Source organism: Rhinolophus ferrumequinum, chromosome 7 (assembly GCF_004115265.2).
Source record: "Rhinolophus ferrumequinum isolate MPI-CBG mRhiFer1 chromosome 7, mRhiFer1_v1.p, whole genome shotgun sequence".
Lineage (NCBI taxonomy): Eukaryota > Metazoa > Chordata > Mammalia > Chiroptera > Rhinolophidae > Rhinolophus > Rhinolophus ferrumequinum.
In genome coordinates this window covers 68,077,353-68,365,710 of record NC_046290.1, presented here as the reverse complement: position 1 = coordinate 68,365,710, position 288,358 = coordinate 68,077,353, and the positions used below count along the sequence as shown (strand labels likewise).

The following is a 288,358-nucleotide window of genomic DNA, read 5'->3' as shown; positions in this document are numbered from 1 at the left end:
GCTATATAGCAAAGCAATGAAACCTCTTACTTGCTGCTTTTGAATCTAGCTATACCGCTTTCTGCTTATATGCCTTAGGGAGTCAATTGTTTAACCGTTTTAAGCCGAGGTGCCTCTTCTGTAAAATGGGAATACTAATAGTACCTATCTCATTGAGTTCTTGTGATGATTACATGAGTTAATATATGTAAAGTACTTAAATCTGTAATAAGTTTACTACTTTAAAAATCTTCACTTCTTTAGAAACTCACTGCCCTTTTGTCTGCCTTTTGTTAAAGATTTCCTTCTTTGCAAGTTCACCTCAAACCTCTCATCTGTCAAAAGCTTCTACTTTAGTCATAGCATTAAATATCTTACATTGCTTGGCCCACAGGAGGTATTCAATAAATTTATTAGTTGAGTGAATGCACTCTAGTCCTTATTTCCTTATTTCTTTTCTGAGTTTTATAGCTTTTATTACCAGTACCTCTGATTTCAGCACTAAATTATACATTGTTTTATTTATGCCTTGCTTCCTGATTATATTATAAGCTTTTGGAGGGGAACTATTGTGCCTTACTTATCTTGTCCACCTACACAGCACCTGGTGCAGTGTTGTTGACATAAAGGGAATTCAATAATAATCTGTGCAAAACAAACAAAAGAACTTAATTTTTTTTGTTGGTCTCAAATCCATTTACCCTACTAAATTTTTGCAATTTCTTACTCCCTCCCCCCATCCTAACAATTTCAAAATCTTAAACCTCTACTACCACTTTCTCCCAAGGGTCTCCCAGATGAAAAGACCTGGGATTCTCTTCCTATTTCTGATGTCATTCAGTCAGATGGCTCCTATTATTTTCATCCTCCACGTCGACCTTATAAATCCAGCCTAATATTCCTCAAATTATTTCTGGAGTCAAAGGTAGGGTATTACTAATGACCTGTTACTCTTAAACTAGAATAATGGTGTGCTATCTCTATCTCTCTGGAAATATACCTTTTAAGGCGAAGATACGATGTTGCTTATCCTTTATGTAGCCTTAGCCTTATTTTTACCAGCATCTTCATTCAGCATTCCATAACCTTTCGATAAGCTCACTGCTTTTTGTAGCACTGAGTTGAAATTCTGCTGTCACGGAGGACTGAAAATGTCTCTTCTTAAATAGGTATGAAGCTCTTTTAAACATTTAGAAAAATAGTGTAATGTATATAATGAAAGAAGGCAAACTTTGGAGGCAAATAGGTCTGATTTCAAAATTTTAGCTCTGTTTCTAATTTGCTGCATGGCCTTGAGTAAGCTCCTCAATTTCTCTGAGTCTATTTACTCATCTATAAGCAGGGACATAAATATTTACCTTGTGGTGTTCTGTGAGGAGATTAAATAAGACAAATTACATGTTGTACCCAGCACACGGAAGGTATTCAATAAATGGTGGATATTATTACAAAACAAAGGAAGAGGAAATTACTGTAAATGTCAGAAATAGAGGAAACTCAGAGTCTACACATTGTCATTATCTATAAAATATAATCTCTAGTATTGTGGACATTAGTTCTATTCTGAAATTCTATTTAAATTCTGTTCAAGAATGGCCCCATCAAATCTCGTCATTTTACTTTTGATAACTAATCTCTAGATAAAATATCCTAATTAATTATGTAACTGAAGGGTCTCCTCTATACAGTGGGAACATGCTACTGTTCTACCCTGAAAACTCCGGTCACTGGTCACCTGTGATTCAGCAGATGAAGAATTTTCCTAACCCTCAGGCAAAGGCTGGTGCAGCTAACAGACCATTCACTGAGCCAGTCTCAGCACCTCCTCTAGGAAACCCTGAGTGGCCTTCTTCTAGAGTCTGTTAGGAATAGTTGTTCTCCCCAAGGTCTCTTCCAATTTTTTCATAAAACTCTAGTGGGGACAATGAGAAACTGAAAATCCAATCATAAGTGTTTTCTTCTTCAGAATGATATATGCATTCAAGAGGAAAACAGAAAGTCTTTCTGGGTAGGCAAGAGCCAAGTGGTCCTGGTGCCTGAGAGACTTCTGAAGGGCCATTTTGGAGATAAGACTATAATGAAATACAAATATATTACATGGTTTGTAAGGATATTATTTTTTTTCTCACACATGAGAATAGCTATTGTCATTCTTGCCATGCTCCATCATCTCCTGCAGGGCCCAGAGCTACCTTGGGACCCACCATGGGGAAAATGGTGTTCTTAGATAACTTGGAGATCAGAAGTGGAGTCCCAAAAAAGCTAGAGCAGGTTTACCGGAGTTGACTTCAAAGAACGTGTCCAGTCAGAGGACAAAGATGGCTGCAGGCGTTCTTCACATTTCTTATTCACATTGCCAAATAGAGCTTCATTTATATTAATAAGCTTTCTATATTTTAAAAGGCAAATCTCTCTAAGGGGTCTAGAAATTCAAGTCATCCACACATGGACATAAATTACTTGCTTGAATTAAATCCGTTATTACTGTCTGGTAGTCTATGAAACCTATCACAAATGTGTGATAGATTGAATAGAAAAGTAAACCATTGATACCTATAAATTATGGTTGATTAAATTATAGCTAAATATACTTTGTGCTGTAATTAATTTTCATTCTCTATTTCTTCTTCCCCTCTGGAGAAAAGTGAAGGAGTGTTTTTCATCTTGTATAAACATGAGCTCCAATCCTTTCACTTATGACTGTAAAGAAATATGCGGGGAGTCAGGAATAGTCAGAATGATCTCACTATTCAAATTTGTCTTTGATTTATGAATGACCCCCATCCCTGCATTAGTTATTTTGGTGCTCATTCACTGTAATGGTCTCCAACTTTTCTCCCATCATCCCTTTTAATATCTTGAAAACTTAGCCTACATTTACTTCTATTCCTCTCCCCCATTCACTTTTCAAATCTTTGGGATCCAACTTTTGTCCCCACCAGTTTATTAACACATTTCTCAAAGCAATAAGGTGCCCTCCTGTTATTCAAATTTGAAGGCCTCCTCTATGCTGTCATTCACTCAATTCCACTGCAGAATTGAACCATCTTCTCATACCTTTGATTCAGTAAAATTTCTCCCATCTTATAGAGCACCTAATTTATTTACTTCTTTTCTAATACCCGTAGTTCAAAGGTAAAAATTCCTTCAAGATTCTTCCACAGCTTAAACCAGTGAGGCTCAACCTTATGAGAATCCCCTTACATTAGAATCCCCTGGGAAAGCTTTAAATACTAATGTGCCTGGGACCCGTTCCCAGAGGTTCTAATTTAATTGTTCTGGGGTGTAGCCTGAGTACTGGGAGTTTTTATTAAGTGTTCCCTTGGTACTTCTGATAATCCACCAGGATTGAGAATTGTCTTAAACTGTAACTCAGATTTCAGGGGAGGCTGTTATTTTCTCTGAGACTCAGAATTGGCTCAAGCTCCCATCCCATGGGAACCAGGTCCTCTTTAAGATAACTGTGAATCTTGAGGGCTGACATTCTCATGGTCCCTTCTGGTTCCAAGTTCCTAACATCGTGAACACTTGGTATCATGTTCATCTCACTTCCTAAACCAACTGGTCGTCTAGCCTCTGCTCTACATCAGTTAAGATGTAGAACTCAGCTTCCTTTCCTTGCTATCACTCTGAACCACACACTGAAGACAGTTTTATGGTAGTAGACTTTACTGAAGGTTTGGGTCCAAGTCAGGGTTTGGGGGTCAATGTAAGTGTTTTTAAAATAAATAGACATGGGAAATTTCTACATAGACTCCCAAGTTCTGGTCATATACCTGAGCCATTTCTTGCTGCAAAACCTTTCTCAAACCTTATTATCCTCATATTATTAAGTAGTTTAGATTTCCATCCTTTTTGGTACCTCTTAGCAGTCTTCTCCTACCAGTGTCTCAAAATGGAATTGGAGTAGTATATAGATTAATTTTTCCTGTGTTGTAAATTACATCTCCTCTTGCCTCTTCCCTTACCCCTACTCTCTTTAAAAGAGAGAAGACCCTGCATTCAATTCTGGTTTTGAAAAACATTTTTTTTTCCCATCTTACCACACATAGCTTCAGCCATCAGTTCCTGCGGTAGGCAGAATACTAAAGATGTTCCTTCATGTCCTCTAGTTATTCAATCAAATACTTATGTACGTATTATTGTGAAGAAACTTTATAGATGTAATTAAAGTTATGGACCTAAAAAGAGAGAGATTATAGTGGATTATCCATGTGAGCCCAATCTAATCACATGAACTCCGAAAAGCTGAGGTCAATAGAATAGAAAGACTTGTTAAAGACTCAAGAATATGAAGGCTCTTGATGTGTGATGAAGACGCTTCAGTCAATGACGTGTTGGACTTTCTAGCCCAGGTAGCGTAGTAAATGTATGATTTGCTCACTCCCTCTGGCCCAAACATATAGCAACAATAGAATATAAAAAGCAGGGGAAAGCGCCAATCTCAGAAACAAAAGAATCATCTCCATGAACTGAGAAAGTAATAGAAACACAATACAGTGAACTGGGCTGAATCTACAGATTATTGGTTTCTGAATTATTGTGCCTAAGATTTGAGATCTTTCAGGGTAAAGGGTGGGGAAGGAGAGTCAGAAGTCAGAGGTTGGGGTGGGACTGCCTCCCTTGTGAAAGGAAGCTTAAAAATAAAAACCGACACAATGTGCCTGACCTCTGTCTTGGGCTTTGAGGAAGCTCTGGGCTTCGGAAGGCAAAAGGAAACAGACACAGCCATGGGACCAGGAACGGAGCCAAGGTACCTCTTGTTCTGTGACCAAACCTGCAAAATCTACAATATCTCCATAAGCAAGCCCCCAGATCACTATGATAGGTTCTGGAGGGGTGTAGAGGCAACTGCAAAATCAGTAGACTGGCAGGGGTATGGGGGTGGGGTACTGAAAACTAAAAAAAAAAAAACAAAAGCCTGTTATTCACAGTGTATTTGTAATCTGCTTTTCCCCCTCAATGGACACAGAGGAATCTAATGCCAGAACAGACAGACAACAAAATCAATGGTCAAAGCAAGAATTTACTCCAGATTAAAAAGATTTAAAATTAGTATGCTTCAGATGTTCAAAGAGATGAATGAATCATGGGTTCTATTTAAAAAAGGCAGTAAGTTATTAATCAACACCAAACAAAAATGAAATAAAACAGATAGTTATAAAATATAATTAACTATAAATCTTAGAAATGAAAAATATAGTCATTGAAATAGAAAAGTAATTAGTTATCTGTTACAATGTAAGAAACTATAGCAAAACTTAGTGGCTTAAAATAGCAGTCTTCTCATTATTCTATGTCAGAACTTGGGCAATGCTCAATTAGGAGCGTGGCAGAGTTGACTTACTTGCGGTCAGATGGGCAGAAGTTTCCAAAACCTTTCATTCACAAGCCTCACGGTTTCAACAGGTGGTAGAAAGTTCCAAAAGTCTTCATTCATAAGCCTCAGGATTTTACCATGTGGCTTATTTCTTTCCACATAGTGTCTCATAATTAATTAGTCTAGCCCGTGCTCCTTTAAAGCATGGTGGCTGGTTTCTTTGAGAGAGTATAAAAACAGAAATGCCAGGCCACTATAGGGCTGAAATTGGCACAGTGTCATTTCTGCTACAGTTTATTGGTCAAACAAGAGATAGGGCCGGTCCATAGACTCAATCGCTTCCTGACAAGAACAGCAAAGTCTCACTGCCAAAAGCATGTGGGATGGAAGATAGTGTGTGGCCATCTTTAGAAACACAGTCTATCACAATAGTACTGAATAAACTTTATAGAGAAAAAACTTAGTGAATTAGAAGATGGTATTGAGGAATTAACCCAGGAAGTAGCATGAAAAAAGATATAGACAAAATGAAAGGGCAAATAAGAGAATAGATTGAAAGGAAGGATAGAGTTCAATGAATGACAAAGAAGCAATATTTGGTGAGATAGCCGCTAAAATTTTTCCAAAATTGAGGGAATGATAAGTCCTAAAGTCAAAGTAACTCTGCATAACAAGCAAAATAAATAATAATGAATCTATATCTAGAAACACTATAATCAAAGTACAAAATGTCAAAGAAAAAATTATTTAAAGCTGTTGGAGAGTTACTCTACAATGAATGAGAAATGAAATTTAAACTTATAAATTCCAGAACGCAATGGAATATTTTCAATGTTTTGAGAGAAAATCATCTTTAGTCTAGAATTTATATCTAACTAAGCTATCAATCAAGAATGCTGGCAAGTATCAGACATTTTCAGTCATTGTAAGCCTTAAAGCCTTAAAGAGTTTTTGCTCCACAGATTCCAGTTAGTTTTGCAAGACAAAAAAGTGAACTGAAAGTGAGGAATGCAAGAAACAATGGAAAGCACAGAAATTGATAACAGATGTGAGTAAACTTAATTATGTAAATTAAAAAAACAATTGTAGAGTTTGTTTTTGTTTTTGTTTTCTTAAGGCGGGTGCAGCTCACCGTGGCCCATACAGGGAGTGAACCAGCAACCTTGGTGTGATCAGCACCATGCCCTAACCAACTGAGGTAACCAGCCACCCTGACAACTGTAGAGTTTTATTTTGATAGTTGTTGATACTAAAATTTCAAGCGAAATAAATAATAAGATGGGGTGGTGATATAAAAGACTGCCAAGATTCTTGTCATTGTCAGGAAGAGAATCAAAATGTGGAATAACGAAAGGCTTTGTTAGGACAATTTATGGTTAATTACACGTTGCGATTTAAGATTAAGCTCTAAGATTAAAAACCAGCAGAAATTTGTGTAGAAAATATAGACTACCTTAACAAATCAACCAAAGGCAAAGGATTAAAAAGAAAAGAGACAAGAAAATAACAGAAAACATAAAATAAAGATGTTAGAAATAAGTCCCAATACATCTGAAATCACAATAATATTAATGAATTAAACTCATCTATTAAAGAAAAATGGTCAGATTAGATTTTAAATAGAAGGCTGTGTAGCAACATAGAAAATATAATTTAAAGCAAAAGGCATGACTAGGGATAGTGGCTCTATATAATAACACAATGAACAGCCCATCAAGAAGACATATTAATTATAATTGTTTTTCATTACATCTTAGCCTCAAGATATATAAAACCCAAACTGACAGAATTGGAAAGACAATTGTCTAGATCCACAATCATAACAAGAGGTTTAAAGATACCCTATTAGACGTGGGTAACTTCTGATACAACAGACTAAAAATTAATAATGGTATAAGCAGAACTTTTATGTGCCCCTTCGGTTAGAAGTGTGCTAAGACATCGCCTTTCTCACCTTTGTGATTGCTAGGTGGGCCTGGGGCATGTAGAACAGCCTTTCACTCTATGCAGTTGTGAATTGCCTAACACAATTATAAAACTGATTGTGCACCAGCTCAAACTGGTGAGCAAAGATTAAAAATGAAAACAAAATATCTAGCAAAGGGAATGGAGTCAGAAAATTAGTACACTCATGCTGTTTCAAGGTGTTTAAATTGCTATAAACTCTACACTATAATTTGGCAAGGCTTTTTTAAAAACCTTGGAATTTTGTATATATTTTGATACAGCAGTAACAATTCTAGAACATTTTGTTAACAGTATAGCTATACATGTGACAACATGGATGGACCTAGATGTTATTATGCTAAGTGAAATAAGTCAGACTGAGAAAGACAAATACCGTATGATCTCATTTATATGTGAAATATAAAGGACAAAATAAATGAACAAACAAAACAGAAATTGACTCATAGATACAGAGAACAACCTGATGGTTACCAGATGGGAGGGGGATGGAGGCCTGGATGGAAAAGGTGAACGGTTTAAGAAGTACAAATTGGTAGTTACAAAATTGTCATGGGGATGTAAAGTGCAGCATAGGGAATATTGTCAATAATATTGTAAAAACTATGTATAGAGTCAAGTGGGAACTACACTTAATGAGGCGATCACTTCATAAATTATATAAATGTCTAACACTGCACTGTACACCTGAAACTAATACAAAATAATATTGAATGTCAACTATAATTGAAAAAAAAGTCATGAGGATGTAAAGTACAGCATAGGGAATATAGTCAATAATATAGTAATAACTATGTACAGCTTCAGGTGGGGTTATCACTTTGTGAGGTGTATAAATGTTCTTTTGTACACCTGAAACTAATACAATTTCGTATGTCCATGGTAATTGAAAAATAAATTTTTAAAAGTTAAAAAAGAAAAAAACCATAATTACATAAATAGTCAAGTATATATGCATAAGGATGTTCACCATGGTGTTACGTGTAACAAGGAAAAACTGAAAATAACTTAAGTGTCCGAATATATGGAATTAGTTAAAATATACCTGCAATTATATGATGGAATAATATGTGGTATTAAAAGGGATACGGAAATGGACTAGCAAATATTTGGTGTTTGTAGCACCGCCCCCCTAACCTGGATTTGTGAAGACATTGCTAAATTGAGCAAAGCATTCCTTCTCATTTAGAACATGGTCTCAGAATCCTCTTAATGTCAAGCTCTCAGCAGCCATAATCAGGATCAGAAATGAAAGGAAACATGAAACTTACGAACCATACTTACTGTAGGGGAATAGCTTATGACATAGAAAAATGTTCATTCTTCTCAAGGGGAAAAACGCAGATTGTTAAGGAGTATACACAGATGATTGTAGTTTCTTTAAAGAATATCCATGCTTACATATATATAGATAAAAATGTTGAATGTTAAAAGTAATTATCTTCAGGTGATGGGACTGTGTGATTTTTTATCTTGTTTTATTCTCCACCATGAAGGTGTATTACTTTCGAAACAAGAAAAATTAAAAAAGATTTTTACTCATCTTCTTTAAGCCCCAGCATCTCTCCTTCCTCAGATTGAATCAATTTCTCCCTTGACTGCCTCAAGTGTCTGAGCCTCTTTTATCATTCTTATCGGAGTCTGACCTTTGCTAATCTGTGTATGTGTGTCTTTCTCCTCACCTACACTGGGGCTCTGGAGGGTAGTGACTCATATTACTCAACACAAGTGGATTGCTTTTAATAGGTGCTAGAGCACATTCTGTTGAATTGAGTGGAATGAACTTTTGGAACACATCGTCATCTACGTCAGATAGCAATAACTCTGTATACCCTGAGCTCAAGTAGAGGGTCAGTAATTGGAAACTGATTTCAAGTGGTTATGGAACCTGGAAAGAAAAGAAACTGGTTTGTCAGACTCAGTGGACTTCTTGAGTTCCTTGTAAAGCTTTCCCCATATAGCATAATCATTTTGTGCAAACCAAGGCAGATAATTTAGTTCTACTGTGTGGAACGTGGTAGGTTGGATATTTAGGCGGTGATTTTCCAGTTTTCCGTCTGTGGCTGAGGAAGAGTTAATCTTTTAAGAGGTTCTTGAAGTCAGCAGAGGTCAACTGTTTCCATCTCTGAACTCTGAAGACTTTGGTGTTATTGCTAAGAAAGGTAACCTGGAATAATTTCTCCACAGGGCAGAATACTCAGTGATCTGCAGAAACAGTTCTCTGATTGGATGCCTTTGTCTGTATCTTTAGCATTAATTTCTGGTAGAAGGCACACAAAAGAGGAAGTAATCTAACGTCAGGACCGAAAGAGGAATGGGAGAGAGAAACTTCTGGGACCTATTCAATGAAACAGAGAACTTGAGAAGCTAATCTGGGATTGAAAAAAAAAAAGGCACTGAGGCTGAAGAATAGAAAAATCATTTCCAGGAAAATGAAACTAAATTTATTATCAGTTATTTTTTGCTTAAATAGAGGCTTAAATAACAATAACAAATTACTATGCTGGAGTCCACCTTGTTCATTGTTTTGCTTTTATACTGGTCATTACCAAACCTTTTCAGGAAAGAAAAAGTGCCCTTTTAAAAATGATCGTCAAAGAAGGAAAGTACATAACCTTTCTTGGTAAATTATTCCAAAGTTGAGCAATGCATGCTTTAAACAGAAAAGGACATTACATATATAAATAACTGACATTAAAACTGAAGATGCCCTTTTGTTCTATGCTTAATAGATATGAGACTAGTGATCCTGGTTCTCAATATTATAAAACTTCACATTTTTTAACAACTAGTACCAGCACCAGAGTTATACTTTTTAGAGAGACATCAATAGAAGATTTAGATGTGCCCGAAGTTTACTGCAGTCATTCTAATTACCTGTAGGTGCTTAAAGTGATCGTTTGGGTGGTGGTATCATCTGTCTACATCCATGTGTAATTTTGTGTGGGTCATAGAGAATAGGATGAACAGCATCTATGCAAATATAGTTACCAAATAATGACGATATTTTCCTCCATTCTCTACTCCATGATAAATAATCTAGCGCATTTTTTTCTTCAGAAGTCTTCATTTAAAAATCTTTAATCATAGAAACATGAGATTTTTAGAGCTGAACAGGAATGTTAAAATAACCTAGACTTATCTCAATTTGCCAGGTGAAAAAAATTGAAGGACCAGAGAGTTTTCATTAGTAAAAGAGCCTGTATAGAACACAAGGCTTCTGGCCTCTAGTCCTGGGCCTTTAAGACCATGTCATTAGACTGCCCTGACTCTCCTGCTGCTTCAGGGGTTTTCAGTTAGACACAGGCGTATACCAGCACCTAAATTAGTGCTACTCCTAGAGTGGTTCATGGACCTGTGTTGAACCATGAATGTTCCTGTTACTGGTCCATGATGAAATAAGTAAATACATTGAAAGCAAGCATTTAGAAACTTTTGTAAGCAACTTGACAGAGTAATTTATGTCTGTTGAATTTATGTCTGTAAAAATAATGATTTGGACTTATGTTTTTCATGTCTGGTTTTGTCATTTCATTTACCTATACTTAGTTTTTATAGTATTTTGTAAGACCATCAGTGTTTAATGAATTAGAGATAAAAAGCAGTCTGTTACCACAAATGGACTGAGAGGCACTGGTCTGAGTGGGGCATTAAGTTTTCATAACAACTGACGAGACAGAACAGAATGCTTGTAAACTTATAAAAGCAGTTGAAAGAAGTGATCTTTTATTTCCATTGTGGTGGGATCTGGATTCTTTGAGTAGTGGAAAAACTGAAGAATGCTGAGTTATGACCCATTTTCATGGCACTTTCGTAATTACTTTCCAGTTTCTGAAGTTCTTTTAGAAATGTGATTTTTTTTTGCCTTAGTCAAGAAATCTTTTAAAAATTCATAGCACATAGGACCATGATTATACACCATGACTCTAATAAATTTTTTCACCACACTTTGTGATACATAGTCAAATCTACCCTCTTTTTCCTTATTTTGAATTTTCTCCCTACATATGCTAGTATCTGATTATACTTACCTCGTCAGGTTTATTCTAATCTCTAGTCAGATTTCATCATGATTGTAAAACGTCTAATTCAGTCCTCTGGGTTTGTTTCACCTCTAGATTTAATAAGCATAATTGTCTCCATTATCCAAGTCAAAGGAAAATGCACGAATGCTTAAATACAGTATCAGCCACAATGAAATATTCCTGGATAGTTCCTCCAGAGTTGATAATGACCTGCTGATAACTACTCCTTCAGACACTACAACCATTTATTAACCCATATAATGCAATAAAGGCAGAATCCCAGCAACCTCAACTACCTGACACAGCTTAAACCTGACAGTGCATAAAACCTCTGAGAGCAGTGAATGAGAGAGCTATCATAAAGTCTGCACATGGTTCTGAATCCCAGGTTGGCGTGTAAAGTCTCAGTGTTGTGTGTGGGCTTAGGTTGGTAACTGATGCTTTTCTTTGCACTCTGAATAACCTACTCACCCTGTACACAAATGACTCAAACACCACTTCTATCAAATCCACTCGAAGCCTGTCATTCTCAGGGCACTGATGGGCCTTGTATGTATTTCCATGGCTCCTATACAACTTTATTGTACTTTTTTGTTTACATGTCTGCCTGTCAGCTATTTCCCAATGAACAGATAGAAGGCAAGGACTGTTTTATGTATATTTGTATCCTTGGCACCTTTTACATAATAAGCATTCCATAGTGTTGAAGGAACAAATAAACAGTTACCTGATTTTGCCTTCAGTTCTTCCGTAGTATAAAAACACCCATGTATCCCAGCTATCTTATTTTTCCTTAGTTATAAAATGCACATACAACCATAGTGCTTTTAACTACTGGCAGGTTATAGTTTCTTGTTGCAGACATCTATGATTTCCAATAGAAAATATAAAAGAGACTGGAGTAGAAGGTACTTGAATCAAGAATAAAACTCATATCTGTATTCCTGCCTCTGGTGCCCTTTTATTAATCTACCTGCCCTGCGGTCTGACGCTTACTTGCCCTGACCAGTGGAGAACTGACTGGCCCTTCCGTCCAGTCAGAGGCCCTTCCCTTCCTGCTTCTGCCAGACTGTAAAACATACACTGTCCTTTTTCCTCTTCTTTACCCTTATTTGGAATATGTGCCCCATGTAAATAAGTATGAACTATGAATAATAAATATGAAATATTGAATTTATGGCAAGATCGTACTTTGCATTAGGCTTCTTATTATGTACAGTGGACAAATAGAAAAGCAGTGTGTAAACCTTGTTCTTGAGGAACTTACAATTTAGTGGGAAGAATACATGAGTTAATAAATTATTAAATTACCTAGAGCTATCATTAATTGTACAATCTCTCTGCCGAGTCTTTTACTTTTATAATCTCATTTACTCTCCTTTAGATATTATTTATTATTCCCATTTCATAGATAAGGAGAGTGAATCTTGGGGGCATTGTATAAATTGCCCAAGGTCTCATAACTTGTAAGAAACAGAATGAGGATTTAAGCTTAAGGTGTTTGAATACTAAATCTGTCCAAGGAACTGTGTCATAATGTCTCTCTACAGACATTTGGGTCCCTTCCCCAGCTCCTTTCCTATCTTATCTAGAAAATTCACTAGGTGGAGAAGAGTAGATCTCAATTTCCAATTATGTTTAACAAAATGGCAGGTACGATAGCTGTCAAGTGTGCACTTATTTTCTGGTAGTATTGATGGAGAACGTCATGCAAAATCTTACGTAAATTTGTAAAAGATTAAAATCTATAGCTCTGCCCTAATATACCAGGGCTGTTACCTTAGCATAGATTAAATTATTGTTTTAAAATTTATTATTTAAGAAAAACAAGCAGGTTAATCCCCATTGCCCTGTCTTCTATAAGGATCTTGCAAATCATGTTGACCTTAATTTCCTCTCAGTATTCTTTCCACGTAAACTAATAAGGTTTTACTCTAATTATCCAATTTTTCCTTTCTGAAATAGAATCACCTTTGTTGTCTTCTGAATCCTGTGCGATGTTCAAATTCTCAAAAACAATAGCTAGTTGACCCACAAGGACCCTGATAATGTCATAAACATCTCATTATGAAAGTAATCAGGCATTTCAGCCTTGAACCCATTTAATTTACTCCCAGGTATCCCCCTACTGTGGCTTGATTTCTTGTCCTGCCAACTTCTGTGAGGTCTGTTCTGTTGCCAATTAAGGTTCATTTTACTAACATGATTCTTTAGTATGACCTATGATCAAATCTCCAGTGCACTATAACAAAGAAAAAGCAGTGTGTCCCTTTGTCCTTCCTACAGTGAGAAATGAGTCATATTGAGCCAGGGTCATGTTTTCTTATGATACAGCAAAACCTTTGTTTAGCAAAACTCAATGTGTTGGCTTCCTTGAACTTCTCTCACCTTTCTGATAACATGGTATACACGTATTTGGCTCCCATTTTTCCTCTCAACCTACATCCTTTGCCATCATCCCAAGTAACCAATGATATATGCGTGAATTATGAGCCCATGCAAGTCATAGTATTCCTACCTCTTCTCACATCATCTATTTTTACCTGGGAAATTTACCTGTTAGGGGGATCACATGATTAAAAAGCATTCTTCTATGACCAAGGCTTCCAGTTCACTGTTTTCTTTTTCAACAACAGCCTGCCTATCAAAGGACTCGAGGAAGGCTTGGTGATCAGTGCTCGGCTCTCCTTTTTACGCTGCTTTTTGAATGACCAGGTTATACCTGAATTTGCCTTTTCAATCATGTCATGTGCTGAAAGGCAGAAAAATGACCTCAGTTTGGTCTCTCATCTTATATGGGATCTTATAAAGAAAAACAAGCCCAGAGAACGTTTCTTCCACGACTTGTCTTTCTTATTCTGCAAATGACTGGTACTGACTGAGTGGAAAATGCCTTCTCTACTTTATGTGTTAATGCTGCCATGTATGATACATTTTTTTCTCCATAAAAACAAAATGGAAACCCCATAATATATTGGAAAAAAATAGGTATTGGTAACTCACTGGTGAGTGAATGTATAGGTGAGTGCTTGATGCAAATTTTTTATTTTTACTTAAATCACTCTCTGCAATATGTGAAACTATCTACTGTATTGAAAACCCCACTACCTAAGGAGAAGCAACAGTCAATTCAATTTATTTAAATGAAGTTTTATATGAAGGGAGCATTGTCATTATTAAGGTAATTGACAGGTTTATAAAGGCGACAGAGGGAAGCAGCAGTTTTGGAAGGCGTTAAGGCCTTCAAGAAAATTTTCTTGTATCCATTCTAGAAAGGTATTCTTGCTTTAATTATTTTTAGTACTGCTCTGTCTTTAAATTTTGTCATGAATTTGGAAATAATTAAGAACTGATTAAAAACATGACCATTTGTGACGGTTAATTTTATGTGTCAACTCTGCTAGGCAATGGTGTTCAGATATTTAGACAAACACCAGTCTAGATATTGCTACAGAAGTATTTTTTAGATGTGGTTAGCATTTAAATCAGCAGGCATTGAGTAATGCAGATTATCCTTCATAATGTGAATGAGCCTCCTCTAATCAATTGAAGGTCTTAAGAGAAAAAACTGAGGCCTCCCAAGGAAGAATAGACTGCCTTTGGACTGGAGCTGTAATAGCAGCTCTTCCCTGAGACTCCGCCTGCCAGCCTGCTCTGCGGAATCAGAACTTGCCAGCCTCCACAATCATGTGAGCCAATTCCTTAAAATAAATCTCTCTATATATATGCACACATCCTATTGGTGCTGTTTCTCTGGAGAGCCCTGGTTAATGCACCGCACTGTATTATATGAGTAAACCAACATGGTAAAATAAAGGTCTTTGATGCAGTAATCTCTCTTGTTATGAAATTCTCAAGAAATATTCTGCTGCTTGGTTTGCGTAATATATCAACAGCATGGATCTCATTATTTAAATCCCACTAGAAATTTTAAAAAAAGTTAACGGCAGCACTAATAATCAAATGCCATTGATGTGAGGAGAGGTAGGAATACTGTGACTTGCATGGGCTCATAATTCACGCATATATCATTGGTTACTTGGGGTGATGGCAAAGGATACAGGTTGAGAGGGAAAATGGGAGCCAAATACGTGTATACCATGTTATCAGAAAGGTGAGAGAAGTTCAAGGAAGTTTTATATGAAGGGAGCATTGTCGTTATTGAGGTAATTGACAGGTTTCTAAAGGCGACAGAGGAAAACAGCAGTTTTGGAAGGCATTAAGGCCTTCAAGAAAAACAAGCCCAGAAAACGTTTCTTCCACGACTCTTAAAATGGCACTGGGAATGGAAAATTGTGTCAGTTCAAGGGCTGCTTTGGGTAAAGTAGGATTGTGGTAAAATATGTGTAGACTGACTTGAATGAGTGTTTAGGGGAGGCAACTTAGGTAAAAAGTCTGATTCAAAAATAGTTGGTTTGGAGAAAAAGCTACGTATTGAGAATAAGAAAAAGTTATATATTAAAGACATAGTCCTCTTTTCTAGAAATGCTGGGGGATTCAATGCTTTATGAACCTTGTTTTACACACACACACACACACACACACACACACACACACACACAAGCAAACACATGCTAATCATCAATGCCTCAGATTCTACAAAAAGAATAAGGAGTAAAGTTAAAATTCAGAAGGGTAGCAGAATCTCTTATTATTTAATTGCTAATGTTTAAGGACATTGATTTCAAACAATCTATGCATTCAAAAATGTTTTTAAAATTTAAATCTTTGCTGAAAGAGTTCCAAAGAATGTTGTTACATAATGCTAAAACATGCAGACATTATTACACAGACTTTAGAATCAAATTTCCGGTCCAGTAGATTAAAACTGTCGTCAGTGATAAGCAAGACTTGGCAAATAGGCTGCAGAATAAGAGTGAAAACAAAGGGGAGCAATTAGTAATCTCCAGCCTATTAAGGTGGATGGACCAAAGACACTACCAGGTTGTTCTTTGCACATGAATGATGGATGGTGATTTACAGTGAAATAAATCCAAATGATAGTTTACCTACTAGATATTCAGCTTCCAACACTGTTTTGAATCAAAGAGTTTACTAATATACAAGTGCCAGACTCTGAGTTCATCTGCCTTTCAGCACATCACATGATTGAAAAGGCAAATTCAGGTAGAAACTGGCCATTCAAAAAGCAGCGTAAAAAGGAGAGCTGAGCACTGATCACCAAGCCTTCCTCGAGTCCTTTGATAGGCTTCTGGCATTTTCTGCTTGCTCTCTCCTTTCATGCTGAAGCGTTTGTCTCCTTTGAAGGTTTTTTCTAAGGAGCAGACACAGAGATATTTCCATGTGTCTTGCTCTGCCAATCGCTCCGTCACATTTGGGGTACCACTAACTTTGGGAATCCACCCATCTCATTACTGCACAAAGAACAATCAGCTCATTTTTCCCTTCTCATTCTGCGGCCTGCAGCAACATGTCCTCTGTGGGGAAAATGCAAAGAAACTCTCTCTCTCATCCTGAGGGAAGAGGCTTTATTTCCCCTTCCCTACAGGAACCTGACAAGGTCATGTTTCTGTGGCACGGCTTTGACCCAGGGGTTGCAAAACTGGACGGAATAACTCCAAGCACCTTGTGAAAGTCCCTTGGGAGATGCCTCTTCCGAAATAATGAATGTTCCCCGAAAACATATAAAGGAAAAACTTTGGGCTTGAAATGAAAAGACACGATTTTGAATCTAATCCCACAACTTGCTAGCTGTATAAGACTAGGCAAGTTTCCTTTCTGAGTCTCCTTATAAAATGAGAATAATAAGTGTTACCCCCAGGCTGCTTTGGAGAAATAATAATATGGTATATGAGTAATAACCTGACAAAGATCCTGGTTCAAGAAAACCTGCTCAATAAATGTCAATCCTGTCATGTTTTTAGTGGGTACCTGAGAGAGGCCGGCATTCCACTAAGTGCCTTCCAGATACCATCTCATTTAATCCTCCCAGACATCTGGTGAAGGAGACATTATTTATCCCCATAAATCTGATGGGGAAATGAAAGCTGAAAAAAATCAGATAACTTACCCAAGTCACCCAACAATAAGTATAAATCCTGGGATTTTAACTCATCTGACCACACACTCTTTCTTTTAGCATGTAATGACTCTTAATTTGAAGTAGGAAGTTAAAAAAACCATAAAAAAAAGTAAATTAAAGCTCTGCTGGACTTCTGTTGTCATATCCAGGTTACTTGGCATTTTTCTTACTTGACACCTGTAACCTTATTGTTCTCCAAGAGTCATTAGAATATAAACTTCTGGAGGACCTGTTTTATTCTTTTTTTACTGTTGCTTTTCAATGTATCAGTATATCAGTATATTTCAGTGCCTGGAATATAGTAGAACTTCAATAAAAGATTTTTGAACAATTGATGATATCATGTGCATGCCGGTGGTGGTAAAGGTTTGGAAATTGCATGGAAGGAGAAGGGTCCACAAATGCTCAAGAGATGAGGAATGACTGTGGGTTCAAAGATGACTCTCCCAGGGATAGTAAGAATTTACAAGAGAGTTGTGGACTGTTATGTCGTTCCAAAGATTCCTTAAACTAGGAATCAGCTTAGAAACTAGCCCAAATCTGAAGCAGATCTTGCGGTAATTTGAGTACCTTTGACATTCCTTGTCAAACTGGCACTAGTTTCATGAGACTAGTGTCTCTTCAGGTTTCCATGGTGCAAGTCAGCCCCTTTTTAATAATGCCATGTACAAGCGATGGGGATGAACCCAGAATTGCAGCTATTTCACAGTTAAAGAGAAGGCATAAGTAAAGTGATTTATGGGGGTATTGCTTCTCTTGAAATTCCATCGCAAGAGGGGATCTGAAGAACTAGGAAAAGAAATCATAATAGCATTTCAAAATACTGAGAGGAATCCTCCTGGGAACGTCATCAAGGGCTTTGCCTAAGAGAAGAGGGCTTCTCTCTTGGACATTGATTCTGAAAAATTTTACCTTCTTTCCCCTAGAGGCCTCTTATGAACTCTATCCTATGAAGAAGAAAAAAAGACATAGAGAGTGAGCTGTTCTCCTCAGCTGGAGACATACCTGATGGACGGGTTTAGAAGAAGGAGGAGAAAGTAGGGCTTGAATGAAGAGCTGGAAGTAGCCCAGTAGATAATGGAAGAGAAAGATTGTGGACAAAGAGCTCCACCCAGAATTCAAAAAAAGGATTTTCATACCTGATCCACTATTTTCTGGTAGGCCCCTAACACTCATAGTTTCTGCTTTTTTGAGATACTATTCCAATGTAGGTTTTGGACACAATTTTTAAGTTATTTTTTTTGAAAGTACTGAGATTATTTACTTAATTAAAAAAAAATTGTTGCTTTCCAAACTCTTATCAGATTACAATTTCTCAGTAAATAGGTTTTAAAAAGTTAGACTTCCCCTTAGATTAACAAGTTAGCAAATTATGCTTTTAAGTCCTAGGGTTTTTTAGGGCTCTTTAATAGTCACAAAACTTAGAATTCTAGAAAGAAGATGGCATAATGTCAGTGGGGGAAAACAACAAAAGTATTCTCTAATTTAGTAATCAGATACCTTTTATTCTAGTTCAGATCCTACCTGAATAACTCCTCTCAATCTCAATGCACGTTTTAAACAGCACCTTATATACATAATATAGGACAGTATTCTTAGGTCTAAATTTCTATAGTAAATATTTCCAAGTTCCTTTTCCTTCCTTTCCCACCAGCTCAAGTGATTTGACATCTTTGTCGTATTAAAGTTTTTGTTCCCATTATTTAAAAAAGCACCATGCAGGGAGTTTACATATGCTGCGATTGTATCCATGAATGTAGATCTGTTGTATCAAGAAGTATTATTACTGTCGGGAGATCCAGAAAGCACAGTACAAAACCAAACCAAAAGGAGTGTCTATTCCTTTCTTAATGTCTTGGTTAGACATAGGAAGGATAAATGAGATACTGAAGGAAGCTTTGAGCTCTGAGCAGGACGGCTGCTCCATGCAGTCAAGACATCATGATTATTAATTACCTTTATTCATTTTCAAATCATCTGTTTCCAAACACGACCACTTGTGGCCCAATTCTCCTTTCTCAGTGTCCCCCAGTGTGTCCCTCATACGTATTTAATCTTTAGCCCATTTCAAAATAAGCAACATCTTGTAGAGCTGGATGAGGCTGGAACAAAGGAAAAAACCTTAATCCATTTCTTTGATGATTCTTTTGTTTGAAACAAGATTATTCACTCTCATAGTAAACTATTTTGAATACTTTGCTGCTGGCATTATGTTAGTATAGTGGTATTTTTTTTTTTTTTAATTTTTAAAAAACTAAATAATGCCATCTGGTGGGGAAAATAAATACATTATTAACTAGATGGTATTTCTAGAATTTTTTAATTTCCTTTTTGTATTGTAATAGCTTCATTACTGTAATAATTTTTAATGAGTTGACTGAGATCATTGGGAAGTAAAATGAAGATTTTTATACATCAGATAGCAATAAATAGTTTGGAATATATCTGGCTTGATCCAATTATACAGTGACAAAATTCCCAATTCAAAAGTTCTTTCACTCATAAAGAATGGTGGGAAATTGAGAGAATGGTGTTAAGCCATGGAGCTGGTTCTCGTTTTAAGTAGTTAGGAGTGGTAATTTCCTGATATCTAATGTTATAATTTCCTCTGTGGTCACACAATAATAAAATGAGATCCATCCATGAAATTCAGGGCTGCTCTTGTGGGTGATGGCTGAAGAGAGATGATGCTTTCACTGCTTCATTCTAAACCAGGGGTGTCCAAACTGCGGCCCGCGAGCCAACTGCGGCCCGCAATCCATTGTTAATTGGTCCACAGCAAATTCCAAAAACATATTTAGTTTACTTAAATAAACCAGGTGAGGCAATACTACTTCACCTCGAGTGAGTGGCCCGACTGTTTGTGTATTTTACCGCATATGGCCCTTGGTGAAAAACGTTGAAAAAAGTTTGGACACCCCTGTTCTAAACTTTGCTCACCTCTGGAATCCCGTTATGTCTGAAACCCCAGTGGGTAGACTTGTGGGAAGTTTTTGTTTGTTTGTTTGTTTTTTGATGACAGTCTGAGGAGCCTGCAATACGAACCTAATGGGGATGAAACTAGAGACCAGTGTAAATTAAAGACTATATTTTACACATCTTTTCTGCTCTTTAAAAACCAAGGTGTGTCCTAAGAGAGAACTTATCAAAATGGGAAATGTCTCTAGGCAACAAATTTCATTCCTCTGTCTTTTGATTTCACTGAAAATTGGCTTTTTCTAGGAGGACTGAGAATAGGTCTGGCATAAAGACAATGTTCAATAAATGTTTGTTGAGTTAAATCAAAATGAAGAATGTTTTGTTCCTTGCAGCCCTCATAAGAGGAGACTCCAACCAAAATGAAATTTCGCATATGTCAATCTACCACATCCCTCCCCTGCTTAAAAAGCCTTTAGTGGCTTCATAATCAAGTCCAAACTCTTTACAAGGTCATTCACAATCTGGCCCCTGTGTGCATTTCTTGATTCATCTTCTCTCACTGCTCACTCCCCCACTTCACTTCTCTGCCCTAACACATACATATATCCATGTGCATACATGTGCACACACAGACACACACACACACTTTAATACACACACACACACACACACACACACACACATTTTGAATAGATCTTATGAAACTACTTGTTGTTCCCCAAGACCACTACTTTCTACCAAGCCTTTGCAGACGAACACACCTGTTCTTATTTTACCTGGTAAACTTTTAATCATTTAAAAAGATTCAGTGCAAACACTACCTCTACTATGAACCTGTCATTGACTTTCCCATGTGGACAATCGTGTTTTTTTTTCTCTACGCTCAGGGAACCCCATACACGTACTTCAATGTAACACAGTTATTCTGCTAAAATTATTTCCGTGGATGTCTTCATTACACCGTTTCTCAAGAGCAGTAAATGTGTTCTAATTTTAAAAATCTTTTTTGCTGTTTTGAATCATAATTGACCTCATTAAGTACTTACTAAATGCTTGTTAAGACATGAATGATAGATAATGGAATTCAAGCTCCAATATCCAATCTCCTCTGTTATTTAATAGGTCTCCAACTCATTCCAGCTTCTCCATAGGTACCCAGGTATGGCCATGGGATTAAGTTCTTCCAGTAAAATGAGACTGAACTGAACAAGAAATGTGACACTTTCCGGTTACTTCCTTATTAGGAAACTGCTTGTTCCTCATTTTCTTTGTCTTTCCTGCTTCCCACTGACTGGGAATGGTGACAATTGAGCAGTCTTCTTAATCCCAGAGATGGAAACTAATGTTGAATTTAGCTGAGCTGCCCTGATAACATGGAAACCTACATAACCTTGGTGACTGGAGCTGCCAGACCACCCTATTCTGGGTTGTCATATTCGAAAAAAAATAAACTTCTGTCATATTTAAGCCATGATAGTTTGGGGTCTCTTTGTTAGAACAACTCAGTTTTTACTCTAACTAATACATGGTTCAAATGGAAACTATTTTCTATGATACTGGAGTATTATTTTCTCAGCTTTGTACCACAGAAAATAGTTTCCATTTTTATTATGTATTAAGATATAACCTGAAACTATGTGATGAGAAACATTTAAATATTACTTTTAATGATTAGCTACAAGATTATATGAAATTTCTCAAATCATATTCCAATGTTATTATTCATTGCCTGTTGAACTCAAATCGTTACCAGAAAACAAAAACAAAAACCAACCATCTCAGAGAACAAAAACTTTCCTTAGAATTTAAAAAAATATCCTCTACTCTCACAACTCTACCTTACTCTCAGCTTTGGCATCTTCCCATGTTCAGGAACTGATCATTAGCTTTAGGCTCCGCCTTGTCGCACGTTCTAGGAAAGTCTTGACCTTGGGTAAGAGAGTTGAAGATACCCCAGACCAACAGCCAGGAATTAATTGCTAGCATGCTACTGTCCCTTAGCACCAATTAAGGTCATTGTGCTTTTTATTCTGAGACCCCGTATCTATTCTTCCTTCTGTCTCTGTGATATCTGCAATCATGTTTTAGAAACCTGAATGGTAACCCAAATACAACAAGACTGGAGTTCATTCCTTCCTTGCAGTTGCCAATTACCTCTGTCAGGACACATTCCTTTGATCTAGATCATATGACTTATTATTTGACCTGACTATTAGAAATACGTGTTGTTTGGTGATTCCAACCCCCCCCACCGCCCCGTACCGACCACTGGATGTGTGTTGTTATAGTCTGTACATACCGTTTTCTGCTTATCGGGAGGCTATCATTATACCTACAATCTGGTTGGTCACCTATCCCACCCCAGTGCATGATGTTCTCACATGAAAAAGTCCTCAATCCTTTTAGTATTCCTTTGTTCATGGGAGTTAATGGGTTAATAGTTATAATGTCCTGAGATATGATAGTCTTGGTAAGTAGCTTCTATTTGTCTCTGTCCTGAATTTCTTTTCTTCTTTCTCATAAATTACTCTCTTTTTTTTCCTTTTAATTATTTGTCTCGCTCTCATTTGGCAAGGCTAATAAATCAAATGTCTCTCCTTCCACTCCTTCTGACTTTATAGGGGTGGGCATGTGAGCTGTACTGACCAATAAGAGCCCTCCTTCCGCTGGGAACATTGATTGATCCAAGGATCAGTAAATGGCTTAAGCAAGGCCCAATATCTTTTCAAAAACCAGAGGAGAGAGAATTTGTTGCTATGATTGCTAGAGGAGAGAGAATTTTCTTTCTCCTCATCTGAAATCATGAGCAACTTAGGCATTTAAATCTGGAGATGATAATTGCCAAGAGGTGGTGAGAAAATCGGTACTTGAAAACATCTTTTAACAACTAGACTAAGAATTTTTTTATTTTTTTTTGGCTGCCGTTCCTGCCAATAAATACCCGACAAATTTGAGCTGGTTTTATTTTACTTGCAAGGAAGGTAGTGTAGACGAAGCAAACTATGGCCCTACCACCTGTTTTGTAAATAAACTTTTGTCAGAACACAGGTCCATCCATTTGTTTACATATAATCTATGTTTCTTTTTCTCCCATTACAATGGCAGAGTTGAATAGTTGTAACAGAGACTGTAAGGCGTCTGTCACAAAGCCTATCAAGAAACATTTTCCTAACTATGATCGCTTTTGAAATAGACTTTCTTAAAGGAAATTTATCTTTTTAAACAATTTGAAGTACTTTTGAATACAACTGCTTCCCCCCCCCCATAAGCACTGTCTTTTCTGAAGTGTATAAAAAAAAATTATAGAAGGTGTGATCCTAAAGGTAGCACCAAATGGAAGGCAATTTTTGTATTGTTAGTTTATGCTTGCATAGGCTTTGTTGTTTCTAAGATTATATCCATTTGCCCTAGGTTTAATCAAGTTGGTATGCCTTAATAATTCTATACTTTACAACAAGACATGTATTAGAGGTGCAATTTGTTTCTGAGGTGATATCGGCACCTTCCATACCTCATAATTTGTAGAATCTATCCATAACCTGTATAATTCACAATGACGTGACTCATCTAGAATTATCCAATAGGGTAACCACTAGCCATATTTGGCTATTGGCACTTGAAATGAGGTTATTCTGAATTCAGGTATGCTAAAGGTGCAAACACACAACCTACTTCAGAGTTATGAAAAAAATGGAATGTAAAATATCTGTGATAAGTATTTGAATAGTTATAAGTTGTTAACATGATAATATTTTGGATGTATTGAATTTTTAAGATATGTTATTAAGATATGTTTTTTTTTACTTCTTTCTTTCAAACTTAAAAAATGAATATTAAAAAGTTAAATTTACATTTGTGGCTCATTATATTTCTGTTTGTGTATTTAATTTTTTATTACATTTACTGGGGTGGCATGGGTTAGTAAAATCATATAGGTTTCAAGTATACAATTCTATAATACATCATTTATATATTGCATTGTGTGTTCACCACCCAGAGTTAGCATATATTTGACCCCCTTTTCACTCTTCTACCACCCCTACCCCTCTGGCAACCACTAAACACTTGTCTGTGTCTATGAGTATTTTCCTGTTTTTTGGGGGTTTTTTTTGTCTTGTTCGTTTGTTGCTTTCAGTTATGTTTCCCAAAAATGAATGAAATCTAATGATTCTTGACTTTTACGTCTGACCTATTTTGCTTAGCATGATAATCGCAAGATCCATCACTGTTTTTGCAGATGGCAATATTTCATCTTTTCTTATGACTGAGTAGTATTCCACTGTGTATATGTACCACATATTCTTTATCCAATCATCTATCTAAGGACACTTTGGTTGTTTACATGTCTTGGCCACTGTGAATAATGTTGCAGTGTACGTAGTGGTACCTATTGGGTTGGTGCAAAAGAAATTGCAATGTTTGCAATTATTTTTAACCTTTTAAACCACAATTACTTTCTCATCAACCTAATATATCTTTGCAGGTAAATGTTTTCATATTTTTTGGGTAGATACCCAGGAGAAGGATTGCTCAGTTGTATTCTTAATTTTTTGAGGAACCTCCACATTGTTTTCCATAGTGGCTGTACCAATTTACATTTCCACTAGCAGTGCATGAGGGTTCCTTTTTCTCCACAGCCTCCCCAACATTTGTTATTACTTGTCTTGTTGATGACAGCCATTCTGACATGTGTGAGGGGTAACTGATTGTCGTTTTGATTTGTATTTCCCTAATAGCTAGTGAAATTGAATGTCTTTTCATATACCTCTTGGCTGTTTGTCTTTTTGGGAGAAGTGTCTGTTCAGGTCCTCTGCCCATTTTTTAATTAGATGTTTGTTTTTTTGTTGTTGTTGAGTTGTATGAGTTCTTTATATATTTTAGATATTAGCCCCTTATCGAAGTTATTGTTTGCAAATATCTTCTCCCATTTCATTGAGTGACTCTTTGTTTTGTTGATGGTTTCTTTTGCTTTGCAGAACCTTTTTAGTTTGATACAGTCCCATTCATTTATTTTTGCTTTTACTTCCCTTGCCTTTGAAGTCAAATTCATAAAATCCTGTCTAAGACCAAGGTCCATAAGTTTAGTACCTATGTTTTCTTCTATGTAATTTATTGTTTCAGGTCTTATATATAGATCTGTGATCCATTTTGAAATAATTTTGGTATATGGTGACAGAAAGCCGCCTAGTTTCTTTTTTTTGCATGTGGCTTTCCAATTTTTCCAGCATCATTTATTGAAGAGACTTTTTCTACATTGTATGTTTTTGGCTCCTTTGTCAAACATTATCTGTATATAGACATAGATATAGATATATATAAATTATCTGCCCATATATATGTGGTTTATTTCTGGGTTCTCAATTCTATTCCATTGGTCTGTGTGTCTATTTTTCTGACAATACTATGCTGTTTTGATTATTGTCACTTTGTAGTATAAATTGAAGCCAGGAAGTGTGATATCTCTGGCCTTGTTCTTTTTTCTCAAGATTACTTTGGCTATTCAGGTTTTTATGTGATTCCATATAAACTTGATGATTTTTTTGTTGTTGTTCTATTTGTTTAAAAAATGCCACTGGAATTTTTATGGGGATTGTATTAAATCTATATATTGCTTTGAGTAACAGGGCCATTTTAACTATGTTCATTCTTTCAATCCATGAACACAGAATATTTTTCCATTTCTTTGTATCTTCTTCAATTTCTTTTAAATAATATCTTATGATTTTTCATGTGTGGGTCCTCCACATCCTTTGTTAAATTTATTCCTAGGTATTTTATTCTTTTTGTTGTAATTGCAAAAGGAATTGTTTTTTCATTTTTTTCTTTGAAATTTCATTGTTAGTATATAGGAACTCAATGGATTTTTTTTAGATTGATTTTTGTATCCTGCAACTTTACTGTATTGTTCGTTGTTTCTAATAGTTTTTTGGTGGAGTCTCTGGGGTTTTCTATATGAAGAATCATGTCAGCTATAAAAAGTGACATTTTGACTTCTTCATTTACAATTTGGATGTTTTTATTTCTTTCTCTTGCCTGATTGCTCTGACTAGGACTTCCAATACTATGTTGGGTAACCATAGTGAAAGGGGGCATTCTTGTCTGTTTCCTGATTGTAAAGAAAAAGCTTCCAGTTTCTAACTATTACGTATGATATTAGCTGAGGGTTTGTCATATATGGCCTTTATTATGTTGAGGTACTTTCCTTCTATACACATTTTATTAAATGTTTTAATCATAAATGGATGTTGTATCTTATCAAATGCTTTTTCTACATCTATATATAATCATATATAAATTTTTATCCATTATTTTGTTTATGTGGTCTATCACATTGATCTGTTTGCGTATGTTGAACCATCCTCGTGCCCCCGGAATGAATTCCATTGTGGTGTATAATCTTTTTAATGTTTTATTGTATTAGATTTGCTAGTATTTTGTTTAGGATTTTTATGTCTGTATTCATCAGAGATACCAGTCTGTAGTTTTCTTTTCTTGTGTTAACCTTACCAAGTTTTGGTATCACGGTAATGTTGGCCTTATGAAATGAATTAGGGAGTATTGTCTCTTTTTCAATTTTTTGGAAGAGTTGGAGGAGGACAGGTATTAAATCATCTTTGAATATTTGGTAGAACTCACTAGTGAAGTCATCTGGTCTTGGACTTTTGCTTTTGGGGAGGTTTTAGAGATTGGTTCAATTTCCTTACTGTTGGTTGGTCTATTTAGATTTTCTAGTTCTTAGTGATTCAGTCTAGCAAGGTTATATGCAGAGGATACCAAAAAAATGTATACCAATTTTAAGAAAGAAAAAAAAAACTGTATTAAAATTGTAATACTCAATATATACCAATAATAAAAGATGAATACAAGTCACGTTTAACTTCTGCAATTACAAGAAGTGCTCAAAGTGGTTACCATCAGTGTAGTTTTAATACAGTTTTTTTCCTTTCTTAAAATGTATATTCCTTTTTCTGGCACCCTCTGTATTTCTAAGAACTTGTCCATCTCCTCTAGGTTATTGAACTTGGTAGCACATAGTTCTTCATATTATTTTTGTGTGATCCTTTGTATTTCTGTGATATCCATTGTAACTTCTCCTATTTCATTTCTGATATTATTTATTTGTGTCTTTCTCTTTTTTTCCTTAGTGATTCTAGCCAGGGGGTTGTCAATTTTATTAATCTTTTCAAAGAACCAAGCTCTTTGTTGAATTAAATTTTTTCTACTGTCTTTTTGTTCTCTATTTCATATAATGCTGCTCTAATTTTTATTATTTCCTTCTCTCTGCTGATTTTGGGTTTCATTTGTTCTTCTTTTTCTAGTTGTTTAAAATGTAATGTTAGGTTATTTATTTGGGATTTTTGTTTTTTCTTGAGATAGGCCTGCAATGATATAAATTTCCCTCTTATTACTGCTTTTACAGTATCTCAGTTATTTTGTTATGTATTTTCATTCTCATTTGTTTCTGTGTATCTTCTGATCTCTCCTTTTATTTCTTCTTTAACCAAGTCACTTTTTATACCATGTTGTTTAATCTCCACATATTTGTGGTTTTTCCTATTTTCTTTTTGCAGTTGATCTCCAATTTCAAAGCATTGTAGTCTGAGAATATGCTTGGTATGATTTCAGTCTTCTGAAATTTGTTGAGGCTAGTCGTGTGTCCCAACATATGGTCTATCCTTGAGAATGTGCCATGTGAACTAGAAAACAGTGTATAGTCTGGTGTTCTAGGATGAAATGCTCTGTAAATGTCAATTAGTTCCATTTCGTCTAATGTGTCATTTAAGGATGATATTTATTGATTTTCTGTTTGGGTCATCTATCCATAGCTATCAATTGGGTATTTGTGTCCCCTAATATAATTGTGTTTCATCAGTTTCTCCCTTTAGTTCTGTTAGTAGTTGATTTTTATATTTTGGTGTTCTCTGATTGGGAGCATATATGCATGTATTAATAAGTGTTATATCTTCTATGTCATTATGAAATGTCCATCTTTTTCTCTTGTTATGTTTTTTATCTTGAAGTCTGTTTTGTCAGATATATACCAACTTTTCTCTGGATGCCATTTGCTAGACGTATCATTTTCTACCCTTTCACTTTGAGTCTATATTTGTCCTTGTAGCTGAGATGTTATCTCTCAGAGACAGCATGTTGTTGGGTTTTGTTTTTTTATCCAGTCTGCTACTCTGTTCCTTTTTAATGGTGAGTTCAGTCCATTTACATTTAGGGTGATTATTGATATATGGGGATTTCCCATAGCCATTTTATCTTTTGTTTTTTGGTAGCTCGGTGTCGCCATTGTTTCTTTGTCTTTGTGTTTCTCTTTGTTATTTTAGTTTGGTGTATTCTGTGATTCCCCCCCCCCCTCTTTTTTATGTTATGTGTCTTAGTCTGGATTTTTTTTTGGGGGGGGTAGTTACCATTAAGTTTATGGAAAAGAAAGTTTCATATATATAGTAGTCTTTTTTCTTCAGCATGTATCTTATCTCCATTTGCCTTTGCAAATTCAGACCTTTACTTACTCCCTTTTTATGTTTTTGTTATCACAAATTATCTGTATTTATGCTGTGAGTTCATTTTTTAGTTGCAGTAGCAAATTGTCTTTTTCTTCTCCCTTTGTTTTTTATGTTTTTATCTCCTTCACTCTTTATGTTATATTTAAGTGTATAGTGCCCTATTCTGAGTAGGGGTTGCCATTTCCTGCTTCTATCTGTCTGTTAGTCACCTTACAGAGAGTTTTTTTATCCTTTTGTCTTTTTGTTTCAGGTAGGATAACCCCCTTCAATATTTCCTGTAATGCAGGCCTTGTGGTGGAAAATTCCCTCAGCTTCTGTATATCTGGAAAGGTCTTTATTCTTCCTTCATATCTAAAGGATAACTTTGCTGGATATATTATTCTTGACTGGTAATTTCCCTCTTTCAGTAGTTTGAATATTTGATTCCACTTCCTCCTGATTTGTAGAGATTCTTTTGAAAAATATGATGATAAACTAATGGGCTTTCCTTTATAGGTAACCGTCTTCTTTTCCCTGTCTGCCTTGAGAATTCTTTCTTTGTCATTAATTTTTGACAGCTTCAGTATAATGTGCCTTGGAGAAGGCCTGTTGAGATTGAGGTAATTAGGTTTTTTGTTTGCCTCTTAGATTCAAGGATCCAGTTCTTTCCATAGGTTTGGAAAGTTCTCATCAAACATTTATTTGAATAGATGTTCCTTTCTCACTGTTCTTCTTCGTCTGGTATACCCATTATTCTTATGTTGCTCTTTCTGATGGAGTTAGATAGTTCTTGTAGAGTTCTTTAATTTCTTTGAACTGTCAAGTCTTTCTCTTCTTCCATCTGCATCATTTCCAGATTTCTATCTTACATATCACTAATGTTTTCTTCCATCTGGTCGGCTCTATTTCCTAAGCTTGCTATTTCACTCTTCATCTCTTTTACTGAACTTCTTCAGCTCCAGAATTTGTGTTTGGGTTCTCTTTAAACATTTCAATATCTTTGTTTAAGTATTTATTTCATTCATTGATTTTATTTCTGAATTCATTAAACTGCATATCTGAGTTTTCTTGCATCTTGTTGATTTTTTTCAGAACTGCAATCTTGAATTCTCTGTCATTTAAGCCACATATTTCCATGCCTTTAACTTTATTTTCTGGAGATTTTTAATTTTATTTCTGAACTGCCTTGTTACCTTGATTGTTCACGTTTATTGATGGATTATTTCTCTTCCAAGGCATCTGTGGGAATTAATTCTGCAGCAGGTTGATAGGAAGAGGTCTTTCTTTTTTCCTTCAATAGGTAGCGCTGGAGCATTTTATATTCCCTTGCCCTGTTCTGACTTCTAATGGTGGAAGATTTCCTGGGGAGGTGGGCATCTCCTCTGTGACCAGGTCACCTAGACCTTAGGACATTGCCCCCATGGGAGGAGGTAGTGGGCAATGAGGTCCTGAGTCCCTGAAATCCCAGTGCTGACCCTGCACCCAGATGCAGAGCAGTCCACCTCAGCAGCCCTGGGTGCCCCCACTGGAATCAGCAGTGAAAGGTGGGGGCAGGGTGGGCTGGAGGAGCCTGCTGGTGTGTTTGTGGCTTTGTTCTCCTGTGAGTAATGGTGACTGCCAGCCCACAGCTGCCTTGCTTCTGTAGCTCTTCCCTTGTCTGTGCGATTAGTCACAGTGTGCCTCTGCTGCTCAGGAACATTCTCTCCAGTTCTGTAGATATTCTGACAGCTCTTTAGTCTGACACTCACTGCTACTGTTTCTTTTGGGGCCTGCTGTTAGCTTTTGGAGGGTGCAAGCAGGAGAGCTTTAGGAGAGTAGGGGGAGGCAGCCAGGCTCCATGGCTTTGTGTTTTGCCTGGCTATGAGGGCTGTTAGATCACAGCTGTCACACTTCTGTATTTGGTCTCTGCCCTGAGGTTTCTGCTCCGCTCACTTGTTCAGCCATTTAATATGCTGATTACTTAAGGAGGAATGCTCAGGGCCACACACAGTGTGCCTGCAGCCTGAATCCTCCCCTCTCTTGGGATCTCAGTGAAGCTATGAGGTGCGTCCTCACCCATCTCAGCTCTTCTCTCTTCCGTCCTCTCCTGTTTGCCCTAATTCACCCACATTCAGGTGTTTCGATGTACAGATCTCTCAGACATGTTTGTGTGTTGTGCAGGGAATCCTTTGTTGAATTATAGCTGTTAACCTTGTTGTAACTTCAAGGGGAGAGATCAAAAGGGATCCCTCACACTGCCATGTTTCTGACATCACTCACATGATTATTAAACAATGCTGACCCAGAAATTATAGAAAAGCCTAGGATGACTGCAGATTAAAACAAACTCTCATGATTTTTAAAGTATTTTAAATATTTTATTTTATAGGATATACATAAACATCTTTCTGTTATCATTTTCTATTCATCTGAGAATAGAAATAATGAAAATGAATTATGAATATACACAAACTGTTGAACAAATATATAATTTTAATTTTTGTTGATAAAATGTGAGTTCATTTAAAAAGTAGTATATATATAGGATTAATTATTAGATACTAACAGCTCCTTATTCTCCATACTTAATTTTTTAGAAATCTATGCAGGAAGCTTAGAGGAGCATGCATAGTTGGTTTGATTCTTTAAAAGAAAAAAAAAACTTTATTATGTTTTTTAGTCAAGTATGTCTAAATATATACAAATGTCTGAACATTGTAGGTATAATTAAAGTAAAATTTTTGTTTTGTCTATGTCCAAAGGCTTTGTCCTGTGAAGTTTCTTATGGTGAAAATATCAATAGAATTTTCTTTCCTATTCATCTGGTATATATTGTTATACCAAAATTGATATCTGTAGCATCTGCAGGATGATGGTTGAAATGGAAGCTGTTTAAGGGTTCCAACCAAATGACACTCTTTTTGATTTGATTGTTTACTTTATGTTAGCTATTATTTTTAATTTAAATGTACCAATACATGTCTGAAATAAACACTAATGCACTTGCACTTTTCCTTCTAAATGAAAGCAAGTCTGGATAGCATAATGAATTCAGTACATATTTTATATATTCCATTCACATCTCAATAAATTTAGCATATGTGTTGACAGTATGTTATGTTTGAATAAGAAGGGTAGCTGTTACGATATGAAAACTTGGGCTCAAACCTCCATATACCTCAGCTTACCAAGTCAATATGAAAGGAGTATTTTTAGCTTCCTGTTGAACCTTTGTGGTTGCAAAAGGTTTATGAGTATTACAGATGAACACATATCTAACAGCCATTAGACAGTTTTCCAATGATTTTTGTGCACTGTGACTTGTGGTGAAAAATAACATATGCGTCATACACTGTGTTTTATTTAAGAATTTAAAAATAGACTCATAACACAGTCTATATAGTTTCAAGTGTACAGCACAGTGGTTAGGCATTTATATAGTTTATGAAGTGATCCCCCTGATAAGTCTAATACCCATTTGGCACCCTACATAGTTTTTACAGTACTATTGACTATATTTCCCATACTATATTTCACATCACTGTAACTGTTTTGTAATTACCAGTTTGTACTTCCTAATCCCTTCACCCTTCTCTCTCATCCCCCCAAGCCCCCTCCCATCTAGCAACCATCAGTTTGTTTTCTGCATCTATAAGTCTATTTCTGGTTTGTTTGTTCATTTATCTATATTATTTTTTTACAATAACATGTGAACTTAAAATTATCTCAAAATAAAAATATTAATTAAGCTTAGACTGATAAAAGAGCCCAGGATGATAAAATACAAAATCAACAAAGAAAAATCAACAGCTTTGCCATTCCAGAAATAATCAATTAGAAAATGAAATAGAGAATTATCTTATTCATAATAGCATTAGCAACAGTAAAATGCTACCGAAGACACACAGAAAACTTTGGTGAAAGAATTAAAAGAAGACATGAATAAATAGATATATGATCATAAAGACTGGAAAACTGTATTATAAATAAATCAATCCTCTCCAACTTAAGCTATGAATTCAATATAATTCCAATAAAAAAAAAGGCCAAAGTGATAAACTGTTAGAAAAAAATTACAAATTTTCTAAATACCAAAATGTATACTGAGAGAAAGTAGAATAAAATAGAACACATAATGAAAATAGTTATAAAAGTAGACCACATACTGGAAAAAAGACAGCTTACATATATATGAATATGTATATCTATAAAGTAATATGACAGAAGGTGAAAACATTGATCATATTAATATATATAAATGAACTTATGAAATTATCTCCAGGAAGTATTAAGTGAAAGAAGCAAAGTGAAGTAAAATATGCATAGTGTGCTATCACTTATATGCATAAACACATTTGCTTATGTTAAACTAAAACAATGGAAGGATAAACTGTAAAATTACAAATATTAATATGGATAAAGATAGCATAATGGGGAGAACTGGGTAGAAGCTAGAATTCTTAGGCTGTAATTTGTTTTGGACTGTACTTCATTTCTCCAAAGAAGATATGTAAGTATTTAGTGTAATTATAAAACAGTTAAACAAAAAAATAATAAAACAAATGATCTTAAAATTTTGTCTAGTTGATGTCATAACTACACAAGTAGGAATTATTCCAAAAAATTGTAAGACAGAGTGATCTTGTTATATATCTTTAGAGGATATACTCAGAACAAAATTAATATAGAAAAAAGTTCTATTGTTTTCAACGTTATTCATTATTCTGAGATTATTAAGTCTGTAATGTTAGGTAAAGCAAATGTGTATTTTTTTTTCTTTGAGAGCTTGGATTTTGGGCATGAGAGAAAGTATATCTAGATTTAAGTTCAATAAATCTAGAATTTTAAACTGGAAGTATTAGTATGATCTGCTGAGTTATAATTTTGTTAAAAAAATATTTCTAGCTTTGTCCACTGCAAACCTGTAGAAACAATGACCAGTCCAGTAGCAATACATTTTTTTAGTGCACATATTGTGGTTTCTGAATACAATTTTCCAGCAAAAGAAAACAGAACACCTGGAAGAAAGAGCAGACTCCAGGTCTTGGTCAGAAAATGTACAAATTTCTTTTATTACTTCCTGTTATACTAGAAAGCAAAAACGATATGAAAGGCTAATCTGGTCATGTCTAAAGAGCGAAAGAGATCATCTGAATAGGTTTCCACTGGTCAAAGAAGGCACAATAATGAATTGAAACACATTAAATATGTATTTATATATTATTAATTAACATATTAATAGTGAGTATGTTACATACCCATCCACCTATTATACAATGATAATATTTTACCAAGTTAGGAAATACCAGCCAGTTTATTCCTCAATGTTTCTACATCTTCACAACACTTAAATTGCTCTAATTTTAATTGAGGGTTACCACATCCTTTTTAATGAAAGAAGAAATTTTTTTTTTCAGTAATCTGTAACCTGCAGTTATCCTTCTGCCAGCATCAAACTGCTTCTCAAATAGGGTCTTGTTATCTTTGTTTATCTTTCTGCAGAATACGTGAATTGCTTTTTCAATGTAATTCTGCAGAACTGTGCAGGCACAGGTACACAGAATTCTTACTGTATTTGTGCGTGAATATAATATTTAATCTAATATAATATGAATAATATAATACAAAAACAAGCACCCTCCAGGTGGTGCTAGAGCATTTTATACACTGCTGTGGGGTAGCAGCCTATTTAGGGACTCCCACTGTAAGACACCAGATAGATAGCAATTTACCTAAACTTTTTAAGAATGAAGGAAGAATTAAGTCAAGGGTATACCATTATTTAAGAAGCCAGTTTTAGCCTTTGATAACCATAAGAAGATTGCTATGGGCCTGGCTAATTTCCCTAAGAATCTAGAACTAATAGAGTTCTGACTACTTTGGAAAAAGGAATCTAGATGGATGTAAACTGAAATCTGATCAAGAGTGCCCTAATTTGTTAAATAAGCCAATAAACAAGTTGTGCACCTCTCAGAATTCCTGAGAGATTTGGATATGCCCATTCATTGAAATTCCTGGTATCTTAAAAATGAAGAACTACCGAAACAGGGTCCCTGACAACATATGCTTTACAGGCTCACATTAATCAAATGCAGACTTTTTAACACAAAAGCAATTCTCTGACCAGCCGTAAAATAACTTTTTTGGTGATAAATGGCAAAAGGCTAAATCTGAGGCCCTTTGTGGACTTTGAAGCCCAGTGGTGGTCCTTAACATGTGCTTCACCAGAAAGCCTAGGACTCAGGTTTGCTCTGCATTTCTGCTGCTTAATTAGAATATGTCAATGGACAAGGAGCCCAGTCTCTTGCATTCAGTTGCTGTAGCAGTGAACTTGGATTAAAATACTTAACATGCTTGAATGGAGCTGAATCATGTCATCTCTACCACTCAAAATTGTATGATGTACGATCATTCTTCTACTAAGGCCCTTGGTACTACTGCTGCTCTTCAGAGAACTCTTACCCTGGGTGTAGACTCTCCTCATCTTAGTTTGTCCCTTCCTCTTCATTATCACTGTGTTCAGCAGGCTGGCCTTGGCCTCATGTGAAGGGGGACTGCATTTTTTACACTCAGTGCCTCCTGAAACTCTGCAGGAAAATCTGACTATTCAGTATACCTGAGTCTGAAGAAAGGGCCTTGGGCATTTACCATTTCTCCTCTGATTTCCGTCCAAATGACTATTTTTGAGAAAAAGTGATAAGGCCATTCCAGGTAGCAAAACTGTGTTTTAAAACCTCTTTTCTCATAGTAATTATTTTATGGTTTAAGATAATAACAATAGGATAATATTTTGAGAACATTAATTGATGTTTCAATAAAAAGAGGTTAAAATTACTTTATCACAGGACATTGATACCCTCAAGTTTTTTTTCCCTATTAATCCATTTATGAACAGTATAGTTAGGGAACCAAAACATTCATCACGTTTAAAGAGTTAACCTTTAAACACAGCATTTAGAATAAAAGTAATTATCAGTCTAGAAATTAGAATAACTGATTATTTTGTAAAGAATTTTCAGCAACCATGATTACTACTACTACCTTGAAAAATTTCCACTGTGTTTATAAAGGGCTTAGAAATACACACCAATGAACCACAAAAGTTAACCTCATTAGCTCGACGTCCCTTTGGTCAATCATTTCCTGAGGGGAAACAGAGTTTCTAAGGACACCACAGAAACTTTTGTTACAAACAATATTAAGTACTGATTTAGAGGTATTCTGCAGATAAGAAATTAAACTATTATAGATTAGAATACTTGATATTTGTTTCAGAGAATATGTTTAATCAATTAGATACAATCTATGATCTCAATGACATATTCTTCTAACCTAGAATAAATTTTAGGGTGTTAACTATGTAATGTCAAAACTTTGAAAAGTGTCTGCTTTCTCTACTTTTAATTTGCCGGGGTATTAAGACACAGAGGAAAAGTATAGCAGTTCTTGTTTTGTTCAAGTGACTCTAGAATGTCTAGCCCAATGAAGGAGGTGGGACTTATATCTCCTACAAATAACAAGTTTAGACTTTTTTTGTTGTTATTTTGTTCTTAACTAGTGCTTTCTAAATGACAAAGAGAGTTATACGCAATAAAATGTAATTGCTATAATGAATAAAGTTCAGGCTAAATCTTTGGGCATATTCATAATAATTTCCTTAGAATAAATTTTAGAAGCAGATTATGCATATTTTAATCAATGACTACAAATGGATGAAGTATGCTCCAGAAAATTTTAGTCAATTTTGTGTTCCCTTACTATTATATGAGATAAATATTTCCTAGGACAAAAGGTGGGCATTTCTGGGGCATATTTAAGTGTACCTGGACAATATATGAAAAGATAAGTAATAGAGCTTTAAAAGATATAAAGTATATTTTTCCATTATTAATATGTAATGCACATTGGGGGAAATGTGTTAGAGTATGCAGTGAATTCAGAGGATATGCTAATGACTATAAGGAATTCATATGAAACTAAAGGAAAGAAAAAAGTCACACTTTTAATAGATTTGCATTATATTACAACTACAGGCAAAGAAATAGTAGTACCCCTCACTTTGTTTTATGTTGGTACACAAGTACCTTTTAATGGATGAAATAAGTTCTGCTAAATATTGTAAGCATAAAATATTGGGGAAAAAAAGATATGTGCTGTTTACTTCAGAGCTATGAAAATGAAGATATTTCATCAGTGGTTATTATCTGGTTTTATGAGGGAAATAAACTAGATAAGATACTATAAATACTGGATTGTGTTAATGAGAAGAGAATAGCAAAATTAGTGTATTTAATTGTCAGATGTTAAGCTCTGTTATAGACTCTGTTTTAGTTTTAGTTTGGTTTACTTTCCTAGGATATATTTGCCTTTTAATTATTTAGAGCTTAAGGTTGATAAATTAGAAAATGTTTCCTATTATCTTAATTTGACATAAATCAGTACTCACACTACATTCCACTTCTTATTCTGTTGAAATAAGTATGGGAATAGTGTTATGTGAGGCAGTAAAAAGAACACCATGTTTTGGAATCAGAAAGACCTGGATTTAAATTTTGAACCTGGCATTTACTGTGTAAATTTGGTCAATTTCATAGGTAAAATTGCTCATTAATACTTATTATTTTGCCAAGATATGTTTATAAATGAGAGCAGGTAAAGATGTATGATTATTAATTGTTGCTAAACTATATTATTCAAGGTAGAGTAATTGATATAAATAGAAAATCCTAAAATTTCATTGACTTAGTACAACAAAAATTTATTTCTTGCTTATGTCACAGACATAAATCACTGGGTTGGGGCGATATCTATTGGCTCTGCCCCTAGTAGATCAGAGTTCTCTGCTGGCTGGGAGACAGAGACAGAGAGAGCATGAGAAACCAAGTGGGAGGTTTTAGTGGGCCAGGTCTGGATTTTGCATAGATCACATCCATCCATATTCCATCAGCTAAACTTCAGTCTTATGGTCACGTAGACAAATAGGCTCGTTGTGTGCTCAATAAAAACAAGAAACAATTTTGGTGGCTATCTAGCTAGTCTCTGCTCACTGAACTAAACCTAATTAACTGACGTAAGTAATCTGTGCCAATTGACTTAAACCAATTTAGCTTTTCACAAATATTAGTTTTTTTTTTTAGATATTGGTATCCTTTAATCATAGTGATAGGTGATGACTACAGATTGTCATCCCTTTTATTCTTATCTTTGTTTCCTTGTATTTAATATGCCTTCTACCTAGGTATTTTAAAGATTTTTGTTACATAACTCATTTTCAAGAGTTTGATTATGATCTGGTATTATTTTCCTTGTTTTATCCTATTTGGGTTTGTTGAGCCTCTTGTAATGATAGATCTATAGTTATCATTAAATCTGGATATGTGGAGTCACTATTGCTTCAAATGATTTTTCTTTGTCCCTGTTTCCTCTACTTCTAGGACCACAATCATATGTATATCAGACTACTTGCCATTATCCCATTGATCATACTCTGCTTTTTATTCCCAGTATTTTCCCCCTTCATTTTAGATAGTTTCCATTGCTATGTTTTTTAGTTCACTTGTCTCACTTCTGCAGTATCTAAACTGCTATTAATCCTTTACAGTCAAATTTTCATTTTAGACATTCAACTTTTTACCTTCAGAGCTCTATTTGGTTCTTTTAAAATTTTTCTGTTTATCTCCTCATTGTATTGATGTTTTTCTTTGACTACTTAGAGATAGTTATAATAGCTATTTTAACTTCTTTGCCTTCAAATTTGACCATATCTGTTATTTGGGTAACTGTTTCTATTGACTGATTTTTACCTGGATATGGGTCAATTTTTTTCCTGCTTCTTAGCATATCTAGTAAATTTTTATTAGATGTGAGACATTTAAATTTTTACATTGTTGAATATATAGATTTCATTGTCTTCCTTTAAAGAAATTTTGTTTTGATAGGTAGTTAATTTCATTACAGTTTAGTTTGATCCAGTCATGGCTTGTTTTTAAACTTTGTTTTGATGGATCTAGATTTGCCTTTGTCCTAGAATAGTTTAGTCCCATCACTAAAGAACTGACTTTTTGGATCATTACTGAATGACCCAAGGACCCTGCACTTTAGGTAGTTAGAACTCAAACATCTCCCACTACTTAGTGTGATTTTGAATAAGTTAACTTATAGATTTGTAGTTACTCTTTTCCAGCCATTGCAGATTTCTTGGGTTTTTCTGTATATCTTTCCTCTCTGGAATTCTGCCCTGAAATTTCTAGCTGTCTCAGTCACTGAACTCTGATATTTTGCTTCTTGAATAAGCAAATAGCATGCTTTACTTGGGATCTTTTTTCTGCTGCAATGTTCAGAATGTCCCTCTGAAAAGAAAGCTGGTCAATGGTAGGACGAAGCTCACTTGTTTTCCTTTTCTCAGAGATCACATTTATATATTACCTGTAGTCCAATATCTGAAAATCCTTTAATATATATTTGTCTATTTTTCTTGTTTATGGTGGGAAGATAATTAAGTTTCTGTTATCTCTTCATGGCCAGAAGTGGATATTTTAATTCAATATTTTTGTGCCCATTATCAAAAATAGATTTTTAATGTTTACATTTTTTTCCAAAGATAAGGTTTCTTTGTCTTTAAGGGCAATCAACATATTATTCTTTAGCCAATGGTCTTATACTAACTAAATAAAAATAATTTATATGAGAGATCTGTCTGTTTAAATCATTTTTCCTTGTAAACTCCCTTTCCAATATGTTCATAATGTTCTCACTTTTCCCAGTTAGTCTGTAATCGTTTTTCTCCTCTAATTTTCTGGCTAAGAAATGAAGTCATGGATAATCAAGACCCTTCCTTAAAGATATAATAATTATCAGTGTGAGACAGCCTTCTCATGGGTTCTATGTTACAAGTAATGATGAATACAGACAATTTCAGCTACTAGAATAGGGGATTTGCTTGATTCACCCACTTATCCCAGTAGCAATTATTGTGGCCAATTAATGTTGATACAATTCTAATCAGTCATTAAGGGGATTGATTGATAAAACCAAATCAGATGTGCAGATGATTTTCTTCCTATCTAGTCCTTTTAGATACTCCTCCAGTTCTTAGCTCATAATATATCCTTTTTTAGAATATTACACTAAATAAACAAGATTATTGGTATTTTTTTTAGTTAGTTCATATATTGAAATGTTTAACTCTATTTCTCTCTCTTTTTTTATTGCTACTATGTATGTGTGCATTTGCAATGATGCAGATCATTGTTTTCCCCCAAAATAGATAAGTGGATTGCTAGATGTTACCTTCAATGGAGTTAATTCTTTAAAAGTGTGTATTTCCAAAATTGGTAGTTACAAAATAGTTATAGGGATGTAAAGTACAGCATAAAGAATATAATCAATAATGTTGCAACAACTATGTATAATGCCACATGGGTACTAGACTAACTGGGGGGGATCACTGCATAAGTTATATAAATGTCTAACCACTATGCTGTACACCTGAAAATAATTTAAAATAATATTGAATATCAACTGTACCTGAAAAAATTTTTTTAAATTTATGTATTTCCATATGTTCTGGGTGTGATATTCTGGAGGGCCTGATGTAGATAAGAATTTTCTAGAATATATTTACTTCTTTATATTCTACGTACTCCACAAAGAATTTGAGCTGACTAATATCAAGTATAAAATTATGCTAAATATTGCTTTTTGAAAGCACTGAGCTTATCATTAGTTTTTTTTTTCTCCTTATGAAAGAATACATGAGATCAAATACATGGTAATGGAAAGAAAACTGATTCTCGGTGGTGAACACACAATATGATATATAGATGATGTATTACAGAATTGTATACCTGAAACCTATGTAGCTTTACTAACAATTGTCACCCCAATAAACTTTAAGTAAAAGAAAAAAAAAAAGAAAGAATACATGAACAATAAGCATTAATTCTACTAGTATTTTATTGTGTGCCTACTATGTTAGGAGCTGCTTTATATGCTGGGAAATTAGCAATGAATAAGAGACAGAATTTTTGTTCTTATGTAGCTCACATTTTGTTGGCAGGAGATGGAAAAGGAAAACCACACAAGTAAACAAGCACTTGAACAAATCAATTAAAGTAGCAATAAGGACCATAATATAAAATAAAATAGGGTGAGGTGTCAAAGTAACTGCTTTAGAAAGGTACATACTTGTTGTGAAAGTGAAAACTAAGCTTAAATGTGAATGACAAGAAGCCAGTATGTGAGGTCAGATGGAGGAAACGGCTAGAGCAAAGGCCCAAAGATACGTGTGTTCCAGGAACAACAACCCCCTTCATCTCCCCAAGCAAAAAGGACAGAAAGTAGAAAAGTTAGTGCGACTAGGGGGCACTAACTACTATGTACGACATGTGGTGAAATCTGGGTCCAGATCATGGAAGGCTTTGAAATCTATCTTCCAAAACACTCTTCTGGACAGTTGCACAATTTAGAAAACACTTCATTTTTAGGGTACGTTAGTGTGAAGCTTTGACTGTTCCATAGGCTATTTATGGGTACAGTTTTCTTCTTATGGCTGCATTTTCTTGTGTTGTTAATCTACATCCAATTTTGAATGTCTGGAAACTCTGTAACCCGTTGAACACATTTATATATCTTTCTCAGTCACTTCTTGGCTTATTTGCACTTGCCAAAAGATGGTAAACATTGGACAGCTGTGCACCTTACTGATAGTTGCTATCTTAATTACCTTTCCCTTGAGGTTGAAAGGTTTGTGATGAGTGACACCAGTTCTCTGGCCTATATTCAGAGTTTGGCTCTTGTACTTTAACAAGTGCATACCTGTCTAGTTTCTATGCATATTGTGCATGCCCATTTGCAGTTTTAAGCTTCTTAAGAATTGGGACAGTTTAGCTCTAACTACCCTTGATATTGCTGCCATTAATGTCAAGTATAAAGACGCTTATTATATTGCAGCTGATGATGAAAAGTGGAGCCGGTCAAAATTCCAGCAAGTGTAACACCAGCTGTGAATGGCTCTATATTAAGAAAGTGTTTCTTTTCCAGAACAACTATGAATGGAGGAAATGGAACATATTTTTGTGTCCATCTGTTTGTGGCATGACTTAGAAAAATATTTTTAAATGATTTGAGGACTAGTTCCTAGGTCTCTTCCACACTGTTTCATGCACGTATTTCATAATTTGGCAGGCATTTAGAACAATTTGAATGCAATTGGCTTAAATAGCTCATTTATATGGCTTCCAGAATATTCAAATATCATTCCAAAGGGCAACATTCTATTCCTGCGTGCATACTTCATAACCCCCCGCTGTTACTCCCAGGAAACAAACTCCCACACACCGACAGACCCATATGAGCTATTTGCATCATCATGCTCTGAAGTCTATGATAATTTTTCTTCCCCTCAGCTGACAAAACAGATACATTTGTGCAGATAATGTGAACAATTAAAGAGATAGTGAAATTAGAATATCTGAAAGGAATGTCACCTTCTAGATAAAACCACCAGTGAGGCTTGCATAAAATCCCCAGTCCATCAACATCACGGACAGAAATCCTTAAAATCGAATCTCTCATTCTTAGCTGCCAAAAGGTAAATATTAACCTCAACAAAATGTCTTTAAAGTTTTACAACGGCAGTGATATTTCTAAGAGGGAGTCTTCTGCTCTTAAGTTCAGCACAGTGTGGCAGCTCACAGTCTGGTTCTGTCAAGATCCCTGATGTGTAAAACTTCCTTTACTCCTCTGCACAGAAGGAACAGAAAAAAGTGCTTTCAAAATGATGATCTGTGAAGGATCCAAAAGTGTGTTCATGAGGATTTTTATTTAACTTTTGAGATCACCACTCATAGCTATGGTTTGGCAAGTGTTTCTCTTTTCTAAATACTTCATCACCTTTCTCAGAACTTTAACATTTTTTCAGTGTTAAGAGAAACTTTATGTAAGAAAAATTGGCTGAGGCTCTAGAATATAAGTTTATCCAAGAAAGGTAAAAGCAGTCAGAGAATATTTGTTGATTTCCTGTTGAGCTAGGTATGATCAGCAAGGTAATTTTCCTGCCTTCAAGTAGCGTATTATGTATTGAGGGACTGAAGCAAAAAGGAAAATCTGGTACAATCAATTGTGTGTGTGTGTGTGTGTAGCATTCAGAAGGAGACTTCCTGAAGAAAAGAATAGCTAGGCTGAGATCTGGATGATACGTGGGGATTGGCAAAAAAGGAGTAGGGAAGTTGAGGGGAAGTGTGTCTCAGGGAAGGAGACCAGCATATGCAAAGGCCTGGGGTTGAGAGAGCATGGTCCGTTCTGAGAACTCAGAGTAGTTTGAAATGACTAAATCATCAATTGCATTTTGTTAAGAATGGTGTCTTAGCTTGGGCTGGTATAACAAAAATACAATAGACTGGGTGTTTTATGAGTAAATAATAGACATTTGTTTCTCACAGTTCTGGAGAGTGGAAAATCTAAGATATAGGTGACAGCAAATTCTGTTCTTGGTGAAGACACGCTTCCTAGTTTGTGAACAGTTGCCTTCTCATTTTATCCTCATGTGGTAGAGAAAAGAATCTCTGATGTCTTTTCCTCTTCTTACAGGGGCATTGATCCCATCATGGGGGCTCTATCCTCATGACTTCATCTAAACCTAATCGTCTCCCAAAGGCCCCACCTCCAAATATAATCACATTGGGGGCTAGAAATGCAGCATATGAATTTTGGGGGTCACGGGGACAAACACTCAGTCCATAACAAATGGGATTTTCCTTAGTGATATCAAAACATATTAATCATTGTTACATTATTTATTAACTGTTATTAACTTAATAGTAGTGTATGGGACATTATGACTAAGTGCTCCATACAAATCTTTGAGTGAAATAAGAAATCTCTATACTGACAATTTCTATACTGAGTTTTCCTCCCTAGAAACCTTAGAACTAGAATTTAGATTTTTTTGTTCTTCCTAAAATGATTTCCTAATATTTTCTTTGGTTTAATGAGCAACAAATAATATTCCATTTTTGGCTGGAAAAGAATGTGCAAACTCTAGAGAGGAATGTTTTGTTGAGCAAGCACTCTGGGTAATGTGTTTAACCCAGGATCAGGACCAAATCACCTTCAATTGCTTAACCTTTTCATTAATTAAATAAAGTCAGTTATCTTCACCTTCTCCTTTCTTCCTTTCAAACCCAATTTTTCTTAGTAGTGAGGAAAATCACATTGAAATTCTACTTTAAAGATGCAGAAAAGCATAGTCTACATGTGCTTATTTGAAAAATAAGGTTAGAGATTATACCACTCAGAGGCCAAATCAAGTAGGAGACAGAAGCCACACAATGACTTGAACAGGGAAGTTAAATGTAAGAATTATTAATTATACAGAGGACTATTAAGATGTTGAGAGAAGTCGAAAGACTATTTTAGGACTAGTTGAGAGTACCAAGGAAGGAAAAATAGGAGGGGTGGTCTCTCTCCAAGTCTGGAATTCACACCTCCTTAGAGAAGGTGTGAGAAGGTTTGTAGCCCACTAGATGGTGGAGAAGTTGATGGGGCCAGAGACGGCCTATAGACTGCAGCCATGCAGGTGGTACAGGTGGGCTGAGGCTGGGAGAGGGGGTTCATGGAGGAATTGGAAGGTTAGAGTCAGCAGGAAGGCACCCTGTGATAGCTGGGTCAGAAGGGTTTCAGCAAGACAGTCGCTAGACTAGGGGTAGAGTTGTGAGTTCACCAAGTGACTCCATGCTCTGGGCATTTGCAGGGGATAGAAATGTCCACTGAATGTCCCCACTCATGTGTCTGTGAGTGCTACATGGTAGGGAAAAGGAGAAACAAACAGAACCATAGAGGAACGAAGAAGGGAATCTCTTTATTCCTGTAATGTCCTTACAGGCCTCTCTACTGAAAAAGCTTAATATTATATTTACCACAAAGGAGAATTGCTTCAGAATCTAGCTCCATTGTCACAGATCAGATAACAATGGTATGTTTGGAACTGAGAGGCAGTAAGTAGATAACTGGCACAGAGTTAAATGGAAAATAAATTGGCAGAGGCAAATAAATTATGTTTTTAATTTCTCTTTAACTAAGGGAAATATGTAGACGACTGTGTGACTGCTGGTCCTCTCACTGTTGCACCCTCTACTACGATGTATCTAGAATTTGATCTTGAGGCTCTATTGCTGTGGTGAAACTTTCCACTGACTTTGGCCCTTATTTTTCTCCATTCTGCCCCCCATGTGCATATGTACGTGCACACGTACACACATATTTCACCTGAATTCTAGTCCCAGTTCTGCTAAGTATTAAAGTCATAATTCTCTAACACTTACTAATCAGTCTCTTTGTGGGTTTTTTTGTGTTTTTTTTTAATTAAAGTTTATTGGGGTGACAATTTTTAGTAAAGTTACATAGATTTCAGGTGTACAATCCTGTAATACATCATCTACAAAACACATTGTGCGTTCACCACCCAGAGCCAGTTCTCCTTCCATCGCTTTACCCTCATCTACCTTCCTTTCCCCTTTACTCTCTGGTAATCACTAAACTATTGTCTATGTTTATGAGTTTTTGTTCTTTCAGTGGTTTGTTTTGTTCTTTTGTTGTTTTTGGTTTATATACCACATATCAGTAAAATCATATGGTTCTCTACTTTTTCTGTCTGACTTATTTCACTTAGCATTATAATCTCAAGATCCATCCGTGTTGTCACAAATGGTCCTATTCCATCTTTTCTTACCGCCAAATAGTATTCCATTGTGTATATATACCTCAACTTCTTTATCCATTCATCTATCGAAGGACATTTTGGTTGTTTCCATGTCTTGGCCACCGTAAATAAAGCTGCAATGAACATTGGAACACACTTGTCTTTATGGATAAATGTTTTCAGATATTTTGGGTAAGTACCCAGGAGAGGGATTGCTGGGTCATATGGTAATTCTATTTGTAATTATTTGAGGAGCCTCCACACTGCCTTCCATAGCGGCTGCACCAATCTGCATTCCCACCAACGGTGTATGAGGGTTCCTGTTTCTCCACAGCCTCTCCAACACTTGTTACTATTTGTCTTGTTGATGATAGCCATTCTGACTGGGGTGAGGTGATATCTCATTGTGGTTTTTATTTGCCTATCTCTGATGAGTAGTGGTGTTGAGCATTTTTTCATATGTCTATTTGCCATTTGTATGTCCTCTTTGGAGAAATGTCTCTTCAGGTCCTCTGCCCATTTTTCAATTGGGTTGTTTGTTTTTCTGTTGTTGAGTTGCATGAGTTCCTTGTATATTTTGGATATTAGCCTTCTATCGGAGGCACTGTTTGCAAAAATCTTCTCCCATTCAGTTGGTTGCCTCTTTATTTTGTAAAGTAGGAATTAAAATATGTCCTTGCAGTGTTGTAATGATTAAAAAATAATTTTTGTGAAAACTCAGCTATCTTAGACACTAAGTAAATGTTTGTCAAATTCAAATCATTTGTAATTTCTAACTCAAAGACTATTATTCAACAAAAAGGTATAAATGAGAAGAATTAGAGGTACTGGTTTGCTTCTCTACTTCGAAGAATCCACAGAAAATCTAGGCTTTGTAAACTAATTGAAATCATAAATTCATTTTCTAAAGGCCTCAAACTTCTATGAGAAGATAATGAATAATTGCCATTCTATTTGCATAGATGTTTGAAAGGTATAATTGTAGGGTTGATCAATCAATCAATGAATGTTATTTTGAATAAGGTTTCTCCCTTATGCTGGATAATTATATATTCAATATGTGTGCCTACATACAAACACACATACATTTTTATTTATTCTAGTTAGAAAATATTCTGGGTTGAAATATGAATGAAGTTGTTTCCCTTCTAAATTCCAGTATCAGTCATATCCTCTGTTCTTTTGCACCTTATAGTTGTTGATACTTCACAATCGTGTACTATCTGTTGTCATCAAATTGTACCATTTCCTCTACCTGGAATGCCTTTGAAAGCTTATACATCCAGAAAGGCTTCTGGATGGTGCATGCCAGAAGTGGTTTCTCAGTCCTTTGCCCTCTCCCTCAAATCCCCAGAATGTGGTCTGCACACTTTTCTTCATGTTGTAAGCTTGTATATATTTGCTGTGTCCAAGTAAATACTTTTCGATGACAGCATCAATATCTCCTTTGAGTAATGCACAGTGTACTGTAGTATGCAATAATACCAATTAATATTTGATTATAATAATAATAATACTAGCTAAAAGGCAAATAATGAGCTCACATTAGCTATATTTTCTTTTTTAAAATAATATTTTAATTTTTCAGTTACAGTTGACATACTATATTATATCAGTTTCAGGCATACAACATAGTGATTAGACATTTATATAACTTATGAAGTGATCACCTTTATAAATCTCATACCCATCAAACACCATACATAGTTATTACAGTATTGATGACTTCCCTATGCTTTACTCTATATCCCCATGACTATTTTGCAATGACCAATTTTTACTTCTTAATCCCTTCCACTTTTTCACCAGTCACCCCAACCCCTCTCCCATTTGGCAACCATCAGTTTGTTCTGTGTCTATGAGTTTGTTTCTGTTTTGTTTATTCATTTATTTTGTGTTTTAGGTTTCACATATAATTGAAATCGTATGATATTTACCTTTCTCTGTCTGACTTATTTCAGGTAGCATAATATCTTCTAGGTTCATCCAGGTTATTGCAGATGGCAAAATTTCATTCTTTTTTATGGCTGAGTAATATTTCATTGTGTGTGTGTGTGTGTGTGTATCCTTTATCCATTCATCTATTACTGATGGACACTTAGGTTGCTTCCATATCTTGATTATTGTAAATAATGCTGCAATAAATATGTGGACACATGTCTTTTTGAATTAGTGTTTTGGGTTTCTTTGGAAAAGTACCCAGAAGTGGGATTCCTGGGTCCTTCTTTGTCTCTTCTTATAGCCTTTGTTTTAAAGTCCATTTTGTCTGGTATAAGTATTGCTATTCCAGTTTTTTTGTTTTGTTTTGTTTCCATTTTCATGAAATATCTTTTTCCATGCATTTACTTTCAGGCTGTGTGTGTCTTTCGATCTAAAGTGTGTCTCTTGTGGGTCATGTTTTCTTGTCCATTCAGCCACACTATGTCTTTTGATTGGAGCATTTAATCCACCTACATTTAAAGTAATTGTTGATATGTAGTTATTGCCCTTGTATTATTCATGTTTTTGATCTATTTTTTTTTCTTCTTTTTCTTAAGGAAGTCCCTTTAACATTTCTTTTAAAATTTGTTTGGTTGTGATGAACTCCTTTATCTATTTCTTTTCTGAGAAGCTCATTTGTCCTTCGATTCTAAGTGGTAGCTTTGCTGGGTGGAGTAATCTTGGTTGAAGATCCTTGCTTTTCATCACTTTTAATATTTCCTGCCATTCCCTTCTGGCTTGCAAAGTTTCTCTGGAGAATTCAGCTGATTGTCTTGTGGGAGTTCCCTTGTAAGTGACTACCGTGTTTCCCCCAAAATAATACCTACCTGGACAATCAGCTCTAATGTGTCTTTTGGAACAAAAATTAATATAAGACCTGGTCTTGTTTTACTATAATATAAGACCCAGTCTTTATAATATAATTAATGTAATGTAATATACAATAGTATAATATAGGGTTTCCTAAAAGGGGCCCCCCAGAGGTCAAGTTCAGCCACACCCTTTGTCCTGCCCAGGGCTACCTGAAATGAGCCAAAAAGCAGTCTGCAGATTGCTGCCACCCACCCTGAGCTTGGAGGTGGCTGGGAGAGGCTAAACTGCAAACTGAGGCTGGCTGCCACTACTGTGGGCTTGGGGCTGCTTAGCAAAAGATACAGGGCATATGGAGGCCAGATGTCTCTCTTTTGGGGTTTGTGAACCTTTGAGAGATTTTAGAAAAGTCTGCAGTGTGAACCAAAACAAGCCATTTGTATGGAAATGCCACTGGAAGCAGCTTGTGTGGGCACACAAGTTGAATGAGGTGGGGTCTCAAGGAATCCCCAGGGTGGGGCAAACAGTGTTAGCCAGTTTGATGGAGACTTAGATACGGTGGTTGCCTGTGCTTGCATGCAAATATAAGTAAATACACACACACACACACACACGTATGTATTAGGTTGGGAGGGTGGAGGGCTCCATAAAGAACTAATGGCTTCTGCCAGCTCCTTCCTCTAGGAAAAAGCTGCCCCTCCAGTCCAGTCCTTGCTCTGATGGTAGACAATTCAGTTCCTCCCCATATGTCCCAGGTGCCTTTTGAGCTGTTGCCCCAGTGCTGGAGCTCACAGCGAGTGGTCCATCAGTAAGTCTGTGTACAGGCCCTTTAAGCGGAGCACCTGGGACTGAAACCACCCTTGTCTCACTCAGCCACAATTTCTACTTGTTTTCACAGCCAGAAGTTATGGGGACTCCTCCCACTGACACTGAAACCCTGGGAAGGGGAGCCTGGTATGGGGCTGAGACACCTCAATCCTCTAGAAGGGACTGTCACAGCCAAGAAATCCCTCCCAGTTTTTCACCACCACACAAGGAAGTGATACCAGCCCATTCCAGGTCTCCCCACTCCACATGGCTTCTTCTGTATTCCTGAGTTATAGGACTTCTGTTCAACTAGACTTGAGGCGATTCTCAATGATGTTTGTTGTACTATTGATGTGGTCATGAAAGGAGGCTAGCACAGCGTTTATCTACTCTTCCATCTTGACTATAAGCCCCAATATTAGCTATATTTTAAAATTTAATTTCTAAATAGCTAATACATTCAGATGATTCAAAATTCATTAGCATAAAGAGCTATATGATGAAAACTCTCCCTCCTCCTTCCATTCAATTCCCCTCCAGTTGTGTAATAAATGTTATTTTTTGTTGCTATTCTTGTAGAGAAATTTATGCATATATAAGTTAAAATATGCGTATAATTCCCTTATTTTTAAAAAAGTATTCAGCACTTTACTTTTCACCTAAACAACATATTTGGGAAACTTTTCCACGCAACATATAAATAATTATAACTGTTTATTTTATTTTTTAAATTAGTTTCAGGTGTTCAAAGCCACATAATAGTTAGACATTTACACCCCTCACAAAGCGATAATGCCCCTCTCCCAAGCTACTACCCCTCTGACATCTTATATAACTGTTACAATACCATTGACTATCTTTCTTATGCTGTACTCCACATCCTATGACTATATATATATATGTATATGTATATATGTGTATATGTGTATATATATATACACACATATATAATATATATGTATATATATATTATATATATTAGGTTGGTGCAAAAATAATTGCAATTTTTGAAATTATTTTTAACTTTTTAAACTACAATTACTTTTGCACCAACCTAGTGTTTGTGTGTGTGTGTGTATATATATATATATATATATATATATATATATATATACTTATATTTGACATACAATATTATTCTACTTCAGCTTCGGTCATACAGCACAGTGGTCATGCATCTACACAGTCTATGAAGTGATCCCTTTGGTAAGTCCAGTGCCCATCTTGTACCTTTCATAATCTTTACAATATTGTTGATTATATCCCCCATACTGCATTTCATTATCTCCATGACTATATTTTGTCTAGTAATTTTCTCTTTCTAATCCCTTCACCTTCGCCCCCATTCTCTCCCCCATCCCATCTAGTAACCAACAGTTTTTTTTTTTTTTTTTTTTTTTTTTGTATATCTCTGAGTCTTTTCCTTGTTTTTTTTGCTCATTTATTCTGTTCTTTAGAATCCACATGTAAGTGAGATTATAGGGCATTTCTCAGTCTGACTTATTTCACTTGACGTAATACTCTCAAGTCCATCAATGTTGCAAATGGTAAGATTTCATTCTTTTTTATAGCCTAGTAATACTCCATTGTATAAATGTATTACAGTGTCTTTATCCAATCATCTATCAAAGGGCATTTCAGTTGTTTCCGTATCTTGGCTATTGTGAATAGTGCTGCAATAAACATAGGGGTGCAAATATTTTTTTGAATTAGTGTTTTGTATTTCTTTGGATAGATACCTAAGAGTGGAATTGCTGGGTCATGAAGTAGTTCCATTTTCAATTTTTTGAGATACCTCCATTCTGTTTTCCATAGTGGCTGTACTAACCTTCAATCCCACCAACAGTGCACAAGGGTTCCCTTTTCTCCACATCCTCACCAACATTGGTTGTTTGTTGATTTATTGATGATTGCCATTCTGGCAGGAGTGAGGTGGTATTTCATTGTGGTTTTCATTTATATTTCTCTAATGATTAGTGACATTGGGCATTTTTTATAGGTCGGCTGTCCATCTTTCTTACACCATATACAAGAATAAATTAAAAATGGATTAAAGATTTAAATGTAAGACCCAAAACCATAAAACTCCTAAGAGAAAATATTGGAAGTGAATTTGTCAACACTACCCTTAGTAATATTTTTGCTTATATATCTCCTCAGGCAAGGGAAGCAAAACAAAAAATAAACATGTGGTACAACATCAAACTAAAGAGTGTTTTCACATGAAAAGAAACCATCAATAAAACAAAAAGGCATCCTACCGAGTGGGAGAAAAAATTTGCCAATGATACATCTAATAAGGGGTCAAATTCTAAACTTTATTAAAAATCTCATACAACTCAATACCAATAAAACAAACAACCCATTTAAAAAAATGGTCAGAGGATATGAAGAGACATTTCTCTAAAGAGGACATAAATCATGTTTATTTAGTGTTGCTATGTACCAGATTTTGTTTTCGGTGTTTTAAATTCACTGATTTGATTATCACAATAACCCTAATAGATAAGTACTATTATTATCCCCCTTTTTCTAAAGAAAAAAAACTGAGGCACCAAAAAATTAAGTAAACTGCCCAAGAGTGCATGGCTGTTGAGTAGCACCACTCAGTATTAGAATACTGACAGTATGGTTCTATGGTTTATGTTTTTATCAATTATACTACACTGACATTTGTAGAGTTGCCTCATTCTTGTTTACAGTAGAGTACTGAATTGGATATTGGATATTTAACAGCTGCCTTTTAAAAATGCTCACTACATGCTAAGCAAAGGGCTAATCACATTGCATGAATGCAGGAGGCACTGATATGGGATTCTCGGAATGGATCACCCCTGGAGTTGTGAACGGAGCTGGGACGCTCCTTTCAATGGCTCATGAAGAAAATGAGGTTTAGATTTATAATTTGCCGAAGATCACATACAGTACGAGTAAGTGGTAGAATTGGAAAATTTAACATTAATCTTATGCTCTTAACTATACACTAAATGGCCTCAATTGTTTTCAGGCTTTAATTCCTTAGTACTGAGAGAAATGTATCTATTAGGTTGTGATATTGTAGAAGAAACAGTGGTGACATTTCTGCTGAGTTCCTTTCAGGAAGATCCTATAAATTTTTGGCAAATACCTCTTTTCCTATCTACCACTTCCTACCCAAACTTGCTTTATCTATTCCATTCCTATATTTTAATCCTAAAAGGAAGTATAAGAGAAGCTCATTTGGGTAAGATAAATGTTCAGCTTAAAATATGGACTCTGGTTGATTCAGTCAAGTTGTTTTTTAGACCACACTCCACACTCAGAAAGAAAGTACAAGAGGTATGATGCCAAATTTTATTTAGAATTTAAAAATATATACATGTTTTTTCCAGTCTTGTTCAGCTCTGATGGCCCTTGCTCTGTTTGAGGTTAACTTTTCTTTTGGTTACATGTGAGTGACTCACAATTCTGGAAATCAATGGAAATGTGTGAATTCCTGAGCAGACTTTTTAACTTCTTTAACCTTTGAAAGGGATTACTCTTCTGGGGGAAAATAAGCAGATGGTGCCTAAAGCAGTTGGCCAAATTTCTATAACAATGCTCTTACTTGACTCTTTGTCATCTGCTGGAGCATCTGTCAGGAGAAAGATTTATGCTTCTGTGTTTTTCACCTTTGGCAATTAATCACACCTCTTCTACGTTTCTCACTGTCCAGCATGTTGTCTTTTGCAAAACCTGGTGCCAGAAGATTTCAGTGACTCTGACATAATTTATAAAAGGTATTACAACAATAGCATTATTGTGAATCCTATGAGACAAAGGGAGACTTCACTAGAAGAGAAGCTGACATTTGTTCAGTTGTTTCTGACAACAAGACAGTTTAGAGTTAGTCACTTAATCTCAAGGGAATTATGATTTATGATGACATCTCAGTAGAGGAAAAAAAAAACAAAACTGAATATGCTATGAAGACTCCACATCATTCTCCTCCATCATTCCAATTTATTTCCAGTCATCCTGTATTCAAATGTGTACATGGTAAAGAAAATCCATCATTTATACTTGCCATATGTCGTTACTACTCCATGAGATTCATATGTCAAAGATCAAGTGTCTGAATACAATATTACTTGTAATATTGTCTAGGTCAATAAAGACGGTGATTTTAAATGCCCATGACTATGCTTTTGCCAAAATTACAGAAGAAAGGACAGGAGACATGCATGAAGTTGGAGCACTCATAGTCATAACTAAAAACCATTGATCATGATGTAGACATAGTCTGTTCAAGTAGGATATTGTAAGACTCTTCAAGGATAGAATGAATATCTCCATTCCATTAGTAAAAACCAGGTTATGTTTAATATCCTAGGCTTCCAGCAATTCCTATGGCTTTCCAGAAACAATCTCAATGACCCCAAGCTCTTTTGCCAAAGTCATGAAATTTTAAATGTTTTTACTCAGCAATGGTTCAGTCCAACTGAGGCTGTACAGCGATTAAGCTAAGCCAACGGGCTCTCCATCCAACACGAGAATTAGAAACTCAAGTGCTGTCTCAGGTGATGGAACGAGGCAGAGGATTCAGATTTATTTTTCTTCTTCTTCTCTTTGCCAAATTCTGCTTTTTTTAATTGTTGTTTGTTTGAGAGGGATTTGATTTTCTTCCACTGATATTGGAATAGGGAGACTATTTGTGGGAAAAGAAAACAAGAACAAGGATTGTCAGTGGAAATCTAGTTTAGTGTGCTATGTTAGAAAGCAAATGGACTTGTCACCTATTTCTTTGCTCTTCAGAGACTTTACCAAAATGACTTGGAATTGCATCCTCTACTGCACAAACAGTGGGGGTTCTAGATTTCAATATAAAATGGCTTAGGGGCACAAACTGCTAGGAATTATTGGAAGTAGGAGGCTAGAGAACTTGAAGTTGTATTTGCTCACTGTGATTGACTTGGATTACGTATTACAGACAAATAAAGCAAAAATCCTTAGATGCTTTTATTCAGTTTAAGAAAATGTCAATTGTTTGTATCCAATAATAAGGTATTATTATCCCGTCCTCATCCCGTCCTCCTACCTGCTGCTAGTCTAAGCTCCAGGAGATTTCTAATGAGAGGTGGGACACCCTTCTCCCACCTAGTCCCCACTTATAGAATGGAGGCTGTATTTTGGGTGTGAAGCATTGAGAATACTGGGATCCTGACTGTACTTGCCGCAGCATACGGCAGTGGTTCCATGCCAAGAAAGACAAGCTGAGAGGTCCTTTGCCGCTACCCACCTCTACTGAGTGTGCAGCTTCTAGAGTGGGGTGGTCATGCCAAGAGAATCTTGCCATTGTTACTATCCCCAGCTCCAGAGTCCTGGCTAAAAGTTTGTGTGGGAGGGAGAATTAGGCCATAAGATGGCTTCTAATCTCTTCCCAAAGAAACTGACTTCTTTTGCAACAGCAGGAAGAAGTTCAAGTCTAAACACTCTAAAGAACAGTGATGATTGTGGCGAAAGGCAAATGGGAGGAGATTCTTGGATTTAATGAAGACATACTGTGTTTCCTCGAAAATAATACCTAGCTGGACCATCAGCTCTAATGCATCTTTTGGAGCAAAAATGAATATAAGACCTGGTATTATATTATATTAGACTGGGTGTTATATTATATTATATCATGTAAGACCTGGTATTTATTATATTATACCCAGTCTTATTTTAATGTTAAAAATATTTAATTTTAATGTTAAAGTAAGACTGGGTCTTATATTAATTTTTGCTCCAAAAGACACCTTAGAGCTGATGGTCCGGCTAGGTCTTTTTTTCAGGGAAACATGGTAACTTAGATTGTTGACTGCCAAGTTTGCAGGAAACAACTAGAGAATAAGATAGCTGGACGAAGCTTTCCTGGGGTTAGAACAATTATCAAACACTGACCTCAGAATCTATTTCTTCAAAGGAACCAGGTCACCCTTTGATTGGACCAGTTCGTAGAACAGTATAGGCATATACTTCGTTTTATTGTGCTTTGCTTTATTGTGCTTCACAGATATTGCTTTTATTGCTGTTGTTGTTGTACAAATTGAAGGCAAGATCCTCCACCAGCAAAATGGTTATTAGTCTTTTATTGCAATTCTTGCTTTATTGTTGCGGTCTGGAACCTAACCTGCAATATCTCCAAGATATGCCTGTATTTGCTTCAGAGTATTGTTGAGAACAGTAGAATGATCAGCTATAAATTCATGGAGTTTACCAGCTGGGTGCGGTTGGTGAAAAAGGAAGAGAGCCTTATAAACACTACTGTCATCCCAGGGTGACTGTAGGTATTCATCAAACTGTGCTTTCCTGAAGAGCAACAGCAGAAGTTTTAATCATTGTGTTTGGAGTGGGAGGAGGGTGTGCATTGGGAATAGACTACATGAAAATATTCCAGGCAGTCACTAAAAAAATGAAAAAAATAAAAAAGACAATAATAAGCCCTGGAAGGGAGGTAACCAGTAACCAGAGTTTCTGCAATATAGTATCTTAAATTTCCAGTTTCAAAAAAATGTTACAAGGCATGCAAAGAAACCAGAAAAAAGACAAAAACAAAACCACAAACAAACCATAGAAACTGTGAAGAGTGTCCACATATCAGATTTCATACACTTTTCAGTCCCAGACTCCGAGAATTTCCATTTGGTGGGTGTCTTTTTTTTTTGTTTGTTTGTTTCTTATCATTTTTATCTCCTTATTGATATTCTCTATTTAAAGAAACATGTCATCATTCCTGCCTTTACTTCTTTAATCATGCTTTCCTTTAGTTCTGTGAAGATATTTGTAATGGCTGCTTTAAAGTCTTTTCTGTGAAATCGGATATCTTTGATGCTCTAGGCATTCTTCTCAAAATATAGAGCCAAGAGGAAGACCGATTGCCCTAATTGGAAGATGACCAGAAGAACTCATAGACATGCTAGTATTCTGTTACTTTATAGCTATAAGCCTGCTTTATAATCCAGTTTTATTTCTCTATGGAGCAGAAGACTACTTACTATTCTTTTACAATTCCCAAAGCCAAATTCACTGCAAAATATTTTCATATTCTGTTACATTGTTGAAGCTTTTCTGCCAGCATCTCTTCTTGGCTATCTCATAGGCTACGAAATTCAGAATTCTCTCTCTGTATGAATTAAATACAAGATTTCACTGAATATATTTTAAAAAGTGCCAACAAATCATGATTTTTTTCAGGTAAACTGGATGTCATCCCTCTAGGAAACCCAAGTCCAGTTACTCCAAGTGAAGAACAGACAAAGATTTCTATAGAATACATTTAAAGATGAGATTTATTTTATTTATAAATATTAAGCTATAATACTAAAGTTAGAACTAAATATCCTTATGTAATTTCCAAGTGGATGGATGACACTTGTATCTGACTTAAATATATGTGTATATATATCTCAGAATGCTCTTATGTGTAATAAAAATGTGATTTAAATTTCTCTTATTTAATAGCAAAATAATTTTCATATATATATAAGAGTATCCAATTTTGAAAGAATAGTATGTGGTGATACTTGGTATGACTAGATCACCAGGATGTTCTATCATGTTATTTCCCAGTTTATATTTAGGCTATTCATTATAAAACAAACATCATCCCTATCAAATTAGTGTCCTTGAGGCTATAAAATAAACACATTTTTACTAGAAAGCATATTTGCATATTCTTAAAATATGGTAGTGACAGAGAAACAGAAGTTAAGATTGGCTAGTTAATAGAGACTTACACAAAACCTGCCCAAATTCTTCAAACACTGTTCATAATTATGACTGCTTTCTCATAGGCATTTTTTTGATATCACGTTAACTGAATATTAAAATGTTCAATATTAAGAAAACAAAACCCAATAATAATTGAACAAAAAGGTTTGAAGAGTAAGGTTAATATTTTTAGGTGTATATTCGATGAATTTTGACAAATGTGCATAATCATATAACCACTACTACAAATAAGATGCAGAATACTTTATTCTCTCCAAAAGATTTACCAATGCCCCTTTGCATTTAGTCCCTTCTCCCCTCTCACAGACCCCAGCAACTACTGATCCAATTTCTGTTTCCATAGTTTTTCCTTTTCAAGATTATCATATGAATGGAATCATATAGCTTTTTGTGTATATGTAGCTTTTTGTGTCTATGTTCTCTCACTCAGCTTCTTTCACTTATAAGATTCATCTTCATTGTTGCATGTATCAGTAGTTCATTCCCTTTACTACTAGGAACTATTCCACTGTATGGATGTACCATAGTTCATTCATTCATTCACCAGTTGATAGGTTGTTTTCAGTTTTGGTTAATATATATAAAGCTGTTGTAAACATTTATATACTGACCTTTGTGTGGACATATGTTTTCATTTATCTGGGATAAATGGAAAGGTGGGAGATTGCTGGGTGATAATATAAAGAACTCTCAAACTCAACAGTAAGAAAACAAACAACCCAATAAACACTGGGCAAAAGATATAAATAGACATTTCAGCAAAGAAGATATAAAGAAATGAGCACATGAAAAGATGCTCAACATCATTAGTCATTAAGGAAATGCAGGTTAAGGTAATTTATGAGCTCAAGGTAAAAAAAAATTAAGGAAACAAAAAATGAAATACCACTATACAGCTTCTAAAGAGGCTAATAAGAGTGGACAAGTGCTAATAAGAACATGGAGCAACTGGAACTTTTGTATGTTGCTGGAGGGAATGCAAAACGGTATAGCTACTTTGAAAAACAGTTTGGCAGCTTTTGTAAAATTAAATATACACTCTCCCAGTCAATTTTTCTACAATTAGTTTAAGGAAATGGCTCCACCTAGTGTATATGTGGAAAGAAATGCCTATGAAATCTAAATTTACAATTTGATTTGAGTTGTAGCATGTCCATTTTTATTCTATTTTCATTTAGACATTCTTATTTTATCATTTCATTTTGAATCTTATTTCAGCATGGTAGTTTATAAGCTCAAGGTAAAGAAATCCCAAAGAATAATCAAATGTATAAAATATAATCTTCCTATTTACTATTTTCTTTAAAAAAAAAAACACTACACAAATATATATTTTATAGGGGTAAAATATGCGTAACATAACATTGACCGTTTTGGCCATTTGTAAATGTGTAGTTCAGTAGCATTAAGTACAGTCACATTGATGTACAGCTATCATGATGCATCTCCAGAACTTGTCATCGTTTCAAACTGAAACCTGTACCCGTTAAACATTAACTCCCTAATCCCTGGTTACCTCTGTGCTACTTTTAGTCTCTATGAATCTGAAGAACAATATTTTTTCCAGCTTTATTGAGATATGATTGACATAAAATATGATGTAAGTTTAAGGTGTACAATGTATTGATTTATACACTTACATATTGCCAAATGTTGCCACCATAGCATTAAATAATACCTTTATCATGTCCCATACCATTTCTTTCTTGTGCTACATACTATTTTCTTAACAGAAGAAAAAGGAAGGGGTGGGGAGAAGTGCTATATAATCTAGTATAATTCCCAGAAACAATATTTAATTTTTTAATGGAAAAATGATAAATTGGAATAAAGCGCTGAGAAAGCAAGAAACTCCCATGCTTCTAAAGAACAAACAAAAAACCTTCCTTTTTTATGTGAGCAGTAGTATTAGTATATAAAATCAATATATGGGGAGATTGAATATGTGGAGAGATGGTTATATAATTCTCTAATTTTACTAGATCATTCATTCATATTTTTTTTATTTATCCTACAAAATTTTAATTTGGAATTTAACATGTGCCAGACACAGTATTAGTCTCAGAAGATTCAAAGATAAGTACAAGGCATAGTTCCTATCTTCTAGAAGTTCACGAATTCTGGGTCTGACAGTAATAATACATAAAAATAAAAACAACAAATTAAATAAAAGGCGTGAAAGATGAAATCTTCCACAAACTGGTATAATTGTAGATATACTGATTCTCAAAAAAATAATTTCCTGGTAACGTTTTATTTATTTACATGAAAGTTGTGTTTGATCTCAAATGCATAATTACAGGAAAGCCTATATTGATTTAGAAGTGGGATAAAGATTTTCTTTCTACTATTACAAGAAAGATTCTTAAATTACCTTGAGAACTCATTATTTTCAATTAATTTGGTAGAACTAGTTTTAATACAAGCATTTACTGTAGCATGCAAGGCACTAAGTAATATTAGTGTTTAATGTAAGAAGCCAAATACAATTTGAGGGTAAAAAAAATATATGTTTTAAAAAAATTATTTAAAATGGTTTTAAATTATTCTAAAATAGCAATGTTGAGAACTGGAAATATTATTTATTTCAATGTACTTTAAAAAATTCATTTAACAAAAACCACTTCCATTCCATGAACAGAGAATATTTTCTTAAATGGCCAGATACACTAAATTACACTTATAACCGTAAGACAGAAACATTGGGTAGTAGAAAATATCAGGGATTTTGTTAATTTGATATCGTGCTATTATTTTTCTTCTATGTTTGTGCTATGGAAAGTACATTTTGGAGGGTATCCATCTTTGAAAAATCAATACATTTATTATTCTATATTCTATACCAAAAGATTTTTAAAAATATTTAATAGTTTTTATAAATTTGATTAAATCCTTTCCAAGAGGAACAGGAGACAAAATTCCCTCACATAAATACTGAACTTCAGAGAGAAAAATCATTCATGTATTCATGTAAGTCTTTGGCATGTCATGCTTGGGTTTGAGCGTGCTCTTATCAGTGGCCAGCCATTCTCTTGTTTTTCTAAGACTTTCTGCAATGAGAAACTGTTTTTATTCTCAGTTTAGAATGGTCATCCCAAATGGGTGGAGCGCTTCATGTTTCTCAGGTCTCCTAGCAGCAGGGGTCCCTGAAGAGCTGTACAGGCCAAAATCATGACGTCGTTCCCACTATGGCCCGGAGCCTCCAAAGCTAAATTGCTTCTCATCTTGTTGAAAATATATTGTTTAAATTATTGCATATATTTATATATTGACTATAAATTATTGAATATATAGAGTACTAGGTAGGTACTCTACCAAGTACCTAGAGCATATTAAAATTTTTAATTTATTAATTTATCGCATATTTCTTTTCTATATGAAAATTTACATAATAAACTACTCAATGAGGTATTGATTCAACTCTTAAAATAGCTAAATAAAAAGATGTAATTGTAAGCTTTTTAAAGAATATTTCTATAATCTATTAACAGAGGAAACTTTCCATGTACATTAAGCATGGCTAGTTATAAGTTACAGTTTTTTTTTTTTAACCATAAACCTTCACCCTATTTTATATAATAATTTGTGTCCATTTTGTGGTAAAAATTCTGTATAAAAAAAAATTAAAAAATGGCTTCTAGTAGGCTATAGACCCATGCATCCTGTGTGGCTACAGTGGTGTTCTCTGTTCTTAGGAACTGCGGTTTAGACAGGACCATATCCTGTTGCAACTCTTCTAATGGAAAGGAGTTTGTAACCTAATGAATTTGTGTTTTACAAATTTCCTCCCCCAAAGGAAGTCAATGTACATTTCATTACAATACCCTTACAACATTCTGGTGATGTAAGAGGCAAAACTTGCTTTCTGCCAGTCAAAAATGAGGAAACTGGTGTTTGTTGAAGTTAAATGGTTTAACAGAAGTCACTCAGAGGTGCGGGTCTGACTCTTTTTCATTTCTTTTCCATTCTCAGACTACGCTCTTCACATCACATAGATCCATAGCAGTCTCTGTTTTGCTTCCTTGGTCCCAGAGCTTCTGATAATTTAAATTCTACGAGTCGATGTGCAATAAAGATGATGCTGTTGAAAAAACTGAATTTTCTGCATCTGTTTTATAGTGCAGTGTTTTGGAGGTAGTCAGCATTTTCCTACAGCTTTATGTTTAAATTTCTCTTGCTAAATATGACTTCCTTTTATCTATGTTGGCTTAGCCATCAAAATTATCATCAGCTTTTTCCTGCCAGTGACAGAGAAAGGACATCATCCTAAATGTGTTGAGTAGGATAATTCTAGACTTAACACATATGTAGTCATTTTATAGGGGCTCTTCGTCTAGTTACTGAAAGTGTCCTTTTAATAATTTCTCTCTCATTTTAAAAGATTTGATTATAATAAGTAACTGAATGATTACTATTTTGGAACTATTTAAATATCATAAATGTGACAATGTGATTAAATTTGGTTTATAATATTCCATAACTTAAAATACAAGCATACCTTGGAGATAGTATTGTGGGTTCGGATCACCACAATAAAGCGAATATTGTAATAAAGTGAGTCACATGAACTTTCTGGTTTCCCAGGGCATATAAAAGTTATGTATATAACTTATACTGTAGTCTCTTAAGTGTGCAATAGCATTATGTCTAAAAGAACAGTGTACATATCTTAAATAAAAAATACCTTATTCCTAAAACATGCTAACAATCATCTGAGGCTTTAGTGAGTCATAATCATTTGGTTGGTGTAGGGTTTTGTCATAGTATAATAATATCAAAGATTACTATCACAGATCACCACAACAAATATAATAATAGTAATGAAAAAGTTTGAAATGGTGCAAGAATTACCAAAATGTGACACAGAGGCGTGAAGTCAGCAAATGCTGTTGGAAAAATGATGCCAATAGACTTGCTCCAAGCAAGGTTGCCACAAATCTTCAATTTGTAAAAAACACAGCAATTTTTAAGTGCACTCAAGCAAAGCACAGTAATAAGGAGGTATGTCTGCAACTTTTGACTTTTTTCTTTACTATTATTTGTAACGGATCTTGGTATTGACTAAGTACTGTTTGATGAAACGTGAAGTCTTTTTGTCACTATTCTACAAGCATTTATGGGGCACCAACACATTTAAGTCATTGTCCTAAGAGCATGGGTGAAGTGCTAAGATTATTAAGAAATTTGAATAACTTTATCCAGATACATGTAGTTCTTATTTGATTATTTTTAACCAAAATTATCAATCAAATCAGTCAAACAACCAATTAGTTCAACCATACAGTCTGGGAATCTCTCTGACTCTTTTAAAAATGAATTAACTATTTGGCTGATAATTGACAAGTTATTTTCAGGAAATAGCTAAACTGAGTCTTACGTGTAAGAGCAACCTCAATTGTCAAAACTCCAATTCTCATTAATTCAATTGAGTCAGATTTGTAGAGGCATAGACAGCCTTTTCTTTTTCTTTATGTTTTCTTCCTATCAGCTGTTGTTTTTCTTTCTAACATGGATTGTGGATTTAGTTTTTCAGCAGCATAGTAACAACTACCAGAGTTTACACATGTGTCCCTGTGCAAAGAACTCAGGTTCTAGGCGGTAAGTGCCATAGTAAAAATACAGTGACAAATGGAAGATATAGAAGTTATATTATAATTTCAGAAACATCTGAGTAAAATTCTCCAAGGTACATTTTAATTTAAGGAATATTAAAAACATACATTTGTTGTGATTTTATTTTTGCTTTCTCCTATGATATTCTGGGCAGTCTTTTCTCTTTTTTCCCCCTACTTCATGATCCATGATACTTATTTCAGCTTTATCTGTTCTTTTAATCCTAGTCAGTCAGACCAAACAGAATAGGTCATTGAATTCAAAAGGTTTTCCATGTATCTCACTGTAATTTCCTCCAGGTCTTCTTAGCTGCTATGTAACATACAGACTTTTGCTTTGCAAAAAGCAAGACAAAACAGTAAAATGAAACAAAACAGAACAAACAACCAAAAATAGCTTCCTCAAAATTTATTCCCTTGAGGCACAATTTACAGTATAATGAAAATTATAAAATGCAAGAGGACTTGGTAAAATCTCATATAAGTCCTAGTGGGGAATATAACCGTTCCCTAAATTTAGTTATCTCCCATCAGCATCCCTGCGACACGTTGGAGAAAAAATATGCTAATCTTTAGGTTCCACAGTTTGCCCAAATAATTTGTTATACGGCACAATATTTTTTTGGTTTAGGGCATAGTATAATATTTAGATTACCAACTAATAGTAGACACTCAGTAAACTTTCTTAATGATCTTGTTTTGAAAATAAGAATTGGGCAGCCCCTGTTGGCCTGCTGTTTTCCTTGCCCAGGAGATACAGCCTGGCAGACTCAGGGCACTTAATCAAAGTGTTGCTCAGCCCTTTGTCCTTTCTTCTGGGAGATAATTCACACCCCACCTCTCCACGGCGCTTACCACTGCAGTAAGGCTTACCCACTACAATTAGGTAGGGAGCATTAACTGTGTCAGTCTGGCTGCGAATCTTTGCTCCCATCAGAGAGCCCAGGCGGCCCTCTTCCATCCTTCCTCAGATTGGGTTTTACGGAGCTTCAATTCTCCCCTGCCGACGACCAAGAAGCACTGGTTCCCTCCTTCCCTTTTCCCCTTAGCATAATGCAGTTCTGTCTAAGCTGACATAAGGATTCCATGGAGATGAGAACACCCAGACAAAGGACTAGAAGTTATACGTGAAAGGAACTAAGCAGAGGAAGAAAGTTTTCACAAACTCAGTTTTTGTCCCACATCATGAAGGTGTGGGCAAAAGTAAGGTAGATAAAAACTAATGATGAATAAATTGTAGCGAAGGATTCAGTAGAACGAAAACAGTGACATAGCAACTGGTTACTTTAAACAGAACAAAATAGGACACACTAGGGACAAAATTAAGAACAATAGCAAACTAGTAGGACATTAAGAATGATATATACATTTTATTTATAATTCACAATCGTAAGGATATAAACTGTTTTCTTAAAACTTTTCCAACATAGTTACCCCATAATGTTAGAAGCACATGAATTCTAAAAATACTCAAAAGAAAGAGAGAGAAAAAAAAGAATTTACTGATGAAGCTGAAATGTAATTAATGACTTGGGTTGTTGTATTATTCAAGAATCACTAAGTTCTAAGAGATAAAAGCATAAATCAAACTAACTAAAGAAAACGAAAACATAGGATTCCTTGGCACACATTACTGAGCTTGAAGAGATATTCCAGAATCAGATTTAAATAATCTTATCAGAATTCTTTCTGTCTTCATTCCTGCTTCTACTTGTGCATTATTTTCATTGTAGAAATGGGTTCTTTTCCTATGCCAGGGAAGAAGATTGCTGCTAGATCAAGTTTACATCCAGTCAGGTAGAAACTCATCGGAAAAAGTTTAAATGTGTAAACCAGTTCCAGTGTGGATTCTAATTGCTCCTGATTGAGTCATGTAACCAGCCCTGGGCCAGCCTGAGTCATGTGACCACCTTAAGGTAGGGAAGTGGTGCTCTGTGGACCAGTCCAAACCAGAACATCTGGGAGAAAACTTTGTACTGTTACCACAGAAGGGAGAAAAAATACTAGGCAGGCAAACCAACTAAGGTTCCCTACTGTAATGATAGTTTTAACTGGGTATAGTAGAAAAGATCATTTATGAGCATTGACTTTTTAAGAAATCGAGTGAAGCCACTTTACTGGCAAAACACCATAGAAATATATTTTATGGTTATAGAGAAAACGGAAAGAGGGTATAGCCTACTTATTAATGCCTCTCATGTTCATATTTATGTTCAATCTTCTTTGCAAATTTTAGGTAGTTAAAAAATAAAAACTATCTGAATGTACCTAATTACCCTTGCAAATCTTAAAGGCAAATGGCACTGAAGGAAAAGTATAATAATGTCTGTTAACTGACATGAGTGGCAGAAATGTATAAAGTCATAACAGAAGGTTCATGATTCTGGTTGTCACAGTATACTCATGTTTACTATACAGAACAAAATGTTGACATGAAACTGATGGTAGCTGTCAGGATGCACAAAATGAAGGTCATTCCTCAGAGCAGGAATTCTCCTTTTGAAATTTACATGTGGCTAACTTAAAACAAATCAACAATTATTAAATAAAGTTATTTTTATTAAAAATGGTTTTTTGAAGCCTGTGTTTCTATCTGTATATAGATAGATTGGACATATCTTCCAGGTGTAAATGTTATAACTTTAATTACGTAATATTTAAGAAAAAATTGATTGAACTTTTTCAGAGAAGATTTTATACTTAAGTCATATATAGCGTATGGTATCACCACTCATGTTCTTTGACATTCTCGGTCTACAACTGTTGAAAAAAGTGATTTTTATCAATGTTATCTAGAAGTCAATAATTGTAATAAATTCAGGGCCATCTTTGTATAAACCTTGCTAATGTTAATTTAAAAGATATTTACATTAGTGAACTGGAAGGAAATACTCAGATTCACCAGAGCTTTTTTAAACAACATACCAAATTGTAACTTATTCTGAAAGTCTGGAGAGAACATTCTTCCCCTCTCTGGATAACTCATTCTAATTTGAAAATTAATTTGAAGTTAAGAGAAGGAAAGTGACAAAAAGGAAAGTTCTCTTCCTTTTTAGTCTCCTTCAGTCCATGAAAAAAAAACAAAACTTGAAAATGAAAGTGAAAAGTGACAGCAGCATAACCCATATTCTAAGCTTCTCATTTGATATAGATAAAACAAAAACTAGAATTTCACATTCATAGTAAAAAAGTATAAATTTTTCCTAATGAAGAAAGTCTTCAGAAGACATAAAGGTGCTTTTGTAGTCACATAGACCTTTAAAAATCATTTTATTTTGATAATGCTTCTAGATCCATCTAATTTAATATTGTAAATATATTTCTTAAATATTCATGTCTAAGCCATTGAACTAGAAGTTTTTTCCCCAATAACTTCATGAGATCTTACCAAATTATTGTACTTGATCCTTTGTAGCTACAAAAAGAGGAAAATGAAAATGAAAATGCTACATTATACTATATACTTTACAATAATAAAATTGATAATGCAGCTGAATTCTAAAATCTGTTTTAAGATTTTATAAAACATATAATTAGATTGTTATCAACTCACTGTGATAAGTCTTTCAAATCAGTTAGTTAAATCAAGTTATCAGATTATGTGAATATTTTAATCTTTCAACAAATATTCATTGGACACCTATTGTGTTGTAGGTACTATCTAGGCTCTAAGATTACAGTCGTGAGAATCTATTTTTTGGATCTTACTTTTCAAGGTGACAGATAAATCAATAAGTAAGATACTTTCAGATGGTGATAAATGCTATACAGACAGTACAATTGAGTCAGGGATGGTGTGTACTCATGTTTGAACCTCATGTCCTCAGTTTAGGAACTGGGGTTACTTTAAAGATGTTAATAGAATAATTAGGAAAAGGCCTTTCTGCGGCATTAACTGTCAGGAATCAGTTGATTTTCATTAATATTTTGGAAAGTACAATGTATTATATCCAGAAAGGAGATCAGAAATGCGATTAAAGATCTATCACTGGAAAAGCAGCAGGCCTCGATGGTTATAAGGCTGTTTGATTTACAGGGAAAGATGACCCTGCGAACAACCAGTTTGTGGGGGTGGAACTGAGAATTGAAACAGAAACCACAACTTGTCAAAGGATATTGCACCATGCCATGCAAAACAGACAAGTTGTACTGAACCAAACCATGATGTCCTTTAGGGACGGATAGCACCAGTTTGTTCAGACCCAAGCATTCCAAAGTGAGACCACAAACTGATTGAATAATGGTGACTCATCAGGGACTTTCTAAAGAGAGACTACTGACAGCTCTAGCAATTCCCTAGTTTACGAACTATGAATAGTCCTGCCTAGACCATTCTATTTCTGACTCCAGGCTCCCAAACCCTGTAGGAGTTTTTTTCTAACTCCCCACGTTGGACATTTTCATTTCCCGCATGGTATGCAGTCTTCTTACTGTAAGTCATAAGCCTAACTATGCTGAGTACAGGTGTGTTCCAGGTGATCCTTGGGTATTGAGAATTGGCAAAAGGTAATTTCTATTTTATTTAAACTATTCCATATCACATACCATCTTTCTTTTGAAAGTGGAAATTAAATAGGTTGAAAGAGGTTAGAATATACGAAAGAATTTCCTTCTGTTAACTAGCCTCATGAAGGAATTAGAAAGGATATGCTTTTTCATTTCAGTTTTCTGAAACAATAAACAAGTACATATGATAGCAAAAATACTGAATTACCACCATGTATTTGGAATGTTCCAAGATTTCGCAGAAATGACATTTAAACGAGAATAATTATACCATGAATATCTTCTATCTCAGGGCCACTATTTTCCAAATTGAGAACTCTTGGAATCAATTAATAAGCATTAAGTAATTATAGGGATACAGAATTTCACCTTTTAGAATATATCCTGTGCTTTGTGAAACCTCGTTATTTGAAACTACCTGTCTCTCCCCTTTATCACGATCTTTTGTATTTAGGAGACGTATCCCCTGGTATCCAATTTGTTCTAAGGAATGCCAGCTGACTGCTTTAGGTGGCATCCCAAGTAGGTAGAATGCTTGTTTGGTGAGCAAAGTGACGTGGCGGGCAGTTCTAGCGCATGTAGTGAAGCAGCGTGCATCTCTGTGAAGCTCCTTTGGGACCAAGTCTGAGTTACTAGCAGGTGGGTTGCACAGGGCAGCAAATAAGGACACAGCTCAGTGGAGTGCATAGCTCCTTAAATCCAGGTTGAGAGTAAAGCTGAGTCCCCCAGAATGTTATTGTTTCATAGAGAAGCAATACAAAGCTGTGTGAATCGTATAGTCCTTGTAACAGGCTTTTTAGGTCAGTGCCTCTCAATCCTGGCTGCACAGTAGTAATACCTGGGGAGCTTTAAAAATTCCTGATGCCCACATCACACCCTACACCAATGAAGGCAGAGTCTCTGAGGTTGGGTCCCAAGCATCAGTATATATTTTTAAAGCTCCCTAGGTGATTACAGTCTGTGGTCACAATTGAGAACCACTGCTTTAGGAGTAAACTGAGTTACCTATACTAGGATGCCACTTAGAAAAATGATATAATATTCCAAAATGGGTAAAACAGACAGAGCATCACAAAAGAAATCGATAAGCAACATCTTTTAGAATTTTTTGTTAAGGAAGCTATTTCTGAATGGAGGTGCTAACAGTTATACTAACACATTGGAAACCATCCTGGTAGCCAAGTTTATAGGGAATGCCCTGCCAGTTCTGCATTTGCCTTTGTTTTTCTGCCAGAAATACTTGGTTAATTTTGAGCTTGAAATTTTGTGATATTTCTAACGTGTGAAATACCTACATTGATTAAGCATGTTGAATAATCAGCATGTATTAAAGAACAGAATTTCTGATTAATATGAGAGGATTTTCAGCTTGTATTACTATAACTCTCTTCTCGTGGTTATCACTGGGTTATTTTTCATTACAGCTTGTGTTAAGTCTTTAACCAACTAATAATTTAGTGATATTTATAAGTATCTACTTGGCTAATAGCTTGGGTTTTTGTGTTAGACCCGTTTGAATTCTGGCTAGCTGTGTGTCCTTCGTAAATAGACACTTGTCTTTTCTCATTTCCTTCATATCTGTGAAATTGGGATGATATGTGTGCCTAATTCGTAGAGTATAGGATTAAATGACAAAGCACATGAAAGGTGCTTTGCAGAGTGTCTGACAAATAAGTACTAACTAATAGCTATTATTATTTAATTTTAGTATTGTTATGCACATTGGCATAATCACGAATAACTAGAGGCTCTCATATCTACGAGTATATATCAAAGAAAGGAATGAATGTTTATTACTTATTTTGAATAACTAGAATATGTCAAACTTTGGGCCAGGAGGCTTATATAGATTTCTCATTTCATCCTCTTTGTGCAAAGTAGATCTTATCATCCCAGTTGTATAAATGGGAACACTGATGGCAAGGGAGATTAACAATTGTGGCGGGCCAGCCGCCACAAATCGAACAGTACCTGAATGGGGGAGTGGGAATGAAAAAAGACACTCACACAAAATGATGATGCGGCCGGTCTTCAGTGATCCTGAAGCACGGAGTTTACTTTCCTTTACCAATTTATACCACCTGTGTACGTGCAGCTTAACAATCACGAATGTGCATTACCTCATTGAGAGTAAAATTTTCAACTTTTACATATAAACTACAAAATCACTGAAACTTCCCCAAGGTCATTTTCTCATGACAAAGCCCACCAATTACCCTGATAATCATCAGTCCTCTGTGTCCGGGAACCGGCCACTCCCACCTCATTTCTCAGCAGCTTGCAAGCACCCTCCAGGTGTAGGCAGAGACAATGCCTTAAGAGCTAAAACAAGTTAATCATAAACTGAGCCAGTCTACAAGGCTTCAGAATAACAAGAAATCATGGCTCCCCACAAACAATGCATACTAGTTTTATTCCAGTGAGTGCTTTTAGTGATATTTAGTCGCAATCACCTTAATAGTGAATCCCCACAAACCCTTGCTCTCACATTAATTTAAACTGTGTAAAACATTCAGTATTGTGTGTAATATTTCTGTCGTTCTCTTTGTGATTATTTAACCGTGGAGCCTGAGACAAGAAAAGTCCAGCAAGTGTGGGAATATCTCCATGGGTAGTATTAAGGGTTTTTTTTTGTTTGGTTGGTTGGTTTGGTCTGGGTTTTTTTCCTTTGGAAAATAGAAGGGATAGTGATGTGAAGATGTTCAGAATTCAGAAAAGGCCTGCATAACACGAGATAACCCTGTATTGGCCAGAATGACCTAATCAAATAGATGGATTTCTAATCTTTAAACTTTTTTCCTACAAAAAGTAATCCAAATGAACCAGTGATAATTAGACCTAACTTGCTCCTTTAACTACATGTTAAAGGAGCAAGGAGAAATAACGGTCCCTTTGTACCCTGACTCCTTTTCCCTCTTCTACTCAGTTTACCCTGGAGGAAAAGATCCATCACAAGCAGACTTACTTTAATTAACAGGAGCGGGGAACGCAAGTATATGTAGGGGAAACACTACCTGAGTCTAAAGGTGGGATGGGTATGGACAACATTTACTTGACCTAATGATGCTATGAGGGCCTACGTGTGTGCTAGTAAATTATTCTCTGTAAAAACAAGATAAACCATTAATATGGAAGCCCAGTGAAGACTAGTTTTTGCCCAAGAGGCTTATAAACATTGTATTTATCACTATGCCATCTATCCTGAGGAAAAATATCTAGATAATGAAATTCATTCCCTTATGACCAGAACTGTGAGTACTTTCTGCCATTTTTGTCCGCAACACCTAAAATAAGGAGGCTCTATCCTTCATTATTGTTTGATATCAAGAGTTCTTAATTTAGTTGAAACTTGGCCTACCAAAATTCTTCAGTGAGTCCATATCTTAATCTGAGATCTTCTAGAAAGCAGAGCCTCGAAAAAAGGATTTGTGAGCACTGGCTGTTTGGGAGGCAGACCCGACAGCAGCAGTGAAGGGAGGGTCAAACATGGAGGCAGGAGAAGCCAAGACAACGGTAAGTTACTAAGATGGTCACTGCTGTCGGTAACAGGGCTCCATCCTTCTGAGGAGGGTGTAGAATGCCTCAGAACTGTCTACCTGAGGGTGCACAGGAGGAAGCATTTGCCTTTAGCTCTCAGCTGCCATTGACTGAAAGTTACCCCATGTTATTGCTCCCCAACTGCCTTTGTGTGCATGATGAATGGGATCCTACAGCCTCTCGGCACAGATTTGGAAAGGCCCTGGGCAGTCACTTAAGGCAAGACACTGTTAGTACAAAGAGAGACAAAGCAAGCCCTCAAATGATTGTCAGAAGCAAGGCTGGAATCAGAGGTGAGGGCCAAGGAAAGTGAGGTTGGGCATCCTGGGTTAGGCAAACTGAAACATTTTTATGACAGACCAAAGTGGACTTGAATCTGGACTCCATCATTTGCTCTGTGAGTCATTTTGGACCAGTTAATTATCCTGTTTATGTCTTAGTTAAAAAATGGACATAGTATGTGTTTCATACGAAGAATCTGATAATTAATATTATTATAGGAAAAGTATTTGGTGCAAATTGCCTTGAAGATACTATTGGGTTGCAACCCTGGCCAGCAGCTTCCTGGGTGTAATCTGAAACTGGCCCCTATACTCAGGGGCAGTGAGAAACCAAAGAAAAAGGCAGATCCTTCTAGATTAGTAGATGGCAGATTTAATAAGCAAAGGAACGGGAACTTGCTTGAGTGCATAAGACAAGTAGAGTTCTGCATCCACTTGCCAAATCTTATAAATGTATATAGAGACTTTACCTGCGTTAGTCACGTACACAGGAGGCCTTAACAGGGTTAGTCACATACCCAGTCCAGACAGTCTCATCCCCACATTTCTATCTCAAGGCTGTGTCCTGGGGCAGCTACTAGTGCAGAGAAGTCAAGGCAGGACATATTCCAAGCACAAGGAAGGAAGTTGTGAGCCTCCAATTGCCCGGGTCCACTTTGTGGGTCAAACCAGCCATCATGTCTTCTTGATGACCTTCCCCAGAAGATACAAAGTCATATAGAAGAGGGGGTTTGCAATCACATAACTTTAAAAAGACTGATCAAAATTATTTCTGTTGAATCAAAATCCATCTTTGCATTAAACAGGACAAGCATTATATTGATTTCATAAGTAAGGACCTTGAGACACAGGCAGATTACATGATTTAATGATAATCTCTTACTTGGTAAGGGTCAATGCTAGTTCTCGGCCTCTTCTAAATGTTTAATCTCATCCTTAATATTTAGCAAATATTAAAACTACTAAATTGGCCTGCAATTTGCAAGTTACAGTTTACTTACAAATACAATTTGTGGATCGATGTTTAATTGCAGTGGACTAATATCTGTTTACTAAACTTGGTCAACTGAACTTAGCTTATTCTCTATCATTGACTGTACTGTTGAAAATTGGGCACGGCCTCATCCAGTCATTTCTCGTGTCAGAGCTGACTATGGAAGGGCCAGTGAAATGACCTCCACTGACTTCTAACTCTTACTTAAATTAATGATTCCTGTAGTCTTCCTTAAATAAAGTTCTTAGGAAACAATTTAGTTGTCAGATGATTTAGATTAAGTATGCACATTTGGATGTTAATTTTTTAAATACCTAAGTAACTGAAAGATTATACAAGATAGCTATAATTCAGAGAGCCAGACAGAGTTATATAAACTTCATTAATGCAAAATCCACCATGTAACAGAAATGTTGTTAGTGACCACAATCATTTAACAAAGATTATTCTTTTCATTTGTTTATTTAGTAAAAAATATATTGCAGTTCTATACAGCTTTAAAGTAACATCATTATTCTCTTTTAAACATTTGTGTAATGTTTATTATATGTCCCGCACTGCTCTAAGACTCTTACGTATACTAACCAACTTAATCCTCTTCATAGCCTTATGTGATAGGAACAATTATTATACCCATTTTATAGAAGAAGAAACTGAGGCACAAAGAAATTAAGTGACTTGCCCAGGGTGACATAGCTAGGAAATGGCAAAACCTTGTTGCAAACCCTTGGGATAGGGCTCTCTAAAATCTATGCTCTTAATCTTCTTGACTATTTCTCACATGGTTTCTGCAAAGAAAAATTAGAATTCCTAATAAGTTTACTAAGCACAGATAATTCTAATTAGGGATAGGGATTAATGTTTGTTGCATTCTCTCAAGTCCCCTGAAAGTAAACATAGATAGAGGAACTTTCTATTAAAATGTTTAACAAGATATGTGAAATGGACTATGACAGATAAAATGTGAAGAGATTCCTGTGTTTCTTTTATTTTGTCTATTCAGTTGTCTTGATTTCAGAAGAAAATAAAATTTATTAGGAAAATAATTGATAATCCTAATGGTTAGTGCTGGTTTAGGACTTGACTCTTTCAATCCAGGACTTCTTTTTCTTTTTCTTTCTCCAGCTCTTGTTTCTGCTTTCTTCCATACTGCTTGACTTTCTATACGTGGCATGAATGTTGATCCAGAAAACACCAGTTACATAATCTTTAGAGCTCCCACTCTCAGAAGGACAGCTCCTTTCATACAGAGTTCATATTAATTGCCAGAAACGAACTGATTGGCTCTGCTTGGATCAAGGATCAGTTTCTGGAGTAATCATTAATTCCAGAGACATATGGTGCTTAATTGGCCAACCTGGGTTGGGATTGACACATTGGTAGAATCACATCAAATACATGAAGAGCAATTCCCAAAAGAAAAAGAGGATTCAGTTACCATATGAGGAAAAGCGATCTGTGTCACATGGTACTCATGGTTGCTCGAAATTCCAAAATCCCTTCAAGACACTTCATGACAATGGCAATCATAATAGACGTTCATGGACCATGTTTTCTTATTTTCCCAGAGAGTAAGATAGTTTAGATGGATTATAAAGACCCTGTTTTTATTTATCATTATTAAAGGGACAAAATAACAACATAGTTTTTATTATTTATAATGGGTCCTAAATTGCTTTTGGTGATCAATAAAAGTAAACTAATTTAAAATTAAAATATTAGAATGTAAACTATTTGGAGCATATATAATACTGTATATAAAACATGTCTAATGATGTGTGACCTCGCTCCTTTTCCTGGATCACTTTCACTGTTTCTTTATACTCACTTTTATTGCAGCCAGGGAATATTGGCAATTCCCTGGATGTGTTCTCCTTTTATACTGTGGTACGCTTTTACATGAGTATGTGCTCCTCTCTCTTCCTGCAATGTTACTTCTTGTCTTTCACATATACTTTTGGTGCTAAGGAAATCTACCCAGTCCACAGCCCTTACAGCCTTGCACTGACCTTACTCTTATTCCTATTCCCGCCCCCTCTGCTCCAGCAATAGCTTTGTTTTTTTAAAAATACATTTTTTTTCATTAGTTTCAGGTGCATAAAAGAATCTACATTAGACATTTATCATTTATATCCCTCACACAGTGTCAGCCCCCTCCCCCAATCCGCTATCCCTCTAACATCGTCTACAGCCATTACATTTCCACTGTCTCTATTCCTAATGCTGTACTCCACTTCTTGTGTATGTATATATATATATATATATATATATATATATATATATATATATAAATATATAAATTATATATATTATATATATATATATATATATATATATATAAATTGTAGTTGGCCTTCATTATTGTTCAGCTTCAGCTTCAGGTGTACAGTGCAGTGATCAGGCATCTACATCTTCCCTGACGTGGTCTCCCTTGCGAGACAAGTGTCCATCAGATACCCTACAGAATCTTTACAACATTATTGATTACATTCCCCAAACTGACTTTCATAACCCCGTGGCCATCTTGTGGTTACTGATTGTGCTTTCAGCAACAGCTTTTTAGACTAGGAAGATGCATGTCCTAGTTAATACAGCAACCTCGTAGCACTGTTATCCTTACATTACATTTGAGAAAATCAAGGCCCTGAAATATTGCATAGAGCTGTTGAATGATGGAGATAAGATACAAGTTCAGGTAGATCAATGTCTAAATCCATGGTTTTATGAGGTCTGTCAACTAAGTTCATGAACGTATTACAACCTTTTTTGATATCAGAGGGATTATTCATTATGAATTTGTACCAACTGGACAAACAGTTAACTAAGTTTACTACTTGGAAGTGCTGAAAAGGCTGCATGAAAAAGTTAGACGACCTGAACTTTTTGCCAACCATCCATGGCTCTTGCAGCACGACAATGCACCAGCTCACACAGCTCTGTCTGTGAGGGAGTTTTTAGCCAGTAAACAAATAACTCTATTGGAACACCCTCCCTACTCACCTGATCTGGCCCCCAATGACTTCTTTCTTTACCTGAAGATAAAGGAAATATTGAAAGGAAGACATTTTGATGACATTCAGGACATCAAGGGAAATACAATTACAGCTTTGAAGGGTGGACTAGGTGCTGGCATCAGTGCATAGCTTCCCAAGGGAGTACTTCGAAGGTGACCATAGTGATATTCAACAATGAGGTATGTAGCATTTTTTCTAGGATGAGTTCGCAAACTTAATTGTCTGACCTCATAATTACTCTAATGTATTACCTCTCATTCAAGGATTCTTATTAAATGAGTGGATTAATGATTACTGAGAACCAGCTCTAATACTATGCCATGACTGACTGGGAAACCAAAATGGATATTAGTTCATTTAAAAAGTAGACAGAGAAGTCAACCCTTTCACATTTCATGAATGTAATGTTGATTGGTCCAAACCTTTAGAATAATGTGAGCATATTTTTGTAGAGCAAGATACATGTTTTTGGGAGAAAATATTGGTCTACTAGAACCATAGCATTTGATTTAAACACACACACGCACACACACACACACACACAAAACCACCTTTTTAGTATGTCCTGTTAATTCATTGTATACATTTAATATTTAATTGTTTCCTTGAGGCAAGATTCAAATATATGGTAACCTACATGCATTTTTATTTTCTTTCACAAAGTGTCACGTAATGTTTGTCCTTTGACATTTCAGGAGCAATGCTTTCTGACAGTGCTGCTGAAATCAGTGTCTGCTTTGGATGGAAATTCAGCTTTTTTTAATGAGCTGTGACACAATGTTATCTGAAACCTGGCACTATGTGGTTACTTTTGCCTGATTAACACTGACTTTCAAAACAAACACTTGAAATGGGTTGGGCAATAATAGAGTTTAAAGAATGGAAATAAAGAAGAGATGATGGGTTAATGCAAAAACAAAATGAAAACAAAAACCCTTAAGACTAATCATATAGTCTCTGTAAAAGCAGAATTTCTGTCCAAAAGTTAATAAGCTTTAGATCCCAAATAGCAGAAGAGTAACTGTATTCCATATCCAGGAAAACCTTTTCCTATGCTCATTTAGCAACTATCTTATGAAATTCCAAATTTAATCTCCTCATTGAAAGGACCATTATTCTTCCTAATTTGTTGGCTTCTCCCTAGATAATGCAATATATTCCTATTTTTAGCTGAACTCTGCCAATTACCTGATGAATCTTTCACTGTCATTTAAATGTATTATTCACTACCAAGAACTTCATTGCCTTTCCTTTATTCTTTAAATAAATTGCTCTCTATTTTTGACTCCTCATATTATATATTTTGAGATAAATTAAAAATCAGTAGTCAGAGAAGAATAATTTTATTTTACCTTAAAATTAGGTCTTTCTTCATCATTTTCTTAATATCACATCTTTAGAATCACGCTTCTAAACCCTTAACTTGTTAAAACTCCTCAACATTTTGTCAATCTGCTCACTTCACATAGATATGCAGAAATGAGAGAGACACATGAAGAACTGTTTCTCAACACTCAGGGCTCTTTTCCCATTAAGTTCTCCAATGAACCCCTCATTATTTTGGCAAATTCACCCCACTGCAAAGATACACTAGTATTGGCTGTCTGCAATGTGCTCACGCACGTGTTCCTACTTCTGTGCACTTACACTCCTCTCCCAATGGCATCACGGGGTGTGCCCGGGACCCTTAGCAATGGGTGATAATCCCAAGGATTCTGTTAAGGGTTAAATTTTACCCCTCTCCCCCAAATTCCCACATTGAAGTCCTAATGCCTAGTACCTCACAATATGACCTTATTTGGAAATAGAGTTGTTGCAGACAGAATTAATTAAGATGAGGTCATACTGCAGCAGCTTGGGCCCCTTAGACAAGGTGACTGGAGCCCTTATATATATATACGCAATTGGGACAAAGACAAGCACAACAGAGACATGTTGAAATGAAGGCAGAGATCAGGGCGAGGCTTCTACAAGCCAAGGAAGGCCCATGATTGTCAGCTAACCACCAGAAGTTAGGGGAGAGCCATAGGATAGATTCTCTCTCACAGCCCTCAGAAGGAACCAATTCTGCTGACATCTTGATCTTGAATTTCTAGTCTCCAGAACTGCGAGACAATACATTCCTGTTGCTTTAACCACTCAGTTTGTGCTACTTTTGACAGCAGCCCTAGAAAACTAACTTAGAATCACACATACTTTTGGAAGACCTGATCCTAATGTTCAGTGACACTTGATGGGAATCTTAAAACCGTTCTCCAACCTGAGCTCATATCAACCCCCACAATTCATGTGTTATCATTGGGTGAATTCTCATATTCAGCAGAGTCTGTACCTAGAAGTCAACACCAAGAAAGAATATCACTAAATTCAACTGGCGTTTTTAATGCTAGGATTTTAGTGCTGAAGCAACTGTTCACACCTCAACTATTAGTATTATTGGTATGCCTCTCCTAAACTCCTCACCAAATTTCCTTTGCTGTCAACATTTGTAAACCTTAGTCTTTCACAATTCTGCCTCTCACCTTGTTCTCCTGGCTTTGGACTCCTGGACCGTTCCTAAGCCCTGCCTTGTTGTACCATCATCCGTCTCAAGAGTGAGAGATGTAGCCTGGGTTCTAGTGAACTGCACATGATTAAGAATGCATATTGTAGAAAACTGACAAGGTGAGAGAGTAAATTGCCTTTTTTTCCATTCACAGAAGAATACTGAACCCAATGCATGGGTTCATGTATGATGTTCCCTGGGTGTCCAAGTTAAATAACTTGAACGAGGAGTTCCGGCCTGTAGAATAATAGCACCTTACATACACTGAGTTCCAACTTTTTGTGTTATGTGCTACACGAGGTGCTTTGCCTGTGGATTTCTAGTTGGTCCTAATAGTGACCCCCATTCTCGTCATTTACTGAGCATCCACAGTGTAGTTGCATTGTAGGAGGTTCTAATACACTTAATTTCAGTTCATGCCCACTACAAAGTCAGTTAGGCATTCTTCTGCACATTTTACAGATAAGGAAACTGGTTCAGAGATGTTAAGTACTTACAGTGGCAGAGTAGGAATTGTGACTGACAGGATAATGCTCTGACAGTCTAGGACAAAATTATAAAAATAAAAAGACCGACAAAAGAAAAAAAAACAAGAAGAAATTCAATAAACAATAGAAGTTTCTATTTACATTTCTGTAGTCAAAGAGCTTTAGTGCCCTACTGAGCACACTAGTGACCAGTAGTATCTCAATTCTGAAAGTAACAGAATAATGAGATAGATTCGCTCTATATACAACCTACTACACTGGGAACGACACTGGTTACCCAATTCAGGTTCAGAATGTTTTATCCCCTCCGTCCTTACCACCAACCCCCTTATCTCTCCAAACATAGACATGGCCGGAAATGCCATGACAAGAACAGGTGAAGTGTATGAACCCGTTATGTGGCTCATACCGTTACTGTACATTTTGTCCCATTATTTCAGACAAGTAGGTCTTTACTGGAACTCTGAGAATTGATTTCTATCCCCAAAATTGCACAGCCTGTTGAATTACTATTGAAATGTAATGGACTGTGGCTAACTCTACTGTCCTTGAGACTGTGGAAAATGGAGTTTCCTGGAGACTGTAAGGTTAATAGTACTAGTAGTAGCATGATTTCCCCAGAGAGGCTGTTTCACTATGGAAGACACTAGATTTATGGCACAGTTCCAAATAAGATTCCGGATTCTTTCTACCAACAGTCTCTTATAAATTCGTGAATCAAACAAAAGACAGATTCAGAAATTAATGGAAACATGAATCTGGAGATCACAATTCCAAACGCCAGCTTGTCTTTTATTATGCAGGAAAAGAAAATATTCTAAATGGAACTTAGTTTGATTTACTCCTCAAATGTGGAAGTCTAAAGATTATTGACACTTTAAATGGATCCTTTCTGAAGTAGTTCATAAAAAATTTGTTGGGAGATTTTCAAGAAAAATCAATAAATTAGAGCTAATACAAATGTAAGCAAAATGGTCATTATTTGAGGGGAAAAAAGTGGTAAAGAGCTAATCCATTCCTTTTCTTGAGAGCAAAAGAGGAAAAAACACCTTCCTGGATTTGCAATAAAATCAATTCCGAGATTCATATTTCCCAAAGACAATAATTGCACCTTTTCTTTATTTCTGCTCTTGAGACAATAGGACAAATAAGATTTTAGAACAAGAACTGGAAAAGAAAGATTCTGATTTGTCTTCATACTTCCCCTTCCTGACAGATTCTTCCTGGTGCCAGTAGAGAAGAGCAGCAAAAGAAGGATTTTTAGCAAGTAGAAAAACTTTAGGACCTAAAAATTATTATGAAAGTATAGCACTAAACAAACGGAGAAAACTAAGCAAAATAGCATCATTTTCCTTCTAGTTATAAGTTTCTATGAGTTAAATAAATATTAAATACATAGTGTTATACATTTAGGACAAATAATCTTTGAGATCATCAGTAATTTCCTTTATTCTCACCTAACATTCCTTTTTCCATCCTGATTTCTTTTCTGATATGCAACTTCAAAGCAAAATGTGGTATGCATGCATGTATTTGCATTTACAGCATATGTAAGAGGTTACAGGATGGTGCCTAAGAATATGGGCTTTAGAGACAACTTTGATGTGAATCCTGGCTGTACCTGTTGGTAAGTCTGTCAGCTTGAACAAAGGATGTTACATCTCTTTGAGCACATGTTCTCATGTGTAAAATGCTAGATTAATAATAACAGCTACTTCATGGTGGTGTTCTACGAATAAAATGGGTTAATGTGGTGGCCTGACCCCGGTACATGAACACTTTAAAGGGTAGGGACAGTTTTAAGGGAATAAGTTTTTAGATCCTGAACTCCCTGTGTACTCTGCCTGAGGACTTGTGGCTGGAGGAGGGCCATATCAGAGGTGCCATGCCTGTTTCTTTTCTTTGTTTTCACTACTGTTCTTTTCTACATTCTAAAACAGGGTATATCTTTTACTCATCCAGCATCTTACTTTGCTGCTTTCACTTAATATATAAATCTTCCAGTGCCAAATAAAGTGACTATATGAAGTAATATTGTCATGTTGAGATAGTGAGTGACACTAATGAGTAAAATTATGTTTTTTTGCAAGTATGCAAGTCTGGTGATTTCCAGTTCTTTGCTTTCAAAAATTGAAGGAGGACCTAATTGAGTTTTCAGCTGATAAGTCATTAGAAATAATTAGGGGTGATAAGAACAGAGGTTTCTTCCACTCCTATCTACCGCGGGGTGTGAATAAGTTTCTTAGCTTGTCAGGTGTCTCTGGTCACAATTAAAAAATATCTTAAATATATAGATACTATAATATTTTTTAATTGTGACCAGGGACACATGACAAACTAATGATATATGATATAAATGTATATCTATTTCTATAATATCTATCTCTCTCTCTATATATATATATATAGAAATATATGTAGAAAGAGAGATTTTTTCCATCCTATAATATCTATCTCTCTATATATACAGAAATATATGTAGAATATATATATATTATATATATATATATATTCTATATAGTCTATATATATATATATATATATATAGACTAGGGACTAAGGGTAGAGACATCGGGAAGCATTTGCTTTGGGATGGTTTGGCCAGAGGATTCTGGGACTAGTTATATGTAATGTCCGGCTTTGAGTTTTTCTTTGTTGTCTTTTGATATGCCAAGGACTTCAGTAAAGTATTGGTTTATGTTATATATATATATATATATATATAGATATATATATATATCTATATATATATGTAGATATATATATATATCTAGATATATATATATAGATATATATATATCTATATATATATATATATATATAGAGAGAGAGAGAGAGAGAGAAGAGAAAGAGAGAGAGAGAGAGAGAGAGAGAGAGAAAGAGAGAGACAGAGAGAGAGAGGGAGAGGGAGAGAAAGATGGAGATTTATATTATAGATAGAGATATATACCTATAGATAATATGTATCTATAGATATAAATATACATTTCTATATAGAGAGGTAGAGATAGATATGGATATAGGTAATTGAGGATGATAATTATTGAATTGCTTTATGACCTAGCTTCAGCAGGCAGAAGTCATCTCTCTGGCTGTAGTCACAAGCCACCCATATTCAAGGGGAAGACACTTAGATCAGATCTCTTGATGGAAAGCCGTCCATGTCACACATTGTGATAGAGATTGTTGGGTGGAATGTATTATTGTAACCATCATTGGAAAATATAAAATAACACATATTTTGAAGGGTAAAATCCTACAATTTTAAAGTTGCAAGCAGTTTTTTGTTTTTGTAAATGGGGAAGCTTGAATTTGCCTTTGAGGTCAGCTATCTCTCTCTCTCTCTTTTTTTTTTAGGAAAGAAATTTAAACAGTTTAATAAGGCTTTGCCTATGGTAAACCAATATCCCATTCTAAAATGAAGGGATGTGAGATAGTGAGGAGTAAAATTACTCTGCATTATAACTAAAAGGTGTTTTTCTACTTGGAAATAAAGCCACATCTCTGAAGTTTGTTTCCATTGAAAATGAAAAACTCTCCTTTTTCTCCCTTTCTGGAGTCCTGGCTCTGAATTCTGGGCAGGATGATTATCCTGACGGACATGCATATGTGCAGGAGTTAAACCTGAGATGGCAGAAGACTAGGGACTAAGGGTAGAGACGTCGGGAAACATTTGCTTTGGTATGATTTGGCCAGGGGATTCTGGGACTAGTTATATGTAATGTCCGGCTTTGAGTTTTTCTTTGTTGTCTTTTGATATGCCACGGACTTCAGTAAAGTATTGGTTTATATTACATTACAGTGTTTGTTTGTTTTTTTGTTTGTTTTGTTTTGTTTTTCCTTTCTGCAGTTAAGGAATAAGCTTGTGTTAGGAAAAACTTGTCCTGATTTGTCCAGGTGTTTCTGGTTTTACTAGTTAAAGTCCCATGTTTCAGAAAACCTCTCAGACCCAGGCCAACTGTGATGATGTGTCCCTCTAGCCAGAGTCTGTCCTTGAGGTTACTTGTTGGGAGGGAAGGGTAACAGCCTGAGGAAAGCTGGTTTCAGGTCAGTTAGTGGCAGCCGCCAGAAAAGGTGTATCGTGTCTTCTTTACTTGAATCAGGCAGCACTTCAGGTATTAATAAAATGCCAAGAAAACGTATCTAAATCTTAGAATAAGCAGAAGAGATTAGTAGGTGTCCTTTCAGTGTCATGCTAGGCATTGTCTAGCTGGTCCACAGAGGTATTATCTGATTCTCTAGGAGTGAATACGTTTGTTTGACTTGCTATTTTAATGATTGGGATATTTTATACCTTAAATGTTGTTATTTATTAACTTGTAGAAGCTGATTCACATAATTGTTTTCTGATAGCAATATAAATGAATTTTATTTGATTTTATTTGAGAGATAAATTGATTTCTATCCTGTAAAAAAAGACAAACCCCAGAAATTGCAATTTTATTGCTCTGAAGGATATTGGTTTTGTATTTAAATTTGCATTTTATTCTACTGTCCTTTCTTCAAGCCACTATAAATACTTAGATATTTTTTTTCCTAATTCTTTTTCAACCAGCCTCATCATCGTACTGGTTCCCTCATTAATGAGGTAAATAAATATTTGACATTGCTAACTTTTTTGGGGTGAGTGATATTTTTATTTTTGAAGATCATGTTTTGCCATTAGAAATTTGTGGAATGTGCTAATATACCTAAAAAAAACCCTAGAAATTCATGGAGGGAGTGAACCTGGTAAACGCCTGGGTTTTTGTCCTCACTCCCAGGGTTGGGGAGACAATGAATATGAAGAGATTGGGGGTTCCTAGAGTGACGGTCTTTCTCTCCCTTCTTCATCTTCACTGCCAACCCCAACAGCCCTTTATCCTTCTCCCCTGTCTTCAGAGTTTTACTCAAAAGAGTCCGCCTGTCTTCGTGCACCCAAGCCAAAAAAGACAGGATCAGGAGTCTGCAGCAAAGAAAGCAAAGGTTTGTTTAAGGAGTTGGTGACAAGTCCGGAGACACACGTTAGCTATTGCTCTAAAAACCTGGCTCCCCCGTGGCCTCCAGTGGCTAGGTTATATAAGGGAACTGTCCTTAATTACGGTGACTATGGGAGTTGGGATGTGAGCTCTACTGATTGGTCAGGGCTAAGGCAGGGAGCACTTAGTCATGGCTCCACGTCCTGATGTCAGTCACGGTGTTGTTCTGTCTCACTCCCAGGGGAGGCGGTCATGGGGCCCTTCTGCTGTCATGAATCTGCAGCTGAACATAACTGAGGCCATAATGTGATCTTTGTTTGACTAAAACTTTATTCTAGTTTGAGGTTTAGTCATCACATCCTGGTCATGGTTCATAGACCTGAAGCTTTATTCTTAAATGACTTTGACTCTGACCAGAACCTAATGTCTTAAGGACTTAATGACTAAAAAGAATGGACATATAGTATATCTACAGGCAGGAGAATCTGGGGAAAGAATGCAAGGGAGTCACAGGCCTCTCAGGCTAACAAAGCTGGCCTGGATTAAGCAGAATGCATGCCAAAGAAATGAAGTTCATGTGCCCTTACAGGAGTCCCTTCTCTTAGCCAATGGAGTCTATCAATGCGGTGGCATCACTCAAACCCAAACATTTACAACTCAAACCCTTCTCTTACCAAGATGCACCTCCTCTTCAAGCTTGATTATACCACATTCTGATCCCAGAAAAGTCTCTGTTGCTTTCCTCAGTCTCACCAAAGATGCTTTCCTAGGAAGGAGTTGAAGATGGAATCAGAACCAGAATCAAACTATACACAAACGTATATGTATATGTGTGTATGGTATATGTTGTCAGGGTCCTGACCGGAAACCAGAAACCAGACACCACTCTACAAGTAGTTTTTTAAAAGAGAAGTTAGTACCAGGAATTGGTTAAGTAGGTGATGGAAAGATTAAGAAACTAGAGGAGAGTGAGGCACCCCGGAGATTAGCAACAGCAGGAAGCTGCTCCAGCTCTTGGGCTGGAGGGAGAGGAGAAGGCGGTGTTTCTGCAGCTCACGGACTGGTATTAAATGGCAGATACTGGAGTCATGGGTAAGGTGCAGCTGTTGGCAGAGAACCTCCCAAGGCAGTAAGAAGAGAGAAATACCCTGGTTTCTTCTTTCTTCTCACCTTCCCACTGACCAAACCTGTCAGGGTATAGTTGATGACAAAGCCTGGAAACAGGGCTAACCCTTTTGAGAGCAGAAGGGAACAGCAGAAAGGGGAAGAAGGAGAGTGAGAGGACAGGGGACAACACTGGTGCATTATTTAGTGGAACACATACTAACTCAATACATGTTCATTTGTTTCTTCCAGTTTTCAGTTTCACTGACCTTTAGGTTCTTTATCTTACTACTAGGAGGTGTAAAGAAAAGTACTTTTATAATATGCTCCAGGACCTTGACACAGGTCAGAAACTTTCTAATATAAAGGGCTGTTCTGCCTTGAATTTCTTGAAATGACCTGTTTAAATTGTCACTCTCTCAACTCCTGCATGTACTTCAGTACTTCTCCCCAGTATCTCTCTCTTGTGCTTTGCCTCCCAAAGATCTCCTTTCTGTATTTATGACTCATCTCTAAACCCTAAAGAAACAGAGACCTTTTACCACTGACTCTACTTCCTCTAATTCTACTGCTGTCCTGTTTTACACAGACACATGCAAAATACTGGGTTTTGTGGCAATACGAATTACATCCTCTTTTTGCCTTTTAGTTCTGAATACATTTAAAAAGTAGATACAGAAGTGAAGTAAGGAGCAAATATCAGCTGTACTGCAGGAAAAGCTAGATTGACGAGCACAACTGGGACTCCTTTCCCTACTTTCACCAATTTGATAAATCAATCCTTTTTCTTGGGGGGTATTCAAATAATGACGTGGAGGGAGTGACCAGAACTAATCCCCAATGTTCCTTTCGGGGGAATAGAGGAGAAGGCCTCTCTGTAGAAATGAGAGAAGAAGGATAATAGATGTTCTCTTCAGTCAAATTACTTCCTACCTAAAATGTCAGTCAATCTGCTAAAACCGAATGGTGGGCCAGTTTAGCCCCATTGGTCATCAATTTGTATGTAATAAATCCCTGTCTTAAATATGTGCAAATTCTTGATTAAAACTTTTAAAATCCTGGTTAAAAGAGTTTAAAATTTTTCTTTAAAATTTTTTTTGCTTTAAAACTCAGTTTTACAAATATGATGGATGCACTCTTATAAACATTAACACCATCTAAACAAAAATACACTGTTGCACACAATATAATCAGTAACTCCAATTCAACACTCAGAGAGTACTGGAAGTATGATGAGGAACATTAAATCATTTTTGTTGTTGAAGATATTTTCCTGAAAGAAAAGGTATGTAACAAATGTCACAGCATGTGGAGTCTATTTTATATGTCTAAATCCATTTCTTTTAGGTTTAGTATAAAGGTGAAAGTATTTGCCCACTAGATGGCGGCAAATTAAATCTTTTAAACAGTATCTCAGATAAAGGAGATGGGCAAGTAAGTTCCTGCTGGCAGTTAAATTGTCAGAGTAGTTACAAGTGTAGACAGAAACCATGATTTGCGAAATGCACTGGCAAATCAGATAAACTATATCAACCAAATTGTGATCACAGACTATCTATCTTGGTCTCCTAAAGTGAAACTCTTTTAACACCAATTCCTTTGGACCGTTATGTTCTAAGATAATACCACAGACAAACTGATCCAACGGTGACTGCCCACGGTCTTATGAGTTCTGAAAATACAATCACTGACTGTGACAGAGACCGGCCTACCTTACAGATTCTGACTAATGTTTGCCAAAACCACCCCATGACTGACCCTAGCACCCCAAACCCTTTCAGTGACTTTTCCTGACTCCCTCCTTTGGTATTCATTCTCTCTTGCTGCAGTTAGATTTGTAGAGGTGCTCGTAGTGGATGTGGAGGTGCTCTTAAAGCTGGATGTGCTTTAATACATCAATGAGATATGCTATTTTCAAACTTATTAAGGAATTATTTTCAAAATTTCTTATAATATTGAAATAGATTTATTTCAGGTAATATAAGTCAAATGTTATCAACAGTACAAAAGCAAACCATCAAATATACCTACTGACAAAGACACTCTCCTTGACCAAACTTTAGACAAATCCTTCTGAGCCCTCTTTTCAACTAGTTGAAACCAGTCTTAGCAAAGAATCCTGCTGTCATCATCATCCCCCCCGACCGTGGGTATCTGATCAAGTTCTTCATCCCCACCTTTTATGTGTAAGTCCTTGGCCTGTCCTTAACAAGCATCCTGTTAGCAAGAATCTGCCTACTTTTGATGTCTCCTCCTGGTTACTTTCCATCCATTGACACCCTTAATCTGCCCTTTGGCCATGAATACCCATTTGTCTTTGTTGTGTTTGGAGTTCAGGACAATTTCTCACCCCTATTGCAATAGTCTTAAATAAAGTTTTTCTTATCATTTTAACAATTGTGAGAATAATTTCTCTTTAATAATAGATGTTTATTTTTTAAATTTTTCACTTGTTTTCAAAACTTTAACATGTTATCTAAGAATCATTCTGAATGGCTTTAAATGTGAAGTTAATTTTAAAGTGCCTTATCTCTAACAGGAATACATTTCTGTAGGTCTTCTTTTTCACCATCTGTCTTTTCAATCAGCTGTATATTACTTCATTTATTGATGACCTAAATGATCTTCTAGTGTCTTCAACTCCAATACACTCAGTCATCTTGCACACTGAATTCTTAAGCTTCACTGGTTAACTAGTAAAATTTACTTCATGTTTATTTCAACAACAGTCTTTAGTTGAAAGACTTCAGTTCTCTCAGATACTTCTGGGCGACCCTTATTTCTGCCAAGATGTCAATTAGGGTAGTCATTCCTGGATATCTACATATTATTTATCTTTTATTCCAGCTCCTTCCCTTTCAGCATAGTTTGTCGTCTATAAAGCTACTTCAGGAAGGTTTGAAACTTAACAGCTTTTAGCTTTCTTTTGTGTGTCTTAAACCTTACCTCTGTTGTACCTCACAGCAAACATAGATTTAGGCAGTTATGCTCTTGCAAACGTTATTAATTATTTGATTGTATCAATTCGTTAAGGATAATCTCAAGTGTTGCCTTCTCTCCATTGCCTTCTGTGGAAACATCTGCTAATATTTTCCCCTCAACTGAGTCAACATCTACCCATTGGTTGAGGGTCTAACTTGTAGAGGGCTATGCATAATAGGTACTTTTTAATATATAAGTTTATGAATCTAATAATTTAATAATTATCATTGAATATTTACTATATGCCAGGAACAGTGCTAGACACTTTTAGTATATTACTTCTAATTCGCACAATAATCTTTCAACTAGTTTATTATCATCCTCGTTTTACAAATGAAGAACTAAGGGTCAGAATGTGTAGAAGACTCACCCAAAATCACATAATAACTAAGCAGAAGAGTTGGATACAAAGTCTATGTTTTATTCACTATACATCATGCTTCCTTCATGCACCTTCTCTTTGTTTTTCTCTGGGTTTTAAAATTATTTAGCATTTCATTTATCCAGTGGTTAGGCTTACCATCTTAAGAAACTAAAGAGACTCATGGAAAGCCAAAAAATCAAGTAAAATAAAACATCTGTAATCATTGACAAAAGTAGTACTTACAGCACCCACATTTTAAATATTTTTCATAGTAGATGGCAGTAATTTTCAGCACAAAACCTGCAGATCTTGTTTTTTTGTGTACAATATGTAATAAGTTTGACTACATAATTATGGGAGATGGTATATTCGAAACTATAGCAAAAATAACTACTCTCAGGAAGCAAGAATCATTTATCAGGGCAGTTTAAAACAAGAGCCATTTACTAAAGGCTCACAGTTCTATATTCCTTAATAGTTGAGGTCATTCCCATGTTAAACTACATTAAGTTGTACTATCATGTTGTTTATTTGTTTTATTGACTCATTTGTTAAAGATAGTTACATGAATTACCCTCACTAGGTTACTTTAATGAGTAGTTCATCCTATATACATATTTAGATGTTTTAGCTGAAATTGATATTATGTGGAGACTATTTAACAGCACCTCATAAACATTTATTGTTTAATTCAAGCTGGTCTCTTGAAATAGCGTAAGCTCTTTGAATCTTTAAAAGTGTAAATATTAAAATCATTTTGCATGTTTTCTAGAAGTTAACAAGTGGCTGTTACACAAATTTTCAATATAGGCATTGGAATATAGCTACCAACTAAAGTACTCCCTGGTAAATTAAGCAATCTAAGAGTTAGGTTTTTTTTTTTCAAATTTAGCATTTCCCAAATTAGCGTGTGTTTTATAACTCTAATCTATAATTTCTATGAAAGGCTGCTTTAAACCAGAGATCTGTCTTTCAAGAAAATACATATGAAGATGCTTGGTTTAGTATTGTCAGAGCAAAAATTGGAAACAAGCCAATACCATCAATATGGACGTGGTTAAATAAATTGTGGTTAATTCATGTGATGGAATTCAACATAGACATTTTATCTTCATATAAAGATAGCAAACATGGATTGCTAAATGTGATGTTAAGTAAGGTTAAATGTGCAAGGCAGAAAAAGATCCACTATTTCTTCTTAAATATTTAGACTACAATTCTTGTAGCTAGATGGCGGTGCCCTCTATTGTGTAATAAAAACCCTGTGGTTAGACATTTCTCCAATCTTTTTAATGCTAAGATTTAAAAAGAGACAACTAAGTCATTGATCTTGGCTTTAAAAAACAAACATTATAAAAATGGAAAAAAAACATTTTATAGTAAAATATAAAAGATATTGAACACCAAGGCATCAGTTAAGTAATTAGTAACTAAAAGACTTGTTATTAATTCTGTTATTTAACAGATTCAAATCCCCAAATAACTTACATGCTTAACTTTCTTAGAACTGAAAAGGAACCTCTGTAATTAATTGCATTCTCCTTTGTGGGACCCACCAGCTACATGTGGCTATTGAGCACTTGAAATGTGGACAGTCCAAATTCAGATGCAGTGTGAGTGTAAAATGCACTTTAAATACTGAAGACTAAATAGGGATAAAAGAATGTAAAATCGCTCATTAAAAATAATGATTTTAAAACATTGATTACATGTTGAAATGATAATATTTTGGACATATTAGGTTAAATAAAATACAATATTAAATTACTTTTACCTGTTTCCTTTTATTTTTATGGTGGGTACTAGAAAATTTTAAATTATTTATTTGCTGACTTTTTATTTCTACTGGACAATATTGCTCAGTAACTTGCTTCTTAGAGACTTAAAAACTTCAAAGGTCTTATTTCTGGCTCAAACTAAAAGATTGGTGAAGAACCACTTATTACTTCTTTTTTGACTCCCTTTTGGACTTTGAAAAAATGATGTAATCAGAACAACAGCTGTAAAAAAGCCAAATTTACATGGGCAAAACTTCCCCTGAGGGATCTGCATCTTTCCCTAGGGATGTTGTTATGTTAGTAAACAACACTACAGATGTGGCTGTCCTGACCTTCCAGCTCATCCTCTCTCTTACTAGTGCAAAGGCATTATTATTTTATGACTGTCACCTGCTACTTCCTGCAGTGATTTCTAGACTTTCATTTTTAAGGGGATAATTTTTTCCTCCATGTATATTTTAAACATCATTGTGTATTTAAAATATGACTACATAGCCATTAGTTGTCTCCTTGCATAAAGAATTACTCAAATAATCATGGAAGGAAGACACAGGTCAATAAGGAAACAAATCAGAATCAGAGGAAGGGAGACAATCTCTCCATTTTCTTCATAAAGTACTAGTATTACCTAAGTAAGTCATGCAGTTCAGAATCTAGAAATATGCAGATATTAAAGGGTAAAATGTTATAGCTTGGAAGTCTAATATTTCTAGCTAAAATTAGTTCTTATAAAATCTGCTGTTCATAGAATGTTCTTTGTTCTCTGCATAGTTTTCCCAGGGTAGACCAATCCAAAGACATTTCTCTGGTTTTATCCTCACCTCAGTAACATGCTCAAATATGCTAAAACTTTCCCTATTACTAATAGTTTCCGTAGGTGGGTAACTATAGGGAGTGGGCAGATCAGAAGAGCAACTGCCCTGAAGAACAAAGAGGCTTAGCATTTTAATAGCATGTTCAAGAGTTAGGGGTGGCATTATAGGTATTCCCAAGGCAGGTTTTCACTGACTACTCCTTCCCATCAGGAGGTGGGATTCCCTTGTCCTTATTTGGCCCCTGTCAGAACTGTCATGGCTGCACGGTGTGGTGATTTTCCCTGCCCACCATAGTATTATAATCCATTACAATTTGAGGGGCTAGATGGCCTCCTTAGTCACCAAAATCTAGTTCTAGCTGGTCTGGTAGCTGCACCTTTTCTTAAGAATGATCTCATCTCCTCTTTGTCTCCTTTCATATCCTCCTTCCTTTCCTACCCCCTCTCTCACCGCAGCCCTATTTTTTCTGCATATGGAAACATTCCTACTTCTGTAGGGTACTATACCACAGGTGCCAAAAAAATGTATACACACGATTTGTGTTCATCTTATGTTATCGGTATATATTGAGTATTACAACTTTTTACAGTTTTTTTCTTTTCTTAAAATGTGTATACATCTTTTTGGCACCCTCTGTATTTGACAAACTAGGTCTCTTAATAAGGTGAAATTAATTTCCACTCTGCTGGTGTACAGAGTTCTGTTGAGGCAAATTCAGGCCTCATGTCAGTGGTGGGGTCTGTGGGACCCTCTTCCCTAGCAATTCTCAGTGATTCCCCCCCGCCTCCCCCATCTCGTAGCTCCAGCACTTTCTAGGAGCACAAAATTTGTTTAAGAGCTGGATTGTTTTTGATAACACAATATCTAATCCATGGGAGGGAAGATAGTTTCAATTTTCCTGGAATGTCACCCTCCTGACATATGCGTACATAGCCTGAATAATTTATATTTTGCCTAAGAAAAGAAAACCAATAAAAAGTTACATTTTTATATAAACAACACATACACTTAATATCCTGCTACTATTCTACATTCTTTCTTTGCAGTTAAGATTTTTGTACCTGGGAAAGTAATTCGCACTCTAGGTCCCATTTCCCCTATTTAGGGAGGAAAATAATAATCCTTTCTGTTCTTGGCTAGAGATAGAGTTTCTAGGACAATAATTTCTATGTGTAAAACACTACACTTAGGAGCATTCATTGGGACATGGTTTTATGATCATTGCTGGTTTCTCCAAATGTTGTAGAAGTGTGTTTTTCATGTCTTCTGATTTCTCTTCCTCCTTCAACAATTTTCTGGTTGTTTCTAGTGAGATTATTCAGTTAAAAAAGCAAACAGACAAACAAAAACACTACTATAAAGTAATTTTGGGGAAGTTGGGGGACGGTTCCACTGTGCCATAGTTGCATATTTCTCTTTCCTTACTTGCTTAATGAGAAAGTATTAAATTTCACGCCATTAGACTCACTCTGGTGCTTCCTGTATTAACAGTTATCAGAATCTAGTAGTACTAGCTGTTTTGTTTTCCTCCCCATCCCCCACGTGGAAGCAAAGAGGAAACAGCGTTGGAAGTTCTCTCAGGGCAACTGTCAACCTCCTTGCGGGGACATTTGCCTCCTGCCAAGAAGAGACACGGTCCCTCTGGAAGCCTGGGCTGCAGGCACCAGTTCCCCGATATCTACGCCCCCTGGTGGGTTGGAGCAGGCTGCGTTGCGCCTGGGAGCCACAGGCCAAGCAACCTGCAGCGTGAACCACGCTCCAGCCTCTGCAGGCGCCCTTGGGCCATGCAGGAAGCCCTAGCGGAAGTAGAGCCCCAGGCCGCAAGGGCCCAGCCTACCGTGGGCGCTGTGCCTGGGGAGAAAAAGAAGTCTAGGAAAAAACCCTGGTACATAAAGATGGTTCCAGCTAGCCTGATCAGGTTCCGCAATGTCTTAAAAAAGAAAAGAAGCAAGGCTGGGGCCGTAACCCCCATAATCCAGAAGCCCCCAAAGGGGTATGAAAATTTTGAGGGGCCCTGTGGTTTGGGCCATATAGTCATTGGCAGCTGTCAGCATTTTAATAACATCCACTGCTTCCTGATTTTCTACTGCACCCTGGTATTCTCTCAAGGTGAGCCTGAAGGGGTGGGGTGGTGGTGGTGGTGTAGTTCTGGTGAGGGCAGCAGGGGCCCCTCCCAGTGGTTGCCCAGGTGGGGGAGGCCAGAGAGAGACCAGGTGGCACAACTTGAGGCAGCTGTACTCTCTAACATTCTCAGGTTAAAAGGGCTGCCTGCCATCTTGGGTTTGGGCTCCTGTCATTGCTTTAATTTATCAAGCACCTGATTGACAGTTACCCTTCACAGTGTGAGTGATAGGAGCCTGGCCTCCAGATAGCCACCTGGAGGGAGTGGTGTTGAATCATTAATGTTGTTTGGTCACCAACCCTGAGAAATTCAGGGTTAAATCACTTGGGGGATTAAATAAAGTTGGAAACAGTGTCTGTGACCACCAGGTTGCTTCTGCTTCTGCCCAGTTTTAAGCCTTACTGGTCAAGCCATTTCCTGCCTGGATCTTGTTTCCTAATGTGTGAATTGAAGAGGTAGAGTGGGACCTCAAACAATGTATATCAGACAACCCACGCACACAGTTTGAAGACGAATGTGAATTTGTTGCCTAAATTTAGAGGGGTCATGCATTCTCTACTTCGCCAAGGCCCCTCATCCACAGCCATTACAACCCAGCTTCTTTACTAGCCGGTTAACTGATGGCACTGGAGTTGCCAAGCACAGTCTCTTTTTGCTCTAAAATACTATGTCTAAATAAGTGCAGTAAAAAAAGCTAAATGTATTAAGAGGAACATATAAGAGGAACAAATACATAGTCATCAGTTTATTTTTGTGGAGATCATCAAAGAAGTTTTCTCGGAGGTAGAGGCATTTGAATTATGCCTTGATAAATAGGTACAGTTCTCAGAGAGCTGGGGATGTAGTTAAGGGATGTTTATTGAATAAGGAGATGAAAAAATAAATGAGTGTTTTGATAAACACTCATACAGAAAAGCCTTGTTTCAGAATGGTGAGTGACAAGTGTGGGTGGATGATGGTTTCACCTAAGCACCAATAAAGGTAATTATATTTATTTTATTATTGCCTCCCCCCCAAGACCTAAAATAGTGATTGAAGCAGAAAGGACACCAATAAAGAGGTACTGAATGCATAAATGAATAATAAACGGAAAAGACAAATTGTGGCCGCATTATATATGTCTTTAAATACCAGACTGAGAATTTTGAAAGGATACTAAAAAGTGTTTACATCCCACTAATGTCCTGGGTGATGAGTAAGGTGCTCTACAGGCATTATCTCATTTGATATCATCTCCTCATTCAGTGGGTAATGAGATATAGGAGGGTTTTGAACAAGTGCTTGACAGTGAAAGGTATCAGCTCCACTTTGTAACTGACATCATACAGGTCATTTGGGTATAATATTGGTGTCTTAATAATATTCCTAAAAATGCTATATCTCTTCACTTATCTATTTATCAGTTGATATAATTTATTATTAGTATTACATTTTAAGCAATTTTGAGATAATTTCCAACATATGGAAAGTATGCAAAGGCAACGCAAAGAATTCCTGAGTCCCTTTCACCCAGATTCTCTAGATGTTTGTATTTTCAGTTGTTTTTACACTTTGTATAATAGTTTACATGTGTTCCTTCACCTTTTCTTTCCCTAGACATATAGATTTTTTTTTCAGACGTGGTGCCCCATTACTGCTAAATACCCAGTGTGCATCTTCCCAAAGTGAGGACACTCCTATATAACCACCATTCACCTCTCCCAGTCAGGACTATCTGTGCAACACTGCCATTAAATTATGAATTGGTGGCCCCCACTCAGACTTTGCCAACTGTCTCCACAGTGTCTCCTTTTCCTTTTTGATCCAAAATTCTATCCAGGAACACGTTGCATTAGTTGTCTTATTTTAGACTTTTTAAATCTGAAACACTTCCTCATTTTCCTAAAGTCTTAAAACATACGGTTTTTTCATTCTGTATGTTGAACTTCAATCTGGGAGGGTATGTTTGAGATGTTTTCTTATGATCAGACTCAGGCCATACCTGCCTGCCCTGTCAACCTGCTTACACCTTATCTCCCTCCCCCCACCCCCAATTTGTGGGTTTATCTTTTCATTTTTTCAACCTGTGTTTTTTTTATTACAAAAGTATTCAGTTTGTTGAAGCCCAATTTAATTTTTAATGATTCATTCTTTTTTGGTTTTTATCAAAAAAAATATTGCTAAGTCAGTGTCACAATGATTTCTCTGCTTTGTTGTCTTCTAAAGTTGTATGGTTTAGCTTTATGTTAGGTCTCATGCCATTTTTAAGTGAATTTTTGTGTATGGAAAGGCTCAAGGTTAATTTTTTCCATATAAAACCTTTATTCTATCATAATTAATGAAAAGACTATCTTTATTCCATTGAATTACCTTGGCACTTTTGTTGAAATTTTGATCTTTTTCTAAGTCTATTTCTAGCCTCTGGATTCTTTTCCATTGACCTCGTATATATCTATACTTATGCAAATATTATATTGCACTGGTTTACTGTGGCCTTTATTGTATGTATTGAATCAGGTGTTCTTATTTATTTTATTAAATTTATTGGTGTGACATTGGTTAGTAAAATTATATAGGTTTCAAGTGTACAATTCTATAATACATCATCCATCTATATATTGTATTATGTGTCCACCACCCCAAATCAAATCTCTCTCCACCACCATATATTTGAACCCCTTTCCCCTCTTCTACCATCTCCACTTCCCCCTTACCCTCTGGTAACCACTAAACTGCAGTGTGTGTCTATGAGTGTTTGTTTGTTTGTTTTGTTCATTTGTTCTTTCAGTTTCATATCTGACGTATGAGTGAAATCATATAGTTCTTGACTTTATCTGTCTGACTTATTTTGCTTAGCATGATAATTTCAAGATCCATCCATGCTGTCACAAATGGCAGTATTTCATCTTTTCTTATGGCTGAGTAATATTCCAATGTGTATATATACCACATCTTCTTTATCCAGTCATCTATCAAAGGACGCTTCAGTTGCTTCCGTGTCTTGGCCACCGTGAATAATGCTGTAGTGAACATGAGGGTACATATATCTTTATGGAAAAATGTTTTCAAATGCTTTGGGTAGATATCCAGAAGAGGGATTGCTGGGTCATATGGTAATTCTATTCTTAATTTTTGAGGCGTTCCTCAAAAAGTGCTGTGTTCCTTAGTTGCTGTATACCCATTTACATTTGACCTGCAGTGTATGAGGGTTACTTTTTCTCCATAACCTCTCCAACACTTGTTATTACTTGTCTTGTTGATAATAGCCATTCTAACCAGTGTGGCTTTGGTTTGCATTTCCCTAATAGCTGGTGAAGTTGAGCATCTTTTCATATACCTGTTAGCCATTTGTATGTCTTTTTGGGAGACGTGTCTATTCATGTCTGCTGCCCATTTTTTAATTGGATTATTTCTTTATTTGTTGTTGAGTTGTACGAATTCTTTATATATTTTGGATATTAGCCCATTATCAGAGGTGTTATTTGCAAATATCTTCTCCCATTTGGTTGGTTGCTTGTTTGTTTTGTTGATGGTTTCTTTTGCTATGCTGAAGCTTTTAAATTTGATATAGTCCCATTCATTCATTTTTGCTTTTACTTCCCTTGCTTTTGAGGTTAAATTCATAAAATCCCCTCTAAGACCAAGGTCCATAAGTTTAGTACCTATGTTCTATGCAATTTATTGTTTCAGGTCTTATGTTTAGGTCTTTGATATATTTTGAGTTAATTTTTGTCACAGGTGAGAAATAGCAGTCTAGTTTCAGCCTTTTACATGTAGCTTTCCAATTTTCCCAGCACATTTATTGAAGAGGCTTTCTTTTCTCCATTGTATGTTTTTGGCTCCTTTCTCAAAAATTACATGCCCATATATGTATGGGTTTATTTCTGCATTCTCAATTTGGTTCCATTGGCCTGTGTGTTTATTTTTCTGCCAATACCATGTTGTTTTGATTATTGTCATTTTATAGTATAATTTGAAGTCAGAGAGTATGATACCTCTGACCTTGTTCTTTTTTCTCAGGATTGCTTTGGCTATTTGGGGTCTTTTGTGATTTCATACAAACCTGATAATTTTGTTGTTGTTGTTCTATTTCTTTAAAAAATGCCATTAGGATTTTGATGCAGCTTGTATTAAATCTGTATATTGCTTTGGGTAATATGGCCATTTTAACTATGTTGATTCTTCCAGGCCATGAACATGAAATATCTTTTCATTTCTTTGTGTCTTCTTCAGTTTTTAAAATAATATCTTGTAGTTTTCAAGATATATCTTGTAGTTTTCAAGTATAGATTCAGGTCTTCTTCTGACTTTGTTCTTTTTAAAAGTTGTTTTGGCTACTCTAGATTCTTTGCCTTTGTACATTAATTTTAGAACTAATCTGTTATTTTGTATAAAAAGTTACTGGAATTTTAATTGGGATTTCTTTGATTGTATAGATTTGGAGAAAAATGACATCTATACAATATTGAATGTTTTGACCATAGTATATCTCTTTGTCTATTTAGTTCTTCTATCCTTCAACTTTGTTAAATTAGTGTGTTAGTTATAGGAGCTTCTTGGCAGATTCCTTAGGATTTTTTACATAAATGATCATGTCATCTCTGAATCAGGACAGTTTTACTTTTTTCTTCCCAGTTTATATGCTTTTTTTCCCCTTCTTGTTTTGTTATACTGATTAGGACCTCCAATGCAATATTGAATAGAAATTCCAAAAAGAGAAGTTCATTTATTTTTCCTGATTTTAGACAGAAATCGTTTAGCCTTTCAGAATTAAATATGTTAACTATGGATTTTTTGTAGATGCCTTTTATCAGTTTGCAGATGCTCCCTTTTATCCTTAGTTGGTTGAGAATTTTTATCACGAATTGGTGTTGAATTTTGCCAATTGTCTTTTTCCTGTATCCATTGAGACCATTATATGCCTTTTCTTATTTATTCTATTAACATTATATATTGCATTCTATTATTTTTGGACATTTAGCCAACCTTGCATTCCTGAGGGTAAACTCTTATTACTGGATTATTATCTTTTTTATATGTTGCTGGATTCAATTTTCCAAAATTTTGTTGTGCCCTCTTTAAGAAGGCCTGGATTTTAGCCCTTGAGCGCTCAATCTCAGCCCTAGGGGACGTGGCTGTTCCTTATACTGGCTATTTCTACATTCTTTAGCATTCTCTTGATTTCTTACTAGCTAATCATCTGTTACTTTAGTCCCGTTATAGCTAATAATCTTTATATCAAATGATCCTTGTTTCAAATTACTGCGTAGTTTCCTTCTCCTGATTGGATCTAGACTATTATTGGTATCAGGAGTAGTCTCAGAAGATATCCTCATTAAGCTGGGATTTTAGGATTGGTTTTGTTATGCCTTTCGTCATGAATGAAGTGCTGAGCTCTTGGCCCATGGGAAATGGATACCAGTTCTTGGCATGCAGGTTGCATCAGAATTCACCAGGCTGTCACCTGTGCTCGACTGGGATGAAGTACCAGCTGAAGCATGTACCTGAAAGCCCGAGTGGCTGCTGCACTTTACTTATGGTAGCAACGACGACTGTAAGGACTCTGGTGTTGGATGGAATATTTTCAGTGCCCTTACACACTTAGGAAGAGAAATGACAAACTTGGGCCTCAAGCCTCGGCTCAAGTCATGGTCTGAAAATTCAAGAACTCCCATCAAAGCCCTAACGTAAGCCCTCTCTTTTTTTGTTTTCCACTGTAGAGCTGATATTTCTGGAAATCATACAAAATTTAAACGCATAGGTTGATGAGTTATAATGACAGTTGAACTCATAATCTCATCAAGTTTGCCTTGTAACTTCCCCTCTCTTATGTATCCAAGAAGATTAATTTTTTGGTCTGTTCAGTTTGTTATTTGTTAGGACAGAGTGGTAGCTTCCAAGCTCCTTACAAGTGAAGCTGGTACTGTATATAACCTTTGGTGTGGACATATATCTTTGTTTCTTTGGATTTTATACGTGGGAGTAGAATTGCTGGGTCATATGGAAACTCTATTATTAACTTTAAAATTATGCTGAGGTCTTTTCATATATGTACTTTATCAATTTAAGGAAGTTGCCTTCTATTCCTAGTTCATTGAGTATTTTTATTCTGAAATTGTGTTGGCTTTTGTCAAATGCTTTTTCTACATTTTGATATTCATGTGGTTTTTGTCCTTTATTATAGTAATATAGTGAATTACATTGATTTATTTTCATATGTTGGAATGAAATTAAGGAGGTCTATGGCCTTGCACATTTATGTTTTGAGAAATATTCAAAATAATCATAAATAAAGACAATTTGAAGAGTTTTGTCAAAGAAAGATTCTCCGAATGGAGAATTTTGGCTAAAATATTTCAGTACAAAAACTGAACTGAAACATTATTTAGTAGTGTTTTCTTTAAATTGACTAGACACATATTTATAGAGAGTATTTTCTCAATTAAAATATTATGATATACAATGAAGAGTCATTAGAAGCCTAAAAACTTCAAATTTATTAACTATTATGTTGGAGGTCTCTAGGACCTCACTCAGACTGAATGTATCACTAGAAGGATTCAGGAATCAGAGAAAGATGTTATACTCATGGTTATAATTTGTTAGAGTGAAAGGATACAGCAAAGGGAAAATCAGCAAAGGGAAAAGCCCCATGGGACAAAGTCTAGAAGCAATCAGGTCCAAGCTTTCACGTGTCCTGTCCCAGTGGAGTCACATGGGCATGTTTGATTCTTTAAGCAACAGTGTGTGATAACACTTGCTAAGAGTTGCCAACCAAGGAAGCTCACAGGCTTTTTTTTTGGGGGGGGGGTGGAGAAGGGGCAGTCACTTAGACAGGTAGCATCTGTGTGACTGACCTTAGCTACTGAGACTCCATTACCCTCCTCTCTACAAACACAACAAAAAAGGTGTTCACCATAAGTCATATTGTTATCTAATCAAATGGATACAGCGTGGCCACAGGTCTCAAGCATACAAAGTGTTCACCTCAATCACCTTGTTAGTTTAAACTATCTGATCCAAGTGGTACTGTGTGGCCCAAGGCTTCAGGCATATAATAGCACTCTTATTGGGCAGAATATTCAAGAGCTCAAAGGAGCAAACCAAAGGCTAGTCTTGAAGACAGGTCTTTTTTTCAGCCACCAAGGCCTGCTGAGTTAACCCTTTGCTGCAAAACTATAAAAAAAACTTTGATGAATTGCAGCTAATTTAATGAGAATTAGAAATAAGATCGCATTAAAAATATATTATTTAGAAAAACATTCATAACATTTTATTAAAGATAACCATGGCTAAGAAATAGGTTAAAGTATATGTGTATCAAAAATAATGTTCCTTTTAAAAATGTTATGATATAGAAATATAAAGATGCTTGAAAGTTGTTGACTAAACTTTTAGCTTCACCAATGTAATAAATCTAATTTGTCTGTAAATTACCAAAGTCATATACTTTTTGATACAGTCCTCCATACCAAGTGTTGAACCAGGAAAAAACAAAGAAACCAACCATTAAAGATGGGAACCTGGAATTGTTTATCCTACCTGATTGGGCTTGAAAGGAACAAAAACAATATTTGTACCTGTGGAAAATGGTACACTGGAAGTCCATGGCATGTAGTGACAAAAAAAGTTATTTAAAATGTTACCTGAGATAAAATTCTTACTGAAGGCAAGACTGTGGGAGACCAACAGCTTCTGCAATTAACTCCTATGGTGGAACTTTAGACTAGAGATTCTGGGGCTGACTCACTGCTTCTGACTGCACTGGAAAGTTTACAGAAAGACAATGAAAAGTTTAGGGAATGCTTAGCAAATGTGTGAGCTTCTCTGATAGCTGTATGAGAATCTATCACTTTTAGCCATTCACCATTGTAGAATTACAACACAAGTTGAATTCACAGATTCACTGGATCATAGAAGTGAGACTTGGGGCATTGATTGGAACCCTGAGAATGGGGATAAAGGCATTCGGATGGAATTCAGTGACTCTGAGCACTAGCAACCCTGAAATCCCAAATCTCTTTTCCCAGTAGGAACAACTATTCCTCTAGTGTCTGAACAAAAAGCAATTCTCTGCGTGAAAACACTGCATTTACCTCTCCTGAGTTAAGGGAATGCAAATTACCCTCAGACCCCACCACTCCTGTTGCTGCCAGACTCAAAACTAGAATCAGGTCCCAGCCTTCTCAGAATGACTAATATAAAGTCTGTCCTGTTGATGCTGTACACCAAAAATTTGCCTGCCACCTTCAGTGATGTCTTTAGGGGCCAGTTGGTTTGGAGTGTGTAGGGCTGCCTCTTCCAAAATGGAGGAAAAGTTTCTTCATTTGTACCATTCACTGCTAAGAAAGAAACATAATCTTTGGTGCCACCTGTGGTTTTTTGAAAGTGGAAATATGTTGTGGTAGCATTATAATCCAACTCTGGAGGCCCTGACAATAGAGGAAAAGGGAAATCCTCCCAGTGGGAAGAACATTGAGCAGTACATCTAATTATCCGCATTCCCTAGATAATAGTTCCATGCTGCCATTGCCTAATGAATCGACCGTTTGGTGACTAGGAGGTCTGGGTAAGTGGTATGTCTGTCTGAATGGGCAGAGTTATCTTATGGAAATGTTCACCAAAAAAATCCATTGCAGCAGAAACTCTTAATAATGTGGTAGATAGGTGACCTGTGACTATTAGCCAGCTTCTTTCCCCAGCCATTGTCTGCCTTGTTCAGTGGGCTCCTGTTATAGTGACAGTTGCATCAAGGAAGGAGGTTATACAAGAGGTGAATGCATAGATTTATCTTCACCAGAGCTGATCTGGCTATTGCACTGCTGAGAGCCCGACCTGCCACCAGGAAACGTCAACACAATCCAGGAAATAGTTCCATTCTCAGAAATCAATCATCTACCTGGAGGCCAAGTTGATTATTATACTCTCTGCTTTTATTATGGAGTGGGCAATAATTTCTTCTCACTGAACCAGATGTTTGCCTTGGATATGGGTTCTTTTATAGTCATGGTTCTGCCAGAACAACTATACTTGGACTTAATGAATACCTTGTACACCATCATGATGATCTTATTTATGGTCACATTGCTTTTAATGAAGGAATTCATTTTATAGCAAAAGAAGTACATCAGGAAGTCCATGTTCCTAGAATTCACTGATTTATATCTCAATAACAGAAACTCTGGGCGTTATAGATAATTAGAGTATCCTATTGAAGACTCAGGTAAGGCTCCAGCTAAAAGACAACAATAAAAAAGTTTGCGGTGCTGTCCTATAGGGTGAAATACACGCTCTGAAATAGCAACCTATATACAGAGGGTGCCCCAAAAATGTATACACATTTTAAGAAAGGCAAACTGTATTAAAATTATGCTGATGGTATCCACTTTGAGCACCTCTTGTAATTGCAGAAGTCAAACATGTCTTGTATTCATCTTTTGTTATCGGTATATGTTGAATATTAAAATTTTGATGCAATTTTTTCTTTTCTTAAAATGTGTATACATTTTTTTGAGGGGGGACCCTCTATATATTATGTGAAGTCAAGAAGTAGAAGGAGTGAGTGGTGGAAGAAGGAAGTTATAAATATCAACTGTATCTCGTAACCATTAAAAAAAATAAAATCTGTGGCAACTATGCATTTTTCTCTTTCTTGTTTGTTTTATGTGTATTCCAATTTTTTTGTTTGTTCTCATTCTCTTTCCCTTACTATTTTATAAAAGAGTATTGTGGGCGATGCATTAGAACTTCATCTCTAGGTGACAGAATATTCCTGAGTTAGAAGGGGACCTAATACCCCAACCTTAGAAATGGACACAGTTACTGACAAGACATTTCTTACCATCCTTCCTGGCCACATCTAAAATGAGAGTTGAAAAAAATTCTCTTGGATGCAGAAAGTTTTTATATTTTGTTTCCTGCTGCTCTTGGTCTGTTAAACTGTTGTGGTTCTAAGTAGGGTTTATGGTGTCTTTTGCAATACGACTCCTTCACAAATCTAGTTAGGCCTATGATATGTTTGCTTAATTATTTGTACCTTTTATACCTTTTTATACCATATATACATTTGAAATTTAGTTTTTATGTTAAAGAAAATCCATTCAGGTTTGTGATTGAACCAGAAGAAAGATTAACATTAGGTTGAGATGGATATGATGACTGATAGGACTGTGTGCCTCCTATGTGTCACCTTTCCTTTTTTTTTTTTTTTGGAAAGTGAGAAGGTCTTTGTTTGCAAGAATAATTGAAACATGTTAGGCAGAAGCATGATGATGTGCCTATTAATTTGGTTTGGCAGTTTAAATATGGGAAGAAGGGTGAAAATGTACCCTGAGCAGTCTGGAAGCTGCACTTTGCAAGTTATTTGTTGGCCATAAACTGCATTGTTCCCCTTCTGGACTCATTCCTATTTGCGAGCTCCATGAGCAGCCACAGTGGGTGATTAAGCAGCGCGGGACTGGTGGGCTCTGGCTCTGGTAAGGCAGCCGGTGATGGTGAACGAGCTCTCAGAGCATGAGCAGGAGAGTGGGTGCTGGCTTCCTGCAAGGGGTGGTGAGTGCCGGTCCCACCGCTTTGGTAAGGTGGGTTCTAATGAGCAACCTTTTCCCTTTCCAATGCAACAAATATGTTACTTTGTAACCATCGCTGTATCTTTCGTTTGTTTGTTCCAAACATTTAGTATGCTTATCCCCCCCCCAGTTAGATGCCCATGGAAATGTGCATGTGTGATGCCAGTTATTTAAGAACATGACAAACAATTGTCTATATTGTTCAAGTATGTCTACATTGTCAAAAAATGTTAAGGCTCGGAAATGGTAAACTTCCAGTGTAGGATACGGGTTATGGAGGGATAGAAAAGAATGTTTGGGGGTAGCACATGTTGGGCTTCAACTATTTTGATAATGTTTTATTTTCTGTTCTGGATGGTAGGTAAACAAGTATTTATTAGATTGCTTTTCATTTTTTATAATTGAAATATAATACATTAAAGATTAGTACTGAGATGATTAAAAAGATCAGATTCTTTAGTAAATTACTCGTGAATATAGCCATTTAAAAAATAACTCCAGTAATTCAATTAGCAAATATTTTAGAGAGGTTAAGGCCTGTTAAAGTGTTAGAAAAGAAATTGTTATGTGCTTATAAATCTTAAACATTCAGAATAATGTAAAATAAACTTAAACCACTGTGAATTAAGTTTTGTTTTGTAATGATTATAATGGTGATCTATTTTGTCTCTTAAAATGTGTATCATTGCTTTCTTTTTTCTTTTTACATTTTAGGTATTGTGTTTGCCCTTGTAGATCTCAACATTGACACGTTTTGGAGGAACAGTCGTCTGAAAACCATTGAGAGTGTGGTGCTGTCATTGACTTATGATATTTCATCTTGCCTGGTAGTAGTGTTTATATCATACTATGGAGGGAGAGGAAACATTCCAAAATGGATTACAGCTGCCTCCTTTTTAATAGGATTTGGATCACTTTTATTTGCTTTTCCATTCTTTCATGGTAAAAATTATCAATTGACTGTACAAACGGAAGGTAAGATTTTAAAAATACTGTCATACGTCAAATCATTATTCATTTAAACCATTGGCTCTAGGAACTTAAAATAGACTGTGATACTTGTCTGTCTGTACATCGATCCATCTGTGTCTATTTCTATGATCAAGTTTGTTAAGATAATTAAGTGTAGCTCCCTAGTCACTTACATGCCATTTTCTCATCTTCTTCTGATCATATACCCTTTCATGTAAGAGATGGGGATAACTGAAACATGTTAGGCAGAAGGATGATGATGTTCCTATTAATTTGGTATGGAAGTTTAAATATGGGAAGAAGGGTGAAAATGTATCCTGAGCAGTCTGAAGGGCGCACTTTGCAAGTTATTTGTCTGGTGGCCATTAATTCCATTGTTCCCCCTCTAGACTCATTTCTGTTTGCAAGGGGACTGGCAGCCTGTAAACTACATTTCCCAGATTTCCTTGCCAGCTGGCTTCCATGTAGGTGTTGCCAGTGAGAAGCTGTAGCAGTAGATTTGAAGAAGGGGCACAGGGAATCTTGGAATACAGAAAGAAGAAAGAATATTTTGGGATAATTATTTTGTGAAATTGTTTGTCTTTTATCAATTTCTATATGTTAGTCTCTTGAGAACTTTAGTAATTCCTTATGTCTTCTACAATATGCTTTAATTAATCCCTTTATTATGACTTCAGTATACAATACACAACATACAAGCAAAAATACAAGCATAAAAAACTTATATACACAAAAAGAAAGGTCAGACATTTTCTAGCTATTCCTGCCATTTAAAAATGGGAGCTGCTCTTTGACATAGGACTTTGAATCTAAAACGATGAGTGGCTTCTTCACTTTGTTCATTTTTAAAATTTATTCCACAATCTTTTTGCTACTCCCAGTGGATTAAGGCCATTTGAAGTTTCATAGCACTATTTTTGACACTATTGTGTTAATTAGTTTTTTGTTGTGTACTCATATAGGCTTATAAAAGTGTTGGAAGGCGCTTACCCATTTTGTCAACTTTAAACTGGACTTTAAGCAAGACATATTTGAAAAAGGCATGAGGGTGTGTTTGTGTGTGTGTGTTAGTGTGTGTGTGTGTGTGTGTGTGTGTGTCTGTATATAAACTTACCATGTTTAAAAAGTATGTTTATGATGTGTTTTCACAATGTAAATAAAAAACAGTCCATATTAAATACAATAATTTACATAATATATTAATATAATTAATATATGTGTATACTGTATAATTTATATATTAAATAAACATTGATATACATCATATAAATATCTGAAATATAATATGCACACATATTTATAATATATTTATAATATTTGTAGAATATAAATATGTCAAATAAATAGAGAGTGCCAAAAAAATGTATACACATTTTAAGAAAGGAAAAAACTGTATTAAAATTGCAATACTCAATATATGCTGATAACAAAAGATGAATACAAGTCATGTGCATACATTTTTTGGCACCCCAATGTATTTATTAATTTGTAGAATATATTTGTAATATACTCATTGTTTTTGTACAATGGAAAGCTAATTGAACTAGAAGATGAATTATGGAAAGAAGGGAATGGGAAACACATCATTCCTATTCTTCCCTTAATTCTGTCCTGGTCAGAAAAGGTGAAAACTTAGGAAACACTGATTGAAACATATTAAAAATGTTGCTTGATCAGCACTTAATAGGAGTCGTAGGAGTAGAGATAGTACAGTCTTTCTTCCTTTGTGTCTTCTTTATGTCATCTTGATTCTACATATTTTCCTTTTTGCTTGTGATTAGGAACAAGCAATTTATCTAAGAACAGCTATTTAGTGTATTTACTGGGTGGCCCTCTGCTTGGTATTAGAGAAGCAGAAATAAACAGTCTTTGCTGTAAAGTGCTCACTCCATACATCTATTTCACTTACTTTGCTTAAAAGTTTATTTCTTACATAACTCTCTCTCTCTCTCTCGCTATATATTTCTGATTTATATAAATAAATTTCTATGTTGTCTTCTTTCATCTCCCCCCTCCTTGTTTTTGATCCTTCTCCTCTTCTTTTCTGAATGTCTTTCCTATTCTGTTCTCTTTGTATACTCCCCAGTTAGCTGCTATGCTCATCTTCCCTTATGAGTGGTCTGAACCTCTTTGGAACAGTCCATTTACCACCACCTCCTACTTCCTTTCTTTGCTTACCCTACCCCAGCACAGTTTTCCATATTCATGTGAAGTTGATCTGCAGCCCCTTTGCCTCAACCAACATGTAGAGACTGTATTCTACCAAATCCTGGAGCAGTTAAAAGTGATTTTTCCCACTAGTTCATGAAAACACTTGTATTACACTCAGATCTTTAGTTTCTAGATCTCTGCATTTAATTGACCACCCAACATACCCATGGTTTCAGTGCATTGTCACTTTACTGAGAACTTCCTAAATATCTATTATCTTACTCTTTGATTATACCCACTAATTCTTCCAACTCACTCATATAATAAAAATTATTATTAAAATTCTTTTCTTTCATTGGAAGCTTCAGTCTATTGACATCCACTTTCTCCCTTTATCAGATTCTCCTTGTTGTTACTTTCTTTCATTGGTAGTTTATTTTATGTTCCTTACTATAAAATATTAAAGTGTTTCAAACATACTCTAATCATAATCTTAAGATCCCTGGCCCATTGTTATTTCTTGATCCTGGCCTGGAAAATGTTTGATTCTACCATATGTCTTTTCTGGGCTAGTGATGTGTGTTTTAGAGAAAAATCACACAAAAGGCCAGCTCATTCCCATGATGAATTTGTTCCTGTCAGCCTCAGTTATGCTCTTTAATGGATTGATTCCCCTGATATTTGTCTTTCTTTCTTTTTTTGTTTTTTAATCTGCTCTCTTCCATAATTCACAATAAGGATTTTAGAGTTTGATCATGTTTTAGTTAGTTTGGGTTGCTATAACAAAACTATAAACTGGGTGACTTAAACAATTTTAGAAATTTATTTCTCATAGCTCTGAAGACTAGGTGTCTAGGATCCAGGTGGTAGCCTATTTAGTTTCTGGTAAGGGCCCTCTTCTTGGTTATGTCCCTATATATGTAGCAGCAGAGAGACAGAAAGAGAGGGAGAGCAAGCTCTCTTGTGTCTCTTCTTATAAGGGCACTAATCCCATCATGAGGGCTCTACTTTCATGACTCAATTACCTCCCAAAGGCCCCACTTCCAAATACCATCACATTGGGGATTAGGGCTTCAGCATGTGAAATTATGAGGGGACACAAACATTCAGTCTGTAGTACCTTACTGAACTCTTATCTTCTGTATTGGAGAGAAAATACATGCCATAAGAGAAATTGCCTTAGTTTCTTACCATAGACACTATAATTCCACCTACATTTTCATGTTCACGTTCTTTACTTCTTCCTTTCTGTTAAAATGGAAGAGCTATCCTCCTGCTAAACACCTTGTTCTCTCTTGCCTACTTTATTCCATTGGTGATCTTCTCCCTTCTCCTTCTGTAAATTCTCCCTCTCTTTTGGTCCTACTTATTGACACTTACATGTTCTTCCCATTCTTACAAAACAAAAACAACAATAGATATAACTTGTAGTCCTTCTTCTTCTTCTTCTTCTTCTTCTTCTTCTTCTTCTTCTTCTTCTTCTTCTTCTTCTTCTTCTTCTTCTTCTTCTTCTTCTTCTTCTTCTTCTTCTTCTTCTTCTTCTTCTTCTTCTTCTTCTTCTTCTTCTTCTTCTTCTTCTTCTTCTTCTTCTTCTTCTTCTTCTTCTTCTTCTTCTTCTTCTTCTTCTTCTTCTTCTTCTTCTGCTCCTTCTTCTTCTCCTCATTCTCCTCCTTCTCCTCCTCTCCCGTTCCTTTCTTCTTCTTCTTCTTCTTCTTCTTCTTCTTCTTCTCTTCTTCCTTCTTCTTCTTCTTCTTCTTCTTCTTCTTCTTCTTCTTCTTCTTCTTCTCTTCTTCTTCTTCTTCTTCTTCTTTCTTCTTCTTCCTTCTTCTTCTTCTTCTTCTTCTTCTTCTTTTCTTCTTTCTCTTCTTCTTCTTCTTCTTCTTCTTCTTCTTCTTCTTCTTCTTCTTCTTCTTCTTCTTCTTCTTCTTCTTCTTCTTCTTCTCTTCTTCTTCTTCTTCTTCTTTTCTTCTCTTCTTCTTCTTCTTCTTCTTCTTCTTCTTCTTCTTCTTCTTCTTCTTCTTCTTCTTCTTCTTCTTCTTCTTCTTCTTCTTCTTCTTCTTCTTCTTCTTCTTCTTCTTCTTCTTCTTCTTCTTCTTCTTCTTCTTCTTCTTCTTCTTCTTCTTCTTCTTCTTCTTCTTCTTCTTCTTCTTCTTCTTCTTCTTCTTCTTCTTCTTCTTCTTCTTCTTCTTCTTCTTCTTCTTCTTCTTCTTCTCTTCTTCTTCTTCTTCTTCTTCTTCTTCTTCTTCTTCTTCTTCTTCTTCTTCTTCTTCTTCTTCTTCTTCTTCTTCTTCTTCTTCTTCTTCTTCTTCTTCTTCTTCTTCTTCTTCTTCTTCTTCTTCTTCTTCTTCTTCTTCTTCTTCTTCTTCTTCTTCTTCTTCTTCTTCTTCTTCTTCTTCTTCTTCTTCTTCTTCTTCTTCTTCTTCTTCTTCTTCTTCTTCTTCTCTTCTTCTTCTTCTTCTTCTTCTTCTTCTTCTTCTTCTTCTTCTTCTTCTTCTTCTTCTTCTTCTTCTTCTTCTTCTTTTTTTTTGAGCCTTTCAGTGAATTTCCCATGTTAAACATCGTTGCTACAAGGTATGTGAAAGGACTTCCTGATAGTGAGGTTTTCTGACTGCTCTGTTTAGGATGATGTGAATTTGATTTTTCTCTTATCCTTCTTGCTCAATCAAATTGCTATTTATTTTTTCCTACCATTACTTTGTCAGATCCATTCTTATACCTAAATTATATAATCTGCCTGAGCAGCTTAACAATAGATTTAGAGACCTCCTTTTCTTCCCTGACCCATATGAGTTCTTGGGCCACTCTAGTCCTTTTTTTTTTATCAATTTGCATAAGCTCCTCATTTTCATTGACAATTTTTTTTTTTTTAAATGTCGATGCTTTCTGGCTTTGTTTCATATTCTTTCCGCAACCCACTTTAAGATGGCCTCCACCCTAATCACTGCAATAGAATTATTTTCACCAAGCCATCAACATAATTCATGTTATTTAATATATTTAAACTTTTTACTTATCATATTTCTTGAACTATAACCAGTGTTTAATACTGACTGATCCATCCTTCTTGAAATTATAGTCCAAACAAAGGATTTTTTAACATGAGGAGGGTCGCTAAAATATTAGTTTTATTCTATTGGTAGAAAACATTTGTTTTCAGATATTGGACGGCAGGAATCTCAGGACTGTAACCCCTGGCAGAAGGGAAAGTAACAAGTTGAATTTCCTAGGAGAAGGCAAGAGTAGTAGACTAGGGACATATTTGATTATCAGGAGGGTGTAGGAACCTCCTTGAGTTTAATAATAATAAATTTAAAGTGAGATTTGCATGGTTGTTTGTTTTTGTGCTACCACATTCGACTTTAAAAGTGTAGGTACAGAGTAAAGAGAAGAGTATAATTTGACTAGGGTTGCAGTTTTACCGAGAGATTGCATGATATATAAAAAAGAGCAAGGGATTTAAAAGTGTTAAGATGACAATAAGAGAAGTAAGGATATAAAGGGATCATTGGGATAGTGAAAAGGAGTGGGATCAATGGGTTATAGGTCCTGGTGGGTTTTAGGGATTGTTGGAATTGGGTTACTAGGAGTGAGCTGGAAAGATAAAGATGTTTGTAGGATGCTTGCAATTGTAGTTAAGGTTTGTAGTTACTGTTTTTGAAAGTTTAAATTGAGTAGCTAAAGTAAGTGGAGTACCAGTAAATGGGAGTAGAGCAGTTCAAGGAACTAAGAAGCCAAGGTGTTGGAAATATCACATTGATACTGATATCACCACAAGTTAACATGTTTGTATAAAATTCAACCATCAGTATTTTGAATCACAATCCTAGAGACCTCCTGCCATTTGACATGGAATCAAATAACATTTCATATGAATATTGAACCAGCTGAAATTTTCCATTAGTGTACTATTTTGTAATTTACACATTAACCAATAATATTTTAAGAGCATTTGTTAAAATTCCAGTCAAATGTACACAATCAGAATGATCTAATAGCATAGCTTGGACTTACCAATCTAATAACAAGTGTAATTCCAACATTTATTTATTCCTGTTTTACAACCATGTGAATAAAAAGAAAAGAATAGACTCTCACCTAAATGTATTTAAAATCTAGTGGATTACTATGTAATAACTAACAGAAAGAAAGTTTTATTGTATAATGCTTTGTCCTTATGTACCTATGTTCTAGAAATTAGTGGGTCTAAAATGGGAAATTATTTAATCAAAGCCACACAAAGTTAATGTGAAGATTGCTGAAGAAGTGGATGTAGAACTAAACTCACAAGTAATCTTTGATGATTCAGATAATCTAAAACATTAGAAATACTTTTATCCGGGCCAAAAGTCAGGGTTACCAGATGCCAAATTTTAGAGACATATGAGTACATTTGTGTTATGTATGTGTGCATATGTATATTTTCCTATGCATGCATAAGTGCGTTTATACACATAGTCAGACATACACTTTTATATTTGGTTTATAGTATTTGAATCTTTTTCAGTATTCCCACAAACTTTCTTTTATCACTGCATTTTTCTGAAAACATGATCATTGATTGTAGAACTACTACAATCAATGTAAATGAAGTCTTAACTAAAAGAAAAAAGCATAATGGTGGAAATAGCTGGTAAAAAGCTTCATAAAAGATACTGCATATTTGTTGTATGTTTAACTTTTGACGCATTTAACAAAAAATTATAATTATCTTTTCAAAAGATATTTGTGAAGACATGAAGACTACTCAAGCTTGCAAGAGATCCATTCCATCCCAATCAAATTATGTGCCTTTCTTCATCTTTGGGCAGACTGTGCAGGGAATAGCAGGAATGTGTCTTTATATTCTTGGAGTATGTTTTCTTGATGACAGCGTTGCCACACACTCAGTTGGTATTTATCTAGGCAAGTTTTTCTTCTCCTTCTAACATGATCGAACCATTCTGAATTTTTATTGAGCTTCTGCATTTTGGTGTGCATATCTAAACTGATATATAAGGGCTAATTATTCCTCCATATAATGACATTGTAATAAATAATAACTGGTATGCTTCACTTCAAAATCACATTGAGTCACTTAATTCTGAGTAGGTGCTTGAGATTTGGAATTGTAGACAAGTTACCTGGAGGTCATTCTAAAATATATAGAGCATTAAGAAAAATACATTCTTAAGTAATAAAAACTATATTCTTTCTCTATATATTCCATATATATTTAAATATTTGTCATGTAAAATTATACAGGCTGCAGTTCATTTCTCTAGGGGGAAAAAAAATCTCAAAATTACCAGATTGAATTGCTCAAGTAGTTGTATGGTTAAACTTTGGGGATATATGTGAGAAGTTGCTGCCATCATTTCTATAAGGAAATAGAAACCTTGTTTAGGCCTCCGCAGTACTCGATTTAGTGTGATGCTGAAATAATCATCATAGTTGTACTAAGTTCTTTATATACATATTAACTCAATCTTTTTGGGGTGCCCTGATATTTTGAAGTTAATGAAAACATAATCTTGTTTATCCCATCATGGAGAGAAGTGGTATTTAATTGTCTATAGGGTAACATCCTCTATATACAGTATTTTGTGCTACTCTATCCTACAATAAGTAACCCTGGGGTATATATCTCAGAATAATCTCTACTTCCTTATGTTGCAATAGCTTCTAGTCTTGGTAGACGATCTATTTGTACAAGATTATCTAACTATCATTTTTGCAAGATAATTTTAAATTTATTTTTCTATACTTATTGTGGAGTTGACTTAAAAGAAAATAGAATTTTCACCCAAATAATAATTTTTCTACCAGAGGTAAGGAAAGTCATGCCAATAAACTAAAATAGATGATATTCATATCTATATTTGCTTTTAGAAATAACTTCTTTGCAGTGATTTGTTAGTGTTGGCTGAGGTGGCAACAAATATATTTATTTTCCTTTTGGTTCTACTGAATAGCAATTAAAACACACATCTATAAACTGCTGAGAGAACTTTACTTTATTGCCACCTCCTGCTATCTTGACAGCTAAGGTGAAAGATGCAAAGGTGATGATCATGTATCATTATAAAGTATCATTTTGTTTTAGTAAATTAAAGTGAAATAAGGTATATTGAATTTATATTTGTGTTAAATATAAATATATTTATTTACATTACATTAAATATATAGATTAAGGTACAGTGAGTTATATATTTTAGTTTTTTAAGTTTCTCTAATATATACACTGGATAATACGTATGATGGTTAATTTTATATGTCAGCTTGGCTAGGTTATGGCAACCAGTTATTTGGTTAAACACCAGTCTAGATGTTTCTGTGATATTTTGTAGATGTGACTAATCTTCACAATCAGTAGACTTTGAAGAGAGCAGATTACCCTCCATAATGTGGGAGAGCCTCATCCAATCAGTTGAAGCCTTTTAGAATAAAGACTGAGGTTTCCAAAAAAAGACGCAAATCCATAGAAACTCTGCCTGAGTTTTTCCAGCCTGCTGGCCTGCTCCATGGATTTGACTTAATTATAGACTCAAGATTGTAACATTAGCTCTTACCTGGATTTCCAGCCTGTCATCCCGACCATACAAATTGGGACTTGCCAGCCCCAAGCGAATTCCTTATAATCTCTCTCTTTCTCTCTCTCATGCATGCTCCAAATATCTTATTGGTACTGTTTTTCTGGAGAACCCTGACTGATAAAGTATACTATGAAGTTTTCAGAAGTAATCCATTTCAGTGATGTAATTTTTATTATCTTATGACAAAGGTGGTTTATACAGCTGTTTGGTGTTCAATATTCATTTTATAGGCATTATGGATGCTTCGGTAATAATTGGGTATGCTGTGGGTTATACAATAGGAGCACCCCTGGTTAAGACCTCTGTGAACAGTACTTTTAATAAAAGGTAAGCCATTTTCTTCCATTTTTTTTGTTTATGTTGTGTAAAATATTTATTGAATAGACACTGTAGCTTATAAATATATATATATTCAATTTGTAATAATCATATTTTTAGAAAAAATATTTGTAAACGTGATTTATACACACACATATATATACATATTAATACATCAAAAATGTACATTTTACCATTACTGTTGGAAATTAATTTAAAAACACTACTTATAATGACAAGTGTACTAATTCTGCATATAGTTTTTTAAAAATTCTGGTAAAACACACGTAACATAAACTTTATCATCCTAAGCATTTTTAAGTGTACAGTACAGTAGTGTTAACTATATGCACATTTTTGTGTAACAGATCTTTAGAACTTTTTTGTCTTGTTAACTGAAACTCTATGTTTATGTCCATTGCACAACTCCCCTCTTCCCATTTCTCTCTAGCCGCTGGCATTCATCATGCTACTTTCTTTTTCTAAGGGTTTGACTATAGATACCTCATATAAGTGAAATTGCACAATATTGGTGTTTTTGTGACTGGCTTATTTCACTTAGCATAATGTCCTCAAGGTTCATCCATGCTGTTGCATTTCATGACAGTGTAACATGACAGTATTTCTTTCATTAAAGGCTAAGTAACATTCCATTGTATGTATACAAGGTGGGACAATTAAGTTCGGGAACTCATCCTGGAAAAAGTGCTACATATGTCATTGCTGAATATCACTACGGTCACCTTCAAAGTACTCCCCTTGGGAAGCTATACACTGATGCCAACGCCTAGTCCACCCTTCAAAACAATTTTGGACCTCTTTTTCTGGAATGGTCATCAGAGCTGTCGTCATCTTAACCTTGATGTCCTGAATGTCATCAAAATGTCTTCCTTTCAATATTTCCTTTATCTTCGGGTAAAGAAAGAAGTCATTGGGGGCCAAATCAGGTGATTAGGGAGGGTGTTCCAATACAGTTATTTATTTACTGGCTCAAAACTCCCTCACAGACAGTGCCATGTGAACTGGTGCATTGTCATGATGCAAGAGCCATGAATTATTGGCGAAAAGTTCAGGTCCTCTAACTTTTCCACATTGCCTTTTCAGCACTTCCAAATAGTAAACTTGGTGAACTGCTCATCCAATTGGTACAAATTCATAATGAATAATCCCTCTGATATTAAAAAAGGTTAGCAACATCAATGTAACAAGTTCATGAACTTAATTGTCATACGTCGTATACCACATTTTCTGTATTCATTCATCTGTTAATGGGTGTTTAGTTTACTTTTACCTCTTGGTAATTGTGAATAATTCTGTAATTAACACGGGTGTGCAAATATCTCTTTGAGATTCTATTTTCAATTCTTTTGGCTATATCCCCAGAAGTAGGATTGATAGAGCATATGGTAATTCTCATTTTTAATCTTTTTTTGAGGAACTTCCACACTGTTTTCCATAGTGGCTGCACCATTTTACATTTCCACAAATAATGCACAGTTTCCAATTTCTCAACATCTTTGTCAACAGTTATTATTTTATTTTATTTTATTATTTTTTATTTTATTTTTTTTTTTAGTAACAGCCATCCTAGCAGGTATGAAGTGATATTGTGGTTTTTATTTTCGTTTCCCTGATGATTAGTAATGTTGCATATCTTTACATCTTTTCATATACTTTTTGGCCATTTGTATGTTTTTTTTTTTTTGGAGAAATGTCTATTCAAGTTCTTTGCCCACTTTTTAAATCAGATTTTGTTGTTGAATTGAAGAAGTTTTTTTATGTATTCTGGATATTAGCCATTTATCAGATATATAGTTTGCAAATGTTTTTTCCCATTCTATAATCCGTCTTTTCACTTCGTTGACTGTCTCCTTGGCTGTGTAGTTTTTAAGTTCAATGTAGTCCCATTTGTCTAATTTTATTTTTGTTGCCTATGCTTTTGGTGTCATATCAAGAAATCATTGCTAAATCCAGTGTCATGAAAGCTTTCTTCCTTTGTTTTCTATGAGTTTTGTTGTTTTAGGTCTTACATTTAGACCTTTAATCCATTTTGAATTTTCTGTTGGTGTATATTTTGTAAGGATTCAACGTCATTCTTTTGCATGTGGATATCCCGTTTTTTGCCCAAAATCATTGCTTTTGGTGTCATATCAAGAAATCATTGCTAAATCCAGTGTCATGAAAGCTTTCTTCCTTTGTTTTCTATGAGTTTTGTTGTTTTAGGTCTTACATTTAGACCTTTAATCCATTTTGAATTTTCTGTTGGTGTATATTTTGTAAGGATTCAACGTCATTCTTTTGCATGTGGATATCCCGTTTTTTGCCCAAAATCATTTATTAAAGAGACTATCCTTTCCCCATTGTGTATTCTTGTCAATCTTGTCAAAAATCATTTGACCATATTTTTGTGAGTTTATTTCTGGGCTCTCTATTCTGTTCCATTGGTCTATATATTTTTCTTTATACTAGTACCATACTGTTTTAACTACTGCAACTTTGTGATATATTTTGAAATCAGGAAGTGTAAAGCTTACAGCTTTGTTTTTCTTTATCAAGATTGTTTTGGCTACTTCGGGTCCTTTGAGATTCCATATGAATTTTTAGGATTTTTTTTAGGAATTTCTGCAAAAAATTCCATTGAGATTTTCATAGGGATTACATTGGATCTGTAGCTTGCTTTGGTCATAAGTGCATTTTAACAATATTAAGTCTTCAAATCCAGGGACATGGATATCTTTCCATTTATTTATATCTCTTTTCATTTTTTTCAGCAATATTTTGTAGTATTTAGTGCATAAGTGTTTTGCCTCACACACTACACTGTTCATTGTTAGTATTTAGAAACATACTTGATTTTTGTGTTGATTTTTTATCTCACAAGTTTGCTGAATTCATTTATTAGTTCTAACATTTTATTTGTGGAATGTTTAGCAATTTCTAAATATAAAATCATTTATTGGCAAACAGATATGTTTACTTCTTTTTTCCCCCAATTTGGACATCTTTTAATTTCTTTTCTTGTCTGATTGTTCTGGCTAGAATTTCCAATACTATGTTGAACAGAAGTGGTAAGAATAGGCATTTTGCCTTGTTTCTGATTTTAGAAAGCTTTCAGTTTTTCCACCATTGAGCGTGATGTTAACTGTGGGCTCTTTATATATGGCTTTCATTATGGCATAATTTCCTTCTATTCCCAATTTGTTGGGTGTTTTCATGGTGAAAGGGTATTGAATATTGTCAAATGGCTTTTCTGCATCAATTGAAATGATCATGTGGTTTTTGTCGTTTAGTTAATGGGGTATATTACATTGATTGATTTTCATATATTGAACCATCCTTGCATTCAGGAATTGATCTGACTTGATCATGATGTATAATCCTTTTAATGTATGGTTGAATTTAGTTTGCTAGTATTTTATTCATGATTTTTACATCAATATTCATCAGGGATTAGTTTGTAGTTTTGAGGTTTTTTTGTAGTATTTGGTGGGATAAGTCCCTACTCATTATTATTCATCAAAAATTGGGCAATGGTTGCAGAATTACTCTTCTAGCTACATATATGATAATCTCAGGTTACAATCAAAGTATTTTGATATGAAATACTTGAATTGATGCATCAAATTGGAATAATTATTCTTTTTCCATGCAAGAATATAGTATGTTGCTCTATTTTCTGTTTTTCTTTTCTGTCCTTCAATAAAGTTTTATGATTTTCTTTACTGAAGATATCCCATTAAGCCTATTCTTAGTGATTTCATGTATTTTTGTTAATATTGTACATAGCATCTTTGTATTATTATATTTACTTTTAGTAGAAAGAAATATTGATTTATAAGTTTGTCATATATATGTTACTCTATTAAATTCTTATACTTTGTAGTTTGTTTTCAATTTATTTTCAATTGTTTGGTACTCAATTATTTACACATGGATATGTAATAATCATATTTTGTGTAATATAATGCATATAGTTAGAATACATGGCTGTGTTCAAAAGTGAAAAAAAGAAAATTTCTGATTGTAATAAATGAGGAAACACATAGCTGTAGTCACAAGCTAGAGTTGAAACTCCCTGGGCAATTGCATACTGGATAATGAAAATCAAGATTGCAACCCTGTGTCATTGCAAATTGGAATTTGTATCCCTGAATAATGTAGTGATAGATAAGGAGTTGTCTGTCAATAAAACTGTGAATATTCGCCACATTCTATGAGAGACAGGGCATATAAGTTAAGATCCTTATCAGGTCTCTGTTGACAGTAGAGTCATCTGTGAGAAACTAGCACTTCCAAAACAGTGGTTCCTGGGGATGTGGACATTTTCCCACAATGACTGGTTTTAAATGTGTGTGAAACTGCAGACAATGGCAGCTGTGTAGTAATCAACTTCTCCACATCTTCTCCCTAAATGATACAAAATTTCTTCATAGCTATGAAAATTCCCCACAAAATCATGGCGTCAGCATTATTGAAGACAGAATGCTTAAATCATAAAATAACTGTGAGTTAGAAGAGAAAATCAAAAAGTCCCAGCACAGCATCCTTCACACTCCTGTCCTCCTCTGCCCACTGCAAGACTGTAGTTTACAAAGGTGAACCAAGAAAAAAATGCATGGAAGAGAGAAGACAACACCTAGCAAAGGGTCCCAAGGATGATTAGATATGATCATTAAAAGGGTAATTCATTTTTAGTTTGAGAGTTCAGAGAAGGGGCTATAAGAAAGAGATTTCATAATATAGGTGATTTAAAAGGTCAGATGCCAGATAAATTGTGCAACTTAAACGGGAGGTTTTCACCAAAGGGCTAGGTGTGTGATTTAAAAGGGCAGGAATAATTTTAAAAGAGAGATGAAATCTAAAAGAATAGTCTTCCAAGTGCATAGCTACTTTTGGAGAAAAAAGTTAAACAGGATCAAAGAATTACTCTTCACCACCTGAGTGGATAAAGGAGGAAAAGGAAAGGGAAAAATTTATGATCCTGTAAGACAAAAGGGAGCTACATAATTGGAAGACTCACAGCCACTCACTCTCAGAAAAACAAACAACAGGGACAAACTAGGAAAAACTGTTCCGTTTTTCTCTTTCTCTTTCTGTTCAATTATGGCTTTGTTTATAATAAAATATAGAAAGCTGAAATTTTTCTTTTTTCTTTATTAAAGCATTGGAGACAGTCATAATGAACATTGGCTGCAGACATGGTGGATTCGTTTTGTTTTTGTCTCAGTTATTGCATGGTCTACATTAATACCATTGTCATGTTTTCCACACCATTTACGAGGTAACTATAACAATGTAATTCATTAAATTAAAGGAGAGTAGATTCCTCATCCCCCATTCTCAGAACATGGCTGAGCTACAGTTTTTTCTGTCACAGAGATACAGAGCTATGTGATAGTATTATTTGAACAAATGAAGTCTCATGTGACCAAATACTATTTTATTTCTGTACCAGACTTTTGTTAGTACACATTTTTGTTTCTTGTCAATTTCTTTTTCTTAAGGTGCTTTGCTTTATATCTAGAGTTCATAACTTTTTTTAAAGAAAGAAGCATAATTAAATCAATTTACTTAGCATTATTTAATACATGTTGTACCTTACAGAATTATTGTAAGATAAAATAATAATTACCAAAATTCTTTTAGAAACACTAAGAACTACATGTAACATTAGAGAAAACAAATACTCTCCAAATGGTAGTACATTTCATTGGCACAAATTATTTTTAGTAATATCAAAGATTACTGTTTTATATTTTGGAGCTGTGCTGTCAAATACTATAGTTTCTTGCCATCTGTGGCTCTTTAAATTTTAAACTACATGAAATTAAAAATCCATTTACTCAGTAATAGGAGCTACATTTAATGGCTACAGTATTGGACAGTACAGACATGGAAAATTTTCATTATCACAGAATATTCTTTAGGACAGCACTGCTTTACAAGAATGTACCTTTTAGTTAATTAGATTTACTTTTTAGCTTGTTCAAAAATAGATCACTTGGCATTCCAAGACAAATTGGCTTTATTAGGATGTATATGTATGTTTATATATGTGTTTTAGTTATTTTGAACATGTCATCAGATTTTTTTACTTGTTCACATATTAGGTACAGAAAGGATAAGGGCTGGGAAAAAGAAAAGGCCTCGTTTGTTGGACAGAAGGTTTAAAGATCAGGAATTTGGAACCAGTATCAAAGATTTATTTGCTTCTGTTTGGGTAAAGTAAAATATTTTACATGAAATATTGCACAGAGACTTGTGCAATTTTTCTAATAGTAGATTTAAGAAAATAACCATAGAGTGTTCAACTTAAATCTGAGTGGGACTTTTGAAGTCTTAATTAACCTATTCATTTGATAAGTAATGGAAAATAGGACCCAGCTTACCTAAGTAGCATTTCCAAGAACTTGGCTAGTGTCAGAGACTGGCACCAAGTATTTTCCTTTTTCTGTTTCTTCTATGTTATTTTGTGTTTATTTTTTCCTGCTGAAATAAATAAGAAATGTAATGAGATGACATACAAGTATTAACATTATGTATCTTTTTATTATGTTTAAATGTCTTTGAAGAGAACTCCGGAAGTTAACAAATATTCTCACAACATCATATTTTATTGAAAATATCCCCTCAGTATCAAACAGAAAAGAACTCTTCATTTCTCTCGGTGGGAAACAAGGCCTGCAATACAGACATAGTGAGGTTAAATACACCCAACCTCTTAATAGTGATTCTACATTCAATTTGTTTTTTATGCACAACTTCATTATTTATGTTGCCTGCAGAATTGTATTTCTCACATGTAGATCTTATCAAGTCATTTTCTAGATAACTTGGTAGATGAAATTCACACTGTTTTAGTGGGACTTTGAATACTCCTCACAATAGTGTCAACTGAATTTTCCTACCTCTCCTCAGAATTTCATCCCTCTCTCCCCCATGTTCCAGCCACTTGCTCTTTCATTGACACATTAGGTACTTTTACAGTTCTGTACGTGTGTTGATGCTAATTTCTCTACCTCAAATGTTCTTTCTCTTCTCCATTCGAAAAACACAAAAAAAAAAACCCCACAAAACCTCTTTTTCAAATTGTAACTTAAGTTCCCAGGCAAAATATGTTTCTCCCTCCTTAATGCTTTCATAGATATTTGTTCACAATATAACATAACATGAATATATGTGGTATAGATAGATAGATAGATAGATAGTGCTTTTTATTTTTATTGTATTTGTCTAATTCTTCTTAAAATGCATAGATAGGTTATATAAAATCAGAAATTTAATTTACTTGTTTTCTTTCAAATACAAGTGTTTATCTTTTTATCACATCATGAGCCCTTATAAATGTGGATTCTATTTCATTCAGATTTTTATTTCATTTAAATTTGTACCAAAATGTTACATGTATATATTTTGACACTACAGAAATAAATAGCTATAACCACTTTCATATTATTAAAAATTAAGATATAATTGTTAAAAAAAAAACACTTTTCAGAAAATTTAAACATGAATGTTTTAAGCTTTTTTGTTTGTTTTTTGTTTTAAGATAACTTCCGTTCAAGGAAACAAACAAAACAAGCCAATTCCAATCTCTCGCTCTCTTAGAAATAGAGTGCTTTAATTATTATTGTTAGGATAAAAAACAATATAATGCCTGTTTAACAATCTTAGACTTCTAACAGACACCTGTCTGGGTGGATAACTAGAAGATATCTTAATTTTTTAAAAAAAGTTTATTAGAGGGTGGGACATCTACAACGTCAGAGTGAGGAACTTGGAAAATCTTTGCCTCCAAAAAATAGTGTTGAAACGGGCAAAATTTTCAACAGCCATTTAAAAACTCTGGCAATTAGGACTACACTTTGAGAATCACTGATCAGAGATCTTTCTACTTACCCTAATTCTAAAAGCACAGTTTCAGAGCAGGTTCTACCTATGTCATTGGCATGTACACTTACTGCATGATACTTGCCTATCCCAGGAAAAATGAAGGTTAGGAAAGCAATAAATAACTATGTGATATTCCTAACACATTGCCAATGGCAGCCTATAGCGAAACAGTAGTCAAAAGTGAAGTTGCCTTGCTTTAAGCCTACCTGGACTTTATGTAAACAGTAATTTGAGAAGTTCTTATTTTCAATTTATCAAGTGAAAATTGATGTGTAATTTAAATGTCACTCTTTTTAAAAGTTTTTCATTACAACCCGATAGAATCATACCCTCTAATTTTCTAAATGAGAACAAATCAACAGTTGTTGAAACCTACTATTTAAAATGTTCCTTAACTAGTTTGGGGGACATTATTATATGTGCCTTAGTTTTTATTCTATAAAATAATGATAATAATAGTTTATACCTTATATACATGCTTAGAATTAAATGTGTTAATATATGTAAGGTGCTTTCAAGAGAACAGTGCCTGGGACATAGTAATACAAATTTGTTATTCTAGTTTTGCTTATTCCTCTCTTTTTTTCCATGTGTAGTGTCACTGTGCTAGGTTTTGAAGATATAATAGTAACTAACACCCACACCTTTATGGAGCTTATGTTCTTGTGTGGGTCTCAGATTAAAAAAAAAAAGACACAGAATAAAAACAACTGATTGACAACTGAGTAGAGAAAATTCTGTGTAAAATCCTACTTTTAGATATGAGGTAAAGAAGACTTCACTGACAGGGAACATTTAAGTGGGGTAACCTAAAGCATGAGGCAGAGTTAGTCCTTAGGAAAACACCAAGCACATGAGACACATGTGGAAAGACCTTGAGGCAGCAAAGATTTGGGTATATTCATGAAGGTATATTCACTTTGGCACATGGTAAGAACTTTAGATTTTATTCTTAATACAATAGGAAATCACTAATATATTTAAAGTAAGGGAGTAATTTGAACATGATATAAATTTTGTTTTAAGAACTTCTAAACATGGCTTTATGTGAAAAATGGATTACAGTGGGAAAAGAATTGAAACGGCAGTGCAATTTGGGTGTTGTTTCAGGAAGTTTTCCCCTCGGTACTATAAATGGTTGGGTTTTCAATTCAGGTATAGTGTATGAAATCCAATTGCAGGAACCAATTAAATAATCACTTGGCATTTATAAAATTCAGGGTCACTGACAATGGTTTGTCAGTGAAGAAAGAAGAAAACTAAACCTTCCAGGTATCAACTTGATCTGAGCTTCTGCAGTCTTAAAAAGGAAAGAAAATAAATAAAAAGCCTAAAATATGGGACGGCAAATGTTCTAAAATCTAGATACAGATATGTAATATTAAGACCCAACAGAAAAGCCTGCATATCCAAGCTCTTGCCTTTAACACTGTGCCAGGCTGAATTTCAGAAAGGAAACACAGAGATGATGGGCCATGCTTTAAAGAGCCTACTAGATTAAACATATTCCCACTGTTGGCTTTGTCACGGTTTTAGCACCTGACAAAGCTGAATTGCTCAGCAGAGCATATCTGTTAAGCCACATGGGGGAAATAAAAGTAGAGCATGTCTTCCGTGATAATGAAGAAGTCAGCCAGTGTTGTGTACTTGTGAATCAGCTAAGCACTGAAGATTATTTAAAAATTCATATAAGAAGTGTGGAGTTGAGCAGTGGTAATGGCTATAATCCCTCATCAGGTAAGGACTAGAGATGCTGTGATTTTCTGGGAATGAATAAGAAGTAGAACTAAATGTAGAGTTTATGCTTCTCTGTGCTAGCTCTTATAGGTGCAGAGATTTAGGGTCTGTTGCTTTCACCTAAGCCCAGAAGCCAGGTTACACACTAGAGACTCTGGCTGCCCGAATGTTATCCTGTTCTCCTTCGGTAAAAAGTCTTAGCCATCTGTAGCCTCCTTGTGCTCCATGGTTGATCCGAGGGGCAACAAGGATAAAAGTAAATGAGTTTGCTTCTTATCCATAGGTTCTGATCTGTTAGCAGGCCTAACTACTAGTAGGACTACCCGGCGGGGGAGGGGGGTATTATGTAGCATTTAATACTGGGAGACCTTCCTTATGCAAATTTCCATATTTGTTTGATTCTAAGACACATTTTTTCCCCTTCACATTTTAACCTCGTTGAAATTGGGTTGGATAATAAACTGATAGACTCTTCAAATTACTGTAAGTCAGGATGCAATTGTGACATAGTAGATATTGCCTGAGTATGGGCAGCGTTGGTCATGGCTGTTCATACGATCATTCCTTTAATTGGGTTACATACTTGAGTGATAATGTCCATATTGAGTGAAACTGCTGTTTACCTCTTCAAAAAGATGATGCAATATTTAAGCATTGAATTGTAAAGTTATTTTACAGGTAGAAAGACAGAAACAGTAATAAGATATAATTTTGATATTAATAAAACAAATACTTGCTGTTGGAAGAATGATCACTAGTTCACATTTTTTTTTTTCCGCACAGTAATACCGAAGTATTTTAGAGAACATAAGAGAAAGTGGGAATAGTTAAGTTCCGGAAATATGGCTCTGATGAATTTTAGAAAGTATAAGCTACTACATGAAGAAAATGGAACTCTCCTTCATTATGGTGGGAATGCAAACCAATGCATTCTGGAGAAAAAATCTGGAGATAATGGAATGAAGTATATCAAATTCCAGTGTCCTAGAAATCTTTTTCTGGGATTATGTTCTTCCAAAGATACTCTATCCTAGGTCCTGAAAGGTGCCTGCACAGGGATGTAGCCTTGTTTGTGACAACAGGGAGTTCAAGTCAGCCTAAGCATTGAACCCTGTGGGAGTGAATAAATATGCTGGAATTACACTATTTAAAGTTAAACAGCACTCAGAAGACAAATTAGATAAATATGCAGAAAATTATTAGAATCTAAAAACTGCTTAGGCCTAGAAAAAAATTAAGTTGATTAAAAAATACACAAACATGAAACACCAGTAAATATTTTCTAAGATATATGCATATCCAGGAAATGCAGAAATTAGTTTGAAAGTTAGTATTTTAATGTAATTTACTGTCATGTTAATTACTCTGTATAGTGTAATAGTATAATAGGTAATAGTAAACTATTACTACATATCCTAGTGAGGTTTCTGAATAAGTTCAAAAAATTTACTAAAATGCAGAATTTAAGTGACTTTACTCTTTATGGATGTGAAATTCCCAGGAGTAAAATAATATAGAATCTTGACTGCAATGCTAGTGATTTTCCTTTAGTGTTGCTTAATATTTCTTTATTTTTCTTTGTTAAATAAAATGATTTGCTAAGAAAAAAATAGATAAGCAAAAGTTAAGGGAAATTTTAGATACCTGGTTAATGACATCTATTTTTCCTTAATCTTTCTGGCAAACTGCCAGACCCACAAATAAAAATTAAAGGTGGTATGGAGATCAAATTACAAATAAAAATGGTTCAAACACTACATGTCTTTTATGGTATGTGTAGTTGGTGAGTTGTAAATTTCTGTTTTGATTTTTATATGTACCTATTTTCAGTTTACATTGGGAAAGGCAAAAATTTTTGTGGATTGGTCATTAATATGTGAGTGGGTATCTCTATTCCTGTTTACCTAACCAAATAAAATAATCCATATGTAACTTATTTCTATTTCAGTTTTTGATGAAGACTCCAATGTTTGTGTGCCTAGCTCTGACCAGAGCTTCACAATTTTTAGTTATGGTTGGGGCATCTGAATTTTTGCCTATATATCTAGAAAATCAGTTTGTACTGACAGCCACTAAGGCAACTATACTTTCAGGTAAATTTGCTGATCAGTGTACTAATTTTGAAAGTTTTATGTAAAGTTTTCTTTTATTTGAAATATTTCAAAAAGCAGAAAGTAGAAGGAGTAATAGTATTTGCTCAGATTTTAAATACCTAACTACTGTTTGCTCAAATTTTTAAAATGAGCACTTTACCATCATTTCATCAGTATTTTTTTAACACATAAAAGCTTGTAAGACTTCTGAACCCCTCCCTGTCTTATCCCATTTCTTATTCTCCCTCCCCATAAGTAACCACTCTTCCAAAGTTAAAGTGTATCCTTTCCATCTTTGTATATTTTGACAGCTTATCTGCCTATCTATATACAATCTATTTCTAAAAGTCATGTGTCATTTTGTACATTATCTTCTGTTACTTTCATCTGAAATTATGTTAATCAGATTCATGTTGATCTCTAGTTAATGAATTTTAACTATGTTATAAGATTTTGTTTTATGAATATACTACGGTTTATTTATCCATTTTCTATTAGTGGACATGAAGTTGCCTCTACTTTCTAAACTCTCTCTCAAAACATACAGTAACAATTGACTTGTACACTTCTTCTTGTGCACATTTGTAAAAATTGATCTAGGGTTAGACGTTAAAGGGGAATTGCTATTGTGTATATCTTCAGTTTGACTAGATATTGAGAATTGGCTCTCCAAAAGTGGTTACAATTGGAATTAAATTCTTCAGGTTCTAGCATTAATGGGAAAGTGGTAAATGTAATCATTTATTTTATGCCGTAAAAAGTCGAGGACGCATGCTGTAACTTTTAGGGTAACCAGTAAAAGAATAGTAAAAGAGTGTATTAATTTGAAAAATTTGATTAATAATAGAAAATTAAAGAAAGAAGGAATATAAAACATGTGGGCCAAATTTAAAAAAATGTTAAGATGTGCAAAAACATTAACTGTCAGCCTTATTTGAGTAGATTTTGTCATAGTGTCAGACTATCCAAAAGCCAAAACATGACAGTTTCAGGGATCATAATGACAAATTTTTCCATGAGTACACCATGTTGTTTGCCAATATGATTGATGTAATCAACAGAGATTGGGACTAAATCCATTCAGCTTGTTTTATACAGTATTTAATTAAGACTGATATCAATAGGACTGGAAGCAATAAGATAACGCCACCTGCAATATTGGCCTCAACCATGCCAAGAATATCAAGTACCGTCAGTCTGTGCCATAAACTTCATTACATTACAATGTCTGGAACATCCAGAGATGTAGGAGCAACAACTGAATTCAATTGGTTAATCCAGCTGAAACCCCTCATAACTTTTTTCACTGGACAGCGGTCTGTTGAATTGAGATATTGCATCTCTTACGTCCCTTGCTTCATTTAAGTCCATAATCAAAAACTAGGGCTTTCCTTTCTCCTCTTGAGATTCTGTTGTACCATACAAGAGGAGACAGGGAGACAGTTTGGGTAGCAATTTATGTGTTCCATTATCACTTTTGGAATTTAGGAGCACATACAATGCAAGCTTGCAATAAAATTACCAATTATATATTTCAAAATTGGAGTCACAGCATTAATATATTGAGGCCACAACAGAAGTACATTGCAATTGTCCAAAGCCTCACCCACAAGGTCATTTTACCTCCTTTTCTGAGGCAGTAGAGTCCAAATTGTATTCAATGTCTTATCTACGGTTTCACACAGGAATATGTCTATCTTAGGGAAATTTTCCTGAGAGGGTCACAACTACCTTAGAGTAGTCAAAACACACTGAAATATTTTACTTTTGTCTTAGAATGGATCCAAGGTTGACATGATACAGTGCAGGAGAAGCTCATGTGATACAAAAGAAGGCTTTGGCAATGTCAAAGATAGCATATCAAGTGCCAGCAGTCAGTGTCATAAATTTCATTACAGCCGTCAGACAGCCGAGCTATTATCATTTCCCCTTAACAAGCAGTTATGCACTCCACTCCGTCATCAACCAAACAAATCAGTTAAACTTGTCATTATTCACTGGTTTCTCTCCATAGTGGTTGTAAATTTCCCTCCTTTTACACTCAGTGTAGTTGCACATCTCTGTAACTATTGTCTGAAATCAGGAGGAATCCTCTGTCCAACCAGATGAGTCTTAGTAATAGTTGTTACAACAGGACAAATCTGAGGCTGATGGTCAGATTTGTGAGAACGTCCCCTTGCCAGGAGAGTTAGCAACAACCATGACAACTTCTGTGGTGCTGTCTTTAAATCTACTTCAGTCTGCAGCCAGCTCTCCAGTTCTGCATCATTAATAGGCAATAGGCATGTTCACTACTGATTTCCAGTACTTCTGTCAAATCCTGTAAATTGGTTTATGAGGCTGTTATTTTTTTATCTTACATAAAGCCACATATATCTCTGTCAGCATCCCACGCATGTCACCAAAAGTGCTAAGGTCTGTGAAGGGTTTGAATTTTACTCTATTTGAAAACTAACAAGTTAGTCTACCATAGTTTCATGTATGCTAGCAGAAGACATAAAACTCCTTGGTCAGAGATGAAGGAAAGTTTTTGACTCACATCAATAGCAGTAACTAGAGCCTCTCTCTCTCTCTCTCTCTCTCTCTCTCTCTCTCTCTCTCTCTCTCTCTCTCTCAATCTCTCTGTCTCTGAATTTTCTGAGCCCCAATTTCCACAGGTTGATGTGAAGGAGAGCCGGTGACATCTGTGCACACAATGGGTTGCATTACAGGAGTGGCTTGCATTATATCCCCTGAGCTTAGGGAACCCAAATCTTTTATAATAGATAATAATCAGGCTTGTCTTTGATTCAGAGGGAGATGTTATTTTTATTATACTCGACAGGAAGCAGGTCTTCTCTTAGTTCTAGAGGGGACAATATTTCTGTCTTCCAAAACTGTAAGAAAACCTGCCATTGCTCTCAAGGGGGACACTATCTCTATTATCCAAGACTGTTCTCTATACAAAGAGCTTTGAAAAGATAGAACAAAGAGTAGTCAGTGCTTCTGCTGGCAGGATATGTAGCATCATAGGATAATGGGTCCGTTGCCCATTAATGTCGTAGTAAACTAAATATAAAGATTGTTATATTTCTTACAAGAGGAACTCCTTAAATATGAGGACATGAAAAGGTTGAAAGTAAAAAGACCAAAAAAAGTGTACAATATAAATACTAACCAAAACAAAAGGTGGTTAAATATAGTATTCTTCAAATCAAGAGGCATTACGTAGCATCAAGAGAGATCATAATGTCAGAAGAGTTGACCAGTAAGGTAGGTAATACGGTTATACATGTGTATGCTCTCAACAACATAGCTTTAAAAAATATATAACAAAAAATTGAGTTAATTAAATGTTACTGATATTAGGCCAATTAGATATCCTTATAAAAAAAGATAAATCTTAACCTCTACCTCACTACATACACAAATACACATTCTAGATGGATTGTAGATCTAAATGTGAATGGTGAAACAATAAAGCTTTTTAGAATAAGGCATAGGAAAAGATCTTCATGGTCTTAAAGAAGATAAAACTTTCTAAAATAGGAGACAAACCACATAAGTATAAAGAAAAAAAAATGCCAAAATGCAATACTATTACCCATTCACCAGAATGGCTAAAATGAAAAAGAGAGATAGATGTTGGCATGCGTGTGGAGCAATTGGCATTTCATCTACTACTGATGAACAGTGTAAATTGGTTTACCATTTTATAAATCTTTTTGGCAGTACCATAAAAATCTGAACATATCCATATTCCCTGACCTAGGAGTTCCAATCCTAGTCGTATACCCAACATAAGTTCCTCTCTTAATAATATGCCCAACAGAAGTGCAGATGTTTACAAAAGGACATGTACATGGATTTTTAAATTAGCAGCACAATTCACAACATCCCAATGAACAAATAAGATGTGGTGCATGCATGTACATTGTTATTCAGCAGTGAGAAGACATGATCCATTGTTATACACAAAAACGTGGGTGAAGTTTTCAAACATCATGCTGATGGTGGTGATTATAATAGGTATGTTCACTTTGAAAACTCATCACATACAATTGTGATTTGTGTACTTTCCTGTACACCAATAAAATCTTTGCATAAAAAGTTGATTGGAAGTTTTGTGCATTGCAGTTGAATTTTCAACTGTTTTGTTTCCTTTTAGGATGGTCTTTCAAAAACCGAGCTACTTAACTGTTGAATTGCCAGTGTCCTGTATTTTCTTATTGCCTAGAGCAATAAGCCTGACAGTCAATATTTTCTTACCTTAGCTGGGTTCACAGTTTTCTGCTTATAGATGTGCTTGGTTTTCCGAATCTACAGTTGTCCAGTTCAAACTGAATAAATCTAGGGTCTTTTTCTTGGTTGTCATTTGACAAGTAGGTGGGAAGAGGAATTTTGAGGATCAAACATAATGTATGAATAACACAATACTTTCTTCCAACTTATTAATTCAGCTTTCAATGTCTGTCATCTGGGATTTAAATTTTTATTTTAAAATTTATATTTTTAAATATCCAGTTTTCTTAATTGTTCTTTTTTTATCCACATGCTCTTATTTTTCATTCTTTTCTCTTTTTATTTTGTTTTTCATTTTTGTGGAAATGACACTGTCGTTAATCTTTTGAGCATTCTAAAATTAGTTACAAGTCTTTGCCAGACAATTTTATGATATAAATTTAATCTGGTGGTAATGGGATTTTTTTGTTTGTTTGTACCTTATATTTCTCTTGCTATTTTCCTATTTAAATCTACCATTTCAATATGTGTGGTACAGAAGGAATTACATCAATGTATGAATTTACTGTGCTATCTTCATCTGATTATTTTCTAACTATATTTCTTCTCCTCCTTTTCTGCTTTCTTGTGCTTACCTCTCTCTAATCCCTTATGTTTCATTGAAAAGAAAACTATATCTCACAATGGGTATTCTGGAGTCCCACTTTGTTGAGATTGTTGATACTGCATATGCGTTCACAGAAGCAGTGGGTGGCTTGGTTTAATCTTGGTAATGAATCTCTGTGGACTCTTGTCACTGTGGGCGTGCCTCTTACCATACACCATAGATCCAGGCAGCTATCCAGTAAGAGCTCTCAGTAAGACAGCTGTCATCTTCTATTTTGTACGGATTACATTTGGGGTTCATCTTAGATGCTATTACTACATAGGAGCAGAACTTCACTGGCACGGTACTCGAGCCCATGAGGCCTATAGCTTCGGCTTCACTCACAGATTTGTATTTCCGTTAAGGCTCAGGTTTGTTGAGATGTTTATCATACCTCTACGTTTTCTCTCTGTTATTTTTTATTGTAATTATTTTTTATTTAAATCTGTGTTTGCTACATGTTTAGAGCAGAGGGGATTGCATCAATGTAAGAATTTTCTGTACTATCGTTAGCTGATTATTTTTTAACTATGTTTTCTCTTCCTTCTTTTTTCTTTAGGACTTGTTTTAATTCCAGGAAGTGCACTTGGCCAGCTTCTGGGAGGCATCATTGTTTCCAAGTTACATATGTATTGTAAGGGCCTTATGACATTTATAATAGTTACATCTACTATCTCGCTTGTACCGATTATGTTTGTAATTTTTGTACACTGTAATCCAACACCAGTTGCTGGAATCAATGAAGATTATGGCGGGTAAATATATAGTTTTCTATACTACATATTTTACATCTAAACCCAACAATGCATTTCTTAATGTCAATTCATAATTATTTACCCAGTAATTCTTATATATGTTTATCATCCTTGGAATTACTGAACATGTAAAAGAAATATAAAGCATAGTTTCAGCTTTCATATTAAGGTCAGAATTATAATAATGATGGCTTATGATATGAGTGCTTATTCATTCATAAAGTACTGAAGAAAAAGCACATTGTGATGATTCAGGACCTAGAAGTAAAATTCTGTATTAAAGTGTCTAGCACCATGGAGACAGTGCAGTCTGTACAAACCAGACTTTCTTTTCTTTCCTGAATTGGTATGTCTGCTTTCTTGTAGACATCAAAGAATAGAACTGAAGTACATCTGAAAGTATGCGTGAGTAATGTCTCCTTTAAGCTAAACATGCAAAAATTCAAAGAACGGGGTAGAGATTGATGTTAAATACAGGGGAACATAACTGGAATTGGAAACCAAAGGACTGAGCAAGTAAAACAAGTAAAGAAAATAAGATTTCCACTTGTAGCTACAATGGAGTAACGTATGGCAGACCAATGCTGCCATCAAGAGTAACTAGAAAACTTGAATAAAGTTTTAAAAGATTTTTAAAGGCATCAGAGGGTTCCTTACACAATTAGGAATTTAAAAGCCACAGTCCTGGGCAAGGCAAACCTTTGAGAGGAGAAGCAACCATCTGTAGTTCTTTTTTTCTCCCAAGGATATTTGCTAACTCTGGACATTGGCAAGAAAATGAGAATTGGGCGAAGGGTCTAGGCAAAAAGCATCTAGTAAGATGACAAGAAACCACCACAAATTTTTGACAGACCTATGAGTCTAAAGAGACAAAAATAGAGCATGGGTCAGGGCAGGGTGTCAGAGAGAAGAGAGGTAGACAGATAATTCACATTGCTGGGTTTTCACTCAATACATTTGCTGAATTAGGAAGCTAAGAGGCTGAAGTCAAATAGAAATCTTATAAAAAGCAGAAAAAATTTTCAGCAGTATTGTGATGCTCTTTACACAAGGGACTAATGTGCGAGGGGGTTTAGAATGTGCCGGGGAAGGGAAGTGTGGTGAACACGCATCCTCCAAGTATCTGTAAGGCTAAGACCTAGAAGGAAGGGACTTTCTAAAGTACTGTAGTCTAGTTGGGAGTTAATTTGGTCTGTAACTGGATTATGTTGTCCAGCACTCTACCCTCTCCCAGCAGCAGAAAAAGAGACCCAGCACTCTGAATGAAAGATAATATACAGAGCTGTAAAGTGTCTTAGGCAAAGGTCTTGTATTAAAAAAAAAAAAAAAAAAAGAAAGAAATTATCAGGCAGGCCAACGACCTGGCCAAAAACTTTGAGATGCAACAGTTGACAAAATAGATGCACAGGAAAGCCAAATATTGAACAACATGGGTTTGAACTACATGGTTCTTTTTTTTTTCAATAAATATACAGTCAGCCCTCCATATTCCCAGGTTTCACACCTGCAGATCAACCACAGATGAAAAATAGTAGTATTCAGTGAAGAGTAAAAATACTATATTTCATCTATGGTTGGGAATCTATATGTGCATAGAGCCAAGTTAAATTATAAGTGGATTTTTCGACTGTGTGGGGATTGGTGCCCTAACCACCTGCCCCCCCCCAACCCCTGTGTGTGTGTTTGTGTGTGTGTGTGTGTGTGTGTGTGTGTGTTTGTGTTAGGTATTTATATAGTTTAGGTTTGTCTATAGTTTAGGCATATCTATGTATCTATCTATATCTATATATCCATTTACCTATACTGCTGCCTATTTTTTATGGTCTGCAGGCTAAGAACGGTTTTTATATTAGTAAGCGTTGTGAAAAACAATAAAAAATAGGACTTCTAGTTTGTACTCAGTATGTAAAGAGCTTATAAGTCATTACAGGAAAAGAGTTGAACAAATTAAAAATTAATGCTTAGATTCATCAGACTTGAGATCACAGGGCAAACTGCTGTCCCCCAAAAAACTGGAGAGATAGGTAAACAGAGAGAATTGCAGTTTACTGGGAGCAGAAGCCATCAGAGCCGAACATTAAACAGTAATTGACTATTTATGGATGTGGAGCCTAGACTAACTTGAGAGTTAAAAACTCCTGAGGGCCCAGTCTTAGAGGGATACCCTACTTTAGGAGTTCTTACATCCAGGTGCCCCCACCAGGTTCTTACATTGAAGTTGGGAGAATAGTCCTCTTGTGTTTTGGGCAGGGGGAGAGGAGAGTAACCATTTTCGATATATTCCCTAGAGAAGTCTGCCATCTAACAAAAGCCTACCTTCTAGGGAAACTACAGGAGTTTCCCCTACCAAACTTTAGAAGGGAGGACAATTAGACAATTCATTCCTTCTCCAACTTTCCTGTCTCACATAAGGGGAAAAAAAAAAAAAACAACAAAAAAACCCTAAATAAGACGTATGGAGGTCACAGCCTAGGGACTCAGGCCCACTAAAAAAACTTTGTAATGGCTAAGATTTAATCATAAGATTATGGAATGCTTCCTCTCTACAATATCATCACGTCAACATATGTCTAGTTTAATGACAGATAATTACAGCCGAAAGAGCTGCAAGACACACTATGTTTAATAAAGAGTTTCTAGGGAAATCCAAAGACAATAGGGAAGTCAAATTGAGGATACCACAGAAAACTGCGGCCTCTGACATCTATGGTTACAACAAATTTTAAACACAAGCTAACTAAACACAAGCTAACTCCTAGACTGCTAAACATAAAGCCTCACGAGAAAGGCCTATTTATTTTAGTTCTTATTACCTGGTATATAATGTCTGGCTTTCAACAAAAACTTTACAAGGCATTCTAAGAGACAAGAAAGAATACAGACTGAAAAGACAAAGCAAGCATTAGAATGGCAGGGCAGAGATATTGGAATGATCAGACTGGGAACATAAAATAATTATGATTAATATGCTAAGGGCTCTAATGGAAAAAGTGCACAACATGAAAGAAAAGATAGGTATTGTAAGCAGAGAAATGGAAACTCTAAGAAAAAAAAGTGAATCCTAGAAAGCAACACCACCAAATACTATAACACATATGAAGAGTACCAATCTTGGGCTCATCAGCAGACTGGACAGGACTGAGGAAAGTGTCAGTGACTTTGAAGATATGTCAATACAGATAAGAACACAGTTGAAAAATGTTTTTAAAATACTGGAAAAAAAAATCAACCTACAATTATATACCAAGCCAGAATATCTGTCAAAAATGAAGGAGAAATAATTTTAGACATAAAAAAATGCAAATATTTGACCAACAGACTTATAATACTTGAGGTGTTAAAGGAAGGCTTTCAGGCTAAAATAAAGTGATACCAGATGAAAATAGGAACTACACAAAGCACAGAAGAGCAAAGGAAATTGTAACTATAGAGGTAAATTTTTTTCTTATGTAAATCTCCTTAAAATAATTTTTTTAAAACAGATTAGCATGCAATATGGATATATACGAAGTGCTATCATACCATATGTTGGTAGACTATGTTAAATTAAAGAAGTATACTATAAACTTTCAAGCAATCACTAAAATCACAATGAGTCACAGCTAATAAGCCAACACAGGTGTTAAAATAGAATTTTGCAAAAATATTTGTTTAATCTCAAATTAAGCAGAAAAGAGGAAGAAGAACAAAGAAGAGATAGGATCAATAGAAAACAAGTCGAAAGAGGACAGATTCAAACCTAATCATATTGGTTCTCACATTAAGTATAAATGGTTGTAGTATCTCAATTAAAAGGCAGAGAATCTCCAATTTCATTCTTTTAAAAAGCAAGACCAAACTATATACACTTCATAAAAGAAATGAACTTAGAATATACACACAAATAGGTTATATGTAAAAAGGTGGGGAAAGATATATCATGTTAAGAGTAATAATAATAATAATAATAATAATAATAAATAATAATAATAAAAACTGGAGTATAATATCAGACCAAGTAGATTTGAGGGGAAGCAATGTTAGAAGGAATAAAGACTGTTATTATGTATGTACTGTAAGGTGGTAAATTCATCAAAAATTCATAGCACTCCTGTTTCTTAATGAAAGAGCTTTAAAATATGTGGAGCAAAAACTTTACACTGCAAGGAGAAATTTAGAAATCTGCAAATGTAGTCAGATATTTCAGTATCCCTCTCTTCATAATGAATAGAAATAGGCCAAAAAACGATGATACAAAAGATTTAAATAACCTGCCAACTTGACTGACTTGACATTTGTAGAACTTTTCTTCTAACAAAACAAAATGTACATTTTTTTTCAAGTACACATGAAACACCAAATTAGATAATATTCTGTAAAACAAGTCTCAGTAAATTTAAAGGATCAAATCAAACAATGGAATTAAATTTCTGACCATGATGAAATAAAATTAGAAATAAATTAATTAAAAAAAATTCTGGGAAAGCTCCAGATATTTGAAAACTTAAAAACAAGCTTCTAAATAACCTGTGGATTAAATAATTTCTTACAAAGGGAAATTGTGAAGTATTTTGAAGTGAATAAAAATGAAAACACATAATAAAATTTGTGGAATGCTGCTACAGCAGTACTTAGGGGAAGATGTATAGTATTAAAAGCCTGTATTGGAAAAGAAAAAAAGTCTTAAACCAATGACATTTGCTTCTATCTTAAAAGAACTGAAAATATCAAAGCAGGTTGGTCCCAAAGTAAGCAGCAGAAATGAAACAACTGATATCAGAACAAAAATCAATGAAGTAGAGATGAGAAAAACAATGGAGAAAATCAATAAAATCACAGGTGGTATTAATATTTTGAGAAGATTAATAAAATTGCTAAACCTTTAGAGGGAGAAAATTAACCAGTAGCAGAGCTAGAGACCTCATGTGATGTTAGTGTAGATTCTACCAATATAATAGGATAATATGATGAACAACTTTATGCTCATAAATTTGACCACTTCCATGAAATGGATAAATCCTTCAAAAGATATAAACTCACTTAAAAAGAAATAGATAATTTTATAGTAAATGAATCAAATTTGTAGTTAAACACTTTCCCACAAACAGAACTCCAGGCCAAAATGGCTTCCCTGGGGAATTCTACCAAACAGTTAAAGAATATCTGATTTTACAAAAATTCTTCCACAAAATCGAAAAAGAATGGATATTTTTCAACTCATTCTATGAGGTTTGCATTATGGTGCTATCAAAACAGACAAAGACATTATAAGAAAAAAAAAACAAAAGCTATAGACATATAGTATTTCTCATGAGCATAGATGCAAAAATTCTTAACAAAATTTTAGTAAATTGAATCTAATAATATATTAAAAGGAAAATAAATTATGATCAAGCAAAATTTATCACAGAGATGCAAAACTGGTTTAATATTTGAAAATCAATCAATATAGTCCGCCACATTAAAAAAGTAAAAATGAAAAAAAACACCATGTATCCTCAATAAATGCCAAAGGCACCTGATAAAGTGCAACATTTATTCCTGATAATCTAGGAAAGTAGGAATGGAAGGAAATCTATGAAAATACACAGCTAACATCATACTTAGTGATTATTATGGACTGAATGTGTGTGTTTCCCCCTCCCACCAAATTAATGTGTTGAAGGCCTAATGCTCAGTGTAACAGTATTAGGAGGTCGGGCCTTTAGGAGATAATTAGATTTAGATGGGGTGATATGGGTGGGCCCTCCATGATGGGAGTAGTGTCCTTAGACAAAGAGGAAGGTACCAAAGCCTTCCCTCTAGTCACCCTGTAAGGGTATGTTGAGAAGTTGAAGGTCTGCAATCCAGGAAGAGACCCCAAAACCAGACACGAAAGCTGCCTACACCTTGGACTTAGCTTCCAGAACTATGAGAAATAATGTCTGTTTTTTAAACCACCCGTTTATTATATTTTGTTATTATAGCAGCTTCAACAGATTAAATGATGAAACAACGAATGACCAAGAATACAATAAGAATGTTTACTTTGAATACTACTAGATTTACATTATACTGGAGGTTTTAGCCAATACTGTAAGAAAAATAAATAAAAGGTGTCCAGATAAGAAAAGTGGAAGTACAACTATGCTTATGCGAAGACAATGTGGTCTATATAGAAAAATTAAATAAAGAAACAACAACCCACTATAATAAAATGAGTTTAGCAAGTTTGCAGGATATAAGATCAACATATAAGATTGTGGTATTTTTATTTACTTCCTACAAATTATCAGAAATCAATATTAAAAATAATACTGTTAACAATAGTATCAAGAAAAATAAATACTGTAGAAGAAAAGATCAATATACAGGAATCTATGGTATATATGTACTACCTACAAACAACTGGAAATTCATATTAACCAAAAATATTATTAGCAATCATTATCAAGATAAAGAAATACTTAAGGATAAATATGATAAAAAAATGTGAAAGCCCTCTACATTGATGACTACAAAACATTGCTGAGAGAAATTAAAGACCTAAGTTTTAAATGGAAAAATATTTCATGTTCATGGGTTACAAGGCTCAATGTTGTTAAAATGTTAATCCTCCCGAAATTGATGTATGTATTCAGTGTAATTACAATCAAAATCCCAGCAGACTTTCTTTTTTACATATTGGAAAAATAACTTTTAAATTCATATAGATATACAAAGGATCTAGAAAAACAAACTATACTGAAGACGAACAAAAGTGGAGGACTAACAAACAGCAAAGCTACAGTAATCAAGAAAGTGGTGTTAGTATAAATATAGACAGTTAAATCAGAATGGTGTCTAGAACAGAATGGAGTCTAGAAATAGGCCTAGATATAAGAGGATAATTGATTTTTGACAAGGTGCGTATGTAATATAGTCATTTTAATAAAAGATGCCGGAACAATTATGTATCTATATGTAAACAAATGTCTTGTACCATATAAAATAACTCAAAATGGATTGTAGATATAAATGTGAAATGTAAAATTCCAAGAACATAAGGAAAATTTCTGTTAACTTAAGTTCAGGAAAGATTTCTTAGATCACCAAACATGTAATCCATAAAGTAATATGTTGGTAAATTGGGCTTCATCAGAATAAAAAACTTCTGCTCTTTGAAAGACCCTGTTAAAGGGAATTACAACATAGACTGTGAGAAGATATTTAAAAATCATACATCTAACAAAGGACTTGTTCCCAGAATATATAAAGAACTCTCAATGCTTAGTAATAAGAAAACAAACAATCCAGAAAAATGGGGAAAATATTTGAATATTTAACCAAGTAATATACACAAATGGAAAATAAATGCATGAAAGGATGCTCAACATCATTAGTGATTAGAGAAATGCATATTAAGAACCACACTAGGAAACTACTATATCCCTGTTAGAATGTCTAAAATTAAAAAGACTGACCATACCAAGTGTTGACGAGGATGCAGAAAGCAACTGACACTCATACAGTGCTAGTGGGAATGTAAAATAGCACAACCACTGTGGAAAACTGATAGTTTCTTAAAAAGTTAAATGAACACCTACCAAGTTATCCAAACATTCTGCTCCTTAATATTTACTCAAGAGCCTGGAAGTATATGACCATACAAAGACCACATAAAGATCAGCTGCATGAAAGGAGCCAGACAAAGAAAGTGCACATCCTGAATTATTCCATTTCACAAAATGTTATGAAATTCAAACTAATGAAGAGTGTCAGAAGTACCGTTTCCCCGAAAATAAGACCTAGCCAGACAATCAGTTCTAATACATCTTTTGGAACAAAAATTAATATAAGAGCCGGTCTTATTTTCCTATAATATAAGACCAGGTATAATATATAATATAATGTAATGTAATGTAATGTAATGTAATGTAATGTAATGTAATGTAATGTAATACAATACAATACAATACAATACAATACAATACAATATAATACAATACAATATAATGCTGGGTCTTATATTAATTTTTGCTCCAAAAGACACATTAGAGCTTGTCCGGCTAGGTCTTATTTTTGGGGAAACATGGTAGATCAGCAGATGCCAGGGTGGAGGTATTACAAAGGGGCGTGAAGAAACTTTTGGGGGGAGTGATTATATTTGTTAACATGATTGTGGTAATGGTTTCACAAGTGTATACATACTCGTACATCAAAAAATTTTTAAATTGTAACTTTAAACATGTACAGTTTATTGTATATATTAGTTATACTTTAATAAAGCTGTTAAAAAGAAATTTTAATATTTTTATGACTCATTGATATCTTGATGTGTACATTAATAAGTATAATACAAAGGCATTATAGTTATGTTCAATCTCTTTTTGTACAGAACAGGGCAGTTGGGAAACCTGACAGCTCCTTGCAATTCTCACTGTAGATGCTCACCTTCATTTTATTCTGCTGTATGTGGAAGAGATGATGTCGGGTATTTTTCTCCTTGCTTTGCAGGCTGTACATATTCTAAAACATTCGGTGATCATAAGGTAATTATTTTTAATTATGTGTCTTCCTCTTCAGTGAGATGATATTGAATTTGTAGATGATGTTTACATTTTACTCCTAGCTCTCTATAATAAAGTTCCCCTCCTCCTTATTTTCCTTTTTATTAATTTTTAAAACAAGAAAAGAACATTCGCTTTATGGCCACAATACAAAAAGCTTATGGGAATCGGGAGTAGAAAAGATACTCCTACAGTAAAATATGCCTCCATATATTACATTATCCCAATTGTATGCTTTTAAAGCAATGGGTGATTATCACCTCCCTCTTGCCATAGCAATGTTAAACGAAGCAGTCTAGGAGAATGTTTTGTCTTCCACTTACGTAGTTTATCATAGTTCTCTCCCACATATCAACAGCACCTAATACACCAAAATCTTGAACCACAATCTTCCCCGCTCCAATTAGTTGATCAATACTATCCTTCTGGTCACCTTTCACTTGGCTTTACCTTCTTCTGAGAAATTCAAAATATCTATTGTGTACCCTCTTGTTGTCTCTGTTTTAGCCCCGCATTAACTCAGAAGTGGTAATCAGTCCTTTTATTATGTGCCAGAGATTACTGTCCATACAAGGCCTGTATAAACATTTCAGACTTTCTAGAGAGGTAAGAGAGTTAGAGAAGACGTATATGGCAGCAATACCAATAACTTAAAATTTAATATGTCATTCCTGTTTGTCCTTTGATATTTATATTAATCAGATATCATTTTAAAATTCCCATATTTGCTCATCTTTGGGGCCATTACCATCAGATTTTCTTATTTCCCCGGGCCTTCTACCAACCTCCAGATAAATTTCCTTATTTTGTCATATAGAGCAGTTGATCACTTTGCTACTGGTTCGACGCCAGTTTAATTTTCTTATATACACAGTTGCTTAAATAAGATTTTAGCTAAATAATGAACTGAAACTTCGCCTTCTCCCTTGTAAGTAGTTCTCTGAACCTTTCAGAGCCTGATATCTTGTGATTCTACCATCTGTTCACCAAACCTTCTTCATATTTTCACTTTTGCCTTTAGCCAGCCTAGGTTCTGTAGCCTACAACCATTTTATATACTGGATATCTTTTGTGTTACCTCCAGACCCACTTTTCTCCTGTCTTTACCCTTCTTATTATTCCAGGAGACTGATCTATAGGATGAGAGCTCCTTTGCCTCTGGTTTTTGACTGGATTAGAATAATAAGGAGTTCTAAAGAAAATCAGAAAGACGGGGGAAACAAAGTGAAGTTGTGTTTATTTTTTTGGTTTCCTCTCTGACTCACGGAGCAGCTGCCTCCCTTGCCTGACGGTCTCAGTTTCTTTCAGGGAAATCTCCACGTGAGTTTCTCCTTCTGGTAACCATCCCTACCCTAAGATCCTTCAGAAAATCCTTTCAAATCTACTTTTAAAATATATGCTGAATCTGACTATCTTCATTTTCTCTGATACTATCCTGATTCGAATCGCCATTGTCTTGCGCCTTATTTCAATAGCTTTTAAACTGTTTTCTCTGCTTTCATCCTTGCCTTCATAGTCCAATAGTCTCAATATATCAGCCAACTGATATATTGAAATGTCATTTATACATATATCCTTCCAATGGTTTCACATTATTAAGATTAAAATCGATCTTATAATTACTTATCAGTTTTTATATAATCTACCTTTCCCCCACTACTCTGGTTTTATTTCGTCTTAGTTTCCTTCATATTCATTCTGTTCCAGCCACATTTTTCTCCTTGCTTTTCTTTGAGCTTACCCAGGGCTTTTTCAATTTCTGTTTTTGTTTTTGTTTTCCTACCCAGAATGCACTTTTTCTGGATAACCAAATGGCTCACTATCTTACCTTCTTCAGATCTCTGCTCAAATATCATGGTGTCATTGAGGTAGTCACTGATCATGCTAAGTTCACCCCTACAATCCCTGTATTTTTTCCTTGCTTTATTTTTTTATCCAAAGTATGTCACCATGTGCTTCATTATCTTTTGTTTGTTTGTTTTGTTGTTTTGTTTTTTTAGTTGTCCAATCCAAGTAAAAAGTTGTCTATATGAGGACAGGAATTTTCTTTTTTCTTTCTTTCTTTCTTTCTTTCTTTTTTTTTAATTAAAGTACAGGGATTTCTATTGTAGTGGTTAGTGTGTTTTCCCAACACCTAGAATAATGTATAGTACATGAACACTAAAAAAAAAATGTAGTGGATAAATGGATAAATGGATAAGTGGAAAAATGAATAAATTTCAATTGAGATATTTCTGTTTGTTATTTAGCATATCCAGTAACACTTAGCACCTCCTGCAAACAAAATGATTTTTGGACCATCATTTTATAACTCACTCAGATTCAAGCCATTTTTGTTTCTTCTTATTCCTTCACTAATGATCTAGTTCCATATTTCTGTTGAATTTATTATAATTTTTTAAACTTAGAATCTTTTCAATAGATTAATAAATTGCTAACTGGTCTCTGTATCTTCAAACTCTGTTTATTTCTTAGAAAATATCACCAATTCATTTTTCTTGAATTATCAACCCTTCAACAACCATCCCAAATTTTATTAGTTCCCATTCAGTACTACATTGTTACTTTCATTGGCACTAGACACTATGCCTTTGGTAAGCCCCTTCCTTCACTGAAAAAAATTGATCAATTTTTAAAAATTAAGTACAACTGTGTTTGTATGAAGACAAATATGATCAGCCTGAGTCATTATTATTATGTTCATTTTTTTTAATTTAAAAAACACTAAAATTACATTTTTATGTGGCCCTGTTGTATTTTGGGCCTTAGACACTGCCTACTCTGCATAATAGATAATAACCCTATCTGATTACATACAAAATGAAGTCCTGTCTTTGCAGTACAGTCCCAAAATCTCCTGCATTTGGGCAACTGTCCATATTTCAAATCCTAGCAGAAGTTACATGTTATTCATTTCATTTTCCTTAATTGCCATCAATTTACATAGTTCTCCAACAATTATTTGTGTAAATATTTTTGGTGGAATTTCTTGAATTAATGGAATTTTTCCTAAGTTACTATAATTAATTAACACACACACACACACACACACAAGTCTTTGTTAGGTTAAAAAACTTGTACTTATCATTAATATTTTATTTCTAAATAATGGCTGGCAAATTTCATGTAAGGGTATTTACTAATAAAACTGGCTAGTCTCCCTGTGGTTATTGATTTAATTTTTATTTTATGATAAGTTTTTGCTTTATGACTATATTTCTAGAAGATTGTTTCCAATCTTAATTTTCACAGACATACTTCAATTGTTCTTGCATTGATGAAGGATTAATAACCTCAGATGATCAAGGTGATTTTATTGATGCTAGATCTGGAACATGTGATGCAAAGTGCTATAAATTACCTTTGTTCATTGTTTTAACCTTTTCTACAATTGTATTTTCTGGTTTCTCTGATATACCAAGCATCCTGACCATCCTTCGGTATGTATATATTATTCATAATCATTGTTCATTTAATACGTAAAAAGTCAATTTTAGGAAGATTTTACAACATTGTAGTAAATGATTTACTTTTTTGTTTCAAGGTAGCAACTGCTAGAGAGGAAATTGTTAGATTTTCAAAAGTCATATGTATGTTTAATTCTCTATTTTAACTAATTTGTATAAAGTATATAGATATCACATTTAGTTTGAATTAATTAAATTTAATTTACAACATGGTAAAATATTGAACCTATTTTCCTTTATTAGCTCTGTGAATATGTAGTATTGTCAAATGTCTGTTCATGTCTTTTGTCTATTTTTACATTGGGTTTTCTGTTTTTTCATTATTGATTTGCAAGACTTCTTTATATATTTTTTATATACTCCAAGTAGGGGGTCATTTGTCATATATATTCATCACAAATATCTTTTCTAACTCTACAGCTCGCCTTTTCATTCTGACAGTGGCATCTTTTGAGTGAAATAAATTTTAATTTTAATATCCAGTTTAAGAAATCTTTGCCTAATCAAAATCATGAGGATATTTTTTATGTTATTTTAATAAAAGAACATCTAATCAGAAATTCAGCTGGAGATGACTATTTTGTATGAAGTAGGGATTCAGGTTTATTTTTCTCATATGCATATGGATGTTAATTGACTCACCACCATTTATTTACAGGCTATCCTTCCCAACAGCAATGTACCAATGGTCTTTCTATATGTGGGTCTATTTCCACACTTTATTCAGTTCGATTGATTTATTTGTGCATCACTGCACCAATATTACAATGTCTTGATTGCCCTGCATTTTTTGTGAATATTTATGTCAGGCTTTGTTGTAAGCCCATCTTTGAGATTATCTTGGCCATTCTTGGCCCTTTGTATTTCTAAGTGATTAGAATTACTTACTCAGCATAAAAAACATGCTAAGATTTTGATTGGAATGCCTTCTAAACAATTTGAGAGAATTGCTATACTTACCACACTGAGTCTCTTGATCAGTCAGTGAGGTATAATTTCTTCATTTATTTAAATATTCATTTATTTCTTCCAATAATGTTTCATAATTTTTTCATGGTGGATGTCATATACCTCCTTCATTAAATTCATTTTTAGGTAATTGATGTTTACTATAGCACAGTATAGTATAGTTGTTTATTGCTGGTATGAAGAAATGCAATTCATTTTGTGCTTTGACCTTGTATTTTGTGACTGTGCTCATATTAAGTTTTCATAGTTAGTTGGTAGATTACTTCAAATTCTTTGTGTACATAATTATAATCTGCAAATAACTATTTTTATTTCTTCTTTTCCAAACTTCGTACCTTTTTTTCATGCACTGATTAAAGTATCCTGTATAATGCTGAATAGAAGTATGATAGTTACTGTCATTATTTCTTATGTCCATTAAGATGAAGGCTTCTGATATTTCATTATTAGATTTGAAATTTGCTGTAAATTTCACCATTAAGTGTGGTATTTATACTATCAGAATAAGCCACTTTGCTTCCATTTCTAATTCACTAAATTTTTTTTAATAATAAAATTTGAAATTTATCAAATGCATTTATTTGATATATCTATTGAGATTATTACAATATGATATGTCTGTTTTATTCTAGGAATAAATTGGATTTGATTCATTTTGCTGATATTTTTTAGAGTTTTTGCATCTGTATTCATGAATAAAGTTGCCTTCCAAGTTTCCCTTACTATTAATGTACTTCTTTGGTTTTGGCATAAGTGTTATTCTGGCCTCATAAAATGAATTGGGAAGCGTTTTCTCTTTTCCTAATATTTGTCCAATTTAACAAGGTGTGCTATTACTTTTTAAATTAAACCTTTGGAAGAAATCACTGTGATGTGGGCCTGGAAATTTCTTTGTGGGAGGTTTTACATTAAAAATTGAATGACTATGTATGTGAGGACTAATAAATTTTTCTTTTATCTTTAAAATTTCGATCATTTTACTTTTATCTTTATAAATTTTTTTTTATTTTACTCACATATATCTTCTGTATATTGCCTTTTCTATCCAAGTGTGCATACTGAAAGTCTTAATACATATTTTTTCTCATTCTTTAAATTCAAATTTGCCTTTGAATGTGTTTTTTTTTTATTTGAACAATGCATTATTCAGTATAGTTTAATTTGTAAGCATTTGGAAATTTATTTGTTATATTTTTGTTATTTTAGATTGAGTCCACTGTTTTCTTTTCTTTTTTTTCATTGTTTTCAGAGAACATATATTTATGGTTTCTTTCCTTGAAAATTTATTTAGACTTACAAATGATTTAAAATTTTTTGTCTATTATTGTGGATTTGTCTATTATTTCTATCATCTTTTCTGTATATATGTTGAATCTATATTAGTTTAAAACAACTTTAGAATTGCTACCACTTCCTGCTTTATCGACCCCCTTTATCCTTATGAAATAATCATCTAATTAACTTTTTGTCTTAGAGTTACTTTTTCTGACTTTAATTTTGCTTCATCTGTTATATTTTCATAGTGTATACTTTTCTACTTTTACTTTCAATCTTTCTTTGACTGTTTAAGGTATATCTCGTAAGCCACATAGAGTTGCCTTTTAAAAAATTCAGCTTAACAACTTAATTTTTTAATTAGAGTATACAGACTATTACATTTTAAATAATTGCTAATATGTTTGTGTTTTCATCTATTATTTTAGTGTTTGTTTAAAAATTTTTTCTACTTGTTCTTTTAGTTCTTTCTTTACTTCTGTTGAATTGAAATAGTTATCTTTAGTTTTCATTTTTTCCCTCTTTATTTTGCTAAATATGTACTATTTTATTCTTCTTGTAGTAGTCACTTTAGACATTACATGAGTATATTATTAGAGTCCAATGTACATTAGCACTTTTGCCACTTCGTGGACAATGTAAGAACGTAGAATACTTCAATTCCATTAGCTAACTCTCCTCTAAACTTTTGTTATTGTTGTCATGTATTTTGGGACTATGTAAATTTTAAATCCAAAAGGATGTAATTTTATTTATTATATATTTAATATCATAGTACCAGAATCTTTTTTTTCTTGCATTTTTTAGGGATCATTTCTTTCCTCCAGAAAATTTTTTACTGTGGGTCTTCTGAAAATGATTTTTGTTCATTTGTTTTTTCTTTAAAAATGTCTTTACCTACTTTTATTATAAAATTATATTTTGGCTGTTTGTGGAATTCCAAGTTGGTGGCTATTTTCTTTCAGTACTTTAAAGAACTGTTTAACTATCTTACTGATTTCTATGAGAACATTTTATTGCTGTTCCTTTGATTGTAATATGTCTTTTATTCTAGATGCTTTTAACATTTTCTCCTTGTCTTTTGCTGTCAGCAATTTTACTATGATATTCCTTAATATAATCTTATTTGTCTTTATGTTGCTTGGAGTTTTAAAATTTTCTTGATGGCTTAAAAAAAATATCTTGTTGTCTTTTCCTGATATCTATTAGGATGGCAAGTATATTAGTTTATCCTAAAAAGTTATAACAGGCTTGGTGGCTAAAATAACAGAAATTTATTTTCTCACAGTTCTGGAGGCTAAAACTCTGAGATAAAGGTATCGGCATGGTTGGTTGCTTCTTAGGGCTATGAGGGAAGGACCTCTCTTTGGCTTGTAGATGGCCATCTTCCCCTGAGTCTTCACATTGTCTTTGCTCTGTACATGTCTGTGTCCATATTTCCTCTCCCTATAAGGACACCAGTCATACTGGATTAGGGCCCACCCAACTGACCTCATTTTAACTTAATTACGTCTGTAAAACCATGTCTCCAATATGGCAGCATTCTGAGGTATGGGACGTTAGGAGTTCAGAATGTAAATTTTGGAGGGGATACAATTCAGCCCATAGCAATAACAAACCACCTCAAATGTAATCACTTAATAATTTATCCTTATCTTGCATAGTTCTGAGAGTTGACTGGACTCAATGGGGTGGTTCTTGCTTGGGGTTTCTCATGAGCTTGTGGTCAGTTGGCACATAACTCTTGAATCATCTGACAGCATGACAGGGCTGGATTTCCAAGATGGCTGATAATTTAGGCAAAATTTTCTGGGAGACTAGTTGGGGCTGTTGATTGGCTATAAGTGGCCCCTTTATGTGACTTGTACTTCTGCTAACTGGGTGCAACAATTTCAAAAGGGTGCAACCCAGCAGCCCAAGTATTAATGTTCCAAGAAAGCCAAGCATAAGCTACAAGGCATAAGCTGTAAGGCTTCATTTGTCCTAGGCCAGAAGTCCAAGAATGTCACTTTTCTGCATTCTATTTGTCAAAGTCATTATGTTTCAAGAGGAGGTTGATTAGATTGTACCTCTTGATGTCAGGAGCCACATGCATGTATGGGGCGGGGAGGGGAAGATATCAATGACAGTCACCTTGTGTGATTATCTGCCACCGTATCTTTCATTGATTTTGTACAATTCTTAACTATTTTTTCTGCAGATATTGTTTCTGCTCCATTCTTTCTCTACTCATAAATCTTTCATTGTGTCCATGTGTTTCTTACGCTCCTTTACTTTCTATTTTTGTTTTTGTGTTCCATGCTTCAAACTAAAGTTTTTTCACTTATTTATATTCTAATGTACTAATCGTATCTCCACCTGCTTTTCTAGTTACTTATACTTCAGTTTACTAATTCTGTCTTCACCTATGTCTAATTAGCTATTAAATCCACCTATTGAGTTCTTAATTCTAATTGGTGTGATTGTCAGTTATATAATTTCATCACATTGTAGTAGATTCTAGTTCTCTGATAATATTCTCTACCTTGTCATTTGTTCTCTTGGACATTAATTCCCCAAATTTAAAATCTCTCTCAGATATCTAGTATTTGAATATGCTATAGAACTATTTATCTTGTATTTGTTTTCCTCTTGATCTTGTCTCTTATAATTCCTGTAACACTGGGGGTATAAACAAAAAACTAATTAAAATGGTAACCTAAAAGTAACCTAAAGGGGTGGGATAGAAATAGGGGTTGATGAGGGCAGGGGTTTAAATAAGCAAGGCTTTCCAGAATGTTCTCTTTATATTAATATTTCTTTGCTTTCTAAGCATGTAACTATACTACAAATTTAACAAATGAAGTTTGATCTTTTTAAAAATACAATAAAAGTCAAAGCTAAAGACATAAATTGTGAAATCATTATCAAATAAGTGCTAATTATAGTCATGGAAGTGGAATAGGATGGAGTATTTGCAGAATGTCTATGCTCCTACAGAGGATAATTAGAAAAGCAGGGTTAGATGATAAAAATCATATGTTTAAAGTCAGAAAGCAGCAGAGGACTAGAGGCATTAAAATTCCAGAGAGAGCAGAGGCTTTTAGAGGCGGATAGGGATCTAAAGCTGTCTCTGAGGTTCTTGCCAACTCTTGATGAGGGATGAATGCTGACAATCAAGACTGGGTCCAACTTGTGGTCCTGTCAAAATGTCCACAGAGACATTTGGTCCACTCCAAAAAGTTCTTGATATTTGGTCCTGTCTAAAACTTTCACAGAGGTAAAAGGCAGGAAGGGCTATTATTGTCAATACAGCCACAATACAATTATTGAACCAATAAGACATGATAGTATTTTTTATGTGTTAATTCTGTAAACCAAAAGTAGAAATAAATATAATGGGCTCTTTGAACCTAGGGATGTTTTCTAAGTGTGGTCGTTTTTGACAGGACCAAGTATTAAGGGCAATTTGGTGTGGACCAAATATATTCGTGGACATTTTGGACAGGACCCAATGTCCTGCAAGGCTACGTCCAGGTAGAAGGGCACTACTGGGAAACAAGCAAACTGGCAAAGTTTTTGGTGATCACATGGGGCTAAGAATAACAAAATTCCTTTTCCATTGGAAAAATTTTCTGAAATATGAAGGTATGTAAGGCTTAAGTCTAAACAGAAAAGTATCATGATTTGTCTGTATCTCTCTGTCAATGTTCTTATTAAGAAAAACTAGTTCTTCCATTCTTTCCCTTCCATCTCTTATTATTTTAACATGTTTATGTCTTCTCAACTTTGATAGTCACCATGGATTCAAACAAAAAGGTAGAAGAGCACTTTAAGGAAAAAAAAAAAAAAAGAGGAATGAAAATGACCAGGTTCCTGCTGCCTTGATGGACATTTGAGGATGGATAGACAGGGAGAAAAGTACTTAAAAATAATATTAAAACATGCTACAAAGAAATTAGAGAAAAATTCAATGAGAAAATTATAGGATGATCTAACTTAGTCTGGGGATTCAGAGAGGGTATGCCTGAAGAAATGACACTTAAACTAGGACCTAAAGGATGGGAGATGGTCTCCCACACTGGGAGACTACAGTTGTCTCACACAGTGGGACCAACATGTGCAAAGATTCTGAAGTAGCTTTATAAGGCTATTGTATTTTAGAATGTGGTGAACAAGGGGGAAGATAAAGGCAAAAACTGTGACGTGGCAAGGAGTAAGACTAATGGAATCAGGTGACCCTTGTAAATTGTTTTTGGCAATCCTAGATTTTATCCTAAGAACAATGGAAAGCAATTGAAGGATCCTAGTGGAGCAGTGAAATAATCAGAATTTCACCTTAAAAAAATCACTGTGGCTCTTATATGGAGAGTGGACTGAAAGGATAAGGATGGTTGTTGGGAGGTAAATTAGGAAGTTATTTCAGTTTTTTGTTCTTTTCAGGCAAAAAATACAGGCTTGGAATAGACCAGTGGAATTAGAGATGAAGAAAATCAGAGAAAGAGATATGACAAGGAATTATTTCTAAAAATAACAATATTTGATTATTGATTGTCTGTGGTGAATGAGGAAAAGGATGGTATAAAGGATGCATCTTTCCAGGTTTTGGATTTGACAACTACATGGATGATGGTTTCACTTCTTATGATAGGGAGTACGGGGGAAGAGTGGCTTTTGTGTAAGGCACGAACTTAAGTCTAGAACTGTTGTCTTACATGAAAGATATAGACTGAAAATATAAATATAGAAGTTGTAAGAAAGAGTAGAGGCTGCCTTTTACATTTTGGAAGAGTATTAACCAATTTTTTGTTTACACTATGAAATTCTGAAATCATCCTGTCATAGCCTTACTTGTTAACAGAATACAAAAAAACCTTCTCTTTTTTGTTAAAACATTGTAGTGTTTCATTAAAATTTTATTCTTTTATTCCTATATATTATTTATTTTTGTGCTGTTCATTTAATTGATTTTGGAAAATCCTGAGAATCATTAATCTTTTCATCTTGCTTTGTATATCAGAAAGAGGCTTATAATCAAACTGAAGATATATACATACTTCTTAATGATTATACTTATGGGTTATGGTCTATTCTAGAGATACTTTAGAGAGCACCAGGATCATATTACATCTAAGAAAACTACTTATGCTAAATGAAACAGAACACTCAATTATAGGTGGGCATATGACCATTTCCATTTTATACCAAAAACTTTATACGAAAGTGTGGTTCTAAAATGTGACACTTCACTTCTTTTACCTCTCTTTAATGAATCTTCTTGTAATAAAAATGTATATTACTTTTTATTTTAAAATATAAGTATCATTTGAGAATTGGTTTTCATTTTCCTAGTAGTAAACATTTGAGGAAACAATATATATATTTTTCCAGGTTTATATAGGTGGAATTATCTCACTTTTTTCAAAATAGTCACAAAATACTGTATGTATGCTACATTTTAATAAATTGAGTAATTTGGGGTACAAATATTGATCATACTGGTTTGTTGTTTGAGTCATAGAATAAGTAAACAAAAGTAAGCATAGTTTATTTAAAATATCCACTTAAAATGTAGTTTTTATTGTTTACTTCCTAAAATGTTGATTATTTTTTATTGTATTTTCAATTTATTTTTCAAACTACAATATGTAATGTTATGCATTATTTTTCCCTTTTAAACAAATGGCTTAATCAGTAGGATATACTGCCTTCATTGTTTTTTTATTTGGAAAAGTTATTTTTCATTTATTTTAGCTTTTGAATAGTGAGGGCAGCAGTGAGAGGCCCGTGAGGAAAAAAGATGACACCCTCAAATTAGGACAATTCAATTAAGATTAAATAAAGTGGCTATTTAAAATGCGGGCAGGGTTTAAGGAATCCCAAGGTATAGTGCAGTACCTCTGGTGTCTTACCACCCCAGGCCAAAGGAAAACAACGGTAGAAAGGAGAAAGACCTGTAGGGGTGACATCTTTGTCTCGGCACCCAGTCAGCCTGACATAACTCTGCAGGGATGGAGCCTGGGATGGAGCCTGGGAATAACTCTGCAAGGATGGAGCCTGGGAATAACTCTGCAGGGATGGAGCTTCGATCTCACTTTTCTTCCTCACTCCAGAGCACAACAATGGCAGAACCCAATCAGAAGCCAGAAGGCAAGAGAGCCTACTGGTGCAGTCCATTTAGGCCAGCATCCCGGGGCACAGAGCAAGGTAGAGAAGGGTAGAGAGTGGATCTCACACGGACACGTAGAAGAATCTGAAGCAATGGGTGTGCACCACAGAATGAAACAAGAGAAGTGAGAAAGCTAGTGCTATGATTTTTTTTTTCCCCCAACAAAGTGAAAGAAGTATGGCGTTTCAGCCATAACTGCTTCCTCTTTGTAAAGAGCAAAACGCTTTGGAATTGGATGGAAAGGGACAGGATAAGGAGAAATGGAAGGAATTGCAGTTCTTTAATTCAACCAGATTGAACTCTGTTAACTGGCTAAAGGTTCTTAGTCTAATTGATACACTGGGGAAAAAAAATTAATCTTGAACTTGGAAAACTTTCTCTATAGCTAATGATGATGTTTTGATGATGTCATTGCTGTTTACTTGCAGGATTGTATCTGACAAACAGCGTTCTCTGGCCCTGGGTATGAGCTACGTGATTTTGAGAGTATTTGGTATGGACTTTTGGCAATCTTTCTTTACATTGAAATGTTCATTTTTTTGCTACATGTATGTGTCTACATGTAGATTTATTCAAATAAATAATAATGATAAACTGAAATAAACAAGTGAATGGGGGAGCTGCTTTGCAGGATGTAGGAGACAATACTTAATGTAAAAAGACAATGCCTAATGTAAAGCCCATCCTAACTGTCATATAAAATATGTGTTAATATTATATTCAATTAGAAGAGACAGTCTATTTGATCAGAAGCATGCTCATCAAGCTATACAAGTGGTTTGGTAAGCTGAAATAAAATGCTTATGTAAGTATAGCAACTACACGTTGCTTGCATGTTTGGGAAGTCACTAACCTAGACTAGTGCTTTTAAACATTTCATTACCAAATAAATTGAATCTGATGTTTTAAGGATTTTTATCCAAATAAAAAATTGGTTTTGCTGAGGGTAATGCACTCTGTACTGCAGGCTTTCTTAAAATAGCAAAAGCTACCTTTCAAATCCCCATTAGGACTATATATTAGGACCCCTGAGTCAAGAAGTTGATTCAAAATATTGGTGGGGTAAGGAAATAAGATTGGACTGGATTGAAGACTGAAAGATATAATGATAAATGGAATCAAGAATGTAGAGAATTTTAAGTGTGGCTCTGATATGGATCAGAGAAACCATTCTATAGTTAGATCAGCGTGTGGGTTAAAATTAGTTTTTTTACCTGAGAAAAATTAGAGCATATTTTTATGGTGGACAATGATCCACTAGATAAGGACAGATTTGTAATGGAAAAGGGTAAGTAATAGCAAGCGCAGAGACATTTGCCTGCATCAGAAAGGAACCCAGCATAACGATGCATTTTTGAATGGGAGGAGGTAGATCAAGATATTTTAGCTATAGATTTAGTCTCTAGATCTTGCAGGGTTTCACCATCAGAGAATTTAGAGGATACATATTATCTGATTTACATGTACAAGGTAGTTCTGCTGTTGGAGGGAGAAATACTTATAGAAGATAATGTGGAGAAAAAGAAAATGGGGCCTTTTGCTGAAATATGTCATAATTACATTAAATTGGATTCTGGGAGTTGTAGGAGAGAAATCAACATATCCAAGATATATTTGGAGTTGCTGTTACAAAGGTTTATCATGAATTGGGAAACGATGGTGGGAAATACAAAAAATGAGTAGTAGGCCTAATATTTTCACCTCGAACAATTATAAGCTGCATGCCAGCACTCACTGAGATAGGGATTTCTGGTGTTGGATAGTGGTCTTTGGCAGGAATCAAGAGTTGTGACGCTGTCACCCCAATAAACTTTAATTTAAAAAAAAATGAGTTGTGAAGCATGAGGACTCTGATAATTTCTTAAGGGAGATGGTCAATCATTAGACATGTTCTTAGAACCTGGTTCTGATGTCTTTGGGGTGGCTTTTTTTTAATGACTGTTCATTCACTTTTAGCTACAAATGACATTGTTGCTGAGGAAATGCTGTCTCTGAGTATATAGAGATTTTCCTCACGCAGCACACAACTGTTCCTCTGGATAGAGGTCATCTAAATAGGGATACTATTAACATACCAAAGCATTTATACTTTATTTTTCTCAATCTCTTGATAAATAATAGATATCATTTAGATTATGAAACTAAAATTTCAGTTATTAAAAATTTCTTAATTTGAAATCTTTGGAGGTACACTGAGTTTTCAAAATCAGTATTTAGTATCTCCATTTGAAATACTTTCTCCTAAATTTTTAATTAAAAAATTAACAGCAGTTTTGAGATGTCAAATAAATCAGAACATGTACACCATTCTAAAAAGATGGCAAATCTACCAATTTTTTATACTTACAAGGAAAGGACTTTTTGAAAACACATTGTTTCTAGTTATTAACAATCCTATAAGTAAATTCTTAATTTTAAATGATATATTTACAATGAGGATGACTAAATGTATAAGTTTAATTTTAGGATGAAAATCATTCTCATACCAACCTATAGTGTTTTCATGGAGAATTTACAATCATTGCATTTTTCATAGGAAGTATACCTGGACCAGTAGTTTTTAAAATGGTTGGAGAAAGTTCTTGCACCTTTCGGGCTACTGAAAGCTGTGGCGAAACAGGAGGTTGTCGGATCTATAATACGATAAAAATGGCCTACCTATTTGTAGGAATATGTAAGTGACATGTATTGAAGAAATATAGAGAGGTAAAATTGTTTTAAAAACTTATGGTTATTTATACTTGTATAAGGTACAGTAATAATAAACTATGAACAAATGGATACTTTATGATTAAAGAGCCTTATTATATAGAAAATATTTGAACACTGAAGTACTATAGAATTTATGTAAATATTTGAGTCACTTCATTAAATATATAATTGTTTTATGTTATTCCTCAGTTAGGGTGATAATTAGCAGAGTTTCAATTTGGGAAGTAATTTTGCCTGTATACTTATATAACCAAGTTGTTTGACCTTGTAACCTTTCCATTTCCACAGTAAAAGATCGGATTATTTAAAATATTTTTTTTTTTGCTCCAATAAAGAGCATCAAGATACTCTTCTCCACTTAAATGTAATTTTCATATTGTTTCTTTTGCTCAGTGCTTGGCTAGTATTCAGTATTTGTTGAACAAATAAGAGATACAGGGAATTGGGATGCTATGGTGGTGTAAGCTGGGGTCAAAATGTTTGGAAAGATGAGATGTGCTTGTATTACTTTCGAAAATTCATTAGATCTTCCTAGATCTCAATGTATTCATCTGTAAAATTAAGATTTTGGACTACATCATTTCTGAAGTTTTAATCATCACTAACACTGAATGATTTTATTGTATAGATGCTGTTGGTGTGATAAATATTTTAAAGTGTTTATATGTTTTGTGGTTTTATTAAGTGGGTTCAGTAATTCAAAGAACCACATAATGATAGACTCTAATACTTAACAGTAAGGAATACCTGCTTGATAAGCAATGCCTTCTAACTCAGAAGTCAATGATCCAGCAAACTTAGTAAATGCTTAAAGCCAACTAAAGTGAAACTTAAGAAAAATATTTCAAACTCAAAACTGACATTTAAGAAGTCAAAATGAATTCCTCAGAGATAATTCAGTGAAACTAGGCATTGTTCTTAAGCAAGTCCTTTTAAAACAATGCTGAGCCTTTTAAATTTTATTTTAGATATAATTGTAACATGCTTAACTATTTTCAAACACAGAACATAATTGAGCAAATTGATAAACTACTAGAGAACCTGCTAAGGAGTTACTAAAAGGAGATAACAATAATAAAGAACATAAGAAATTATAATGAGAGGGCAAACACAGGAAACTGTAATAGGAATATGCATTTATGACAATATTGTGTAAGCTAGTATATTTGAAAGTGTATTCTATGAATCATTTGAATCAGGAAAACTTGGAGTGCTTGCTAAAAATATAAGTTCCGAGGTCCTGAATTAGAATAGCAGGGATTGGTTGTAGGCATGTGTATTTTTAATAAAGCACCTCGGGTGATTTTAACCACAGTAAACTTTGAAGCTATATGAAACACTCTAAAGCTGTACTGTCCAATATGGTACACATTAACTATTTGTAGCTAAATTTAAATTAAATAAAATTAAATGCAATTTAAAATTCAATTTCACAGTAATAATACGTAGCTAAATTTCACATGCTTAATGGTCACATTTGCCCATTCTACTGGACAGTGCAGATGTAGAACACTGCCATTGTCACAGAATGGCTATGCACACCACCACTCTAGAACAAGACTTATTCAACAGGGGTCCATGAACCTAGGAGCCCACATTGAACTTAAGCATATTTTTCAAATCCTAAAGTTCTATTTTTATATTGTATGTCCAAAAATGTTTTCCCTGTGGAGGAAGGCTGTAACATTCATCAGATTCTCAAAGGTTTTAATCACTCAAAAAGTTGGTAAAACATTTATTATATTAATCCATCAGATGCCTTTGGTAGCAAAGAAATTCTTCTGAGCTTTCTCAAATCTTAAGGTTTCATTGGGAGGTTAAGGTTTCATTACGTACCTTTTACCTCAAATGAAGGATTCCATCAGTTCTAGTTTAATGGGTAGAGAGATGATTTCTAAGTCTTTTGCAACATTTTCCATTTAACTTGCCATGTTTACCCTTCATCAGGGTTTTTTTTTTTTTTTTTGGTAGAATTTTTATTGAAATATAATATGTATTATATATATTCAGTAAAGACTACATATTATAAATATATAGCTCAACACATTTTTATGAAGTTAACACACCTGTAATTAGCATTCATATCAATAAATACAACATATTAGAATTAATGAATTTAGTAAAGTTGCTTAATATACAATCAATATAAAAAAGTCAATTGTGTTTCTATATATTAAGCACAACCAAATACAAAAATACAGTAACATAAAAAAGTCAAGTACCAAGAAAAAAAAATCTGTTGAACGCCATATAAAACCTGTACACTGACGACTACAGATTTTATTGGAGAAACACTAAAACATAAATAAATGAAAAAAATGTATCATATTTATAGATAGGAAGATTTTAAAATGCCACTTTTCCTAAATTAATGTATACATCAAGTGATCACAAAATCCCAGACGGTATTTTTTTAAAACTGACAAGGGACTTGAAATTCATATGAAAGCCCAAGGGCCAAAAATTATCAAGCAAATATTGAAGATGAAACAAAATTAAAGGATACATTCTATCAAATGTCAATACCTATTATCAAGCTATAATAATTAATACAGTAGGGTATTGGTGCAAGTGTCATCACACCAATGAAACAGACTAGAGAATCCAGAAACAAATCCACACATGCACCCTTAATTTATTTGTGGCAAAGGAAGGAGACACTGCAATGGTAAAAAGATGGTATTAAGATGGTCTTTTAAATAAAGGGTAATGAGTCATTTTATATATGCATATAAAATGTATCTTCACTCCTACCTCAAATCATATACAAAAATCAATTCTAGATGCATATTTAAATGTCAAATATAAAAAAAAACACACACAATAAAGCCTTTGAGAAAAACAAGAGAATATCTCCATGGCCTTGGAGTAGGAAGAGATTGCACAAACAGGATACAAAAATCACTAGCTATAAAACAAAAAATCAAACTATATTAAAATTAATAAATTCTGATCATCAAAAGAATGAAGAGATAGAAAAGACAGCCACAGTATAGAAAGCAGTGATAAAGGTATAAAAGTGAAAAAGAACTAAAGTCCAAAATATATAAAGAACTCCTACAAATCAATAACAAGCAAAGGTTAGATAACTTAATAGAAAAGTGGACAAAAGACTTGAAAGACAGTTCACAAAAGTGGATAACCAAATAGCCAAAAAACAGTGAAATGGATAAGTTGTGATAAAATCAATAATGGAGTCCTATACAACGACAAGGAAAGGTACACAATTACATAAATATGGATGAGTCACACAAAAATAATTTTGAAACTAACTAGACATAAATTAGTATGCACTGTATGATTCCACTTACATAATTTTGACATGCTATGTTATACTTGAGAGGCACACAAAATCAACTCTCTTGGTTGGGTTAGTGAATTTGAGGAAACATGAGGAGGGCTTCTGGGATACTGACTGTGTTTTGTTCTTGATCTAGATGCTAGTCACACTGCTTAGTTTGTGAAAAACACTTCAAGCAGTACCCAAAAAATTGATATGTAATTAATATACAATTCCATAATATAGATCTTAGGTTTTTGGTTTGATGGCTTTTGATAATTGAATGCACCTGTGGAACCAGCGCCCAAAATAAGGTGTAGAAATTTCCCTTATTACCCTTTCTAATCAGTGTTCCTCTTCCAAAGATAAAGCTCTTTCAGATATGTATTATAATATATTGGGGTTTTTGCCTGTTCTAGAAATATATGCATCTGTGATACAGGCATACTGGATTATTTGTTTTTGTCTGTCTCGCTTAATGTTATGCTTTGGGAAGATTCATCGTTCTATTCCATAGCAATAGTTTGTACTTTAAAAAATTTTTCTGAGCTCGATTTCATTTTGTGAATATACTACAGCTTATTCATTCTCATTAATGTACGTCTGAGTTGTTTACAATGTGTGGCTATTATAACTAAATGTGTAAAATATTATTGTTATTATAAATGCCGTAGACTCATTAATGTTTCCAATTTTATCTTTTGAAACCACTATAATTGATATTGTCAAGTAATTGATATTGTTGCTCTAAAATATTCTTTACTTTAATTAATAAGGTTATTTGCTTCCCAAGTTCAAGTATTAACTTGAACTTTCTGAAACTTGAAACATGAAAATGAATTAAAACTCCTACAGATATCAATTAGTATTTCTAAAATATTCTATTTATTTTTCAAAAATGAATATTTCAAAAAGAGTAAGGCTGCATGAAATGACTTAAACAGGTTCCAGTTCCTATTGATAGTTAAGTTTTGAATGTAGAAATGCATTTTACTGTTTTTGAATTAAGACGTACTGTGAAATAATAGCACACCTTGCATTTTTTGGCGGGCTATATGTTTAAGAATTCTAAAAGGTCTTGTAAACATTTTAAAAATCTCTTTAAATAACCTGATATGTTTATGACATTAATTACATCATTCTACAATTGGGAAATTGGTAACTTTAGAGATAAAATATACTTACCTTTTCTTTGGTAAATGGCATTCTTTCCACAAATGTTTTTGCTCTAAAAAAATTGATGCATCTGATGGTTGTATTTTTTTTGTTTAATTTAGGTTTTCTTTGCAAAGTGTTCACTATCATCTTCACTGCTATTGCATTTAGCCAATACAAATATTTACTAAAGGAAAACAGTACCATCATGACTATACCTGTGAAGCATGTAACAGTAAAAAAGAAAAGAAAAGAAAAGAAAAGATTTATAACTGGATCATCATTGTGTAAGAATTACACATTATCAGTCCATCAGTGGAGTATTATATTAATAAAATTTAAAACAATATAATATAGTTACATGTTTAATAAATGAATATGATTCCTATGATCCTGTAAGTTTTGTTATATTTTTAATACAAATATAATAATATTGTCTTTGTATTTTCAATTTTTAAAAGATATTCTAAGGTAAACATTTAATACTTTCAATAGAATGATAATACTTTGAAAGAAAAGGATAAAGTGGAAGTGGGAAAATACACATAAGTTAATTCTGATTATAGTGATATATTAGTTATTGGCCTTTGGTTATATGGGATTACTTAGGTTTCATATGTTTTATTCTTGTTACTTTTCATTTGCACCATGGATATTTATTTCTCAATAATTTTTAAAAATAAAATTAAATTTGCCAATCAAGTTCATATAATAAAAATTTTAATTAAGGTTATATTTATTCTCCAAAAGAAAACAATTTTAAACCTTTTGGAAATTAACATTTTATTTATCTTTTATTTGATCGTGGAGAGATTTCCTCAGAAAATTTCTCTGGTCAATTGGCCAGTTTGCAACACACACTATTTTTCATGGTCCTTCAATTTTATCAGACATAAAATTGAATATGGTCATATACATTTCTGTTTTTACCTTAATTTGAATTTTATTGATAAACACTACAAGATATCTGAATTGATATCCATTTTGTACTTTATATTTCATTATATGATTAATAATTATTTCATGTGAAAAAATATTCACATGTAGAAAATTAAATGTAGAAAATGTATCAACCATTGTGGAATTTTTCTTAAGCTTAAAAGTGTTTCTATAAAAAGTTTTGTTTTAATTATTTCATATATCTTTGTAATATATTTCATATATCTTTGTAATATCTTTGTCCAAATTATATAGCAATTTTCCAAATATTGGAATAAAATTCAGATTGTTATAAAACAACTTCTCTACAATGTTTATTTTTTTCTCTTGAGAGAAGGAACAACTGACACAATTTCTCCTTTGTTATTCACGTTAATGACCCTGTGTGTAAGGGTAGGCATTGCCCTATTTGTGGTCTTATCTGGCAGAAGGAAATGTGAAGCAAGGAGTATTCATATCTTACTATATATTTTTCTTTCTTAACTTCAACATTCATTTATGAAAATCTATATACTAGTCTTTAAGTGAAACTCTATTTGACTACTTGACTCATCTCTGTTTGAATTAACAGGACTACAGAACATCTGAGGATCAGAGTATGAAAATAGGAATTTCTCCTTTAAAGATTCTACAAAATGTGTTGCTGTGCCCTACATTCAGAAAAAGAAAATCACACATGATGTTTACCTAAGTAGTAGAAATGTATCTATAGAGATCTTTATTTTCATAATAAAGTTATTTCTTGTGAAACATTTCTCATATGCTTTTAATGTGTATAGGATTTTAAACATAAGTTTACAATATAGATATTTCTAAGAGAATTAAAGTTTAATAGTGTTAGATTATCTATATCATTTCTTAATTTTCTACTGTCTAAAAATATTATTTGAAAATTTATTTAACAGGGAAATGAGGTAAGACAATAACATTCAGATCCATTTTTTATTTATTAATTTATTGGAGTGATATTGGTTAGTAAAATTGTATAGGTTTCAAGTGTGCATTTCTATAATACATCATTTATATATTGCATTGTGTGTTCACTACTCAGAGTCAGTTCTCCTTCTCCATCTCCACCATATATTTGACCCCCTTTACCGTCTTCTACGACCCCCGTCCCCCTTACCTTCTGGTAACCACTAAACTGTTGTGGGTGTCTATGAGTTTTTATTTGTTTGTCTAGTTCGTTTGTTGTTTTCAGTTTTATATGCCACATATGAGTGAAATCATATGGTTCTTGACTTTATCTGTCTGACTTATTTCGCTTAGCATGGCAATCTGAAGATCCATCCATGTTGTTGCAAATGGCAGTATTTCATCTTTTCTTATGGCTGAGTAATATTTCATTTTATATATGTACCACATCTTCTTTAACCAGTCATGTATTGAAGAACACTTTGGCTGTTTTCATATGTCTTGGCCACCATGAATAGTGCTGCAATGAACATAGGGGTACATATATCTTTACAGATAAATGTTTTCAGATTTTTTTTGGAGTAGATACCCAGAAGAGGGATTGTTGGGTCATATGGTAATTCTATTCTTAATTTGTTGAGGAACCTCCATACTGTTTTCCATAGTGAGTGACTGTACCAATTTATATCCCATAAGTAGTGTATAAGGGTTTCTTTTTCTCCACAACCTCTCCAACACTTGTCATTACTTGTCTTGTTGATGATAGCCATTCTAACAGGTGTGAGGTGATACCTTGTTGTATTTTTGATTTGTATTTCCCTAATAGTTAGTGAAGTTGAGCATTTTTTCATGTCTGTCGGCTGTTTGTATGTCTTCTTGGGAAAAGTGTCGTTCAGGTCCTCTGCCCATTTTTTAATTGGGTTGTTTGTTTTTATTGTTGTTGAGTTGTACAAGTTCTGTGTATATTTTGGATATTAGCTCCTTATTGGAAGTGTTGTTTGCAAATATCTGCTTCCATTCAGTTGGTTGCCCCTTTGTTTTGTTGATGGTTTCTTTTGTTGTGCAGAAGCTTTTTAGTTTGACATAGTTCCATTAATTTATTTTTTGCCTTTACTTCTCTTGCCTTTGAGGTAAAATTCATAAAATCCTCTCTGATCCCAAGGTCCATAAGTTTAGTACCTGTGCTTTCTTCTATGCAATGTGTTGTTTCAGATCTTATGTTTAGGTCTTTGATCCATTTTAAGTTAATTTTGGTATACAGTGACAGATAGCAGTCTAGTTTCCTTCTTTTGCATGTGGCTTTCCAGAAAGCGTACTATATGTTGCTGAAAGGTGAAGGGAAGTAAGCGATGAAAATGTCTACTGGATTTAGCAACAAAGAGTTTGTTGGAAACTGAGATGAGAGAAATTTCAGAGGAATTTTAGGAGTAGAAGCCAAATGCTAATAGATTAAGGAATGTGTTGGAGATGAACAATTGGACACACCAAATATAAACAATTTCTATAGGTAGCTGTGAACAAAAGATATAAGCCAGTAGTTGGCTAGAGTCCTGAGGTTTGTTGAGGGTAGTAGATATGGTGGTTATTGCTGTTAGTCTTATGATGGGGGCCTTGAGCATGTTCATGTGCTAGTGGTGAGAAGAAGGAAGTAGTAAGAGATGTTGGTCTAAGAGCAAAAATATTATTCTAAGAGCTAGATTACTCAGGAGGTGATAGGATGCATTCCAAAGCACAGGGAGAAAGATTAACTGTAGTAAAGAGATAGGACTTCTTCTTTTGCAACAGAGGGCACAAAGGAAAGGATGGGTGCAACTGCAGATAATGTTGTAAGTTTGGTGGCCGGAAGGAATTTGAGAGAATTCCTCAAGCCATAGGCTCCTCTGACTGTGTCTCTTTGTCCTTACACTCATTTCCTCGTGACTTAATTTTTATTCTTAACCTATGTTCTGTTACATAATCAGCATGATGCCTCTCTAACTGGTCTATTGGCCTTTTTTTCTTCCCACCTACTACTCTCCTCCAGGCAGTGAAAAGGAATCTTTTTAAAATGCCAATTTGGTCATGTTACACAATGAGTTGTAATTGCTCACCTGCCTGGCTCTTTTCTAGATTACAGCCTTTGAAAGGAAGTATAGTGTTATTCATTACTCTGTTCTTTTTTGTGCCATAAATGTTCAAAAAATAGTTGAGGAACTGAATGGCAAGTGACTTTATCTTTAACACTGTTGGAACCAAAGTTTTTTTTTTTTAAAGAGATTTTTCAGATGATAGATTGCTGAACATAAAGTCATCTGTGGGATTAAGGGAATTCACTATTTTAAGGAGTTGTTTTCAAAGCCACTTCTCAAATTACCCATCTCCCTCACTTGCATATATCTTATTTAAGGCCATTTCAGCAAACTGTGTTCAATTGTAGGTGTAATGTGTCCCCTCTTACCCTCCTGCCAAAACATATGGTGATGTCCTAACCCCTAGTAACTGTAAATGTGACCTTATTTAGAAATAGGATCTTTGAAGATGGAATCAAGTTACGATGAGGTCATATTGGATTAGGGTAGACCCTAATCCAATGACTGGCGTCCTTATAAGAAAAGGAAAATTTGGACACAGAACGCATATGGGAGAACACCATTGGAGTGATGCACATATAAACCAAGGAGCACCAAAGATTGTAGCTAGGAAGAAGAAAGGAAGAGTTCTTTCCTACAGCCTTTGGAGGAAGCATGCCCATGCTGATACCTTAATTTCGGATTTTTAGCACCAGAACTGTGAGAGAATAAATGTATGCTGTTTTAACATCCAAACAACCACCCTTCCCCAACTATATTATTTTTAGAAAAAAATGCATTTATCCTATGCTTTGTTTTTTTCTTTTTTTTTCTTTTTCACTTCAATGTTGTTTGGCTAACAAGAAAGATTCTAAATGACATTAACCTGTTTATGTTGCTATGAATAACACTTAGGAAACAACAATGACTAAGTAAGTGGAAGGAAAGATTTGCCACCAGTCACGGACTTCATATAAGAAATATCATAGGAGAAAAGCCTCCATGCTCAATGATTTCAGGAGGATCACAAAGAAATAAAATTGTTAAATGTTCCGACTCTAAAACTGTTGCACTACTGACAAAATATAAGCTTATAAGGGAGTTTGTTTTTAAAATGTAAAAAAATACCTTTTGCTCTTCATTGAACTAGAGATAACAAAAAGTCTAGTTAGCATTTCTTTAAACACATTTTATTACCTTAAAGTCAGTAAACATAATCCCTTTTTCAGTAGTAAACATTAAGGATGGTATTAGAGCAAACAAATATAATGTTTAAATTGCAATGGGTATCTCAATTTATAAAAAAGTGTTTCAAAAGATTGTATATAAATTGAACTTTTGTGTCATGAACTGACAGATGAAACTACTGTTTAATTAGTCATATAATGTGAACCAGTTTGAGGATAATAAAAATCAATATGAGATAGAGTTTCTGTTTTTCACTTATTGTAAAATATTGCAATGAGTTAAATTGTCTTACTTTTTTTATCTGAGATAGATATATTGTGATGAGTTATCTAAACTGGTTATTGTCATGTACTACTTTTAATATGTAATTCTGCGTTGTGCTGGCAAGTCCAGTCCTAGGGAATGGCAGTATTATTTAGGAAAAATAGCTTTTGTTTACTTTTAGTTCAGGGAGAAGGAAGGCGATAAGGAGAGTTAGGTGTGAACATCAGTGGTTAATTTTTTATGCAAAACCAGGAGACTATGGCAGCCACTTCTGGCCCATTCATTTCTCCACATAAACCACAGGAAATTTTGTTTATTGGGAGGTGGTAGGTAGGGCAGAAGAGGAAAGACAAGGGTTATACCTTTAAATCCATGTGGTCTTGACAAACAGCATTCTTTAGCCCTGGACATAAACATTTGATTTATTTGATTACTGTGTATGTTTGCTTGGCAACTCTATTTTTTTAAACATATTGATGTAACTCTATGCATAGTATGAAACATACTTGACATAAGATGTAAATTCAAAAATATGTGTGCTTAGGAAATAGCTTTTTAGACTTTAGCTATAATGTAGTTTTCCACGCTGTAGAATTTATAACATACAAAGTTTTCCCACATTGTAATGAAAATCCATCCTAAAATAATCTATACATGCATGTATGGACTAGCAGTATCTTTGATAAGAGAGAGACTCTGCTTATTAACTGCTTATATGAGCAGGACTTTCAACAGTCCCCTTGTTGGAACATTCAAGTACTAACTAACCTAGAATGGTAGTTCCAAACCATTTTGCCCACAACCCTGTTTTTTAATTTTTCTCTTTCTCTTCTTGTTATTTTCAAAGATTTTTGTCTAATAAACAGACTGTATTTATTTTTAAAAAAATCTTACATGGTTTTTTTGGGGGTAAATATGCTGTTTTTATTAGTCTTTTTTGCCCAGCCTAATGACTCTAAAGTTATATGGAGAGCCAAAAGACTCAGAATAACCAACAAAATTTTGAAGGGAAAGAACAAAGTTGGAGAATTGAAGCTACCAGATTTCAGGACTTAATATAAAGCCCGTGTGGTATTGCTGAAAGAATAGACAAATAGAACAGAATAGGGAGCCCAGAAATAGATCCACATAACGATAGTCAACTGATCTTTGACAAATTAGTGTTTACAATAATGGGCCCAGAACAACTGGACATCCACATGAAAAAAATAATAAATCTAGAAAAACTTTGTGCCCATCACAAAAAATAACTAAAAATGAATCACAGACCTAAATGTAAAATGCAAAACTACAAAACTCACAAAAGAAAATATAGGAGAAGACGAGGATAACCTTGGATATGATGATGACTTTTTAGATTACACTTCAAAGGCACAATTCATAAAAGAAAATTGACAACCTGGATTTAATTAAAATTAAAAACTTCTGCTCTGCAAAAGACAACAAGAAGACAATACACAGACTGGAAGAAAACATTTGTAAAAGACACATTTGGCAAAAGACTGCTATCCCAAATATAAACTCTTAAAATTCAACAAAAAAATAACCTGATTTTTAAATGAGCCAAAGACCTTAACAGATATCTCACCCGAGAAGATATACAAATGGCAAATAAGCATATGAAAAGATGCTTCACATCATATATCATTAGGAAAATGCAAATTAATACAATAATGAGATACCAGTACACACCTATTAGAATGGTCAAAATCTGGAATACTGACACCACCAAATTCTGGCAAGAAAGTGGAGTAACAGGAACTCTCATTCATTGCTGGTGGGCATACAAAATGGTAGAGCCACTTTGGAAGACAGTTTGGTAATTTTTTTTTTTTTTTTAAGTTTAGTGGGATGACAATCATAAAGTTACATAGGTTTGAAGTGTACAATTCTGTAATACATCATCTATATGTCACATTGTGTGTTCACCACCCAGAGTCATACTCTTATCATAAAAGCCAGCAATCACACTCCATGGTATTTACCCAAAGAACTGAAAACTTATCTTCACATAAAAACCTACACATGGATGTTTATAGTAGATTTTTTCATAATTGCTAAAACTTGGAAGCAAACAAGATGTCCTTCATATATAACGGATATATAAACTGGTACACCTAGACAATGGAATATTATTCCACACTAAAAATGAATGAGTTATCATGCCACGTAAAGGCATGGAGAAAACTTAATTGTATATCACTAAGTGAAAGAAGTCAATCTGAAAAGGCTACATACTGTATGATTCCAACTATATGACATTTTGGAAAAGGCAAACTACGGAGACAGTTGAAAGATCAGTGGTTATCAGAAGTTAAGGGGAGGAAGGGATGCACAGGTAGAACACAGATAATACTTAGGGTGATGAAATTACCCTATATGATACTATAATGCTGGATACATGTCATTATAAGTTTGTCCAATCCATAGAACGTACAACATCAAGAGTGAAACCTAACGTAAATGATGGACTTGGAGTGACACTGATTTGTCACTGTAGTTTCATCACTGGTAACAAATACACTACTCTGGTGGGGGACACTGATAATGGAGGAGGCTGTGCATGTGTGGGACTGGGGCCAGGGTTTATATGGGAAATCTCTGTGCCTCCTCTAATTTTTGCTGTGAAGCTAAAAAACAGTTCAAAAACATAAAATCTATTAGTAAAAACACTATTATCCCATCAAACCTTTTTTCATATAATTACTCATTTTCCCTTCTTTTCTTCCTGACATAACTCATATAGAATTTACCTATAAGACACTTCTCTGCTTATTTCATGCTAGTGTAGCTAGTTATGCTTTTATGGGTATGGTTTTGTCACTCCGGATAAATGCCATGATCCTTGAGGGAAGAGATTCAATTTTATTCCTCTGAATATTCTTTGTTCCAAGTATATACATGCATTGATCTCTGTGTGGTTGTATTACAAATAAAATATAAGAACACATTTATTCTGCGCAATAAACTTTGCATCCAATATTCTATCATTTTTCTTTCACTTTGCATCCAATATTCTGTAATTTTTCTTTGATTAAGAAATATTGACATTATTAATCTATTTTTTGGTTAATGTACTTAACATTTTTTTATTTTAGAAAGCATTGGAAGCAGCAGGGAGCATTTTTTAAAAGAAATAAATTACAGGACTACCTAGGAAAACAGGATTTACTTGTTCAGAAACTGATACTGAAATGCGTATGGCAATATATTATTGAATTCATCTTTTTTTTGCCTTTCTTTGAGACTAAAAGGAAACATGGGTTACTGTTACTCTGTTTCCATGAACTGAAAAAAGGAAGCTTATCAGTTCTTACAGATTTTTAAATGTGAATTTTATATAAAAATCATTGCTTAACATAATAAGCATTATCTTTAGTATCAGGTATGGCAAAGCTGCACAAATGTTTTTCATATCCTATTTGATAGGCAGAATTAATATTCTAATCAGCTGGCCTTAAAATAGATTATCCTGGATTATCCAAATTAAATGTAATCACAAACATCCTGAAATGTGGAAGAGAAAAGCAGAAGAGTCAGTGTCGGAATGATGTGATGTGAGAAAGACTAAACTGTCCATTTCTTACTTTGAAGATGGAAAAGGACAACGAGCCAAGGAATGCCAAATGACGACACCTTGATTTTTTTAATCCAGCGAGATGCATTTTGGATTTCTGACCTTCACAACTGTAAGTGGTAATTTGTTCTAGCAGCAATAGGAACTACGAGTAATACATTTGTCATATTAGTCCTCAAAAACTTACAGGAATGGCATTGTCACAGAGATAATATTCATCAAATATTCTCCTCCTTTTTCTCACTTACATTTTCCAGTCCCCTTGAAGTTAGATGGTACTCATTGTGGCCACTGAAATGTAAGCAGAAGTGAAATGGGTCACTTTCAGATCAGATTCTTTTCTTCTGCTATGTCTGTATGGTTCAGATGGTACAAGAACAAGATGGTAGCTCTTCAGTCAACCTAGGTCCCTGAGTGACTTTGTACGGCATAGCAATATGCTATACATAGGACTCTTAAATCCTCACTGACCATGTAGTGGAGCTAGAAATAAATTTTTTATTATGTTAAGCCACCATCGTTTGAGTAGTAGTTTGTTGCTGCATTGTGACATAGTTTATCATAATAAATAAATAAATAAATAAAGATACCAAATTATGGCTTAGTAAAGATATTTCTATTACAAACCAAATTTCTCTCATTTCTAGAGTTCTGGCTTGAAGATACAGTTTACAGAATTTAGAAAACTTTATGGCTAGCATTACCCTTAGACCATTACATCCCATCTACACTTTTAGCACATAAATTTACAATTCTTGCAGGCAAGATGAAAGTCCCACTCATTTGTAGCCTAAGTCTCAGATTTGATATTTCATCACTTTTTTTTAAACTACAAATTTATTCAGATTTCATCAGTTTTTGCACCCACATTCTTCTAGTCCAGAATCTAATTCAGGATGTCATATTGCATTTAGTTGTCATATCTCCTTAGTCTCCTTGATCTGTAATCATTCCTTGGTTTTTCCTTGTGTTTCATAATCTTGACGTTTTTGAGAGGAACTGGTAGTTATTTTGTAGAATGCCTCTCAATTTGAGTTTACGTGATATTTTCTCACGATTATATGGAGGTTTTGCCTTATGGGAAGAATAACACAGAAATGATTTGCCCTTTCCATTGTGTGGTATTATGGGTACATGATATACAAATGTATTGCCAGTGTTGTTAACCTTGACAATTTGGTCAAGGTTGTATACACCAGGTTTTACTTCAGCAAAATTACTATATATATATTTTTTAATCATCCAACTCTCATAACTTTTGACAGATCCTGTGTGTTACAGCTAAGTCACTAGGTTCAGCCAGTACACACAAGGGAAGGAGATGGCATAATGATGTAAATACCAGGAGATAGGGATCATTGGGAGCCATTTCAGAAGCTGCCCGTCACACTATGAAAGGTAAGTAAGGATACGATGGCAGGTAAGGTGAGGATGTGGTAGGTAACGTAGCAATAATGCACATAAAGGATTTAGCATATTGCTATCAAAATAAATGGTAGCTGTCATGATTATTACAGTGATGACTATTTTGTGGCTCTCTTTCCAACTGATTTATTCAACAAATGTTTATTGAACACTTACTATGTTAGAACTGGAAATACAAAACTTCTCTGGTTTAGGAGAGAGATAATAATAAACAGGTAAAGAAAATATTTGTGAATTGTGATAAGTAACACAAGGAAAGTAATTAGGACAAGGTAATTGTGTGTGTGTGTGTGTGTGTGTGTGTGTGATATGAATATTTCAATCAAGTCAAAGAAAGCCTCCCTGAGATGACATTTATGCTGAGATTAAATGTTGAGAAAGTCAGTTTTACAAGATCCTCGAAAGTAATATTCTAGGCAGAGAGAATAGCAAGTTCAAGGGCCAGGAAGCAGAGAAGAGTTTGTCATGCAAAGGAAATAGGAGACCCTGAAGACTAAAGTATATTGAGCAAGAGGTAAAGTGTTAGGAGATAATATAGGCAGGGGCTAAAATATATGGGAACTTATAGGCTGTGGGAAGGACATTATTTTATTCTAAGTATGAGGGAAACCCTGAAGGGTTTTATGAAAGGTAGCAACAAGATCTTATTTTTGGTCTAATTGCAAAATTATGGAAAACTTGCAAGAGTAGTGCAAGAAAGTTCCATATAGTCTTTATGTGAGGTGAAAATTATATGCCAGCTTTGTATAAGTATTACTTTCTATCATCAAATTTATTCTCTTCAAAACATCTAAAATGATATACAGTCAGCCCTCTGTATTCATAAGTTTTGCATCCACAGATTCAACCACCTGCAGATTAAAAATATGCTGAAAAAAAAATCCCAGAAAGTTCCAAAAAACAAAACTTGAATTTGGCACCCATGTCAAGCCCTATGCTGAATCTGTGCTAGTGAAGTGATGTATAGGAATACCCTGCTGTAGCCTATATGCAAATATAGGTTATCTGCAAATATTATTCCTTTTTATATAAGGGACTTTAGCTTCTGAGGATTTTGGTATCTGAGGGGGATCCTGGAACCAATTGCCTGTGGTACCGAGGGATGGCTGTATTGACCTTTTCTAGGATTCAAAATACAGCATTTCTATACTTACTATATAAGAACCAAGAATCATAATAATTATACCACTTTCTGTTTATATATTTAGGTAATAAATGCAACAATGTTTGGAGACTGTTGAAATTATCTCTAGTGTTTAAGTTTGCAACAGCCACAGGTTGGTACCTATTGACTGGTGGGAAAGCATTTTCCAGATCAGACTTTGCTATCTGGTTTTATTATAAGTAGCCTGTGGGCAATTTTGTTTTACTGCTTGAATTTCACCATAGGATTTTTGTCTTTACTCTTGACTTTTTTGGGGGGTGAGGGGCAAGGAAATACAGGTATAAGTTTGTGAACCATGGACATTATAAAATAATGTGTAATTGAATCCAAAACTTTGACATCTACAATGATGCTTGAATATTATGACATACATTATAGTAACTAATGAATGTTTATTCTTACAGTATTTTCATGCTGATGGCATAATGTACTTACTGACTTATTATAGTTCTTTTAGGAAGTCTGAAATGGCATTCATGCAATATACCTTTTATATTTAGGTCCATTATTTGGGAAAATATTTGTTGGTGTACAATTGTATGTGCCTTACTGTTTAATGACTCATTACACTCCAAAGAATGACCTCAAAACTAGGTAACATTTCCATTCTTGTTTTCTTACTCTCCACCCACATCCCCAGAACTGAATCTTTCTTTGTTAACATGTACTTTGGATACTTTAGACATAAAAAGAAAACAAGAGTCTGGGTAAACAGTACCTCAGAAGCCTGAGAGATCTATTGTCTATTCAGTCAAGGAGTCCTAAGAAAGGAAGGTGATCACAACCATCAAACATCTTAGCCAGTGGGGTCGAGTGATACCAGTTAAAATAGAACCTGGTCCATTTATTTGCCTGGCCAAGGTCTGGGGGTAAACATAAGGTTGCTAGCTATGGGAATAAGATCAGGGGAAGGAATAAAATGGGTCTAGTGAAAAGACAACAGAATTCTAATTGTGACTTTGACACTACATAGATGTTTGATGAAACAAATTTTAACTAAATTTATTTATTTATAACTAAATTTATACTGAATTTATCTTTTCAGTATTTTATGAAATTAATGGATGATTACAGAGTTTCAGCATCACTGAATTTCAGATTTGGAATGGGCTTCACTGACCGTCCAACCCAAATCTTTATAGTTTGAGTGCCTCCCACAATATCCCTAATAACTGACCAGGTAGCTCCTCCAGTGATAGAAAATTTCTTATCTACAGAGACAATGTATCCCATTTTGTATGGCTCTAATTCAACTGATCTTAAACTTTTTTTGTCTCATGTCCCACCCACCCACCCCCCTCCACCTCTGCGTGATTTTTTGGTTTGTTTGTTTGTTTGTTTTTTTAGCAAAGGGTTCCAGTTGGAGAGGTTAAGCAGGAAAGATGGATTTCTTCATTCTCAAAAGTTTTACCTTCACTTCACAGAGAAAATACAAACTATTAGTGGGGGCTCATTCAGCTTCCAAGCCCTACCCCCCCACAAACACATCTACATCTGCGCTCACCCTTATCTCTGCCCTGCCACCCTGAGCTCCCTTCTGCCCTGGGTTTCTGAACCCCTGTGCTCAGTACCATTCTCTCCATTTCAGGAACCTCACAACATGACTGTAAGATCTGACTTTCCATTGACTTCTACCTCTCAGCATATAAATATGCTCGATTCTTCCTCTTAGCTTGTGTGTATGTTAGCTCTCATCCTATATGTTTCTTTTTCTTAAAACAGCTTTATTGAGATGCAACTCATACACCATGCAATTTACCCATTTAAAGTGTACAATTCAATGGTTTTTAGTATTGTCAGAGTTGTGCAACCGTCACCAGAAGCGATTATATGTTCCTTTTATGATACAGCCAAAGAGCCTGCTAAAGGGCTGTGTGGGGTGTCTCCTATCTCATCTGCCTTTCACTCCTCAGTGCACCACATTCTGGTTTCTGGTCTACTCTATCTTAGATCACCATCATACTCTAATTGAGAGGCAGATATCAAAATCTCTCCGAATAACTGAGGATTTGCTTATTTTTCCTTGCAGTTCTATCAGTTTTTGTTCGGTGCATTTTGACACCCTGTTTTTAAGTGAATAATTGTTTAGGATACTTAAGTCCTCTTCATGAATTTACCCCTTTATCATTAAAAAATAACCTTCTTTATCCCAGATAATATTTTTTATTGTGAAGTGTTGTTATTTGGACTGTTATTAATGTAACCATTACAGCTTTCTTTTGATTACTATAAGCATAATATATAATTTTCAATCTTTTACTTTTAGACTATTATCATTTATATTTAAAGTGTGTTTCTTGTAGGCAGTATTTAATTGGTTCTTGCATTTTATATCAGATCTGATAATCTTTTTAATTAGAATGCTTAACATATTTACACTTAATGTGATTATTAATATAGGTCTAAATCATCATCTTTTTATTGGTTTTCCTTTTGTCTTATCCATTTTTGTGTCTTCTTTTCCTGCATTCTTTTGGATTAATTGAATATTTTTCATGATTCCACTTTATTTCCTTTCTTGGATCTTTTATTGTTGTTGCTATGTTAGAGGTTGCTCTAGGGCTTATGGTATAAGTCATTATATTCTACCTTTCTCATATCACTTCACATATAAGCTTATATATATATATACATATATATATATCACTATACATATATGACATTTATCATAGCATACTTCCATTTTTCTTTACCCAGCCTTTGCATTATTGTTGTCATGCATTGTACCTTTACATAACTCATGAAACCCACAATACATTTTTATTTTTGGTTGAACAATGGATTATCCTTTAAAGAGACTGAAGTAGTAAGAAAAAAATCCTATGTGTTTCTCCATATATATCCCTTTTTCTTTTGCTTGTTTCAAGTGGCAGTTAAAATCCATTCTCTGTTACTCCATATTGGCTAAAAACAAAAGTCCATTCATTGGCTGTACTTTTAATGCCCGTTTTTTTATATTCCACTTTTTATGTTAAAAAAAAAAAGTTCACTTCTTCTTTCATCACTGCCTCTGAAGTTTTCATTTTTTGTAATTTTTACTTCTGAGTATGGAGATCCTTATACCTTCTCTTCAAAGAGTAGATAGTTGCTTCTGCGAATTCACTCTTATGCTCACTTAAGCAATTCTCTAATTTCATATCTCTTCTGTAAGGTATAAAATCTTTGTCCTTGTCCTTTAGGAGTATATTCTGAAAGCTTTTACAAGTTGCTTTGTTTTGTTTAAGCTACGTCTACTGCCTTGAACTCTGTTCATTAAAGCTCTTGTGTTTACAAGTAAATTATTTTGCTTACTAAAAGTAGGCTGCTAGCTCCCTCCACCTCACACTAGACGTCTCCCAACTCCCTGTAAACTGTGAAAATTACTGTGAATGAATACATGAAAATTCCTCACTCACCACTATGACTTTATCTGTTATTGGCCTATTTCCTGCTTCTGATTGCATTGAGATATGGGGTACATGTGACATTAATCTTCCCAGGAGAACGATGCTGGAACAAATGATATCATCACGTCATTTACAATTCTATAAATCTAAATTTTAATTACGTTCATCATCTACTTTCCTTTGTTAAAAAATGGGTAGGGATTAAATTGTAGGTTGACAGGACGATCAAGAGTTGTAGTATGTCTGTTTCTCTATTCAGTAAAGATGGCATGTTGTTATAATCATGACATTGTGAATACATATATTCTATGGAATCATAGCATATTAAAGACTGTTTCCAGGATCGAAGATCTTGAGTAGAGAATAAATATGTTTTAGAAATAATATTCCAATTACTAATTTACTGCGGAATAACTACTTTTAGTTTAAAATGTTTCTTGATATATATAAATCCAACTATGCTTTCTTCACTATATCTACTATTGTGATATTTGTATCATAAGTATGCTTTTATAGAGTTCACAATGTTTTGAATAAATTATAATAATCATATATAAATGAAAGCTTAACTTGATATTATATAGTAAATTTTACACTAATGGTTTATTTTACACCACCTAATGGGTTAGCTTTCTTATAGGATTATTGTATTAAATGTTTACTTGCTTTCTTTTCTTTTTAAAAATGATCAGTCATGTTTATGGATGTATGATTTATGATTAGTATGACTAAAAAAAGTATAGCATTTCTTTTCAATATAAATATCTTTCTGTGCAACTGCAATGCAAAATAGTATTTAAAATAATCTAGTTCAGCATTAATTTTTTTCTTAGATATAATTTATTATTTCCAATTATACATTTTGTAGAGCATTTAAAATGGAAAAGAAAAAATTAGAATACTAAGGTCACTTAGATTGCTTCATAGCTTTTATTTAGTCAATATAAGATCCAGTGGTATTAATAAATCCTTAATACTGGGATTTTTAATTAACCTCAACAATATCTGTACTTGACCATCTTTGTATTCAGACTCTCTCAAGATCTCTCAAATTTGAACATTCTATGAGCTTCCTAGTGTTATACTGCTAAAGGATTCACGTCCAGTCTGCAGTTCTAAGGGAACTAATAAAGTATTAAAAGCACATTGAAAGGAAAATGATAAAGTACTCAACATAGGCATATAAGTACATTTTCATCCTATAGGCATACCTACATGGAAGGCCAAAATATAAGATTGTTTTTAAGCATGGAGTCAGAGCAAGGGGTTTGTGAGATAATCTTGATAGCTTCTGTCCATTAAGCCATTTCACCTTGGTTCATCCAATTCCTGATAGGGAAGACCTACTGTACATCCCAAAGAATGAAATCCACAGGCAGGGGCATCTGCTCCTGGGTACATTGTTGGAGTTTTACTATAAAATATGTAGACTGTTCTTTTTCCCATTCTGTGCCTTTCAAAAATATAGCAAATACAATCCACTAAAAGACAGCAATTTACGAATTATATTTTGAAATTTAACATGATGCATTTTGACTATGCTCACTAGATTTCCCCTAGACTGACCAAAGAATTTAAAAAATGACAATTTTACATAGAATTATGAGAGACAAAACCTATCCGTTTTTTTTTGTTTTGTTTAGTTTCTTTGTCTTTGTTGCAAACCTGAACCCCCTTCCTTCCATCATTGCAGCATAAAAGATGTAGGGAAACAGGAAAGTGGTGTTGATAACACTTTCAGTAAGTGCAAGATGTATTTAAAATGAAGCAATAGCACTTTTGCTAATCTTTCAAAAAAACTCTCCTCTCTAACACTGCAGGAGTAGAGATTTCTCCTTAGACGGTATGGATTTAAATGCATGATGACTGTGCTACTCTGACTTTGATAGTATAGTTTGAATTTGTTAATTCAAAGCTGCAAAATAGCCTTAAGCTGTGATTGCATTTAATCACATCTCAAAGCAAAATTTGCTTGTTGGTTAAATTACTTCCTATTTCATATATAGAATAGTGATCATTATTTATTTATGTACACCTTTAAACACCACTTTAAGTCCATTTCTGTTTAAATGTTTTTTGATAGAAAGCCTAGGATGGTTACATACCAAGCCTAATTTGGATATCTGCAAAATCTGGGGTATTCAGAGCAGAATTAGTCTTCTAAACCTCATCAACATCAGGTAAACATGAGTTTTGATCTCTCACAATTGCCATGTAATAATACTAACCAACAGAGATATGCTGTAGCAATTAAGAGAATGCAAAGTCCAGGGAAGGTATCTGACTGAGAGAACTGATTTCATACGCTTAATGAGTAGGAAACCATTTATTATCTTTATGAGTTTGGGTAAATTACTAATCCACTCTGGAATATGGTTTCTTTAATATGTAAACTGTAGATAAAAATAGCTATTGCTCTTGCAAGGATGACTAATGGGCTATATAGCAGATATTTAAAAATGTTACTTCCTACTTCTACTCTTTCCCTATGTTCTAGGTCAATCTGGACCTTTTTGGACTGTGAGGGAACAAGGAACAGGATGTATGTCTGTTCAAAGTAAGACATAGTTTTTATATCTCAATCCCTCAACTCAGTAAATAAAGCATGCATAATGAAACAAAATTTTCACAAAATAGTATTTACATTATGTGCCATGCACTGTGTATTTTCTTTCTTCTGAATTCTAGTTTATTTCATTAAGAAGTAATAGTGTTTGAAAAACATTCCTTTAGACCATTTTGAGCCTAGTGCCTACAGTTAGAAGAAATAAAAACACTGTTTCAGGATGAGAGGGAAACTTTCCATTACCACATTCTCTTCTCTGGGCTTAAGGCTACAATGGATATGAACCTCATATGGTATCAAATCATTGCTATTGGAGAGGTATTAGCACTGAATCTAGAAGTAGCTTCTTTGGCAGGAAATCAAACAGGTATTAAATGAAAACAGCAAGACTTGAAAATTCTCCCTAGAACTTAACAGCATGATTAATTAATATTTACTAAAATAATATCTACTGAAATTACCCTTATATACGCATGACAGTATTAGTGAATTGAAAACCATAAAATATAGCAGTATAGTATTGAGTAACATCTGAGACTTGTTTTGAGATATTTTATAATCAGTAACTAGATTTGTTGGAGTAGGTTCCTTAACATTCTATAGTCTTATGAAGTATAACAACTTTGTGTATGTAGCTCTGATTACCTAGTGGTTTCATTATGTTCATTATTGGAATAAATATTTAATTTTTTGAGATCTTGATATATATTGTTTTAAAAACATCTTTGTTTAAAATATATTACTGTGGGATGTAGTAGTCTATCTTTTGAAAAGAGCGAATGGAGATCCTTTAAAATCTTAACCGTGTCACGATTATGTCGCTCTGTGGCTCCACACCTTCCCATTTCACTCACAACAAAAACCAAAGTCCTATGATGGAATTACAAGTTCTGGCCCCAATCACTTCTCTCCCCACCTCACCTGTACCCCTTTACCTGCGCTCGACTCCTACTGCTGTCCAGCCACTATTTCCCCAACATGCTAGCCTCCCTCCTTACCTCCTTCAGGTCATTGCTCAAAGGTCACCTTCTCAGTGGGGTCTTTCCTGACCATCCTATTTAAAATCGCATCATCTTCCTCTCCTTCCTCCCACACACATGCTTCCTAGCCTGTCCTTGCTATACTTTTCTCCATAGCACTTATCACCACCAAGTGTGCTCTGTATTTATATACTACTCATTGTCTCCTATTAGAACGTAAGCACCATAAGGCTAGGGGTATTTGTCAGTTTTTATGTACACTGCACCGCCAGAGCCTAGAACAGTGTTTGGCACACAGGAAATATTTTTTTTGGTGAGTGTATGAATAAACCGTAATTACTACTGCATAATGGTATTTAGTTCTTTAAAGTGTTTTTATTTATTCCACAGGTGGAAATTATTTACATGATTATCAATTTTCTTGATCTTAGATATGCAATATACTGCAGAAAGAATATCACATATATGCTTTTAAAGTTTCTTAATTTCTGTTCCTTCAGTTTTGGGGAAGTAAAACCAAAAAGGTGCCAATGTTGGGAGGTTAATGGCGGTGGTGTTGGGGGGCGGGGGGTTAGGCTGGAGGGGATTTCCGTTTTTAGGGAGAATGACAGGTAAAAGTCTTACCATAATGCTCAGCGAGTACCTGTGGCTGCTTGATTTTGGAGTCCAGACCTAGCCTGGTTTGGTAAGCAGCTAAGGAAGAAACCCACAGGTTATTTTCTTGAACGATCTCCCGATGCAACTCGGTTGACAGCTTTCCTGCCAGCATCCAAGGGGAGCTTCACCGCCACCAGACTCCTATAACCTCTATTTGGTTCCCAGTCCCTGGGCTCCCCGAGGGAGCGCGGCGGGCTGCGGACGCCGCGCAGAGCGCTGGCCTCGTCCCCTGGCGGCGGCCAGGCAGCGCGCCCACGCCGCGCACCCGCTGGCCCACGCCGCGCATTCGGGTTGGCCCCAGCGGCGACAGGTGAGGCGCGGAGCACGGCTCACTCCCCAGCCAGGAGGCAGCAAGCTCGCGGCAGAGGGTTCCGGCAGCGGCTGCAGCGGCGGTCGGAACCTTAGAAGGCGGGGAGGCGGGGAGCCTCCCCGCGCGGGGGCGCTGCCACCTGCCCAGGGGAGGAGCCAGAGTGGGACCCGGTTTTGTGCTGCTCCGACGCCCTGGAGTTTGGAGAACCCGTCCTGACCATGAAGCCCTGCAAAGGCATTGAGAACCCGGCTTTCGTCAACTCCAGCCCAGACACCCCGCGCCGTTTCTCTGCATCGCCCTCTTCCGTCGAGGTCTCTGCCTTGCCCGCCGATACCCAGGGAGAGGATTTGCAGCCACCCGAGCCTCAGGAGCCCCCAAAGTTATTGGAGCCACCTCTGCCTGCAGCAACACACCCCGGCTCCCGAGAGAGGTCCGGGCCAGAGTCGCTGCCGGAGTTTGAGGAGGGGCCCTGCGGGTGGGGGAACTTCCAACCCCAATGTCTCCAGCTCTGTAACACGCCCCAGGGGTTTCTGGTTCACTACTGCCTCTTGGCACTCACACAAGGTAAGGTCCAGCGCCCGCTGGTGAGGGCGCGGGCCGCCTGGAGGGCGAGGAGGGGCGCGGAGAGCGCGGGGAGCCGAGGGCCGGTGCGCGGGTTGCCAGCGGGTCCACGCGCCCTGCGAGGCCCCCCGGCTGGGGACTTGCAAGTGCTCGCGCTCACATTAACCAACTAGGTTAAGACTTCCACATTTTAGCTTCTCCTTTATCGCAAAACTATTGAATACTTGCTATACAGCCTTTCCTCTTGGGTGCTCTACCTCAGTTTAGCAGATTCGATTCCTCCAAGGAAAGTGGAAATTACTGGAACCTTCCTGTGAGAACAGTTTGCCTTGGGGGAATCCATTCTTTATGACAAAAGCATGCATTTAGCTAAACCACCGATTAAAGGGATTTTTTTTTCTTTACACTGTCTCTGGAACGGAAGGATTAATTAATACATTTGCAGGTGAGGGTAGGGTGGTTCTCCAAGGAGACACTTGTTGAATGTGTGAATACGGGTAGTGTAGGTAAGATGTAAGCATTCATGTTTTCTTAGTATATTTAGTTTGAGTTGTAGTGGGAACAAGCGGAGTCCAGGACATTAGAAAAGGCTTCAGGCGTTGTTGAAGGGTGAGGTCTTTCAAACACTTCAAGAATTTTACCGTATCTGTTTTGTTCGAGGATCTCTTTTACGTTTTCTTGGAAGTTACTGATAAAGTCCAGGTTTATTTGCAATCTAAGCCTGGATTGGAGGAGCGAGTGGTAGGGTAGACAAGAGAATGGCTCCCATGAAAGAAAGCATAGTGAAGGTAAAAGCTGCGGCGGTGTAGGGTCTAATGCAGGGAATGGAAAAAATGGGAAGTTACACTAACGTGACAAACTGAGAAGGGGTAGGCATTACGGTGGAGCATCTTGAAGGACATGATGAAGGTTAATTAGAATTTGATAGTATGTCGATATTTCTTGGTTACTTCAGTCTTTTAAGATGTTTTGGAAGCAGGCAGCCAATGACTGATGAGAAGAAATGCATTCCAAGAAATATTTGGAGAGGGGTTGGAAACTGCTTTTTTCTAAGATTAACAGAAGAATAAATCTAGATATATTCTTCCTGTTCTTATTCCTGCTTCTGTCTCAGAAGAATTTCATGTCCCTTGCTTTCCACAAGTTTGGTGCTAAGTATTTATTTGTTGATTGCATGTCATTTGCAGCTCTTCTGCTAAAGGTAGTTTTGTGCTAAAGAGTTATTTTTCTTTCCACTTTTCTTGTCCTCACCAAAGTTCATCTTCTCTCACTGTCTTGATCTTAGTTGTCCAAAATCCATGATTGTGAAGCATCTCAGTGTCAAAGGAATGGAAAGTTCAAAGAAGTTGGGCACAGTAAAAAAATTCTTGCCTTCTGTTTTATCTTAAAACATATTCTGAAATTTTTATATTATCCCATTATACTTAATTTTACATTTAATAGAAAAATTTTTTTAAACCTTATTATCAAATGTAATTGGCACTCTTAGAAAAATGTGTCAGATGTAGCCTGGAGCAACATCTACCCAGAGGCCCCTGATTTAAGAAGCGTGATCTGAGATGAAAGTGACCCAGTAAATTAATTATTGTTTAAATTTGAATGACTGAGATTATTACAGTGTTTCTCAAAGATAATCTTTGGGAAGGCCATTTTCATGGTATAGTAATAGGTGTTTAATTGGGAGGGAAAACCCACAAAACCTGTCAAGTGAGTTTACTGAATGCAACATTTTTCGGAGATTTCTCTTTAATTTCTTAAAGTGCCTCTTACTTTCAAGCATTTATGATAGACATCCTATACATTATTTTATGGAATTTCTTTTTTTTTTTTTAAAAGCAGACTTCTTGGAACATTTGTAGCATAAAATTCACATTGGAATTCATAGGCTTAAAGTTCTATACTTCCACAACAGTTTACAAATTTACTTTTTCAGAGAAGTTTTATCATAAAGACAATGAGTTCTAATGACTGACTTTTAATCAGTATGACAAGTGTCTTGGGAAGTTGATTTGGAGGATGAGGACATTTTCATGTTAGGATTTTTAATATTTCAATTTTCTTGGAATGTATTTGCAGTTTATAGCCTTGATAAAGCAAAATTTAAAGAAATTGTGGAGATCTTAGCTCAATTAATGAATGAAAACAATTCATGGTATCCTCTTACGTAAAAATTAGTTAAAAACTTTGTAATTTGATCAGATGCTTTTTATTTTTATTTTATAGTAATGTTTAAACTGTAAATTTAATCTATCTAGACAGGATTTTTTTGTCAGTCAAAATTTAATTTTCAACTTTTCCTTGCTTGCATTGTATAACTCCATCATAGTTCATAAGCAGATGAAGTGCTTTTTGTTTGTCATTTAAAAAAAAATAAAGTGAGCTACAATTTAGTATGTGCTAAGAATCAATATTATTGAACACTTGAAAATTCACAAGTTTTCAATTTAAAAGCAAACTGCTTTATAAGGAAGTATATTTGCGTTGCCTACCTTTGAAAGTTTGAGTCTTTTAAAATTGGCACATTTAGTGCTCACTTCGGCAGTACGTATACTAAAATTGGTACATTTAAAAATATCAAAAGGGACAAACAACCAAGCTTTAGTACATTGTGTTAATAATCATCATCTATAAGGTAAAGTTATACTAATGCATATCAATTTCCTGTTTTCTCTTTTAGGTGTTGTAGTAAATGGCCTAATAAATATTAGCATTTCCACTATTGAGAAGCGCTATGAAATGAAGAGTTCCCTGACGGGCCTGATATCATCAAGCTATGATATCGCATTCTGCTTGTTATCTTTATTTATATCGTACATTGGCGAAAGAGGACACAAACCAAGATGGCTTGCATTTGCATCCTTTATGATAGGACTGGGAGCACTTGTATTCTCATTGCCAAAATTTTTTAGTGGAAAATACCAATTGGGGTCCCCTTTTGAAGGTAAGTGTCTGTTGTGTTTTTGTTTGTCTGTTTTACTTTAAGAAGCAGTATGACTAGACTAGGCCATTAACTCTATATTACAACTCACTTTGTCCAGGTAAGTAGGGTAAGGACTTAATTCTCTTCCATGGCTCACTGCTTTGTTGTGATGGGAATTGTGTGAAGTAGGATATTACAGAGACAGATTGTTCATTATTCATCACTTTACTGGTTCTCCAACTTTTTAATCCTCTGATACTCATTCCCCATATAACACACAATCCTCCTCCTAAAGTAACGACCTGTTTTGCAGGTCATGATGTCATTGGTGTTCTGAGATCTATTGTTTTTCCATTTGTGGTTTTATTTGCTGTGCTTACAGCTCTGTACCTGGACTTGTTGATTCCTGATTTGAGATAAAGAGAGGTGAAATTTATGTGAGAACTGAAGCTTTTCCTAAGAACTGAGGCTAGCTCTACTTATGATTCTCTAGTTTAGAGACACGGAACTTTGTGAGTTATCTAATGTGTTGCTCTGGTTAGATGAAGAAGCATTATTCTGAGGCTCCAAAAAGAAATTTGATTATTTAATTTTCTACTTTTTTTTCCGCCAAAGAATCATTTTTCTTGGGAAAACAATTATGATAAAGCAAGAGGAATGTGCTAGTATAAGTAGACCTTGGCGTTTCTGTTGTCCTTCCTGGGACTTTTAATGGCAAATATAGAATAAAATCAGAGGGCTACAAAATCAGAAGCTTTGAGGGTCTAGGTAAGAGAAGAAAAGGCTTAGAATAGGAAGAAAGGAGAATTGGGACCTGCTGCAACGCAGGTATTATTTTTAAAAAGTTATTATTGTTATATTTGTGATTATTAATACTGAAAATTAATATTAAAGTGTCAACATTTCCCAAGACCAATTTCCCAGCTATAGAATGATAACAAATAGGAAAATATTTTCAATAACAAAGCATATATTATGCAGCATGGTTTTAGGAGGGCACTCATTACATAAGCATTCTTCATTTTGCAAATGAAAATAGAATATGCAAGCATGTGGACCAATAGAGAATGTTTTTAAAATGTGGTACAGTTCGGAATGAATGAGATAAAGAGACTACGTTATCAGTGGAAAGAGCAGTTATTTTGAGTCTAGTACATTATTTAAAATTGGTCAAGATTTCGTTAAGGCCACGTTCACAAAATTTCACTGTGTGTAGTTTCAGGAACAAGGCCCATAGGCTTTAGTTTAACACCTTCGAAATCTTAACAGTTAGGAAAAATGTAAATTTGAGTTTGTCATACAAGAGACATGATACTGATTCTATGATGGCAAAAATGTTATTGTGTTACTAGCATTTAGGAGTTTACTATTGTAGTTGATCTAATCCCTCACTCTTGTAGTTGATAAGATGCCCTCCTTGTTCATATAGTATATACGAACTCTGATAACACATCTCTGGCTTTCTAAAACAGAATCAGTTATTCCAGTACAAAAGTCTGATCTGTCCTCGGCAATCTTCCTAGTTTCATCTCTTGCCATACACACCTTGAGTTGCAACCAAGTTTAACAATTTATGATTCCCAAAGGTAAATGGCCACATAGTAAGGTGTGTGTTTGTGGCCAGACTGAAGCCAAGAAGATTTTGAAGCCAGACCATATACTTTTTGCATATTATTGTATACTATGCAAGTTTTCACCAAATTCTTATTGATATTTTTTATTATGTTAGGTGAAGTAGATTAGATTGAGGTATTGACTGATCTGTAAAGTTTTTACTCTAAGACTCATAATTTAAATAATAGCTTATCTGTAGCAAATGAAAGCACTCAGTTGCTCTTATGTTAGTTTGTCATTCATACAATGAATATTTATTGATAGAAACTATACATGCTACTGAGATAATAGCAGTGAAACATTTTTGTGCTATCAGGATTTTATGTACTTACTAGTGGGATGAAATACAAAATTAATAAACAAGGTAATTGAAGATTGAGGTGAGTGTATGAAAGTACTAAATAGTATGAAGTAATAGTATACAAAAGGGAAAATGTGGGCAAAGGGAAGGCTATTTTGATAATAACTGGATAATGGCAAGCTAGCTTTGGAAGATGCTTTCCAGGCTGGAGAAAAACATGATCTAGGACCTTGGAGCAATAAAGAGCTTGCTAGGTTCTAGAGGTTGTCAGTTTTGGCCAGATGACAGAACATGGCACAGGATAAGCTTGGAGAGGCAGGTAGAGCCATGAGGCCCTTGGATTTTCCATTAAGTGCAATGAGAAGTATGAGAGAGTTTTACACAGGGACGTGCATGATCTTATTTCTGTTTTTAAAATGATCATTTTGGCTTCTGTTGTCTCTGAGGTACAAGATTATGGGAGGAAATCACTCAGGAGGTTTTTCCTGTAGTCCGGGTGAGAGATAAAGGTGGTTGGAACTGGACTGGTAGCAGTGGACATCCAGAAGGGTGACTGATTTTCAATGTATTTTAAGGAAAAAGAGAGAAGACTTTCTAGTGGATTGATTGTGAAGGAGGATTGAATAATGACTCCTTGCTATTAGGCTTGAACAACTGGAGCCATTTACTAGAATATGGAAGACTAGGTCGAACAGAATTGGGAGTGGAAATCAAGAATTCAGGTTTGGACTTAAGTATGAAATGCATGATCTATATCCAATGTGGCAGTATATATCTTTGAATATATATGTTTTATGTAAATGAGCAAGTCATTCTTTAGTCTTCATCCCCAGAAGTACGCATATTGGGTTTGATGGGCTTCCTCATTCTAATGTCACATCGACTTTTAGGAAGGGACGTACTACAATAGTTACTCTCCCACAGTCAGTATAAGACGTGCTTAGCTGCTATTTTGAATTTTTACACTCATTTTTTTTTATATGAAAGTTTCTTTTAATAAAATACCATTGTGGTGTGTTTGTGTATATGTGTAGGTATTTACAAAATGACAGATATAAAACTCAGGACTGGAATTGCATCACATATCTAAAAGAACTCAGACATTTAGAAACATAAGGAATGTTAAAAAACCCCTCCTTTTTTAAAATAAGGTAAAACCTTTAGGACAAGAGGGGATGTGATTTAATAGTGATTACATACAGATCAGTAACAGCTAAAACTAGTTTTTATGTTGTGTTTAATGTTTTTCAAATTTTATTACTCATAATAGGTTTTCTTTTTACAATATCAAATAATTTCAATATTTTTATGAATTTAAACCACTTCTTCCTCAATTTCAAATAGCCAGTTATAATGGTGTATGCTTTCTTTAAAACATAATAACTTTTCTGCTCAAGCGAATTAATCCATTGAAGAAATATGGGATCCTGTAACCAAAAATCTGAATTGTTTGTACAAGCAAAACTGGACATTACTGTGAGAAAAGAAAACAAAGAGTTGAAAGCTTCCTGTAAATAAATTAGAAGCAAAGAAATGGACACTCTTCTTACATAACACAATGTAAATAGCCTGAAGAGAATAACATTAAGAAGTTATTTTATTCATTGAAATTATACATGTATTTTGATTTGAAACTGACATTTAGAGAATTAACATATTCCCTGTATTTTTTTGTTATTGTTGTTGCTTTAGTTTTTGAATTTGAGGGAAATCAAAGTCAGGGCTCAGTTTGGATGAGATAATCTCTGCAAGAGGAGGTTAAAGTAATGAATTATATAGTTGGTAAGTTGAAGAAAACAAAATGTGAAATATGATAAGCATGTATAATTTCCACAGGTGTGAGAATAACACAAAAGGAGGTTAGGAGTTAGCAAAAGGTAGAAAAGTGTGTTTGGAAACACCTTGAATTTTCTATCCTGTAAAAAATAAATTTAAGTAGGTTTGGGAAACTATTTTTTTAAGGAAAGCTTTTGAGCCCTAAGGATTAGAAGTGGTTATCTAACTTTGAATGGGGATAAAAACATTTATGAAAGGAAAGTTTTGGTGGTTGTTATTGGATCCAAAAATGGAAGAATTAAATTTAAGAAAAGTAAATTCTTCTAAGGCCTAAATTTTGCATGTTTTAACCTGAAAATAGAATACTGATAAACATTTTCAAGTAAATCATATTTAGCACTTTTGATATATTTAAACATAACATTAACATAACACAACATATTTTAATATCTTTTAAATATTTAAAAATGTAATAAATAAATAAATCTTTACTACATAGCATTTTGTTTTCACCTTCACACTTTTAATTCCTTTTGGATGAGTGTTAATTTAATGTTAACACACTTCTTCCTGATTCAGTAGCCAAAAAAAGAAAATGCCCCATCATACTTTAGGCAAAGTTTATGGAAAATGTGAAGAGCAAAATAATCTTTTCTCTCTTTGAGACTTTGGGCTGGGGGTGATTAGTCGTTAGTATCAATAGATAACTTAGGAATTGTAGAGAAGTAACTACTAAATCCAATATAGCTCTTTTCCTTTATTGACCAATATTTGGATAACTTTTCCTAAGTTGTATTATTTTCTTGTTTCTTTTTTCTATGTCTTTTTCTCAAAAAAAATAAATAAATAAAATAAAAATGTAGCTCTCAACACAACACTTGCCACTTGCTTCAGCACTGAATTTCTAATGCTGTAGATTGGTATTTCAGGGAGAGAATTCTGCCCCAAAGGACTTTGGTTATGCAGGATGACTACTTAAAAAAGTTAACTAGGAAAATAATTAGAGCGTAACTCAAAATTGGACTTCATTTTTAGTTACTGTTTTGTCTTTTATCTTGTACGCTTAAGGATTTTTTTTTTTTTGGTAATGGATTGCTTGCCTAGATTGGAGAAGACCGTGCCAAGAATCTTGAGTTTTTCAACCACTAATTCCATACAGGATGCTTTAATTTTATTTGGCCTGTGAGTGTTCTTCCTTCTTGACATTACTTCTTCCTTATGGAAATCACTTTTATTTTTCTTATATTTTAATTTTATTTTTACTGAAGTGAATAAAGAAGAGAGGTGATTTCTTAGGTTAGAAGTTATAATGGTGTATCTTAGAAGATATAATTTGTGTGTAAAACAAATTATTCAAAAATTTTTAAATTTAACGCACACAATAAAAGAGCTAGAGCTAGTCAGTGCTCCAGATTTAATTATTACAATTTTTAATATCAGAGGCACTTCAGTCGTACCCAAACTTCCTAGATAATATGAATTACCCTGGAGATCCTGATTCAGTAAGTCTAGAGTAGGACTCCAATTGATATTTTAAAAAAATTACACAGGTTATCTTATCAGTCCATTTTGGGAAATACATGTCCAGTTTAGTGTTTAATTATTTTGTAAAATTTCAACTCTGAGCATATAAAGAAAGGTTTTTTTTCCTCCCATTTCTGTACTATTGCTTTATATCTTCCTTTATAATAGGAGTTTTACAACCATTATGAAATACTAGGTACCTAAACGTAGCCAGTTTTGATGAAATTCATATAACCAAACTCCTGAAAGAGGAAACTCACAGAGAAAAATAAGTAGGAAAGCGTGTGTCAATGAGATGTTACACAAACTCAATTCTTCTCACACTTGTAGTTTGCAGATAGGTAGACTTTTAAAAAATCCATGGCCTTGATCAAGAGATTATTTCTCAACCTTTCCCAAAATGTGATCTGCAAAGCTTAATTTCTGAAGGTATTAAGAGTGTGTTAAAAATGTGTTCCATGGCTCAATGAGTTTGAGAAAAAAATGAAAGTTAAAGAGGTGTCTCTATTGCACTACTGTACAAGTGAATGCATTTTGTGAATCTTTAGCTAGATAAAAGATATGTAGAGTTCTGAACTTATTGACCAAGGGATTCCATTGTTATTCTTGTCCCTTTTAACCCTCCCTGTTCCACTGCTCACTTTGTTTTCTCCTCCAGATTAGTGTTTCAGTGAACAGGCTTTGGGAAAGTCTCTTCGATGCTTTCTTATATCTAAGTTATGTGCTTTTGAAAGGTCTTGTTGAATTTAGAAACTTCATTATGGCCAGCATGTTGAACAACATGGGATTGGGATGTATAGTAGGTAGTCAAGAAATGTTTATTGAGTTGTCAAATAGATTAATGAATGAATGGATCCCTTCAATGGTGGCATAGTAGGAGTCTGATGAATTGTCTTTCGACAGAAGGCAATAAGAGTAGGTAATGGCAGATAAAAGTAGTTTGCGATTCTCTTCACATTTTCCATAAACTTTGCCTAAAGTATGATGGGGCATTTTCTTTTTTTGGCTACTGAATCAGGAAGAAGTGCGTTAAGATATCAGAGGCTAAAATTATTTGCTATAAATGATCTTTATGGGTAAGATTTGGGATCTGAAAACTTTGCAATGTGAAAAAGGAAGCTAAAATGAGAAGCATATTCAGAAATAGTAGCAAGATGCTTTGATATTTTACTTTTGTTTTTTGTCTTAATCACTTGCTAAAATACTGATTTCGCTGCGTTATCTGCTCTACTTGTAAGGTGGTGCTAAATGTCAGGATTATTTTATTTTATTTTTTTTCAGGATTATTTTTGATGGACTATTAATTGTGATTATCCCTATTTATCTTCATGTATAAAATAAAAGGAAATGCTCTGATGGGACATTCAAGTGCACCACAGGCATAGTTCTGTCTAACCAGATATAATGTATGTGGGACGTAAAGATTAAGCAATGCTTTTTGTAGCTTCCTCAGAAAGGTTGGTAAAAATGTGGTTTACGGCAAGAAATAAATGAGGAAATTCGATTTTCTTAGTCACTGTTCTTAAAAGTACACAAATTAGTCAGTGTGTGTTTTAATGTATTTTTTCTTTAATTTTAATGCTATTAAGCTCATTACATTGAGTGAAAGTATGACATAGAATAGCAGGGATATTACGGTCAGACAAAACTGACTTTAAATTTTTGCTCCAGTGCTGTCTGATAATATGAAATGACCCTGGACAAGTTTCTTTTTTTCTTTTTCTTTTTTTTTTTTTAATTTATTGGGGTGACAATTGTTAGTATGGACAAGTTTCTTCAACTATAAATCATGATGATGATAACTGCTACCTCAGAGGAAATTATACACAAACAATGCTAAGTAGTGCCTGGTGTTTAGTAACTGCTCGTTTAACTAGTAGCAGTGAATAATGATGTTTATAATAATTAAGTAACAGCTATACTGATTTAAAAAAAGTGCCTTTCTTTGTTTAGTTATTGGCAATGATAGTTACAAAATAGCATGAACAACTAAAAATCTTTCAATATGGTACATTTTTTTTTGTTTGTTTGTTTGTTTTGTAGGCACCACTTGATATTGTCAGGTTCCCAGAGTTTGGCTAAACAATTTGAAAGTAATATATTAGAAAGGGTTTTAATTAGTTATGTTCCCAGGATTCTATTCTTATGAGATAAGAAAATAAATTTATTTGGTGTAGCTCAGATTAATTGGATCCACTCAAAATACCATGTTGAAATATTGTTTTCATATTATTTTATTTTATAGATAATCTATTTAGTCAACCCTCCTTTGTTGTGTTTTTTGTTAATACATTTATTTTTTCTGGTTACAGAAGTTCTATTGGTCATTGTAAACAATTTGAATAATACTAAGTGGAAAGAGAAAAAACCCAATTTATTGTTATTCTTTTCTCAAGGCGAACAACTTTGGAATTATCTTAATGTTTTTACTGTGCCTTTATTTTACAGTTAATATAATATTTTGCATAGTTTGCAGCCTGTGAGCATTCTTATTCTTGCAGAGCATTCCATTTTATATTTTAATCTTTCTCATAGTTGAGTATTTACATTTAAAAAGTTTTCTATTATAAATTACCTCATTTTTATGTTTAAAGATTTTACTATATTTTGGTAATTATACAGTATTTAACATTTTGGAATTTCTTTTCATTTAGAATAATTCTCTGAAGACTCATCAGGGTTATGTTTATCAAATGTTCATTCCTTTTTATTGCTAATTAGTAAGTATTTTATGGTATGGATGTACCACGGTTTGTTTAACCATTCACCTGTTTAGGGACATCTGAGTTGATCCAGTTTTTTGGCTATTAATAATAAAGTTATGAACATAATTTTTTTTTTGTGAACATAGTTTTGATTTCTCTGGGATAGACTCTTAGGAATAACACTGCTGGGTTATATGATAATTCTATGTTTAGGTTTTTGAGAAACTATTAAACTGTATTTCCAGAGTGACTATACCATTTTAAATTCCCATCAGCAGTGTATGAGTGATCCAGTTTATCTGCGTCCTTGCCAGCATTTGGTTTTCTCATTATTTTTTATTTTAGCCATTCTGATAGTTGCAGTGAAATCTCATTGTGGTTTTAATTTGCATTTCACTAATGGCTAATGATGTTGAGAATCTTTGCATACGCTCAGTTGCCATCTGTTTATCCTTCTTGGTGTAATATCTATTCATGTTTTTTTGCCCTTTTCTTAACTGGATTGTTTAATTTTTTGCTGTTAAGTTTCGAGAGTTATTGATGTATTCTAAGTACTAGATTTTTTCCCCAAGTGTAGAGTTTTTAATTAATTTGTTTTTAATTAAAATATAGTTGACATACAATATTTGATTAGTTTTGGGTGTCTAATATAGTGATTCTACATTTACTTTAGGATGTGATTACCATCGCATGTCTAGTAATCACCTGTCACTGTTCAAAAAAGGTGTTTTTTTTTTAAATTAAAATTTATTGGGGTGACAATTGTTAGTAAAGTTATGTAGATTTCAGGTATACAGTTCTGTAATCCATTATCTATATCTCACATTGTGTGTTCACTACCCAGAGTCAGTTCTCTTTCCATCACCATATATTAGACACTGTTTACCCTTTTCTAGAGCTTCCCATCCCCCTTACCCTGTGGTAACCCCTAAACTATTGTCTATGTCTAAGTTTTTGTTCCTTCATTTGTTTGTCTTGACCTGTTGTTGTTTTCAGTTTTATATACCACATATCAGTGAAATCATATGGTTCTCTACTTTTTCTGTCTGACATATTTTGCTTAGCGTTATAATCTCAAGATCCATCCATGTTGTCACAAATGGTCCTATTTCATCTTTTCTTACCGCTGAATAGTATTCCATTGTGTATATATACCACATCTTCTTTACCCATTCATCTATCAAAGGACATTTTGGTTGTTTCTGTGTCTTGGCCACCGTAAATAAAGCTACAATGAACATTGGAGCACACTTGTCTTTGTGGATACATGTTTTCAGATTTTTTGGGTAGATACCCAGGAGAGGGATTGCTGGGTCACAAAAATTTTTTATGATATTATTGAGTATATTCTCTGTGCTGTACATTGCATCCCCACGACTTATTTATTTCATAACTGGAACTTTGTACCTCTTATTCCTCTTCATTTTTTATCCCAACCCCCACCCCTCAGGCAACCATCAGTTTTCTATCTGTGAATTTGTTTCTGTTTTGTTTTTTGGTTTAGATTCCACATATAAGTGATATAATAAGGTATTTATCTTTCTCTGTCTGACTTATTTCACTTAGCATAATACCCTCTAGGTCCATCCATGTTGCTGCAAATGGCAAGAGCTCATTTTTTTAAATTGCTGAATAATATTCTAATATTCCATGGTGTGTGTGTGTAGGTATAGATATAGATATAATCACGTCTTCTTTATCCATTCATCGATCCATGGATACCGAGGTATATCGTGGCTCGTGTATGCACGCTGCAATGAACATAGAGGTGCATATATTTTTTTAAGTTAGTGTTTTTGTTTTCTTTGGACAAATGCCCAGAAGTAGAATTGCAAGATCATATGGTAGTTATATTTTGAATTTTTTGAGGAAACTTCATACTATTTTCCTTAGTGTCTGCACCAGTTTATATTCCCACCAACAATGCACAAGGATTCCCATTTCTCCATATCTTGTTATTTGTTGATTTTTTGATAATAGCCATTCTGACAGGTGTGAGGTGATATCTCATTGTGGTTTTGATTTGCATTTCCCTGACTATTAATGATGTGGAGCATCTTTTCATACGTTTGTTGGCCATCTGTAGGTCTTTGCAAAAATGTCTGTTCAGGTCATCTACCCATTTTTTAACAGATTGTTTTTTTGATTTGAATTGTATGAGTTCTTTATATATTAATTCCTTATCAGATATGTAATTTGAGAATAGCTTCTCTGGGTTGTCTTTTGGTTTTGTTGATGGTTTCCTTCATTGTGCTAAAGCTTTTGAGTTTGGTATAGTGCCATTTATTTATTTTTGCTTTTGTTCCCCTTGTCTTGGGAGATATAAAAATACCTCTAAGACTGATATAAAGATTTTTCTGCCTGTGTTTTCTTCTAAGAGTTTTATGGTCTCTCTGTCAAAAATCAGCTTTACGGTGTTTCCTATGTATGTGACCACTCATTTTCTCTTGCTGCCTTCAGGATTCTCTTTTTATCTTTAACTTTTGCCATTTTAATTATGATATGTCTTGGTGTGGGTCTCTGGGTTCATCTTGTTTGGAACTCTCTGTGCTTCCTGGACCTGGATGTGATTTTCCTTCCCTACGTGAGGAAAACTTTTTGCCATTATTTCTGCAAATAAGTTTTCTGCCCATTTTTCTCTCTCTTCTCCTTTTGGGATCCCTATAATGCAAATGTTAGTGTGCTTGGTATTGCCCCAGAGGTCCCTTAAACTATTCTCACTTTTTAAAAATTCTTTTTTCTTTTTGCTGTTTTGATTTGGTGATTTCTACCATTCAGTCTTCCAGGTCGCTAACCTGTTTTTCTGTATTATCTAATTTGCTGTTGATTTCCATTAGTATATTTTTCATTTCAGTTATTGTATTCTTTAGCTCTGATTCTTTATTGTATTTCCTAACTCTTTGTTGAAGTTCTTGCTGAGTTCCTCTATGCTTCTCCTAAGTTCGGTGAGCATCCATCCTTATGACCATAACTTTGAATTATTTACCAGAAAAATTACTGATTTTTGTTTCATTTGGGTTTTTTCTTGTTCCTTCATTTGTGGTATATTTATCTCTTCATTTTGTTTGACTTTCTGCATTTGTTTTTATGAATTAGACCAAATAGCTTTCTCTCCCAATCTTGAAGAGTTACCCTTGTGTAAGAGCGACTCTTGTGTAGACTGCTTGTACCTGGTGTTTGCTGGTGCCTGCATGGTAACCCCTCCGAGGCTGCTGGGTTGGTTGGCTGGTTGGTGCTGGCTGCTGCAGCCTGGGGCCCTCGTCTGGGGGAGGAAGGTTGGTAATTGCTAGATCCTTATCAGATAAGTGGTTTGCAAATATTTTCATCCAGTCACTAGCTTATCTTTTTACAACCCTCTTTAACAGGGTTTTCCACATAACAAAATGTTTTAAAGTTGAGGAAGTTCAACTTACCAATTTTTTCTTTTATGGATTGTGCTTTTTAGGTCAAGTCTTAAGAATTCTTTGCCTAGGCTTAATCCCAAATATTTCTTTCTTTCTTTTTTCTCCCCTGAAAGTTCTATAGTTTTCCATTTTACATTTAAGTCTGTGATGCATTTTGAGTTAATTTGACTCTCTTAAATTCCCAATTTGAATTCTCTGTTTCCTTCTTTTAATAACCCAAATATAAAGAAATGTGTTTGTCACAATAATTATTACTCTTTGGAAAGGGAAAAATATATGGAAGTCATTGTTCAGAGAAATTCTGAAATCCCACTGGGAAAATGGTATGCTTGTTCCTTAGCTAAACCCTATTTCTGCTTCTTGGGAGGGGCTTCATAGTTTATTGTTCTCTGTGGATCCTTTTTTTTAATCATCTTTGATTACAAATGGATTACAAATGGAGACTGTACTCCTTGGATGCTTAGAAGCTATATCAGCCTGTTCTTACCTATAGGAATTGGGGAACTAAGGGTCACTTTAATACTCATTCAGTCATAATCTGTCTTAGAAGCAGCTAATGGTTCATTTGGTAGTGCAGCTCTTTGAAAAACTAGTTTACCTAATTGTTTCAGGTATATATATGAATAACCACACTCATAATTTTGCTATATGTCTTTCTTAACCTCATGCCTCTCTCTGGACTTAATTAAGCCTACAGACTAATGGGAGAGCCATACCCTTAGGTACTTTCCTCTGAAACATATTTTCCAATTAAAAGCATTTGCTTGATGCCACCTTAATCCATCCAATAGTATTAACAATGGATGGGGCCATAGCCTTGATTTTCTCCATGTCACAGTCTTTTTTAATTGATCTTTATTCCTCAAAAGCCTTCTGACTTTTTCATAGGATTTGGTTGAGAAGCAGTTGCCTCTTCTAACTCTAAAGTTCTAGTCTTTCTAATCCTTTTCATTCCACCCAGAATATTTGGCAAAGATCCATTGACCACCAAAAATGACTTTACCTTCAGTTATTTTGGTTATTGGAAAGTGTCAGAAACTCAACGTCCCATAAAGTTCTGTAGGATATTAAAATATGTTACTTAAAAAAGAAATTTAGCACACAAGTTTATATCCTTGTTCATTACATTATGTAACATACAGGAGACAGTAGATACTGTTGAATAGGGGAGGGACATCCTATAATGCACAGGAGAGCCCCCCAAAAAACAAAGGAGGAGGGGAACAAGGAACTATTTCAGAAAGTTGAGGAATTAACAAAGTTAAAGGATTTCTTTATCGAAATAATTCTAAGGATCTATAATATTATTGAATTGTTCATGGGGTATCTAGTAATAATATGTGGGAATATTTATTTCTTAAAAATATGGATAAATTACCTATAACCATGTCATTTTCTTTTAGTAAATTGTATTTCTTGCTATCTCCATATGTTATCAACCTGGTCATTTTTTTCCAGTTTCAATTCCAATAATAAAAGCAATTAATAAGTCTGTAATAAAAAGTATTTTACCTTTAGACAGGCTGTAGGAGAACTCCAGAGCTTGCTTGTTAATTGTCCTACTGCACTTGTTTTTCTCCACCACTTATCTGAAGCCCACTGGTGGTGGCTAACATTTCAGTCTTGGTTCCAGATGGGAGAATAACTGTATTAACATTACCCCCGGTTGATATTTTGCTGATAGGTTTTTGTGGATTTTCTTGTGTTGGAGATGTATATTTATCTGGACAAAGATAATAGTGGATGCAGAGGTATCAAAGGAAAAAAAAAATTGGACAGTGCTAGATATTCAGTGTCCCGCCAGATCCGTCATTCACTATTTGTCACTCTGTTTTATCACCCCACAGAAGCCCCATGGACTATATCACCCTGGCATGTTTGTCTCCTGGTTTCTAATTGAGTTCAGCCTGTTGGGAAGAAAGATATTGTAGGGCTTATTTTCCAGGTGTGCTACCCACTAGACATGTTGCAAAAGTTGCTGTGTGCCTCAGCTCAGACCACATTCTCAGAGGATGCCCCCTACAGCTACAGTCCTTGCAGGGTTTCAGTAACTGGCCTTCACTGTTTGTTTCCTTAACTCTGCCTTTGTAAACAACCCACCCCATAAAACAATCTGCATTCAAAAAAAAAAAAATGTTAAACTTGCTTCAGTTAACCCTTTTGTCTGTATCCTTAGCCAATACAGAAAAATATCCATACAGGTTCTAACTTTAGTCCTTGAAAAAAATATTTCAAGTTCCTCCTTACAAATGACTGCTGTTCTGAAATGAAATTGTACTAATACCTTATAACAAATTGGGAACCTTTTATTTATTTATTTTTTTCTATATTGGAACAGTTTAAAGAACACACAAGGATTGATAGTTTTTGATTGAGCTTTAGTATAAATTCTCCAGGAAAAACCATTTCAGATAGGTTAATTTTAGAGATAGACTTTAATTTATTCCAGAATCATAGCTTCATTCAAGTTTTATATCATTTATTGTCAAAATTATAATTTTAAGAGGTTTTCAAATCTCTTGGTATAAGATTGTACAGAGAATTTTTCTAATGTTTCAAATTTTTTTTTTTATGTATTTGTGGTCATTCCTAGTATATGCATAGCATTGGATTCTGTTTTTCTTATTTTTTAATGGGTTAATACCCGGTTGGGTCAGGAGTTTGCATTTTAGAGAAGATAAAGAGATTGACTGTTAGATCTTATGTCAAAAGTTTTTGTACTTTTTTATCTTGATAGTCAGAAAGCCTTACAGAAAGTTTTGAATTCACATCCCAAGATATTTAAGTAACCAAGTAACTTTACTTTATGTCACCGTTAACTATAAGATGACTCTGTTAGGCTCTTAATTCTTAGAGATTTTGTGGAAGTTAATCGAATTCTTACTTTACTCATCTGTAAAATGAGGAAAGTAATCGTACCTCCTTCACAGAATGTTTCTGGGGATTAGATAAGATAATGCATATCAGTGAAGGACCATGCATAAGGTAAACTCTCAGTAAATATTACTGTTATTATTGCTATTAACATGCGTGAGGCTGAGTAATGAGTAAAGCATGATAAACAAGCACCCAGTGAATTATACAGCCAGTTAAAACTTGAGGGCTTATAGTCCCTGAAAGAAGAAAGAATTTCCTTTGGGCAATTCCGGGGAACTTTTAATAGGAAGTGGAATTTGAGCTGGGCTTGAACAAGGGTACAGTTTCAGTAGGAAAAGCATATGGTGTGTCCATTACAGGCATGGACTATAATATTGAAGGATTTTTAGGTTTTAAACTTGATTATTAAATGGATGTTATAAACCAATATTGGAAAATCAGGTAGAGAAGTTGGCTCTGTGAGAAAGAGGGTGAGTTTGTTTTAGAAATCTGAGGTAGAAATTTGGCATTAGAAAATATAGTTCTAGAGCCTAAGAGCTATTGGAAGTTCAACATTGAGATCTGGCATCATCTTCACAGTTCCTATATGCATTACAGTAGATGCTCATTCTAAAGGAGAGACCTAGTCAGAGAGAAGGTGAAAGGCAAAATCCTAAATCTTGACAATAGGAATCATTAAATGATCATTGATAACACTAACCCTCTAAGATTAAAGTCTACCTATACAAGGGTTAGTTAAATTTAAAAAAAATTAATTACCTAGGGTTGTTTTGTTTTACTTCACACCTCGGTCATACTTCAAACCAGTGTGTTTTAAAAGTGTTTTATAGAGCACTAGTTCTGTGAGACGATAGACATTAATGGAGGAAAACAGTAACTTGAATATCTGATGGATGATGTATAAAACTTAATCATATTACATATAAATGCATGCATATTATTGTTTAAGAGGAGAGGTGCAAGAATAGAGTACAGAGTTTTTCAAACTAATTTGAACCCTTTTGTTCATGGAAATTCTCAGAAGCCTAGGGTTCCATAAAGTATACTTGGGGAAACCATGCCTTATACCTTGTTAGTTGATGGGTCAGCTTATTAAACTGTAGCTCAAAGTTCATTGGGGGATCAGAAGAATAGGAATCAGATTATTGGGTTATGGATGCATAATGTGACTTTGGGCTTCAGTTTCTTCATTCGTAAAATGCAGAGTGTCATTGTAAAGATTTGGTTTGGAAATATATGTGAAAGTTTTGAGTATTGAGAAGCACCATACAGTCTAACTATATATCTATATATAGTTAGAACAATATACATATTGTTAGAACAATGCAATGTGAATAAAATAGGATATATTTCATTGTGGTTCAAGGTTAGTGTTTTTTTCAGAAGGTGCCATTCGTATTTGTAACTTCACTGTTTTTCCTTTGTACATTCCTAATTTGATCATTGCCTGTTTTGGAATTTCTTATCCCATTCTTATGTTACTTAAGTACTCAATAGCCTCCGTCCCCCTGAGTATTCTGAAGTCCTTTAGAAGTGTTTGTGATACTTGATATACAGTATCCTGTTGGTATTCTCTACAAAGAACATTCTCAATCGTCCATATGTCTATGCAATTCAGAGTTTCTCTTCAAAATCCAGTCTAAGCTATGTCTTGGTGAAGACTGTTCATGTCATGTTTCCCTGACACCAGTTATGCAGGTTGAAGTATATATTCATAGACATATTTTTTAATTTTAGGGACATTTTCTTAAATTATATCTGTGAGCATTTTATTCCATGATGTTAGGTTTTTTTCCTCAGATACTTCAACTATGTGTACATATGATATCCTTTGGCCCATATACATACATATATATGTATATATGTATACCATATATATATGTATATAGATACATATATGTATATATGTACATATATGTACATACATATATGTACATATATGTATATGTACACATATACATATATGTATGTATATATGTCTATATTTATATCTATCTATATGTGTAACATTTCCTCTTTTTTTTTCTTTATCATCATTCATTATGCTCACTTTTTTCACTTCTATACTATATATGCCTATTACTATGTTTTTCAGTCTGTTCACCTTTGTGTCCCTTCAATTTTATCTTCATTTCTATGGGGTTTTAATTTTTCCCTTTTACATCTTTCCTGGATTCTGCCAGCATATGTTTCATCTCTTTCTTTCACCATTTCTTTTTTAAGTTATTTCACTTCTGTTTTGCTCTCTTCCCCTATAAATAATTGCTTTGTGTTCACACTTTTCATTGGCTCCATGAAATTGTGTGTGTGTGTGTGATAAATGTCCTAATCTTAATTTAATAAAAGTATGTTGTTCTTTCTTACAACATCTTTGTTTGGATGCTATGATAGCTCCCTTTGAAAATCACTTTATTGACTCAGTTAGGTTCCCATAGGAGCTGAGTGATCAGGCTGCATCCCAGGCAGGTTGGTGGCACAAGCAAAGGCTCGCTCATCTTTCAGTTCTTGCAAAGGTGTCCTGAATTGTCTGTGACGTTCCCTGTGCAACCTCTTCTCACCTACCTTTTCTATTTTTATGGACGACAGAAGCTCAAGAAGGCCTTGCTGCCACCCACCTCATCTCCGGTTCCCATATTGGTTTCAGGCAGGGGAAATCGGGGCTTCGGACTGTTGCTCCTGACCTTTGGCAACAGTGTTTTTCGTGCTTTCTCTGCCACCAGCTGTCTTTAGGCCTGGACAATAGGGTCCTGCCCCGAGCCCTGTGCATAGAGGGGCCCACATTACAGACACTAAAACTCAAAGATAGGTTTTATTCTGTACAGTTTTGCAAGAAAGGTTTTTGAAAGATTGGTAACAGGATAGGTGAGCAGAGAGAGGTTATACTGTACGAGAAGGACATAGGGATGAGCTATACTCTCTCTTCAGACTAGAAGATGCTGTTTAGACTTGGGAATAGTCAAGTTTAAGCAAAAGCACAGCTCTTTCTCCTTTTTCAGAGCAGTGACTAGGAGATGGGAAGTAGAGCCGAGGAGAAACATTCCAGTAACTTCCTGGGAAGGGTGGAAAAGAGGCTATTTTTGATTAAAGTTGGCCACTTCAAAGTACCTGATGCAGGTAATTAGGCAGACCTGGTTTCCCAGGAAATGATGCTGCTTCTCAAAAGGCCTGGGTACCTCCTAGAAATACTGTCAGAAAACAGTGGCTGGGGGTGTGGAGCCCTATCTCAGACTGGAGCTTCCTGTCCTAGCCCTGGCAGCGGGATGGACACAGAGGAAAGTATAGCACCTTTTAAATTCCAGGTTTTGAAGCTAAATGCCTGGAGAGGAGTAGGCTGCAGGTCTCTGAGTGGGGTGAGGATTGATACTTCTAAACATTCTGGTGTGTTATTTTGAATTTTATTTTGCCATTTTGCCTTTAGTTCCTGCAAATGACTGGAAACAGGTTTTTCCATTAAGAGAAATTCTAAGCCTTAATTTTATTAGCAACTCTCCATGTTCATAAACAACATAGGAGGTCCCTCTTGTGGTGTATTCTCAAATCACATGCTTTTAAATTAGTGCTGAAAGTATTTTGTCCGATTTTGTTTTTTTCTTACCTTTTCACTCTTTGTTAAAGGATTTTATTTTTATTAGTTTCAGGTGTACAAAACTACATAGTGATTTGACATTTATATACCTCGCAAAGGTATATAAATGTTCCATTAGAAGTTGAAATTCTAGGTTCAAAAGTTTCCTCAACTAATAATATCACAGAATTTTCAAGTAAATCTAGCTATTTTATAAAGCTAATTATAACAGATGTAATGTACTAAATTATTTAATATTACTTATGATTACTTCCTCAAGTCCCCATGGCATCTCTGAAATATACTCTAGTAGTTTTTATTATTTTTCCAGAAAAAATTAAGTCTATGACATTTTAAATGTATTTAAATATTTGTCTTTTGACTTTATGTTTAAATAACAGTTGGAGTATAAAATTTGTGAGTCCCATTATCTTTCACAGGTTACCTTTTGTCATTCCTTTACTGTCTTTATGGGATTGATGTTGCTGTAGCGAAGTCTGAGGCCAGCTAAGTGTTTTTCATTTCTTTCTGCATAATGTGACTATTTTTCTTTTGCTGACTGTTCAAAGAAGTCTTTCATCTTTAAAATCTAATAAATTTACAAGGGAATGTCTTATTGTTTAAAGTCTTGAAACAAATTTTTCTGGGATGCTCTATACCTTTTAAAATTACAGATCAGTCTTCATTTACTTTAGGAGAGTTTCCAAAGTTTTACTTTTGAATATATATGTGTTTTTTTCTATTCTGATTGATTATACATGTGTTTGATTTCCTTTGGATTTCATTTCTAAAATTTTCTCTCTAATCTTTTAAGTCTTAGTTTTTGTTCCTTTAATTGTATTCATATTTCTGAAACCTGTTCTGTCTGTCCTGTAATTCTCACAGTCTCTAGTCTCTCCATTCCAGTATGATTTTTATTTATGTGGTAGTTTTCTTTTTTAATTTCATGTCTTTTCTGGGTTCTTTCAGCCCATTTTTTTTACTTCTCTAATCTCACCACATTTATGAGCTATAACGGGGGTGTCCAAACTGCGGCCTGCGGGCCAACTGTGGCCCGCAATCCATTGTTAATTGGCCCGCAGCAAATTCCAAAAATATATTTAGTTTACTTAAATAAACCAGGTGAGGCAATACGTCCTTCACCTCGAGTGAGTGGCCTGGCTGTTTGTGTATTTTACCGCATACGGCCCTTGGTGAAAAACGTTGAAAAAAGTTTGGACAGCCCTGAGCTATAATGATAAAATCCCTGCTTTCAGCTTTTGATTTTAAGACACAATTATTTTCATTACTTTTTTTAAAGCTTGGCAATATGGTAATTTTTAAGTCTGTATCATGGTGACATTTTTTTTTTTGAAGAGTATTATGCCATGTCATTTGCTTTTCCGTTTTGTTATTCACCTTTTAATAAGGTAAATTATTTTTTGGACAGCATTTTATAAAATGTTTGTGTTAGTTTTCTATTGCTACATAACGTATTTTGCAGAGTTAACAACCTGAAACAGCACAAATATATTATCTTACCATCTTTATGGGTCGAAGGCCTGGCACAGCTCAGCTGGGTTCTCTGCTCAGAGTCTCAAACTCAAGGTATTACCTGGCTGCATTCTCATTTGAGACTCTAGAGAAGAATCCTTTTCCCAACTCATTAAAACTGTTAAAAGTATCAGTTTCTTGGAATTGTTGAACTACAATCCCCATGTCCTTGCTGATCACCAGTGGGGCCGCTCTCAGCACCTAGAAGCTCCCACATTCCTTGGCACATAATCCTTCCCACCTTAAAAGTCAGCAATGGCTCATAGAATTTCCTTTTGCTTCAGATTTCTCTGACGTTTGCTGCTGCTACCAGCTAGAGAAAACATCTGCTTTTAAAGGTTCATGTGATTGGATTGAGGACAACCTTTCTGACTAGTTCAAAGTCAACTGAGCAGTAACCTTAAATTAACAGGAGAATCCCTTTTGCTAGTGTAGCATAGTCAAAGGTGTGATCTTGTCATACCTTTGTGATATTATTCATAGTTACTGATTATAGTGTTTACCTCTTGCTTACTTTTAACAATTTGCTCTCGCGGAGTGAGGAAGATGAAAATTAAAGTCCATTTTATCTTTTTCTATTTTTGCATCTCTAGTAGTATTTGTTTAGTAGTAGTATCTGCTGCTATACAGTTTTATTTTTTTTAAATTTTTTTTAATGTTTATGAAATTTTAAGGCTTTATTTATAATGGGTTGTTTTATTCTATACTTTAAATATTTTTAATACTTTTGATTTTTAGAAGTTTTAGATTTACAGAAAAATTGTGACTATAGTATAGAGTTTCCACATGCACTACAACCATTTTCCCCTATTATTAACATCTTACTTTGTATACTACATTTCTTTTTTTTCCCCACACATATATCTTTATTTTAACATTTCAAAGAATCACATCCTCATTCTGACAGCTTCATCAAGCATAGCCACACAGTAAGTTACACACACACTCACTTGGAAGGTTATCGGTTGGAAGGTCATCGGCGTAGCTCTTGAGTGATCGAGTCAGGGCAAAGGGGCCGCTTGGCCCACAGCTGACTCGGGGTTCACCTTCCACAAGGACGCTTTACTCCAAATGGGCTGCTGGGCGCTGCACTCAAACCCTGCCGCTAGATTATAAAACCAGTGAAATCAGCGTGATTCTCATGGCCACTTTCACTTGAGAGTGCTGTGTTTACTAAAGTGGAACTTTCTGAATGAGTAGGCTGAGATACTGCCTGCTCAGTAAAAAAACAAAACAAAACAAAACAAAAACCAAAACACAAAAACAATTTGTAGCGCTCTGGCTCACAGGGAGGCAGTCAGCAGTAATATCAGGAGCCTCTTTCTGACAGGAGCCTGTTCCAGCAGCCCTGGCTCATGGGTTTCTCCCCCAGTGACTGTGTTAAGATCACTTGGTAGTTGATTCTTTGTTTTGTTTGTTTGTTTGGCTGCTTGATGGTTTTGAAGAATTTGCTGTGACCCAGGGGTGTTCGAGTACTTCTTTCAAGGTTGGCCTCTGGTTGGGGTTATACTTCAACAGTCCTGAAATGAGGTCCTGGGCTCCTTCTACTACAAAGTCACGGAATGTGAATTCAACCAGCAGTATTCATATGTAGGTCTCTTGGTATGTGCTTACCTCAAAAGGAGGCTAAAAATCCTTAGCAAAGAAGTCCAGGGCTCCAGAGATCCACCTTGTCATCCTGCATTCGGACTTCAGTCATCTCAGGGGGCAAGTGGCCCAGGGTGCCAGAGCGGGTGGTGCTTCTGGTGGATGGGGCATGTATGGCCCACCCCAAATCTTCCTCTTAAGCTCTCCAGCTGATCCAAGGAGCAGATGCTCTGGTTTAAGGTCTCTTTGAATAACTCTCTTTGACTGAAAGTAAGATAGCATTTGCCAATTCTGTGATATAAGGAGCAGTTCTCTGCTCATCAAACCTGGATAGTTTTTGAAGTTCTCTACAGACAGCTATAAGAGATGCATATTCTAGAATTAGGTAAACTCTGGTGCCATCATGGAAATGATCATACAGTCTGAGAATGTTTGGGTGCCTAAAATGGGACTGTATTTCTACTTCTCTTCTCAGCTGATGCTCAACTCCTGCTTTCTCCAGTTGAGCTTCATATAATACTTTTCAGAGTCAGGATGAACTTTCTTTGTTTTTCTCTTGCCAAATAAGCGTTACCGAACTTTCATTTACCCAGCTGGTGAACAATTTCAGAATCTTCCAAAGCCTTTTGTCTTATTTTATTTTACTTTATTATTATTTTTTTATTCTTCATTTTTCTGTTTTGATGCCAGTTCCTTTTCAGAATTATTTCCAGGGCTTGGTGGCAGGGGCTGATCACTCTTTTGGGTATTATTCACTGGCCTGGAGACGGGACAAGGGACACTGGTTGCCTGCAATTGTTTCTGCTTCAGATTCTGAACCGGCTTTATGGCTGGAAACAAGCTTTTGTGCTTGTGAAGGAGCACTCTGAGAGGAGTTTGAAGGACGTAAGACTCTCTGAGGCTAACCCCAGCATCTCAGCAGTACCAGATGCTGAGAAGGAAATTGCAGAGTTACCAGAACACGTTTTGGATCATCACCAGGTGGAACTGTACTGTTAACAGACCCTGAAATGCAGTTTTTCTTTAGATTTGTTGATGATGCCTGTTGGCTCCTGCCTTTAACCCAAAGCCGCCCAGTCCTCCCAGGGCTCCTACAGTTCTTATGATTAATGAACTAATATTGATACATCATCTATAATGTTTGTACTTATTAACTGAACTCCAAAATTTATTCAAATTTCCTTAATTTTTATCTAATGTTCTTTGTCTGTTCCAGGATCTGATCCAGGATACCATATTAACATTTAGTTGTCATGCTTGCTTGACTCCTCTTGGCTGTGATAATGTCTCAGTTTTTTTTTTTTTAAGACCTTGGCAGTTTTAAGGAGTACTGGTTAAATGTTTTGTAGACTGTCCCTCAGTTGGGATTTGTCTGATGTTTTTCCTAGGTTGGACTGGGGTTATGAGTTTTTCTGGGGAGGACCACACAGGTAAAATGCCATTTTCATCACATGGTATCAGGGGTATATGCTATCAACATCACATATCACTCTTGATGACGACCTTGATCATCTGGCTGAGGTAGTGTTTTTCAGGTTAATCCAGTGTGAAGTCACTCTTTTTGTTTCCACTCTCCATATTATACTCTTTGGAAGAAAGTCATTATGTGTACCTACACCTTAGAAGTGGGGTGCTATGCTCTAGCTCTTTGAGGGTAGAGTGTCTACATAAATTAGTGGACATTGCTCTATACTAGAGATTTGTCTCTTTCTTCTTTATTTATTCATTTATTTTTCAACGTGTTGGATAGATACATACTTTATACTTTGGCTTATGCTCCAATGATAATTTATTTTCTTGCTCAAATTATTCCATATTTGGCTACCAGAGTCCCTTCAGTTGGCTCCTGTGTATCTTTGGCACACCTCCATCATTGGGTTTTTTGTTTGTTTTGATCACTTACTTTCCGGCAGTATGAAATGATCCAGGCTCATCCTGTATATTTCCTGCTCCAGACCTAGAATCAACCATTTCTCCACGAGGCCCTTTAATTAGAGAATGGGAAATAACTTTATCATCTAGAATACAGTGATGATGTGCAGTTCCTTTTGCCTGCAGTCTTGCAGACTCCACTCATTTCCAAAGTTACTTAGATCAGCATCCTTACCCCCACCGTCTGTAGTAAGGTTGTTTCATACATTTGTCTTACAGTTAGATCCTTTTGTCATGTTCTGCATTTAATCCTGGAATCTTTTGACGTCTTAAGTGATTTTTAAAACAATGTATATATTAAATTTCCCTCTTTGTACTGTAAAGTTCAGTGGATTTGGACAAATGCATAGTGCAATTATCCATAATTAAACTATCATATAGAATAGTTTCATATGTTATATTACTAACTATTAAATATAAATTGTGGGCTAGGTAAATAAATCATAGGACATTTATGCTGTGAAATAATATAATAGTGCTAACAAAGAAATTTAAATACAGCTTCAAGTTCCAACATCAAAGATGTCCAGGATATTATATGTGAAAACTGGAAGTTGTTGGATATAAGAATAGTGTGTTTAGTATGATCATACTTGTGTAAAAAAGTAAATGGATATAAAACATGTGAATATGTGAGAAGAATGTCTGCAAAATGATAAAAGGAAATATTAATGGGTCATTACCTTCATCTGAGTTACATGGAAGGGCATAAATTGGAGGCAGGCAGGGGTAAGGAAGAGTTTTGTTTTCTCTTGATAGTCTTCTGTGCTACTTAAAATTTATTTACAAAAGCATGTTGAAATCTCATGGATTACTTCCTCTGGGAAAAAACAACAACAACAACAAAAATTCATCAAAACCTGACAGAATACTCATATAATCAAAATGTCTACTAGAGTACTGGCCCGGTGACTTAGGCGGTTAGATCTCTATGCTCCTAACTCTGAAGACTGCCAGTTCGATTCCCACATGGGCCAGTGGGCTCTCAACCACAAGGTTGCCAGTTCGATTCTTCGACTCCCGCAAGGGATGGTCGGCTGCGCCCCCTGCAACTGGCAACAGCAACTGGACCTGGAGCTGAGTTGTGCCCTCCACAACTAAGACTGAAAGGACAACAACTTGACTTGGGAAAAAAAAAGTCCTGGAAGTACACACTGTTCCCCAATAAAGTCGTGTTCCCCTCCCCAAATAAAAAAAATCTTAAACACACACACACACACACACACACAAAAACAAACAAACAAACAAAGAAAACCTCTTTAAATGAACATTTAAATGGGTCCACTCACCTGCTCTGAAAATAACATTATAGCCAAAAAAAAAAAAAAAGTCTACTAGATTACTACAAAAAGATACTTTCCTATTATAAAAAATGGCAGTTTACCTATTGTAAGAAAGAAATAGGAAACAAATAGTAAACTAAGAAATACATGTATGTTCAGTTTTGCAGTGTATCAAATAATGAGATTGTTAGTCTAATCTACTACCTACAGGAAATTGAATATTGAAACCAGGAATTATATAATTCAAATGTCTGACATGGCCAGGTAGGTAAAATAAATAATACTGACCTAGTTCACTTATAAATACAAAGTATCCTCCAAAATATTTATCAACCTCTTACAACATGAATATATGCAATATTATAAGGTATATTATTAATTTACATATTTAATGCATAAAATTTTCATCTGAAAATTTGATGACCATGAACCAGTTAAAGAATATTCAGGATTGGTACTTTACTTATTTCATCGGTCAGGAAATAATGAGTCTCGATCTGATATTAAGGAAATGACAGTAGAATTAGCTGAGGCCATTGTTAAAATGAAAATTCCTGATACTACACCAGATTCAAAGGGAAAGGGCTGGGAATATATTGTTAACAAGTGACTTTGTTCTTTAACATTATCAGATGAGTTTAGGTAATACGGATTTTCTATATTACCCAGCATTTGAATCTGATTTTTAAGAAGATTTTAATCAAATTTAAAGAGAATTATTTTTCCTTTGATGATACTCAGAAGAATATTCTATAGACCCATAGATTGTTTCAAAAAACTAAAGTTAATAAAATAGTTTGAGCTGTAAAAAAATAGACATACCTTCCAATATTACTGTTTTGTGGTAAATATTGAGAATTGCTGTTTTATCCAAAATATCTTATAACCCAAGTACACTTTTCAAATCAATAAGATGTTGATTGATAAATTCATTATAGTAGTTATATTGCATTTATGACTTGGGAAAAAAATGGCTAGGTTTTTTGTTTTTTGTTTGTTTTTTTTAATTCACTTTAAAAACTATCCTTGCCTAGCACCACTTGCTTCAATGGGGCTTATATTAATTTACCTGAAAACTTGTTAAGTTTGATTCTTAAAGTATTGTTTCTCAGTTTCATTCTATATTTTTTAGATTTCAACATGGTAATATGTCATAAATTATCTTTAGTAATATATGTATTTTAAAATAGTTAAATATAGTCAAAGTGAAGTGATTGAAAGAAATAAAGAAGGTTATGTTAAGCAAGTATAATTTGTAAAGATAAATATTTAAATTATTAGCTAAATTTCTATATATTTGTAATTTTATCTTTTCCCCTTCCAAAGATACTTGCTTGGCAACAAGGAATACAACCAGTTGTACTTCTTCTAGTTCTTCACTTTCTACCTACTTGTATGTCTTCATCTTCGGACAACTTTTGATGGGAACAGGAGGAACTCCTCTCTATACACTAGGAACAGCCTTTATTGATGATTCTGTGCCCACACATAAATCTTCTCTCTACATAGGTAAGTTTGCTCTGTAATATAAATGTCTCAGTATCATTTCATCTTATTTCTTGTTTAATTTATAAGTAAAGCATACCATATGCTTATTAAAAAGTTCACTGTAATTTCCTACGTGTTTCCATGAGATAAATGCAATACTACTTTTTTGTTTAATTATTTACTGACATATCATGTCCTTCAGTTAAATTTGGTTCAGAGTTTTGTTAATATACTGCTCTATTTCCTGTTCTGGACATGCCAGCCTTCCAGGAAATGCAATTCAACTAGTAGACTGTCTAGATTGCTTGAATTCCACGCTAATTTACACAGGGTGTGGAGACTGGGCTCTGTCATTCTGTGTGATTTCTACATCCTACTTGACTAGAGTCAACAAAAGAAACTCAAGATAGTACCCAGACACTCTATGGAGTTTTCCATTTCAGATAAACCTTTTTGATACACGACTCGACTTTTTTTCCTCTTGACCTAATTTTTGGTACTTAAGTTTCTCTTAAATTCCCTCCCTCATGTTCCTGCAAGGTAGAGCTAACAAGACGACTGTGTTAGTCCATTTGGACTGCTTTAACAGAATACCATAGATTGGTTGGCTTATAAAAAACAGAAATGTATTTCTTACAGTCCTGGAGGCTGGGAATCCAAGCTCAGGGTGCCCACTGATTCAGAGTCTTATAAGGGCTTAATTTGCAACAATTAAAAAGTTATATGTGGTGAATTTTTAAATATCTGAGAGAAATAAGGTCAGTTTAATTCTGCTGTAAGTAAAAATGGAAGATTGACTAAGAGCAGTGTTTAATCGTTTACTTTTAAAAAACAAACAAATGACCAGATGCAAGTTTTTACTAGCTACTGTAGAGAAAAATAAAGAATGCTTTTGGAGTATGTATAGAGTGCAAAAGGCTTTTTATTCCACATTGTTTTCTTCCATAAGAATTCTAAACAATATTTATTATCACCATCCGTAAAGGATAATAGTAGATGTACTACCCCTGCTGCCAATTAAGATGGTATAACTTTCCATTTTATAATTATTGGGTTTATTGCAATTATTATTAAAGTCTAACAACTTCCATATTAAATTATATGTTTTCAGCTCTTGGATTTTACAAGTGATACTATTCCAATGATATTTTTTAGTGAAAATATGTGTAATTTTCATAATTTCAATTTTTCTACAGTAAAATATTTGTCTTTCTTCACAATTTTAGACATACAAAGCAAAGTTGTACAGATGACCATTTTCCATGTCTTTGTTCTTTTTCTAGGTATTGGCTATTCTATGTCAATATTAGGCCCTGCTATTGGCTATGTGTTGGGAGGACAGCTGTTAACCATGTACATTGATGCTGGTTTGGGACAAAGGCAAGGCAATATCTATTTTTGTTTTATTTAAATATATTGCATTTAAGTAATGTTAACATCACAGACAGAACATTTTCACAGTATTTTCTCCGGATAATGTGAGGGAATTTTCAGGAAACAAAACTAAATACATACAATTTTTATATAACATTTTGGCTGCATTTCTTCATGAATTAATGTCACACCATCTCTAAGTATAATGCCTTTATTCATAAATAAGGATGATTAATAGTCACCTAGTGAATTTTTTCAAAATACACATATAGGTCCCCATACATTGTTCAAAGGAAGACTTTAGTATAAATTAGTTATGGTTTCAGTAGATTTACCTAGAGGTAGATAGCTTGAAGAGTCTCAAGAGTCTATGATTCTCAGACTAAGTTCTGTAGTAGTTCTGATAATGTAATAGAGATCACAATTGTGTGGTTACGAAGGATAGTAATAGGTAATGGTTATTTGTCCCATACTATGTTCTAGACAACATAGGTTTTTTTGTGTTACCTTATTTTACATGACATTTTTATTTAACCCTCCTAATAATTCTTTAAGGTAGTTGATGCACACAGTTTGGTAAGTGGCAAAGACATAAATCAATGTAGATCTTTTTGACTCCAAAACCCCCCTCTTAACCACTGAATCACCTTCTCCTTTTCCTGAATTGAGAAGTTAGTGACCGTTGGTAAGGCCATATTTTCCTCCTTTATCCACTGGGAATCGTAACTACACAATGCTTGTATAGTAACGACATAGTCATTGCATGACTGTGAACAATGAATATGTAATTATGGGTATTGGATTTGTCATATGAACTGTCAGTCCTAGATTAATCTTTTAGAGACTATATAAAAAGATGTGCAGAGGAAGCCCTTGAAACAGATAGCTGGATTAAAAACAAAAAAATTTTATTAGTTTCAGGTGTACAAAACAATGTAATAGCTGGATTTTTAAGAAAGGACATTTTAATTTCAGTGGAGAGTTACATAAGTTGTAGGGGTGGTGTGTTTTTGGAAAGAGCGTTTGATATAAAAATATGAAAACCATTGTAAAAAACAATACGTTACTTTAAAAAGAATTTTACATTTAAGTGAATACTATAATTGAAGTACAGTGTATGGGCTTTTAACATAGATAGATCAATTATTTTCTGTGAGATGTATTTAATATAAATGTAAATACATGTAAAGAAGATGTAAAGTAGAAAAAGTTAGCCAAAGTTAAAGAATGTTCAGAAATTCTGTGTATGCTTTCGAATATTCAACATACTTATATTTACTATTAAATATTTTAAACTTGTATTCCATATTTGTCGTTTTGAAATACTTTGCAAACCATTATTCTCATAGCTCTTGTTTATGCCTGCTATCCATTGTCTTTTTCATCACAATGGCTTCACTTAAAATTTTGGATATTCTAATAATATTCCCCTATATATGCCCTTGAGTTTTAATTAACAAGGTAGAGTTGACTTTGACGTTTTGTTTTCCTATCATACAGCACTGATATCACTGAGGATGATCCACGATGGCTGGGGGCGTGGTGGATTGGATTTCTTCTGGCGTGGCTCTTTGCTTGGTCTTTGATAATACCTTTTTCCTGCTTTCCAAAACATTTACCAGGTAAACATGTTTTCCTTAAAACCAGGGAGTTTTATTCCACTTGTAGGCCAAGTGTTGCTTTCCATATGATTGATAAGAACCCTAGAAAATTCATTGTTTTATAGAATCTCAGCCTATGTAAACTTTTTAGTATCTGTCTTTATTTTAGGAAATATTGGGTAGCGTTGTTAATATTCATGGTCTTCCTTTATTTTCAGTTAATAATCAATAAACATGTACATATTAATCCCCTTACTATATATTCACTAAACTTGTTTTTTATGTGTTATCTGGAATCCTGATTAATGTATATATGTAATATACGATATATTTTAAATTATTAGTTTGTATTCAGTTAATCACTAACTTTAAGAGCCAATCTGTTAATTGATGTTAATTATTTATTATTGAAAGTAGAAGTACTTTCTTTTTCAATTGTCACCAAAGTCATGCTCTAGCATACTCATTTTTCACCATATTCCAATACTAGACAGTCTGTCCAAGAAATAAAAGATTAATGGAAAAGGATATCCATTTCTTCCTCTGTGAGATTTTGCTTCTGTGTAATCATGTAGTTCAAATATATAGCTATAGAAGTATTTTTCTCCAGGCTCAAGGTAGTTGGTTGCTTCTAGTATCTGAAACAGGATAGATAATTAATTTTTAGAAATGGGCAAAAGAAAAGTTGGTGGAGTAGAAGTAGGTGGACCTATTGATTTCTTTCTACCCTGGGCTTTCCACCTTATGATTCCATATTTTGACTGTTTTCTCATATTTACTCAAAGTACCATTATTAAAAATCAAAAGGACCTGGTAATAAATGGTAAATATTATTTCATCTGCAAAGCATGTTAGAATTAAAGAGAGTAAAGGAAAAAAGCCTCAAACATACTCTGTTCATAAAGGATGAGAAAGAGAACCATTTGATAGGAAGAAACATTTTTAAGAGATTTCAAATAAAGAGAATAACTATGTGATTGGAGCAAAATTGTCTCCGTCTTAATTTTTAGACTGGTTGAAACTTCCTTAGTTAATGACAATAACATTAGCTCTAGGACTGCCAGATTACAGATATAGATATTGGTACAATTTTGTTGACAAACAGAGGAACTGGCTTGTTATGTTATAGAATTTATTTACTTGTAGCAGTGTGTGTTAGTTGAAAAGTAAGCATTTTAAAAAAGTGTGTGTTAGCTGAAAAGTAAGCATTTTAAAAAATGAAGAATGAAGTGATAGAGCAAGTACATTTATGATTTTTTTAGGTACAGCAAAAATTCAAGAAGGAAAAACTTGCCAGACTCATCAGAATAATAGTTCCATACAATACACAGATGAGAATTTTGGAAAAAGTTTTAAAGATTTTCCAGTTGCTCTAAAGGTAAAATAACACTGTTCATACCCCCCCACACATATATGTAGATATATGTATATATTACATATATATATATATATATATACACACACACATACAAATATTTTCATAAGGTACTCTTGTTTGCTTATTTACTATTATTCTAGCTCTTGTAAACAACTCTTCAGACTTAATTTTATTGCACTTTGACTAAATGAAAACCAGGCCAGAGTGGAATGGTTGAAAGAACATGAGTTACTGGCAATATCAATATTCAGTGGTTCCTCATTAGCACTATGCCATTTCCCTTATGTAACGGATTGATGAATTATCACTGAGTTGTAAATATATAGTTGAAAATGCCAAACCAATATCTTTCACTTGTGAAAGCAGTGGTGGTTAGTGGTTTCTTGGTTTGAATTTGAGATTAAAGAAACAAATGGATTTTGTTTTATTTTATTTGAACTCATCAGAAAAGGATTCTATTTAGCATCACAAAAGTTTTGTACATGAAGGGGTTTATAATTTTAGCTTTTCAAGATTTGAAATCATTTACTTTCTTGTTAAATTTTTTTCTCCTAAATGAAAGTCTTAAAATGTTTTTACTCCATTTCATCTCACCTTTCAACTCTTCCTCCTCCTCTCCCATACATTTGCCATTTCATCATGCTACCATTCTAATGCTGCATTTTGCAGTATAATCATAGTTATTCATTTGGTGAACTGTATTTTTTCTTTAGAATTTGATGAGGAATACTGTCTTTATGTGTTTAGTGATATCAACGTCTTCCGAAGCCTTAGTTACTACTGGATTTGCTACATTTTTACCTAAATTTATAGAAAGTCAATTTGGATTGTCATCCAGTTTTGCAGCTATCCTGGGAGGTAAAACATTTTCTTTGTTCTAACTTAATGTGATAATTTTATAGTACCACACTAAATACTTATTAGAATATCATATAATTTAAGATAATCCACTCCTTGAAATTAAACTTTATCCTGATTTGATTAACATTCCTGATTTTCTGACATTAGACAATCTTGTATGAACTTATACAGAGGCCATATAATATATATATATATATAAAAATCATAATGTTTAAAACATTTCTATTAATCTCTTAATATAACTAAGTAATTTATTCATATGCTTCTAAATCACGAGTACTTTCATACGTTAAAACCAAGGTGGTGTTTGCTTTTGATTTTCCAATTGTTGGTATGAATTAGTGGGTGTATTTGTAAGTTTTCTCACTGTCTGTGTCTTGTTTCTCATTAGGGGCTGTTTTAATTCCCGGAGCTGCTCTTGGTCAGATTTTAGGTGGTGTCCTTGTTTCAAAATTCAAAATGGCATGTAAAAAGGCAATGAAGTTTGCTTGTTTCTCATCTTTAATTGGACTTATGCTGTCTTTTGTATTTATTTATGCCAACTGTGAAAACGAGCCATTTGCTGGTGTGTCTGAATCATATAATGGGTAAATATATTTCAATGCTTTTTGATATTAATATCAGAGTAATAAATTATGTGTATTTCTAAGTATATGATAAAATTATGAGAGACTGGGTATTTTTTTTAATGGACAAACCAGTTATAGGTAGTAACATGTTTACAAGTCAGAAGGACAAGAAGTCATCCAGTAAACATGAACTTCTACAGTAAACATGAACTTCTAAAAGCCGATAAAACAATGATTATTATCACCTCAGACAAGCTTCATTTTAATTTCTCTTCTAGCCCATTCCAACCCATCTAATATGAGAATTTCACCGTAGGGAGGCATCTCCATTTTTTAAAATTTAAATCAGTAGAAATATATAATGTGAAATTCTCCATAGGATTTGAATCACTCAGGGCAAAGATTCTGCTATATTTATCTTTGTATTCCTAAGCATAGTACGAAGTACGGAAGAGTTGCTCCTTAACTGCTCTCTGAATAAATATCCAACTTTTAATAAGATGTCATTACTTAAACTAAAAACAAACAAACAAATAAAACTTTACATATATGTAGGAATATGTAGGATTTCGTCTGTTGTTTGTTTGTTTTTAAGTTTATTGGGGTGACAATGGTTAGTAAAGTTACATAGGTTTGAAGTGTACAATTCTGTAAAACACCGTCAATATACTGTGCTTCCCCGAAAATAAGACCTAACCAGAAAATAAGACCGAACCAGAAAATAAGCCCTAGCATGATTTTTCAGGATGACATCCCCTGAACATAACTTTTAATGCATCTTTTGGAGCAAACTTTAATATAAGACCCAGTCTATTTTTGGGGAAACATGGTATCATATTGTGTGTTCCCCACCCAGAGTCAGTTCTTCCATCATCATATATTTGATCCCGTTATCCTCATCTGCCACCCTTCTTCCCTCTTACCCTCTGACAACCACTAAACTATTGTCTAGTGTTTGTTTTCGTTATAGAATAATAGTTTGGATTCAAATACGAAATTAATGTTTAAATTCTATTTATGATAAATATGTTTCTTATATATACATATGTGTGTGTATAAACACACATTTAAAATTTTTGAAATTTAAAATATTTTATATATTTAAAAATGAATATGTATATAGTAAGAGAATTTAATAAACTTTGCGAGAATTGGCTATTTTTCTAATAATAGTTTCCCCTTTACCTCATGAAGTAAAACTTTATCAAGTATATAGACTAAGTGACCGACTTTTGATAATAAGGAATATATGCTATATTTCTTTGTTTCTATTGTAGTTTGCATCATACTGTCTTATGATTTCATGTCCACAGTAATCATTTATCAATAATATGATAATTATATGTTGGAATATTTGATTTTAAAAATCATTGTTTAGAGGCTATTTGTAGAGTTGCAGGGATAGTTTTTTTCTCTTGTCCCCTTATTTCTGATCATATTGTAAACCAGTTGTTGGCAGAGACTGACTGTTATGTGTGCTTTTGTGAATAGAATCGTGCTTGATAAAAAAGACATCTAGCGACAGACTGTGGAATAGATTAGAAGCAGAAGAGACTCTAGGCAGAGTGAAGAATTTCTTAGAATTTACCCTTGGATCACCCTCTCCTTCAGACTCCTTACTGATTTGTTTCCAGTTTGCTTTCTATTCTTTAATCTATTTCTTTCACGAACTTCTGTTCTCCACCTTAAATATCATTTTCTAAAATAACAGTTATTATCTTCTAATACTTAGGTAAGTCACTCATTTTTTGTTTTTGACACCCAGTGCAAGAAAGTTAGTTAGTTTCATAGTTGCGTAGGATTTTTATCCCTCCCTTCCTTTTTTTCCTTTTTTCCCTTTTTCTCCTCCCTTTCTCCTTTTCTCTATCTCCATCTCCATCTCCATCTCTATCTATCTCTTTATTTCTTTTAGATATATTTCCACTAGCACATAATTGGAGCTCAACTATGTATTCATGAAGTGAATGGACTCCCAAGACTTCTGTACACTTCTCATTCTACACTCATTAGATGGTTGATCTTATCATTCGCATGGTTTCAGCTACATATGTATGTAAATAGATATTAAGATATCTAGCTCCAGGCCAAATTTCCTCACCAAATTTGAGACTCTTAATCTCAGCATGTCTAAAACCATACCCATCATCTCTTTCTCAAAGCTAGATCTATTCCACCAAAATGTCAAGTGAGACACCAAGAATCACTCTTGACTCTTCCATCCTGTTTTCATCTTCAATCAATCAAACACCAAATCTTACTTATTCTACGTCCAAAATATTTCTCAATCTGTTTGCTATAATGAAATGTTCTATTTTACTTCTCCTATACATCATCATAATTTAGTCTGGGGTATTGTAACTGGTCCCCTTCTTTCAAATTCGTATTCTGTATAACTCCTAGAATTATTTCTTTAAAATAGCTTCTGACAATGTCATTTTCCAGTCTAAAAATACTTTGATTACCTTTTCAAAATAGGTTAAAAACCATTGTTTTTAACAAGGCCCATAAGGCCCTAAAACAAGCTGGTGTCTGACTCCTCTCTAGCTATATTTCCTACATTCTATGCTTCAGGCAACGTTCATATTTCTCCATATAGGATGCTATTTCTCACCTTTATGTCTTTCTACCAGCTTCTCGGAAGTACCTTTCATCTTCCCCATTTACCCAGTACACTCTTACTCATCTTTTAAGACTCATCTCAGGCAGTAGTAGTTCCTTCAGACCCTCTTGGCTAACTTTGGTTTGTTTTAAGTGTCATTCCCCAGTGCTTCTCAAATACACTGTGTAGATATCTATAAGCACACTCACCATATTAGTCTATAATTATCTGTCCATCTCTACTCTTAGACTGTGAAATCTTTGAGGACAGTGAATACCTTAGTCAGCTGTGTTTTCCCAATACCTAGAATGGAGGCTAGCACTTACTCAATATTCGAGTATATTGGCTGAATGAATGAATGAATAAATAAAGAACTGGAAAAGTATCTTTGCTTAGGGTAACCCTTTATATTATCAAAGGTGTTTCCTCCTATTAAGGGCAGCATGGAACAACACTGAGTCAGGGAACGAGGAGTATATTTGGCAAAGAAAGAAAAGTAGTAATTTAATCTCTCTGGGACTCAGTTTTTCCATTGATAAAATGAATACGTTCAACACCATGTTTGTATTCATCTTTCCAGGTTTAAAATTTTGCTTGTACCCCAGGGAAATTTGGCAATGTATGGAGACATTTTGGTTGTCACAACCCAAGGGGATGCTTCTGGCATGTAGTGGGTGGAGGCCAGGATGCTGCTAACCATCCTACAATCCACAGAACCAGCTCCTCCCCCCACCACAATGAGTTATCTGGTATCAAATGAGAAACTCTGTTATATTTGCTTAGTCTGCTATTTTTCTTGTCACTGACAGACACTGTATTATATAATTATTGTTTCTACTGCCTCTCTCTTCTCCAAGAAATCACTCTCTATGTGAAAAGGCAGGCATTTTATTTGTTTTTTTGTTCAATAATTAAGTATATGTCCAGTGAGTGAATAAATGACTACATGGCAAGATATAACAATGCTTCTGACCTGTTCATTAAAAGTGATAACATAGATAATTTGCCCATCTTTCATTTCTTGTTGACAGGACAGGAGACCTGGGAAACTTGACTACTTCTTGTAATGCCAATTGTAACTGCATGCGATCATATTATTATCCTGTCTGTGGAAGAGACGGAGTCCAATATTTTTCTCCCTGCTTTGCAGGTTGTAAAAATTCTGTTCCAGAAATGCAGCCAAAGGTAACTTGTGTGCTACTTTACCTTAAAGAGGCAATGTGTTTGTATATTTATGGATGGCCTTCTTGATCTCATCAGTGGAGTTATAGAGTGCCTATTCTTTTTCAGTTCCTGGCCCACCTCCTCTTTTCAGAAGCCAGGCAGAGAGTTTCAGTCAAGCAAGATGAATAAGCTCTAGACATCTGTACAACATTGTATCTATAGTCAACAATTATGTATTGTGCACTTAAAATGTGTTAAGAGGGTAGATCTCATGTTAAATGTTCTTACCTTAATTAAAAAGCAAACAAACAAACAAACCCTGACCACTCCAACTGAAAAAGATTCTTCATTTATACCTCAGGTTCAATTACTGTTGAAAATTCAATTTTGCAGTTACATACATCTTTGTAATATCAATTCTATTATAATAGTGAAATAATATTTGCCTTCTTACATTGTTTTAATTTTTCTCAACTACACTTTATGCCCCTTGAAGTCAGGTAACTTCTCCTATTCTTACTAAGTACAGTGTATATAATAAAAACATCATAAATATTTGTTGCTTTTATTTGATGCATGATGGATGGATTTTTAAAAAAAATATCCAAATCATTAACTCATTCTCAAATACAAATTTCCTTTTAATTCTGCGTTAGAATGCATATCAGTTAACCTAGAAATGATTTCTTTTAAAGAAGTTAAATAGATTAAGAGATCCAATACAATTTTATTCTACTTCATCTACAATCTAAAGATTTCATCTTAGCTGAACTTAAGAGCCTTGGGATCAAATTGTCAACGTAAGAACATCTAAACCTGTAGAGAATTTTCATGAGTTTATTTGAGCCAAACTGACCACATATGCTGACCAGATCTTGCAGGGGAGCAAGATCACAAATGCTCTGGAGACTAACAGTTTTGCAGCTTCTTTTATGCATTTGATATTAAGGAGGGAACCTAAGGAAGATTGTGTGAGAGGTGACCGGATTATGTGCTCTCTTAAGAGTGGTTAAGGCTTATTTCAGAGGTGTGTTAACCTAGATGCATCTCTGGCCTTTAGAACAATAAATGCACCACTTCCCTTTGACTTCTCTGGCTCTGGTCTGGCTTTGTTGAGGCTTTAAACATGTATTAGGTTGGTGCAAAAGTAATTGCGGTTTTTGCAATTATTTTTAACCTTTTAAACCGCAATAACTTTCGCACCATCCTAATAAAAAGATTTATAGTAAGGATGGAGTTGAGGGTACAAGACCTTTAAAAAATACTTATGTCTAACTTTTTAAATATCTACTTTTTCATACAAAAGTAATACTTGTGATTGTTTTTTAACATGTTACCTTCCAACATATCATTATATTAATTGATATGTACATATGAGGTATGACAATGAAGTTTGCAAACTCATCCTAGAAAAAGTGCTACATACCTCATTGCTGAATATCACTGTGGTCACCTTCGAAGTACTCCCCTTGGGAAGCTATGCACTGACCCCAGCGCCCTGTCCACCCTTCAAAGCAATTTTGGAACTCTTTTTCTGGAATGGCCATCAGAGCTGTCATCATATTACCCTTGGTGTCCTGAATGTCATCAAAATGCCTTCCTTTCAATATTTCCTTTGTCTTTGGGTAAAGAAAGAAGTCATTGGGGGCCAGATCAGGTGAGTAGGGAGGGTGTTCCAATGCAGTTATTTGTTTACTGGCTAAAATCTCCCTCATAGACAGTGCCATGTAATCTGGTGCATTGTCATGATGCAAGAGCCATGAATTGTTGGCGAAAAGTTCAGTTTGTTTAACTTTTTCACACAGCCTTTTCCACTTCCAAATAGTAAACTTGGTCAACTGTTTGTCAGTTGGTACAAATTCATAATGAATAATCCCTCCAATATCAAAAAAGGTTAGCAACATCATTGCAACAAGTTTGCGAACTTAATTGTCAGACTTCAGTATATGATGTATATATATTTAAATAGTTAATATGTTATTTATGATATAAAATAGCTTTTGGGTAATATGTCTTCTAGTTTTTGATTGTCATAAATATGTCATCTTAAGAGGGATACAGTTTGGTTTTGTAAAGGAATTCAAACAGTTCAGAAAATTATAGTAAAAATGTTTAGTTGAAAGCAGCATTTTCTTCTCAAACTCTGTGACATATTAATTTTACTTGTTAAAATTATAGTGTTTGTTCTTTTAAACTAGTGTAAATAGAGATTTTCACTATGCATTTTCTTTACATCCTATAATCGAAAGAGAGAAAGTTAGCAGGAAAACTATTTGAACAATTACGGTCTTTTCAAAGCAGTCTAGAATTATGTGCAATCATCTAATTGTTATATTCTTGTCAATTTGTTTTTAAGTCATGCATCAATAATAGGTTTCAAGTTGAAGTAATTGACACAAAAATTAAATACGGATGATTCTACTTCATAAATATGGCCCATTGTTTTCCCTTGCTTAGTTTCTGCAGGTTAATTACTCTTTCTTGGCATTATTTGTTGTGTATGGTGTAAGAATTGCTATATCTAGAGATCACCTAATTTACAATGATAAAGCATGCTTTCAAGATAAGCACTTTCAGTATTTTTGTCTAATATTCTAGATATATTACAACTGTTCCTGTATTGAAATGAAAACAGAAATAGTATCTACTGCAGCAAGTTTTGGTTTTGAAGCTAAAGCTGGAAAATGTGAAACTCGATGTACAAATTTGCCCATATTCCTTGCCATTTTCCTTGTTGCAATTGTTTTTACCTTTATGGCTGGTACTCCTATAACTGTGTCCATCCTAAGGTATGTATTATGTTTTGAAATTTGCCATCCCTAAGGCAACATGTTGAGTGAAAAGAAAATGGACGCAGGGGTTCATTGGGGGTTTATATTGACCATTGGTTCCAATACCAATTTGGCCCTTACATTAATCATTCTGTGGCATTAGGAAAGCTACCTCATTGAACCCCATATATATGAGGTTTAAATGAGATCATGTATGTGAAAGTGTCCTAACATTTGACCACCTGTTATATACTTGATGTTAGTTTCTCTGCTTTGTTCATGAGGCTTCAGTTGTAACCCGGAGATACGTTTATTTGTATTTGAGTATGATGGAAATACAGTGCACTCTATGTATGTCCAAATCAGAGTGACATGTATTGTACCTTATACAGTAGGTGCTATAATATTGAGCCTTCCTGTGCTAATAGATAAGCTGGCTGTCACCTGACTCTTCTCAGTGTTTTGTGCTTTTAGTGACTCTTCCTCTTCCTACACAGCTTTGTGAAAATATTTCCTATCTGACCTTCCATAAGCTCATCAGCCTTTCTGTATCTTTCCTAAGAAACTCTAGCTTTCATCGATTTCAATTTTTGTTCCCTGATACTCACTCACTATGTTTTCACATACTTTTTTGACAAATGGAAGTTTTAGAGATTCTGTGTACAAACGTTCGTCTGTTCACATTACACTACATGGAAATTGGAGTTATTTAGAGAATAAAGAATATGTTTTTTAAAAATTTTGAAAAATTATCTACTTCACCTTTTAACTGCATATTTATTTTTAAAGACTAGTTGATCTCATTCATCTCTCATCTCACTCTCTGGTGTGCCAACATCGTATCTCATTCATTTTTGACATTAGTTACTTAAAGAATTATTGGTGAATCAGATTCAGCCTCAGCAACTGTTTTACATTTTCTCAAATTTGTACTCTTATCCCATAGGTATGACTTCTGTCTCAAAGTCAGTAAAAATTAGAGTAAAAAATTATTTGCTTGAAACTTCAGTCATGTGACATGTGACTTATGTGAGTGATAGTCAAAAAATAAGTCTTGTTAATAAACGTCCTTTCTCCTTTACATTTGTTAAAATTCATATACATATTCAGTATATTTATTAAAATGTATTTTACTCTGTGGTGTTGTTTATAGTATATTAGTTCAGATAACATTGTTCTTTTTTCATGATTCCATAATGATTGAACTGTATATAAGCTGTTATAACTAATTTGTTTCTTTCATGTGCATAGCATTTACTTTAATATAGAAATACTAACCTAGTATAAAAATGAATTTGCTTAAAGAGCCAATATACTATACAACCATTTTGGGTCTCATGTATATTTAATATCCCCAGGTGTGTTAATCAAAAGCAACGGTCTTTAGCATTGGGAATACAGTTTATGATGCTTCGATTATTAGGTATGCCATTTTTCTTATGTCATTGGTAACGTGATAATTTTTGTTCATTAGTGTTACTGATATATTCATTTATGATATGTTCCAAGAAAGTAATTAATTAAAATGCAGTGGAAAACTACATAATTATCATTTAAGAAAGTTGCTTTCCAGTATTCAAAATGTAGTATTACTTATATTTCACATAAGAAAAGAATGACTTTACTTTTTACGTACCTGATTGGTTAGCTATTGTTTCCATTTCTGTTCCAAATATAACCTTAAAGAGTATATCATATTTATTTGAAATATATGATCATCAATGCATTTCTAATAGAATATAGTAAAAGAGAATTTTTTTCTATTCATATAAAACCTATTACCAATGTAAATTATGATAATATCTTATTTATAACTACCGTAGTTCCTTTTCTCCCTGCATTTATTTCCATTTGGGACACAATTATGTGACATTAGCAATGAAAAATAGTCAAGAATTGGTGGAAGAGAGAATTTATACCAGAAAATTTTATAATTCCAGATGTAGGAAGGAAAAGAAGAAAGACAGAAACATTATGTTACACACATACTTATATGTGTGTATACTTATACACACAATATTATGCACATAATTTAAGAACATTTTAAAAAGCAAAACCAAAAGCAGGAGCATTAGAGATCACCTCAACCAACTTTCCCATTTTTCACAAGAGTAAATTAAGGCCTGAGAGATTCATGAGTTGCCCATAATTACACAACTAATGGTGAACATGAGAGTAGGAAAATGGTCTCCTTACTCTCAGTCCAGTGCTCTTTTGACTCTATCATGACTCAGGTCATGAAAGAAGAGGCTCAAATCTTTGTCTTAGAAATACCACTACAAATCATGTATTTGATTTGTAATAAGTGGAAGCTTCTTAACTATATGAAAGTTGAGTGCCTTCTGACCTCATGTGGGAGGTGGAGGGGGGTGGATGTGTCTGAGATGGCAGCACTCCTAGGCATGTTAGTAATGTTTGTGTGTGTGTACACATGTATATTCTCCTGCATTCACTTACATGTCAGTGTGTGTAATGTATATGTATACACATGCCCACATTAGTTTATATATACATGCACACATGCATACACATAACACATATACTGTAGTTCAGCAGACTTATTTTGTGCATCATTAATTTATTTTTTTTAAAGTATAATAGCTAATTTTAAAGACACATACATTAAATTAGAAAAGCAGTGAATTACAATATTTACTTAACTAAATGTTAACCTAATATATGCCAGAGATTTTTATTATAATAATTTTTTGAGTGATTAGGAATTTATAATTATGTATAATTATTATAGAATGTTTTACCTGTGTTTCTTTATATTCCTATTTGTACATGAACTGATTGATTTGCAAATGGACAGATTAATACCTATTCTTATTTCTATAAAAATATTTTTATAACCATGAATATAAAGATCTATAAGTTGTAATCTTTACACATGTGTATTTTACATATAATTTTTCTAGGCTCAATACCTGGACCAATTATTTTTGGTGTCACAATAGACAGCACATGTGTTCTCTGGGATATTAATGAATGTGGAATTAAAGGAGCTTGCTGGATTTATGATAACATCAAGATGGCCTATATGCTAGTGGCCATAAGTAAGTAGAGACTTCTTGATAATTTTAGAGTAAATTGATGATGTCAAGAGGGAAAAAAAATCTTATTGTTACTTACTTAGGTTTTGGAATGTTCACTCCACGCTGTTGGGCTATCCTTTAGTCCTGAAGCAGAGGTCAGTTGTCATAACATGTTATGAAAGGCTTTACCTGGAGTCTGCAAGGCTCAGTCTAAAATAGAAGAGAATACATTTTAGCTTTCATAACATCACATATCATATAATTTTCTTTTAACAACTTCTGTCAAACTTTTCTTTTGTGAAGTCTACCAAAAACTAAAAGAGAACCCTGAAAAATTCAGTAATGACTGTCATCTAGGTACCTGGGCTTTGGAAAGCACCTAGAGCTGGGGTAGGGAAGTATCCTTTGGTTCTAAGGCACGTTATAAGAAATCTTTTTTTAGTTTAGAAGGTTAGCCATGATGTTTAACCCTTTATATCTTTGGCAGTCTGTCTTGTATAGTCTTGGTTAAGCAATAAATGAAAATTAAGATTAAGGATGTAGAACAATGCATCATCTAGTTTGTAAGAGGAAGATAAAATTTTAAAAACAACTTAAGAAATTAGAATATTTAAAAATGGAGAAATCCTAGATAGACAAAATATGTAAATATATAATATGCGATTTTCATTGCACTTGTGATCACAATTATTTTGGCACATGTATTAGATAGCTTAGTGCTCTTACATGTGTTTAAACCTAGAGTATGCTGTCTGAATTTATAATGACAGAGAAATAAAATATCTGTTGAAGAAATAAATACATAAATCAAAAAAAATGGGAGAATAAATATTGACTAGAATAGACAAAATAAATCTTGTCACCATTTTGTTTAAAAAACACTTTTTATTCAGTGTGTTTTTATGTTTAAAATTTTATTTAATTATTTATGTTTGTATTCCTTGACTAAAAGATGTAGATAATAAATTGTTCCTTTTCGTACTTTGTAATGGATGTGAGAATTTTTTTCACAAAACCTATACATAATTAATTTTCCTATACATATGGAAGTGCCTAGCTCAATGAGCATTCACGTTTTTAAATACAAATTTTGACTGCAATATTAATACAAACAGATTAACACAAACGAATAAGCTACTGCAAAAACTACATTGTAAGGCCATTTAGCTTATCTGCCTGGAACTTAAATGCTTGTACTGTGGCCAGAACTAGCTTCTCTTTGTATAGCTGAGCTCAAAATCAGAGTTTTTTGAAAACAGAAGCTGGTGAAGTAAATATTAATGTTTCATAATTTTAGTTGATAATTAAAGGTAAATTTGGTTGCATATTGAATGTGATATATTCTCATCGAGGCTTTCTCCTAAGAATTCCAAAGCTTTTTTATTTTTAGAATTATTTTCCATCATGAACATGAAAATTCTACTTTATTTCAGGTTCAAGGATGTTGTAAGCTGTTTTCCTTTGTCATTGACTTTTGGTTGCAATTTTTTTTTCCAGATATGATATTGTGTTAATAAATTTAGATATTGTGTTAATAAATATAGAAATGGAACACGAATTTATTTAATTCTATATACACTTATTTTACAAGAATGTACAATTATAACCAAGTATTGAATAATTATTGTACATTTTTATTGTTTAGAATGAAAATAAAGGCTAGTTCATTGAAATGAATACTTTTTTATTGAAGAATATAATTTTTCTCCCTCAAGTGTTAAAAATTTAAAACATGGAACTATAATGAGAGAACTCCTTCTCTTTAGTGAGTTTCTATTTGTGAAGAATTTCTCAATGGTAATTAATTGTTTTAATAATTAAAGGCCCAAATGCATGATTAACTTTTTTCTTTTTATATTTAGGTGTTACATGTAAAATTATCACCATTTTCTTCATTGGGCTTGCAATCTTTTTCTATATACCACCACCATTAGACACAGATGTGCCATCTCAAAACCCGAATGCTGTTGTGACTACTATTTCAGTAGAATGTGACCTCAACAAAGCAGGAAATGAAGGGTGAAATAGAAAAAAAAGAGAATATTTTACAGTGCGAAAATTGGCCTCCATTTGTAAGAATGCATATTGTCATTGTAGCATTATCAAATATGGACAATCATTTTAAAAATTGCTATTTTATAATTAATTGTGTTTTCTGTATATGTATGAACTCTTGCTTGTTTTTGTTTAAATGTAAGAAACAGACCTGTGCCTTCAAAGCCCACCAGTAGCCTCAAAACATATACACACATTTCCCATTGTCTAGATATGATACCCCAACTAGTAAACTAAACTAGAAAAAAAGCTAAATTAAAACTTCACATTTTCAAAACAAAGTGATATTTCTATCCCTTTTATAACTTGTTTTATTTTAATTATCATTGCAGTAGTTTGGGCTTATTTAGAAAATTTATGGTGTAAAAATTAAACTAATCAAATTTATGTGATGATTTTCAAAAACTATTATTGAAAGCCCATGAATTTAAAACCAGCTAAATTATATTATTTGTTTTTAAATTTACATGTACTAATTTGTCCTTTTTATCATAGAAAGTAACTGAACTATTAGAATATAGGTTAATTATCTTTTTTCTGTCCCAGTATATAGTGAATTAAAAAAAATCAGTATTGTATACACCTATTTTCACTTTAACTCAAGAATTCCAGGAGATAATTTGTCGATATTGCTGATTTTTAACACTTACCTCTTATGACTCTGTGATAGTGTTATTCAATTACATGTCTGTCAGAGGAAAGTACCAGCTTCAGTAAGAAAAGTGCCATTAGACACAAAAATATTTCTTTTTCTTTGTTCCAGTGGCTTAGGTATATTTTATCGGTTTTCTTTGAAAAGATTTCTAAATGAACTATTGATCAGTGTTTAGATACTCAATACTTTAATTCTTATCATTTTGAAAACTGACTACCTAGGTCATTGCTTTCTAATACCTACAATAGTGCTTTGTTTGTATTAGTAGGCATGTATTATTGTTGTTAGTTTAAAACAAATTCGACTCTTTAACTGATCCGTTTATTTGAAAGATAAAGTATTTCACCTATATGATCACATTGCAACACTCCATTTCTTCGGGTTAGACTCTGGCCAACTTTGTGGACTCATAATATGAAGGAAATGGAACAGTGAACATCAACAAAAGTAATTTCTACCAGGTCAAGCATTGTACTGATTGAGAAAAGTGTTGATGTTCATACCCATTTGAAATTTTCATAAAACAAGGTAACTCATTTAATCAGATTTATTATTAGCGTTCTCCTAGATGAGTTTTTTTTATAAGCACTGTGATCAGAATAACAAACGAGTTGTAAAGGCCTGGTAGGAAACCAGGATCAAGAAGCACTAGTAATTCACAGAGTTTAAAAGACTATGTTTCATGATAGTCTGTAGCCAATGATGATTCAAGAAACTAGTAGCATTTATAAATTTAATTGCAAGAAGGCATTAATTAGAATTAGGCAAACAAACACCCTTGAGTATTATAGAATTCGAAAAGCAGTGGGTCAGGAATCAGAGAAACAGACCTAATTAACCCAGGAACATAAACACTAGTAGTTGCACCCAACTGGGTAGTCAAAAACCCAGGTATGTGGGAAGCAGGAAATTCATAGCAACCAAAGAAATAGTGCAAGGCAGGCAGGGGAATACACACATGATACCTTGATTCAGTATCTCGCTCCCATCCAGCCAGACACATTTTAAATGCTGCTTCCTATCGGTGCCAAAGCTAAAGGAGAGTTTAGGCTCCCTGTGTCCTATATGTGGAAGCAAGGAATTGAATAGAAAAATTTTCTACGTGTAAAATAATGGCAAATCCTGAGGAACTCATTGATAGAGATGTAAACAACAGCGAGAGAGGAAACAGAATAACGATTAAAATGTATTCGTCTAAAACCACTAATGAGAAGAAAAAAAATCACCCCATACATAGAAATAGTTTGATGAACAAGTCACTAAAGAGTTGACACTTTTAATGAATTTTAGTTATCAAGGGTTTCATTGTATTCTGTGTACTCAATTTTATGATATATTTTAAACTATAATAATGGTTAAAGTGAAAATAATTTTGGTACTTGAGGGAAGTCAGTCTCTTTTATTTATAATATATATAGTTACAAGGAATACCTCCTTTCATGATAGGTCAGTGTAGACACTACTGTAATTTATAAACATTGTTTATATACTTCTGGATTCACGTAGATTATATGGGTTGGTATGTTACTTTCAGAACAAAATTTTTCATAATATGTATTTTTCACAATTTGTAATGACTTTTTTTAATGTAAATTTGACCAATGCTGGTTTTTGTACATAATTGCATATATGTCTTAAAACTTTTATTTTAACATTTGTATTTCTTACGTTAGGGAAATTCAAATGTAAAAAACCCTTATACATGGAAAGAACTGTATACAACTGATTTAGCTATGTAAATTGGAGGAAAATATAAATAAAATTTTAACTATTTTTTCAAGACTTCCTTTATTGTAAACCATTTTGCAAAATGTATATACATGTCTTTAAATTAGATTGTTTGTACTAGATTGTTTTAAGTGTTTAACCTTATTAAATGCTACAGATTTTGAAATATGATTTATCCGTTTATGAATACATGCACATATGATGGTTGGGAGAGGGAAAATCAGTGTACTTTTGAACTTGGTGAAAGTAATTTAGTTAATCTGGTGATTTCTGGTATCTTATCAGATGTATTTATTTCAAGATAAACCACATACATTATGATATATACTAAAATTCTTCAAAAAATAGTTTCCATGTATGACAAATGGATATACAGTATGTACCGTGTTTCCCCAAAAATAAGATCTAGCCGGACCATCAGCTTTAATGCATCTTTTGGAGCAAACATTAATATAAGACCTGGTATGTTATGTTATGTTATACGCGGTCTAATTAGTAACAATAAGACTGGGTCTTATTTTTTGCTCCAAAAGGCGCATTAGAGCTGATTGTCTGGCTAGGTCTTATTTTCGGGGAAGCATGGTATAAGATTTATATGAGTAGGCTACATGTTGCAGATGGTTGGTGGTTAAGAATCTGACACTGCAAAAGTAATGTGTTTTGGAAAGGTTATATTTAATTCATCTTGGGTTATCAGAATAGTATAATAATTTTTAAAGAGATCAGATTGGACTTTAATTTGAGATGTAATGTCTTTCCCCCTCACTACAACACATTTAGGGTCCTTCAGTCTTTTTTATACCCAAAACAGTAAGCATTAACTTACACATTATGTGAGTCATCAAAAATAAATAAAAGACATATTTTTAAAAACTGAATCAGTGCATTGGATCGAAACATTTTAGTGTTCTAGCTAAAACTAATTTGGCTTACAAAAATCATCCTTAAGAGTTGCCATCCTAATTTTTTCTTTCTAGATTTGGTTTGTCTGATTTTCTTTTTAAACTTCATTTTGTAATTATTTTAGACTTATAAAAAGTTGTAAAAATATTATAATAGTATACACAATTCCCCTACAAGCTTTACTCAGACTCCCCTAATGTTAACATTTTACATATCCATAGAGCAATTATCTAACCCAGGAAATTAACATTGGAGAAATAGCTAATACTACATCTGCAAAAAGGCAATGGCAATGTTAGTATCTTTTTTTTTGAATTGTTGAACTGTACCTATTAAACGGTGCATTTTACTATAAGTAAATTATACCCAAATGGAGTTGGTTTGTAAAGAAGAAATGATATTAAAAACAATGTTAAAAACAAAAACAAAAAAACATTGCTGGTTGCTTCCAAGTTGAATGAGGAGGCGCTAAGAGAATCATGGTAATAATGAAGATGTCTTAAGAAAGGAGACTGGTATCCTCTCTAGTTGGATGTTTGCTGAGGTCAGTCCCATCAGAAGGAGTGTATGTATCCCAATATGTTGAGGGAGGAAAGGAACACAGAACTGGGTTCCTGACTTAAGCCTAGGGACCACAATACACAAACAGGAAGCCTAAGAGGAGAAGTTGCACTTACAACATCTGAAGATGAGAATTTCCCAAGCCGTGAGTTGTCAGGAAAGGTGACGTGCTTGAGCCATCTTGATGGGACTCTGCCCAAAATAGCTGCCTGTAGTGAGGTCCTACTACCGATGGTCCCTGACTTACGATGGTTTGACATAATTTTTCGACTACATGATGGTGTGCAGACAATAAACATTCAGTAGAATCCATACTTTGAATTCGGATCTTTTCCCAGGCTAGCGGTATGCAGTACGATCCTCTCGCGAGACTGGGCAGCAGAAGTAAGCGGCAGCTCCCAGTCAGCCAGGCCATCAGGAGGGTGAAAACTCGTACTCCACAGTGTGCTCTGTTGCCAGCGGTTTTTGTTTGTTTGTTTTTTTGGTTTTTTTTGTTCGTTTTAGTTTAATGCTTCAAACTTTCTTCAGGCCCAAGGTGCTTTCAGCTGTGTACGTTAATGGTGAGTAGCCATGCAACTATTCTTTTTCACTTTCAGTACAGTATTCAGTAAATTACATGAGATAGCCATCAGTTTTTTTTTTTTTTTTTAATGAAATAGGCTTTGTGTTAGATGTTTTTGCCCAACCGTTGACTAATATCAATATACTGAGCATGTTTAAGGTAGACTGGCCTAAGCCACGATGTTTGGTAGGTTAGGTGTATTAAACGCATTTTCAACTTAACGGGATTTTACACTCACCCTGGGCTTATGGGGACGTAACTCCATCGTAGTGGAGGAGCATCTGTAGAGGCAGGAACTAAAGTAGGTAGGCCTGTAAGAAATCAGCTCAAGGGGACATCAACCTGCCTGGGAATTGATCAGTTCCGAAGTCAGTTTGGACCTACAATTAATTAAGCCAGCTTTTGGAGGCCTGCCACGATGGAGGGCATGGAGGTCAGCCAATAGTACCCAAAAGAAAATTATGTAGGGCGGTGGTGTAAGGTTTTTGCCTTTCTTCTCTTATTTTTGCACTTCCCCACTCCCAGTCAGGAGGATACGGAAGATGAAAAGGACTGGTGAGTTTCTTCTCTCTCCTTAGTGTAGGACACTTATCCACAAGTTAGTTCTAATTTGGGAGCATGAGAGAACTAGGACCTTTCTAATGCTACTTAAAAATGGCCTCGTAGCTGTGGCATCTATCCAAGAATGTTGTCAAGGGGGATGCTACGGAATGTATTTGAGGGTAGCCATGGGATAAGGATAAGGCCCTTTACACGCTGTTTTTATGAGTTCCACTTTTCCAAGTTACTTTACTATCTTTGTATCCTCCTTTTACTTAGCCAGAGGAAATAAATATGATTTTAATACATTCCTTCCTCTCTCACACATGAAAAAATCTATTCCTTTTTGAAAATCACTAACCAGTTTGGGTTGAGTGGGTGGAAACAATGAGGGAAATTGAAGTCACCTGTGGAGCTTTAAAAATTAGCGATGTTCAAGCCCGATTCAAGACCAATGAAATTAACTTGTTAAAAATTTCCTAGGTGATTCTAAACTGAAATCAGGGTTAAAAACTGTGAAATATAAACTAACACATTGAAGAGGGGTGAAGGTCATGAATCATATTCTGTCAGTGATTTAATTATGTTTTCTTATTTGATCTCTGAAACAATAAAATTTGGTTTGAAAGCAAAGGATGGAAAAGGAATAATTGGGTAATTTTAAGGACTGGGATACTTTTGGGGCTTCTGAAAAATATGAAAGCATGTGCTGTCTGGGATGGAGTAAGGTAAGTTGGGGACTAAATGGTGCTATAAAGTTGGAAAGCAATGGAGAGAAATTTACCTGTTTTTAAATGTTTCCGTAGGCTCTTCCTTTCAGAAATAAAAAAAGTAGAGAACACCACTCAATAAATTCCTTCTTTTCCCGCATTAGTGAGCCACTTCATAATAATGTGGGCCTAACTCTCCCTGCAGGATATTTCATGGAGAGATCCAAGGATAGGGTTGCATGCAGAGTATCACATGGCGATGGTAATGTGAGAAATTCTGATAAGGAAAATGGAGCCAATTTGATAAACTAAGTGGAGATGCTTAACACACTGACAGACATAAAACAAAGACATCCTGGTACAGGCTCCTAAGCTATATTCTTGAGATCTTTCAAAGAATATGGAAAAAACTGACCTATTTGGCTTCCCAATGACAGAACACTGATTGGTTGGTCTCTTTGCTAGTTGTCAGCAAAACAAGCTTGCCCAAGGAAAGGAAAAAATAAATCACTGTATCAAATACGTTTAATTTTTTTTGTCTCCTCTCTCTTTTCCATGTCTTTATATATGTCCTGCTTTTACCTTGGTTAGGTTAATTCAATCTATTATTGGCTTTTCTTTTATATGTATGAGTAAATAGTGTAATGGTAATTGCCATATATATCTTTGACAGGCAATTTGAAGATCTGAAAATTATAAGCAAAAAAACCTGTTGAGTAACACTCAAATATTCAAGTGTTCATGAAAACACTTTAAAAATATATAGCAAAAATCAGGTAATTCTAGTGAAAATGAGGCTGTTGTTGCTTATTGGAAATATCAGTTATTGCTTCTCTATTGGGTATGAGGAAATGTGCTAGATGTATTACACATTTTATACTCACTGCAATACTGACACTTATTTCACACGAAAGACAACTAAAGCCCAGGGAAATTAAATTTTCAAAGGCCAAAGAGCTACTGTCAAAGCTAGAACTTCAGGTATCTGTGGTTACAAAGCTTGGGTTTTTTCTTTTTTTCACTGGAACATGCTGAGATAACTAATAGATTTGGAAAAACAAAACAAAAACAACTTTTAGTTATGGGGATTATCCAATATATTTTTCAAACCTAAAACTATATTTTATGAAGTTATAGTTAGTAAGCAAATTTGAGGCACTAGATATAAAAAATGTGCTGATCACAGTTAAGAAAAGTTAAATTTAAATCCTTTCAGTCTTTCCAGGTTTGCAATTTATGTTTTTACCAGAAGGTGGCAGTGTTGTTTTTACTACCAAGGTAAAGGTACTTTGCTTTCTGAACTTTTTCCTTTTTTTGATGGAGGAGTATTTCTGGCTCTTTGGTAAAAATTGCTTTTGCATTTTTTTTTATTTTATTATCATTGTCCCTATCTTTCTAGTAATTTTGCCATAATTATTTTCTCATTGCAGATAATTGGAAGGATTTCCAGTTAGAAGATAAATTATTTAGTAACTAATGAGAATTATTTGGCAGATGCAGCTTTCACTATATTGACTTTTCATTTAGAAATAGAATGACACATATTTCTGATTTCACAGGTTTTCTTTCCAGATATTGGCCAAGAGTGAATTTTTGATATTCTGCATTTTATTATAAATACCTAATAGCTCTTTAAATTATCTTCCATAAAAGGAATTTGATGCTTATAAAACATAGAAAAGAAATACCAAAAAATAATAAATCTCACAATTTTGGCCAAGGTGTCTTTCTATTGGTAAGCATGAATTCTGTACATACTAAAATTATTAACTTTTTTTTACTATTATACTGGAATTTCCTTCCGTCAGTATCTATAAGACCCCCTCAAAATATAATTTAAAAAATGAATCTGAGGATATAGAGAACATATTCATACTTATGTGTTCATACTTACTATATACAGTTATATACAATTTGTTATATGCAATTGTGTCTATAATCCTCAATCCCTTTTTGGCTAGCAAAAAAATGCATCATATTCTGTAGTTTTCTGTAAAACTGCCTCTCTCAAAGTTTTTTTTTTTTTTTTTTTTAATGCCAGTAGGCGCTGTAATATGCAGTGCTGTGACTATGGTTACTCTCCTCAAAAGCTTAGCATCTAATTGGTGAAATAAAGCGTATGTTTGTGAATAGTTAACAAAACAATTCAGGATTTAAGAAAAAAGTCAAAACATTCAGCTTCCAGAAACCTTTATTGGCCCTTTACTTAATGCCAGGAAATGTTTTGAGCTCCAAAAATTGTGGGGCTGGGGTGGGCGGTGGAGAGGCTCTCTGTCTATATTTATTCTTCAGGAGTTCATGGAGTTTTGTAAATAGAACCACAGTTAATCCATTATATTATATTTAAATGGAGTTCAATTTTATCACCAGGCTTTTTATGTAGAGAAGTTTGGTGTCAAGCATAGCACTGATAATACAGAAATACAGCTCCTCCTCCGCCTACCCCACCAAGCCAGTGCTCACAGTCAATAAATCTATAAAGAAATATAACATGAAGTGTTCAGATTGTTACCAGAACACACAAGGGGAGTGACTCAACAACTCTGTCTGGAATTTTTATGCAGAAGAATGACAGCTGTGCTAGTAATTTAGAAAGTGATGAATTGACGTAATGTTCCAGAGCAATGCCTGATCACAAATGACTTGCAGGGCTCTATGCCCAAACTGGCTTAGTTAGAGGTAGCTCTATAACAAAACAGACATTTAGAAGCCCTGATTATGCATCCTAATCTAATTTCCCACAGGTGATACTGCTTTTTACTTTACAGAGAAGAGAGAGATGTTTTCAGCTTCTATTTTTTTAAACGAAAGTTTATTGGGGTGACAACTGTTAGTGAAGTTTCAGGTGTACAATTCTGTAATACGTCATGTATATATCACATTGTGTGTTCACCACCCATCTGTTTAAAAATGAACATTTATCTGTTTTTCATCCTATCTTAGTGGAAGAGAGGCCCTTCCTTTATAAAGGTAAACCTAGCCCCTTCTGTACTGAATTCCTCTGTTCATCTTTCTCGGGACCTTGCTCAGTCATTGTTCCTCTGTTCTATAGAATACATTAATCTCTTTTCTCTTCCATCTCTTTCACATCTAAAGAATTCAAGGTTCTCTCTTATCTAGAAAGTTCTCTCCCCTCATGCCTTCCAAATGCCAAACTCCAGTCCTGATCTGCGTCCCCATATTCAGGCTTATAGTGGACATTTCTCTTGGGCTAATTCACAGGCATCATAAACTCTATTTGTCAGCAACTGAACTCACCATCTACTCTGCTTTCCCCAACTCATTTCCTCCTTTCTCATTTCTCTTGTTTTCTCCATTTTGATGAATGCTGTACCCAGCTGACTCCAGATACCCTCTGCTTTTGCATTCTAAACTCATCAGCAGCCCTATTCTGAAACCTTAAACAGTCCCTATGTTCACAACAGTTTATAAACCAGCAACATATATTGCATATAATGGCTATATTTTCAAGGAAAGGATAATATATAAAGACAGGCTTAAATTTCTTCAATAGATATGCATTAGGTTGTATTATGTGAAAGCAGAATAAACAGGAAGCCGTATCTAGATCTAGACTAAATTTTTATTTCTCCATTATCTGTATGTATTTTCAAGAAACAATTGAATTAAGGAAACATAGAGAATGATAAAATACTATATTTAGTTTCTTGGCTTAACTTTTATTTTCAAACATCATTTCTTCCATGAATGTATGATAATTTAATAATCTGAAATATGAATCACTTGCTGATATAAACTAAAAATAGAGATGCTTATTCTCTTGACTTCTTGTTTTCTAGCTCCACAGCACCCAGCAGAATGGTTTTGAATATTTTAAAAAAATCATTTTATCAAGCAAAAATTGCACTGGATAAATTTAAACAGGAAAGATAGGCTTTATTCAAGACTTAATTGCAGTAGGGGAGAGAGATCAGAGCTCAGTCTGAACTCAACTCCACAGAAACAAAAGGCTGTATTTTTTTTAAGAGGTGGGGAGAAGGGGCCATCTGTGTTTGCCAACTGGCTTTAAACTAAGGAAAAGGAAACTTTCTCTTCATGACAGGAGTTAATTTTATAGCTCAGAGCAAGGAGCCCACTGAAGTTCGGCTCCTATCCTTCCACAGAAAAGGGGTGCTATTTTCCTTGATGACTGTATTTCAAAGGGATGGTTCCCTTGTTCTTGAGAACAACATTCCTAGGCTGTTAAACAGGCAAGAGCTTTTAAAAATATTTACATCTCTAAAGGGCAGAGAAAGAATTTACAATGACCAGGTTTCTAAAGTAAATGTTGGAAGGAAAGGGAGGGCAGGGGCCTCAAGTCAGGAAGAAGCTTTTCTGAAGTTGAGTCTCACAGAGAGGGATGCGAAGGCCCGTTCTGGTCTCGGGAAAGGACATTCTTTGACTTTATTTCAATTTGCCCTAAAGTCTGTCTAAGCACATAGTATTCAGCAGATCCCTGTTGTTGCTTGGTATTTGATTTTGGATTTAGGCTCTGTGTTATGTAGTAGCCCTTCTTAAATTTTAGTCTGACTTACCCTATTATTTTTTAATTAAACAGTACATTTGTCAATGGGTTTGTATTTTTAATCAAAAGAGTATAATAGAGCAATTAGTTGCTAGAAACTGAAAAAACTACGCCACAGTGTCCTCAACAGACATTAATCCTGTTTTGACTCTTAAATTCTGATATAAGAACACCCATAAAAGACTGCTGTGAACAGAACTGGCTAAGATAACAGAGGCTCAGACACAGTGAAGCTAATTACCTACACTAAATGGTTTGAATGTGGGCCAATAAGAAACCGGGGAGTAAGCATATTAAAGCCGCTATAATAGAAGACATGAAATGAGACAAAAGAAATGAGGGATGGAAATGTAATGCATGGAAGAAAAGTCATACGGGAGATTAAGAAAATTACATTGCTATTGTGTTTCATTCCAGTTAAAGTGAATGACCTTCCTTGGCAATGGTTCATGAATGCAGTATTCATAAGAGGACACAGCCATACAGTGGGATACAGGTTATCTCCTTTTTGTCTTTCTTTGTTTCTTTCCTATTCTTTTCTTCTTAATGCTTAGCTAGTTAGCTACAGTGCATATATGCAGTCAATACACATGAAACCTTGAAGAATGGAGATGCAATAGGCCATGCTTATCTAGCTAAAGACAAGGCTTTTCCAATGTTCTCTTTACGAGTCACAAAATTGCTGGAGTTATACAATAATAATCGTTTAATTGATGAAGGGATGTATTGTCAGAGCACTTTCCCAACTTTCAGGACTTGCTAGGTCCAGGAAGTGTAGCTCACGATTGGGTGAATGTCTCTATTTTGGTGGTAAGTATTTTTTTCATTGATTCATTCTAATGCTCATATAAATGTGAATAACATGGTTTATTAGTCCTATGACAAGACATCAGTGGACCCTGGAGATAGGGAAGGGAAGCAAAACCTAAATATGGTGCCATCCCTGATCTCTTCTAGATAAAAATATTGTCTTCGAATCATTTCCATTCTCATGAATGTGCATTTAACTTTCAGAGGGTGGAAAGGAGCAAATACCTTTCTTTCTATCATTAAAGTTATGGGGAAAAGTGGCACAACTAAGGTGAGTTTGCTGCACTCGGATATTGCACAGGAGTTCTGCAGAGATGAGGTACTGGTTGGAGGGTTTCCAAACTTCCTTAGTTCACAAGTAACCGACTGTCTCCGTAATTTTTTCATGCCACATCTAGATCCAAAGAAATGGTGAACAATTGTGTTTATTAACTAGGTATGTCCAAAACTTTAATAAATAGTTATTTTTTAAAAGTTTACAGTTGTTTGAAAAAAACAACAAAACACATAACTTGAAAGAAAAAACACTTTTATTTAATTCTTAAATAATTATAATTACTAATGTGTGTATCACTTGGATACTGTATAACTTCTCCAACCTGAGATTGGATTGGACCTCTCCCTCTTTGATTTTCATAGGTACTTGCTTTTTTTCGTAGTGATTGTTGAAAACCCAGCTTGGCAAAGATCTGACATCATCCACAAGAATATACACAGTGCAATCAAACGTTATGACTTCAAATTCCTCAAGCTTACTATTTGTACAGAGTACAACAGATACCGAGGGTATTTTCTTAAACATTTTAAATATCCCACAAGGCGTTCTTAAGTTTGTTATAGCATACCAGGATGAATATGGGCAAATACAAATTAAAAATAAGAGGTTTAATTCTCCCTGTGGAAAATAAAAGAAGCGACTTCTCTCTCTCTCTTCTTACAGCATTTACTTTAGAAAACTTGTAATTGTAATATCTTTTTTTCTGTTGGGAGGAGATTCTGTTTTTAATTATGTTTCCCTAAGCTTTTGGGCTTAGTTTTTAGAATATGTTCCTAGACACAAAGTTTGTAATCTTCCATGTTTTGACCTGGTTGAACCATTACAAACAAATTATGATTGTTATAGATTTATACTTATAGACATTTTCACTTTTTTATATGTTGAAATGGTTTGTATCCCACAACATTACCACAACCTTCTAAAAGTTAGAAGGCAGGTATCACATTTCTTTTTAAAAGTTGTTTTTAAAGACAAAGAGCAATCTAAGAGAGATTATGTAGGTTGCTAGAAAAATGAAGAGGATAACACCTAGGGTATGTATGGTAACGATTGTTTACATTGTTTTAACAAACTCAGAGTATGTGCTTTGCCAGAGAGTCAAATTCAGCCCTTAAAATTCAGTATCTCATCCCACTTTCCATAGCCTTATGAAATAAGGGTTTTTAAAAAATGGCAAAGAAAAAATATGGTTAAGTTATGAGAAAAAAATTATCCTGTGTGTTAAAATTTGTAAGATGTAGGAATCACATGCAAGTAAGGTTCTGGAATTTTCCATTCAGGTTGTATTTTATTCATATTTTTCTTCATTAGTTAAAATTGTAACATTATTATATAACTGTTGAAACAACTCAAATATCCTGTATCCCTTCACCATTCTGCTATTAATCTTTCCATGCCCTCATAATCTCACTACCCTAATTAACTAATGTACAGTGCATATAGGCTTCCTAATTCTTTTCTGCACATATGAGCACACATACACATTCACACAGAGTTTTTTATTTAGTCAGTTATTTGTCTATTTAATTTTACAAAACTGGGAAATGCAATTGTGTTATATAGAATTTTGCACTACTTTTGTTTCCCCTTTCATTTACTCTATCATGGTCGCAACTCTCTAGATAGATTTAACCCGGTTTTTAAACAGCCTATAGATTTGTAATGCATAAATATCATGGTTAATGAACTATTTTTTTCCATAGTTTAAAAAAATAATACGGCAGGCCAATAGTTTTAAATAGGTTTGAATGCAATTCTGGTCAGAAACAGGGTGAATTTGGTAAGTTTATCAGTTACCAAGAGACTAAACCATCTTATATGATATTATAAAATATGGTCTATCTGATAGATTTGATATTTTGGGACATAAAGTGATTTTAGAACATAAAAATTAATGAAATAATAAGAAGATAAGCAGTTTTCTTTGTCAAAATAAGTATGTCATACAACTTCATAGATCTAGGATTGATATCTTAGAAAAGTTTCTAGGGAATAACAAATTTTGATCAGAACGGTAAGGTGACAAGATTATATTGGAACAAAGACTAAAGAGTGGCGTTGATCCAGTAGTAATCATGAATAAACAGTAATTTTTAAAAAGCATAGAAGCTACTCTTTTCCAGGGCAGTGCCAAATATTGACTACAGAGCATTTAAAAAAACATAACCAATAGTTGGAACACTCATAAAGAACCTTGAGATTAAGGTTGTCAGTAATAAAGAAAAAAAAATCTTAATCAAATAAAATTATACAACATTGAATTATGTCTTATAGAATTGAGAATAAAATAGTTTGAAATATTAAATTCCATCAAAATATGATACAGATTTTTTTTTTTAAAGCAAACATGATTTTCATGTCTTTTTAAATTTCTATGTGAAAAAAAGGTCTTTGGGTGTTTAAAGTTTGTAATATATAGAAATTCACTTGCGAGTTAGATTCTGGAATCAGGCAATACCATGTAATTAAATTTTCTTTAGAAAATAAATGTAACAGATCCTTATATCCTGAATAATAACCAACTTCTCCTTTTTATACTTTGTTTTTATTGAAGTCTAATATAAAATTTCACTTATAAGCAGGTATCGTGTAGAATCCAGAAGAACACAAAAGGTAGGTTTTATAATAACATTGGGTTATTCTTTAATTAGGCTCCTCAAAAATAATTTATGTCAGGTGTCTTCACAATTAATTTTAGAAACAGAAATAATTTTGAGTTACCATTATTTAAATATTATGGGATTTTTGTAGGTGTTATTCAAATTTTTTGAATTAAATTTAGGGGGTAACGTTGATTAATAATCTTATATAAGTTTCAGGTGTACAACTCTGTAAGACATCATCTGTATATGCCATCGTGTGCTCTCACCCAGAGTTAGTTCTCCTTCCATCACCATGTATTTGAGTCCCTTTACTTTCTTTATTCTCCCTCCTTCCCCTTCTTCCTGGTAATTACTCTTCTGTTGTCTGTGTCTATGAGTTTGTTTATTTTGCTTGTTTGTTGCTTTCTGTTTTATATCCCAGGCATGAGTGAAATGATATGGTTATTGTCTTTCTGTCTGACTTATTTCACTTAGCATGATACTCTCAAGATTCATCCATGTTTTCCCAATATGTGATCATTTTTTATGGCTGAGTAGTATTTCACTGTATATATGAACCACTTTTTTATCTAGTTATCTATTGAAGGATACTTAGATTGTTTCCATATTTTGGGTACAATGAATAATGCTGCAATGAACATAGGGGTACATATATCTTTACAAGTAAGTGTTTTCAAAATTTTTGAGTAGATTCCCAGAAGAGGGATTGCTGGGTCATATGGTAGCTTTATTCTTAATGTTTTGAGGCATCTCCATACTATTGTCTATAATGGCTGCACCAATTTACATTCCCACCAACAATGTGTGAGGGTTCCCTTTTCTCTATATCTTCTCCAACACTTGTTATTTCTTGCCTAATTGATAGTAGCCATTCTGACAAATGTGAGGTTATATCTCACTGTGGTTTTGATTTCCATTTCCTTTATAGCTAAGTGAGGTTGAGCATTTGTTCTCCTTTCTTCGGCCTCCCCGCCCCCACCACTCCAGTTCAAGCCATTGTTTCTCAATCTAGTTATGTAGGACACAGCTCCCTGGCCCATGCTGGTATTATTATTTCCCTTGTTTTGGGGGTCAAATTTATAAAAAGCCCTTTGTTACCAAAGTCCATAAGTTTAATGCCTATGTTTTCTTCTATGTATCTTATTGTTTAAGGTCTCATATTCAAGTTTTTAATCCATTTTGAAGTAATTTTTGTTTATGGTGTCAGATAGCAGTCTAGTTTCATTCTTTTACATATGGCTTTCCAATATTCCCAACACCCTTTATTGAAGAAGCCTTATTTTCTCCATTGTATGTTTTTGACTCATTTGTTGAAAATTATTTGCCTACAAGTATATATAATATTTCTACTTCTTTGTGTATTCTTCAATTTCTTTCAGCGGTGTCTTATAGTTTTCAATGTATAAGGTCCTTCACTTTCTTTAAGAAGTTTATTTCTAGGTGTTTATCCTTTTTGTTGCAATTGCAAATGGAATTTTCTCCATTTGTTTCTATTTCATTGATAGTATATAGGACCACAATGGATTTTTGTACATTAATTTTCTATCCTGCAACTTTGCTGTCTTTGTTTCTAATACTCTTTTGGTGAAGTCTTTAGGGTTTTCTTTATATAAAGTCATGTCATCTGCAAAAAGTGATAGTTTTACTTCTCCATTCCCATTTGAATGCCTTTTATTTCTTTCTCTTGCCTGATTGCTCTGGCTAGAGCTTCCAGTACTATATTGAATAACAGTGGCAAAAGTTGGCCTCCTTGTCTTATTACTGATTTTAGAGGAAAAACTTTCAGTTTTTCACCCTTGAGTATGATACTAGCTGAGGGTTTGTCATATATGGCTTTTATTAGTTGAGATACTTTCCTTTTATACCCATTTTATTGAGTGTTTCAATCATAAGTGGATGCTGTATCTTGTCAAATGCTTCTTCTGCGTTTATTGATGTGATCTTATGATTTTTCTTTTATTGAGATAGACGTGTAATGCTCTAAACTTCCCTCATAGTATCACTTTGCTCTATTCCCAAAATTTTGATGTCATATTGCCATTTTCATTTGTTTCTATATATCTTTTGATCGCTATTCTATTTGTTGTTTGACCCGATAGTTGTCAGTAGTATGTTGCTTAATCTCCTCGTATTTGTGGTTTTTCCAGCTTTCTTCTTGTAGTTAATTTCCAGTTTCATACTGGGTGTCAGAGAATATGTTTGGTATGATTACAATCTTCTAAAATTTACTGAGACTAGTTTTGTGCCCCAGTGTTTGGTCTATCCTTGAGAATGTTCCATGTGCACATGATAAAAATGTATATTCTGTTTACATTCTGGGATGTAAAGCTCTGTAAGTATTGCTTATGGCTATTTTGTCTAACGTGTCATTTAAGGCCGATATTTCCTTAGTGACTTTCTGTTTGGATGACCTACCCATTGCTGTCAATAGGATACTTAGGACCCTACTGCAATTTCATTTTATCAGTTTCTCCCCTAGGTCTGTTAGTTATTGTTTTATATATTTTGGTGCTCCCAGGTTGGGTGCATGTATGTTGATAAGTGTATGTTTTCTTGATGAATTGTCCCCTTTATCATTATAAAATGTCTTTGTCGCTTGTTATCCTTTCTATCTTAAAATCTATTTTGTGTGACATAAACACTGTTATACCCCCTTTTCTCATGGTTCAAATTTTAAGTCATATAATTCAGCTTTTCATTCGGAACTTTCTTCTTTCAAGCACCTTTTCATAGGAATTCAGTGCCATATAAAAGTTAAAAATGTTAAATGCTCTGAAGTTAGTGAAATAATATGACAAGTGTGTAACTCAGTCTAGCATTCATGAAGTATGTCAACCTGAGGATTAATAAGTCAATATTATACCTAAATGCATTTATTGAATGTCAATATTAAGGCATCAAGAGATCTCCGGTATAACTTCTAGACTTTCTGTGTGGCATATTGTTTCTTAAAAGTAAGGTAGAAAAAGAAAAGATAATGTGGTAAAAATGACAGAGAATCAGGATACTAGATGGACTTTTTGAGTAACTGAAATCATTTAGGCAAATCTCGTTTGTTTCTGGTAAGTAAATTCAGGCTCTGAGTGTTTAGATGACTTGCTTCATTATGAATGATTCAAGTCATTTCTCTTATTTCTCAATTAAGACTGAGGAACTCGTCCTTCTGAATCTCCACAGTAGGAGTACTTAACCAGTAGCTTCAGTAGTTGGCAGAGAGGTCCTTTGGGGACGTGACGAGGGTAATAAGAGAAACCCTTTTATTTGGAATAGAGGACATTTCCAAGAAGATTTTCTCATCCTATTGGGTGATACATTTAGCCAAGTATAACCTCTTCAAGTAAAATAAAAATATCCAGTACTTACTGAGTGCCTGTTATTGCCAATGTAGTGTCCAAGAGTTTAAATTCTTCGGTGACAGTGGCGGCATTTGAAACTCATTGCTTAAAATACTGTTTGCGTGATCTTGGGTGACATTTTAACATCTCTAAACTTTGATCTTTATATTTAAATTGAGTAGGTATCTTCCATGTACAGTTGGAATACATTTTAAAAGCTGTATGTAAAATGACAGCTCAGGGCCTGGCACATGTTTTGCTCTCAGTAAGTAGTAATCCTTATTTTAGATTTCATATATAATTCTTAAATAACTCTAAGATGTGGGTCATATAATTTCTGTTGTGAATGAAGGGACTAAAACAATTTAAGAATGTCACACAGAAATTAAGTGGTAGAACTGGGGTCCAAATCCAGGTTCTTGTGGCCTTACATTGTGTACCTGGCTTGCACTTTATGTTTTCCTGACTACTTATAAAATGCTGTGTCTGAGGCCTACCCCTAGAAAAGTCAATTTAAATAAGGATTCTAATGTTCATCCAGGATTGACACTTTTTTCTCTTTTTTTAACCAAATGCTTCTCTAAATAAAACACTTAGAATAGTACCTGGTAGTACCTTGTAAGAACTAAAGAAAAAGATTTTCTTATTGTTGTTATTTTATACACCTGCACATGCCACACAAATTCCCTGCATTCTCTCCTGCAGAAAATCAAGCAGATTTTTGAGAAATGGACTCATGTAATTGAATTGGTTAAATTTCCTAACTTGTTTCAAAATTCTTTATGTTACAGTATGTTCTAATAACTTCAATGAGATATTTCAAAAATAACCGGAATAAGGGAGGTATAACGTCCAGGGAAATTTAACCAGAAAAGATCCTTTCTAGTTTAAGATGAGAACAGAGGTGAGGAGCTGAGCTTAAAATAAGGAAAGAAAAATTCTGCATAATACCCTGCAAGCCTAGAAAACAGAATGTAGTAATGTGTTATAGACCCTGATTGACACAGTAGTGGGTAAACAGCGAGAGGTTCAGATGTAAGTAATATGCAAATTAAAACACACACACGCGCGCACACACACACACACACACACACACACACTATCTCAGAAAAACACCACCACTACAAAAGTTGACAGGAAAAGTAACATAATTGCAATAGAACACTTTATTTAAAAACATGTCATAATATTAATAGTAAATGGCTAACTAGAGTTTGGACAAAAATTATTATAGTCGGTGGATGAATGGATGGTAAGTATGTTGTGAGAAATGTATTTCACCTACTACCATAAGAAATCAATGGATAGCACCTAAAATTGATGAACAAAGAACTAGCTTTAGATATATTATTTAGTAACAGAGAAGTAAATAAATAAACACAAAACAAACTTGGAAACAGTTACCTTTGGTCAGTAGGATAATGTATGTGTGTGGGAGTAGGGTGAAGAGACAGGTGTTAGAAACTCATTTTTATTAAGCTTTCAGCACTATTTGACATTTGAAACTCTGTATATATTCCTTGTGTAAAGATTAAAGTTAAAAACCTCTTAATTAATTCAGGAAAACAGTATTGTCAGGAAAAATAAAACAAAACAAAACAAAAAACATTGACTTACAAAGGCTGTTGTGGGTTTTCAGTGGAATGTCCAAAGTTTTCCTTCAGTTACATTTTCCTAAACTTTATATACCTTTTATAACATATCCTCTCTCACTCTGCACCTCCCATGTGTTTATGAAAAAGATGCACAGAAATTGATGGATCTCAAAGTTTGGAAGCGCAGAGTTTGAAGGCTTTCTGAAATGTGTGATTTTCCTACAAATTTGGAAAGATACTAATAATGTGTCTTCACATGATGTCAGAATAATCAGCTAAAAAGGGAAGAATTTAGTCATTCATGGTAATGCAAAAAGTCTTCTGACTCATTGCCAAGTTTTTTCCATCTTGTATAGACACAAACTCAGTGCTTTCTAGCATTTATACAAAAATGTTTTAAATACATTTCCTATGGAATGGTTAAATATAACCCTAAGCTTTTGTACATTCTCTCTCTCTTTCTCAGAAGGAGTCAAATCCTGAGTTTTTAAAAAAATCCTTGACTGCAGTAATAGAAATACATGGAAACAGACAATCCATTTTGATGCTAAGAAGAGCAATCTTATATTTTTTGGTTGAAAACTAAATACTTGCAGCTTATGGCATGGAAATAACCAGGAGATGGTCAAAAAGGCAAGCTCTGTGACTCATTCACATGGGAAAAATTTTAGGTCGGTGTGTGTTTTAATAGTTATGGGTCCCACAGGTCTTTGTTAATCAAAAGTCTGTGTGTAAAACAGTAAAACACTCTGATAATCTCAAGATCCATCCATGTCGCAAACAGCAGTATTTCATCTTTTCTTATCATGCTAAGCAAACTAAGTCAGACAGAAAATGTTGAGCAACATATGATTTCACTTATATGTGGACTATAAAGCTGAAAGTAACAAACAAGACAAACAAAAACTCATGGACACAACACTTTAGTGGTGACCAGAGGAGGGGGTTGGTAGAAGAGGGAAAAGGGGGTCAAATATATGGTGATGGAAGGAGAACTGACTCTGGGTGGTGAACACATAATTCAATGTATAGATGATGTATTATAGAAATGTATACTTGAAACCTATATAATTTTACTAACCATTGTCACCCCAATAAATTTAATAAAATTTTTTAAAAAAGCACTCTGAAAATCAAAGTAAACATTCTCTGTTACTGATATAGGCTGCATTAAGCTATAAGTCTGAGAAAGTAGGAAATAATTTACTAAAACCATCATTGAGTTCATTTAATATCCAGATAACAGAAGTTTTAACATTAAACTAATCATAAGAAAGCAGTTCATTATGTTGCTAAGATACAACGTGAGAGATAATAAGTCTGAAGTATCTCCCATAAAGGACCTCACAGGTTTTTTTTCTCTTTCTTCCTCCTAGTACATTTCTGACATGCTTTTACTGAATTGTATTTCCTCTAGTCACAGAAATGCTAGGCATCTGGACCTGAGGTGTGACACTGATTAGGACAACAACACTTACTATTCCAGAAATTGCTAACTTTGCAGTGGCAGTGTTATTTTAGGTTATTTCTGAATTAGGGAAAATTGAAACAGCATTTTTATTAAACAAAGACAAGGGAAAGTCATTTGAACCAAACGACTATGTTATTATGGGGTATGTGATAATGAACACAGTAACTATGGTTACAAACTAGTTTTCAACAAAATACCTTGTTTTCAATCACTTTCAATTAACTGAAGTAAAACCTTTTTTTGACTTAAATTTTTGACATTTGTTCTCAGGCTTTCCTGAGGATAATGTTTCTGAAAGTAGCAGAAGAATTTACTCAGCAATATTTGAAAACGGAGGTCTCTGGGAATGTCTACTTTTCTAAATATTAATCTATTCATTTCCTCATATAGCCACTCTTAAATCAGTGATGGATGCAACTTAGTATTGGAAAACCAATCTTCCATAAACTTGTGGTTCATTTCCAAATTAATGTTAGAAGCAAATTATGTTGGATAAAAAATTCTAATACTGCAAAACTAACATAATGCTGTTTAGATTAATGTCAATAAAAATAACAACTTATTAATATTTGGTTCTTCTTCAGTATTCAAGCTTATTCCTTTTGGGGGCTCTTCTTGCCTTTTAGATGTCAATATTTCTCCTGTTCCCAACCTGTCTTCTTGTTTATACTGTTTAATGGATCCCCACGTCAGTTCTCAAGTTCCAGACACATTTCAGATTGTCCCATTGGCATCACATACCCAGTGCTCCCAAAACTGGGTTTAGAGTCTACATAGTGCTCTTGTTTTTGACTGTTTGTTACCAAGACACTGTCAATGCCCAGCCACAGGCCCTCAGCCCATCCCATGGTGCTTCCTCACAGACAGTTGCCATACTTGCGGGCATCTGAGGGAATTTTCTGGTTACGGGAGCAGGTTTGACCCAGGTAGGGAGCAGGCCAGAAGTGCCAGAAAGTTGATTGCCTATAATTCAAACTAACATTTTAAACATTATAAAATACACAGACTTTGAAAACATCGAAGTTAGTCACCTAAAAAGGTTTTCTATGATTTTCTGAGACTATATAATCACAATTTTATATACTCAGCTACTGATTTATGGAAATACTGGAGAGAAACTCGCAAAACACTGTCAGAAGATGAAAAGAAATGTCAAAGTCTCCTTATAGTGCTAGCATAAAACATACATTGCTTTTTATCATGCTGCCCATTCTTTTAAAGAGGATGTGGAAATCCTGCCTTAAACAAATCATAAAAATTACATTTCTTGCCACATAAATCTAGTGAATGGGTTCCCTATGCACCTAGTTCCCCTACCAGGGCATTATGTGCCAGTCATTTTGTTCCGTAGAATATTTATTATGAATTTGCTATTTCAATGTGGCTTATCTATCTCTTGTTCATAATTTTTCCCTAAGCAATAAAGCAAATTCATGACTAAAATGATGATGGAGCAACATGAGTGGGGAGAAGAAGAGGCGCATGGTAAAACTTGATCCAGGGTGCCTGACGGGCATCTAGCCCAGACGACTCTGAGTCTTCCTATAATGCAGAAAGCACAGAAAGTGTTCAGCCTCCTGATAGAAAGGTTCCACTGTGGCCCAGGCAGAAAGTACGTAAGGGTCCTCTCATAAATCATTGCCTGGGACACAATGCTAATACGTAAGTTTCCACTACTGACCTAGTCGTGAGTGTGCCTCAGAAATTTAGGGTAGAGAACGTGATGTATATATCCTTACCTGCATCCAAATCACTTATCTCATAGTTGGCACTTAATAATCAACAAAGTTTAGATATATCCAGAACCTGCTATGTTCCTGAAAACAGTCCAAGTGTCTTCACATATAATAACTTCTTTAGTCCACACAACCTATTGGGGTGGGTTTAATAGATGAGGAAATGGAAATTCGAGAAGGTTAAATGACTGTTATTCAAACTAACCACTATAAAATGAATGGAAGGATACACTTTAGAGCTGTGTAGGTACAGTAATATGAAGACCTCACTCTTTTCTGCCCACAACATACACAAAAAGTATCTTTTTAAAGGCAACTTTGGATCCTGCAAGTAACTATTTGTAACACCTCTATAATTAAGCATAGTCCAGGAAACGAGTTTCAATAATTAGAAATAATATCATACACCATAAAATTTACTGTATATTATCAGAAACCCTGGGTAAGTAGACCATAGGAAATTATCTAGATTGTGTGACAACATTTGACTTTTTTCTCTCATAAATAAACTGAATGAAACGGAAATATGAAATATGAAATAACTATAATCACTATTTACCTTTAAAGGACAGAGGAAACACTGGCTTCGGGATTTTGTTTTCTTATCCTGAAAAACTCTCTTAGCAAGGAAATCCTAAAGATCTGGTTACAACCTTGATATCAGAGAAGGATAAATTATAGAGAGTACAAATATGGTGACCGGTTTTTCCTTATCCCTGACAACAAAGTTGCTTGAAAATGCCTAATTCGAAACTTAAAAAGAAAGGTCTGGTGATTTGTCTTTCTTTTCTCATAATTAGATATATTATATTCTCTGGGATTAGGTAGTTAGAAAGAATAAATACTTAGAAATGGAGATCTCAATTAAGGGTACTCTTTTATTTTTAATTAAACTATGTGCTTAAATAAAAGGAGCTCTTAAATGTAGTCATTATTCTTTATTTAATGGTGGTTTTTAAAGGATTTTTAAGAGTAGTCATAGATCCGAACCTGGATGCTGGCATTCCAGTCACCTACCCTTCAATTAGAGTGAAATTATGAGAAAAGAATATGGATTTAAATGTAGTATTAATATTATCATAGAAATTTGATATTCTTTGTAATAATAATCACCATAATAATATTGTATTCATTCTTTGTTTTGAATATTTGGCCCTATTCTGTTATATACTATGAATTACCTGAAACCTACATGGATCCAGAGATCTGTTTTTTCCATTTTTCACAATATTTTAATGGCTTAGAGAAATCAAGTCAGACTCTCTGTTTTCAGGAATGAGGCTTCTCTTCATGTAGGAAAAACGTTAGTAAGTAAATAAATATCAGGGGGTCTTTGCAAAAGCCTTATTGTAGTAAAAAAAAAGTATTAAAACATGGAGTTTCTGGAAAGTTCTTGGCATTGATTCATTCTAATAGAAAAGCTTTAAAATTAATGAAAAATAAAGCAACATTCTAGCTCTAAAAACTGCCATACTTTCAGATTTTTGCTGCTTATCTCTGTCATTGATATTTTACAGGATTTATCTGAGAAAATGGAGCTTAGTTTCTATCTTCAGTTACAATTTTTTAGAAACTGGCCCATCAATGAATAATAGAGAAAGACTGCCTTCAGAATAATATGGATCAACTTTGTATTTTCTTCCATAACATCCCCATGGTACAAAGATGACATGGAATAGCCATTAGGAGCCAGGACAAGTCTTATTCAAACTGAAAGCAAGGGAAGCGTATCGTTTTAGTGCTGTGGGCAGCAAGTGTCATAAAAGCAAGGACATGTCTACTGAGGGTAGAAAAGCTACATTAACCAAATCAGTTTTTCTCTCTCAGTTCCACTTTGATTGAAGTCACGTGCTCAAAAAAAAATCTTTTGATCATTCCTGGGGTACTCAAGTTTGCCTTTTAGCATTTGAATTTTGGAAGTGAAGAAGATAGTATTACACAAAATGAAGCAAATTGCTAATCTTATAAATAAATCCAGCTATTTGAATATTTTTTCTTATTCTATGGGACTGCATTATTTGTTCAGTTTTTCTCTTGCCTATTAGAGTCTAAGCTGTGTATCAATCTTTGATCTAAAAGTAAAAAGTTGCATGGGTTTTTTTTTTTTTTTTGCTGTTTCTATCTTTGTATGTAGAAAGGGTACAGAATTGTGAGGATAGGCATTAGACTAAAATCCTTTTTTCACAAAGTAAATGTTCTGGGAATAAGAAATACCTTTTGTGAAATCGTGTAATAGGGTTGAATATTTAATTTTTGATCCTCATCTGTTCAAATAAAAGTGTTTCTTTACTTTCTATAATTCATCTGATTTTCCTTACAATGCCTTGACCTTATAGAGGAAAACAGAGTTCTCCGTCCTCCCACCCCCCCTTCACTAAATTAATTTACAATACAATAAACGCATTCAAATTCAGCAAGTTAATCACCTTCAATTTTTAGATAATTTGGTAACGTACTCTTTTTTGGGATGATTTGATATTTCAACAAAATTGTTTTGTCATCCTAAGATGTTGACTGAGATGCCTCTGGTACATGTGACGCAGGGCGCATGTGCGCTCACAGTGCTGTCAGAGGGCAAGGTCTGTGGGGCCAAGTAATTTTCTCTTGATTTCCTCTGGTCTCCGCTGTGGACTGGCTGGTCCCACATATTCCTTGAATTAATGATTGCTGTGGTGGATCCATGGATGTTTGGGCTGTTAAACGATAAACTGAGGCAGATTAAACCTATTAAGAGTTTATTTGAGCAAAAATTGATTCCAGTCAGGCAGCGCTGAACGGAAGTGGTTAGGATGTTCCATCAACAGGAGTGGAGGGGGAGACTTTTACAGAAAAAAGGCAGAAGCAAAGCAAGAAGATTATTGATTTGCTATAGCTTAAGCCTAGTTGGCTGTTTGTGATCGGTTGCCCTTAGGCTTGGATTTTGTAGTCTTGAGAGGTTTACAGGTGTAGATTTTGGTTTGTTTACATCGGTCTCCATGGCACTAGCGCCATCTCAGTCTAATGACTTTGTTTAATTAATTTGATAGCGCATTGTGCTGAAACTTACTATTAGAGTGCATGGTGCCCACCTTTTGCCACCAGTCCTGAAGTCCCTACACATAGCATTGTCTTCCTCAGAATCCCTCACGCTTCCCATAATCCACTGCATCTCTTTGCCAGGGTATAACAGAACTGTTGACACCTTTCACAGCTCTCACCTTTGAGGGGCTGTCCTAGGTTATCTCTCTCACTACCTCCCTCTGCCAACACTGTATGATTCCAGACATGCCATATTGAACATGACCACATGCAAGGCTTTCCCTAGAGCTGGGTATACGACAGCCAAACTACAGCCTGCAGGCTAAATCCTCCTGCCACCTGATAATGAAGAAAGTTTTACTGGAGCACAGCCACACTTATTCATTTGTGTGTTGTCTGTGGCAGGTTTCATGCGACAAGGGCAGTGCTGAGTAGTTGCGAGAGAGATGATACAGGCCACAAAGCCTGGCACATGTAATATCTGGATTTTACCGAAAAGGTTGGCTGACTCGTGCCCTAGAGGCTTGCAGCCTTCCCAGAGTATCCTGGGTAAATATGTCACTACCCTTTCTCCTCCTATTCTCAAGATCCTCCAGGAATTTTCTAGAAAGGAAAAATGAGGTCAGAGGTTGACCTCTCTCACCACCTTCTCATCTCCTCTCTTTTAACATCTCAGGAACATGGGGCATTCTCTTCTTGTCTGCCAAGAGCTTCCTTAAATCAATGTCTCCTTTCTGTAATGGTGTTTACCCTGTTGCCTTTCTTGAGATCCTAGTGGCAGGTAGGGATTGGGAGGGAGAAACAAACTTACACAGAGGAGAATATAAATCAGGAGATAGTCAACAAACATTGCACTTGTTACACATGGCCTGCTTTTATTTTCCTACATGTGTAAATAAATGCCAATAACTAGGCACTTGAAAGAGTAGATTGTTACTTTGTTTTTCCTGGTAATGCTAAAATAGTCACTTCAATTCTTTTTCTCAAGTAAAGTAAAACATCATAATTATGAATGGTCTAGATAAATGAAAAATCGGAAAGACATTTTAAGAATAATATTGTGATATTAGCAACCATGTGGAATGTTCAAACTATGTTTTTACCACATGTGGAGTTCTATCAGCTCTTTTCTTTCTAAACACATTTGGATATATGTCTATTCTATCTCTATTTCTAGCAATCAACTCTAAGTTATATAATGCCACACAATTTGGGAGTGAACATTCAACTACTTTTAGGGTAACTTATATAGAATAACATAATAGACATCAGTGCTGAGAAAATAGTAAATATCTTTATTCATGCCTGTTTTTGACTCAGGGTATTTAGCAAACATCTGAGTAAGGTTTTTCTAATCGATACAGTCTGTATTTATTTTTCACTATAATTTTACAGTAGGGTAAGGATCAAAACCACCATTCATAGACATTAGATCTAAGCCAGATAATTTTTTTATTACTCCTTTAGCTAAGCATGGTGAACTTTAACAGTGTAGAATTAATATTTTAAAATCCATAATTTATATTCTTCTACCAAACATACTTATTTACACATACTTAATTACTGTACCTCTTACCAAAGTGGATTCACTGCTGTTTATATTATTATTAATGGGGGTAGGGCTTGGTCATAGTTTTTGCATTATAAATTATTCACACAGAATCTTGTTTGTGTGCTTGAAATTGTAACTGTTAGCCTGCTTTCCAGGGTTTTCATGGGCTGATCAAGAACCGTTCTGGTTTGTCAGCCAAAAGTGTGTATTTATCTTGTTCGTGAGTTGAACTTAAAATGATTTAAAAACATGGGGAGGGTTGTACGCAGTGAGGGAGAGTGTCCAGCAAACTTATGAGCATTCTGATGAATCCTAAATTATGTCCTTATTTGGTGTGGGGTGTGTGTGTGTGTGTGTGTGTGTGTGTGTGTGTATGTCCTGCTCCTCTCTCCATCAGTTGTACTTATCCAGCAATGACATTTAGGAACAAAGCCTCTGGACTTAAATGTGACAAGCATAATGCAAAGGTGGACTATCACTTTAAAGTTTATATGAAGTGTAAGCAAGCAGTTGTTGGGGAAGGTCATCAAGATGGCTGGTTTGACCTGTAAGCTGAACCCAGGCAATTGGAGGCTCCCCACTCCTTCTGCTGTGCTTGGAATGTGTCCTGCCCTGACGTTCCTGTGCTGGAAGCTGTCTCAGGACACAGCCTTGAGATAGAAATGTGGGGTGAGACTGTCGGGACTGGATACATGACTGAACCCTGTTAAGGCCTCCTGTGTACGTGACTAACCCCAATTAAAACCTCCATATAAACTTTTAAGATTTTATGATGGGTGCGAAAAGCTACTGGTCTTGTGGCCACCGAAATAAGCCTCATAAATATTAGGTTGGTGCACAAGTAATTGCAGTTTTTGCCTTTATTTTTAACCTTTTAAACCACAATTACTTTTGCATCAACCTACCTAATAAGTTCCCTCACTTTTTAAACCTGCCACCTACCAATCTGGAGTGGTCTGCCTTTTCTCTAGGTTTCTCCCTGCCCTCCAGGTATGGGAGCCAGTTTCAGATATTATACCCAGGAAGCTCTTGAAGAGGGTGCGACCCAACATCCATCTGTACCTTTAATTAATACATTTCTAGTTCTTTAGGATACCTTTCCCATTATATGACTATAGCATCACACAATTACTCCCAGTGTGTAGTATCTGCATTTCATAAAGAGCTCTGATATCCCAGGCCCACCTCCAATGACAATAATGGTTCTGATCCAGGCTACTTACCTGCTCATACTTACACACATTCCAATTCACCCTGAATGGTCCCTCTCCACTGGAAACAAGTCAAGATAATGAGAAATACAAAGCTCTTGTTACTACTGATGGAGTTTTGCATTGCTGAGGTGAATCATTCTGATGTCTGGCCCCAGGCAACGGCGGAGAAATCAATGAAGGAGAGAGCTTTGTAAAACGTCCTGGAGACTCTCAGTTCCTTCCAGGTATCCGGTCTGCTCTGAGAGCACTGAGTGAACAACTCTCACTTTCTTTCTTGACTTTATTTTCTCCTGTAATCTTAAATGATGTGTTTCATTTAAAACTACTTCACTTCTCATACATTTCTCCTTGACCTTCTTAGACTAGCTAGTGGGAGGCAAGCAGCCATGAAAGAAATAAAACTGAAAAACAGAGTATGTGATAAGAACCGAATTGTAGGTAACAAAATAGTGTCTCTAACATTATGAAAAATGAGGGTATATTTTGCTTTTAAAACCAAACAGGAGGAAATTTCGTTATTGAAATAGCTCATCCCCGTGGTTATTACCATGTGTACTATAAAGAATAACCACCTTAACCTCATATCTTAACATTAATTCCAATTGAAAAACAGCTTATAATCATTCTCTGTGTAGCAATGTACTGTACCCTTTATTCGTCCAGTTAATATTTAAAAATTATTTTATTTCATGTTAGTGTTTTGTTTTATATCATTCAATATGCAAGAAAATTTCACTGTTTAAGTAATCCAATAGCAATTTATTATGGAAAGTGAAGAAGTATTTAAAAAAATATAAATAAGACTATTTGGTAAATTTAGATTTTATTATTGAGAGTTTCACATAATGGTAAAGGCCATGAAAGACTATCTATCAATCCTTAAATCATCCATAAAATGGAAGAGTAGTGCTAATTTTTCTTTAGTGATTTTTTTCTTTAGTTATTGTGTTATCGGTCCTTGTGATTTATGTTTTTAATCCTTTAGCTTATATAGATCCTTTCCTTTTGCAATTTTTCAGTCTCTGGCTTTGCAGGTCCAGAACTGTACAAGGTCAAAGCCTTATTGTGCTTTATGAGGTAGGCCATATTCACATTTCTGTGTCACATTTCAATTAAAACAAAACTCAAAAAGGTTAATGAAATGTTAAAATGAAAACAAAAATTATGATAACATTGTCTACTAGTCTTAAATGTTTCACCAAGTTGTCACTTTCTTAGCTGAGCTATTGCTTGTTTTAGGACTGCTTTTCAGCAGTTTATTTTCATGTCCTGTCTTGTACATCTCCTAACATACATCCTGCTCAGTGCAGTTCTTTCTTCAGTTTCTATATTGGTGTTACAATCATCAGGACCCCAGACTACTTCTCTCGTTTTGCTCCACCATCCTTAGCACACGGCTTTCATCCTAAGCTTGCCTTGTGCTCCAATGTGGCTGTTGAAGTTACCATATCCTCTTTCTAAGTAGAAAAGAGGAAGGGTAAAGGACAAAACATTTCCCAGAAGTCCTACCCAACCTCTACTTTAATCTCATTGATCACTTCTAACTGCAAAAAATGTGTCTCCTATGCTATCTTTGGCATATGGCTTTCATTCATCAAAATCTTCTCTTTGGAAACATGTACCAGTTTCATTAACTTTAAAGAATATTTTCATTTGTATGGTACAAGGTCATAGGCTAGGGTTTTCCAAATTTCAATCCTTTTAGTACGGCCTTCACATTTTTGCTACGCATGATGTGTGTACTTAATTAATACATTTATCTTAATTAATACATTTATCTTCAATAGCTTTGGTATTATTTTTTTGCAATAATCTGCTTCATATCAGAGGTGTAATATTTTAGTTATGCGTTTTCAAGTGTATATTAAAACAAATATCATACATAACTGTTTCAACAAGTTTTTTAACATCTCACCTAAAATCATCTGTATACAGTTAGTTGTTCACGTACTATCAGCAATGGTATATAATATGTGTCAACTTGGCTATGCCATGGTGTCCAGTTGTATGATCAAAGAGCAGTGTAGATGTTGCTATGAAGGTTTTTTTTTTTCAGATGTGATTAACATTTACAATCAGTGGATCTTAAGTGAAGCAGATTATCTTCCATATGGAGATGGGCATCATTCAATTAATTGAAGGCTTTAAGAGCCTCAAGACTGCAACATATAAACCATGCCTGATTTCCAGCCTGCTGACTTGCTCTATGGGTTTCAAACTTGCCAGCCTGTTTCTCTGGAAAGCCCCAACAATTACATTATCCTTCAGAAAATGTTGCCTTAAGCCAAGGGAATAAATATACAAAAGTAGGACTTTAAATTCATATTTTAAAATCATATTTGAAAAGGTAACATTTGTTCATAGTATAAAAGTCAACTGACACATAAGGATATAAAGTAAAATAAAAAAACCCAAACTCCCTCTCACTTCTCTGTCTCCAAAACATCTTATTCCTTCCTTAGAGACATCCATTATTACTATTTTTCCCCATGTCTTCAGAAATATTCTGTGCATATAAAATCAAACATGTGTGTACATAAATAATTGCACATACATTCATACTCCTGGACATTTAACATCTAGGAAATCAGGATGAGTTTTGCTGGCAGTAGTGATTATGCTTGTCATTCTTGATTTTTTTTTTTCTGGTATCATTACTGGACAACTGGAACAGAAATATATTTTAATTGACAAACCTGTGAAGGGTCATTTGAGAAAGGAATATGATCGTGGTTCTTGAAATGTCTTTTATTGACACCTTCTGGTAGGTGTCAATACCAGCATGACGTATGGCACCACATGCTCTTGATGATATGGAAATGGCATTGCATAGAAAAACACAGACATCAGTGACCCTGAGGTTAAAAGTACCTCAGTAAAAGAGGATTCTACAATGAAGAAATGTTAGGAATAACCAATTTTGCTGTCTAAGTATGGTCCAGAAAACTACATGATTTAAGAAATGTATGTCTAAATTAGAGTAAAAGATCTTTTTGATACGTACAAAATAGGAATTTTAAATTAAAGTGTTGTGTCATTGCTTAATTGATAGCAAATTTTATTTCTTAGTGATGTATAGCTAATGATGCACTTTGTCAGTATTTTAGATATGGTACCTGTGAATGTGTACATCTGAGTATATGCAATTTTTGTTTAAACAAATGGTGACATTTACATACTTTATTATACAGCTTTCTTTTGTGCCTTAGGTATTACTTCATATCACTTCATATATGTTTGTTTCATTCTAATATTACGTCATATTTCACAGTAATGACATGCCACAGATTAAACAATCCACTCTTGACCAATATTTCAGTTTGATTAGGCTATTTTTAATATTTTTCTATTATAAACAACAATGAAGTATATAGTACACACACACACACACACACACACACACACACTCACACTCATATGTATGTTATTCCACTAAAGCTAAAAGGTGACTACATCTACCGGTTGAATTACTAGAAGTAGAATTGCCAGGACAAAGATTGAATATATTTTATATTCTGATAAATATTGACAAATCATTCTTCATAGATGTAGTGTTCGATTATGCTTTTATCAAAAAGGTATAAGTGTGAGACTTCCATATAACCTTGTATATTAGGATTCTCCAGAGAAACAGAACCAATAGGAGAATATTATATATATTCATATATATATATGAATATATATATGTATATATATATACGTATATATATAAGAATTGGCTCACATGACTATAGAGGTTGAGAAGTCCCATGATCTCATGATCTGCTGTCCACAAGCTGGAAACCAAGGAAAGCCAGTGGTGTAGTTCCAGTCTGAGTCCAAAGGTCTGAGAATCAGGAACTCCAATGATGTAAGTCCCAGTCTGAGTGCAAGATACAACCAATATTCCAGCTTGAGCTGTCAGACAGAGAGAGAGAGAGAGAGAGAGAGAGAGAGAGAGAGAGAGAGAGAGAAAGAGAGAGAGCGAGAGAGATTTCTCCCTTCCTCCACCTTTCTGTTCTATTGAGGCCATCAATGGATTGGATGACGGCCACCTACACTGAGGAGGGCAATCTTCTTTACTCGGTCTAAAGCTAATCCTTCCAGAAACACTCACAGATACACCCAGAAATAATGCTTAGCTAGATATCTTGTCACGCTGTGGCTCTGTCAAGTTGACACATAAAATTAACCATCCTACCTTACAACTTAAAAATGTAATCAGAAGGTTCTGTTAAGGAATGAGACTGAAATAGTAATATTGATTGGGACTTACTCAACTGCAGGTAACTGAAACACAGTTTGAGCTCTAATAAACACACCAAAATAATTAAAATTAAATAAAACAAAAAGATTTATTGGGGAAAAAAACAAACAAACAAAACCTGGAGGAGATTTGAAGAAATAGCTTGTTGCAAGCAGGGAAGCCCTGTTGTCTCCATAGACTTAAATTAGGAAATTCACGCAATAAGTGTTGCATCTCATCACTTCTTTTATCAAAGTGTTAATTTCATTCCCTCAGACCTCTTCGCTGGATGAGAGGCACAGTCTTGAGCATCCCAGGGGTTTTGTCCTTTTACTGTACATCCTGTGAAGAAGATATTTTCCACCAGCAGCAACAGAAAATTCACCAGGGAAGATTCCATTTAGCCTTGTCTATGTACCTTGTCCAACACTTGGCTACGTGTGGACCGAAGAGGGAGGTGCTATCATTGTCCAGCCTTGTGCATGCTGACCCTTGTCTGTCCAGCACAGATCATCTGGAAAATAGGAACTACTGCTGTGGAAGGGTCATTATTTGTTCACAAGTACCTTCTTATTGTCTTTAAGGTCACACTGTATGGGTGGAAAACACTTCTCGAAGCTAGCTCTGGTTTCTTTATGTGCTGTAGTTTAGAGAGAGGGGAAGAAAAGAATGGTTGTGAGTGTGTATGAGGAAGAGAGATAAAAAGGATGAAGGGCAAGGAGAAAGGAGAGAGAGAAAAGACCGTAAAGCAACACCAATAAATGAAGGAGTAAGGCGAAACTAGAAAAAGCAAAGCAATAAGATTATCTATAGAAGAAAAGAAAGAAACGATGGGGCAGAAATAATATGAAGTGTTGAAAAATTCAAGATACAGGCCTGACTCAGAACTCTATTCCTTGGCAAAAACTTATATATCCAGGGAAAATTTTGACTCCACTTTGAAAAACATGGCTTTAGATTAAATGCATTGCTTCTTTGGAAGAATAGGAATGAGATTTATATATATATATGTGTGTATATATATATATGATATATTCTATAAAACATATTTATGGATCTTTTGTAGATTGATGGCATTAATGGCCTATCTGTATTCATACCTTTTGCTCTGAAAATTTCCAGATCCTACCTGTATTAGTCTGCTACGGCTGCCATAGCGTAATACCATAGACTGGGTGGCTTAAACATTTCTCACAGCTCTGGAGGCTGGTAGTCTAAGACTAAGACTAAGATCTAAGACTAAGGTGTTGGCAGGTTGGGTTTATCCTGAGGCCTCTCTCTTTAGCTTACCGATGGCCATCTTCTCACTGTGTCCTCACAAAGGCCTTTTCTCTGTGTGTGTGCGTTCCTGGTGTCTCTTTCTCTTCTTATAAGGGCACCAGTAACATTGGATTAGGGCCTCACCCTTATGGCCACATTTAACCTTAATTACCTCCTTAAAGGCCCTATCTTCAAATACAGTCACATTGGGGGTTAAGGCTTTAAGACATGCATTTTAAGGAGACACAATTCAGTCTATAACATCACCCATTCTGATTTTTAGGCCTAGGCATGTGACTTGCTTTGCCAAATTAGAGACGTGAAAAATACGATGCACAGGCATAAGCCTGGATTCAGGAATAAAGATACAGCAATAAGGAAGTAGCAAACCATAAACAACCCATCTTTCCAAGAATATAATGAAAAGTCTTAGTGATTCAGCAAAGAAAAAGAAAAAAATCCTACAAAATATGGCTCTACAAACAAAAAAGAAAAAAAAAAGAGGAGAAAGGACAGACAGTGACATACATATTCATATGTCCTCCTTAAGGCTTTGGCCCAGATACGAGTCAGAGGACACTATATTGGATAGTTTGAAAGGAATAAGGACAGAGGGGCTTGGGAATCTGAAACTATGAAAAGAAATCACTTTGTAGGCTAACCCACACCATCTTGCAGGCAGCCATGGTAAGGTAAGGTAAACCACGTCAAGTCAATAAATATGGATTACGCATATATCATATGCTTAGATCTGTGCTGAACCCTTTTTTAAAGTGAAAGACAAAATATTCTCCCTGCTTTCAAGGAATGCACAATCATTCTGGGGAAAGAAGACAACACCACCAGTACGACAAATAATAGGCACAGATGGTCATATTTAGGAGTCATATAATCAATTATAAGGGAACAGATCCCATGCTTTGGTTGCAGAGTGTTGTGATGCAAACCCTGTTGTAAGATTAAGCTTGTTATTTGAAAAGGAACACCCTGCCAAAAATCTTGCTGCAATATGTTCCAAAGTACATTTGTACATAAATATTTCATTGTCAAAATGTCAATAAAGCAAAATGCCATACAAATTCCCAGTCTCCATCTATGAGGCAAGGCATTTATAGTTATGGAACCTGAGTTCATATTAACCTCCAAATAAGTGTGTGTCTAGTAGCTTCTTAAGGAACCTATTAGACAGGTGGAAATTAAGTCAATTAAATGATGCCATTCAATCCCTTTGAATGGTTTTGTTGATCTTATATTGATTTAAACTTGAGAGGGATAACCGGTTTATATGTTGTCATGTTTCTACATGGCCTCAGGCAAATAATTCTGATCTGCAGGCCATTTCTCCCTCTTTCATGTGTGGTTTTAAAGCCAAGAGTACAAAGTGTACTTGGTGCTTTGCTTTTCATAACGAGGAGAGGTATAGACTGGGCTAACGGGGTTGAGTTCAGGGAACATTTCATTACACATTAGAAAACACTTATAGGATAATAACCACTTTCAATTACAACCAGTCAGGCAGCAATGTTCAAAAATGATTTTAGTAAAATCTCATTCCTGGAAGTATTTGAGACATTGCTCCCTGGCATATGTGGTCAGTTTGACTCAAATAAACTCATATATATATATATATATATATATATATATATATATATATATATATATATATATATACACACATACATATAATATATATGTTCTTGGAAAGATGGGTTGTTTATGGTTTGCTACTTCCTTATTGCTGTATCTTTATTCCTGAATCCAGGCTTATGCCTGTGCATCGTATTTTTCACGTCTCTAATTTGGCAAAGCAAGTCACATGCCTAGGCCTAAAAATCAGAATGGGTGATGTTATAGACTGAATTGTGTCTCCTTAAAATGCATGTGTTAAAGCCTTAACCCCCAATGTGAGTGTATTTGAAGATAGGGCCTTTAAGGAGGTGATTAAGGTTAAATGTGGCCATAAGGGTGAGGCCCTAATCCAACGGGACTGGTGCCCTTATAAGAAGAGAAAGAGACACCAGGAATGCACACACACAGAGAAAAGGCCTTTGTGAGGACACAGTGAGAAGATGGCCATCGGTAAGCTAAAGAGAGAGGCCTCAGGATAAACCCAACCTGCCAACACCTTGGTCTTAGACTACCAGCCTCCAGAGCTGTGAGAAATGTTTAAGCCACCCAGTCTATGGTATTATGCTATGGCAGCCGTAGCAGACTAATATAGGTAGGATCTAGAAAATTTCAGAGCAAAAGGTATGAATACAGATAGGCCATTAATGCCATCAATCTACAAAAGATCTATAAATATGTTTTATAGAATATACTTTTTAGTATAGCATAATATGAAATATAACCTACATGGAGAAAAGCGGAAAAATCATGAGTATAAAGTATGATAATTTTTTTCTCCAAAGTGAGTGCAACTATATAGCCACCAAGACCAAAATATAGAACACTTCATTCATGTGTGCATGTATGTGTATTTTGAGATAGCAATGAATTTTATTCTTTATGGATAGCCAATAAATTCAGCAAAGCTTACTAGAAAGATATCTGTTTTCTATTATTCTTCAACTCTGCTATAAATCAGGTTCTATCTTTACGTGGTTCTTCCTGGACAATATATTCTGTTCTCTCACTATTGGCACCCAGTACCACATAGTCTTAATTACTGTAGTCCTACTGGTACATGTTCTTCAAGATTGTGGTAAGTGTCCACATTTCTTTGGCTTTTTATAGGAATTTGAGAATCAGCATGTAAATTTCCATAAAATAAGTTGCTTGGAATTTGATTGGGGTGGCATTTAATCTATAAATTAAGATTGATAACAATATGTTTAAAAATTGAGTTGTCTGATTCACAAGTATTTTTTATCTCTCCATTTATGTCTTAATTCTACTCATTGATTGCGACTATGTGTAGAGGTCTTACAATCTTTCATTGTCTGTTCCTAGATATTTGATATTTTGATACTGTTTTTAAGTTATACTATTTAAAAATTTAAATTATCTGTAGAGTCTTGGATTTTCTAAGTGCATATAATCAATGAAAAATTTTTATGTTTGGTTGGTGTTTGTATTATTACATAGGTTAGATCCTTCAATATTATATTGAGTGAAAGAGATAATAGTGGTCAAAGATATATTATATTGAGTGAAAGAGATAATAGTGGTCAAAGATGTCCCATTCACAATTTCAGGATGCAAGCTCTCAAAATTTCATCATTAAATCATTAAATATGATTTGTTGTTGGTTTACTAGATATTCTTTATAGTTAGAAAAAGTTTATTTATTTCCATACTTTGCTAATAGTTTTTTTCATGAATGAATTTTATCAAATGCTTTTTACATTTATTAACTTTTACTGACATAATTATGGTTTTGAATAGCCTAGTAAGATGATAAATTTGTATTGTAATTATTAACTTCTCTAATACGTGGAATAAAATCCACTTGAAGGTGAGGTATTATAATTTTTATATTTTGTTTTAAAATGTTGGGTAACATTTTAAAAATTTTATGTTAATTAGAAAACTCAAGAGAAAAAATATTCTGTTGCATGAACACGTATTTCTGTTGTCTCCATTTTTATATTTTTCCTTATACTCCAAGATTCTATTATTGATTTTCTGTTTGAAGAATTCATTTAGACATTCTTTTTTCTTTTTATTTTTTTGTGGGATTCTTGTGGCATTTAATTCTTTTTTTTTTTTAATTTATTGGGGTGACAATTCTTAGTAAAATTACATAGATTTCAGGTGTGCAATTCTGTATCACATCATCTATAAATTACATTGTGTGTTCACCACCCAGAGTCAGTTCTCCTTCCATCACCATATATTTGATCCCCCTTACCCTCATCTCCCACCCCCCAACCCCCTTACCCTCTGGTAACCACTAAATTACGTTCCCTAGATTAATTTTCAAACCCCGTGGCCATCTTGTGGTTACTGATTGTTTTCTAATCCCCTCACCTTTCCCCTTACTTCCACCCTCCCCCCCCCCGCCCATCTAGCAACCCTCAGTTTTTCCTCTTTTTACTAAAGTTTTACAGTAAATATGAGAAGTAAAGACAGGGATGGCATAAGGAAAAGGATGAATAGAAAAATGTCTTTCAAGTTCTTTAACTATTGAAACATGTTCTAGGATAAGAAAGTTCAGTAAAAGCATCATGTTCTTATCACCACAGAGCTTTTAGTAGAGATGTATGTCAGAGACATGACAACGCTTTATCTCTGGTGGAAATGACTCTGACAGAGAATTAATCCTGCATCAAACTTGGCACATGTTGGGAAAGTGAGTAGTGCAGCTGCTACACAGTTGGGCAGATGAAAAGTTCATTTTCCAGAATCTACTTTTTAGCATGTGAGTAGCAGCATGTGTGCTTCTTCTCTGGTCTCAATATCTCTTATTCTCCAGCAGGGAAGGGAGAGCTCTTCCAGTTGTTCAGCAATGGGAAAACTGCTGGGCAAGATAGCAGAGAGTAAAGGGGATCAAACATATGGTGATGGAAGGAGAACTGACTCTGGGTGGTGAACACAGAATGCAATATATAGATGATGTATTATAGAATTGTACACTTGAAACTATGTAGCTTTGTTCACCATTGTCACCCCAATAAATTTTAATTAAAAAAAGAGTAAGATTTCTTTTTTATATTTGCTGGTGGTATTGATTTACCAGAAGTAATTTCTTTTACTTTTGGGCAGTAAAATTGTGCCCTAGTGATAAAGTAACTTACACTTAGTACTCTTAAAAGGCACAGTAGAGTGAAAACAAGGCCTCTTTAGGACCTAGAATAGCTGGAAGGGGAATCTAGCTGGAGTCTGTCTAAGTGTCAGGGCATGAAAAAAGCTAATTCCATATCACCACAAATGGACTGACACAGAAAAATGAGACCTTGGGTTTTACCATCCATACAAATACTAACCTCTTCTAGCTTATACTACTAAGTCTAAGGTCAGCTTAATCACAGCTTGGGAATATATGACTGCTTGTGGGGACAGAGCCCCAAAAAGCAGTTTCCAGGCTCTCGGCCTCACATAGAAAGGTGCTGGCTCAGGTAGTAAATGGCCATCGACTGTGATCAAATGGCCATCAGCTGTGGCTAGTTGGCCGTCAGCTGTAACCAGTGAGCCATTAGCCATGAATATAACTGCCGTGGCTAGGCTAGTAGCAAAAAGAAAGAAGGGGGGAGTTAGCAAGAAGATGGTGGCTGAGCCTGCAAGCGGCGTAGTGAGGGTTGAGAATTGTGTTGCTCCTGGTTCCTGTGTCTCCAACCCAGCCGCCAGCAAGAATATAGTGGTATGACTCCCCTACCTATGGCTCCGTGGGTGTTCCTTTTTGGCCTCACCATGTCCTGCGTTCTTGTGTGGGGAGCGGGACCAGAGACCCTGCCTGACACCCTGCACGACACTGCTTCTCAAATTAAGGTGAAAAGCTACATTCCTTATAGTTATTTTTCCTCATTATGGAAATGAATAAAGTGGAAGCCTAAAATATGGGTACTCTTTTCATTATTTTGCTCGTTGGGACAACCCTTAACACTTATCACTGCCATTGTTTTTTAACCTACAGAACTGGAAGGATATGATATGGATAGGGAGAAGTCGTTACATGAGTCACAGAAATGGTCAACATACATCTAAGTTTACCCATTGGACAAAGAGAGCTAATGGGGGCAAGTTCTTCTGAGAAGAACCTAAATGTGTTTAAAAGAGAATACCACACCAGTCTTTTTTTCTTTTTCCTGAAGGAAGAAAATTACATATGAAACTGAGGGTGGGTGGGTGATTGCTACGGCTGCAGTTTGCTCCGATACTATAAAGTGTGGCTTTCTTATTAGGGAAAGTAAGTCTTCAATGCTAAATATGAGGCTGAAGCCTGGGAAAAGTGGTAACAGGTGTGTTAGTTCATGCATAGTATTCTCTCTTAAGCACTAACTTAATTTTAAGTATCAAAATTATATTTTTTTGGCTCAAAATGGTGCTTTCTTCTACAGTTGATTTCTCCTTTTTTTTCAGTCGATATTACTGTCTCCTCCAATATTTCTTTGTACCTTTCACCTATCTGGGAGGTTTACTTAGAGGCCACCTTTAATGTTCTGCGTCTCCAGCTGATGCAACTTTCCCATGAACTTGGGAGGCATTGAGGCCCTGCAGCTGCTCCTTGTAGGTGCTGATGGCCTTATAGGCCTTGGTGCGGGCAGCCATCAGGTTTATATCCAGTCTGTAGGATGCCCGCGGCCAGCGGTAGGCTGGCTAAGCCACCAGGCCAAATTGCAGGCAGCCGAGGAGCCACATTGCAGCAGGACAGCGACTGTGAGTGGAATCTGCCCACACCTTTGGAGAGTAGAGGCGCAAGGACAGGCAGGAGCCGTCTGGGATCACCTTGAGGTAGGAGATGGCGGAGCACAGGCAGTGCTTCCAGCTGTGGCTCTTGGTGCAGGGGGCAGAGGAGCTGTGTCACTGCAGCTGGAGATGCGAGGAGAAGGGATGCGCCAGGCCAGGCCTTTCTTCAATGGTAGGTCTTTTAATTTTCCGTTGTTGGAGAATGTCTTAATTTCACCTTTGTTGTTGAAGGCTAGTTTCACTGGAACTCAGTGTTTGTACTTTTCTTTCTGCCGCGATTATGCTAGTTAGCAACTGCTGTGAAACAAACCACTCTAAAAATTAGTAGTTTGAAATAACAAGCATTTATTTAATTATGATTCTGTAGGTTTGTAATTTAAGCTGGATTCTGCTGCAGACTTCTTTTGTTTCAGCTGAGTTTCCTCATTTCTCTTAAATAAGTTACAAATAACCAGACATTTCTCCTTCTGAAGGATGGTGGGCTGTAAGCCTGGGCATCCTAGCTGTTCTCCTGTCTCATCCTACCTGAATCTCATTCAAGAAACGCGTGCACATGGCAGTGGTAGAGAATCCCTGAGAGAAAGAAGAAAACTTCAAAATTTTCTTGAAGATTAGGCTTGTAATTGTCACAGCACTTCTTTAGTTGCATTCTATTGGCTAAAAGAAAGTCACAAATCCACCTATATACAAGGGGTGTGGGAAAAGATTCCATCTTTGGACGGGAGGATATACATAGTCAGATTGCAAAGGGAGTGGTACAAATGCAAGGAGTGGTATAAATGGCAGGCCTGGAGAACTGGGGACACTTTTGAAATCAGTCTACCCCTTGAAACTTCAAACCTTGTCTGCCTTTATAGGCCCTTGATGTTATCAAAGAGGTTTTAAAAAAAATGTATTTCGTCCATATTTCTTTCCTGTTAGGAAGGTCGGTCTGATACAGTTTAATCTTCTATAGTTAAAGGTGGAGTCCTGCAGTGATATTTTAAACCTGTATTATGGAGGAGGTGGTGCCAAAAATTCAGAAATAACACAAGTAAAGCCAATTAATCACCAAAGTAGTAATTAGGGAAATTTTATTGTGCACACACAACAAAAGACAGCTGGCGAACTGTGAGCACTCACGCCAAAACCTAGCATGAAACTCAGGTGTATATTGTTATAAAGCAGCTTCTATAGTTAGAAGACAGTGACTATTTATTCTTCACAGTGATTGGTAATAATTTTTTTTAATGACTGGGAATTGGTTTCCTCATATAAATTTGGGAAACAGCTTAAGTTTTGCATATGATTTCCAGAGGCATAAACAATTAATGACCCAGGTCAAAGTAATCTTGCCAAATAAGCTAAATAAGCTTTACTTGTGTGTATGACTAAACTGGCTCTGTCTGCTCAGGGAATTTTCAAGGCTGGTCTTCGTTTGTTTTTGATTTTTAACAGTGGAAAGATTATTTGCACTTTTGAAAAATGTAGGCGTCTACACTTCATAAGTGGTATAAACTATTTGAAATAAAGTTCAAAGCACTTTTGATTTCCTTTGTGTAGGATGAATGCAAGAATTAAGATAATTTAGCAACAGCTGCCTAATCAAGATAGAAATAGAGCAGTAACAGGAACATAGCAATATTTGTCATGAGAGAGAAATAGAATATAAATCTGGAATCAAGATGAAGCAATACGTCTATGTCCAATATCATGACTAAATAAATGAACTTATATGTCAAGAACCATGGTAAACACAAGGAAAGAGGGAAGGTGGAGTTCTTTACAATGTTAATACTCATAGTATTTTTCCATTGCCATGGAATTATTTTCTGAGGATACAGAGCAACAGTAAGGTAAACACCACAGTCTTAATTCTGTGAGAAAGAATTAACCTGAATACATACCTGAGTTCAACATGGTATGTCTCATGATGTCTCTCTGTTATAATATTTGACGAAGCAGTTTAATTCTTTATAGTGGCCATTAATGAAAGTAAAACGTCATTTTTCTCATTAGATGATCACAAATGTAGAACTTATTAAAATATTTGTGAATTGTGTGTTTTAAAATAATTCCTGGTAAAGAAATCTAGGATATTTGTTTTGTAAATAATAATAAAAACAAACATAAATATGTTCTAGTACATACCTTAAGGACAAAATTTTTAAAAAGTGTCAAGAGAACTTGGAAGTAGAAAGTATTAAATAGGAAAACTGAAATCAATCTTATAATAATTATGGCAAAGACAGTAAGTAGTCCAAATTTTTGGTTAATGGTAAGGTCTCAGATTTGATTTTTTAACACCAATGTAATTCAACAACATGGCATTTATAAGCTAGAGATCTTGAAAAAAACATTACATAATAAAAGATATAATGAACTGAATTCAGTTAAAGTAAAATTAAAGGAAAGCATGGATAACAGATAATAAAATGCAATAATAATAATATTTTGTAAAAACAAATACATGTCCTAATGTTGAATAATATAAAATCAAAATATAATAAACAAAAATTTCTATAAGCAAAAGAAAGAATTGGTACAAATATATAATTGTATTTGGAGACTAAATAAAAACACTGAATCTGTGACTGGTCATGTAAGTAAAATTTAAATGAGAACCTGACATATAATAACATCAAATTAATTTTTATTTAATTCAATTGATATAAATAATTCAGCAAAAACCTTGAACCAGTAGATATACATTGCATTTTGTGTGCTGTAGTCAATACAGTTTTTCCCACATTTGTGAATATTTGCCCCCATGACTAATTATTATCTACTATGCCACAAAGAAAAGTTGAATAAATATTTTTAAAACATGGAAGTAAAATATAAACTGGAACAATCAAGAAACTCTGGTAAATGAGTTCATGGGGAAATGTGATGGAGCTGATTAAAGGGATTTTATTCCTTACTTTAATATTTTCCAAGACCATCCCAGACGGCCAGCATGAATTAAAATACATTTTTTATAATAATGTAAAGGCACTACTTTGTATCATCAATACATTAAAAAAAAACTAAACTGCAATGAAAATTTTCAGTGGAGATTTATATGGACTCTCTGATTTTGGTGACACAGTAAAAGAAAAAGAAAGTTACTTATGTCTTAGTAGAGCTCAGTTAAATGCAATTTTGCAGGTGAGAAGTGAAATTGTGAGCTTTACAAAGAAAATCTTAGAATGACAAAGAGCAGTGATGATGAGAGATACTGCCACAGAATTAAAAGAAATATGTAGTTTTCCTTTTAGTGACTATATGTCTTCAAAAGTACAAATGACTATGATTTTGATAGTGATTCTCTATAATAAGGGCAAATGTATAAAATTATCAGAAAGATCAGTAAAATCTAATTGGTAATAGAAAAGGTACATTTTTATACTTGATGGGAATGAGAAAATATTTCTGCTTTTTTAGTCATAATCATGGAATATAATTTCTACTTCCCTTAGTCTATGTGTTTGATATTCTATAAGACAGTTTAGAGGCTTAGATATTTTTCCTGCTTCCCTGAATTATTTGGTTGAATTTTTCATATTAATATACAATATATCTTGAGTAAAATTTGAAAAAAAGTATGGTGTGCTAATCCATGTGGAATTTGAAAAAATGAGGTGCCTGTTGAGCTTGGGTTGGGGTGAGGGGAGAAGGAGACTGTTCTCTCAGATTCGAGTTAAGAACAAGGACAGGATAGGGTTCTGTAGTGTTCCACTGGGGTAGGCAAATTCGGTCTTAACCTTCGTTACACCTGCCTTTGCATGTCGTTTTGGTGGTAGGCAAGGTCAAGTTTCTCCCACTTGTTTAGCTGTCTTCCTGCCTAATCTTGGTTTTATTCCTCATCAGCTACTTAACACCTTTTCTTGCTGACCCAATTTGGGCTTCCTCTTAGGGGAAGGCAACAGGAGAAGACAAGCAAGCTCTCAGGATTAGAGCTGGACTCTGAAGTATGTTTTTAGAATTTTCTGAGCCAGCTGAGTTTTCAGAATAACTTTTTTTCAGCTCTGTCTGTCTATGGCTTGAACAGTGATGGTCATCAGTAACAGGGCCCATGGAGCTGGAACACCTGCACCATTATTGCCTAGGGCAACTGTAGATGTATACCAGGGATGCCAAAAAATATGTACAAGTGGACACTTTGGTCAATGTTGCTCAAGCAGTAGTTCACCGTAATCAGAAGTATCTGGACGCTGATGGTAACCACTTTGAGCACCTCTTGTAATTGCAGAAGTCAAACGTGACTTGTATTCATCTTTTGTTATCAGTATATATCGAGTATTACAATTTTAATAGTTTTTTCCTTTCTTAAAATCTGTATACATTTTTCTGGCACCCTCTGTATATTCCTGCTAGTTGAGGTTTATTCAAGTCAGTGTTCATATCTTTCTTATTTTGGTAAATGGAAGTTGAAAATGAAAAGAAATATGTGATAGTAAAACTGAAGGAAACCCTGAAGGTATTCAGAAAAATGCATATTATCCAAGTGTTCTACGCTCATTAGCCGTATGATTTTCATATCAACTGCATTGTCAGACCAAATGCGGAGTGTTTTCAGAGCCTGCACTGGGAGCTCAACTGAGTATCACGACATTAAGGACATGCTTTCAAATTAATACACCTCACCAACAATTAAAATTCTGAAATCTGAATAAGTCTGCATAGGAAGAGTAGCATACAAAGGGTAGTCTTGCTTTTCAGTACTCACTCTTCTCTTGGTAGAGGCTTCAGGTGAGTCACCTGCATCAGTACTGCTCTGCACATTTATGAGGCAGTCAGGAGGAGATAGAAAGCGGTGTTGTAACAAGGTACAATTCCAGGCTAGAAAAATGACCTTATCAGTCGTGAGCTTAAAGATACATTAGAAGCTTTGCTTTTCATTATGCTGCTCATGCCACGCCACCAGAACGGAAGAGGGCAGAAGAGGTAAAAAGCTTCTGTCTCTTCATCGACCTTGTGAACATTTGCCGTATTCTTCCTCTGCAACTCCAGCCCTTTTTCAATGATGGCTGTTGGCTGTGAAAAGCATAGGTATGTATCTGTCACTTCAGCTGATGCCCACCTTGAAAATACCAGTGTCAGTGCCAGAACATAGGTTCTGATACTTGCAAAGTTGGGACCCAGACTGGTGGGTGCTACAGTTCCTAGAGCTATGATAGCTAGCAGAACTGGAGAGAATGTTGGTTTTTCTGAGTCAAGCTTGCATGTTATTACTCAAGGAGCAGAGCAAGTCTAGTAAGTCACAGATAAGCCCAATTGTATACTGTGTTTTACCATGTATAAGGCACACCCATGTTTGTGGCCCAAACCTTCAGGGAAAAAAAAACTTTCGTTTTAATTTTTTAATTCAAATTTTTATTTGTTTACATTCAGGTACTTTGTTTTTTGTATTATAAAGGAATTTCAGCATTTATTTTTTAAACATATTATGGTACAAAAAATTTTATGTGACAAATAATTACAAAACACAAGAACAGATGCAAGGTACAAGAAATTGTATGTACCTGTAACAAATTTACAATATTTACGCATCGTAGAAGGCCAAAAACTCTTCCTTGTTGCATGTTCGTCATAAGTTCAATAAAACTGATTATCATATTCCAGGGTATTATTTTGCATATAGATCATTACTGATTTCTAGAGTTATTCTGTTAACTCATAAGCATAAATAAAGCATTAAAAACATTTATATGGTTATAGAATTAGTACTACCCATGTATACTGTGTATCCTTATTTTTTCCTCACAAATTTGGACAAAAAAATGCACATTAAACGTGGCAAAATACGGTATGCCTACAGCCTCACTTACCACTTGGCTCAGATGCTATTCTGGGAATAGGCTAAGACTTCATGCATCTTTTTCCTTTCAGTGCAGGAAGACCAGGTCAGGCCACAAAACGTAGCCTTCTTTCACACCTTCTCCAGTATACATCAGTCATGCCTGGCCAGCTCTTTGATTCCCAGCAAAAGACACAGGTGGGCTCAAGCTGCGGCCCCTGTAACACATTAAAAGAAATATGCACAAGTGCATCTTAAAATTTCCCTTAAGCTGCTGTCTTATAAATTATGCAATGTAAATATGATAATTGCCACTTTCCAGAGTTTGTTCCTTTGACCAACTGTCGCAACCCAAATAAAGACATCCATTAAGGCTAGAACCAGTGTTTTACTTTCCCAGAATGTCTCCTCATTATATATTATTTTCAATTTTCTTAAGTCAAAAATTCCTGTAATGATATTTGTCTTTACAAGGATTCTCAAACAAATTTTCTTCAGGGGATTGATATTTGAGTTGAGTAGAATTCCTATTTCTACTAAAATGATTTCATTGTCTCCTTCTATTTGAAGAGCAAGTCAATTTTGAAATTTCATTTCCAAATGTCTCTCTAGGTCTGCTGGCCACTGTCAGGCAATTACCATAACAATCAAAGTATATATAGGACATTATCTGAGATGGGATGATAGCTCTGCTAATTCAGGACGTGAGCATCCATATGTATAGGACAGTGAGTGTTCCCCAAATTATACTCTTTACTACATGTCTCTTAACCGTAGGCAGTAAATACAAGGGGTATAAATTATTTATTGAGGTGAAGACAGAAACACAGATTTTTGTTGTTTAAAAAAATCTACATATCTCGAGTCATATCTGTAGTAAGAAAACATATGTTTTTAAGATTAATGGAAATGAAGGGATTTAAAGGAAATGGGAAATGACAGATCAAACCTAATAAACAGTTTAGTTCTTTCCCAGTTTGATGACTGGATGGGGCAAGTGAAAGAATAGCAAGACCTTCTTTCTTGACTTGGCAGTTATTAATCAGAATTCTCCCACGATGAACAGGGTTTTGGAAATTAACATCATACATGTGGAGCAGCCAATCTGTGTTTTTGGTGAGTTCACTTGCAGAGGAGCTATATCAGATAAGATGGAGGTCGTTAGGTCTCTTCAGCCTTGTGGTTGCTCGTTCTGGTCATAATGGTAGCTTCTTGGGAAATGCCATTTGCTCTCTACAAATTTTCTTGGTGTGTCATAGAGACAGTCATGGGTTGTAGATTGCAAAGCAGTCTCCAACTAAGGCAGTATAAAATGCAGTCTTCCAGGTACTGTAACTTGTCTTTAAATGTGCTGCCCTGCTTTTTGTTCCCCCTTTTCTCCTCCCAGACTCCCTAGACCATTATTTTCCCTTCCCTTACCTCCTCTCTTCCTTCTCCCCTGCCCCCCTCAGCTAACTTTGCAGGAACTGCTTACTTGGTCACCCAGCTATATCATCTTTCTCTTGAAAATTTTTCTGCTCTGGAATATTCTAGAAAAACAACTTCTACTTTATAAAGTTCATACTTTTCCTATTAGATCACTATATTAAAGTTGGAAAATTTTGATGAATGAATGAATTCATAGGCAAATGTAATTAGATATTAATATGCAGCCATCCTAGGTCATACTATTAATCTTTCAAATAAAGATTTTTTTTTCAGCCTTAGAAAAAAAAGAAAAACTCAAAATAAAATAGGGTTGGGGATTTAAAACAACAAGCTAGGCATGGGAATGTGCCTTGAGCTTTCAAATTAGCCAAGCAGGGAGACTTGCTTAGTGTGGTTTCTATTTTAAACTTGATCTGTAGCTGCGTGAATTGGGTGTCCATTCTGTTACACCCCTGAGAAGCATTCATTCTGTAATTGTCCAACTTAAAATGGTACAGGCTCTTGAACAAATAACTTCATTGTCCTTCTCTGGGGCACTATATGAGGTTTCGTACTAAGACCTTGTCAGATTTTAACTAAGTTTCTACTTATACGTAATTTAAAAAGATGGCTTTTCCCAGTCTGCAATCACATCCCCATATTATATAGAAGTTCTACTGTATTATTTCAGATCCTATAGCTTCCAGCCAGAGAAACAAAGCATTTTCAGCCTTCTATGACTCAGTCAGGCAGTAGAGAAGATAGCATGCTCTTAAAACCCCGTTCATGCCCTTAGAACCCAAGTTTAAGGCAGAGAGAAAGGCTTCCACGGCCTTCCTGTGATCATGAGTTTCCTCTTCTACCAGCTGCAGCCACAAGATGGCAATGTGGCGATTTGAATAAAATCATAAGTTACAGAGCTTTATTTAGTTCAGAGGATTTTGAAGACAGTGGAATCCACTTAAGTAAGTACTTACGTTGAACTGGGAACTGTATCCCACTATATATTAACGTTTGTGGTTCAGGAGATGGGTGACCTCCTGTTAGAGTGGTGCAGGCTGGGACTATATATGATTCCATAACCACACATCTTATCTTCTCCTTCTCTAATGTACTTGAGTATAATGGTTGATGGAAGTTCGTGGATTCAGCCTTCACATAGTAACGAGAAGGTTTCAAATTACATTGGAGGACAATAGCAGACTCGCTGATTTTATTTTTCTTCCTGTGAGATGAAGACACACTGAATAAATTCCACCAAGGAGTTAGCTTTTGTAGGGCAATAAATCCTGTTCTTTTCTAGCTAAGTCATTTAACAGTTCCTCAAAAGCTCATTGTTTTTCTCAGTGAGCGAATATATGGTAAAATTTACTTTATAGAAAAATGCATTATTTAGGTACTTGAGTCTGTATTGTAGAATATAGAAGGATTCATTATAGAGAAATGTTTAATGTATTTTAGGATGACACAGTTTGAAATATGAAGGTATATGTTTATTTTTTCAGTAAGTCTAGGGCATTTTTCCTTCTTTATGACCTAGAATTAAAAATATATACACATATAAAATATTTGTGTGTGTGTGTGTGTGTGTGTGTGTATAGTAACAACTTAATAGAAAGTTTTTGAAGATTAAGGAAATAGGCCATGTAAAACACTTGGCACATAGGTGTCCTACAACAAATGTTTTAATACTATTTTTTGTTTTAGTATTCATGATCTCCTCTCCTCCTCTCCCCCTCCCTCCTTCCCTCCCTCTTTCTTTCTCTCTCTCTGCTTCTCTCCCCTCTGCTTGTGTAAAGAGGAAAGGCTACATGAGGGCATGGTGAGAAGGCAAACCAGGAAGAGAGGTTCACCATAAAACAACCTTGCTGGACCTGATTTCAGACTTGTAGCTTTCAGCACTGTAAGAAAATAAATTTCTGTTGTGTAAGTCACTTAGTCTGGGGTATTCTGTTAAGGCAGCCCAAGCAGACTGATACACTCCTGTTGCTCCATTTTTACTGCAAATGAATGGTTATAGCAACTCCAGCCTGAAAATGCAGTCTACTTGGGGTCCAGTCCGCTCTGGGATGAGTGTTTGGGTCATGTCACCAAATAAGCCCCTGATACCAGCAGAGATGGTAGCAGAGAGTCAGGGGCATCTAGCATGGGTAGGAGAGGAAGGTGAGTGTTAGTATCAATTCGGGCCGGAGAGCAGTTTCCGTCTACTTCACGTTTCTCTGGAGAAGTGAGGCTTAGTAGATTCCGGAAGATGCTGTTCTTTGAACATATATGCAGAGATGGATCTCAGTGGTGCAAAGGGATATGTATGGATGGGAATATGTGCCACCCAGATCTCTCTTCAAGGAAGGATTTGCTACCCCAGATGAGGCAGTAAATAGTCTTCATCTAATGAGTGATTGTCTCAACTGCGGAACTGTCTCACTTAGAGGTTTGTCCTTCCAAGGTCAGTTCACATCTGATGACTGATGGAAGCAGGAATATAAAGGCCCATTTATTTTGTCCCAAAGCAGGACAACTCTGAAGGGTCACTTTAACTTCCAGATGATTCCTGGGGTCTGATGGGCCTGTCTGACCTGTACAGCAGTTTGACCTCTTTCTCTGATCACTTCTGATTCCTCCCCTTCCCTTCTACAATTGGGGATCCTAATGGTATTCCTTTATAAACATCTCATACTCTAAACTCGGTCTCAGGGTCTGCTTTCCAGAGAATTTAATCTGTAACATTCACTAACAGTTGGGGTAATCTTATTAAAATGGGGAATGTTTGAGGCCTCCAGTTTTCATTTGGGGTCCTAGTCACCAGTTTCATGGCAAAATGCAAAGGCACACTCAACATTTTGTTGCACTAAACAATTGACTTTTGACTTGCGTTTGTGTGAGTTGGTTTATAACCAAGAGTCCTAAACATACCCAATAGTCGAGGAGTTTGTACATGAAAATTGGTAGCTGTTTGTATTGTATCTTCACTGACGAGGCCTTACCACTTTGATGCCTGCTTTCCTTAGGCTATAAATGTTGAAGGCATATGGAAAAAGGCTAGTATAATAGAGCTGAGAAACATTGAATTTTCCTTCCGTGAGTGATATATAACCAGGTATAATCTTATAATCTTTGTGCTAAAATTGTGTCAAACTGACAGTCATTATAATTGATATGAAAGGGGACCAAAACAAATGACACAAGCTGTGTGTGATGGGCTTCTTTTGAGATTAGACATCCATCCTGGGTAGACAGCCTGTAATTCTGTAATTATGTTCTGCAAGCTATGTGAAACAGCAACAACAAAAAGCATGGTGTTTAGTTTGTACATTACAATAGGAGCAATGCAGATTAAGTACATCCCACTCTGTTGATGGATGGCTTTTCTGAACAGTTGCTATAATGTGACATGTTTTTGGTGTATCAAGTCTGTTTATTACATCGAATGTCCCCTTGGATTAGCAGTGTTGTTCCACTGAAGCAGGTTGTTATAGAGGGGAAAAAGGAAAAAGAAGTAATAAAATATTTCAATAGAAGAAAAATCCTTTAAAAAGTTAAACTGTGTATATTACAAATAATTAAATAATAAATTTAAACATTCAAGGGAGATTTTACTTTTGGTTTTGGTTTAGTAACTTAGATGTGGACTAATGGAATTTTGTGATCTAAAACACATTTGAAAATTATTCTCTTTTAGTCCCTCATATGTATTTTATTTCTATGGCCTACACTTTAAATTCCCTAAGTCCGTCCTTATCTGTCTCTCTCTTTTCACTAATATATGTCGTTTTTTTTTTTTTTTCCCCATTTCCTGAGTTTAAAAAAGTGACAATCTAATTTTGGTGAACATTTGTTGTTTCACATAGTGGCTTTGTATCCTTACCTCAGCATCTTGTCTCAATTCTGTGGGTAATGGCATTTGATTTCCTTTTAGAAATTATGCCTCCCTCATTGTCAGAATCTTAGGGAGAGTGTATATCCTGATGCCCGGCAAGTGACTAATGGACAGAGGAAAAACAATTGGAGTTCCTCCATGCCACTGGTGGGGGCCTGCCTGAGAATGTTCAGCAGCTTCACTGTCCTTGACTTAGACGTGTCCCTGCTTTGTCCTTGTACCCAGCTTGGATCTATTGTTATTCTCAGTGAGGCTCTGAGTAACCTGACCATTTTCTAAGAATTTCCCTTTTCAATCATATTAGCCAGTCACTTTATTTTGAAGCAATATAAACAAAATCTAACAGATTCAAAATTTTACTAGTACCTAAAAATTACCAAATGTCAGATTTCTATAGGGATATAAAAGAGGGAACTAGTATATCTGAAGTGTAAAGACAGTGAGTTTTGAACTTTGTCATTCGATAGATATCTTACTTATTTTCCTGCATGATCACTAATCTACTTTTAGAATATTTTCTGTCTATATGCTTCCAGAATGTATTTGACCCAAGAACATGTCTCCATTCTACTGTAAGTTCTTTATTTTGGAAGGTTATTGTCAGAGTGAAGAGTCTTTAGGATAGTCAAGTTAATAAGTATTGAGGAATAGGATTTGAATCAAGTAGCAGTTATGCTCAAATTGATCAGATTGATTGATTGATTGATTGATTCATCCATCCATTGGGCAAATATCGTGTACTTTATGTATACCAGACATATATTGGATCTTAAAAGGAGGAGAAATAGATAGCAAATTGAAATTCAAGGTTAGAAATGCCCTGAGAAATAGAAGCAAGTGGTCCTATGGGAGCTCAGGAAGAGCCTAAAAGGGCCATTGAATTCTAGAATGAGGTGATGCTTGTTTGGTGTCTGGGAGAACGTGTAGGAAGTATTATTGCAAAAAATGAAGAAAGGGAAAAAAGAACAAACAGCACGTGGGCAAGATCACAAGAAAGAAGACATGATATTTTTAAAGAAAGTGTTTCAGTGTGACTGGAACAGGGCTTAAGGGCATTAAGCATTTGATAGATAAGTCTAAAGAGGATGGTAGGAACTAGAGATGGCAAATTGTAAGGGCCATGTTCAAAGTGTGGGTTTGATCTACAAGCCTGTGAGGAGCTTGGGAATTACAGGCATCAGATATGCATTTTTAGAGAAATCAACCTGACTGCTGTACAGAGAATGAATTGCAGGAGATCCAAAATCAAAACAGAGAAAGCCGGTAAAGCTATTTTAAGAGTCCAGGTGAGATGTTGGAGGGGAGACCTGAGGGAGAGACTGACTACAATTAGTGTAAATGCCGGTCCAGGTAATCACCAAAGGAGGGAACGCAAACGCAGATAGTCCTTTCTGTTGTTTTCTGTTGTTCATTTTATATTTTTTCTGTTGTTAATTTTTAAATGTAAGTTCTATAGGCGGTTTTCCTCCCTCCCTCCCTTCCACCTGTCTTTCTTGAATTAAATGTTTATTATGTACCCGTGTCATGCATTACTCAAGCTATTTAGTGTATGGTGAGGGATGAATCAGGAAGATTGTCTCCCCCCATGTCTGTCAGTCAGGGTTCCAGAAGGAAAGATGACACCCTCCAAACTGCATAATTCCAGAATGCTTAAAGAAAGGGAGTATTTTCAAAAGTGATAGAAGGTTGTATATTAGGGCCAGTAACAACTGTTATCACTCTTGTCCTAAGGAGACAAGGGGAGGGAATGATTTCTATAACCTGGAGGAAGATAGCCTTGTGGAGAGGAGCCACCTTGAGAGAAGCTGTGACCTTCAATTGGATGGAAGGATACTGCCAAACCAAGATGACTCCTGAGAGAGGGATCTGGAGAGTAAAATCCTAACTACCCATTTATCACTCTGCCCTATTCTTCCCTCCAGTATCCATCTGGGTTCTCAGTTGGCCCAACCAAACAGAAGGGCAAAAGGCATGGGGGCAGGCATGTTTAATGTTTTATATTCACGTCCTCACTGTGGAGCGAAAAGACACAGTATAGAAGTTGGGAGAGTTAAGTGGGAGGAGCAAACCAAAGGGATGGAGAATGTCAGGAAACTCCTAGGCTTTTCTCTATATGTGCACACGTGTTTGTTTTTTCAAGACTTATCTAATGTTTGTTTCAACTGGCCTCATCCATAAGGAAGGTGGTTTCAGTGAGAAGGATTAGCATACTGTGTTTCCTGTGTCACTCCCGCCTTAGAGGCAGCCCTGGACCACACCCCTTTCTGCAAGACAGCCTTCTCTTTGAAGTAGGCAGGCATTTTATAAACGAACAAGATAAACAGAGCTAAATATTTGTTAACAGTGTACTCAGTGCATTATGGAAATAGCATTTATGTGTACTTACCTAGTTCTGTGGCATCTGGCACTTGAGCATATATAAAGAAGCATTTAAGTAGAAAAAAAAAATCACACGCATACACTTCCTCTTGCTGTGGCCCATGTTTTCCTATGTATAGATTATGTGGCATTTTTGCTTTCTACAATGGTTTGGTTCTGCAGTGATGAAAAGCTTTCATGTTATGTCCATAAGATCCACTGTCCTCTATTACCTTTGGCTATATAAATAGAACTTGACAATAGGAACTTTGGTGACTGGCAATTTTAAATACATTATTCTGAGTAGAAGTGGCATTCAGATTCTTAGCTGGTTAGTTACAAAGGAAAAGATGTAAAAATGACAAACAGTGAAGTTACCTAGGTAAGGGAAATTTGTGACTGTATATTTACATTTGACTTTGTCACAAAGAAACTTTTCTACATTATTAGCATTCTCAATGTCCTGGAAGAATAGATTTTGATTGTAAGGAATTGGACACTTCAATCTTATTTCTAGATGTCTTGCAAATGGGCACTAATAAGATGAGTTCATAAGATAGGAAAGGAGGCTGAGTCTGATCAACTGTGGAGCTATTAACTGCAATGATATATCTGAGAATTACTAATTTTTACCTCTTTAGACTATACCAGTGTTTGTCTCTAGTGTTTCTCTTTGGTACACTTTCTTTTTACACGGGGAATCACAAACATTAATAAACAAAGAAATACCATGAGGTTTAAAAGCAATAAAGCCACTGGAATCAGGTGACATAATGGAAAAGCACTGCCTCTGTCCTTCGCTCTCACTGGCCAAGAGGGTAAATTAAAAGCAATATCTTAGTGTGCTGGGGCAACGAGAATCCAAAGTAAAAGTTTATATTGTGTACTTTGGGGAGTACGAATGGAGCAGGGATGGATTACATGGCTGCAGCTCAAAATAGCCCATATTGAGAAGATGTGAAAGGCCAGGTCCTCATAGAGCCTCCAAGGAATGCTACCTATCCTACACAACAAAGCCTGCATTTTTATGCCTGCCATGCAGAGGGATGTTGGAAGTCATCCAATGTGAGTCAGAAAGCGAGAAATGCAAATATAAAATTTCATCCTGTTTCTCTAAACTTCTAACACGCTCTAGAAAAGCCAGAAAATAAGGGGGAAAGAAGTCAAGTAAAAGTGAAAGAACAGATTTTACCTTTCACACTATAGATCCTGAAAAATGGTTCAACCTGTATTGGAGGAGGAAAGCTTTGCATTGAAAATGAGATTAAAGTTTTCATGTCTTGGCCACATGAATAATTCCACAAGCAATGAACATAAGCGTGCATATATCTTTATGGATAAGTGTCTTCATATTTTTTGGGTAGATACCAAGAAGAGGGATTCCTGAGTCATGTGGTAATTCTATTAATTTTTTGAGGAACCTCCATAATGTTTTCCATAGTGGCTGTAGTGATGTACACTTCTACCAACAGTGCATGAGGGTTCCCTTTTCTCCACAGTCTCTCCAACACTGGTTATTGTCTTATTGATGATAGTCATTCTAACAGGTGTGAGGTGAAGTGTCCTTCAATAGATGATTGGATAAAGAATATGTGGTACATACATACAATGAAGTATTACTCTGCCATAAGAAAAGATGAAATACTTCTATTTGCAACAACCATGGATGGATCTTGAGATTATCTTGCTAAGTGAAATAAGTCAGGCAGACAGAGTTGAGAACCATATGATTTCACTCGTGTGGGACATAAAACTTAAAGCAACAAATGAACCAAACAAAAACTCATAGACATAGATGATAGTTTAGTGGTTACCAGATATTAAGGGGGGAAAGGAGGTGGTAGGAGAAGGTAAAGGGAGTCAAATATATGGTGATGGAAGGGAATTTGACTTTGGGTGGTGAATACACAATACAATATAGAGATAATGTATTATAGAAATGTACGCTTGAAACCTATATGATTTTATTAACCAATGTCATCCCAATACATTTAATTAAAAGAAAGAAAACAAGAAAATAAGATTACAGTTTTGATTTAGAATGGATGAAGTTTTTCAGTACCTGAGTCATGGAGTCTTGATCTCCACAAATGCCACCTTTCCCTTCTGTTGCTTAACTCTTAGGAAAGTTTTCCTTAAAGACTTTCAGGATTGATACAGGAAATGCTTCATTCCAATTTCAAACTTCAGCATCTTTGGATAGATATGCAAAAGAAGTAGAGAATTGAGAATCTGTGGAGTTGGAGGGGAAAAATAAGTTTATTCGGACAAAGGAAGAAATGAAGAAGACAATAGTGGAAACGGGAATATGTATACAAGGTGTGATCAAACAATATGGTGAATATTTAAAAGAAATTATTACAGTAAAAGACATTGCCATTAATCCCCCTCAAAATACTCCCTCTCACTTCAAACACACTTATCCCATCGTTCTTGCCACTGTCTGAAGCAGTTCTGGAAGTCCTCTTTCGTGAGTGTGTTCAGTTGCGCTGTCATGGCTGCCTTGATGTCCTGAATCATTTTGACTTTGGGTAAGAACTAGAAGTCACATGGTGCCAGATCCAGTGAATAAGGTGGATGAGGACACGCCATCATGTTTTTATTTGACAGAAATTGACGTACCCTTAGCAATGTGTGACATGGAATGTTGTCAAGATGGAGGATGAAGTAAAGACACTTACAAAAGAGGACTTCCAAAATTGCTTCAGAAAGTGGCAAGAACGATGGGATAAGTGTGTTCGAAACGAAAGGGAGTATTTTGAGGGGGGTTAATGGCAATGTGTCTTTTACTATAATGATTTTTTTATTTATTTACACATCACCGTATCTTTTGATCACAACTTGTACATCTGGCAAAGAAAGATTAGTGATTAGTGATGGGTTTACTGATAGATCATAAAGAGGATTTGAAATATGAGAAAGTTTAGTAAAGATAATAGAGTGAGACAAAAGAAGAGTTTATTGTTGTGGGGAAGTTCTTTTTTTCTTGAAGGAGAGAGAGGGAGAGAAGCACAGGATTGATAGGAACTAAAGTAGAAAAACAAACAAAAGCCAAATTTTATGAATTCTGTAATTTAAGAGGGTCAAAAAAGTGAAATTCTATTTTGTTTTATGAATTGGGTGAGTTTTGTGCATGGATCTATGTCATCATGGATACATCGCTGCACAACCCTAAAAAAAAAAAATCCAAATACTTTCCATGCTGTTTATGTCATTTTAAGTTTAAAGTTCTTGGTGATGAGCCAGCATGCTCATTTTTCTCTCATGATTCAAACTGAGCATTTTCTACAAAACCTGGAGTTGTTCACAGCAAAGAGTTGTAAGTTCCCAGAACAGATCTGATGGAAGCCTTATTTTAGCCAAAGAAATGTATTACACCTATCACCGTAAGCATGGCTTGGGTCCCACTCATTGGAGTGATGAATGATTCAGGACACCATTCACATGTCTTTCCACTTTGTTGTAGTCTTCACGTAGGAAGGCTGAGTGTTCACACCACTCTTCATCTTTCTCCTTCCCCCTTCTGACTGGTGAGTCTTTCTCAATAGGTTTTCTAATTGGCATACCAGTAGTTTTCGGTCATCCCGTTGCTGGCCTGCTATCCATAGCTGGTGCTGTGTTGATGGTATCATTGGCTGCATTTTCAGTGAAGAGGACACCATAATTTTGGTGGTTTCTTTAGGCGTTTTTTGCTAGTTTTAAAAAAATGTTTCTGGACGGAGCCGTTATTTTGGTAGTTGGCTTGGGCAAAGCTATAAAATTTATATTATGAAGTAAAATACCAAAAGCACTCTGAACTATTTGAAGAGCAAAATTTATAAAGTATCAATATTTGTTCATTTTGCCTGCAGATGGCAGAGATGGGATCCCAAACTGTATTCTCAGATTATGCTTGAAAATGTTGATCTTTAATAACCCTGAGTAAAGGGCAGGTAATCAGCTATTTCCTTGAACAGTAACTTAGATTTGATATATATTCCTGTCCTTTTTACAAGCTTCATGCAGTCCCATAACTTTATATCTCATTATGCTCACTGGCATCTACTATAAAATGGCAGTGTGTAAATCAACTATGAAATTAGGCTAAATTGTGTAATAAATTGTGTCACACTTCAGAGTTCTTGAAAATCTTCATTAACCTCTTTGTAACTTATTAGAATAAAATGGAAATTTACCTATTTTCACTTTTATGTATATGTTTGCACACATACACAAATACATAGGAAGTTTAATTAATCATTTGAGGAATTTACTACCCTGTTTCCCCCAAAATAAGACCTAACCGGACCATCAGCTCTAATGCATCTTTTGGAGCAAAAATTAATATAAGGCCTGGTATATTATATTATACCCTGTCTTATTTTACTATATTATATTGTATTATATTATATTATATTATATTATAGACCCAGTCTTATAGTAAAATAAGACCGGGTCTTATACTAATTTTCGCTCCAAAAGACACATTAGAGATGATGGTCCAGCTAAGTCTTATTTTCGGGGAAACACGGTATTACTGAGTTTTTACTTTTATTTATTTATTTTTGAAAATTGTCTATTCAGATCTGAGTTTTTAGTGAAAAAACAATTTAAAAGATTATCCATAGTTGTGATTCTGCCTGGGATATAGAGAACTGGAAAAAGTGTATCACTGTCAACCAAATACAAAAATAAGCTAGATAAAGTAAACAATCATAACTTTTTTGTACCCATAAGATAGCTAAAGTCATAGGACCAATAAGTTACCAGATATCTAATGAAAAATAGGTCTCTCTCAGGGTATAGAATCCAAGACAGCCCTGTACCTTATACCACAGTCTCAACTATTCATAATGTAGGAGGATGAGAGACTGGACACCTTCCAAGCATACAAGAATCCAGTTAAACTTTGAACTCTTAAAACTGAAAAATAAACAGCACAATTGAAAGGGATGGGCAGAAGTTTTGAACACACTTCAAAGAAGACATATGTATGGCAAACACTGTGCTTATTAAAAGATGATCAACATTATAATTAGAGGAAGTCAGATTAAAACAGCAGTGAGATATCATTACACACTTATGTCTGTAAAAATCTAAAAAACCTGACTGTCACCTGTTGTCAGTGATGCAGAACAACAAAAACCAGTAATTTTATTTGTTCTTAATTGCTCTAAAAGGAAGTAAGTACCTAAAGCAAAGAAAAAAAAAGGTACCAGTGCACCTTGGTTTTATAACATATATAAAAGTAATGACAACAATAGCCCAAAAGATGGGCTGTAGAAATAATAGCAATCAGCAACATTGTGCTCTTGATTTCTAAACATTTCTGTACAACGAGGAACCAGGGTTCTAAATTATTTTTTTTCAGTTATTATGTCCATTTGCAGTTGGTAAGGTTTTTTTTTTTTTAAACATCTAAGATTCCTGGACTCATAATTTAAGCAAGTAATACAAGATTAAATCATTGTTATCCCAGACCAATTTGTGACTAAGGAACACGTTTTGGAGACATTCAGGTGCAAAAATTCAGGTAGAGAGACCTACTTGATTTATACTGGCGACTCCTTAGGTCTTCAAGAAGCATACCTCCTAGAGGGTAGCTGGGCCAATGTGCTTCTTATGAACATGCTTATACTTTACAGTTTAGAAAGGGCCTCGCATTGGTGGCAATCAGAGCCACAGAGTATATGTCCTAGTGGGCAATGAGAAAGCCCAGCAGTTTTTGCATTTTGTGAAAAAAACTATGCTAGAAACTGAGTAGTCCTAAAAAGCCTGAAGTCTTATTTTGATGAGAGTTTCCTGTAATACTCACTGATATACATTCTAACATCTTACCTTCAGTGGTATGTAAAGGTCAATTGATATTTCAGTATTGTACTTATCAAAACAGTTCAAAGTCTCTTTCTCATGAAGAAGAAAATCATATATTTTTCTTAGGTTTCTCATGACGAAGACCTGTGATCTAGCCATGGAATGATCTCTGTTGATTCCATGACTCATAACACTATTGAAACAGAATTATATAGAGTCTCTAACCCTGAAGGCTGAGTCTCCCAAAAGTGATTGGAATTTCAGAGTCCACAGAAATGCCAAGTGGTAGGACAGAGTTTGATCTCTTTGAACATCTGCAGTAGCATCCTGAGCAATTATTTATCAACTTTGCACATGTTCAGGTTTTCAAAGACTTTTCTTCTGTCAAGTAGAGTCTGGAGTTAATATTAGGGTGAAGTTGAGTATGATGCATAAGTGCCTCATTCTCAAAGACCAGGGGCTACCTTAGGCCTTAATATTGCTATGATTAGTGTAGAACGCTGAATCTCAAGGGGTCTGGGGTACTTTGAATGATACAATGTATTGAAATGTAACCCAGAGTTCTAGAGTCGAGTATCACTATCACAAGTTTGATCTATTTGCATATCACCTATGTTTACACACACACACACACACACACACACACACACACATATATATTTTTTTAGAAAATAGATTCACTTTTAGTCAATAATGTGCAACAACATGTATAGTGTCAGGTGGGCATTAGGCTAACTGGGGGATCACTGCATAAATTATTAATATATAAATGTCTAACGACTATGCTGTACATCTGAACATAATATAAAATAATATTGAATGTCAACTGTAACTGAAAAAAATAAGTGAAAAAAGATATGGTAAGAATCAACATGCTAGAATAGCAGTTGTAACATTGACAAAAACCCTACAATAATAGGTACATCACTGTTTTTAAAAAATCAACTCAAAATGCTCTCTCCCTCCCCCTCTGGCCTTGCGTCTTTTCCCCTTCTCTTTTGAATTTCAGTCAACTTCTACATAACAATGTTATAATGAAAATTATGACATAATCTCATTAAAATATTTTACATCCAGATAAAAAATAGATTCACTGTTATATTTTAAAAGCTTTATTTAAAAAGGATTTAAAAGGGAGACTTTCTATCACTATTGCACAATGTCTATCTTTTGCCAAAAAAATAGAAAAGGATCATGTCAGAAACTGGTGACAAATGAGCTCATGTTTCAGGGTGGAAAGAAAATTGTCTTTCTGTTAGGTTGGTGCAAAAGTAATTGCAGGTTTTGCAATTTTTAACCTTTTAAACCGCAATTACTTTTGTACCACCCTGGATTAAATATTTGTATGGTATAGGTACAATTCAAATATGAGATTGATGATCCTTAATACTCTCTTATCATAGCCTAACCTCAGCTTCCTAATTGGTAAAATGGATATTATTTCACCTAACTTTTAGTGTTCTAAAAAAAAAAATAAGTATAATGAAATTATAGGAGAAAAGCAAACGGCAATACTGGAACAAAGTAGGTAATTGGTAAATAGCTATTCTTCCCATAATCATCTTTTATAAAGCTGTTTTCTGCAATTTTCTCATCTCCATCTGCTGAAATCCTACTTAAGCTTTAAGACCTAAATGTAAAAAAATTACTTCTTCCTCCAAGATTCCTCCTGTTTCTTCTACTGTAAGTAAAATTTTATCCTAACATTTTGAAATAATTAAAAAACATAAACATAGAAAATAAACATGGAAATAAATTTTTTTTGGTCTTTTATTGTATGTGATTTCCTTTGGTTTTAAAAGAAACAAAGGATAGTTAATATAAATACTGTATGAGTTTTTTGTTTTGTTTTGGTTTTTTTCCCAGAAAAGAGCTGTTTTCATGAAACTGGGTGTTTTTTTTTTTTTTTTTAATTAACAGAGGGGCAGATTATACATTGTTTCATGATTTATTTTCAAGTTATAACAATAACACACACACAAATTGCAGAAGAGAATTTTTTAAAAAGACTATAGAGCCTAAGGAGGTTATGACTAGAGACCTTATAAATGATTAAAAAAACTCCCATAAAGAACAAAATTGTGTTTATGCATGTTCTTTAGTTTTACTTGAAGTGGAATGGAGCACACACAAAAACTTAAAGTGCTTGTCCATTTCATACCTGACACATACTCTGTAACTGTACAATTGGATACATTTCTATCAGGACAGCAGAAGGCTGTTAAACCTGAAGAGGTCAGAGTATAGTATAAACTAGAATAATGGTAAATGGCTAATAAATGCCTTCATGCATATTGGAATTCTTCCTGGTATCATTGATGTATTTCCAGTAACCTAATACAGCTGATATGTAGCCATTAAAATTCGTTTAAAAATGGACCTAATGTTTCTTATTTTTAAAATTATTTTAAAGAAGAATGCCTCCAGTTTTTTATCCACTAAAACCTTAACAAATTTAAAAGGTAATAATAGCTGAACACCTTTCTTCCAAGCAAGTAAAGCAAAAAATATGTAGTATGAAACGGATTCTTCTCCACAATTGAATTAAAGAACAATCAAACATATAAATGGATGCACATAACACCCATTCTCATTGCCATATGGTTGACAGAAAATATATGCCAGTTTCATGTACAACATAGTAATTCAACATTTGTGTATGTTTTTTAAATTACCACCATGATAAGTCTAGTTACCATCTCTCACCATGCAAAATCAATACAATATTGTTGATTATATCCCCCTTGCTGTACATCACATCCTCATGACTTATTTTATAACTGGAAGTTTGTTCCTCTTGTTCTTCAATCAGTTCATCCCCTTCTCATCTCCCCTTCCCTCTGGCAACCACAAATCTGTTCTCTGTATCGACGAGGCTGGGTTCTATTTCATTTGTTCTATTTTTTTGATTCCATATATAAATCATGAAATCATATGCTATTTGTCTTTCTCTGTTAAATTTATTTCATGTAGCATAATACCCTCAAGTTTCAACCAAATGGCAAAATTTCATTTTTATGGCTGAGTAGTACTCTATAGTGTGTGTGCGTGCGTGCGTGTCTGAACTCAAGACTGCTAATTTCCCTACCTCTACACACGTCCATTTAATCCAGGATCAAATAGAATGACAGCAAAATGCAATAAAAAAAGATATTTCTTGGGAAGGAGATAAAACAAGAGAAAGAAAAAAAGTTAAAAAAAAAAAGGTCCATTCCTCATTTGGCAAAGGACCATATGAAGCAATGGTTAACAGCAAAGACTTCTGGAACCAGGCTGCCTGGGCTCAGATCTGAGCACTTTGTACATCCATATATAAATATCAGTTTTAATCCTGTATCCAACGATCTTCAAAATGTTTGGGTGTTTATCTTCCCAAGTTTCACAGTTCCCTGAGTAAATGACCATAGGTCTCTTTGCGGAAGGACTGGGGAAGTTATTGTAATCAACATTTACCATGGTTTTGCCAGCTTCTTCCTCTTGAGGAACTGGCCTCCTCTTCAGTCCATGGGTTCATGTCTCAAAACTGCCTCTGGTATGGAAACTGGGCAAGATTTTATTGGGGTAACTACCTTCATCTTCCTGATCATCCATCTTTGATTTCTTTTGATGATACAAATAGATTTGTATCCTTGTTGATTCTCCGTATACTTGAGGATATCAGATTCCTCAAATTTAGATTCCTTTTTCCATCAGATTCCTTTTATTAATTATCTCCAGGCCAGACCCTCTATCCCTTCTGACTTTGACACTCAGTGTAAAGTTGTGTTCACCAGGCTTCTGAGGACTAAGAGGCACTATCGGGTCTCTTTTGTTTTGGGGTCCTGTCATCTCCATTGTGTAGATCTGTATCTAACTCTCCAACTTTGAGTCCTAACCTACAGGAAAAAAGGCATGAAACTGCATGTGTGGTATCTGTGAACTGTCGCTACTTTGCAACTTTTCTGAAACTCTTAAATTATTTAAAAAATAAAAGGTTGTTAAAAATCAAGAAATGCTAAGCACTATTATAAAATTGTGATATAGTTGTATTTGTATTAAACAAGATAATGCTTTTAATACATAAATATTCTTTAATAGGCACACTATCTTATAATTATCTTGAAAGTTGTTACTTTCAACGTAATTATAATAATATTATTTATTACAGCCATTTATAGGCATTCTCATCCAATATTGAGATACAAGTTTGAAATTGTATAATGAATGTCTCCTTTCAGTCCTGTCAATGGTTGTATCATTAATGATCTGCCAAACTAAGTATCTTGGTAAATTGGATTATAAGAGATGCCGAAGTTACTTTTTCTCCTCGATTATAACTGAGTAACAGGGCATTCCAAGACATTTTACTGAGCTGCCATGAAAAAGGCAGGGACGCTATCAGTGATGACCAAAATGAGAACTTTCCAACAATAATGCCCTATTGTAGAATGAGAAGCAGCAGCTGAGTAAGTAGGCCAAGGAAGAGAGAGGACAGTAAACGCTTCTGACAATCTTGTCTCTGTGTTTGAAACTGTCCAGAAAAAATAGAGGAAACAAGTTGTCAGCCAAGGGACACATACAAGGACTGAAAACACATGGCAATAATCCTTCTAAGTTCATTTCTGTAGAAGCAGTAGGGTACTGGTACAGAAAGCCAAAAAAAGGGCAAGGGGGCACTGATAGTGTGTAAGGTAGAAAACAGTCAAACTACAGTGTTTCTGGAAAAGAAAAATTTTATTAGTGTGCTCCTCATTCTTATTAGAAAACTGTTGCTCCCAGATATTACCTTCTAGGAGAAATTCATGAAAAGGTGTGAGTCATTCTGTGACGCTTAAGTCACTCAGCAGAGGCTAAGAATGTGATACAAACTGACAAAAGGTGGCGAGGGAGAGATTGCAAACATATATGTAAATACATGAAATATATAAAGTTATCTTTGGCATTGCATTTTTACCTGCCCAACATTTTTTTTTTTTGTTCCCTCCCACCCCTGTTCCCCAAATAGTAGAACTCCTGTGTTTCAAGGGAAACGCCATAATTTGTTTTACTGCTGGCTTCTCCTCAAAACTCAAGTGCTGAATGCAATGGTTGAAACTCTCATGACTGTCAGTTAGAATACCTCACATTTTTTAACCACAGTGTTGATTTAGGGATGGGCTCATGACCTAAGCAAGGTAGATCAGAGTCTTTTCTGGAATCTTTGCTGGAACTAATTTTCTAGCAATCAGTACAATAGAAGGCCATGTGGTGGTAGCTGTATCTGTCACCAAAAGGAAAGAACACACCTGAAAATGAAGATAATGTGGAGGGGAAAAGATTTGACAGACGAAGGAAGAAACAGATTCCTAAATCACATTGAGTGCTGTGATCCAGTCACATCTGAAGTCAGTTCATCCCTTTGAGACAACCATGTTAGTGAGACAATTTGTCCCCTTTTTGTTTTTATCTGTTTAATCTGAGTCCTGACTCAACTAATGAACCTAATCTATGTAATTAAAGTTGTAGCTTTCATTTCTTCTCCTGTTTGATTGCTAATTATAAAATTTTAGGCTTTTGTTCCCTTTACTTCCTCAAGTGTCTCAGGCACTGATTCACCCTCAAGTCAAATTTATTGGGAACTCTCTTAAGACGAATCGACGTTAGAGCATAAAGCCTAAACTTTGCTTATGGATGGGTTGGCTGAATATGAGTGTAAACTAAAACTAGAAGATAGCCGATTAAAGCCCCATTTAGTGATGATTTCCATAGAGAGAGGAAAAAAGTAAAGATGTAAAATTCTCAAAATGGGCAGAGCTTTGGGGATGTGCCTCGTTATCTACTTTGTGTAGAGAAGGTCTCCAGGTAAGAAAACACATGGATTAATGGCCCGTGGCAAATGACTCCTTCAGTTACTCAAGGACAAAGGGTTGAAGATTAGGAATGAGGACATCTGGGGTAAAGGCGTGTTCATGGGCGTAAAAAACAGTATGTTGTGCAGAGCTCTTTGTATCTTATGATAATACCCATCAGAGCACACTCACCGGAGCAGAAGCTTTACAACCAAACAGACTAAAAAACTCCGCTGCTGTACATCAACCTGCCCCTGTCATTGACGACCCACTTCTGATGTCACAGGCACGGGATTGCAGTGGCTGAGGTTGCAGGAATGGAGACTGTTCATGGGCCCTACCCTGTGGAATTTCACTTACCTAGGCTGATCCAAGTCGTCCTGCCACTGAATGTCTAACCTGCCAGCAGTAGAAACCACAGCTAGTATCCAGTTATGGAACTTTTAATGGAATACCTCTTTGGACTACTGTTCTTCTATATGTACTTTGGGGAATGTAGCTTTAGTTTTTTGGTTTTTTTTTCCCCTTAATTTTTCCAGTGTCCCAATCTTTAACAATTC

The 288,358-nt window shown here is 34.8% G+C and overlaps 2 protein-coding genes and 1 pseudogene across 2 annotated transcripts; 2 read left to right on the top strand and 1 right to left on the bottom strand.

Moving 5' to 3' along the window:
* The first annotated feature begins 70,444 nt into the window (after nucleotides 1–70,444).
* Nucleotides 70,445–176,903, top strand: LOC117024612 (solute carrier organic anion transporter family member 6A1-like). The gene is made up of 16 exons (XM_033110022.1): nucleotides 70,445–70,697; nucleotides 79,272–79,353; nucleotides 91,277–91,836; nucleotides 103,111–103,371; nucleotides 110,239–110,421; nucleotides 112,322–112,418; nucleotides 117,572–117,690; nucleotides 118,520–118,629; nucleotides 123,988–124,132; nucleotides 129,559–129,754; nucleotides 138,090–138,243; nucleotides 141,514–141,701; nucleotides 150,549–150,613; nucleotides 152,657–152,794; nucleotides 157,390–157,502; nucleotides 176,475–176,903. The coding sequence occupies exons 1-16, from the start codon at nucleotides 70,445–70,447 to the stop codon at nucleotides 176,901–176,903; spliced, it is 3,093 nt and encodes a 1,030-aa protein (XP_032965913.1).
* Nucleotides 176,790–225,485, top strand: SLCO4C1 (solute carrier organic anion transporter family member 4C1). Its single transcript, XM_033111278.1, has 13 exons — nucleotides 176,790–177,251; nucleotides 179,926–180,189; nucleotides 205,596–205,778; nucleotides 207,041–207,137; nucleotides 208,632–208,753; nucleotides 209,995–210,110; nucleotides 210,824–210,968; nucleotides 211,363–211,558; nucleotides 215,171–215,324; nucleotides 217,902–218,092; nucleotides 219,433–219,497; nucleotides 220,996–221,133; nucleotides 222,975–225,485. The coding sequence occupies exons 1-13, from the start codon at nucleotides 176,906–176,908 to the stop codon at nucleotides 223,133–223,135; spliced, it is 2,178 nt and encodes a 725-aa protein (XP_032967169.1). The 5' UTR covers nucleotides 176,790–176,905; the 3' UTR covers nucleotides 223,136–225,485.
* Nucleotides 200,854–205,411, bottom strand: LOC117025070 (aurora kinase A-like; annotated as a pseudogene).
* Nucleotides 225,486–288,358: the final 62,873 nt, after the last annotated feature.

Bases quoted from the DNA above. Each gene is read 5' to 3' on its own strand.
- LOC117024612 (XM_033110022.1), top strand. From the start codon at position 70,445: ATGCCTCAGAACTGTCTACCTGAGGGTGCACAGGAGGAAGCATTTGCC. The intron at 103,372-110,238 runs GTAAGATTTTAA...TCTTTTCAAAAG, and splicing joins ATTGACTGTACAAACGGAAG to ATATTTGTGAAGACATGAAG. The intron at 138,244-141,513 runs GTAATTATTTTT...TAATTTTCACAG, and splicing joins AAACATTCGGTGATCATAAG to ACATACTTCAATTGTTCTTG.
- SLCO4C1 (XM_033111278.1), top strand. From the start codon at position 176,906: ATGAAGCCCTGCAAAGGCATTGAGAACCCGGCTTTCGTCAACTCCAGC. The intron at 207,138-208,631 runs GCAAGGCAATAT...CCTATCATACAG, and splicing joins GATGCTGGTTTGGGACAAAG to CACTGATATCACTGAGGATG. The intron at 211,559-215,170 runs GTAAATATATTT...TCTTGTTGACAG, and splicing joins GTGTCTGAATCATATAATGG to GACAGGAGACCTGGGAAACT.